The sequence below is a fragment of the Balaenoptera ricei genome, chromosome 14 (genome assembly GCF_028023285.1).
Source record: "Balaenoptera ricei isolate mBalRic1 chromosome 14, mBalRic1.hap2, whole genome shotgun sequence".
NCBI lineage: Eukaryota > Metazoa > Chordata > Mammalia > Artiodactyla > Balaenopteridae > Balaenoptera > Balaenoptera ricei.
Window position 1 is genome coordinate 44,377,626 of NC_082652.1, and position 288,358 is coordinate 44,665,983.

The 288,358-nt window shown below is 38.7% G+C and overlaps 1 protein-coding gene and 1 pseudogene across 1 annotated transcript; both read right to left on the reverse strand.

The window, feature by feature from the left end:
• Nucleotides 1–8,722: 8,722 nt before the first annotated feature.
• On the reverse strand, nt 8,723–9,074 carry LOC132347810 (large ribosomal subunit protein eL37-like; annotated as a pseudogene).
• Nucleotides 9,075–22,287: 13,213 nt separating this feature from the next.
• Nucleotides 22,288–236,695, reverse strand: CDH2 (cadherin 2). Its single transcript, XM_059894434.1, has 16 exons — nt 236,571–236,695; nt 206,811–206,922; nt 85,122–85,351; nt 83,314–83,463; nt 81,412–81,567; nt 76,727–76,871; nt 73,534–73,706; nt 65,136–65,273; nt 64,272–64,457; nt 61,425–61,678; nt 59,861–60,003; nt 56,426–56,659; nt 55,888–56,121; nt 53,791–53,930; nt 33,657–33,821; nt 22,288–23,691 (listed from the first exon to the last, which is right to left on the reverse strand). Exons 1-16 carry the CDS (start codon nt 236,628–236,630, stop codon nt 23,485–23,487), a joined length of 2,727 nt encoding a protein of 908 aa, XP_059750417.1. The 5' UTR covers nt 236,631–236,695; the 3' UTR covers nt 22,288–23,484.
• Nucleotides 236,696–288,358: the final 51,663 nt, after the last annotated feature.

Here is a 288,358-nt window from a genome sequence, read left to right on the forward strand (position 1 = left end):
CCTTATTTACTGTGTAATAATATCAGTCTTTGAAGTGCATCCCATAATTATACCAGCAATAACCCTTTCTTTTTGTTTATAAAAATAACAGTGAAGGAGCAGCTGAAATGTAATTTCCTGGAGGAGAGATCTAAGAATTGATAGCATCTTTTTAACCCTCTTTCTATCATTTTCAAACCGCAGTTCAAAAGGTCAAGATTTCTGTTTGTGCGATTTTTAAACTATGTTACCCCATAAAGTAATGGAATTAGCAATGACTGAAAACTACACATCGGGCTTCCCTAGTGGCGCAGTGGTTAGGAATCCGCCTGCCAATGCAGGGGACATGGGTTCAAGCCCTGTTCCGGGAAGATCCCACATGCCGTGGAGCAACTAAGCCCTTGCGCCACAACTACTGAGCCTGCGCTCTAGAGCCCGCGAGCCACAACTACTGAGCCCTTGTGCCACAACTACTGAAGCCCGCGTGCCTAGAGCCCGTGCTCCGCAGCAAGAGAAGCCACCACAATGAGAAGCCCACGCACCGCAACAAAGAGTAGCCTCCCTCGCCACAACTAGAGAAAGCCCGCGCACAGCAATAAGACCCAACGCAGCCAAAAATAAATAAATAATAAAATAATAAAATTTTAAAAAAAATTACACATCAATTTAATGAATATGTGAAAATATTAAAATATAAGCACACTTCAGTTATTCAGTATAGTTTAAGGGACAAGACATTTTATTTCTTCAAATTTTCTTATTACATGAGATTTGATCCATTTGTGCTAGAAATATGAACCAGTTCACTCACCTTATCTCATTGAATCACTTCATATTTTTAAAAATATAGACATTAACAAAACACCAGTCTTAAATTTAGAACTGAAAATATTCATTGCAATAGTCTTAGTCAGTAGTCTTTGGAAAAGTATTATAAAAAGGGAAATTTAAAGTTTCCACCAAATCCCATAGGTGGAAGAGAGTAATTTTTTCCCCAAAATTGATTTTATTTCAAATATAAATTTTAATTCAAAATGTGATGCAAAAAAAAGTTTTGGAAAACAATTGGATAATTTAGAATTTATGTAATCTTATTTTAAGAGGTGATAATAAAAATGCAAATATGAAATTGCCTCTGGCTCTCTTAGTTAACAGAATAAATCTTAGTTGAATCATTTATCCCTCTTAATACATATTCATATTCATGCTGTAGCCTGAAAACTCTGGGGGAAAAGTAAAGGCCTTTCAAGGTATCTAGGACACCATTGGTAAACAGATTAAAACTCATGATATTTGGCAATGTGCCTTCTTCTAGTGTCTTTTTCTCATTGCCTATGCTTATGTCCATATGGTACCTCTGTCTCAAGGTAGGCGGGATCTTGTTTTCCCCAAATGAACCAGAATCAAATTCATATTTCATGTTAATCTGCTTATTCTAAGAAATTAATGCCACCTGTCCCACATGCAGAATAACATGTCTTTGTCTGGGTGAACTGTTAACATAATATATGGCTTTACCCTCTTGAAATGCCATATTTATTTGGGGCTCTTATGGTATAGAGAGACCAAGTTTACTAGAGATTTTTCTACTATGTCATTATGACAGTTGATTGATATTATGTATATGAAAAATGTTTAAATGAAGTTTACTTTGCCTTTTGCAAGAAATTTTTAGGCTAGAATCTTTGGGGATTATGAACCAATTAACCTTCTTTGATTTCTCTTGGAGACTTCCTGGTTACCAGTTATATTTCTTAGGCCTTCTTTGGTTTTAGGTAAAAGAAAATCGTTTTAAGCCAAGAATTAAATTTAGAGCCAGGATTCAGGGGTCTCTTTTGGAACTTACAGAGGACAGTGAGGCGGGTGCTAAAGAAAGTCCGAGAAGGAGGCATAGGACTCCTGTCTCAAGGAGTCTCCTATGCCCTCTGATTTCTGTCTCTGCACAGTTGCTGGGTTAGTCCATAATGAAGGCCAGTTCCCTTTGTTTTTCAACCCATATGATGGAAAGTGGTTATTTAATAACTCCAAGCATACATTGGCCCCATTGATAGATGAGAAAGATGGAGCTGAAATCTTACTTGCAATGAATGAAATGTTTTCAGAAGTAAACTGAAAACATTTAGCCCCATCCATTCTAGCCTGAAGGCTGAATTGTGTTGAACAGACATAACTGTTCCAGTTAGAAAACACGTAAATGGTGAGGGGGGTTGGCACCAGCACAATATTTTAACTCTCAAATTCCTTACTTGGAGTTTTGACTTACAAAAGGTATAGATAAGTGGAATATTAGGTCAATCAGTTCTCTTCATTGATTTTTAGTATTTATCAATAACCAATCAGATATCATTCAAATAAATATAGAGCTTTATTTAAGAGAAAGCTAGAATTGGCTTTGTAACCAGGCCTACTGAATCCTACTCTATTGTCCAGAGATATTAACAATATTTGCTGTTTGGAATAATATTTGGTAGCAAATCACATTATTTGCTCCTTTTTATTTTAGAAATAAATAGAGCTAGACAACAGTATTGCTGAAAATGCAAGCACATAGGTTCATATGCAGTTGTAACTCTAAAACATTGTTGACCCTGGCACTCTTCTCTGATGTAATGCGGTCATATTTGTTAGGTCAAAAGGCAGAGATGATAGATGAATTGCTGAGATCATGGTGTTGATGAAGCCAAGGTCAAAGGTAGAAGCTCTGTATGGGCCAAGATTTTTGTAGAGAGAAAATGGAAAGCCTACATCTCAAATCTCATCTATTCTTATTAATGTATACCATTAACAGGAGGGGAAGCAGTGATAATGTTAAAGGAACTTCTTACACAAAAATGCATGTCTTCCTCTGTATCTAATATCAACTTCATAGATAAAGGGAAATTTTCCATTTAATCAAAGAATATCTTGGTCAAGAATAAAACCAGCAAATCCATACATTCTGGCCTTTATGGAAATAGATCCTCTTCACTTTCAACTATAAATCTAAAAAATGTAAAGAACATTGTGAATTAATTGTTTAGCCATTCCCATGACCTAAAAAAATCATAATGTATATATATCATTCCAGAAATCCATAGCATTTTGTAAAAACTATGATTTTGCTGCAATAACTAGTGATCTGTTTTAATTTGCATAATTCCAGTTCTTAGGTTAGAAAAAAGAAGAGAGAGAAGTAAAGAGAGAGAGAGAGATTTATTACCTTAGCAGAAAAGATGTCTTGGGACCCAATATAGTGCTTTTACCTTGAGAAGTCAAACATTGTGTAACTCTAATCCATCTTGGATGCCCAAAGTCTCCAAGTTTTGAAACTGACTGATGAGTCAAGGGATATTTTGGGAAAAGCAAGCTAGAAGTGTTTGGGATTTAAACAACATGGCATTATGCCTCAGTGTATATTTTCTTAGACATTTGAAGTTTTTCTTAACTAAGTCTATCCAAACCTGTGTAGCAGCTTACCAGACTTGTTGACTTTGATGCCACAATGCATTAGCAAATGCCGATAATTTCAGGTAGCTTTGATTGAAGAACTTGACCTACTTGGGATCCTTGTGAGTAGTTTCACTGAGATAACATAAATTAAAGCCAGAAAAGACTCAGCTAATACACACTAAGTATTTCTCACACAATTGTGAAAGGGTAAAATGATGAATGACCTGCCCACATCCTCTTCATTTTAATGAACACATAATAGGATAAAATATACCAAAAAATTGTGATTCCTCTATTTTACATTACTTACATCAAGTATGCTAATGCCCGTGTGTGCACACAGATGTATCTCATAAGGTCTATTTCTTTTCCTGATTCTGCCTACTTCCATTTTAGGTCTGGTTTATGCTGCTGTCTGTGTCTTTGTCCATCAAGCTAGCCAGTAGGTTGTGTCAGTTAACTCCCCATCACCTTCTGACATGATTCTGAGAGCAATCTGAGTGCCATTTATTCTCTGATGTACAGATTTCCTTTTAAGCTAGTGAAGGTTCCATTACTGCAACTAGGAGGAATAGATTTGTTTTTCTACCAGAATCAGAGTGGTCTCTTGTTTCTTTGATACTGTTGGATTTTCTTTTAGGAACCCTTTCCAATTTTAGCATAGCTCTTTCCTACCCAAAAGATCAGTTATTTTCTAAGTCAAAGTCTCCCTTAAAGGGCCATATAACAATATTCATAATACATTTATTAAATAAAACAATCACATTAAGGACTGAGCCATCCTATTAATATTAAAGTGCAATGAAATAGTTATATACATGTGCTTTCTTTGGTCATTGACTACAGGACTTTATGAGAATCATTTTAATTTATTTTAATCTAATTTATTTTCCAGCTTTATTGAGATAAAATTGACACATAACATTGTATAAGTTTAAGGTGTATAATATTATATGTTGACTTGATACACTTGTGTATTGCAAAATGTTTACCGCTTTAGCATTAGCTAATACCTTCATCAAGTCTTATAATTATCATTTCCTTTTTTGCTGTGAGAACATTTAAGTTTTACTCTTTCAGCAATTTTCTAGTATAAAACATAGGATTATTAACTATAATCACCATGCTGTACAATAAATGCCCAGAATTTATTCATCTTATAACTGGAAATTTGTACATTTTGACCAATATCTTCCATTTCCCCAACCCCTCAGCACCTGTTACCCACCATTCATTCTACTGTCTGTTTTAACAGGTTGGGTTTTTTGAGATTCTATAAATAAGTGAAATCATACAGTATTTGTCTTTATCTGACATTTCACTTCACATAATGCCCTCAAGGGCAATCCAGCCAATCTTGTTGCAAATGGCAGAATTTCCTTCTTTCTCATGACTGAAGTGTAGTCCATTACATATTTTTTATCCATTCATCTGTTGATGGGCACTTAAGTTGATTCCATATCTTGACTATTGTGTATAATGCTGCGATGAACATGGGAGTGCAGATTATCTCTTCAAAATTCTGTTTTCATTTCCTTCGGATATATACCCAGAAGTGGGATTGGTGGATCATATGGTAGTTCTATTTTTAATTATTTGAGGAACTTCCATACTGTTTTCCGCAGTGGTTGTACCAATTTACATTCCCACTAACAGTGCACAAGGGTTCTTTTTTCACCACATCCTCACCAATACTTATTATCTTGCCTTTTTGATAATAGCCATTCTAACAAGGTCTGAGGTGATATTTCAGCGTTTTTGATTTTCATTTCCCTGATGATTAGTGACGCTGAACACCTTTTCACGTTCCTGTTGGCCGTTTGAGTATGCTCTTTGGAAAAATGTCTATTTGGTTTTCTTGCCCACTTAGTAATCACGTTGCTTGGTATTTTGCTATTGAGTTTTATGAGTTCTTTATGTATTTGGATATTAACCACTTATCACAACTTTCCATAACCTAAGGCATAAAAATCTAAATTCTTTAGCATGCTATGCAGGGCTGAGCATTATCTGAACCTGACCCCACTTCAAGCAAGCCTAATTCCTTGTCACCCCATTCTATTCTACAGTCCTGTCAAATGACTTGACCGTTCTGAAAATGAGCCCTGCCATCGCACCTTGATGCTTTTGATTATGTCATTCCCTTCTAGAATGTGCTTTTTCTCCCCTTGGGGTTTGGGAGATTATCCTTCCACACTCATTTTAAGTATTGCCATGATGAAGAAACAGAGTCATATATTCTTTTTCATAGTTGCAATGCAATCAGCCTCATTTCTGCTGTGCACTTACCACCTCTTGTAGTGGCTAGTCATGTGACTCGTCTCCCTGTCAGGACAGAAGCCCCTGCAGAGCAGACCCCAAGTCTTAATTACATTTATAGACTCATGCATGGCATCGTGCTTGGACAGCATAGAGGCTCAATCTATTGGTTGTTCAACAACTAAGTATCTTTCCAGGTTAACGTACAAAGTGGAATATGTTTCTTTAATACTTTGTAGTTTTTTGCAGCACAAGAGTTGTCTCTTAAGGATAAAAAAATATTTTTTAAGTGTTGAATTTAACAAAACCCTTTTGAGAATGCTTCACTAAAACCTGAACTCTTTGATTTATGTGAATGACTATATTATTCTGCCGTACTATAAACACAGCTATAATATTGGCAGAAAATAGATCATCTTAGGAAGGTCAGATAATTTTAGTTTTATGTTTTTAGTTTTACTTTGTCTTGACTGTGGAAAACTAAGCTGAAGTTATAGACTTCGTTCGCAGGCTTATTCATAATGAACAACTGCTGTGAGAATCACCTGTCAAGGTTAAAAGATCGAAATTAATATTTATATACGTTTACATTTGACAAAGATTTTTCATATACCATTTCATTTTGCCTCTCACAATAGCCTTTTAAATTAAGTACACGACAGGCATTGTTATTATGCCCATGATAGAGATAAGGATGCCAATGCTGACAAAGTTTGTGTGGTTGATAAGTAGTCATGGCATTAGTAATTGGCAATTAATTTTGGGGTGCTACCTCAGGACTTCTAGCCCTAAAATCTTTCTCTTTCCACTAAACTATGTAACATCCCTGATTCCATGAATCTGGCTACTTACAAACTCCTTCTAGGAGCAGACCAATCTATTCCTCACTCATTCTTTCATGGATTATATATTTTTCTTTCTTATCTCTTCTTCTCCCCTTTGGACTACTTCTGCTATTTGCTGGGAACATTAGCGGCATTAAAATTATAAGGTCAACTTTCAAATATATTAAAAGGTTGACATCTTACCGGAACGTGAACAATTTACAAGTGAAGACTGAAATTTTGCTTTATTGGAGATAAAACCAGTTTTATGAATATTTATTACAATCAAAATGAAAACTAATTTAAAAGAATATGTGTTGGTTAAAAATATTGGATTTTAGAATTAGACATTCATGAGTTTTCCTCCAAGTTCTGTAATCCACAATGTGATTTTAGACAACTCGCTTATTTTTTTTGAACATTAGTTTCCTCAACTGTAAGATGGATTGTTGTTTGGATACTTTTAAAGGAAGATACATTATTTAAAGCACATCAGTAAGTGTAAGATATGTATAAAACAAATGATTATGTTATTGCTATATGATATTAGGCTAATTTATATTTTTGTTATTTTTAATACGCCTTTTTACTGTTTTATCCAATAATCATTGATATGTACCACTGGATAACATGAAAATAATCTACAGTCTCAGCCACATGATCTAATTTTCTCTCAAAATTCTGTTCACTAATTGTTAAAAAACCTATGGTGTGTGCAACACAACATTAGGATTAGTAGGGAGTTAAAGATGTGAAAACTACATTTTAAGCTTTCTTGATCAAAATTGAATAGCTCAGTACTTCAGTTAATCAAAAAATATATAATCCAGATAGTCAAGTCAAAAAATCATCTGCTATAAATGAAGAATTGGAGCTTGCATTTAATTTTGAAAACACCAGTAAATTATTTTTTACCTTCTTTAAAACTATAGGCATACATTTTGAAGACCACACATGGTATTCAATTGGATATGCTGTTCAACTATACAGTCAATATTTGTCGATCATGTTTGTTCTCACATACCTTAATGAATTTTTATAATGGATAATTCTTACATCTGACACCCACATTCTTAAGGTGATAAAAAGTTGTAAGAGAAGAATAAGATGAAGAAAACTTTGGGTTATTTTTTTCCAATCACAAACATTTTTTTCAAATCTCTGAGATTAATGTCAGTTTAAAATTTGCTCTAGAAGATGCGACTTATGTCTATTAAGAATTAATTATCTGCTATACTTCTTTAACAAACTGTACTTTATTACTTTCTGAATATTTTCTTTATCTTGAGGAACCAAACCTCTAGGACATTTTTAAAAAATTAGTTCTTTCAGCAGCATTGAATAGTACAGTGCAATGCCATATCTAAACCTCTGTATGTATAATCTAATAGAATTTAGTCATGCACACCAATCAACTGGTCTACTAACATGTAGGTACATGCAAATTTTACCAGCTAAATTAGGATATTTGAAGGAAAGCAAAAACATTTTTAACAAGGAATTTAAAAATTCAGGGGGCATGATATTTACAATCTGGATAGAAGGAACTCCTTTAAATTATAGAACTACACCTCTAGAGGTTTACGCAAAGAACTATCTCTGGTTGTCAGGAGAATGTTTGTGGGCTTTCTGGATCAGATGACTTTTCTTTCTGTGTATATTTGGGAATGCACCCTGCATTTCCCACCACCTTTATTTCTTGGACTTCCTCTCCTTTGATTTGGCTGTACATTAGGGCCTAGTGAGTTTCCCTACAGTTTCTTCCTTGCAGGCACCAAAGCAAGCACGTTAAGCCCTTGCATGTATGAGCTAATTGCTGTGGGCAAACGCGGGAAGTAATAAAAATAGCTGCAATTTTAGATGTCTCCTGGGGTTTCGGTGTCCTTAAGAGTTCCATTACTTCTATTTCAATCTGTCAATCCCCACCCCACCTCTGTAACAACATTTCTGCTGTATCTTTAATTGATTTCCACAAAACACCAGAAACACACAATATGACAAACAACAAAGCAAAACCCCCAAACCCTCCTGCATGTCTTTTATGGTGGAAATAGAGGGGGTGGCTTATACATTACAGTGCTAAAGAACTGAAGTTGAATATCAAACATCCCTCACATTAATCTTTTCCCTAATGCTATTTAATCATACGTATTCTCTCATCTTTACCCTTATGCTTTTCCTACTTCCACCCCACACCACCACTCTCATTCCTCTGGATTTCAAATATGACATTCTTTTTTTTTTTTTTTAAACCAGAACATTTATTGCGTGACTAATAATTGAAATCCTTAAGATGAACTGGATGCTGCAACAGCTGCCCTCTTGGGTTTAGGTGTTGTTCCTTCGCGGAATCCATGCCTGAATCTGCGGCATACAATTTTTAGGTGCCTCATTCGACCAGTCCCGGTGGTATTTCGTCTTTCAGCTTTACCACTCCAGTTATACTTCCTCTCCCGCTTGGCAGGGTAGCCACATATACCACAGGTCGACCTCTGAAGGTGGCAGGCCTTAGAAGCCACAGCGGCGGCACAACGTGTGCATCTTATTCCGACGCTTTCCAAACGAGGATGGTCCCTTCGTCATCTCACTTCTGCCACCGAGACCAAAGAGACTGAAAGAGCCAAATATGATATTCTTTATTCACCTCTTTCATACTCGGTCTCAACCCCAAGAAGTTATGTTCCTACACATGGCCTTATTTCCTGTAAGAGGAATTTGTATACCAGGTGGTTTAATTTTGTGTTTACTAGACCCCGTAATAAAATGGCTAGGTACTAAAGTTTTAAAATGTTAATAAGCATTCATTATGGTGTGCCTCCCAGAACTTTCTTGAGAGTTGGAGAATGTAGTTCCCCAGTAGCTGAGAAAGCTGCTGACAGACGGTCCTACTGGCAGTCTTCTTTCAAGATTGCCTCTACCGGAGAGTGCCCACTTAGCTAGGTCAAAAACCCTCCTAGGGCGCCATGCATCCAGTGATTGGTCTACGTGGGGCTGTAGAGATGCAATGTCCTTGCCTCAATTTAGAACAACTCTGAAGGACCATTGCAGGTTTATAACAGCCTGACACATCAGCTGAGGTCTTCCTTGAGACAGCATGGCTGCTCATCATCTCCTTCTTCCTAATCTGGTTTCTTTCACTTCTTTTCCACAAACATCAATCACCAGAACCCTCCCTGATAAACTTCCTGCATGCCAATCATCTCAGAATCTGCTTCCTTCGGAACTCATCCCGGGACATGTTCTTAATTAAGTGTTACTCTAAGTAGTTACCAACTCTCTCAAGTCAGAAGGGACCTCTACAATACTTTTAGGCAAACCTGGACTGGTTCTTCGCTTGCGTGATTTCACATGGTAGGTTCATTTGCTCAGAGTGTGGCCTTGGGTATTTTGGGATGGGAGCCAGGCATTAGTATTTTTAAAATATTGCCAGCATTCTGGTGTGTAGCTAAGTTCAGGAACCACTGGCCAATAACTCTGCCACTTCAAGCCTCTCTACCTTCCTGGCTGTACTTCCTTATTGAAGGAACCCTTGCTATCTCTTTGGCGTTCTTGTGTTTGATTTGGGGAATAGTTTTACTTAATGTTCATCTGAGGAGCCATGCTTTTTCAACCCTGAGACCCATGAGCGACTTCAGTGTCCTTGGCTCAGGTTATGGTACCTTCATTCTTCAAGATCTCCATGATTTATTTACGCATTGCATCTTTCCTAGAGAACTAGTGTAGTCATGTTAGAATTATGATTTGACAATAGAAGAATCAACTTAACATGCAAAAATAGTAGAAGACACCATGCATCAAAGGACAAGGGATTATTTTGTCACACTATTTACTTATTTTATCCCACCATTAAGAAGTCCATAGTTACAATAAATTATTTAAGAAAAATAAAAATTATCAAGCAAATGAATGCTGAAACAAAAGAACAAACTAATAGCTCTATCTCTGTCCTCTCTGGGTTGTGACATCAGTAATTTCTGGGATAGCTAGGTACTAGCCTTTAATACATAAGGGAGACACATATTTGAGGCTTCAATCTATGTAGTGTCTTTCTGAAGATACATATGCTGTTCAGTTTTCCAAGTTATGAATTTAATATTTGAGACTTAACATTTATACTGCCCTTTACAGTTTATAACATATCTTCACATCAATTATCTCATTTGACATTCTCCAGTTGTGCCGAATAATTTAATAAACTGGGTAATACTGGCATTAAGTTCTTGTACAGAATGTAATCATGATTAACAAAAAGTAATTTATTGTATTTGCTGCTATGCCCTATACATCCAGTTATTAAGGTTTAATGTTGCATGATGACCTAATTTTTGAAAGATTCCTATACATGCAGTCAAAGGGCTTAAGAGGAATGGTACTATTAAGAAGGAAAATATTAGAAAGTGGATTTAGAATTAGGTGAGCCAAGCTAAAATAGATGATTCTGCTCACATAGCTCAGTTATTAAGTCTGAATTTTTTATGCCGAAGTCCACAAAGAAGATTTCCAAAGTAATAAAGTTTGATCTCTTCAGGATCTATCATTTCCAGTCAATTTATTCAGTTTTTAGAATTTCTGTAGTTCCAAGTTTCCTGGATGTACTTGGATGTTCTTAATCTTGGTGATTAAGGTAACAGAGTTGATAGGTGTTGAAGCAGTCTGGTCATTGGGGCCTGGAATCATGGACCATTTTGCTTCAATAAACTTGACTATTAGGGCCAAATACATTATATAAAATATATTTAATGCTGCTTTTAATAAAGATAACAGAGTTTTAAAAATAGACTGCAGAAAACTGAGATTTTCTTCAACTTAAAGAGGTAAAATAAAGTCTTTTATCAAGGTAAGTGTACACATTGAAAGGGTGAAAGAATATGTATTATAGAATCTTAAAGTTCTTATGAAAGTTCCAACTGAACCTGGTTAATAATCTTTGAAAAAATAAGAGATAACATTGAAAGTTAAAGTGAGAAAGCTTTTTGAAAGTGAAAGCATTTTCTTCTCTTGTAAATTATAAAAGGACATATGGATAGGTAGATAAAGATGACTGTCTTAATGACAGTAGATAACAATAGCTAACTTCTATGGAGTGATTACTATGATCAAGGTCACAGGCACTGTCCTCCCAACAGCCCTGTGATGTACCCCTATTTTACAGACAAGGACACTGAGAGACCAAGCAAATTATCAGAAGATATGAAGCAATTAATGGGCAGAAGCAGGATCCGAACGCAGGGAGAATCACAGCCACCTGTGCCTTCTGAGAAAGTTTCGTTTCTCCTCAAGGCACTTGAGGTTGTTGCAGTGTTCTGGCAGGCCAGAAGTTAGTATATTGGAAAAACAAACCGGGTATGTTGGGTAAAGGAACAGAATAAAAGATTCATCTTTCTTAGCTGAGAAGAAAATGAGTTTCTGCTGGCAGACTGAATGTTGCCCCAGAGCCTTGGAAACGTTACTTTGATTTCCAAAATTGTTCAGCTTACACCAGAAAATGAAACGTTTGGGCTAGAGATGACAGGCGGGTCTCGTATGAATGACTGAGAGAGACTGTTGATAGAGGCTGGGAGAGGAAGGATGCTTGGAGCAGTTTTCCAGGTCTTGGGTCAACAGGGCGCAGTGCTGTCTGCCTAGGATTGGGGAAGGGATTGATGAGTAAGAATGCTAGGACTGTACCAGTCTTGGTATAAACAGTCGGAGAAAATGACTTAGTGAGTATAAGGAATGATGAAATTTAAAAATTCCCCTCTCATCTTGGGGTCTCCGACTCCCCTCCCTCCCACATACCTCCTCACTAATGTTCTCAGTGTGTCATAGTATATGTATGTTTCCTTGTAAAATATATGATTTATTTTTAAAATTTAGGTTGAACTAATTTAAAAGTTTGAGGTATGTAAATTAAAGATATTCGACTGTCTTGACATCCCCAATGGCAATCCTATATGGTGCCCCTAACATAAAGGATAGTGTGCAATAAAGCTGCTTTTTCCTTTGTTCACTCAGCCGTGTGTTTTTTCACTCAGTGCCTGCTGCCACTGAGTGATAGAGATAGTGTCAGCTCAGGAGCCAGACGGTTGGGCTTAAATCTTGGCTCTGCCACTTACTAGCTGAGTGTTAGTGGACAAGCCATGTAACTTCTGCTCTGGCTTCTCCATCTAAAGAAACTGGGAAAAATAAAAGCGACCTTATATTACCTTAATACGTATATCATAGACTCCAAGCCATTCTGGTGCTAGTGCTTTATTGTTGTTATCAAAAGGCGTCACTGGGGAGTTTTCACACAACTTTAACAGAATAGGATGCTATGGGGCCTTCTCTGGACAGCCACCTCCCCGCCGCCCTGCCAGCCTCTCATGTCCTCTGCCTGCCTTGTTTGCAAAAAAAAAAAAAAAACTCTAGCCTCTTAGGCCTTCCCCAAGCTCCAAAGAATAAATTTAATCAGAGATATGAGAAAATGCAGAAACAAAGGAAAATAGTCACGCAAGACAAAATCATAATAGTTTAGCCATTAAACAATGGCTCCTCTTCAAGGGCTATATATAACATTCTGAGCCATGTCCTTTGAGCTGTTTTGCATGTACTGAATCCCCCGGCAGGTGGAAGAAGTTAACTGTATGATGCCCACAAGCATGTAGACCTCAGACCGGTTGGAACCAGGAGGACTAGCTGACCAGAGATTTATGGCTCAGATAATGTTCCAACCACAAGCGAGACATGGCGGCTACTTAGAATTGCACAATGGAGACAATCATCTCTGAAAATAGAAGACTGTCCCCTACCCAGCCCGTAGTCCATTCTTCTTTTCCCTATAAAATATCCAAGCAAACTTAGGGAGTGGGGAGTTGGTTCTTTGGGACATGAGTCTACCTTTTCCCCATGATTGCCAGCTTCCTCAATAAAGCTGTCATTTCTTTTACCCAACACCTGTCTCTCAGTATTGGATTCTTGAGCGATGAGTGGCTGAACCTGAGTTTGATAACACAACTATAGTGCTGCACCACCAGGCTGGGATTCACTCAATAACTGTATGATGCTTTCTGATCTTAGAATTATTACATTGTGGGGGGAAAAAATGATGTCTATTAGAAGTGATGAAGTAGGTAATTACTGTAAGGATTAAAGGAGCCAATATGCCGAGTGACTAAATCAGTATCTTTGCACATAAAAAGAACTCAGTATGGTGAAAATTTTTCCATGTAGTTGAGTGTGTATGTGTTTTGGGGTATATGTGAGCAACAGGTTTAGTTCAATAGAGTCTATGAGGCCATATTTTCTCCAAACACAAGAGTCAACTTCAATTTATAATGTTCATGGGGGACTGGGAAGATAGGGCATTGATTCAGTTTGACTTACTCTGAAGGTCGTAGAGATCCTAGTGCAGTGATATGAACTAAGTAAGTACAGAAGGTGAAAAAACCCTGGGGCAAAGGAAGAAGTTTCTTTCAGCCTGTGGTTGTTGATGCCTTTATTGATACTAACGATCAAAAGGGAGTTAAAACACGAAGGTAAAAAATAATCTCATGACACAAGAAAAACATTATTAAAATACGGTCTCAAGTAGCCCTCCAAATACAGAAGCCATTTAAAATTAAAATAAACTAAATTAGAAAATATTTTCATACAAACCAGTCATATTTCTCTTCTGACTTGGATGTTACCACAATAAATGTTTTTACCACACGCAATCAAAAACCCTATTAGAAAAAAGCAGCAAACTCTAAAATTGTACTGTGCAAGCTGTATTTCCCACAAAGTAGAAACTGAAAAAATAAACTGTCGCTGATATATATGTATTAACATACAAGATAAAGGTACCATTGTAAAACTTGAAGCTTCTTACTCAAAGTACATTAGCTGCAGAAAAAGATCAAAAAACAAATTACTGTAGCAGCTGACTGGTATCCATGCAGTAATTAAGTTCATCATGCATTCCTGAACAAATAAATACTTTTAAGAATTATCCTTGAGGTCAACATGTTGAAACTTTAAAAATTCAATAAATGAATCCAATATATTAAATATATATATTGATTTAGAGTAATAGAATACCTCAAAAATATCAGCCCACCATCATGTTTCTGATTCATAAAAGCATTTCTAGTCAAGAGACCCACTCCACCCCAGCCCATTCTCCATCTATGAGTAGGCACTTAAAATAATCAGTATCACAATCCTTACATGGACATATATTTTGTTAAAACAAAAGAATAAATATATTCTCACACTTTCAAGTTGCACCTATAGTCAGCACAATCATTTATTGTAAGAGAAATTAAGGGAATCTGAATTACTTTAAATCTATAGATAATCTCCCACAAACTTATTTTAGCTGCTAATTTCCACCCACTGAACTCTTAATTAGACTGGCTAACAAACAGAGAAAAATGGTGATATATGAACTTTCATTACCAACCTTATAGAAATGCTCACAATCAATCAAAAAGTAGTATCTATAGTAAGACTGAATTTGCTGCCTCAAGAAAAAGAGAGTTTTGTTGTTTCCTCCTCCAAATGCCTTCTTTTTTAAAAAATATTTATTTATTTATTTATTTATTTATTTTTGGCTGCATCAGGTCTTAGCTGCGACAGGCGGGATCTTTCATTGTGGCGTGCAGGCTTCTCTCTAGTTGTGGCACTGGGCTCCAGAGCGCATGGGCTCTGTAGTTATGGCGTGAGGGCTTAGTTGCCCCAGGCATATGGGATCTTAGTTCCCTGACCAGGGCTCGAACCCGTGTCCCCCGTACTGGAAGGCTGATTCTTAACCACTGGACCACCAGGGAAGTCCCCCAAATGCCTTCTTAAAGGGGGTTAATCAACTGATATTTTCCAAGAAGGGTTTTTGTTTGTTGTTGAACACATGGTAGTAATACACCTGTTAGGTATTTTATATTTGTATCATCTCACTAGCATCTCCTATGAGTTAAAAAAAGTGACAGTTCAGGGTAGTATGGCTTTCTTTAGGTCTTCCAGTTTTTCCTTTGTATGCGAAAATGATACATTTTCCCCTCCCAATGAGGAAAAGATATTTAAATGAACAACTGTAAAGCTGCAAGGTAAAAATGAGAGTGGAAAGAGACCTGTTTTTTTGATGCCGCTACTGCTTTCATACCATAGGGGTCAATCAGTTCACATGCCATTGGTCTGGAGATACCATGAAGAGCAGTGTGAACTATTAGTGGGAGTGTCACCTCATATGCCCAGTTAACTGAGGTCACCTCTAAAAATACATGATTGGAGGTTACTGGTTGCAGAGATGGTGAATTGTAAAAACCAAATCATTATCAAGACTGATGTTTTGACCCATCTTCTTTTATAGTGCCTGTTTGAAAATGGCAGTAAAACAAATTTAAATTTGTATGTTGGTTGCAAGGATATAAAAGGCAAAATTATTCAAAAATCCTTAACAATAAAGAGATGGACCAAGCTATATCAGGCAAATGTTAAAACAAAACCAATAGAAAAAGGAAGACAGGTATGGCTACATGAAGGACAGACAAAATGGAATTTAGGGCCAAAAGCACTAAAAGTTGTCAAGCAAGATGTTTCCCACTGATAAAAGCTAAAATCCAAACTAGAGGATAGAACACTTTTAAGCACACATCAATATGGCCTGACATACAGAAATCCAAAATGCTACAGAAAATGATAAGTCAAAAGTAAGTAAAACATTAGATATTTGAAGAATAAAAGAAACAGGTTTAGAAAAATGTGTACCCTGTAATCAAGTAAATAAATATTCTATATCAATAAATCAAAAACCTAGCTATTTGAACAGAAAAATAGACACTTTAAACTACTCTGCTGAAGGAAAAGGGAAAAAAAAGTAAAAGACAGAAAAAAGATACATAACTTCAGATATGAAACAGATTTTTAAAATCCTATATGGAACTTTCTATCAATAAATTTTTAAAATGTTAGACACTTTTTCAGGAAGATGTAAATTGTGAAAATTGGTCAAAAAGAAGCATAATGTCTAATACACCAATTTCTACTGGGAAAAGCCTATCCCCACAATGGTAAAATTGTAGCATTCTAACAAATTTTTATGAATAGATAATCCCAGTTTATATAAATTATGTCAGAGCACAGAAAAAATGGCAGTCTTCCTAATTCTTTATTGAGGCCAGAATAAATCTAGGATTAACATTGAGCAAGAATAGTGGAAAAACATAAAAGTACAAAAAATTACATGTAATTTAAAAGTCCTAAGTAAAATGGCAGCAAATCAAATACGTCAGTCCGTTAAAAGAATAACATTATGACCAAATAGGGTTTATTCCAAAAAAGTTTGATTCAATGTTAGAAAACCTAATGGCATATTTCACTATATTAATGGATTAATATTTTAGTATCTCTGTGGATGAAGGAAATGCATTTTATAAAATTCAACATGTACACTCATAAAATCTCAAAGTAAGCTAGCTATACCATGAAATATACCTATGCCTATAGTAAATGTTATACATAATGATGAAATATACAAAACTGTCCTATAGATAGAAACAATAAAAGCTATGATTGACATTACTACTAACTATACAGGAAATAAACTTAGTATTGATTTTGGAATAAGGAAAAAAACCTCATTGTATGCAATAATGATTATCTATCAGAAAAATTCAAGAGACTCACTAAAAAGCTATTTGAAATAACACAAGAGTAAAATGACAGTTAGAAACACGAAAAATAAATAAAGGTGGATACATTTCCAATACAGCAGTAAAAGAATCATTTGAAAAAAATGCTGCAAAAGTGGATCGCACTAATGAAGCAAAAATTATAAAACAGTGTAATAAAATGAGATGTTTAATAAAACTCGATATATGATCGGAAAAGCGAGAGATGATAGTATTGGATGGGAGAATAGATGAAGCTATGAACTCTTCACAACTCTATAAAATTTCCAAGAAAATCTGTTATGGAACTTGACAAAAAGTTTCTAAAATTAATGTACAAAAGAAAGATTAAGAATATAGAAAATTTTGATTAGAAGAAAGAACTGTGCGGACTGGCTTGTCAGAAATGATATTCTAGTATAAAGATCTAGTGATGTGCAGGGATTAAGTAAATGATCAGAATAAACGGTCTAGAAATAATCATACACTTCTATGGGAATTGTGTATATGATAAAGGTGGGTTATGATTGGGTTAACAAATGGTGTTTGGAAAACAGACCATGTTATCTAGAAAGTTATTTATTTACTTATTTATTTTTGGCTGCGTTGGGTCTTCATTAATGCGCTCAGGCTTTCTCTAGTTGCAGTGAGCGGGGGCCACTTTTTGTTGTGTTGTGCGGGCTTCTCATTATGGTGGCTTCGCTTGTTGCAGAGTCCGGGCTCTAGAGCGCAGGCTCAGTAGTTGTGGCGCACGGGGCTTAGTTGCTCCGCAGCATGTGGGATCTTCCCGGACCAGGGCTCGAACCCATGTCCCCTGCATTGGCAGGCGGATTCTTAACCACTGTGCCACCAGGGAAGCGCCTAGAGAGGTTTTTAAAAGTTAGATTTCTACCTCACACCAAATAATTATCAGGTAAATTAAAGAGCTAAATAAGTGCAAAACCATAAAAAACAGAAAACATAGGATAATAATTTTATAATTTGGAAGTGAGAAGACCCTCTCAAAAATCTATGGTTGAAAATACTGACAGAGTAAACCACATAAATCAAATGTTTGTCAGTAAAACACCATAGACAAATTTACAAGACTAGCAAAAGACCGGGAAAAAAAATGCAGGTAACAAGTTCTTACTAATCAATTGGAAAAAGCCAAGTAATTCAATAGGGAAATAAAAATAGGCAATTCAAAGAAACACAAATGGCTAATAAACGTAAGAAAAAAATCACCAACCCATCTCATTAGTAATCAGGAAAGTCATAATGAGCATGAGGTTATCTTATGTTGTGTATCATATTGGCAAAACTTTTAAACACGTGTAATGTCCCAGATTGTTGAAGATGAGGATCTATAGATTTTTATATACAGTGTTATCGGGAGTGTCAATTGGTGTAGCATTTATTAGGGCAATTGGTCATGTCTCATTAAAATTTAAAATGTACACATTTTTGTCATGGAAAATAACTCACTTCACAGAGATTCTAGCACTTTGTATGCAAGATTTTTATTGGCAATGTTGCAGAAGTGATCCAAATCACCAGAAACGACCTAGAAAAACATGTTTCTGGATGGGGTCCATAAACCACGTTCATAAATATAGTCTTCAAGGTTTTATTACATTACATGGTTATAGTCATTTTACAGAGTATTTGAAACGAGCACTGTGGCCTGACTCAAAGGCTACCTTCCAAAGAAAAAAGAAAAAGGCCTTGGCTAGATTGTCTTACATTTTGTGGTTACTATTTTGAGCAGCATAAAATCCTTTTGCCAAAGAAGGAAGTTGCTGGCTTTTAGAAAGCCTCATCATCTTTTAGCTAAAAGGCACTTTGAAGTAACATTAAAACACTTATAATTTTAGCCATATTTAATTAACTACTCTTCACATTCTTTAATCTAGCAATTCCACCTCCAAGCATCTAACATGCAAAGAGACAGGCAGAAGGATGTTAACTGATGGCAGCATTGTTTGTAGTAGTGAAAAAGTTGGAAACAACCAATTACTTAGGACGGGGGTCCCCAACCCTTGGGCCAAGGACCGGTACTGGTCCATGGCCTGTTAGGAACCGGGCCACACAGCAGAAGGTGAGCGGCGGGTGAGCGAGTGAATCTTCATCTGTATTTACAGCTGATCCCCATGGCTCGCATTACCATGTGAGTTCCACCAGCATTAGATTCTCATAGGAGCGCGAACCCTAGTGAACTGCACATGCAAGGAAGCTAGGTTGCTTGCTCCTTATGAGAATCTAATGCCTGATGATCTGAGGTGCAGCTGAGGCGGTGACGCTAGCGCTGGGGAGTGGCTGCCAATATAGATTATCATTAGCAGAGAGGTTTGACTGCACAGAGACCATAATAAATCAACTGCTTGCAGGCTCATCAAAAGCCTATCAGTGAGTGGCAAGTGAAAACAAGCTCAGGGCTCACACCGATTCTGCATTATGGTGAGTTGTATAATTATTTCATTATATATTACAGTGTAATAATAATAGAAATAAAGTGCACAATAAATGTAACGCACTTGAATCATCCCGAAACCATCCTCCACCCCATTCGTGGAAAAATTGTCTCCCATGAAACTGGTCCCTGGTGCCAAAAAGGTTGGGGACCGCTGACTTGGGAAAGTGTTAAACTCTATGTGCATATTAAGGTATACTATATGTAGCAATTAAAAAGAATGAAGTAGATATGTACACTAATATGGAAAATTTTCCAAGATTCATTCCTAGTGAAAAAGACAAACTACAGAAAATACATAATGTACAATCCCACTTTCATGAAAACAAAACAAAATAAAATCTTTATGGAAATGTATGTGTAAAAATGCTTTTTTGGAAAAGACTAGAAATTACATATTAAATAGCTAAACAGATGTTCCTCCTGTATCAGGGCAGGGGGCTTCTACTTTCTGTTTCCTGTTTTTTTTTAATTTGAAAAAGTATTTTCACAAAGGAAATATAGTCATGAATTACTCCTGCAAAAAAGGGAAGTTTTGAAAAATACTATGTTTACATTTACTGATTGTGTATATATAAAATGCTTATTATTAGTGCTTAAAATTTATATATATATGTGTGTATGTATATATATATGCGTGTGTGTATGTATACATACATATATATATATATATATATATATATATATATATACACACAAGCATACCTCAGAGATATTGAGGGTTCGGTTACAGACCGCTACAATAAAGTGAATAGCACTATAGAGTCACACAAATTTTTTCTGGTTTCCTGGTGCATATAAAAGTTATGTTTACACCATACTGTAGTCTACTAAGTAGGCATCAGCATTATGTCTAAAAAAATGCACTTACCTTAATTAAAAAATACTTTATTGCTAAAAAAAATGCTAACCATCATCTGAGGCTTCAGTGAGTAATAATCTTTTTTGCTGGTGGAGGGTTTATAATATTGCAAGAATTACCAAAATGTGACACAGAAACAAGCAGTTATGCAAATGCTGTTGTAAAAATGGCATGATAGATGTGCTCCACGCAGGGTTGCCACAAACCTTCATTTTGTAAAAAAATGCAGTATCTGCAAAGCGCAGTAAAGCAAAGGGCAATAGAACAATGTATGCCTGTTAGAGATAGTCTGTGAGTGAACATCAACCGTAAGAAAGTAATTGGGGGACTTCCCTGGTGGCACAGTGGTTAAGAATCCACCTGCCAATGCAGGGGACACGAGTTCGATCCCTGGTCTGGGAAGGTGCCACATGCCGTGGAGCAACTAAGCCTGTGTGCCACAACTACTGAAGCCCGCATGCCTAGAGCCCATGCTCCGCAACGAGAAGCCACTGCAATGAGAAGCCCGCTCACCGCAACGAAGAGTAGTCCCCGCTCACTGCAACTAGAGAAAAGCCCGAGCGCATTAACGAAGACCCAACACAGCCAAAAATAAATAAAATTTAAAAAAAGAATGTAATTATGCTTGTTTACCTGAGTGCTGCGAATTTTAAATGCTGCAACATTTGAATTTAAGAAGATAGTTGTTTTCATTTGGATGTACAGCAGCACAGAGGCGCAGTCTAAAAATCCATTTAAAAAAAAAAAAGACTATTCCAATTAGCAAATTTAGTAAGTTTCATTATGAAAATTCCCAGAGGCAAGGTCTGGCATTTAATGATTAGAAAAGTAACAAGAAAATATTGCTTACAGAGTGAATCAATAGAAAAGTAAATTTCACTGTCTAATATAAAATTATCTTTAAGTTAAGCAAAAAACCACATGGAGTTAATTAGAGGAGGTATATTGTGTAAGTTTTTTTCAAAGTGTACAACATAAGCATATGTGGTGAGATAACGATCATGAGGGATACAGGAAAACAGAGTGAGAATTTTTTCAAGTCTCTTAAAATCCATTTATGAATCACAGTATGACACTGAACAGTTTTACAAAATTGAGTAAGGTGGTTTCGCTTTTCTGTCCTCTGTGACTGCGTCAGGCTACTACTGTACTATATGCTTGAAATTTGTTAAGAGAGTAGATCTTAAGTATTCTCACCACACATACACAAAAAGGGTAACTATGTGAGGTGATAGATTCATTAAATAACATGATTGTGGAAATCATTTCACAATGTATACGTATATCAAGTCATCACATTGTGCACTTCAAATATACAAAATTTTGTCAGTTATACCTCTTTAATAAAGCTGGGGGAAAAAAAAAAGGTCCAGTCAATGAATAGAAGTCAAACCAAAGTGTATTTCACTAGGTACATCAAACAATGGCTTCAACAGATTGCCTGGGAATTCCTGGCATCCGCTGCAGTTTCCAGGGCCAGCTCTATCCCTTTTTAGTGAGCTTTTCTTTATATCGGTGCTCTAGTGGGAAGGGCCCGTTGGAGTCAGTTGTAACCACAAGCACGAGCAGAAGGGCATAAAGGATGTTAAGAATGACACAAAGTTCACTGAACTTAAGGATGTGATTTGTATACCACCTTCAGTGTAGTCTATTCTTGTGTCACTCGATGTTCTTCTTCTATGATGAGAAGATCCACAGTGGTTCTCTCTGCTGCCCACTGGACACGGCTGCCACGCTAAGGGTTTCAGTGGTGAACAGTGCAAGAACTAATACATGCTTTTGTACTACGGTTCTCAATGCAACCCCAGAACCTGGATCTTTGCAACATTCAAAGCAGCTCAAGTAGAAAAGAAAAAGTTCAAACCAGTCACCAGATCCAAAATTAGCATTTTATTCAGAACGCTGGGGTCAGAGGTGTATCATTTATATTCTGGTACACAATACAGAGGCAAAGCTGTTGTCAGAAGTCTCTCCAGTTTAAAAGCTTTTTTTTTTTCATTTTTTTTTAAAAAACACACTTTAGTAGTGCCACCAGTGTCAGGCCACCCCTTTCATTTCTTATCTTTCCTTTTTTTTTTTTTTTTTTTGGTACAAATTATGTAAAACATTTGTGCTAAGAACTTTTCTCCCTCCCCAAACAAAAATGAAAATAAAAAATAAAAAAAATAAAAAAATTAAAAATTGAGTATTCTAACTACAGCTCAACAACTGAATCAAATGTCACTTTGTTTTGTAAATACTTTATCCATAACGAAAGATATAAACATGCAAAAAACCTGAATCCAGTCCAAATAATACATACACGTGTTCTGAAGTTTCTGCACTTCTCCATAGACTATGCCAATAAAACATTATGTACACATACCATTTTTACAGTGAAGTGGAAAAAATACAGTAAATAAAAAAAGTGTACATGGATTAAGACCAAAATGTGTCTAACATTCTAGTTTATGAAAAAATTCAATTTTGCTACAAATTGGTGATATGAAAACTCCCTTTATTTGCAACCAGCTGCATAAGTTTTAAGATTTTAGTGGAAAAAAACAAAAAAACAAACTAAAGTCTAAATCTAGAAGTCATGTACATTTTCCAATCTCATGGTCTCATCCCCCAAGATAATAAAATTGCTCCATGAGTGGTTTTGTCTCTTTAATTCCGTATTTTTAATAAAAGCAAATGCATTGTAACAAAAGCGTGTCGAAGCATATCATGGTTTAACTTACTGCTCCCACCACAAAATATTTTGTCTTTTACTTATCGTTTCAGAAATCAGTACCATTAAAGCCTTAAACATAAAACTAATTCCAATCTGAAAAAGGTACAAAAAGGCACATAAAATCCCAGTGCTTCTGTACTGTAAAATTCAAGTGTAACTGAGCTCAGTGTCTTTCCAAACAGTATTGGATCACTGATATTCCCTCTGAGCCCAAACTGGTTTACAGCCTCTGCCAAAGCCTCCAGCAAGCACTGTGCTAGTAGACTACAAAGTTCAAGCCTAGCTTCTGAATGCTTTTTTGGGAATATCAGTTGAAATTGTTTGTACTTGTCCGGAAGCGAAGTTCACCCTGAAGTTCAGTCATCACCTCCACCGTACATGTCGGCGAGTTTCTTGAAGCGGGGCCCCCAGTCGTTCAGGTAGTCATAGTCTTGGTCGCCTCCACTACTGGAGGAGTTAAGGGAGCTCAAGGACCCGGCCGTGGAACCACTGCCTTCATAGTCAAACACTAAGAGGGAGTCGTATGGCGGAGCTGTGGGATCGTTGTCAGCAGCTTTAAGGCCCTGCAGTTTGGAAGACAAGAAAAGGATGAAGAGAGGGTTACGATTAGCAAATCCACAAGCAGACGCTAGTGGTCCCGTGGCATCCAACACTTGTTTTTAAGTTTCCACCTGCAGACCACCGCATGTGCAACCCAGAGAGACTGGGGTTATCACCATGTTCGAAAGTTAGACAAAAACTAACTGTTCTCTCCTCTGCAAAGAAGGAACCCTAAGGAGTCTAGCTCAGTGAGGCCAAAACATACCATGGGACAGGGTTCATTGGAGAATGCGTTTGACAGGTGACAGAAATGAGTGGCCAACTGCCTGAAGCTGTGAGGGGAAGATCTTAAATGAAGTCTGGTAATGCATTCCTGTAATAGTACATCGGGCAAGACCAGTTTTGAATAGTTACTGGAAGAGTAAGGTACATGAAATAATACAGAAGGCTATGAAATCATGTGGTATGTGGACCCTAATCTATGTAGGGTCACTCAGAGGATTCTGGCGACAAAGTGGCTTAAAAGGAATTATAGGCAAGGCAAAAAGAGAGGGACGTAGAAATGAGTGCCATATGATCCTTGCCCTCTGTAAGCTTACAATCTAGCATAACAGACATTACTGTAGTATGAAATAAATGATAAATAAGTACCAAAACTATGAAGTCTAGACAAAAATCATCAGAATGCTGAAAACACACTTCGACCAGCAATGAGAGCTACGCGTCCGAGGAGGAAGTGGCATTCTATTTGACATAAATTTGGACGGATGTCAAAGGAAGAAAGAAGACGGGCCAGATGTGATTACAATACAAGGAAAGTTATTCACTAAATCATTTATGTTCTCAACGGAACATTAAATGTGAAATTAATTGATAAATTGTGATCAGGTATTATTTTTTAAGAACGGAGTGACTTCTAGCTCCCACAGGCTTTAGAAACGTCATGATCCAATATCAATACATAGTATAAACACTGGGGAAGAGGATCCTGCCAATGTAAAATAATATGTATATACATGGCTCTTAAAAAGAACTGGAAAAATAAGAATCAAGGAAATGCTTATCAATAAACTTCTGCAAAAAGATGCTTTTTTTATACATAACTCATGTATCTGAAGCTACTGTATTTCACAATTATGCTCTACAAAACTTTAAAGATTTAATACTATGTCTTTTTGCCACATACTAAGTATTTTTTTTATACTAAAAATACTAGGTATTTTTTTCTCTAATTTTTTCCCACTTCCATTCTAGTAAGTCCAAGATATACCAATGTTAGTCTCCAAACAATCATTCTCTTTTCCCACAGCTCTTAGATGTAGACATAGAAAATGGACTTGAGGACACATGGTGGGAGGGGGAAGCTGGGACGAAGTGAGAGTAGCATCGACATATATACTCTACCAAATGTAAAATAGCTAGTGGGAAGCAGCAGCATAGCACAGGGAGATCGGCCCGGTGCTTTGCAATGACCTAGAGGGGTGGGATAGGAAAGATGGGAGGGAGGCTCAAGAGGGAGGGAATATGGGGACATATATATGCATATGGCTGATTCACTCTAGTGTACAACAGAAACTAACATAGTATTGTGAAGCAATTATACTCCAATAAAGATCTATTTTAAAAAAATGCCGGTGGGCTTATGGTGGCTTCACTTATCCAAGACATGATGAACTGTCCATCTTTAGATCAATCCTTCCAATCCATATGTGTTTATGAGTACATATATATATATATATATATATATTTTTTTTTTTTTCAACGGTGCTGTGATTCAAACCCAGGCCACCAGATTCTTTTTTTTTTTTTTTTTTAGGGAATAGTTTTATTTATTTATTTTTATTTTTGGTTGCGTTGAGTCTTCGTTTCTGTGCAAGGGCTTTCTCCAGTTGTGGCGAGCGGGGGCCACTCTTCATCGCGGTGCGCGAGCCTCTCACTGTCGCGGCCTCTCTTGTTGCGGAGCACAGGCTCCAGACGCACAGGCTCAGCAATTGTGGCTCACGGGCCTAGTTGCTCCGCGGCATGTGGGATCTTCCCAGACCGGGCTCGAACCTGTGTCCCCTGCATTGGCAGGCAGATTCTCAACCTCTGTGCCACCAGGGAAGCCCAACATATATGTTTTTTTATCAGTAGAAAAGAGGAGGAAGAGGGAAACGAGCATGAAAATTAAGGTCGGAGTCAGTACACGTAGTGGTTAAGAGCTCAGACTCTGGGGCGACACTTTGGCTCTGCACAGTACTAGCTGTGGGACCTGGGCTAAATTCGACCAGCTTCATTTCCTCATCTGCAACTGTAATCACAGTAATACGATCATTACGGAGACCAAATAAAATAAAGGGACCCAAGCACTAACCACAGTGTCTGGCACTTGTTAGAGCTCAAGGAATATTAGTGAATTTTTTTTTTTTTTTAACTTTTAAGGTTAGAGAAAAAAATTCTTGCTTTGGAATTTGAAAAAAAGAAAAATAGATGTGAAGACATAGCATTTTAGAAACAAAATGGCAGCTGCTCGACTTCAATCAAAAACCAGAAAGAAAAGTACACCCTACTGCTTCCCCATCCCAAAGTCTGTCTCACCAACAATCCTAACCTTTAATTAAACACCACTGTTCCTCTTCTCAGGTAGACTATTTACAACCCAGACATGCCTGTGTAAAGTAAAATAAAACAAGTCTTCCTTGAACTACTTCAGCATATAAAACACAAATAATTTTAGATAGGATTTTCTTGATCATATTTACAGAATAAGCTACAGGGCAATTCTGTTAAGACGGAGAACTGCAAACTCCCAATTTCTCAAAATTCCTGTTTCTTTTTTGTGGTAGATTGTGTTACTGTCCTCAGTGATTCACCATCCTCTCCCTGTGGGTGGATCACATGCCCGCAGCACCACAAGTGCCACTCTGGAGCCAGCTGACTTCCCTAACCCACTGTCAGGTTTGGCTTCCCGACTGGCGTTGGCCAATGAATGGAAGCAGCTGCGTGGAGGAGACTCGAAGAGTCTAACATGCTTCCCACCAGTCCCCTCGCCTTTCCCCCTCTGCCAGGAGAAAAGCCTGCCCCAGAGGAAAGTTTTCCTTCTGCCTGGATCCTGAAATACAGAAGATATGTGAATCATGGCATCAGCACCAAACTGGAAATACGGAAAGGTGACGACTAAGATGAACTTGAAAGGGTCAATGGCAGGGCATCATGTGTGCCTGGATTCCCTGGAGATGAAAGCCACGGTCCGTTTCCTGTGACTTAGAATAAAGGCTAGAAGCTCCCTGGTCTTCACCGGTGTGTTAAAGGGCCCAAGGCTCTTCATCAAATGTCTACGCCACCTAATTAATTTCCTTAAAACAAATATAACACTGGTGATAATCCAGTTCCATACTCACCACCGAGGTTCTCAAAAATATTTCTTAAAAAATTTTTTTATCTCCTGCCCTGACTTTCTGGTCATTCTGATAGTTGTTGAATCTATGTTTTACTTCTTTTTTAAAAAAGGGGTTAAGGCTATAAAGGCTATAAAACCCGAGAGGTCACTGTGCTAGCCAGAACATCAAACACTGCCTCAGGTTTTCATGATTACAAAAGAGCAAAACCCAGTGAACTTTTCAAGAATTCTTAGGCAAGAGCCATCTTTCTAGGCTGAAGGTTAAGTACTTTAAGTCCCCTCCACTTGGAGAGCACTGATTTTTATCCGAGAATAAAATATGACTTTTTCCGGCTGAGGCATTATATAAATTCCGGGTACTATTTTGGTAATTCTAAAAAGATCATAGTCAAGTCCTGAGAAACTGACGGTGACAGGCTGGCAACCAGGGTGAACGTACAGATAAATTCGGGATTTGGGGGCGGGGCACAGGAGCTCTGGTCCTCCCTTATGGGATTCCTTTATCTGTACGTGTGGACACCACTTCACATGATGTGTGACACATGTTGCCAAATTTACAAGCTAACTGCATGTGTTTCTCTCTCCCTACCTGGGTTTGACTAAATCTAGAAGAGGATGTGCTTATTTCACCTTTCCTGGAGAGGCAGAGCTTGAACTCTGGATAAATCTGAACTAGTTTCCATAGTGAACTGCCTCTGTCAAATCAAAGAGCTGTGGCTCTGGCTGAATTCTTTGCGAGCTTATATTTATAGACTTCTGATCCCATGCTTTATGGATGGAGACATGCTTTTATAGGGACTATAAAAAACCCACATTCTTGGGTGAGGGAACACACGAAGGATGTAAGAGGAAAGAGTTCCTATTGATCCCTTACATTCAGTCCTCTCTTGTCTCAAATCCACTGCCTTAGTTCAGGTCATCATTATATCCTGCCTGGACCACAGCAAAGGCCTGACTGGTCTCCCTGTCCCCAGAACTATTCCTGCTTTTTTTGGGGGGGGGGGCGGTGTGCAGCTTGTGGGATCTTAGTTCCCAGACTAGGGATGGAACCCAGGCCCTCGGTAGTGAAAGCGCAGAGCCTTAATCACTGGACTGCCAGGGAATTCCCTATTCCTGCTTCTCACTTACAAACTACTATTGGTTCCTTTCTCAGACGTTATTTGATTATTTGATGTCACATCCTCTCCACCCCAAGTAAAACTTTCTGATTGCTATCCCCCTACAGCAGTGTTTCCAAAATAAGGGAGGAGTCCCCCTGGGTGTCTGCAAGATGATTTTTAATTGGTGCACAGGCACTTTAAAACAATTATTTTTATTTAAAACAAAGTTACAATTGATTAAAAGTTTAATAAGTACATCATAGATGAAGTTTGCAGACATGGAAAAAACTAGGTGTTACTCAAATGCCTGATGCCTGATGTTAGGGTAAGCTATAGGATGAAGTCAAAACCCTCTGAGGAGCATTCAGTGAACCTAGTCTGTTCACCCACCTTTTCTGTTGCAACTCTTCTCAATTCCAGCAACCATAACTGAATTATTCACTAAATTATTCACCAAAATCTCCCAAAACCTAAAAAATGTCATGTTCTTAGTATACCTCCATGTTATTTACGCATTCATTTCCTGCTAGCTGAAATGTGATTCCTTTTGTTTAAAATGTCCCATCTCATATTTTTTTCATTTGATTAATTTCCATCCATCCATCCATCCATCCACTGTTTAAAGCCCATAAAAAATGTCACTTCTGCTGCCTGGAATTTTTTCCCTAACCATGACCGAGAGTAATTCCTGTGGTCTCTCTGGTCTGCTTTACTTTTATTGCCATGTTTTGGTTACACTAGATTGTGACATCCCTTTCTGCTGAGGTGGTTTTGTATTCATTTCATATCCTGCTGTCCAAAACACTGCTTGACATCCAGTAAGTATTCTAGATGGTAACTTTGTACTGCTGTCCTGGGCTTAATTTTTTCTCCTCAGCACCTCGTTCATGTTTATACCTATACCTTTCAGAAGAAGCTAGGATTTAGGTTTAAAATATCTGCGGACATAAAAGTATACCATGATCACATGACAGTGGAATTCTGTGACTTATCAATGCCAACATTACTATGTCTCTTTCTGGGAAATTCATTTTACTGAAAGCATTTTTTTTTTGGAAAGGAGAGGTTTCTATCCGTTTTATTTACAGTTATAGGGCAGTAGAAAGTTTTTACTCCTGAATAGTAACTTGTAATGATAATACCATACTAATAATAATTAAGAGATTTTATTATGCAACAGTCACTATACCAAGCACTTTACATGGATTTTATTATTCATTCCTCACTGAAATCTTAATAGAAGGGTCTATTATCATCCCCATTTTATGAATAAGAAAACTAGAAATCCAGGTGGTTACATCCAAGGACCTTGACCTTGTACAAGGTAACAGAGCTGTTAAATGAGGCACCTGGATTTGAACTAAAACGCCTAACTCTTGTAGGAGGGGACAAAGATATTTTTAAAAGAACATGTTAAATTTAATTAATAGGAGAAAAAAGGCAAAAATTTTAAACTTCAGGAGTTTTAAACAAAGTATTCCAGGAGCACCTTCCATAAGTTTTTTAATAATGTTAATCAAAAGTTGGTCCTTTAATAGAAATATGCCCTTGGTTTTTAGATTCCTGAGATAAAGAAATATACAGAATTAGTATCCTTATTGGAGGTACGCTAATAGCTACTGTCGGGCTGAGATTAAATGACATTGTTTCAACTTTTCACCATCTGAAGGTCTTGTTTAGAAACCTCAAAATAGAATGAAGTTCTGTGTTTAAAATTCAAAAATGTGTGATTTGTTTTACCCTACCTACCAGTCTGGAAACATTATCATTTTTGAGATTTATTATTTAAATAAACAAACTAGAAAATTTTCTCATGCATTTACCTATTCCTTACACCTATAAACACACTCCAATTATAATCTCCACTATATTCTTCTTCCTTTGGAACATTCGGTACTATGCTAAACCAAATAAAACCTGGAGATAAAGAAATCTGTTTGTATTTTAAATGTATTTCTAAAATGTGCTTGAGTTCTTTCTAGGTGCCTTCAACCACTTTTAAAACTTTACCTGTATTTATTTTTATCTGTCTAATTATAGAAAGATACTGTACACGTCTTAATGCGTGTCTTAGGTGGAAGAATCCACACAGTGAGTCTGAATGTAATCTCTGATTTAGGCCTTTGAACAGTTTGATCTCTTTGGACTTTTCCACAGAATTGACCATCACATCCCTCGACCCTCTTTTTAGTTGTTTTCTGTGACACTTTAAACGCCTTAGACTTTCTTTTTCCTGTGCTCAAAAGTAGGGCATTTCTAGGTATAGATTTTGGGTTCCCCTTTCTACTCCATATTCCTCTGCCTTACAATCACATTCAATTTCAAGGATTCAGTAGCCATTTGGGAAATAATTTCCAAATGTGATCCTTTTGTCCATTCATGTACTCACCAAACCAGTGTGCCCCACAATGATTCCCCAGGGATACACCTCTTCCCCTGGACCACAGGAGGACCATGAGGGGAGGTAGAAGGGATGCTTGGGATAGGAGTCATGGAGGGAGATGAGTTCTAGGTACATTGGGATGTTGCAGGATGGTGCCCACCCATACTCTGTGTCCCTGACCCTTCTTGGCCTGGTAAAGACTTAACTAATATCTAGAAAAAGAGCAAAGGACACTCCAGGCAGGAAAAACACTGTGGGAACTGGTGCTGGCATGGAATCACAAGCTGAGATAAGAAATTACAAGTAGAGGTCTCTGTTGCTGGCCTGTAGGATGCAGGTAGGGGAGGGGCCTGAGATGAAGCCGGACCACCTAATAAGAACCAGATCTAATGGGTATCCTGTGCCTGGCAAAGTAAGGGTTCAGATACTGGAACATTTGCCTGGTACAGAGATCACGCTAGCAGCAGCGCAGGGAACTCACACAGAGAGAATCTACGTCTAATGTCTTATCTACACATCACTGGCACAGGATGTACACACCGTAGATATTCGGTAGTTATCTGCTAAATGAATAATCCCTAACCAAGCTCAAGATGATTTCCAAATGAGCCATTTCTAACAAATGCAGACAATTTTCAAATTATGAATGGGTTGTATTCTGGAAGTTAATCTGCAAGTCAGTTGTTCAGAACAAACTTCTTCATATATGTATTCACGCATGTTTGCTACGACCTCCAGCCACTTTATAGACTGTGTACCTGGGCGCTGTTTTAGGAAAAGGCGATTCCAAATGGAAATTCCTACTGTGTACCTTTTCCTACTGTAGCATTAGAAGGGTTGGGTAACTGAACCTTACTAACTAGATACTCTCCTCTCTCTACTGAAGAAAACCCAGTCATGTTAAAAAAAAAAAAAAAAAAAAAAGAGTGAACGCACCCAGACACAAACACAAGGTACACACAAAACACACAACTTGGAACAGCCAATATCCTCACTTCCTGAATGTAATCAGCACCAGTGAGAGTGAAAGCCTCCAGACATGGGCCCCAGTGAATCCCAGCCAAATGCAGATGGGTGATGCTCACGGCTGCATGCCCTACACACCTGCCACAGCCCTTGAATTCCTTGAAACAACAGAATCTAAGAGTTACGCAACATAGTAGATGCTTAGGTTACACAAAGAAGAGCGGGAAATAGCCCCCATTTCAGAGAATGGATGCACTCATAAGGAAGAAATAAATACTAACAGTGACACCCCATGGTGAGGGCTACTACCCAGGGAGAGTCTTGTAACCTTCCCAGGGGTATCGAAGGGGCTTCACAGAGAAGGGGCGCTTCAGTTGAATCTGAAGGCTAAATGAGTGTCTCACTGAAGGTCAAGAACTTCGCAAAAGTTATAGTTAAACCTGTTTTGCCTTTGAGGAACTACAAATAGTTCAGGGGGCTGCAGCACAGAAAGGGAATGTGGGGGGAAGAGAGGGCAGGAATCAGATTACAAACAGCCTTAGAAACGACCCTTAGCGCCCGAATTTTACCACGAGAAAAGAAGAGTGTCCTGGATGGGATGGAAGCCCACAGAACAGTGACACTTCAGGGACTGCAGAAACATTCAGGTATTTGCTGAATTACACCAAAGCCAGAATTCTTGCTTGAAAAAAGTCCAGTGCCTACACCTACAGTCAAAAGGTTCACTATATCTTGAAACCTGACAACCACAGGAATAAATAAACAATTTCTTGGAATGACGAAAGCCAAATTAGAACTAAAATCATCAGGCACTCTTACATATTCAAAAATATCTAGTTTTATATATATATATATAAATATATTTTATATAATATATATATTATATTTATATCATATATATTCCTGCTAATTCCCCTAACCAGGCCTATATGTATGTAAGTAATCTGGAAAAGTCGGGGCATATTTTTGGACATAAAGGAGTTACCAGCATCCTGTTTTTGCCTTCTACCAGCTTTTAAATCGTGTCTACTACAAATTAACCTATTACCTATTTAACAGAAGTGAACAGATAAGTTCAAAAAGTAGCATGTATTTTAGGAATAGATAGTAATGAATATTGTAAAGACAGATAAGCTAACTTTGTTTCAAAACTTTTCCTACAAACTATAAGAGCATCTAAAAATCTAAGGTAGATTGATTATGTAGACGTAATATATGACTATTTCAAGGAAGCCCAGGAAATGAGTCTTATCTGCACGGGACTGAAGGCAATATATACAACAGATGCTTTCCACTTTGTAAGGCACTGAGACCAATTCTAATCTTGGAGATTCTGAGTGGGAGGATCTGGCCAGAGAACACGGGCCCTGCCATATATTCACGGGCCCTGCCAATATCAATATGTATCATTCTCTTACACTAACAATAAAAATTCAAAAGAAGAATTGCAGTAAAACTGTAGACATGATCAAAAGAAGCAGTATAAATCATCTGACTTCAAAACTTAAGGATTAAGTGTAGCAGAACTCTTGGTCAGTAATGAAATAAGAGAATGCCATAATAATTTTGACAGTGGAAATCGTATCTGTTATATTCAACAGAGAATTAGCTGCCTCTTGCAGAAGCCCTTAAAACTCCTCAACTAGACAAGTATTTAAATCACTTACATAATATTTAATTTAGCTGCTCTTCCTGCTAATCTCATTTGATGGACCTCTCGTTGTTGGGTAGGCACTGAATTCTCACCATTTGTGGCATTCAAAGGGTACAGTGTGAGGAAAATGAAAGTGAACTCTTATTACGTGTATCAGTGCTAATAAATGAAATTAGAATTCACTATAATATCGTTAGCCTATTTATTACTTGTAATCTAGGGAAAAAAATCCTTTTGGGGAGAGTGTGACTAATACTGATAATATATACGGATGTCATTTACAAATGCAGGATATTAGTTGATCCGTCTCTCTTGGGCTGACCAAAGCCATCTCATCTGTTCTCTGTTACTGAAGCCACATTTCCTTTTGCATAAAGATAAAGTTAGGAAAAAGAATTGTGTTTTCATGAACTACATAGCTGTATTCCCAGCAAGTTGTGGTCTCCACAGTACTGTTAGCATAAAATGAACACCCTGATAAAAAAAAAGTGAGTCTCTCTTTGCACCTCATTAATAAAGTCACCGATGTCCCCAGGGTGCGGGGCTGCAGATCGAACCGGGTACTGGGGCTCGGCGTGGATGGGTCTCTCATCCAAGCGTCGGATGCCGACCGGCTTGATGGCATCCGGCTCCACGGTGTCAGGCTGCTGGAGCTGGCTCAAATCATAGTCCTGCAAGACACAAAACCAACACCCCATGGGAGACGGGCATTAAGATGGACCAACACCCCATGGGAGACGGGCATTAAGATGGACCAACACCCCATGGGAGACGGGCATTAAGATGGGAAGTTACAACCTCTGTTTTTAAACTCATACCCAGAATGCATAGAAATGAATGAAATTTAACATAATGGAAAAGTTGCCACTAGGAGCTTTTCATGTTATGATTAAATATTTCTTTCACGCAGCTCTTTCTTCTGTGTTTTTCATTTCGACAGTCTGTGCGCCATCTGCTTTCCTACGTTCCTCATCAGTTTCCAATGGGAAACAGCAGTGAGATGAGGTCCCACTACAAAGTGACTAAGAAACCGACTAGAAAATATAGTTGTACCATAGAAGGAAAAGTACTAGCTTAATGTTGATGGGGTTCAGGACAGGCTACCCCAAACTATGGCATCGTGGCATATTAAATATCTGAAGCTCAAGCACTCTTTTTAAAAACGGCAGAAGCAGGAACGTCACTCTGACTCTTCCCACCTCACCCTTCTTCCCTGAAACAGGTCATAACGTTCCCATGTGAAAAGCCCCCTCCTGAACCAGGAGGAGGAAAGTCCTCTTCATCATCAGAGACTAGGATTTGGGACCCAGAACTCTGCACAAACAAACCTTTTTTTAATGATAAAAGAACTACGTGTTTATGATATAAAACTCAGAAAATAAAAAAATTATAAAGAAAGCAATCTCATCTGTAATTCTGCAATGCAGCGGTCATATTTGGGTGTATTTTATTACTATAATGAAATGTTATTTTTAAAAAAATTTTTTTATTGGAGTATAGTTGATTTACAATGTTGTGTTAGTTTTCAAGTGAATCAGTTATACATATACATATATCCACTCTTTTCTAGATTCTTTTCCCATATAGGCCATTACAGAGTATTGAGTAGAGTTCCTTGTTCTATACTGTAGGTCCTTATTAGTTATCTATTTTATTATATACAGTAGTGTGTATATGTCAATCCCAATCTCCCAATTTATCCCTCCCCCCCTTACCCCTGATAGCCATAAGTTTGTTTTCTACATCTGTAACTCTATTTCTGTTTTGTAGGTAAGTTCATTTGTACCCTTTTTTTAGATTCCACATATAAATGATATCATATGATATTTGTCTTTCTCTGTCTGACTTACTTCATTCAATATGGCAATCTCTAGGTCCATCCATGTTGCTGCAAATGGCATTATTTCTTATTCTTTTTTTTTTTTTTATGGCAAACCTTCTTAAACTAACCCTTAACTTCCTAGTTACTTCACCATTTACTACTCTTAGCCCAAACCCTTTGTCTTGTCAATTCTTTACAAATTTACTGTTTCTTTGTCTAAAGGGTATAAACTCTTCTTGCTCTGGTCACTTCTTCAGGTCTTCATTCTCTTGTGAAGACCCCCGTGTACAGGTAAAAGTTCCATCAAATGTGTGTGCTCTTCTCTTGTTAATCTGTCTTTGTTGGTTTAATTTTCAGACCCAGCCAGGGACCTGAGGAGGGTCGAGAAAACTTTTTCCTCCCCTACAATGTTATATTGCTTTCATATTAAAAAAAATTGTTGCAAGTGTATTTTCCTTTACTTAGAGGAAGGCATTAGTTCATCAAGGTTTCAAAACCACTTCACTCCTCCCTCCCTTCAGTGGTCTACAGCAGGGGTCCCCAACCCCCAGGGCACAGACCAGACCGCACAGTAGGAGGCGAGCGGCAGGTGAGTGAGTGAAGCTTCATCTGCATTTACAGCCGCTCCCCGTCGCTCACCTTACCACCTGAGCTCCGCCTCCTGTCAGCATTATGGTGAGTTGTATAATCATTTCATTATATATTACAATGTAATAATAATAGAAATAAAGTGCACAATGAATATAATGCACTTGAATCATCCCAAAACCATCACCCCACCCCACCCCGGTCCGTGGAAAAATTGTCTTCCACAAAACCAGTCTCTGGTGCCAAAAAGGTTGGGGACCTCTGGTCTAGAGTCTGCAAACTATTGTTGGTGGGTCCAGTCTGATCTGTGGCCTGTTTTCCTTGAAGAATGGCTTTTACATTTTTAAAGGATTATTTAAAACAACGGTAACAATAAAGAAGACAAAGAATATTCTATGGAGACTCTATGTGGCCCCCAAAGCCTTGCTATCTAGCCCTTTAAAGAAAAAGTTTTCCAACCTCTGGCCCAGACGTAAGAAGCCAGGGAGTGTGGATTCTCTTCTGGTGCAGTCCTGTGGGAATGTCTTGGCAATACAGCCTGTCCACTTTGAGGGGCAGAGAAGAACTTGGGAAGAAGGATGCTCTGGGCATTGGTTGGACCTTCAGAACTATTTTCAGCTTTAGCATCAGCCAGCTGGACGGGAATGTCCAAAGACACTAACTATAATGCGGAAATGCTTCAAAATTTTAGGTTTGGGCAAATACTTTATAGTTTTCAAACCTCTAAATTCTGGTGATATAAAACGTCACATCCCCAGCTTAACTGAAATTCTCTAATTCACTGTTGATATTTACAGAAAGTACAGATTTTCTGGTACTCTTTTTAGTTCAGGCTTCATCTCTGTCTAAAACCAGCTCAAAACTGTTTACAGTTATCTCTATAGTGGTTTTGATTCATTCGACGCTTGAATATTTACCATGTTCTGGCAGTGCTCGAGATCCTTTACATATGTTCGCTCATTTAATGCTCTGAACAACACTGTGTGACGTTAAGTTTTATTATCCTTATTTAAGAATTGAGGAAACTGAGTCTCAAATCACCCAAGTCATCTGTCGACGGCTCCAGATCTACCGAGACACAGAGACAGGCTCTGACTTCAAATGGATTAGACTCCAAAGCCTAGCTCCTGGCGCAGGCATCTGGGAGGGCGAGTCAAGTCCCAGCTACAAGGTTGGATGGATGAGGGAGAAGGGGCAGGAATGTGAAGAATGATTAAAACAACAAAGGAGTCACTGACATTCAACCCACTATGTACCGGGAGCTATACCAGCCTCCTGTAAGTGTCTTCTCCCTGATACTTTCTCCTTTCTTCTTTCTGAAGAATGCTTTATTACCATCATTTTAAATGAAGAAACAAACTCGGAAAGGTTGAGTAACTTGTCCAAGGTCACACAGCTGGTATTCGATTGACATGAGAATCAAAACCAGGTGTGTCTGACTTCCAAATGTCAATCTAAAACTGAGCTCTGTTCGTTGAGATGCCCTAGTTGTTCTGACAACCCTCCCCTAAACAACTCTTTACCAAGGGCTTCAACTAAGCTAACGAGTGAAGGCACTCAGGAAAAGCTCCTCCTCTGAGGGATGGACAAGGTGATACGGGAGGGGAGGCAGGCACACAGAGTAGGACAAGCCAGAGTGAGATGTACGGTTGGTACATCGCCAAGTATAAAACGCTCAGAGAGGGAAAGAGCGCGTTAGGTTCGAACCTTGAACGACACATGGGTTTGGGAGAAAGGACCATCCTGGGGGAATCAACAGCGTGAGCAAAGGCATGGGGATGCTGTCTCCTCTTGTGAGGGTAGAGTATTTCAAAGCACCCATACAAAACTTGAGTGAAAACACCTTGATCTTGCACACATGGTCTCCATTTAAAATTTTATAGGACGTGTGAGTTATTTATAGACTATCTTAAAGCAGAGGCACATAATGGTATGACAGACGGGAAAGCCTTTGAAATGTTAAAATGTTATACAAAATAAAAAGAGGGATTCATTTAGAGAATTCTGAATGCTTACACACGAAGAAGCATCGTTTTCCAGGCGATGTTTAATTACATAACTACCAAGCTTAATAGAGGGGCTTAACCATGAGTAAGCGTGTCTTCTGACAACGATGGAAGCTTTTTGTAGAAAGGGGAAAACAGACTCTGAGTACAGGGATGATGACAGTTAATAAATATTTTTACACTGAGGGTGAAAAATGCTCTATTAGAGGTCTCAGTTACATGAAATTAAGTAATTGAATCTTATGCTTGCGGACTGTCTTTAACCTGGTGACACATTCCTTGACCATCCTCAGTATATCACGACAACTCCATATAAGAATACAGAGTGATTTCTTTGGCGTAACTGGAGCCACGAGAGGCAGTGGGATGTTTCTTACGTGGAAAGGACTTGTCCACCCTGATTTCTTATACAGCTCCCACTATATCCAAAGGTTACAAGCAGAAATGCATTATGTTTGGTTGACAGTGTTGAAAAAATTTTCTAATAAGTTGTCAACACACAGACTTTGGGATATTTTTACCTGAAAATAGGAAGACGTGGCGTAAAACCAGGCTTAACTTCTGACACAGCAATCTGTTACAGCTGAGAGCATCTATCTCCTTTGGACAAGGACAGACTGCCCGCCTGGCCTGCTTCACTTATTAGTGTATACATGCATCAGCATATTCATTTACGGATTCTGACCTTTCTTTCGATAGCCCTTGCCTACTATCTTAAGAACCAGAGCAGGAAGTCTAAAGATGTCTGTGGTCAATACGTCAGGCCCATAGAAAGTGCTCACTAAAAATGTGTTGAATAAAAGTCTCAGGGATGATATTCATGCCAGATGTGCACAAGAGCAAGAAATGTGCTTTGGATCGCATGACACGCCATGGCAGTAATTCACAATGGGGAGGAAGGGAAAAAGACCCCGGGTCCCATTGCTGAGACTCTTTGCCATGGTGAGTACCTCCCCCTCCATGATGCAAATGTGTCATGTTCCTCAGATACACTGACATCTAAAGAAGAGGCACAAAACCACTGATTTACAGGAAACAGGAATTTGGGTTAAAACACGCAGTTTAACTTTTCTCTGTGATGGTTTCCCTTGTCTATTGCAAATACGGGGTATGAAAATCTGATGGTGGTATGAAGTGGGCGGAAGTGTCTTCAGATCACAGAGATGGGTTTTTCTGTCCACATCCATCTGTGCTATATGGCAGAGTCCTGACCTGAGGATCCAATTTTAAGCCTTTTGATAAGGGGTCACTCTATGTGAAATTATACATCCTAAATTATACATCTTTATAATCCCATGATGCTTTACTTAAACACACAAATTACAGCATGTAGGATAAGAATTCTAAAGAGAATAACAGAGACTGAAAACATTCTCAGGGTCACTGGGTTCGTGGCCTTACTTCTGAAGATTAGAAAGAACCCCAGAAGAAATCTTTATTTGGTTCCTAAAACTCTCTAGAGAAAAAGTGGATCTGAAAATTCTCTTATGATTGTCAACCTTACTTTGTCAACATTAACTTCCCAGAGAAATCCAGTTTACAAACGAAGGCCACGGAAAATCTTATTTTAACTAATGTTTGGAATATGTGTTATTTGGCAATGATCATGAGAAGCAGGCATAGAATTAGGGTTTTTAAATATTAACGTTGCAAGTAACTGAAAACACTTCTTTTTGGGTCTATGATTTAAAATGTCTTAAAGGTGATACAATTCTGGGAGAGTTAGTAAGAAGTTAGTCAGCAGCTTTAACTCTGGTTCTGCCTTTTCTTATTAAATTCCACTGACTTGCAATGATTTATAATTGGTTCAGAAAATGATACCACAAATCGACCTGAAGGCATTTGGTTACGTTTAAATAAAATAAAATGCTGCTTCAGTATAAAGTGAAATTCTAGATTCCCAGGCAAAAACTTCAGAAAGCTCTGTGGCTGGCAGAATCTACAGAATCGTGCAATTACGTCTGTTTTAGAGAGCGATGAAAATATTGATTTACCGTTTCATGAGTATCTAAAGAGAGCTGACTGGGTGCCTGATGCCATTTTTAGCTCTGAGAGTGTGAAAGAAGGAAACCGACCTTTACCTGGTGCCCATCATCTGTCAGGAGTTACCTTAGGTGCCTCCTTATGTGATATCTCAGACGCTCCAAGCAAAATCCTGCCACGAGAGTGTTGTTCTATCCCATTGATTCCCGTAACTCGGAGAGGTTAATGATTTGCCCAAGATCATGGACTCAGTTAAACAGTGTGGAAGGAGCAAACAGAGACCACCAGAGCAAGCAAAATAACAACTAAAAAAAAGCTGTATCTTCATATATAGAGAACAGACCTGTGGTTGTCAAGGGCGGGGTGGGGTGAGGGAAGCAAGGACTGGGAGTCTGGGATTAGCAGATGCAAACTATTACATATAAGACGGATGAACAACAAGGTCCCACTATATAGCACAGGGAACTATATTCAATATCCTGCGATAAACCATAATGGAAAAGAATATGAAAAACAATATATATTTGTATACCTGAGTCACTTTGCTGTACAGGAGAAATTAAACGCAACATTGTAAATCAACTATACTTCAAAAAAAAGGCTGTACCTTGTTGCCTGGGCCAGTGAAGAAAGGGACAGAAGAGTTTGCTGAAGGGGGGGAAAATGAGGGGCTTTAAGAGCCAGAAGGGAGGGCTTCCCTGGTGGCGCAGTGGTTTAAGAATCTGCCTGCCAATGCAGGGGACATGGGTTTGAGCCCTGGTCTGGGAAGATCCCACATGCCGCGGAGCAACTGGGCCCGTGAGCCACAATTACTGAGCCTGCGCGTCTGGAGCCTGTGCTCCGCAACAAGAGAGGCCGCGATAGTGAGAGGCCCGTGCACCGCGATGAAGGGTGGTCCCCGCTTCCCGTAACTAAAGACCTCGCACAGAAGCGAAGACCCAACACAGCCATAAATAAATAAAATAAAAATAAATAAAAATTAAAGAAATAAAAAAATTAAAAAAAAAAAAAAAGAGCCAGAAGGGAAGTTCAAGGTGGTTATGCTAATTAGGCACTGGAATCCAGGACTCTGGTCTGTGCACAGCTGGTTAAAGCCTCACTGACTTTTAGTCAGAAAGGAGTCTTCACTTGGGTCCAACAGCAGTCTGTCACGTGAGGGAGGGGGAGGGCTCTCAAAGTTCCTGGTCCTTTCTCAGCCTCCACCGGTGAGAAGCAGGGATGGAACACAAGAGCCAGTTTGGCTGGTTGGTGCAAGTGGAAAATGTTCCTTTTATAGTAGCAAAGGCAAGTAACTTTCAAATTCCCATATAGATAAGGTAAATATTTTTTAATGTTTCAAGACTGAGTGAGAGAAATAAAAATACTAAAACATGAAAGTAAATGGACAAAATTCTCAAGGGAAAAAAAAAGGTACCCGATACCTTTTTCTTTTTCTTGCCTGTGGCACAGGTAAGAAACCCTTCAGTCAGACACAAAAAGGAATGGAAGATGGAAAAGGAGAACATTATTACCTCACCCTATATAGCTCCTGGCGTTAAAATAATTGAATAAAATAGCGATAAGGTGTCAACACATTACTATACAGCTGCTGACAGGTAAGTTGAAAACACTTGCAAGCTTTATGTAAATTACGTTACAACCTGATTTTCTTCCCCAGTGAGGTATAGTTATGATGGTAACTATTTACACAGGGGAATTGATGTGGAAAATGAGGTTGATTCTATGGATTACAAAAGCCCCCAAAACAAAAGATTTGCTAACAGCTTTTCTGGTATAACTTGTAAGCCTAATAGAAATAAAATAACTTGGAGACTTAATATATAGATGAAGGTCCCACATTCTCTGTTTTCATCCACGTTTTCATCTCACTGCAGAGCCACTTTACCACTCCCCACAGTGGGAGGGAGGTGAGTCTCCATTAAACACATTCATGGCTTCTGCTTCCGTGGTGGTTTACCGTTCATGCTGCCCTGTCACAGCTTCTTTTAAAATTCTGTTTTCGAGAATGAGCACATTCTTTGGTGCAAAATCGTGGTTCTGCTTCAGAAACTGGCACTGTTGAAATTTTATCACAACTTATTTCCCATTGTAAAATTATGGCACGGTCTTTTGGAAACAAATGCAGCAAATACAATGCAATTCAATTTGATTCAACAAAGACTTTCTGAAGAGTCTCTTGGGCCACAGACTCGGTTACTGACCTCATAGAGGTTTTAGTCTAGTGTCTTTATTTATTTATTTGTTTATTTATTTTTGGCTGTGTTGGGTCTTCGTTTCTGTGCGAGGGCTTTCTCTAGTTATGGCAAGCGGGGGCCACTCTTCATCGCGGTGCGCGGGCCTCTCACTATCGCGGCCTCTCTTGTTGCAGAGCACAGGCTCCAGACGCGCAGGCTCAGTAGTTGTGGCTCACGGGCCTAGTTGCTCCGCGGCATGTGGGATCTTCCCAGACCAGGGTTCGAACCCGTGTCCCCTGCATTGGCAGGCAGATTCTCAACCACTGCGCCACCAGGGAAGCCCTCTAGTGTCTTTTAAAAGGACACATTTAAAGCTAATGAAAATTTAACATAATAGATAAAGCTATTACAAAAATATGGAAAATGAAGGTGTAAGGAGCTGTGAAAGAGGTGCTGCTGAAAGCAATAAGGCTATGGATACACAAAGCATTTCTAGCAGAGTAACAGGGGCTTCAGAAAGATGATGCTCCTCTGAAAATGTGAGATTTATTTTCTATCCTAATGTTTGTAATTTCCCATTCTTTCCATGTAATTCAGTTACAGCCCTGTAAACATGGACATGTTTTCTTAACCCTTGCAAGCACTGTGTGTCTTGGGAGACAAAAAGCATAGCTTTCCGAATGCATCTTCAGTAATACGTTCTCACCCCAAGCTCCAACCTCCCCTTACATAAAACAAAAATGTCACCACTCTGAAAAGGTCAAAGTCATTCTATCTTAGCGTGGCCTATTATTCTATCTTGGAGGAAATCTCAAGATAGGTAATAAAGTAATGGCAGTATTTGGTTGGGAATATGGTGACGGCATCAAAATCCTTCACTCGTTTATGTCACGTTGTTTTGGAATTTCCCAAAGAGATGTAGTCTTTGTTTTAAGATAAATTTACAGATGAAATCAATACAGAAAAGGGAGTATAGTATTGTGATTTTAAAAAATGGATTCTGAAATCAGAGCATCTGGATTCAAATCCTGGCTCTACCCTATCTATCTGGGTGACCTTGGGCAGATTACATAAATTTCCTGTGCTAACCTTCAGAGTATTCAACCTTTGGACAAAAGAGTGAATGAAGACTTCATTAATGGAAAGAAGTCTATAGCAGGGATCAACTTTTCCTGTAAGACCTGATAGTAAATATTTCAGGTCTTTTGGGCCACAGAGTCTCTGTCAAAATACCTCAACTCTGCTGCTGCTGTGGACATGGTGCAAGGCCACACAAAATGGAATTTTTATAAAGTTCCAATACAACTTTATAAAAATAGGCAACTGGTAGATTTGGCCAACTGGTAGAAGTCTGGCATATACCACTTAGTATCTTAGCTTTTTTGTACATCCTGGTAACACATACTTGGCATACAAATCTTTATCTCTGTATTGCTGGGTAACTTTCCATTCCTCTAAAACTAAATGTAATAAACTTAAAATCAGTCAGGAAGAATAAACATTAAGATGAATTACATAAAGTATTGTGTTAATTTACGTGAAGTGATCAGGATAGTAAATAAAAAAGTCACGTGCAAATCAAGTGCACACTAAAAATATTGAATGCCCAGTAGGGAATGGGTACCAACCAGTTCAGAGCATATGTTGTCTGTAACCTACCAGTGAGTCACCTGGCCATGAGGGTTTTTGAAAACAGCATGAAAAAAGGGATGGCAGTGTGCTAACCCAAATTCCTGGTGAAACTTTCCTCTTGTGAAATCTGTGTCACTCTTTCAATAGCTAATATATACTGGTGTTTGCAGGTGGGTATAAATGGATGAATAACTTGGGAACATATTTAAGAGAGTGTGCTTTGGCCAACAATGAAAATGTTGAAAGTGGTCTCCACAGCTATGTCCAAGAGTCAGCCATCTGTTACCTTGTTTATAAAGCAGAATGATTTTGTAAAGCAGTTATTTCGAAGAATCAAACATACCAGTTTCATTCTCTGCTTGAGTTAGAGGGTCAGGCTTGGCTGCCCACACTGGGGCTGGTTCCTGAGATTGGTGTGTAATCTTTAGAGACTGTCTTGGCTCAAGCAGAGATCCCTGGTCTTAGGGAAGTGGCTGGTTTGGTCTCCAGGTGCTTTCTTGTACCTGTGCCTCATCCTTCTGTCTAGGTATCCAGCATGGATTTTAGATTTTAGTACCTGTTGCCCAGATTGTATCATCTCAGGTCTTTTAATAACTTGGCTGCTCAAATTGCTTTTCCAGATTCTACATTTGTCAGTGTCAAAATGTGCTCAATTTTGCAAGCCATGCTTAACGAATTAATTGGGTCTTACCCTTTGCCTGTTCTAAAGCCAGATTACCAGTGGTCATCTAATAAACTGAGGCTAAGTGCCCAGCCTCACTGTTTCTACCGAGTAACACCTGCCTGCCATAGACAAGCAAGAGTAAATAAAACGTCTCTCATGTGACCTCCATCACAGCGCATAAGAGCTGGGCCTCTCAAGTCACATGGACCTGGCTTTGAGAACTGGACTAATGGCATTATCTACTGCATAGGGTTGTTGGGATTATAAAAGATTACAAAAGACACGTGAACTGAGAGCAGAGCCCAGTGCCTGACACAGGACAAGTATATAATGAAACACTGGCATTTATGAATCTGATCATTTCCTGAAGCTATCATAGATTTCAAAAAATTAAGGGAAGTTATCAGACTGTAATGGTTCAAGTAACCCTGTAGAAAGACTTGCAAACTAAGAGATTCTGGAAGAGGGCCCAATGCACAAACATTCTATGAGTGCCTGCCAGGTGCCAATTGTCCTAGATACTGGAATAAAAAAATGAATGTGACAAGTCCCTGCTCTCACGCGCTTTAAGGTCGGGACCAGGGCTGCACATAAGATCTCAAAATAGAGGCAGACACGGGATACGCTGTGGGAGCACGCAGCAGAGACACTTGATTCAGCCTGCGACCCTAAGAGATGTCTTGAGATGGAATCTTGGGGGCTGAATAGAGTTAGGTAGGGAAAGACTGTGGACTAAGCCATAAAAGTGTGAAATAGCGTGAGACAGGTTAGATGTATAGGAAGTTCAATTCTACTGCAGTTTAAAATGCAAGGTGGAGGATCAATGAGAGGAGAAACTGAGTCATCAACCCACAGAGTCCCCTTTCCTCAAAGCCAAACCCTGAGTCACAGGAACTGTGGGTTCTTTCCCCATCTCAGGCACTTCAACTCTGTTGAATGTGCTTTCTGTGTCATGGAGATGTGGGGGATCTGATCTACTGAAATACTGAGACTAATTTCTAGAAATCACATAAGACATTAATTTCATTGAAAAAAAAAAAAAGCCAGTTGACACTCATACAGCAATCACATCTGGATCTTTTGGGTTTTGGAATCCCTGCCCACTAAAAAGAGCTCCTGGCATGACTCCCTTTATCCCTAAATATGTGATTCCTTTCACGAGCAAGTGCTGGGCCTCGATCAGGAAGACTTAGTATCCCCGGGATGTAGGAGAAGTGCTCCCCAGGTGGAGGACAGCTGCTCTCCCTGGATTTGGGTGAGCCTGACACACAGTGTCCCATTTTCCTGCTGGACCTCCTGTGTCTCCTCTGTGTCCAGGGACCCACTTCTTTCTGACACATCTGGATGGGTCAGATCGATGCTCTTGATCTAGCTGTGGGAAGTTACTGTGAGAAAGCATGTTCTCACAGAACCTCAGAAAGATTCTCTAAACTCAGGTACCTAACCAGGGTGGCTAGAGCCTCCCAGCTGGTCACCAAACCCATTTATTCTCTCAAGGCAGGAGTGGAAGTGATGTGTCTCATTTCCAGGCCTGGCCCCTGAAAATCTCCCACAAATCATCCTTCCTGCCCTTCTGTCACCCAGTGACACATGTATGTATGGCTAGGGTGACCTTGGAAGCCACATGTGGAAGATGGGGGAGTCACTGGCGCTCTGAGTCCCTGAGTGACCGCGTGGAATGGCACAAATTTTCTCTCCCCATTCCAAACTCCCATGACTCGAAACCCAATTACGGCCAAGGAAGCAAGAAATAAACTTCAATGAGGCTTAGGTCACTGAAATCTTAGAGCTTGTTACAGCAGCTAGCCTATTTTAACTAAGAGATCTGTCTAAATATATTTGTGGCTAATTCCCTTTCTTTCTTTCTCTTTTTCAAAAACCAGTACTACAGGAAAGTATCCCATGGTTTCAGAGCGCTGTAGTACCTCCTTCCCATAGGAATTTGTTTTTTGTTCATCCAAAGCATAATAATTATTATATAATTGAATCAGAGTCTGCAGAAAGTGGTATCTACAAGGAATAGGCCGATAACGTAAATCCATAAAGCTGGCCTGGTATGGAAAAAAGGAAACCAACAATTACTGGAACGCGCTTGCTGCTTAAAAAAGACGTCTCTGTTTAGTTTCCAACAATCATCGCCATGTCAGAATGCAGGCCAACTTTTCATTTTTTTGAGAGGACAGGAAGAGCCAGAATTTTTTTATGTGAATTTTTGTCAGTTTTTAAACTCTGCCAGCTGAATAACACACAGCCGTGGGCTTTTCATGAACAGACCCCCTGTGTCTGAACTGTGACTTTCAAGTGATCCAGAATCCAGCTTTCTGACATGGCCCCAAACCATCAGGGCTGGTAGCAGGTACCTTCTCAGAGAGCTCAGAACCATCTCTAGTGCAAAAGAAACTAGCCCAGAGCATGTCTCTAAGACTTCAGGAACCAAATTTGGGCATTCTGAGAGCCCCCATCGGCCTGGAATTGAAACTTACTGAGCCCAAGAGGTGCTGGGCCTTGGGGCAACAGACTGAGAGCAAACAGCTTATTAGCCAATTGTGAGGCTATGCTCAACAGCAGCAGTAGGTATGGGAATTCAGAGTGGTACCCAGTGGATAACAAGGGCTGAGAATCTAAGAGTGACCCAGAGAAAACCAATGTGGCGTCTTCACGCAGCTATTCACACTTTCCGTCAGGATCAGCTCGGACCAGCGTCAGCATTAATCTAAGATGAGTTGACTCTGCTTGCGCAGATGACAAGCCTGCTCCCTTACTGCTATCCTTGTTCCCCTGAACCACCAGCTGTGGTCCTAAGGCTCCCAGTGTCCACTGACTGTCATTGGAGAAACCTCCGAACGTGTGTAGCAACACCTTCTTTCATAGACCCAGAGCCCCCAAACAGCCCAAGGCCTTGGGAATGGAAAATCTTCCAAGTTAAATTTTAAGAGCAGAGAAAACTACTGTAGATCCCGGAGCCTACTTCAAGGAGGGGACGGACTTCTTCTGATAAATTCAGATGACATTCTGAAAGGCACTGTTTTCATTGCCAGGCTGAGCTTGAGCTTTGCCAAGGAAGGTACCATCTTCTTTGGGCTCAGACCTATTGGGATTTAATCCCCACCTTCACTACTTTCTAACAGTGGGGACCTTCTTTGCTGGACTGGGGGAGGGTCAAATGAAATTATGGATATAAAGCACTTAGTACAGGTATTCAGTACAGTGCCTAATACGTAGGTGACCACACACACCCCGCCCCTCAACAATAGCTTCTGCTATTGAGAATGAAGCTGTATAATGTCGAGAGATTTAGGCAGAGGTTGTTTGAAGACAGCACTAGTGAATATTATAAACATAATACACATTCGGTATATGTTTGTTTAATGTAAGAGTAATCGTAATTAAGTCTAAGCTTTGAAGAGCAGGAAGCTAACAGTTTCTGTTTCCCATCCTGGGGCTAAAAGGGGATGGTTCCAGGAGAAGTGAACTATCAGGCGGTTACACTGTACATTCACCCGTATTTTATTAGTGATGCTGATACCGAAGGAGCCAGATACAAAGATCATGAAAAGAGATACAGTGTCTGCAACCAGCTCCACTGACCAAAAGGGCACTGAAGGACATTTACTAATGAGGATAATTAAACATGACTTGATAACCACTCAAAGCCCCCCCCGATCACCGCAGCGAAGCAGATAAAGAAGGGACCTCACCCTCTGAAAAGAGACTGGGCATTATACTGAGTCTGTCCAACTGCCAACAGCACTGTGAGGAAATAATGGTTGTGTTCAGAACACATCTAATGCCAGTTTCAAAGACGGGCCCAACCTAGTCACGTGACAATGGAAACCAGAGCAGAATATCCACACGCACTGAGAAAAGTCTACTGTACACAAGACAAGAGAGAAGATATGGAGGTGTTTTTTCGGTTTATTTGTTTTGTTTTTCTTTTCTTAGGCTCTATATTTTTAGCTATTTTGTTAAAGGAACTAGCAACCTGTGTTTTGGCACAGAACTTAAACAGAGATGCTAATCAACAGCAGGGAAGATAAAGGCTCCCTTGTAAAGGACTGTTTTGCTTTGTTTTCTTTCTAATCAGTTAGCTCCTTAAGAATACTTCCTCTGGGCAGGAAGAATAAGAATTTTGGCTAAGCCAGCTTTAGGCTGGCATCATAGCCTCCTGGCGACAGCTGCTGCAGACCTGCCTTTGCCTGTAGCCACAAGCCTCCACCAACTAGCTAAACTGACCTCTGAGATCTACCCATCTTTGAAAGCTGATGATTCTGAAAGACTGTCTGGCGGAGACGTCCAGCAGACCACAGCCTGATCATGACAAGCTGTTTGCTTCCTATGGCACAGTCTCCAACCACATCTGGAGGTAACACCCGTGCTCTGTAAAATACCAGCTACGTGTAATAAAAATCGACCAAAACTTGTCTAGAATGTAACATGGCACCAGTTCCATTTCCGAGGCTCACTCTTGTAAAAACATAATGTCTTCAAAAAAAAAAACAATAAAAAATATGAGCCAAAGTCTGTTGCCAAAAAGGCTTAATGCATGCTTCAAAGAAATAGAATTTCTAACAGGGATCCACATGTGAATTATGGACAATAGTATACAATATACTTCACAAAACTGAACTTCTCAGGAACCGGCTATGATTTTAAGATTAAAAAGCAATGGCATCTTGTTTAGAACATGGAGAAGCATTTGGCATACATTCACTTAGAAAGTAGGAGTATTAAATAAAGTGTTTCTTTTTCTTAAGGAAAAAAAGTAAATGATAAAATCCATCCAAAACTTTAAAATAGAAATCTTGATGAATTCTATTGGAGGAAATATCCTAACAGATAGGGAGATATATTAGAAAGCTCTAGTAATGAAAACAGCATGGTATTGGCCTAAGAATAGACAAATAGGACAACTAGTACAGCACAGAGTATCTGGAAGCCACCCCACAGGTCCACACATATATAACCACCTGCTTTATGACAAACGAACCCCTTCAATGCAGTGGAGATGGGTTATCTTTTTAGTAAACAGTGCTGGATAGCCAGCTAGGAGGAAAACAAAAGAGAGCCCTGAGCCATATCTTTTTTTTTTTAATTGGAGTATAATTGCTTTACAATGCTGTGTTAGTTTCTGCTGTACAATGAAGTGAATCAGCTATATGTATATCTATATCCCCTCCCTCTTGGACCTCCCTCCACCCCCATCCCACCCGACTAGGTCGTCACAGAGCACCGAGCTGAGCTCCGTGTGCTATACAGCAGGTTCCCACTAGCTATTTCACACATGGTAGTGTATTTATGTCAAACCTAATCTCCCAATTTGTCCCACCCTCCCCTTCCCCCTCTGTGTCCATATGTCCATTCTCTACGTCTGCTTCTGTATTCCTGCCCTGCAAATAGGTTCATCTGTACCATTTTTCTAGATTCCACAAATATGCGTTAATATACGATATTTGTTTTTCTCTTTCTGGCTTACTTATACTACATGAATAATCCATTACAGATGGATCACAGACTTAACATAATAGGTAAAACCATAAAGCTTCAAGAAGGCAAGATTTTTTTTGGGGGGGGCGGAATTCATTAACTCAGGGAGACAAAGTTTTCTTAAATAGGTATAAATGTACTAACCATAATGGAAAAAACTGATCAATTAGACTTCATTAAAATTAAAAACTTCTTTTCATCATAAGGTACCACTAAGAGAATAAAAAAGCAAGCTATAGAATAGAAGATATTTATAATACATTTATCCGACAAAGAACTGATATCCATAGTATATAAGGCCCTCCTACAAATCAATAAGAAAAAGACAAACAACCCAATAGAAGAGTAAACAAATAAGCTGAACAGACACTTCACAGAGAAGATATCAAAATGGCAAGTAAGTCGGTAGGAACATCCCAATTAAATCATAATGAGGCATATACCACCAGAGTGGCTAAAATTTTGAAAGACTGAAAAAACCCAAGGGCTAGTGAGGATGTAGGGCAACTGGAAGTCTCATATGCCGCTGTGGCCAGGGGAGTGTGAACTCGTACAATCACTTCGGAAAACTGGCAGGATTGTACTGAGGGCTGTGCATATATGCACATTCTAGGACCTAGAAATTCAATCCCTGAGCACATACCAGCAGAAATGCGCCAAAACACAGGCATAAGAACATTCATAGCAGTTTTATTCATAATAACTCAGCTGGATCAACTCAAATGCCAAGTGTAGTAGGATGGATAAATAAAATGTGGTCAATCCTCACAACACAACAGTATTTGGCAATGACAAGAAATGAACTACTTCTAAATGTAGCATGGATGAATCTTACAGATAAAATATTGAGTAAAGGAAGCCAGGCAGGAAAAGTACCTACTGTATGACATCCATTTTTACAATAAAATCCAAAACCAGGTAATGCCCATCTGTGGTAATAGAAATAAAAAATACTAGTTACTTTTGACACAGGGCATACTGCCTGACGGGGATACACAGTAAGTTTCTGGGGTAATGGAAACATGCTTTGTTGACATGAGTGATGATTATACTCTTAAACAGGGAGGAAGCCTTCTGCTTCTGGATGGGATAGAGAAAAGCATGAGGTTATCATTTACACTCTAATGCTAAGAACAAGCCAGGTATGTTACTAAATCGCAGATTTCTGAGAACATAAGATAGCTAAAAACATAATGAGATCTAACTGAATGAAAATAAAGAAACCACCAAGCCCTTTCTAGGAGAAAGAAGGCCCATAACTGCTCTTATTATCCCCGGAGGAAGAGTGAGAAGAGTCATTCAATGGTATAAGGACAGATCACCCTGACTCTGAAGGAAACTTTAGTGGCCATGAGTGGATATAGGCTTGATGGAGTCACATCCTTGGGGAGCCTGTACCTACCACCAGCTCCTTCCCATAGGCCTTTACCTAGTGCACAAAGTGGGGGTCCACCAAAAGGTGGGTGCAGGGCCACAGATCTGTCATACTAAGGAGGGAGTTTGGATTTGATAATTTCCAAAGAGCAGATGGGGTGTGCATCCAGAGACCGGACACTCATGAGGAGGCTGCCGCAGGTCAGTGACGCTTCTGACCTAAGTGAAGGCAGCGGCCTGGATGATGGTGAAAGTGAATGGATTTCATGAACCACTTTAGAGGCAGAGGAGACAGAACTTTTCGGTGTAGGCTTCCTATGCTGCATATTTTATTCCGCTATTATGAGGTAAAAGTTAGAGTGAATAAAAAACCCATTATCTAATTTTGTCACAATTTTCTATAATGAGAACTGCAAATGGGAATTGTAACAGGATCAGAGAATGGGTGGAGGCTCTTGATCTAGACTAAACTGCCATCAAAGAACCAAGAGGCAACAGAAAGACGCCACAGGAAGACCATCACTATTTCAATAAAGAAATGAGCCACTGAGGTCAATCCAGAGCAAATTCCAGAAGAGTCTTTGGACTATCAAGAAAGTGGGTAGGAAGCGACACATTCGTGCCCAAGAGTTGATCTGGGAGCAGAGAAAATTTCCTGGGTCAGGTAAAGAAGAGGCTGAAGATTGGTGATAACAATTTTAATAAATCTTGCAATATCATTTGATCTCAAGCATCAATCTAAGTGGACACAGTCAGTAATGGAAGTAAGTCTTTCCTAAAATAACTACAAGAATAAAATTTCATTAACTAATTTCTTAAAGGAATTGGAAGGGAGGAGAAAAAGCCAGATCAGCTGACATCAAGTACCCTGGTCCAGACCCTCGGATGCTGAGAAATATCTTGGTTCTTGATTCTATGCAGCATCCAGTCATGACTGGTGTCCTTCTAGTTGTTACTATTTTTACCAAAGCTTTCCTGAGTTGGGTTTAGGTTTATGCCTAGAAAATTATGCACAATGACATGAAAAATAAAATGCTAAAAGAAGAAGATTTATGAGATAATGTGATCAGTATAACGTTTGCTGTTCTTGAACATAGCTCAGGAAAGTGAAAGCACAGATTAATGAGGGATTAAGCCAAACATGAATTTTAATATCCAAAGACATTTATAAGCAAGAAACCCTGGGGTATATTTATAGAGCCACTTTAATTAGTCAGTATTCAAAACAGCTTTACACATGAGTCAAGTTTTCAACAGATTTGAAATACGCATCTCTTCTAAATGAGAGAGTTGAGGTATTGTAAACCAAGCATGGAATCGGGAATCGGAAGATTCGGGCTTGAGTTCTGACTCTGCCAGTTACAGACTTGGAGAGCAAATCACAAAACCTGTTCAAATGGAAAATGGAAAACTCTGATGGGCTGCCACAAAGATGAAACACAACAATGGGTGTGAATGTGCTTTGTAAAACAAAAAGCGATATATTATTTCCTCAAAGGAGTAAAGAAGACAGAGAACATATGTTCAGAAATTTGCTTGAATTAATTTTTCAAGTTAACAGTCCTATCACTAATGTCTACGTATATACCCTGCAGACAGAGTATTTTGAATTTACTGATAATGATCCAAGACCCAAGGATTCTGGGTTCTTTACCAGACTCCTACCCCCAACCCTTGCATTAGTATATGGAAGTGAGAGCTATCCAATGTATCTAAGAAATACCTCTCACAGTGATTGCTCATGGATTATACTCATACCTTCCAGATAATTTCAAAAGGAACTATATATTGATAACTATATAGTTAGTTTTAGGCTGTAGCATCAGACAGACCTGGATTCAAATCCTACCTCTATCACTTCCTAGTTGTATGAATTTATAGACTCCAACAATCCCTAGGATCTGTTTTCTAACACAAAAGTGGAGATAGTCACAATACAGTACACAGCTTTCAAAGATTTAAGAGGTAACGGCATTTAATGTGCTTAGCAGAATGCCTGGTATGTAGTACAGACCTTGAAAGTGTTAGTTATAATGATATCTAAAATGTTGCTTCCCAGCAGATAAAATTCTTCATTTTCCACCTATTGGTCATTCCCATCCTTGAACAGGGATGCAGTTCCTTATGTACACACAGAAGCTCATGTTATTCTATAACCAGTCAGGAGCTCAACATTTGTTAAGCAACTACTATAAGCCAGGCACCATGACAGACATCATGGGTACAGAGGTGAACTAGATATTGTCTCTATCCGCAAATATTTCTCAAGAATGTAAGACCCTTGGGAATTCCCTAGCAGTCCAGTGATTAGGACTCTGCACTGTCCCTGCCACGGCCCGGGTTCAATCCTTGGTCGGGGAACTAAGATCCCGCAAGCCATGTGCGGAGTGGCCAAAAAGAAAAAAAAGTAAGACTCTTGAGGGCAAATCTTTGTTGGCTCTGCCTACCTCTGTTTCCCCAGTGATTAAAATAGTGCCTGGATTATTGAATGTGCTTGGTAAATGTTTATGAAATGAATAGTCTGTGCTTTTTCTGCCATACTGATAAATATCCAAATTCCAACATAGAAACTACTTTTACTTTTATTTTGGATATGCAATGAAGAAAAACTGTAAAGAAAAACATTTTTATCAGTACAGATATAATTAGTATTAGGTGTAAACCCTGGGCTCCTTGAATCAATGTTAATGATCTTCTCACAAAATAAATACAATGACATTTGGCACTTTGGAAAAAAAAAAAATCAATAGGCAGCACAGGTTGGAAAGAATTCACCAAGTGTTTGATAATGTGATAAAGGAAAAGAAACTTGATCCCATTCTTTTACTCTATGTATTAATATTTTCCCCACCACTTTAATTTTAAGATGATAAAATTTCACTTAGAGATTTAAAGATTTAAAACATTGCTCACCTGGTCTTCTTCTCCTCCACCTTCTTCGTCATATTTTAAAATATTATCTCTTACATCGTCTTCTGGATCAATTAAAAGCTGCTTGGCCTGGCGTTCCTTATCCCGACGTTTCATCCATACTACGAACATCAGAACAAGAACTAGGCAGAAAGAGAGTAAAGACATACAGTGTTGAAATTTTAAAAACTTGACCTATCTAATCACAGTGTTCAACGTTAAAAATTTATACTTATATGGCTGTAAAACTTGTAATGCATCTTCCACTCTGTTACCTATTTCTGGCCTCACATGACCAGAGACAAGACAAAGCAGAGGCCCTGAGCGCTAGGTTTAGAGCGTGAGGACCCGGGTTCTGCAAACTGGTGCCCTGGGAACTCACTGAGTGTACGTCTGTCCTCAGTTTTACCATCTACAAATGGGGACAAAAACTATTTCTGTCTTTTACTTTGTCTTGCTAGAGGATAGGATACGCTTAATATAATGGCTTGTAAATTTTAGAACAGCAAACAACAGTTAAGTGAAATAGTCACTCATTATTTAATTGCTGTTTCATTCCAGTTGATCCGTCATCATTCTACTCCCCAAATCAGAGAGAAGGGCACTTGTCAAGGACAGGACGTGCTTGCCAAGATGCCTTTGGTAGTACACTAGACCCGGATCAGCGACTTGATCTTGAGGATTTTTGACTCCCAAGGGCCTGGGTCTTTCTACTGCACTATTGTGCTTTTTTCCCCTTTCCTATTCAACTGCATGTTTCAGGTAAGAAGGCCAGGGGATTAGTTTGAGCACTGAAATAACATTAGGCATTCATGCTTTACATTTCTGCGGCAGGATTAGAATCATAAATTTTCCAGTGCGTTGATGTTAAAATCAGCATTGATTCATTTTCCTTCAAAATGGCTTGAGTCACTCCTTCATGCCACAATCCATCAGCTCTAAGTCTTTCTTGATAAGGTTGGCGTATATGCCCCATGTTAGTTGAAACTGAAACATATCCTTAAGTGTACATCTAGTGCACATTCCTTCTAAGATCTGGGGCTATCAGTTTACATCCTGAAGCAAAAGATTTAATGACTCTTATTTGAGCACATTTTTATTATTGGCCATAAAAGTAAATATCTTCCTTGTAAAGCCAGATACATGATCTCATTTGCCATTGTTCCAGGGCTAAATCTAGCAAGTGGATTATTAGTATAGCATGTAGGTTTCAAATTATAGTCAAAGTAGTCTCCACATAGGAAGTAAAAAATGCTTAGCCTTCTACAGTAATTGCTTAGAAAAAAAAGGGTCAGGATTCTAAATTACTAGAACACTTGCAAATGGAGAAAACATAAAAGAAATGGCCAACATTTTCAAGAAAGTGATTGGTGCATAGCATGATCGCACAACAAACTAAGTCCTGCTGCTATTCAACAATACAACACAGGGTCCAGGCAATTTATTCTTTCAACCTGCATGCTTACAAGTGGTTCCTAAAGTACTTTCCAGTGGTTAATTCCTTGCATTCCACTGAACCAAAGACTGCAAAGTATTTTACAAAGGAGCAATTCCTTAATCTAGACTTGCTCTAAAGACAGACAGTTTATTGAGCTGTGCAATCATTTCTATTATCCAGTGTGCTGTATGAAGTACAATCTCACTATTTTATGCAGCCCGTCAAAAACAAATACCTTGATCCTTGCATGACTGGAGCAGGTTGCTGACTGCACTTTATATGAAGGAAAGCAAAGGAAAGCAATATACTTATTTTCCTAAATCACCAACTACGTGCCACGAATTCAGACTCGAATCCTAAGAGAGGGGCTCCAACTGAGCACTGTCTAATATTTTTCTAGGAAAAGAGTTTGCTACAGCTCCCCAAGCGATCAGTATCAGAAAACTGCAACAGGGCATGAAAGAGGTAGGCTGGCTGGGTTTGCTGCAAACATGTAAGATGCTCAGGGCTCTTCTCATTCTGAAGTGGGCTTGGCTGCTAGAAAATGCTCAGAGGTGGAAGAGAGTTGTTAGGTTACGATGAAAGGCGACAATAAAAAGTTACTTTGCTAAACATCCTAGAAGCAACAAGAATTACACCTAAGAGACAAGGAAAGTACTCACTGAGCAGGATGATGATGCAGAGCAAGATGGCAATGATGGCGCCCGTGCCCAGCCCTGCTCCCACGATTCTATCCACATCTGTGCAGTCCCCGTTGGAGTCACACTGGCAAACCTTCACGCGAAGGATGGAAATATTTGACTTGGGAGGATTACCCGAATCTGTGATTATGATTGGAACTTCATATATCCCGGCTTCGAGAAATTTTATCTTTAAATTGAGCTGAGCAAAATCACCTATACAAAAAAGGGAAAAATACAGTCTGATAGTTCTTACATTATACGATTCAAAAACACATGGCATCTTCCAGAACGTATTACTCCTGAATGGTACATATAACGCAGATTTCAACTCTCCTGCACTGTCAAGTTTTTTTGTTTTTGTTTTTTGTCTTTAAGGGCTTCTAATATCTTATTTAAACTTTAAGTAGCTTTTAAAACACATTTAAGGGGAAGATAATAAAGCACTTAAAATTAACTTTTCATGCCAGGTCAAAGCCTCTCAACTGCACATATATTCAAATAATGAACCTGTTCTCACCATTAAGCCGAGTGATGGTCCAATTTCTCTTAATAGTCACTGGAGACAAAGGAAGATCAAAAGCAAATGGTCCAGCGTTTGGATCAATGTCATAGTCAAGTGCTGTGATGTTAATTGAATTGGGGTCCGGAGTTTCGCAAGTCTCTGCCTCCTGAGGTAGCACTTGAGGGGCATTGTCGTTAATATCAAGTAAATAGATCTGCAGTGTTCCCGTTCCACTCATAGGAGGGATTCCTTAAAAGGGAGAAAAAAACCACAAACCGATGCTGAACAATTCTTTCCCTTGAGACTCACTTACGGTGAAACTCTAAGTTTCCAGGATGCTTGCCCCTATCACTGCGTAACCTTGGAAGAATGTAGTTGCCACAGCATCTCGGCAGACTGTTTTTGGTACAAGGCCACTTCATGCCTCTTTTGCAGGATGACCCTGTGCTGCCCCCGCCGAGGCTGCGGGCGCTGAGGGGCGGTAACAAGGCGCATGCGCACGCCCCTGGCCCGGCCAAGGGTGATCCGGCGCCCTCGCTGTCCTTGCTCTGGGCCCCGTGCACATCGCGCTCCTCTAGGCACCGGGGGATGTAAGAGAAGCAGAACCCCGGGCTCGTGATCTCATGGGCCCTACTCTTTGAGGGAGAACCAAGCCGTGTGCACAAAAGAACCCGAGAATGCTTTTCAAGCTCAGACACTGCTCTGAAATATCGAAAACAGTCTACAGACAAGTGATACGGACCCACAGACCTCATCTTGGGGAGGAACCCATGGAGAAGAGACATGGTATTTACTGATCAACCAACTACCTCCCTGAGAAAGCATTAGATTGCTCCCTATACGTTATTTCATTGTCATCCTACGAAGTAGGTTTAAACAGATAGGCACCGAAGTTTCTGTAAACTGGTCACGGTCGCACCCTCTTGGAAGTGGTAGGGTTGGCTAGTGAAGACTGGTCTGCCTGACCCCAAATCCGTTCTCATTCCACTATAAAATACGGTCTCTGTACTTATCACTTGTGAAAATTTAGACTGGTGATTTGGACTCTGCTGTGTTATAAATATTTATAAATAAATATATAACAAATATATAAAATGTAATGAAAATGTTATTATATAAACATAATATTAATTAAATATATAAGACAATTACGTTTAATTATATAATTTATATATATTGTATAAATCTAATATAATAGAGATATAGGAATTTTCGAAATAAGGCTGAATATGGAAACCCAGAGGTTTAAGTGACCTGCCCAAGGTCATGAAACTAGGAAGGTGCACACATACACTCCTCAGGAGGGGACACGGAGAAATCTCCACGGACCTCTCTAAAGAGTATGGATGGGGCTTCCCTGGTGGCGCAGTGGTTGAGAATCTGCCTGCTAATGCAGGGGACACGAGTTCGAGCCCTGGTCTGGGAAGATCCCACATGCCGCGGAGCAGCTGGGCCCGTGAGCCACAATTACTGAGCCTGCGTGTCTGGAGCCTGTGCTCCGCAACAAGAGAGGCCGCAATAGTGAGAGGCCCACGCACAGCGATGAAGAGTGGCTCCCACTTGCCACAACTAGAGAAAGCCCTCGCACAGAAACGAAGACCCAACATAGCCATAAATTAAAAATAAATAAATAAATAAATAAAAAAAAAATTAAAAAAAAAAAAAAAAAAGAGTATGGATGGCTCTGAGAGCAGGGAGGTTAAGGTGGAGTGGTAGGATGGCTGTTCCCGCTATTCTAATACCACCAGAACCACTATGATTCTTTGTAGTTTGAGTTAGTTTCACATTTATTATCACATTTAATACTATTTGACTGTCATAACAACTTCACAGAATAGCAAGCAGCAAAAACAACAATCAATAATGAAACAAAGGCACAGAGATTCTAATAGCTTGTCCAATTATTAAGGAGCAGAACTGGGGCTCTAAATCCAGTCTTGTGATTTAAAGTCAAGTGCATTTGCAAAGCATCACAGCTACACAGGTTTAACTGCTCACTCCTCTCTTGTATCAAACACCTTTTCAAGTAGAAAACAATCCACCTTGGTGAATGAAAAATCTGGTTGTAACTCACAACCAACATATATACATATAATTTTATAGCTCTTTAAATCTCAACATAATGGTGCAAGATATATTACTTTAAGTTTCACTGTGGAGAAAGCTACCACTTACATACGGCGAGACAATATACAAGAGACACGAATGCTGTGCTTTGATGTGAAATGGCAGAAGAGGGTCCTGTCAAGTTTCAATTCTAAATATTTGAACAGTAGGTCTCATATCAGAAAGGATAAGAAACATTGCTTTGGCCCTGTCACCTTGTAGATTTCTGACAGATAATGAACTCATTGAATCTCATTATACAGGATTTGGAAAGGTTCTTTGAAACTGTTCTTATCAAAAATGTTGATATGCAACATTTTTCAAACTGCATATCTCGGCCACCAAATAGAAAAGCCTACTATTTTTATTAGAAGCTAACATCCATAGTCCAACATTAAAATGATTTTAAAAGATGGTCATGATTCAGTTTTAAAACTATTAACACATATAGAAATGTTTATTTGAGTGTTTAGTTTGTGCCAGGCACTGTTTTAAAAGCTTTACGTGTACAAGCCTTGTTATCTTCCCCTGTACACTATGAGTTATATACTGCTACCATTATCCCTATTTAACAGAAAAAGGAAATGGACAGATTTAAAACCTTGTTGCCAGTCCTGCAGTTAGAAAATGATAGAACTGGAGTCTGGACCCTGGGGGTCAGGTGGAACTTCAAAGCTTCACTCTTAAACCATGTCATATTGAGAGCTGAAACAAGTCTAACTCCAGTTTAACGTGAGTCATTTTCATCTTACATATCTAAAAAAAAGTGCTCTCTATTAATATCAGCCATTTAGAATCCAGCAGAGACCCAGAAATAAAAAAGATGCTAAACTATATGTTTATGTTTTTCAAAACCAACGTACTAAAGCTCAAGTACTCAATTATTTCAATTTATGCATGAAATTTAGAATTTCCTAGCCTATGGCAGAGTAGAGGTAGAGAATTAGAAAGAGGAAGAATGCTAGATACAGACAAACTGATGGCAGCAAACACACTGACTAGAAGAAATATAAAAAGACCACCTCAAAAACCACAGTGTCTGGGCCACTGAGGCATCAAGGTGCAGCAGGGCAGAAAAACCACAAAGGCTTGTGATCACAATACTAGGTGACCACGGAGGGTATAAGGACATTGGGAACATTCATTACAGAAGACAGGGAATGTATCACAGAAAGCCCAGTGGAAATGGAAAATAGAAATTGTGGCCTTAGAAGAATGAAGGTCACACTTTTCTAGACAACTGGGTTTTGTAGAAAACTTCATTTCCTCATGATGCATTTGTGATAAGGCTCTATGCTCTTAACAACATCCAGGATAATACAGTGACTATATTTAATTACGTACCATTGTCAGAAGCAAGGAAAGTAGCGTTATATATATTATTTTTCACATTTGGAGATTCTCTGTCCAAAACAGCAATTGTAGTTATCTGCCCATTCACAGGATCTATTTTAAGCCAGTTGGCAGGATCAGATAATTTTGTGTATCTACAAAATGAAAGCACAATACATTTAATATTTTTCACACGACACTTAAAAAATAAAGCCTATTTTTCAGGTTTCGTCCCAGATGAAACCAGTGCGTTGACTTGCATTTTTGTAGATGATGGTTGGACATGCAGCTGTAACGCGGGAAAGAATTTCTGTGGCAGTGGTTTGGGGAAGTTCATGAAGGTTGTGTGCTGCGTGGGCAGGCGCACAGGAAACATTGCATAGGTGTTCCAGGGGAAAGACGAGGAGCCCAGTCTCCGTACTGCAGGTTGGGGTTAAGGGGGATCTGACGGATCTGATTTTAAGCTGTTATCTAGTTCATAGGATAGCATCGGTGCAGAAAAAAATAACTCAAATATATCTTCTAAGTGAGCAGGAGTCCTAAGGTATAGGGCTTAAGAGAAATTTTAATAGAAGTTGAATTTTCTATCACAGAACACTCCTAAAACGTTTACCACCTCATCATGGTGGAGATGTGGTCACAGTGGGGAGACCCCCCACTCCTCCCAAATTCCCATTCCTCCTAGGATCTCCCCACCTGGGCCACGTCTCAGAACTACACCCTCCAAGGGAAGTCCCATGGTCTGAGCAGATTTATCTCTATCAGCTTAACCTCCTTTTTTATTTGGGGTGGGGATAAGCTTTTCAAGCTTGGGAAACCAATAGACAAATTGGAAAACATATCCTATGTTTTGAGAGGTAAAAATTTGCAGGAGTCCAGAATACCTATGCACTAGCTATTTCTCTATCTTGATTCCAATGTATAGAGAAATGAAGAAGATACGCAGTTATTTATCTGTTAGCAACAGTTCTGAAAGAAGTTAAATAAAATATGAGCTAATTTTAAAAGCTACCATCACCAGTGATAGATAATAGTCACATGGAATATGCTCTGCCAACCATCTACTCCCGCATTAGGAAGGATAAATTACACTTTGCTGAGGCTGGAAATCTTTACAGATATGTTTTGTAAGTCCTATAACCACTGTACAGGTGAGGGATGAAAATAGTTAGCTCTTATATCTTGGTGTTGGCATGAGTTTTCTTTTCTTCCTGATGTGCGGGGAAGAGATAAATGTTATAAGCTTCTGAGACTCCCCTATTTACTCACAGGAGAAGCTTTACGTGATGGTTGGCATAAAAGCACAGGCTCAATTATTACTAAAGACTTTAAAAAAGGAAAGAGGACAGAAGAAAAGAGGCTGAAAACTTATTTCTTTAAATAATACATGAGTAGATCCATTCTTATATTTCCGATATAATATACTCATGGAGCCGCTGAAGAAACTTCATCAAAGAATTAAAAATAATCTTGTAATAAGGAGTTTGGGTGCTAATGAAAATTTCTCACTCCGATGGTGAATAGATTTTGTGCACAGCATAGAACAGAACGTAAATTACAAAATGGCATTTGATACCTAATATTTTGCTGCATATATCGATCTGGGTCCTGAGCAGTGAACGTTGTTAACATGGTACCGGCATGAAGACCTTCTTCTTGGCGAATGATCTTAGGATTTGGGGCAAAATAAGGGTTTTCATTCACATCAATAACTGTGACAGACACAGTTGCAGTTGACTGAGGTGGGTGCTGAATACCCTTGGCTAATGGCACTTGATTTTCTGCAGCGACAGTAAGGACATACATCCTATTTGTCTCAAAGTCGATTGGCTGGAAAAATAAAAAAAATTTTTTTAAAGGAGAAACCATATTTTTGCAGGAAATGAGAATATTTGCATTCTGCAGTTTATCCTTCTAGCAACTCCATTTCTAAAACATTAATTTTTCATTCACTACACCATAGGTTCCTCTCAAATTTCTGGAAAATATGCATTAGCATGGCCGTTGACTGAAACATTTATCACAATTTAACCTACTTATAAAAGATATTTATATATCTTGGGCATTTCAAAGATTTATGTTCACAAAATAATGCTTATTACTATTGCACACTGCATTTATTTAGCTACATCTAACAACTTAGTTATTCTTAAGAACAGCACTGTTGACCAAAAATAAAAAATACTAAATAATCTGGGATCAAGTGAGAACATGATGGTGTAGATTGTACTCTCAAACATTGGTACAAAGACCAATCCTCATCCAAGAAAGCTTTTACCAGTCTGTGATGAAGTGGACAAAACAAAAACTAGAAAATGTGATTTTTTTTCCTCATGAAGCTAAACTTACTCTATTTAAAAGTATCATTCATAATTTGAAGTATACATTTTAGAGTACACACACATATACACCTTCAATAAACAGTAGTGTTTGTAGGTAGAAGGACTTTTATTTTTTCCTTAGCTAGCAAACTAAAAACTTTATTTTTTCTGGCTGTTTTCCAAAATAATTTTGGGGATTTTACTGGTCTGTACAAATCCCAAATCTAAGAATGCCACTCTAGATAAAGGCAATGCACAAATAACCTTAATGTAAATATTAACTTCCAGAGTTCCACTGAATCCCACTGTCAATAGAAAAGTTACCAGGAGTCAAGGGACCAGACTGGACTTTCCCTCTTAATTTCCCTGATCATCTTCTAGCTGAGGTGCAGATAAGCATTACTGTGCATTAAGAGTATGAAAAAAGGAGCTTGAGAACTCTCATGCCATCCTGGAGAGTCTAAGAAGGACCAAGGGCAGCAGCTACGAGAAAGCCACAATATTAGCACAGACCACACCAGTTTCTTCACCTAGACCACCTCCTCAACTCTTCAGAGTTTCTTCCCTCTCACTCTACAATCCCCAGCTCAACTTCCCTTTCTGAATTATTTTCAACAAGACGGCAAAGAAGCCAGGAAAGAAGACAATTCTTTTGAGTAAGCGCATTAGCTCCATGAAACATCCCTGACAACACTTACTTATGCTAAGAGCTTTAATGGGTATTAAGCTTACTTATCCCACAGAACAACATTGAGACTTAGGTACCAGTTATCTCCTCACTGTCTGTGTAAGAACCTGAGGCTTAAAAAACCTGCCATGTTGTCAACACTAGAAAGGGCAGAGCTGGGATTCGAACACAGAGGGTGGTGCTGTCACTCACTATGCTGTGTTCAGAGAATTTCCCACTCCCACCTCAAGGGGGAGATTACCGTTCTACTCACGCACATATAACATTCTTGGCAACGGAGCCCTTGGTACACCTTTCTCTGTAAGACCAACATTCAGGTTCCCTTACGAATCAAGAATGTTGGGATGCGAGGCAAAGAAGCAGCTCTCTTCCCTGGGTGGCTAAAAAGAGATGATCGCTTCAAAGAGCTCTTCCATCCATTAGCACCATCTATTTGTTACCCTTGAAGTTAACATCCCTTTTACTTCCGGCGCTCAGCTTTGTTTTATTTTTTTGACAATTAAGGATCAGAAGAACCAATTTCTTAAAGTCTTGAAAATAGCACTTAAAAACAGCAATGTAGGGACTTCCCTGGTGGCGCAGTGGTTAAGAATCCGCCTGCCAATGCAGGGGATGCGGGCTCGAGCCCTGGTCCGGGAAGATCCCACATGCCGCAGAGCAACTAAGCCCGTGCGCCACAACTACTGAGCCTGTGCTCTAGAGCCCGTGAGCCACAACTGCTGGGGCCCAGTGCACCTGGAGCCCGTGCTCCACGATGGGGGAGGCCACCGTAATGAGAAGCCCACGTGCCATGGCAGGGAGTGGGCCCCACTCACCACAACTGGAGAAAGCCCGCGTGCAGCAACAAAGACCCAACGCAGCCAGAATTAAATAAAAAATTAAAAAAAAAACAAAAGGAAATGCAAGCTAATACTTAAAAAAAAAAAAAAAAAGCAATGTAAATTCAAAACCTTTTAAGAGCGTAGGCCCTCTCCTTGCCTACATTCGCTCTGTTTTACGTCTGTGATATTTTCTGGTTTGTTCCCTGAGCCAATACTCTAATAGCAACCTGTAGACATAAGAATAGTACGTGTGGGGCATCCTTCTTAATAGCTATCAATTGGCCATCAAAAATCCATGATGTGACATATCACTAACACATCCATGGCACTGACAGCACTGTTGAGGGCTGTCCTGTCTTCACTGTTAAAACTCCCCGATGACTGAAAAACTATCATATTCCAGGGATAAAGTGAGACTATCTATGTTGGCCTTGGCGTAAGTGAAAAATAACAGACGTGACTCCTCCAAATACATTAACTCAGATTCAGAGATGTTCAAAAGAAAAAAGTCCTGAGATTCAATAACAACCTAAGGGGTAGGTGGCATATATGGGTTGCTGCAGAGTGGCCATCAGAGAGACCATCGCACTTACTTTGACTACGGTGACTAAGCCATCGTTACTGTTGGGGTCGGTTTGAATGGCAAAGCGCCCGGCGGGGTCCCCGCCGCTGATTCTGTAGACGGCGTTCCAGGCTGGCGTGTGGGGCTGATCCTTATCCGTCACAGTTAGATTAGCAACTATGATATCTACCCTGTTTTCAGGGACTTCGCCATAGAACTATAAGAAAAGACAAAGCTCAGTCAGAGGAGCGACGGGCACGGCTGAAGGACAGTGTGTCTTGACGACCACACTGCCCTGATTTTACCACCCCATTAAATCTTTATTATCCACACTAAACGAGGAGATTAGTAATGCAGGTAATCACAGCATTTATGTTTGACTTTAAATATACTATAACTTTTTTCGGCCCTCAAATTTTTTTTTTGAAATTATGTTACAGTTTCATTACTATTAAAATTAGCATCCTTCTGTGAGTGATTAATGGTGGGGGGGCGTGGGTAGGAGGAAAGGACTTGTCTGAAGGAATTCATTTTACTCAAGAGATCATAATTATATGCTGACAAAGTAGCATCTATCAGTCACGTGGTTCGTGCACCTGAAGATATTTATAAATATTTTGTTATAACAGCATAAAGTCTTTTTAGGGCATTTCTTCCAGGCAGCATGTTTTAACAACTTTATCAGTGGACTTGGAGAGAACGAAAAAACAAATTACTTCGGTGCCTTATTTAAAACCCTGGTGTAAGTGACAGGAAACTTAGGAGTCAGTAGCCATTCTACAATGAGAAGAATGAAGCAAGTTCCAGCTCTGTTTAACGCATTTATTATTTATGACAAAACTTCTCAGTAATGGACCACAGGCCTAGACTTCTGTGAGTGACAGTCTGTACTTACTGTCATGGCAGTAAACTCTGGAGGATTGTCATTGACATCTGTCACCGTGATGACAGCCGTGGCTGTGTTTGAAAGGCCATATGTGGGATTGCCTTCCATGTCCGTAGCTTGAATTATTAACGTATACTGTTGCACTTTCTAAAAAGACATAAAGATAACAACTTAAATGAAACTAATTCCTCAAGAAGACGTAACAGTTGTTCTGTAAATGGCTCTTGATTACACACGGAAAGCATAGCATTATTCACTCTGATTAACAGGACTCAAAATTTCCCAAGTGGAGTTTACTTTAACTTGTGAAGCACAGGTCTGGTCCTTGTCTAGAGAGATTTAACTATATGTTTTCACCTCTACTGGCGGAAAGGAAAGCGCGGCAGATGTGTGAAATTCACTGCGAAGCTGAAACTTCCATCTGGTCTCAACCTTTCTTTTTCTTCTGAACTTCACAACATTGTCATCAAGCATTCAAGTCATGTGGTTTGTATTTACTTTCTCATACGTTAATTTCTACTTGGTTTAGGATACTGAAAACAATAAAGAAACTTGAGAGAGAGAAGAAAGCATATATAATTCATGAAGTATATATGCTTTCCTTTTATATATCCTTACAGATGTTGTTTCTATGATAACAAGGTTGATACAGTAATTTTCTCCTAATTTCCATTAGTGTATATTATTTACAACTATAGAGGAGAGAGACATTGTTAAATGAAGTCAAAACCAGAATAAAGGGTTTATGTCTATATCCTTCATTTTGTAACACAGTAGGTATTTAATAGTTGCATACTCAGTGGACTGCTATTTGGGCATAACACTCATTGGGTCCACAGACCTATAATGAATACGGATACATTTTCATATAGATGGTTAATATCAAATAGGCATCACTGCTTTCAGATTCCAGACTGAAGTTTTTAAAGGGGAGCCATATTCAGCTGTAATGTATCTAAGAGAAAACTCTTGAGATCGTCTGAGATGTCTACAGCACTAGTTGATGAAGTTCTGTATTAGGAAAACCTAAACAAAACAAATACCTAAAATCATTAGAAATCTCTGTGGAAATTGGCACAGATAAAAAATATAGATCATTGAAAAATGTTAAAACAACAAAACTCACTTCTTCATACAAAAATAAACAGTCACTGCAAAGAGTAGTTTTCTCTAATTCTAAATATAGCCAACATTATGAATGGCCACTCTTGAGGGATTTCTGGAGCTTAGGGAGAACAGACACAAATTGTAGCTTTTGCTCTAGTTGTTAGTGAGAAAGGCAAGGCAAAGAAAGGGGTAGGAGGGAAAGTCAAACCTCACACATTCAATTTTTAGTGTCTGTCCACCAAGATGCCAATCTCTAGCAGTTACTTCAGTTCCTTTTCCTTTGTCTTAAAAAAAAACACCCACTTTTTTGATTGGAAAAAAAAAAGAAACAAAGGAACAGTGTTGGTTGAGCCATTTAAATTTTTCTTAACCCATAACCCCTCACCATAATGCTTATATAGGCTAAAATATTTCTCAATGATTTCCATTCCCAATCAAGAGTGTCATTTCAGCTTAATGCTCTCACAGTTAACAAGAGAATTTTGTAGGGCATTCAATTCAGCCTCCCAGCTGAAAAATCATGAAAAATAAAAATTTGTTATGACTTTGAAATGCCATTTTTGTTGACTGCTATTTGCAGAAACAGATGAACATTCTCAAAAAAGAAAAAAAATGGTATTTTTTACAGAAGATAAAAAACGTACATAGGTATTATCTGGAGATATGGTTCTTTGTTAATGTCTACTTTACAGTGATCTTTAGAATTATATAAGCATAATATGTACAATTTTCCACTGAGCTGAAATATTGGGCTCAGTAGCTAATACTTGAAATTTCCTATTGCTTCAAGCTAGTCTTGAGATATCTAAGTTACAAAAGAACATTGTTATTTCTAAAATGCAGTGTTTCTTCGAGTAAAGAAAAACACCAACTTGGTAAATAATATAATCTCCAATTTTAAGTGCCTGATTGGTAAAATGCTTTTACATTTAGTAAGGAAGTCATCACAGTCTATGTTTTAGACAACCAAAGTATTTAGAGCTTCTTGCCTAATTTAGTCACTTGGCATCTGGTTCTGAATGACTGACATTTAGATTTCGTAAGAATTTGACTTCCCACCCTCATAGTTTCGCATCTGATCAAGGGGACTTCACTTAAAAACATTTCCTTGCTTTCTGTTCTAGAAAGGACAAAGTCTCAACCCCTCTGCTTGCTGTCAATCCTTCCATCTCTGTGACTCACCTTTCCCACCAAAGCTCTCACCTTCCATTCACTGACACCATACCTTGAGCTGTTTGTATTTATCTTCAAATGCCTATCGCATCCCTGCGCCACTGCATTTGGCCTTTTCCTCTGCCTGAATCAGTGGTTCTTAACTGGAGTGATTTTGCCCTACATCTCCCCCAGGGGATATTTGTCAATAACCTGAGACGTTTCTGGTTGTCACAACTGGGTAGTGCTACTGACGTCTAATGGGTAGAGACCACAGACCCTACTAAACACCTGTGATGCACATGACAGGCTCCCACAGCAGAGACTTATCCCGTCCAAAATGTCAACAGAGTCGAGGTTGAGAAACCCTGGCCCAGAATACCCTTCCCCCTTTATCTGAGCCTAGCAAACACGAAGCTTAAAGTCACCTCAGAGATGACTTCTGAAAGTCCTTGAGAAAGAGCTGTTTGCCTACTCAGGACACACCTCTGTCACTGTTTCTAGTTTCTGAGGCTGTTATCAGTCCATCTGTCTGTCCTCCCCGGCTACACACACACATACCCACACCCCTCCCCAGGGTCATTGCTTTGCAGACGTTTACGTCCCTGGCATATAGCGTAATGCCTGACACAGCATAAGCAAGGGACAAATGCTTTTGAATCTGTAGCTGGTGGATGAATGTATGGGAAACCTTGGGCCTTGCATTATATTATAAAAATCATTTCAGGTTTGGGAAAAACCATCTCCTTATTTACATGGCTAGCTATCATTTATTCATTAAAACATATATACTGGGAGCAGAAACTAGCTCACTGTTTCCCAAACCGCTAAGCTGATTCATATACCATCTTCCCAATTCTGCTATATCCTCGTATTTCCACACCATGAGTCACTTACTATTTATCTTGACGTGAACTCCCTTTTAAAAAACAATTTATTGTAAAAGTACAGTAAATGGAAAACTAGCATCACTTGCCATAAATATAACTCTAAAACTAAACACAATACAATGCTTGTGCTCTGGCAGTCTCTACTTGATGGAGTAGCATCTAAAAGACTTGTGGTCTCTGGTTTTCCCTGGAGGCTTCCCTACGTGTATCAGTTAAAACCATTATACTTATGTGCCACACTTTTTAAACTAGAGCACTGAACTCGAGTGCTCTAAGTGAACGAAGAGGTGAGAACATTCAGTCATCCATTTGGCACACATCTAATGAATGTCTACTAGATGCCAGGCAGTGTAGTGCTTACCTGGACAAAATAATGAACAAAACCAGAGATGGCTTTGCTGCCATTAAGTGAAAGAGACAAATATGAATGGGTCACAGGGCCAAATGTGCAATGCGACCATAGTGAGAGGAGGAAGAAGTGATGGGAGGAACCTTTCATAGGGTGCCTTCAACCAGTCCTCCAAGGCTGGAGGGAGGAATGAATGCAAGACGCATTCTGGGGGGTAAACTGAGAGGAACTTGACGGCTAAATCAATCAGTGGATGGATGGCAGGGCACAGGAAAGGGAGGTATATAGACCATGATCTTGGGAAACTGGGGAGGTGGCACACTGATCACATGAAATAGAAAATTCCTCAGGAAGCACAGATTTAGGGAGATGATAGGTTTGCTTTTGAAAAGATGCATTGAGTTCAAGGATGGACAAGTAAGTAAGAATGTCTGAGAACTTGGGAGGGAAGTGCAGGTTTGTGACCCTGTTCAAATTCTTAAATGCAAAGCCTCAGTTCCCTCATCTGTGAAATGGGGCTGACGGTGCTATCTACCTTGTAAGTTTGTGGGCTAAAAAATTTTTTTGGAATGGTTACTGTATATCGGGGCATTGTTCTAAGGGCCTTGATAATAAAAAAATAACATTTATTGTGAAGGAGCACTAACTATGCACCACACTATACGTTGTGTCTCATTTAGTCCTCAGAATAAACCTGTAAGGCAGGTGGACTGTTTTCATTCCCATTTTACAGAGAAGGAAACCAAGGCTTAGGGAGCCAGGGAAGCTTGCCCATTGACACTGAGTCATAAGCAGCTGAGAAAAGATTTGAATCCAGGTCTCTCTGAGTCCAGAGTCTGTACCATTAATGGTTGCGCTATATGAGTGCCCTCCAAGCAAGTGGGAATATATGCACGGCCTGAGTGAATCCTGAGTGGGGGAAGGAGGCGGAAAGCCAGATTCCAAGGAGACCAGGACAAGGTAGGAGTGAGAGGTGAGTATGGGCTGCCCTTCTTAGGAGTCTGGTGTTGACAAGAAGAAAATCGAAAAACTTGAACTTTTCTTCCAGGTTCCTGTTCAAGGTGAAAAGAAGAGGAGCACATGGACCTCAATGAATATTGGGAGCTAGAAGGCAGATATGATGTCCATGTAAGACAGTCTCTGTGTATCTGGAGGAACACACGCCACTGTGTGTGCCCTGGGGAGGGGCTGAGGACTGGCTCTTGGAGAGTGCAGATTAGCCTGCTCTATAGAGAGATGGGACAGAAATCTTCAGGCAGGGGAAACAAAAGACAGAGAAGAACAGAAAAGTTCAGATCTGTACAAGGACTGACATGTGGCTGTATGGGCAGAGGGCACCACTGGCTCCTTAGCAGGACGTAAGGAATTCTAGGAGCTTGGACTAAAGCAGGCTTTGGGACCAGTGTCCTAGAGGGTCTGGAGCGCCACGTTAAAGAGCTCTGACTTCGGGCTTCCCTGGTGGCGCAGTGGTTGAGAGTCTGCCTGCCAGTGCAGGGCACACGGGTTCGAGCCCTGGTCTGGGAGGATCCCACATGCCGCGGAGCAACTAGGCCCGTGAGCCACAATTACTGAGCCTGCGCGTCTGGAGCCTGTGCTCCGCGACAAGAGAGGCCACAATAGTGAGAGGCCCGCGCACCGCGATGAGGAGTGCCCCCGCTTGCCGCAACTAGAGAAAGCCCATGCACAGCAACGAAGACCCAACACAGCCATAAATAAATAAATAAAATAAAATAAACAAAAATTAAAAAAAAAAAAAAAAAGAGCTCTGACTTCATGTTGTGGGTTGTGGATTATGAAGGAACCAGTGGGGTTTGCAGGAGGGAACCTGCAGAGGAGGGAAGACCAAGACCACAGAAAACAGGAGAACATTCCTTCAGGAGAGAACACAGAATTGAGGGCACGAGCAAACGTATTATTTGGCGTGAAAAACAGGAAGCATAATTCTTTCTTCATCATGAGAAAAATTATGATGAGGAGTCAAGGTGATGGTGATCATCCACTGGATGCTGAGAATGGATTTATGATGGCAGCAGGGAAAATGAGAGTTAATACGTATTGGACACTGTCCTGAACGCTTTCCGCCTTGCGTTATGTCATCCTTACAACCATCCCATGGAGTAGATGTAATATTATCACCCCCATTTACAGATGGGGGAGCTGAGGTTTCAGGTTAATACACTAAAGGTCAAATAGCCCATCACAGGCAAAGCCAGAATTATTCAAACCTAGTGAAGCAGAGGGTAACTCATCAGTAGTCCTGACCGAAAAGGGCAGGAGATGGACATATAAAAGCTGGAGAAAAGAAGAAAATGCCAGGAATGGGTACCACCAAGTCAGGCAACAAGAAGTCAGGTGGGTAAACAACAAGGTCCTACTGTATAGCACAGGGAACTATATTCAATATCCTGTAATCAACCATAATGGAAAAGAACATGAAAAAGAATATTTTATAAAACTGATAAAAAGGATATATGTAAAACTGAATTACTTTGCTGTACAGCAGAAATTAACATAACATTGTAAATCAACTATACTTCAATAAAATAAATTTTTTAAAATGTATTTAGAAAACCAAAAAAAAAAAAAAAGAAATCAGGTGGAGATTAAAAAATTGAAGAATGGCAAGTATGGTGGGTACAGCTTTAGGCCTGGAAAAACCCCAAGAATTGGAATTTTTTTAAACCTGGAGATGAAAGGTAAATAAAAAGCTGAATCTCAGTAAGCATTTCAGTGATTAGGAATCACTTAAAGGTGTCATCCATCCTGGGAGGATGACAACGGAGATGACTCGACATAAAGAAAATTGTGAATTCTAATAGAAATAAAAGCATCTCCAGCCTGCACGGAGGCCTGGAGAAGTCAGAATAATGTACCCCTGGCCTCAGGCAGAATTACCATAAACCATCCAAGATAGATATATTTTCCCCATGTTAAATGACTTTCAGGAAAGGAAGGTTTTCTGTAATTTTCCCTAGTAACTCATTGTTGTGTTTAATAATTTCACTGTTAAGGAGCAATTTCTCATACTGTATCTAACCCGTGATTTACCAGTTTCGAATTCACGTCCACATTCATTTCATCGGCTCATGGATAGCTGCTTCCATTCACCGCAAGACATACTTACCCAAAGTACAGCCTGACTTCCGACTTTCACCCTCTAAACTAAATACAGTCTCTTTGATTTTTAAATACAGTTGGTTTGCTTTGGCAAAACTATCTTTCATTCTCTATGCCTCTTGCTTTTCATAAAACAGTGAGGCTAAATGTGATAGGAATATTACCATATGAAAACAAGATGAAGTCCCATTTCTGTATCTCACAATGAGAGTGTGAAATGAAAGAGAAATATTAGCTTTGGGAGATGAGCTATACCTACTTAGTATGTGAGCAGCCTGGCACTCAAGAGACAATATTAAAAAATATACCATATTCTCATATAAAATATAGCATTCATGCTGAATTTACTGACATTTAAGAATAGTATTTCATACAGTAATGGAAGAGGTGTAAAGACATACGTGTTCCAAATATCATTGAACTAAAGGTATTACTGCAAAAACTAAATTTCAACAATCTCTGGTGCAAAACATTCCTAGAGGAAGAATTGTTGACACGTGGGAATTAATAAGCATAATGTAATAGCCATACATCTAACTCCTAAGTAAGGTCTCAGCTCAGTTGTGAATTAAGTAATCTTGATTGGCTCATATTACTTTATTAAAGTGTTGCTAGCACTATCTTGCGTATATAATGAATTGCAATAGTAATGTTTTCTTCAATCCAATTCAAGTGGGTGCTACTTACTAAGGCAAGTAAAGCATCATAAAAACCAGCTCCTAAAATCCTTGTCAATAGTATTTATTATGGTAGGTCTAATGGTTCCTTTTGACACACATAATATGAGGTCTTATCACTATAAAAGCTGGCTCAGCCAGAAATCTACAAGCACGGATCTCTATGAGTTGGCACCTGGATTATTCACTCACACAGTAATTACCGATGGTCAATAATGACCTTGAGAATCTCTAAGAAAATGGTCAGAACCTAATGGAGAAAGGGTGTAAAAACTTTGTGAGGGCTAGAGTTTTCAGGAAAGGATATAAGCAGGGCTTGAATGGCAGCATGAAGAATTGGAAGGTTCAAGATCAAGAAAAATGGGCAAGACGTTCCTGGCAGAAGGAATCACGTGAACAAAACACAGCAGGGTGCCGGAGCACGGTGGGCTCAGGTCTGTCACAGCAAGATGACCCATCTGGAATGACTGAAATACCTATTCCCTCTCAGCCTGTGATACTACATAATAGTTCAATACTGTCAAGATTTTATGCCTTTGCAACAAAATATTAGGCCAGAAATGTGTTTCTCTGCATTTATAACTTTAAAGGCTTGTCAGCAGAATGAATGCCATTCTTGGTGTTCAAACCTGTTAAATAAGTTAATCTTAGAGTTAAAGGGAAGGAGACCATCTCTTCTGCACTAAATCAGGAGGCCACAAAGAAACTCATCATACATGTTATTTGTAGCCTCTTAGAAATATGAATGCTAAAAATTATCCTAAATTTATGTATATTTGGGCATGATTTTTCACTTAATTCCTCACCAAAACCTTTGAATATGAGGGAAAACAGAAAATGCCAAGAACTGTAAAAATTAGATGCCAGAGGGTTATTGGCAAAACTTAGTCAATGATCACATTAAATATTACATGGACCACCAATGATTTATCCAGTATACATAGATCATTTGACAAACTTGAAGTTCTGTAGAAAGGAGTACAACAGATTTCTTCGTGACCGTGAGCGTTGTGAATAATCTTGTGGAGATGTTATTACCTGGAGACAAACTGTATGTGACCCTGTGCACTTTTAAGATTACAAACAAATTCAAATACAGATGTCGGTTGGCTTACCTCTCTGTCTAGTCCAGCTGCCACTGTGATAATGTCCCCAGTCTCGTTGTTGATTGTAAACATGTTGGGCGAAGGGCTGCTTGGTGCCTGGGACAGGATTCTGTACCTCAACATCCCATTGAGGGCATTTGGATCATCAGCGTCAATCGCAGTGACCGTCATCACGTATGTTCCTAGACATAGCAGACATGGAAAATGAATGGTCACACGTCATGTCAGCGTCCCCCAAACGGAAGGTGTATTTACCTTCTCCATCAATCTTCATTCCACTTTTTCAAAGCAACATGTAATCATTTAGACTTGATTAAAAACACTACTGATGGGCTTCCCTGGTGGCGCAGTGGTTGAGAATCCGCCTGCCAATGCAGGGGACACGGGTTCGAGCCCTGGTCTGGGAAGATCCCACATGCCGTGGAGCAACTAGGCCCGTGAGCCACAACTACTGAGCCTGTGCGTCTGGAGCCTGTGCTCCGCAACAAGAGAGGCCGCGACAGTGAGAGGCCCGCGCACCGCGATGAAGAGTGGCCCCCGCTTGCCGCAACTAGAGAAAGCCCCTGCACAGAAACGAAGACCCAACACAGACAAAAATAAATAAATAAATAATTTAAAAAACAAAAAACCAAAAAAACCACTACTGATAAGAACAGTACTCAATTCAAAGAATACTGAACATGGTTGAGATGCTTGAAAGGAAAAATTTTTTTTTTAATTTACATGTATAAAGATTCAATGTTTCCATATACTTATAAGACAAATTCACTGTATGATTCAAAGAAAGAATCCCTTTAGACCTTCACTGATATAAAATGCAAATAATAAGTAACATAGATGCCATCTGAAACTTCTTTTATGGCCACCAATGCCTTCCCTCTGCCCTATTTTTTCCGTTATGCAGTAACATCTAAAATGACATGCTGGGCATGATTCTCCCCAATGCCTAAGTCACTTTCTGAAAGTAAGCCGGCTGCATAAGGACACACACTCCATTTACTGAGGTCGTGAGGAATCATTCCATGCATGACTGTTTTGGTACATTGAATAGGGAGTTTTGCATTGTGGTTCATTATTTCCTAGGAGATTAAAAGAACATTGTAACAAACTCAGGGACTTCAATTTACTAGATATTGTGGAAAGGAAGTCTACAAAGCACCAGGATCAAATAAATTCCAACTAGCTAGACAAACTGTGCAATTGAGAAGTAGAGAGAAAAATAGTTACTATTAAAGATGGTTTGTTCTTTGTGATCTTTATAAGAACTGGATTATGAAATGTTCCATCTCCAGCCTACCATCTTTGTAAGTACCCTATGGTCAGTTCTAGTTTAGAGCCTTTACAGTTGCTGTTCCCTCTACAGGGTTCATTTTTTTGCCCCAGAATTAACTAAGGCTTGTTCACATAATTCAAATCTCTTTTCAGAGCTTGTCCCTCTAAACAAGACACCCTATTTGATTATATGCCAACTTTGATTATTTTTTTCCCAAAACTTTACTGCACATTTACTTGCTTGTTTGCCTTTTACGTTTCTCCTCTACTAGATTTTAAGCTCCAACAGGGCACAACTAACTTGTCACTGCTGTATCCACAGTGCCAGAACACTGCCTGGCACACAGCATGTGCTCTATAAACATTTGTTGAATGGATGAATTGTTAAAACAAAAAAAATATGTTTTGGAATCTTGAACCAAATACTGCTTACAATATTGCATCTTAGTTTAACTCAAGATTCATGACATTATCAAACCTTGCCTAGAAGGATGTTTTCAAACTCACAGAACATTGCAGGAAATCGACTCATGAAATGTCTTTATGTCTCCTGATCATTGAGAGTCATTTATTTATGGGAGGGATTTATGGAAATTCATGGTCAGATGCGTAATAAATATATCTGTAATGGTTTATTTTTGACAATTTTTATGAAACAATACTTTTGATAAAATTAGAAATAATAGAGGAAAAAAGAGAATGAATGATTTTTTAAAAGACCAAAAACCTTCCCCAGGCAAAAAAGCGCAACGTTTATTTATCCTTAGAATATATGTAAAAGCCTTGTGTTTTAGTAAGGATATGTTTAACATGCTTTGATTTTTTTTTTTTTCCTGTATTTTAAAATACTGACGAATGCGACTCTGAAATGTGACTCAGAGCCACAGATGGTTGAACTTCCGGCACAGCCCCTGTCTTCCCACCCAGCTGCCTGCACACCCCACTCTTCTGAGGATACAGACAAGTGTATTTGGACCAGGAAAAGTGCCAGTTTAAGGCATAGTTGGCTTTATCTATAAATTGGCTTATGCAAATCCGGTATAGATGACGAAGGAAACGCATAGCGTAAGTTTAAATGTCGAGGCTTTCTTACATACAAAATATTAAACTATAATTAATTAAGTCTCTCTAAATACCCAAACATCTCAGGAAAGCTGGCAAAATGTTTCTTTTTACCATCTCTATCCCAACTGATTTTCTTGTCCACAAGTTTTCCAAACTCAAGAGACCTTTCTGGCCTTGGTATTCCACTGTGACTGAAGTTTACAGGGTTTTCAGTACAAGAATCTAAAATCTTGGTCAAATATCACTTCACAATGGCGAGAGGCTTTCTGGCAACTGCTCTTTCTAGGCTAGGTCACTTTCCATGACACTGGTTTAAATGCAAGGGCTGCAGAAGACATTAGGGTCACCCTGAAAGTAAGTATCTTGTGTAGCTAGAGAACAGCAGTCTCAGCTGTCACCAAGCACCCTCTCTGCTTTTGGTTTTGCCCCACTGCCTGGTCCTAGGAACGCCACGTGTTTTAAGACACTCCAGTTGTTTTAGGTGCTGCTACGACTAATAAGATAAAATCTACACTTTACAAACTGAAAGCCCCTGGTCTTCCAATGCTCACTTTCTAGCTGCATGGCCTTTATCACCCATAGCAGAATCAAAGGATTGTATAGATTTCATAGTCTAGAGTCAGATACTGTAGCATGTATTTTTTCAAAGGTGGAAAAAGTTATTGTGGGCAGTAGAGGGGTATTTTTCTGTTTTCTCTCTTCAATCTGTTTTTCCCTAAGTTACCTTCCTTTTTGCCTAAAAGCAGCATGAATGAAAGAAAATGACACAAAAGGCTCACGTGATTTCTCCTTATCTTGCTTATATACGTGTTGGATTACATTGCATTTCCTCAAGCAATCTCCAAATTATGATCTTTGAACTTACCAGGCTTTGATCCCTCAGGAACCGTCCCATTCCAAACCTGGTGTAAGAACTCGGGTCTGTTATCATTCATGTCAATAACATTGATGACAATGTCAATCGGGTTCTCCACTTGGTTTCCATTAATATCCACTGCATGTGCCCTCAACTGCAAGAGTAATTAGAAAACAAAACAATTTAACACATTTAGGTCTCGAGTGAGAAGATACAAGACAACATACCCATGCTACCAAAACAGCACAGATGGACCGAAAACCAAAAGCTATTCGTCCCATCAAAAAAAAAAAAAAGGAATTCCCTGGTGGTCCAGTGGTTAAGGCTCCGAGCTTTCACTGCCGAGGGCACGGGTTCAATCCCTGGTTGGGGAACTAAGGTCCCACAAGCAGCGTGGTATGGCCAAAGGGAAAAAAAAAAAGCTATTTGTCCCATCAAAATTTAAGTTAGCCAAACTCTATATAATTAGGGGTGATGGAGCAGCAAAAGGTCGCCAGTTGCTATCTGCTAGGTACCCTGCTCAGAGCTCTATGGATTTTACTTCGTTTAATATATAGACAGAAGAGTGAGGTAGAAACAAATCCACATTTGAAGGTAAGGAAACTGAGCTTCAGAAAAGCTAAGTAACTTTACTCTGTTTATTGACAGAGCCCCTGTCCAAAGCCAGTTCTGTCCAGCTCCCAAATCCTTTTGCTAAGTCCGTACAAGAGTCAGGGTAATTAAAAATGTGGTACTGGCCTAGAATAGTCATAGAGAACAAGAGAAAAGGCAAGAATCTAGAAAGAATTAAGTGTGTACAAGGAATTTTGACCCTTTTTTAATTGTAAAAGTCACTCACTCATAAATATTAAAAGTACATAAGACAGTTGTTCCTCTCCCAAGGTTGAGTTCTCAATATTATAGGTATTTTTCTAGAAATTTTATCTTTTTCTTCCTTTTTAAAAAAATTTTATTTATTTATTTATTTGTTTATTTATTTATGGCTGTGTTGGGTCTTCGTTTCTGTGCGAGGGCTTTCTCTAGTTGCGGCGTGCGTGGGCCACTCTTCATCGCGGTGCGCCGGCCTCTCACTATCGCGGCCTCTCTTGTTGCGGAGCACAGGCTCCAGACGCGCAGGCTCAGTAATTGTGGCTCATGGGCCTACTTGCTCTGCGGCATGTGGGATCTTCCCAGACCAGGGCTCGAACCCGTGTCCCCTGCATTGGCAGGCAGATTCTTAACCACTGCGCCACCAAGGAAGCCCTCTTTTTCTTCCTTTTTACACTTTTTTTTTTTTAAATTTTATTTATTTATTTATTTATTTTTGGCTGTGTTGGGTCTTAGATGCTGTGCGAGGGCTTTCTCTAGTTGCGGCAAGCGGGGGCCACTCTTCATCGCGGTGCGCGGGCCTCTCACTATCGCGGCCTCTCTTATTGCGGAGCACAGGCTCCAGACGCGCAGGCTCAGTAGTTGTGGCTCACGGGCCTAGTCGCTCCGCGGCATGTGGGATCTTCCCAGACCAGGGCTCGAACCCGTGTCCCCTGCATTGGCAGGCAGATTCTCAACCACTGCGCCACCAGGGAAGCCCTTTCTTCCTTTTTAAACAAATATAATCACTCAGCTACTCTTGGCAAAATATCTTCAAAATCTTTTCATCCGGAACATAGAAAACCATTTCAATCTTTTCAAAAGCTATGTACTGTTCCACTGAATTGTTTCTTTTAAAGAGAATGCTTCTATGATTTTCCTGTTAAGTATGATGCTGGCTGCTGGTTTCTGTCGGATATGCTTTATCAACCTAAAGAATCATCAACATATCCTTTTTTTATTTAGAGGTTAACACATGAAACAATGTAAATTTTATTACACTGGCCTTTTCAACACCTACAGAAAGAATCCCGTTTTCCCTTGACTTATTTAATACATTATATTACATTAAGAGATTCTTAATAATGAACTATCCTGGCCATTCTATAATTAATTCTATTTTGTTATGGATATTGCTCATTTATGTGCAAGTACTGAGAATCTGGAGATGAAGAATTTACCCCAAAATTGACCTGAAAATATTTATTTCCTGAGTTTTAACCACAGAAGTTCAGATAGTGAGAATTCGTACAGAAGAGATAATTTAGAATTTTTGATATTGATATTACTTGTATTCATAAATTAGAAACTAGTCTAATTAAGGACTGGTCTGTTGTGTGCTGACTTTATTAAGCTTTCCTATTAATGTGATGTTGTTTTTGTGAAAGGCTTGCAAGTTTTACTTCTTTCTTTATGTTTTAGAACAATATAAAAAGCATTAGAATTACATGTTCCTTAAGGATTTTAGAAGAATTGGTTGATAGAACAACCTTTGGGAGGAGGGAGTTGAGTGATACTCCGGATTTAAAACATTTTTAGTTTTTTTATATGCTTATTTGCCTGTTTATATCTAGGGGAGTCTTGCTCTACCACATATCAATATTTTACTAATTTTCAAAACTTCAATAATCTTAAGAGTTTGTACAAGTGCAAAAATTCAACAAGTATATTAATGAGAAAAATAAGAGTCTAAAAACAAACACATGCATAGGTGGAGTAAGAAGTATGGAATGACATGCTAAATCAATGGGAATACCAATTCAATATATGGTGTTGGGATAACGGCACTGGCCGTAAAGGAAAAACAAAGTGGATCTATATCCCTTTCTTCTTTTACTCAACTAAACTCCACAGAGGTTGAACATTTAGAGGCAAAAATAAATAAATAAATAAAACAGATAAAATGGAGGAGATTAGCATCTTGGAGCAGGAAAACCCTTTATAAACATCTCTGGAAAGCCAGAATGCCTGATAAAATTAAAACAACAACAACAAACATCACCATGTAAAAACTATAAGTTATAGTAAGGTAAAAACTATAAACAAAGTTTAAAAACAAACAACAAAAGGGGAAATATGACAAATCATGTATTAACAACGCTAGTAGATAAAAGGTTCTTAAAAGTACAGAAAAAGATAAACAACCCCCTGCCCAAATTCAACATAAGACAGGAGTAAGGATATCACGATATTCAACATATGCAACTTAAAACGTCAAGATAATTCTTTTACCAATAGTACTGGCAATAAATAAATAATGCCTGGAATTGATAATGGAGTGGAAAGTATCTACTATATAGTGGGAAGGTAGTGCAACACAACTATTCTAGAGAACAATTTCACTATATTTATCAAAATAATTCTAATTTTAGGACATTTTTCCAAGGATAGAATGGGAAAATGTACAGAGAGATGTTCATTGTCACATTATTTATACAGTAGTTGTAAAATAAAATAGAAAGAACTAAATTACCCAAATATCTACCAGTAGGTAATTACTTAAAATTATGTTAGAGCAATCAAAAATGATGATATAAATAAACTGATTTACTGACATGGAAAGATGCTAAATCTTATGATTGCTAAGTGACAAAAGCTGGTTTCAGAGAATGATCCCAATTTCAAAACAATACATTTATGAATCTATGCACAGAGAAATATCTTACAGAATATCACCGAAGTAAGGGAAAAAAAAAAAAAAAGAAAATGGTTAGTTTTATGTACTGGGATTTCAAATTCTTTTCACTTTCTTATTAATACTGTATTATTTGAAAAATTTCATTTCTGTATTATTTGAAAAGATTTTACAATGTGCCAATATTCTTTTCTAAGAGAAAATGATACTTTCATTAAAAGTTTTAGTAATTCATATAGAAATTGGAGAAGTAATAAAGATCAGTTTAGGTTTCTATATTAAATGCATGAAAAAATTGTTGAAATCCTGTTCCAGAAAAATGTGCAACCATGGTTAGAAAAAAATGAAAGAAAAATGCTTTCTGGAATTTAGACTTTAATATTAGGTAATTCTTGAGTTTTAAAATACTCATTACAATATTATTTTTAAATCAGTTTCAAACAAATATGTGTATTAAAAAATATGAACATATAACTATATACAAAAGCTGTTATAACTTAATAGGAAAATGAATAAAATAGAAAAATAACACAAAAATTAGCATAAGAAATATAACTAGATAATATATCTAAGAAAAGATTGCTCAGACTGGCAGATTGATGAAACCAAGTATTGGCAGGGTTATGTGGAAAAGGGAAATCTTAATTCCCAGTAGGCAGATCAAAATGGCACATCTTTCTGGAGTTAATATGACCAACAAATAACAAAATAAAAATGTGCTATCCATTTTCTATGACTCTAATGGTAATAATAATACCAGCAGGAGCAGATAAAATGACAAACATAAATGTATATTAATAAGAAACTGCTATTAAAATGATAGTTTATATATTCAATGAATACTATACAGCCATTAAAAATGTTGTGATCGTTATATAATTTATATGAAACAGTTTTGACCTCTTTCATGTAAATTTGTTCTTATAAATTCTTAGCCACGTATCTGAAGGCAAGTATCAGCATGTAAACAGTAATATGATTTTAAGCAATTTTAGTTTTTTCTTTGGCATTATTTGTTTTTTACCACGAGCATTCATCAATTTTATGAAAACAGTAAACTTATTAAAAATTATTGAAAAGGCTACAAGTACATTTCTGGTGTTAGAATGCTCAGGATCAAAGCTTTAAGACTGATGTGAGAGGCAAATGTTAAACCCTGCACATATTTGGAAGAGAATTAATACAGAGGATTATCAGCTGGCTGAAATCTTACATGAAACCGGGCTATCAGCTCGCGATCCAGAGGCTTGGTCACCGACAGCTGACCTGAGATGGGGTTGATAATGAAGATACCAGTTGGAGGCTGGTCGGCTCCCGGCCCAGTTACGCTGTACCGTAGAGAGAGGTTTTTATCTCTATCGGACCTGATCTGAGGGTCAAGAAGACAATCACATTAAACAAGGGACTAAATAAGCTCATTACCAGAGACAGGGCATGCCACACCTCATGATCTCTTCCAGTTACAAACGTATACCATCTCTTCCCAGAAAACCCTTGAAGCTCTGCCTGTCCTGTTCCTTTTCCTTGCTTCTGGGTGACGGGCTTCAAAAAGAGATGTCACCTATCACCAGAAAGACTGGGGGCAATGTTAACATCTAAAAGAACATGCACTAGGAGCAGTGCAAAAGTCAAAATTAAGGAGCGTCAGTTTTTGAACAGAATCAAAGTCTCTCCTGGGAATCTGGAGGTTAGAATATTTAACCCAGTAACAGGTGTCCAATTTAATGAAGATAAAAATTGTTTACTTTTTGCATCAGTTAGGAAAAGAAATAACTGTCTAACCATAGTGTGAAACAGCCTCCCATGGGAACTCTAAGATTATGGTTGAGCCTGGAAGTGAGATTCCTGTACTTGCATCGTGCTGATGTTTTTCACTGCAACCAAAGCTTCCCATGTTATTTTAAGGTGGCACCTAATATCCCAAATTCTTTATTAATAACAAAGCATGCAAGAAATGATTTTATAATATATTTCTATTACTCTCAAAAATTATACCCATTATAGGCTCACTGCCTTCTCCTCCAAATACAACAATTCCCGGAAAAATAAGTTTACAGATGAGTGGTCATAGGAACAGGCTATAAAAAGGGAGGAAGGAGAACAGTACAGAGAAAGGGCCAGTTGAGCAATACTGTTTGGAAGTGATGATATGAGATATTTGTGTATTAGGTAAATACCTTTAATCCAGTAACAGAATCCAGTTTTTGTTTTGTTTTGTTTTTTTAGCTAAGGCAAAATTCTTTTCTTTCCTCATTCTCCATTGAAGTAGAAACACAGAAAACACCTCGATTTGGGGGCTACGTCTTTCTTTGTTAAACTGAATTATAATGCACATTACCATAGACTATACAACACAAATAAATGACTTATTAAAAAATACAGCTTTCTGTATGTATCTATTGGAATGTTAAATTAATCCTATACAGAAACATTTACTTTCTACTAGATGGGAATACAATGACTTTGTCTTATTTTCTTTTTGTAATAAATGAAAGGTTGCTCATTTTACTAAACATGTAGAGATATCTGTCATTTTGTTCTCTGGGTCTGATGGTATGCATTTAGAGTAACTGGAGAAAAATCTCACTCTTCAGCTCTGAAAGCCTATGTTTTTGCACAGCCCCAGGGGGTCTGTTAATGGTATCAGAGGTCATTTTTTATTTCTTTAAAAAAACTCTCAAACGCACTTGGTACTGGCATTTTTAGCAATGATTGCCCCTTTATTTTTTCTTTGGCCCAAAAGCTATTTGTAGAGGGCAAAGATCATCACGGGGAGTGCAGATTTCAGACAGGGAAACTAAGGTGTGTGGGAAAGGGTACGGTGTGGGTGTGAAGCATGTTGGAGCTAAGGCGTATGTATTCAGACACTGAACAAACTTTATCATCCATGAAATATAGGACCGACCCACAGAGTGTTCTATCTACAAATAATAAGAGGTAATGAAAAAATGGAGAAGAGACTGTTTACAACACTACAGACATTTCATCAATACAAAACAAAATATGTTTTAGTACATACATGTCGTAAACTCTACCTTGTGAAAAAAGAGACAAAAGCGCTTCTAACATACACTTGACACATGCCATGGAGATCAATGAAATTGTGCCACCCTACCCTGACAAGTTCTTGAGGAAAAGGCCCTCTGGAGTTTTCTGGCAAGTTGATTGGAGGGATAACCCAGTCTCTCTTCTGCCTTTGTAGGTAGCCATTGTGCTTATTAGTCAATTGTCTTGGGAATACTATTTCTTCAATTTCTCGTGATTCCTTTGCATTAAAATACAAGAAGACATTCCTGAGTACTAGGAAAACATTTTCTGAAAGTACATCAGTATCAATGGATACCTGTAAGCGTAGGAATCACAGTTTATTATGAACAAGAAAATAGGTCTGGAGGCCCTCTCCTCGTCCCCCTATTAAAATAACAGAAAACACCGTAAAATTGTGGGTGACAGTGTTCACTGAAAAATTGAATTCCAAACAATTTATTATGTGGCACAGCTGTGTAAACTATAAGCCATCTCAGATAGTAGTTAATATTGAGCAAAATTTAATAGTACCCTTTTATACATTTCTCATTAGTTTAAACCACAGTTCAGGTAATGTGCTACTGTGTATGTTAAATTTAGATCTTGATGTGCTAAAATATAATTTGGATTTCAAAAGAAGTTTAATACATACTGCTAAGGAACGTCTCAAATATTTATGACCCTATTAAATTCCACAGAATTAATGCTGTACTTATTCTAAACCTATGTCAGCCGTGATGGATGCTGTAGATGACCCACTTTGCACATGGGGTATTAATCTCTGCTGGGTGTCAACATTTTCTTCTGTTTCTCCCTATGTCTGTAGACATTTTAGCCATTAGCCCTTGCTGCTTCAATGCAAAGATCCAAGCTAGTTTGCTGGAACACAGCGAATCATCAACAACAACCAAAGCAACTTTTCACTCAGTTACCAGTTCCTTACTTTATAGTACCCAAATGACATGATTCCCCCTAACAGTTAATAGATTAACAAATTACATTTCACATAATGAAAGTCCAACACTGGTATAAGAGAAAAAATATCTTTTTCTCTAATATTTATTCATATTTGATTATGGCTGTGTATATCACATTGACAATTAAATACCAGAAAAGAATGTGTGTATTCTTATCTCTCAGTACAATAAATATACAAAATGTAATAGTCATAGTTCATAAAATCATGGACTTGAGATTATATTAACTCAAAGAACTAGAATATTCAGAAACTAATAATGTTATCATAACTTTACTGAAGAAGTTAACGTTTCTATTTAAAATTCTTAAAATAGTGCCTTACACAAAATAAGTGCTCAATAAATATTGAACTGAATTGAACTTTACTCTGTTAGAAATGTATCTTATTTATTTTATCTTGGCTTATAGCAGCTTCCACCAGAGGGAGTATATTATTCCTTACAGTCATGTCGGTAGTATAAATAATTCATACTTCCCAATTTAATTATTAAGGGACAGGCAAAAACCCAATACTCCTTGACAGAAATGCTTTCCTTCTACTACTATAAATCTGTATTTCCCATCTAATAAATTTGGCTGGTGACATCTTACAAACAATTGTTTATTTTGTGGTTAAATTTAACACCTTGTAAAGCTTCTAAGAAATTTAAAACAAACAACTACTTCTAATTTAAATTAAGTTATAAATCTCAAAGTATAAACAAACCTTTCAAATACAGTTTAGGATTGCTGATAATACATTTTGTCTAAGTATCTTATAAGATTAAAAACAGCAAAATACTATTGTAGCAAATGAAGTTGATACAAAGTCAAATATTGGCCACCCATTAATGTGATGCAAAGTATGTATTTAGTTCAAACTGTACATTTCTGATCTGCAAACATAACTCCATCCAAAGCCATACTTGGATACTCTACCTTCACTGAATCCTCAGGTAAGGTTGGTTTGAGGCTCAATTTTACTGCCACTTGCCACTTTTCCTGAGTCTCTTTGTCTTGAGCATATATCAGGAGGAACTTTGAGCGCTCAGAGGAGAGGGGAAAGCTTCTCACGGCATACACCATGCCATCTTCATCCACCTTAAAATCTGCTGGTTCGCTGCTTTCATACTGTACTTTTCTCTTCCCGTTGCAGTTGCTAAACTTCACTGCAAAAGATAATAAATACATAAGACTAATTATACTGCAAAGGCAAAAACAACCATTCATCTAAAGCTATATCCTGATTAGGTTAAAAATAAAATGTAGCAACATGAAACACAAAAATTTTATTTTTACATTGTTAAATTTTCATTAAAAAATTTTTTTAAAGTTACATGACTCCATTTACAGTTATTCCAAATATTAGCTTTGTTCCCCGTGTTGTACAGGACATCCCTATAGTCTATGTTACACCCAATAATTTGTAACTCCCACCCTCACCCCTGTATTGCCCCTCCCCACTGGTAACTGCTAGTTTGTTCTCTATATCTGTGAGTCTGCTTCTTTTTTGTTTCATTCACTAGTTTGTGGTATTTCTTAGATTCCACATATAAGTGATATCATACAGTATTTGTCTTTCTCTGTCTGACTTATTTCACTTAGCATTGTCCCCTCCAAGTCCATCCATGTTGCTGCAAGTGGTAAAACTTCATTCTTTTTTATGGCTGAGTAGTATTCCATTGTGTGTGTGTGTGTGTGTGTATATACCACATCTTTAGCCATTCATCTGATGATGAACACTTAGGTTGCTGGGTTGTGAAAGAAAATGAATTAACATTTGCTGAATGCTAGGCACTGAACAAGACACTTAAGGTTATTTACTTTAACCTTAAGAATAACCACCCAAAGTAGGACATCATTTTATCTGTTCTACAGACAGGGAAGAAAATTCAGAAGGCCACCAATGCTCCATGCTGTTTGACTCTTAGTGGTTGTCTGCCCTACAAGAGCACAAAGGGATCTCACTCAACTTATGACTCAAGTCTTAAACCTTTAATAGACAATGAAAGTAAAGTAAAAGAGGCTTGATAGATGCTTGGGAAGAGAGTAATGCCACATTTAGATCTCTGAAAGTACCAAAGTAACTAGCATATTAAAAAGGAGTTCTTCATTTGGAGCAGAGCTTGAATGTCCCACAGAGGGGAGGAGCTGAGCCCCTCACGGGCTAATGAGAGTGTGTGACAAATGCGAAAAATTCACACTCCCTGTTACTGCCACTGACTTCGGCTAACTTGGTACTCAGCTTACCTATTTGGATTCAGGTGTCAGAAAGATGCAGGCTAGGAAAGATAGAGGCCTTTGAAAAAATGTATTAGCAAAGAAGGAAAAAATGTGCCTTTTCCTACAAAGGGTCACTGCACATCCTATGAATGAGAAGTGGGTGATTCCAGAGAGTTTGACATGGGAGAAAACACGTGGGAGGAAACTGCATAATGGTCAGTTACTTAAAATTGTTTCGCTTTTCTAGTACCCCTGCCCCCATTGGTTTAATATTTCTGTTATTAAATTGTTCTGGGTTTTTTAAACAACTGGTAATTTTCATTGTTTTAATATTAAAATAAGCAGCATTTGGGGCATTACTCAGTTTTAAAGAAAGGTCTTGTATTACATAATTCCCTTTGTACATTCAACCAGTGGAATCAATACCTCAACTCAAGGTCCATTGCCAACTGAAAAAGTTCTCCTTAGTGAAGTATCAATCCTGACTTCATCCTGTGGTTGTGATTTAATGCACAAAATATGCCTGGTTCACATGCTTAATCAATAATTACCAGGTTTTACTGTTTTCAAGTCATGCAAATTAAAAAGCTTATTAATTTCAATGAGTGTTATGGACTGAATTCTGTTCCCCAAAATTCACAGGCTGAAGCCCTAATTCCCAGTACCTTAGAATATAAGTATATTTGGAGATATGGTTTTTAAAGAGGTAATTAAGGTAAATGAGCTCATATGGCTGGGCCCTCATCCAATATGACTGGTGTCTTATAAGAAGAGGAAATTTGGACATAGATGCACATGTACATAGAGGAAAGACCATTGTACGGACAGAGGAAAAGATGGCCATCTGCAAGCCAAAGAGAAAGGTCTCAAGAAAACCCAAACCTGCTGGCCCCTTGATCTCAGACTTCCAGCCTCCAGAACTGTGTGAAAATAAATTTCTGTCATTTAAACCACTCACTCTGTAGTCTAATAAATGGATAATACACGGATTCCATTTGTTTACCATTGGTCAGTGTTTATTGTGTGTTGTTTTGTTCACTTATGACTTAGATGCACCATGAATATTTTCTCAAAATTGACCAGATTCACTTCTGCCCTAGCACCAAGCGCTGAAACTTACTTAGGAGAAAGTTTTTACAGAAACATAGAAATTAATAAGAAAAAGTGGAAAACTGCTATGTTATAGAATCTTAGTTACAGCACTAATACATATTTATAATTTATATAATATATTTATTTACCATTTATGGACTTTCAGAACGGTTTTCAGGAGGACTATGGCAAAATATGTTTACCAAAAAACCTGGTTAAAAATAAAAAGGAGAGTGGACAGAAGCCACTTGAAAGGGAGAAAGAGATATTCAAGGGACATGGTAAAATTAAGATTAGATTTAAATTTTAACTTTGAAGATGAGGAAGGCAAACATCATAGTTATATGACTTGTGAGGAGAAATATATAGTTCACTGGAACCAAGCTGTTTCTGTTATTAACACATTTTCCTAGTGGATAGTAGGTAAAGAATTCTGAGTAATATAATAAGATTTTCAACCTTTATTTTCCAAAATAAGCAGTTTGATCATTTTTTAATATATAGGTTTCTAAGAAAAGGTGATGATACATTTATTTTAAATTAAAATGCATCCTTAGCAGTGAAACTATTCTATATGATACTGTGATGGCAGATACATGACAGTATGCATTTGTCAAAACTCATGGACTGAGCAACACAAAGGGTGAATCCTAAAGTAAAATTAAGGACTTTACAGTAATGTATCATTAGTGGTTGTAACAAATGTGCCACATTAATGCAAGACTTTAATAATAGGGAAAACTATGGGGTGGGGTGGATATGGAACTCTTCACTTGGTGCTCAATTGTTCTGTAAACTTAAAATTGTTCTAAAAAATAAAGTCTATTAATAATTAAAAAAATACTTCCTTTAGGGGAACTAGCTATATTATTAGATATTTAAAAGGAGTAGATAGTTGTCAATATCCTGTCTCTCCCAAACATGAGTTCCAGTGAATTGCCCCAACGTGGTATTAGCTGGAGCTGGATAATATAACTGACTCAATAACTTTACATAAACACCCTATGTATGGAGATATTGAGTGTAGTTTCATGAAAGTCATAATATTTTATCAGACATGTAATAAAGTTGAAATTCTGTTATTTTAAAAACAATCGAACTCAACTTGAAATATTATTTTCTGACAATCTTCTTTACATGAAAGCATTAATTTTGCTTAAGTGCTCAAATAACTTAGAGTAGAAACTGCAGAATTTCAAAACATAGGAGAAAAGGAAATAAGTTGCCTTAGACAACTGAGAAAACAAACTTGATCCACTGGATCATTCAAATTTAAAACAACTCTACACACAATTAAATGTTCGTGCCTAAAAACATCATTATATTAAACAAGAAATGTATTATTAGAGCCATTGCATAGTTTACATATAATATGTAGTTACTGTGTTCTAGCCTACATAAAACTTTGTTAACATGATTAATATGAAATTAAACACCAGTGAAATAATTATTTTAAAGTACTTTTGACTCTTAAAGCAATACCTCAAATTAATGTTGACTATAAAACCATAATATCCTTATAAAATATTAACGGCAAACCACGGATCTTATATATTAAATGTATTAGCAGTTAATAGCACTACATAAACCACAGAAATGAAAATGTGCAAATACACACATACAGTTTATAATTTTTGCCTAAGTAAAACATCACCCATATTTAGAAACAATTATGAGAGAACACTGTAAAAGAGTTTTGTGCCTAAATATCCCTTTGACTTTTTTATTGTATTTTTTTCCCACATTAATTGCTATTTCTGAAGGCATATTGGGAAAACAGAAATAGTTTCACAGTGTTAACAGACGTTCTCCTTCTATGGGGAAAGGGCAATATTTATTAAGGAGCTAGCTATCTATTAGTGAAGAAGTGATAGGGAGGAAGGTAGAGAAGAACTGTCTCAACATTAAGGATTTCATGGTGTTACAGATTCCAATGGAGAAAGGTTACCAAGTGCAGGTTTGCTCATAAATGTGCTTAGATATTCTTTGCTTACTCTAGGCCCTTTCTGAGTTTCAATTTGAGGAACAATTTTTCCTAGAACCATTTAGGGTCCACCAATCCTTTTCACACATGCACAGTAGGATACACTAGAGACAGTTTGGAAATTTCCATATGGACCTTGGTGGAAAAAGTCATTACATTTTCTTTATAGCATATAATTATGATAAGAAAAATGAAATATAGAATTTTGGGAAACATACTGACTATTAAATACACATAAAACTTCCATACAAAAAAATTTTTTTAAATCTTTAATAAGAAATTTGAGCTTATTTGCATGAAATGCCTTTTTAATAACAAGTTTTATGACAGAGACATCAAATGCTTGATAATTACCACCAAGGCAAACTTTATTCACAAAAGTCGGTGGTAGCAAATGGGTATCACAGAGTTCATCACTTTTTCTCCAATTGACAGAAAGTTCTTTCTTGTCATGAACCATGAGGGATACACTGATTAAATTTCCTGGTCCTTCTTTTCCTTAATTGACAAATACAATGTTGAAATTCCTTGTGGAAATGTAAAAGTTTTCATATTTTTTCATCTTAAGTATTTTAAAATAATGATAAAACTTGACTTCAAGCATATATAGGTATTGCTCTAACAGTCAATAATTTTTCCTTAGGATTTAAAATGTAACACCAACTAAATATCACAAATGAATCATTTTTATCCTTTTTCCAAAGTTGAACTTTGCTTCAAATCCATAAGCTCGGTGAGTATGTGTAATATTTACACGGCCTTTGCGATTTTCAATTAAGTTCATTCAGATGCTCCAAAATGTCAGTTAAGTAGGCTATTTTTTTCAAGCGAATAACTCTCCTTCAACAAATCTGCAGTGAACAACATTCAAACACACTCACAATCCATTTTTCTATTAGCTAATAAACTCTTGCAAAAAAGTGTCCTTTGGACAGCTTGTGCACTTTGGTATATATCAGCAAATATGGTTTTCTAATCCCTGATCTTTGCATAAAGCTGTTGCCATTTATTTTCATAATATCAATTTATGTGGTTTTAAGATTTATGAGCAAACCTTTATATACAAGAGTTTCTAGGTGAGTAAAAACTAACATAGAATCACGGGGCTCTCAGATTAAACTCCTGATGTTTATATCTTCATACCGTTTATAGCCATTCTACCTTCATGCCATTAGGGCCAGAGCAACAGCCTCATGTAATATTTGCTTAAAATCTTGCTTTAAAGTGTTCATTTGGGTCTTTGAATATATGATATACAAAAGTTTGTCTTCCTTTTTTTTTCAAAATGAATAATGCTCTTCAAGGATTCTAACGACTGCTATTAACCAACATATTTATTAATTCCTTAAAGTCATCAACATGCAGTGATCACTCTTTTGATCAAATAATCTTTTTGATTCCTGCTGTCACTATGATGTGTGACATGCCAACAGTACCTCTCCTGAGTGTATTATTCAAAAGTGGCTCCTTTCCTATTTCTTCTACTTCCTTGGTTTCCAGTATAGCATTGACGATACGTATATAGGCTGGTAAAATAAGAAATTCTGCCTTTGTGTGAGGCATTTTGGCCTAAAGCATTAAGTGTAAAATCCCATAAATGGCTTTTAGAGCTTGATCATGTAGTGCTATACTCAATCTCATAAAGGAATTTCTTTACTTTCTGCTTAAGAGAATCCAAAATTTCTTCTGCCTAAATTGGTTATTTTGGGGTACAGTGACCACAAAATTAGTCCCGCATGTAGCTTCACTGACTCACTTTTGCATCAAATAAAACCTTTAGACCAAGTGTGAGAATAATTATAAGGGCGCATGAATTCCAATTTGAGGGAAAACATTTGAAGGGGTTTTTGTAACTGAAGTCTTTCCATTTTCCACTGGGTTGGGAAAGTAAACATACTTTAAAATGAAATCTAAAGACAAAAGAGACTGCAGGCATGTATACCTTCAGAAAATCTATCTGTAAATAATATATAATATACATATAATATATAAATAGTAAACTATAAGTAATATTGTCCTATAATATACTAATGAATATTATAAATATTGCAAGTATAAAATAAATATATTTCAGGTCTTCTGCATTGTTAAAACATTTAAAAATAAGGTATATGAAAAGCTTGGAAAATTAAACATACTGTAATCTAAATTGGAATACTGAATATTAATTTTCATTTAATTTAAGAATTGAAAGTCTTAAAAATGTACAAAATATAATCATTATTTACAGTTCTGGATAATCAAAAAATATTTTGAAAACAATCCATTTCTGCAACTTACAGTCCTGTTTAGTAATTTAGTAAATTTTATGTCCAGAAAAACCAATCAATTTAATTCTAAGGAATTTGTTTCCAAAAACCTATATAAATTTAACATAATAGAGACATTTTAATTTTAAAAAACACACAAAAATTGACTATTGGTTTCCATCGAGAAAAGATTTTGACTGTTAACTTTAAAATCCAACAGGAATAAAGGGAAAAAAGCAAAAGAAGAAAGTGGAAAAAAGAAAAAGAAGGAGGGAAGAAGAAATAAACAACTGAGAAATCTAACAACGTTAATAATTCTCTGGTACCTGACAAAAACATAAAAAGATAAAATTTATATATACCTTCTCTTTTAGAATTAAATGGAGAAAAGTATGAGCAAAAGATGCAAGCAAATTAAATTGAAAGAATAATAAAAGTAACATTTGCACAAAATTTTCACTTAGGATAAACACACTGCTATAAAAACAATGATCAGGTGACTGGGGGACTTCATTGGGAAAGGGGACACTTTGGTGCTCACTCCATGTGCAGCGAGTACTTGGTCAATGAAAAGATCTGGGGAGATGCTATGTGGAGACTTGGGTCTATGCAAGTCTTAGCAAGAGAGAAAAATAATAAAAATAATAAAAACTTTGAGGAAGTTTTTACAGAAAGCCATGAAAGAGCATTCAAATGTAATTTTCACTATTGTGAGTTAATTTACTGACCTGTTTTATAATAAAAATGCCTTCACATTTTTAACACTATAAAAAAGTTCAACCATGAGTATTCACAGCACACTTATATCCCATTCTTGGCAATCTGGTTGGGAAACACTGATCTGTTTTGCCATACTGCTGAAATATTAACGCTTCAGTTGGCATTGCGAATGATGACCAATAATTTCAGTTTTTCTCCTCTTTGTAAACATTCAGAAAGATGACACTTCTCATCTCCTTGGCCTTCAGCATGACCATGTGGCTTACTTTGGCCAGTAAAATCTGGGGATTGAAGTCACACATATCGCTTCCCAGCAGCAGCATTTAAAAGTTGATACCCTCTACAGCCAGACAAAACTATAATTCAGAAAGATACATGTACCCCTATGTTCATAGCAGCACTATTCACAATAACCAAGACATGGAAACAACCTAAATGTCCATCGAGAGAGTAATGGATAAAGAAGATGTGGTACCTATATGCAATGGAATACTACTCAGCCATAAAAAAGAATGAAATAATGCCATTTGCAGCAGCATGGATGCAACTAGAGATTATCATACTAAGTGAAGTAAGTCAAAAAGAGAAAGACAAATACCTTACGATATCACTTACATGTGGAATCTAAAATATGACACAAATGAACTTCTTTACAAAACTCGCCGACATAGAGAACAGACTTGTGATTGCCAGGGGCAGCAGGGCGGGGGGTGTTGGGAAGGGATGGGCTGGGAGTCTGGGGTTAGTAGATGCATAGAGAATGGATGGACAACAAGGTCCTACTGTATAGCACAGGGAACTATATTGAATGTTCTGGGATAAACCATAATGGAAAAGAATATTAAAAAGAATATATATATAGATAGATATAGATATAGATAGACTGAACAGCAGAAATTAAAAAAAAAAAAAAAGTTGATGCCCTCTTTCCCTGCAGTGGCAATTAAGAAAGGACACGTCAGGGCTTCCCTGGTGGTGCAGTGGTTGAGAATCTGCCTGCTAATGCAGGGGACACAGGTTCGAGCCCTGGTCTGGGAAGATCCCACATGCCGCGGAGCAACTAGGCCCGTGAGCCACAATTACTGAGCCTGCATGTCTGGAGCCTGTGCTCTGCAATAAGAGAGGCCACGATAGTGAGAGGCCCGCGCACCGCGATGAAGAGTGGCCCCCGCTTGCCACAACTAGAGAAAGCCCCCGCACAGAAACAAAGACCCAACACAGTCAAAAACAAACAAACAAACAAATAAATAAAAATGTTAAAAAAAAAAAAAAAGAAAGGACACGTTAAACGCAGATTATAACAGGATCGAACCCCCAGGGTGAGTGAGCCCAGCCATAGAGAACTGCCCTGGAGGGTCTCCTGCTTCCACCGAGGACTTCTTTGCAGGAAGGGGAAATCGGCATTTTTAATGTTAAGCACAGAAAAATGGGGGTAATTGTTACTGCAGCACATCCTAGCCTATCATGATAAGGTCTCAACTTGAGTGACCTAAATCCCTCTCACTGCAGCAGAATTAGGATAAAGTGTCTATGAAATGCAATAAATCAGAATCAAACTTATTGTAGATCAAATTAATACAACTAAAATATTTCTTATTACTAAAAGCCTTGGTATTTCCCCACCAAAAGCAAGAGGTTTTATTATAATGTTCTCTAAAATGTTATAAAATCTAGAGAAGCTGTTATTTCATTTTCTTTCCAGGGCAAGTCATGTAGTATTTAATTAACATCTATATACAAGTTGCCACAAATAAAAGAAAGGAATAAAGAGCTATGATATTCTTCGTGAAATTGAAGAAAATCAAAACAAGCAGTAGGGATGATAATGATTATGACATTCAAAATATGAAATTTAGATTTTCAATTGTCCAATAATGCTATGCATACAATTTCATATATTAAACCTTTGGAAAAGCAGTAAGATTATTACATTCTCCCTTATATGCAATTCTAGTAACAAAAAATTTAAGCTGTTCTTCTGTTCTTCACTTCATTGATATTCTTCCTCCAGGCATCTCTGTTTCATGAAATTCAATGAAAACCCTTTCTTTTGACAGAATCCAGCTAAAAATATATAAAATGATCAGTGTTCAGGCAGAATTACTCTTTTTTTTTTTTCTGCAGAATGTGCCCATTAACAAATTACATTGAAATATCACTACCTCTAATTAAATTACTCTGACAGAACACAGGTTGTGTGGAAGCTCTTTTTCCCAAATGTATGATTATTAGTCTCTGAAATCTGATGCAATTTAGTTAGCTTCGTGTTTCAGGCTACTTATGTCAACAAAGAAGGATCCTAATTCCTAAGTTTTGTGACAGGTTTTTGTTAATTTTTAAAGAACATAGAGTTCTCCTAATAAACTTTGCTGAAAAGAGAAATTCTTGCTGATTGGAGTTTTCAAGTACACCACTAGAAAGGAAAAAACAAAACTAAACTAATCTTGTGTTTAAATCAATTTCAACAATGTGGCTTAAAAACGTGCCACAGAGACCAGAAAGAGGGAATGTCTCCCCAGAATACCCAACTTGCTAAGACATGGGTATACCAAGGAACAAAAGGATGCTGTACATTTTATAAAATTTGAATAAAAGAAAGAGGTACATAGAACATAATGTTCATTAAGCAACTCAGTCCTACAGTATGACATGATATCACATGAACGGAAATTAAAGTCCATTGAACTATTAAACCATTAAATCCCAAATTATTTGCTGATAGTAAAGTTGCAAAACAGAAAGGATAAGATTTTCATCCTAAACACTTAAAACAATTTAAGAAATATTTATTCCTTTACTCGATTTTAGAGAAAAATATCCTTGTCATATATGAAGAAATGACAGTGTACTGATATATAAAACAGCTCTTGAAAATCTGCCATAATACATAACTCATAATTTAAAAGCTGAATTCCCATTACTGCCAAATTCCCCCAAAAGAAATACTGGCTCACTAGTTACTGGAAAGAACTTTGCAAAGAGCAAAGTTGGACTTTCTACAGAAAACAAACTAAAAATTTAACAAAAGCAACACCAAAACCCACAATATTACATGCGTTATTTCTAAAGGCTGTCTACATTTTTCTGAACATGAGCAACATGATGTGTAATAAGTATTTAATATATGTCGGATTCCATAAAAATGTCATCAATGTTACTATGTCTTTCACAAAGCCAATGAAGTTGTTCAAAGTAATTATACGAAGTCCCTAAGTTGCCACTGAAATTTAAGTAGTAAAAGCAATGAACAAATTCTCATATAAATTCAATTAATGAGTTGTTAGTTGGTAAACATCACCGTATAACCTGGGGAAAAACATGGCCTCCATCTTTTTATTGTCTCAGTAGACCAGTTTCCAACTTTTTGAAGAATTATTGTATAAACCCTAGAAAGCTGCTCTAGTAGCATGAAAGTATTCTTCCAACAACCTAACCAGACAGTATTTCTTAGTACTTACTCTGATCTGCGGATAGTCACAAGAAAAACAAGGGTAAGTAATCTATGACATTTAATAAAAAAAATGGGCTATGATTTTAATGCATCAATATAATAGTAGTAAAGGGCTATTTCAAGATTATTTGGTTTTACGCAAATGCATAAATACTTGAGTAATACTCTTTTATATGTCAATTACTCCTTTATATTTAGAAATTATATTTCATGCTTATTAAATTTTTATTATAATGCCCAGAATTCCAGTCATTTCAAAATGCAGTCATTGGTTTAAAAGAACCAACCAAACAAAAAAAAAAAAACAAAAAATCCTCTTCAAAAGTGTTCCCCTCCCTTCTATCACAGCCTGAAATTAACATCTACTTCTGTGAACACACCAACTCAGCAATCCAAATTGCTGGGCAAAAATCTGCTGCTTCAACTGACAATAATAAGCCTTCTACTCATTAATGGATTGACATTCCCTCTTGGAGAAATGATTACACTTCTATTTCACCATTCTCCTTAATTATATCAAAGTGCATGGGATGAATGGTCACACACTGTAATATTATGGCCATTTCATGTATGCTCCACACTGTGATTTATCTGAAAACATCTTAGGTGTATGAGTGCTCTGCCCAGGGACATTATTCTTACCCCTGCTTTTCCAAATGACACTATGGCACTTAGTCCAGCTCTTAGGTATACTTATGAAGGGTCAGGGTATCTCTAAGTTTTACAGAGATAAAGATTTTGCATGTTTGATTTACCCCATGAACACACAGGCACGTATTAAAGGATTTTCACTACATTAACCAAGAGGATGTCAAGGCACGTATCCTGTGTACACACTATTTACTCCCAACTTAACCAATTCTCAGGCTGCATGTGTTAGCTACAATAAATTGAGTTAGGCTAAAACAATATCCTTATCTCGTCCTGATAAGTAGATGCATTAAGCAGACCAGTTGGAATTGCATCTTTTTGCCTAAAAGCCCCAGCCATATTTTAGGATAATATACTAAAAGCCCTATTTTAAAAAAAGTAACTTAGACATTTGACTTCCAGAGTCATTAAAATGAATTAAAACAACAGACGTAAATAATTGAGACAAAGACAGAAAAACACACACCTAAACAGGAATGATGAAAGATCTATTAAATGTGAATTTTTCATCTTAAAAAATCCCATTTTTAAAAAAAGAGGGATATAAAAACCAAGAACAAATAGAAATGCAAGGTATGAAGGAGACTTCTGGATAGCATGGCATGGCACAGTCGGGTCATGTTTTCGATGGACCACCTTGCTCCAAACAGGCAGCAATGATGAAGTATAAAGAGTTTTTTAAAAGAGAGAGACAAAACCTAGCCACACTCAAAACAAAATAAACATCTCTGTGGGCCAGATATGAACTTAATGTAAATTGCCACCTGGAAAGGAATCAGGTAGGGACAACTGGAAGCTCAGCTTCTGTTGGGTTAAGGGGCTTGAAGGTCAGAAGACGTAGGGCACAGCATCTAGGGTGCCATTTGACGCCAGGGAATGGGGCTGGGGCTGGGCTCAGGGTGGTTTTGTGCAAGGGCAGAATGAGAGATGAAAACAAAAATTCCACAATCCCAAATCATCAAACAGTCTAATACTAAGGACAGTCAACAAAATCAACAATCAGAACCTAACACACTCCAAATGAATTTAATTTCATGGAACATTCCTCTGGTTCGCTCTATCCCACTGGCCACTCCTTCTCCAATTCTGTAAGATGCCTCAAGCTTCAGCCCGGGATCTTCACTTCTTTCCATTCTCACCCTAGGTGATTTCAACCAGCCCCAAGGTTTTAAAAACCACCTACACAAAGATGATTGTTGAGAAAGTATGTATAAACCTTGACTGTTCCCTCGAGCTCTAGACTCCTATATCCAATTGCCTACTTGCCACCTCCATTTGGACATCGATTAGACAACTCAAACTGAACAGGTTCCAAAGCCAACTCTTGATTCACTTCTGCCCCCAGTCCCTCAACAAACGCCATGGTGAACAGTTTCACCCTTCACCCAAATGCTGACTACAAGACTAGGAATTGAGCTTGACTCCTGTCTTATTCCAAAAGGAATCTATTTGAAAGTTCTGTCAGCTCTACTTTCAAAATATATCCCCAATATGGCCATTTCTCATCACCCCCACGGCACCAGCCATCATCTGGGTTGAATTACAGCTGGATCCTCCAACTCGCCTATCACTCCCACTCTCTGTGACACCTAGAGTGGCCTTTTTTTTTTTTTTTTAATTTTATTTATTTATTTATTTTTGGCTGTGTTGTGTCTTCGTTTCTGTGCGAGGGCTTTCTCTAGTTGTGGCAAGCGGGGACCACTCTTCATCGCGGTGCGCGGGCCTCTCACTATCGCGGCCTCTTGTTGCGGAGCACAGGCTCCAGACGCGCAGGCTCAGCAGTTGTGGCTCACGGGCCCAGCCGCTCCGCGGCATGTGGGATCTTCCCAGACCAGGGCTCGAACCCGTGTTCCCTGCATTAGCAGGCAGACTCTCAGCCACTGCGCCACCAGGGAAGCCCCCAGAGTGGCCTTTTAAAAACATAAATTAAACCATGCTCAAAGGCTTCCCATCACACCACGTAGAACAAAATCCTTAACAAAAGCCCTTGGCCCTGCAACCTCTTCCTCCTTTCCTCTTGGAGCTCACTGGGCAGTCACAGTCACGTAGGCGGTCTGGTGATTCCTCCAACAAGCCACACTGATTCCTGCCCCAGGCCCTTTTCCGTATATTTGAAATATTACACAACGCAGGAGACAGGAGAGGAAAGAATAAGAGAGGAAGCAAGAAAACTTGGACAACAGGCAGGCAGGAGATGGATTAATTAACTGATAATTAGTCAATTAATTGATTAATCAATTGCCCAGGTAAAAGACCACTAGGTTAATTTTAGTCTTTTTAGCCTTTATAGATAAGGTTACCTTTCCTAAATTTTTCCAACTTGCTTCCTTTCTTTTTTATTTCCCATGTCACTGATGGCAATACATGATTAGAGTTGACTTTTTCCAATCAAACCAGATGATGAATAAAAGGAATGCAAGACCCTCTTTTTATTTCTTACCTGGGTTGACTAGGGATGAGTAATAGGAATCACAGAACACATAGGGGAGGCGCACAGCATATCATGCATCTTAATAAGAGCTAAGCAAATAGAGAGGCAGCAAACAAAAGTGTTTTGATGTTTGCAGTCTAGTCATTGGTCTAATGAGCAAAACGTGTAGCCATGGCTGGGATGCCACAGACCACCCGGAGTCTGTGCTCTACTGTACTACACGACCTCTCAAACAATGGTGGTTTGAAAACACGCAGGAGGAATGAACAAATTCCCACCAGCTCCTCAACAGTGAAGAATAAGGCAAACAACAACAGTCTAGTGCTGAGCTAGTGTTCATTCACGTATGCATGAAGTCTCCTCAAAATTGGGGACCACTAAGAATGAGCATAAAGCAACTTGTGGGTTTCAGCATCTTAACCACCAACTATAACCTGCTTCAATGAGAAGGTGGATAGGATGACTCTTTTTTTTTTTAACTTTTTTTAAAATTGAAGTATAGCTGATTTACAATGTTGTGTTAATTTCTGCTGTACAGCAAAATGACTCAGTTATACATATATATACACATTCTTTTTTATATTCCTTGGATGACTCGATATAAAGAAACAAAAGACAAAGGTGGGGGTTTCACCCTCTTCCTCAGATCCAACAGTACTAGTTAATAACATCACATGAACTTATTTTGTATGTATGTGTGAATCCATCTATCTGTCTACTTAGTGCTGTACTCTGAATGAGTAGTAACTACAGAGTAGGTGGTCAACTTACAGAGTAACTCAGCAATGTACAGAGTAAGTAGTCAACTAATACTCTCACTACTACTGTTTCCAGGTCCAGAGTTTAGAATGTTTGTGATATGTCTCATTTAAATATCACCTACAATGATATAAATACTTTCATGTACTTATTTTTTCTTATTCTTTCTTTAGTTGCCCACCTTTATACATAGGGAAACAGAAGGCCACAGAGTGTAAGTTCCCTCATCACATTGAGAGTGTGACCACTGCTGCCCGAAATTCTTTGGGGGCATCCTAAGAAGCACCCATTACATCTCAGGACGAAGGCTGATTTCCATTTCTCCCCGAACGGCCCACTCTCAATGAAAATTAACCCAATGATTCCTTGTCTGCCATTTAAGATGAATACTGAAATGAAGATAACAAGATCCCTAATCTCTAGGAGTTTAAAATTAGGAGGAAAGGGCTTCAATAACTAACAGTAAAGTAGAACAATATATAACAAGATGGGCTAAACCAAAGCTTTTGACAATTACAACCGAAGGGAGAGAGGGGATCACTAAAGATGTAGTGAAATGGCAGCCGACTTTTGATCTGAGCAGAGAAGGATGAACAGGACTCCGGCAGGCTGCGTGGGGACAGGCGAGAGGTGGTGGCTTCAGCATGATCGAGGCATGGCAGTCTGGCAGTGATGGTGCCTTCACAGAGGCATCAGTGGTTATGGAAAGAGTGGTGTCTGGATCAACTCAACTGCTCCTCGCTCAATGCCTTTGTTGAGGATGAGTATCTGTAAAGGATCTTTTTCTAGGGCAAATTTGTTTGGCAAGGAGTTTTGGGGACATATTATCTTTGTGGGGGAGGGAGTTTTATGGGCTAAAGGCTCTTACTGAGAGAAGCAGTCTCCAGGTAGACTGAAATCCGTTCAGCTAAAAGAAGAAATGTCAACAGAGGTACAAACGAACAATCTAATCACTGATGCACATGAAACTGGTTCGTAGAATTCAGGGGCAGTGTGCGTGTGTATACCATGCCTATGTGACAGTAGGATTCAGTGCTAAAATGGAAATGCCATTCTAGTTTTTAAAAAAGGCTTAGCATTTCCCCTTTTCCGGAGCCCATGGGTGACCTCTTAACATGAGGAAGACCATGAGTGGCATTTTTTAAACGTGGAAATTATTCAAAAATACACAATATAATATGCAAGATGTGATTATAAAGAAATAGGATTGATTCCGCAAGTCACACAGAAAAATCAGACTCATTATATAACAAGCACGCCTTGAATAAATTATAGTCCAAACAACAGGGCCACTAAATATGCACTTTAATTTGGAGTACAGTACAGAAGTAACTTCAGTTTCTAATCAGATGAATTATTCATAAAGCTAAAAGATACTAAAAAAGAAAAAAAAACCCACTGCTTGTATAAAGGCCAACTCTAATCTCATGTATTTTATAAGTAATCTCCACTAAAACACTATCGTTTTATACTCAATTGAACCATACCCTCAACTAGTCTGATGTAGTGTACTTTTCTCTGAATAAGAAGGAACTGCATTGATGATGAGATTTTTTTTTTTCTTATCATTTTGTTCTTGTTTGCAAAAAATAAAGAGAACAGAGGACCACAAGTCAGTAAATTCAGTTCTGGTTGCGATCCCACTGATGCCCAATAATCCTCTAAACAGCTTTGCATCTTCATTTCTTATGGGAAAGTCTCACTGGAAGACTGCTAATATCTTTTACAGCACTAAAAATATGCATACACATATCCTAAAATTCAATATCATAACAAATCCCTGAGTGAATATTACCACTGAACGTGATACTCGTTTTTTTTTTTTTTTTTTTTTTTGGTTGTTTTAATTGTTGTGGAGTAAGTTTTAAGTAAAAGACAACGGCTTCTCTGAGACAAAAAGCAAAGGACTACTCCTACAGGAATAAAATCATTTTAAATGCATTGTTCTCTAGTTATTAAAAGCTATCAAATCCCAGAGCAAAGTTAAAATCTAAGTATCCCACATTCCATGTAACGATGGATGAAAGGGCAGCAACAGCTAGAGTGATCGAAATCATGACAATGATTCAATGGTCACTCTCCCTTTCAAGAGGTTAACAATTTACATGGGCATTAATGAATTGTACTTTATAATCTGGTTGCTTTCCTTTTGCTAGAATTTGTATGTCATCAAGAAAAGTCAAAGAAGCTTAAGTTATTCTGTTTGAAACACAACTCTTCCTCTGATAGACCAATCACCTTCTTTGCATGAACAGATTTCAGTCATTTCTGTACTAGGGTGTTACAATGAGTATAAATCTTTGAAGGCAAAAGATATGACCAGTATTTCAAGTTCCAAATTCTATTCCTCACTCCCTTTAAAAATAATGAATGTCAATGAGAAGAGGTAAAGCCTGAACTTCTTTAGAAGACATTTCTTTAGAACAGTTCTTTAGAAATATTTCTCTGGAAGATAAAAATATGCATTCGAGACAACTAAAGATGCGATCCATGATTTCTCCTAAGTTTGCAATTTTGATGGCATAAATGCTCCTCAGGAAAGAGAAATTGAGGACCTACAAAGTTCCTTGGGAGATTGTATGGCAAGAAAACCAATATGACTATTTCAAGATGAAGTAAAATAGGTGCTCCTTTAACTTTTACATGATGTATTTTCTTTTAAAAGTTTCCAATAAAATAAACTCAGTATTTGTTATAAAGGAGACATTCTCTATTCAGTTCTTATCATAATGGCCATACAAAAACATTCTGCTGCAAGTTTTGGTTTCTAATGAGTAGCATTCTTTTTTTTTCAGGTTCAAAGTCAATTTCTTTAAACTGCCTGTTTTATATGCACACACCACCTTTTGGTAATTCTTTCATGGATTACAGTTTAGCCTTTAAAACAAGCAACTTTGTTGAATATCTTATTATTTTTCTAGGCGGTTTCAAATCCCTTGATGTCTGGCAAATTTTTACAAAATTAATGAGGTTAACCTTCATTTCTCAGACTTGCAGAGTTACCTGAGGTTAACAGAGATCTCTTATTTAAAGATGACTCATAGTCAAGGACTTTTAAATTTGACTTTATTTTCAGGAAGACCTACTAAACTCAAAGTAGATATTAGGTAAGAGAAGTATGTGACACATTCTTAATCTTAGACACATTTAGGCAACTAAATACAGGTTAATCCCACTTTAAATAAATTAGATTTGTAAAAATATAGACATCTGAACTAAAATGTAAAGGGACATTAATAATGTTATTCTGTTTATAAGACTCCTTTTCATAGCTGCCTGATATTCTATTTTCTTACTCCTTTTCCCATGTCTGAACGCGTCTGTCCTCCTGTAGGGAAGGAGCTGAAATCTAAACGTAAACATGGCAAGTATTCTGCCATCAAGGAAGTCACAGTCTCATCTAAATATTTCTCTAGCAAATTATGTGACTTAAGATGAAGATCTACATAGTGGGGATTAGGGAAATTAGGCCACGAAATCAAAAAGCTGAAGGTGACATTTAAAAACATGTTTAAATAGAGTATCGCAAAAGGGATAAAGTTTGCCACAAAAACATGTGGCTTGTAAACTTTTCATTTACTTGCAGTTTGCAGGAAAATGTCTACTACATACAGAAAGGGACCAACAGAGTCTGTTGCCAAGTATCAGCAGCTGGATTTGAAGATGTGCAATTCTCTATACTTACAGCACTGAGGAAGGCAAAGGAGAAATACGGCTTTTAAGCATTCCCTCCTTAAACCACCACCCCTGCCCCACAGAATACATGTGCACAGATTTTTTGTGATTATGGTTTTTTTTTTTTTTGGCTGCGTTGGGTCTTCATTGCTGCTCTCAGGCTTTCTCTTGTTGCGGCGAGCGGCGGCTACTCTTCGTTGCGGTGCACGGGCTTCTCATTGCAGTGGCTTCTCTTGATTCGGAGCACGGGCTCTAGGTGCACGGGCTTCAGTAGTTGTGGCTCATGGGCTTAGCTGCTCCCCGGCATGTGGGATCTTCCTGGACCAGGGCTTGAACCCGTGTCCTGTGCATTGGCAAGTGGATTCTTACCCACTGCACCACCAGGGAAGTCCCTGTGATTATGTTTTAATTTGATTTTTAGAATCACAGAAATTCATAGCATCACTGACTTCTTTTTTTTAAAATATAAAATATGTTTTGTATATAAGCCTTCTCATTTTATGCTACTTTGTTTTCTGGTTCAACCAAATCACTGTTAGTGAGAATGAACAAGGCAATTTCTGTTACCTGAAAGGAAAACATAGGATTCTGCTCGGTTCTTTAATTTCTCCATGAAGATACACACATAGCTCTTTAATAAAAACATGCCATTGAATTTCCATTTCCCATAATTCCTTCTGCTTAGTGAACAAAGTCATAATAGGTATGTCAGAATAAAAACAGGGATAAAGTTCTTTCGAGCGGGCGGAAATGCCTCTGCAGCTTTTTATAACTGGAATACTGACTGTCAGCAAAAAAGAGAGATTGGGTGGCTCAACAGGGTCCACATTACATCTGATTCACTGATCCCTTTCAAATTCTTGCCCCCAACCTCGGTGCAACACAAAACCCTCCTGAGCTCTGCCGGTCCCTTTGTCTGTTTGCAAAACAAAATACAACAGAATAAATTCTTGGGGGTGGGGGTAGGGGTCGGGGGAAACAGCTTTTCTCTTTGGACAAATCTCCCCCTTTGGGTTCTCTTAAGATGAGTGTTCTACCTAGTTTTGTCAGCTAGTCACTCTCCGTCACCTGTTACTTAGCAATTCGTTAAGTAAAAAATATCAGTAGCTCTCGTAGCTTTCTCCAAAGAAGCAACTTGGATGAGAGGTCAATAATGAATGTGCTTTGTGTACCCAGCAGCGCTCAAAGTGCTTCTAAGATCATTAAGGCTGGTAAGGACTCGTTGGTTTTGTACCCAGAATTGGGTACGAATCCAAGATTAAATGTCAAAATGAGTGTGCAGGAGAATATTTGTTAAAATACAAAATTTCGTAATTAGAGAAATGCATTCTATGCTCTAAATGCACCTAAAAGGAAAGATGCTCAAAGTGTAAAACATGCCTACAAATAATTTCGCTAATGGGTAGACACAAGATTCTCGAGTGCTTTTTCTCTCAGATGGCTACAGACGTTAAACGTTCCAAAAAACTTTATAAGGTTTTCAGATAGGGTTCTCCCGTGAAGGCAGAACTACTTTTAACAATGGCTAGTCAGATGTTGTTCTTGTTCTGAAACATCCCCCTTTCAACAATTAACTTTCCAGTTCATACCATATGCTAAATAGTTGAGTACAGCATGAGAGTACTGTGGGAACCAGTGAGGAAGTCTACAGAAGTATTTTGGGACAATTGTGAACCTTGGAGGATTTGGGAAGGTGAGACTAGGAAGAAAGGGAATTCTGGTAGGAATAATAACCCAGAGCAGAGGAAAGAAGACTTACAACATACCCAAGGAAAGGCAAAAGCTAACCATTGCTTGAAATATCAAGTTAATATAGGGATAGAGTGGAAGATACACCTACAGATTTAGTATAGAGAAACTGTAGAGCTCTTGTAAAAATTTGGGAGACAGATGCTGAAGATTTTTGGGCAGGGAAAGCGCAAGTAGTGTTTTGGGACAACTGACCTAACTTAAACACACAGGCTGGGATTAGAGTGAAAAGCCAAAGACATTTTACTGAAGAGATCAGTGTTTGAGCGTGAACTAGGGACCCGAGCCAGTGATGGCAACAGGAATCCCAAAGAAGAAATACAGATTCAAAGAAGTGGTGAAAAAAGAATCCATAGGAACAGAAGACTAATTAGATGTGAGGAGGAGAAACGGCTAGGAAGGAAACGTAAGGAGTCAACAAGGATTCCAATGTTTTGAGTCTAGCTGACTGTTTAAAAAGAGGAGTGGAAATGGGCTAAATTTGAGGGAGGAAATAGTTTTAGGAAAGACTGCTTTCCAGAACTGCTGATTTAATTTAGCATTAAAAAAAGTATACAAATCGTGCATCTTCTAAATGCCTGACATGGGGCTAGGTAGAAGGAATTCATAAATTACCATACAGACCTTATCTGAAGGAGCTCTTAGTTTGATTAGAGAGACAGACACACAAATCATGTGCTCAGCCGAAGTCACAGGGATGGGGTGAAATCTTTCAGGGAGAGTCATGTCTAATCTAAAATTTTCCTGCTGAGGTGATCTTGTTTAGTTGTCTTATTGACAGAAAACACCTGATAGCCATCTCATCCACAGACATCTCTTCAAAAAGATAAAAACTTATTGAGTCAAGCTTTTGTCTTTTTTTCCTCCTTATAAAATCTATTCCCTTCTTTACTCCTGGACCTTTAGTAATTTGTGTTTTTCTCCTCTGCACCGTATTCTAACTTGCTACTACCTTTTTCAAACATAAAACTCACAAAATTAAATTCTTAAGAGCTCCAATGCTGGAGCGAATTATTGCCAACAACACTTGAGTACCTACTGAATGTAAAATAGTTTTCAGCTTTTGTAACTCTTAGGCAGGCTTGGCAACTTCTTCCGAGCCTAAAAATTTTTGGAAGGATTAATGATCATTAAGCCATGCATGCCCCATCTCTGGTGTTGTACACAGGGTGGCAGCGGCCTCTAAGAGTCATTCTTTAAGTTCTTGGTCCCTTGCTTAATGCTCTACCAGATTTATGGCTTGGGTCTCATGTCACAAAGAACCCCTTCATCTGTCTCCTTTCCACAGTCACTGAAAGTTATCTCTGGTGAGGCCACAACCTATACTGCGTGAATCCAGTTCTGACATCTGAGGATTCTGAGGCTCAGGGGAGGGCAGGAACATATGATGCATGGGATGGCAGGTGTCTGAGGTCAGGGCACATGGGCACAGTGGTCCCCTTCGCTTGGCTGCATTCTTCTAGTGTTCCTTCCAATCTGCTCTTGGATGGGGGAGACTGGCGCTGACATTTCAGTGATTCCCAGACATGACCCTAATGGTACCTGACGACTCACTCCAGCCTGAGTAGGCAGCAACTCACATTTCCATTTTACAAATGAATTCATTAAAGCTCAGGGAGATGAAGCAACCTGCTGGAGGTCCCACGACTGTCAAAGAGAACAAACTGCCATTATTCGGGACCAAATGAACTACAAATAATGGTAGGTTTCTAGCTCACATTTAGCTGATGGCTTGTTAAATGACCTATTTTCTGCTCTCTCGGTGCCAAGTCAGGATTTCACAGTCTGTATCGTGTGTTTTTTTGGTCAAATCGAGGTTCTTCTCACGACTAATTTGTAAGGATAATTTCCCTCCAATTCTACTAGTTGTAGGGATAAGCAGTTCCCTCAAATTTAGTCTTGTGTGACTATAAAACAGATCTTGGTATTTTACAGTGACACCGCAAACACAAAGGAAGCAAAGTTAAAGTAAGTCAACATTCATGGTGCAAGAAAAGGAGAGTATTAGGCAACCAACAATGAGTCAATGTCTTTTAAACTATATTCTGATGAGGACGCACGCTTTACTATTGTCATGACTGACCAGCAATGCCAAAAATAGAAGCAAAGCCTTTTTTGACTAATTGAGTGCAAATAAAAGTTGCAAATAGTTTTTATTATGATAATACCTTACGATGGTGTCACCAAAGAACAAATATCTATTTTCTTAGTTGGAGCCGGTGATGCTTATTGAACGTTGACTAAGCGTTTGTGCCCAGGGCCTTGGAGTTAAGTGTCCAAGCAAGTGTGTGTCACGCTGCAGTCCTTTCCACTTGCTCTGCTTTACAGCTAAGACACTGCTCTTTAGCAAAGGGAATTATATCAGCTGTACTGTCTGATTAAGATAATAACAGGACCACTCTCCTACAGCTATATAGCGCTTGAACAGCTACAAAACTGCCTTCACATAAGCAGAGGGTAAATTATGATTTCTGCTAGGGCAGTCCTCCAAAAATTTGACGCCAATGGCAAAATAATTAAATCATTTCCCAGTAGCTAAAATTCTGGGAGGAACAGAGCATGAATATTTTCTTAGGTCAGTGCCCTGATAAACACTGCATTCCTAAGATCTGCACTCAACACAAAAATTCTTAGTTTTACCTCCTGTTAACAGAAGTGTCAGAAACAAGGTCATCCATAGGTTGCAAAATTGATAAGTGCTTGAAAAACATCAGATGCAGAAAGCAGAGGAAACAGTATAAAGGAGAAGTTGAACTGACACAGTCCAGCTGAGCTTTGAAGTGGAATTCTGCAAACCCTCACTACAGTGAATAATACCCTACTAAGTGCAACAGTATTAAACACAGAACACCAAGATGGGGAACTCCACTCCTGGCCTCCAGAGACTCACAGGATAGTGAAAGAAAAACAAAGACCAAGGATTCTAGCTCATCGTTCTCATATTGAAAGATCTTTGGTCCACTGATTCAGTGATTATGCCAGACACACTACCTACACTATCTCATTTAATCCTAAGAACAACTCTAAAAGGTAGATGCTATTTTAGAGATGAAAAGAAAAAGAAGAAAGAAAACAAGTTACAGGGAGATAAAGTACCAGGTCCAAGGTCACACGGTGGTGGAACTAGTATTTGAACATGGCTGTGTGATTCCAAAGCCTGGTATGCTTTTTCAAAAATACCTCACTGCCTTTCAGTTTTGGAAGAGGAGTCCATAGTAAGCACAAGTGGAGAGTAAAAACACAAGCCTTGTCATGAATCAGTATATTTATGAATAAAACTATCCTTCCCTTAGAAACCACACTAGATTACACATTTATAAAATAATGAAATCCTATCGTTTGATACATTCGTGAAACAATCTCTCTTAATTGGCATGTTCGTAAAAGTGGTTTCCTGCTGTGAAAATCTGTGAAAATAAGGTATCCACAGGCACCTGGGCTTCATAAATCTTTTTGACTTTTCTTAAAAAAAAAAAAAATCACAATTCATTTAATTTCTCACTGGAATCACACATCGAGTTTTATATGAAATAAGAAGAATGGATTTCTACTGAGTACTTCTTGCTTTAATCAAAGCCTGAATCAGACCCAAGACTCACCAGGCAAAGTGAAGAAAATGGACAGTCAGCAGGCATCTGTGTGTTTTCAATGGATAAGTGTCCATGACAACAGGAAAAAATGCCACAACAGTGCAAGCAACACTGTTAGCAGGCTCAAAGAGATTAGGAATACAATTAGCCTAGAGATCAATCCATCTCTTTCCTTTCCTTCTTAGAGATGAATCATTCTCAGTGGAATTAAGAAGCACTGCAGAAACAAGGACCTGCCTCCGCATCCCTTTTATACCTGTCCCTGAACTGATAGAGAGCTTGTGTGCTACGTGCTGTCCATCTGGCACTTTTTAACAACCCTACACTTTACATATTTCCTTGTAATTCGTAAGCAAATTATAAAGTTCCCAATAACCTTAAGGATGGATGAAATGAAAATGTGTGTTTATTTTCTAAAAATGAATACACAGAGGTATACCATTTTATCAAAATGTTTCCAATTACCTTAAGTATGTAACCCTGATTTCACTTAAATACAATTTTTTCATTCATTAGCCTTATTGAGGTATAACTGATGAATAAAACTGTAAGATAGTTAAAGCATACATTGTGATGATTTGATATACATGTACACTGTGAAGATTCCTCTCATCTAGTTAATTAACACATCTATCACCTCACATATTTTATATGTGTGTATATATATTTATATTTTGGTGAGGACCTTTAAGTTCTACTGTTTTAGTAAAACTCAAATATACAATATAGTGTTATCAACTATAGTCACCATGTTACACATTAAATCCTCAGACTTTATTCATCTTATAGCTGAAAGCTTTTAAAAATATAATTTACTGATGAAACGAATTAATACCAAGAAACGATTTTCTCTTTAAATAGTTGTTCTTAGGTTTTGTTACACCCTCTGTAGTTACAACTGAGAAACAGCTGTATACTAGGAGGGCAATCATCATCATAAAAACAAGAAATATGAAAGCCAGAGCTAGTATATTTGAAACACCAAAGTGTTAATAAGCACTTTTTTATTAACAATATATGTGCTTTTATATTTTACTAATACATTCTGTTGTTAAATTTTTTTGACTGTATGTATAAAGGAAACAAAACTGTGAACATTGTATTGAGACGAATTGATTTTTTTTTCTGTTGATTCACAGATAAGATTTTCTGTTTTTATAATAGCCAATAATATAGCATTGGAATTACTGAAATAGTGCTTTATTATTTTACTTTAAGTGTACTCTAAGTTAGAAGTTCTTTGGTAATTCCATGATTAACCTGCCTCAGATGACATCTAAGGTGATCTGTTTGATACTAAAATCCATTCTTTATAAAATGGTATTATAGTTGGTGTATCTCCACTGACGGCCTGACATTACACACCCAAAGCATATACACATCTTAAACTTTGATAAATTCTGTTGTATTCTTCATGCTGAAAATAAGTAGACAAATCATCTCACTTTAACATGTCATAAAATCATTCATTCATTTAACAATTACTTATTTTTCATTGAGGTATAGTTGACTTACAATGTTATGTTAGTTTCAGGTGCACAGCAAAGTGATTCAGTTATATATGTGTGTGTGTGTGTGTGTGTGTGTGTGTGTGTATATATATATGCCTTTTCAGATTCTTATCCCTTATGGGTTATTACAAAATATTGAGTAGAGTTCCCTGTGCTATACAGTAGGTCCTTGTTGGTTATCTATATTATATAGAGTAGTGTGTATATGTTAATCCCAAACTCCTAGTTTATCCCTCTCCCCTTTGGTAACCCTAAGTTTGTTTTCTGTGTCTGTGGGTCTACTTCTGTTTTGTATATAAGTTCATTTGGATCGTTTTTTTTTAGATTCCACATATAAGTGGTATCATATGATATGTGTCTTTCTCTGTCCGGCTTACTTTACCTAGTATGATAATCGCTAGGTCCATCCATGTTGCTGCAAATGGCATTATTTCATCCTTTTTTACCGCTGAGTAACAATTACTTATTGAACACCTACTATGTGCAAGGCACTGTTATGAGCCTTAGGAATACAGCAGTGAACAAAACATCCCCCGCTCCCACCACACAAGTTTTTAAATGAATGAAGGCCATGTTTACACGGATAAGTTATTAAAGGAAAATAAGGTTTTAAAAATACACTTTTAGCCTTCTTTCTGCTTGAAGTCTACAAAATGAAGGAATTTCATCATTTTCCACTAAAGAAGAAGAAGAAAACACAGAGTAACTAGAACCAGTGACTTCTAGCAGGAATCATGACCTGGCACAGGAGTGAAAGGAGGGACCTCCTTCCTACAATGGAGATAAAATGTGGATATCTGAAAAACAGGTTTGATTTGGAGAAGTTGCTGGAGATTTGTGATTTTTAAGGGCACTTAATTAAGTTCTTTAGTGGCAGTGAGTTTTCATTACACTTCATTTCACTTCTAACTTTATGACTTTCCCTTATGAAATAAATATCCCACTAGCACTCTTCTTATGGCCCGCACCTTCGAAAAATGTCATTTTCATTTCAAGTTAACAAATAAAGTAAAGATAGAAGAAGTGATTTCCCTAAGATCAAAAGTTGGACAAGAGACGGGAAGGAGCTGGAGAGGCCAGGTTTCCAAGTGAATGATTTCAAGTGACAGGACCAGCACTGAGGAACTACCCCCAGCTAGACTGTGCATCTTTTTTTCAGCTTCTTGAAATTTTGAACAGAGATACAGAAACCCAGGGCCCTGCAGATAGCATGTTAATTTTCGGCTGAACCCTGGAGGGGAAATTCCACAAACTGCTCCACTTCTTGGCTGTTAACCTCTTACTTTGTTTCTGGGAGGCTTTCTTGGGATTCTTCCAATAAACAATCCTTTTTGCTTAAGTTGGTTTCTGTTACTTGTAACCAAAAGAACATTAATATTATCAGGTTGGACACAAAGTTCGTTCGGGTTTTCCCATAACATCTTGCAGAAAAAACCCAGACGAACTTTTTGGCCAACCCAATATATCCCTTTTCACTGGTTCATTTTGTATCCTTATTTGAATTCACTTCCTTTTTTCCAATTACCCTGCTAAAGACTCTCACTGTTCCCTACTGCCAATAAGATAAAATCAAATCTGCCAACGTTCTGATATTCTCTGTATGGCTCTCCAATAAGCTTTCAAATCCAGGTCCAAGTGCACACATAGCCTGTCACCACTTCCATCCCTTGCTTCCCGTTCTTCCTAAAACAAAATAATGGAAAAGACAGTGAACGTAATTTTTTAAAAAATAAATTTATTTATTTATTTTTATTTTTGGCTGCCTTGGGTCTTCGTTGCTGCGCGCGGGTTTTTCTCTAGTTGTTGCGAGCAGGGGCTACTCTTTGTTGCGGTGCGCGGGCTGCTCATTGGGTGGCTTCTCTTGTTGCAGAGCACGGGCTCTAGGTGCACGGGCTTCAGTAGTTGCAGCACGTGGGCTTCAGTAGTTGTGGCACTTGGGCAGTGAACATAATTTTAATGATATATGTTTGGCTTCAATGCTGGACCTGCTAATTATTAGATGTGGAAGTTCGCACAAGTTTTCTCACCTCTCTAAAACATAGTTACCCTTTAATAAAGTGAGGATAATCATATCTTGCTCCTAGAGTTATACTAAAGATGAAAAAGAAAAAAAATATATATATATATAAATATAAACAACTAGCACAGGGTCTAGCATATAGAATGTTTTCCATAAATGACAGCCATTTTATTTCATTATGACTTAAATCTATATCTTTAACCCCAAGCCCTTTCTTGAGATTCAGAGCCACAGATTTAAGGGTCTCTATGACCTTTCCTTGTAGACAGACCTCAAATTTCAAATTCAATCTATCCAAAAGAAAAATTAACATCTGCATTCCTTTCAATCTGGGTTCTTGTACATCCCTTACTTTGAAGAATGAAGGATACCATCATCCATCAGTCACCTAGCCACAAGTCTGATCATCTCAAAACTCCTTCCTCATCCCACTTGAACCCCACCCTGTAAAATTTACCCCCTTAATATCTCTCAAATCCGTCCTCTCCCCTTCTCCGGGCACAAAGATCTCCTATGCCCCTCACCAGGCATCCAACAATAGCTTCCTATCTGATATGCTTGGCCTTTGCAGTGCTCACCAAATTTACCCTCCCAACAGCTAATGAAGATGTCTTTCTAAAACTCAAAGCAGATCAAGTTTAAATCTATTAATAGCTCTCCATTGATTAGAGAATAAAGATGTACTCTTTGGACTGTTACACATGTCCTTGACAGTGCGGTCATGGCCTAGAGTTAATTCTCTCATTCTCTCATCACTCCTTGTTAGTGAACTCTGCTCCAATCACATCTACTTGCTTACAGTTTCTGGACCACAGCAGCCTGTTCCTGCTGGTCCATCTGAGTGGAACGTCCTTCCTTCAGCACCCTGGCAAGTGGCTATGCATCTTTCGAGGGTCATTTCCTTTACGAAGCCTCGGCAGATCTAGCCCTCCCACACATTTGTGCTCCAACTGTAACCAGTTGCAAATGTAACCTTAAATACCTCCATCATAGCACTCACACTTGTATTTAATGTGTTTGTGCACCTATTTTTCCAAGCTGAAAGGGCAGAGCTGTGCCTTTTTCCTTTAGGGTCACTGATGATCAGCTCAGGTCTGGCCCATAACAGGCCCTTAATATATGCTCCCTGAATGAAGGTAACAAACAGAAAGAGACAGCTAAGGGAATTTAAAATTTGAATTTCAAGAATGAAAAGCAAAGTTCAGAGTATGTTTTGGAGTCTGAAGACATTCAGCATGTCACAGGACCCACGATAATACAGAATATCATAACTGTTCATAATTATGATTTCTACTAATTAAGAAGACATTCCATCATAGCTATTCAGAATACCCTATTTAAGGTAACCACGTGTGTGATGAAGCTGACATGTTATTCCAGAAGGGGCTGAGTCAAGCGTGCATTTTTGTAAGATGGCTATTGCCCCTTAAATGACAATTTGAGAGACTTGTAAATGTCTTCTGGTCTAAATAATTTCAATGTGGTGCATTACTGAGCAACACCGAAAAACAGCTTACTAGTGTCTAGTAATCTGAGACCATCTCCTATATTATTAGGAAATTTGGGCAACTTTAGTGTAAAGTTGCATAACTTCCTTAATGGGTACTGAAAGTTTTAAAAGAAAACAAGAAGATAAAAATGCACTGGGGGAAACTGTTTGATAGCTGATTAAAATAGAGAATTACGTCTTTAAAAAATGTTGATAAATATGCTATAATAAAACATTAAGAAAATATGCAAAGATGTGGTCAGAAACAAACAAACAAAAAATCAGTATTTTTTGACATAAGGTAATTCAGGGAAGGGAAGTAAAGAGAACTAACAATTTAGAAGAAAATCTTACATTCCTGAATCAAATTATGTTGTTATATAAGACTCGGTGCTGAGAAAAACACTCTGCAAATTTACAGAATGCATCCTAGATAACAGATCTTCTACATATTGTCACAGACCAGAATAAAATTGATATAGTTTATCCATCAGTTTCAACCTACTCAATCAAAAAATCTAAAGGAAATGAATAGACATTTTAATAGACTTTAAGAGCACTACCCAGTCTAAGTTTAATAAACAGCTGAAAAAAAATTGTTTAGACTTTTCCAATGAACTTCCCTGGAAGCAAAACATCATAATTTTGCATTTAAGAGGAATAATGGATGAAAGTGACAGGAGCCATGACTGATTAAGTAGAAGTAAATTTCTCCTTTTAAAGCTGCCTTAAAGGCAGGTACACGATATTACCTTTGTGAAATCTAGTGGAGGGTTGGGAAAGGAAGACGATGAATTTCAAGAAGCAGGCATTACTGGGATGTGTGAGAAACCAAATGATTGTATTTGATGGGATTCCTAGAGGGATTCCTTTACCCTTCAGATCTTCTATGGCTTGTGATCTGCCATGCTCCAGGTAGTTCACAAACGAATTACCATCACTTCCAGAAGAAGTGGATTCTCAGCTGTAGGAAAGGCAGCTGAGTAAAAAAGCACTAAGAGATTTAAATACCTAGAAGCTTGCTAGAAGCCAAGAAGAAATGAGATACTGATAAAGGTTAAATATCTGTCATAGAAAGCCTTGACCCTCTATATTCATTGCTGAGCAAGAAAACATGTCAAAATACTCTTCCTTTTACATCCCAAGATGTTTTAAGACCAGAGGGTAAGATTGGCCTCCCAAACACTCAGCCAATAAACTGTAATACTTATGATTATCCTTGTAAAATAAAAAAATTAAAAATTAAAACTTGCCTTCTAAAGCCAGGCTAGACTTCAGTTCCATAATTATCAGTTAAGATAAAATCGAGTTTTCATCTGATTATTTAAGTTCTCATTACAAAAGATTTTATTTATTTATTTATTTATCTATTTATTTTTAATTATTTTTGGCTGCATTGGGTCTTCGTTGTTGCATGTGGGCTTTCTCTAGTTGCAGCAAATGGGGGCTACTCTTCATTGTGGTGCACGGGCTTCTCATTGTGGTGGCTTCTCTTGTTGCAGAGCACGGGCTCTAGGTGCACGGGCTTCAGTAGTTGTGGCACACGGGCTTCAGTAGTTGTGGCACACGGGCTCAGTAGTTGTGGCACATGGGCTTAGTTGCTCTGCGGCATGTGGGATCTTCCTGCACCAGGGATTGAACCCGTGTCCCCTGCACTGGCAGGCAGATTCTTAACCACTGCGCCACGAGGGAAGTCCCACAAAAGATTTCAGATTGACTAAACAGCTCATTTCCATACGCAGAATAATGCTTTGGTGAGTTTGAAATGTGGTATTTTTTTTTTCTTACCTTTGTTTAGTGTCGAATGTCAAAAAATAAAAGGGGAGGGGAGCTGAAATAAAATTTCCTGTTACACTTTTGCTCCACCTCTCTGCTTCTCACTTGACATGATGGTCAAAGATTTTATCATGTTAAACGTATACACAGAAACAACCCTGCCAAAATACGCATCATGTGGTGATAAATAATTCCAGTTGCTATAAAGAGTAACTGAATTTGATACGTAATGTGGGTCCAGTGTCCCCAAAGCATACAAAGTGGGAAACAAGAGACTGACATTAAAGTTTTTTTTGCATTTCTTCAAAACTACAGTGTTATTCATGACGCTATTTCCCAGCCTACGTGGAGGTGTTTCTATTTAATATATTCGAAGCATGATACTCAGGGACACGAATTTGAATGGAAAGAAAGAACACTGAACCCCTAACTAAATGCAGCAGTCTCTCTACTCCAGAAGAGGCAAACACTGCCAGCAAAAACAACAAACTCAATTTCTGTTGAAACAAAAAGAGCAGAGCGTGAAATAACAGCCTGCCGTCGGACATTGGGAGTTTGACTTTCATCAATGGCAGGTGAAACAGCCCTCTCCTCCCACTTCTGTGTGGGGAAAAAGAGAAGACAGACAATACTATCTGCATGCAAGCAGAAAGACAAACCTTGCCAGCCCACTTGCTCACTCCAGCATGAAATCCCCAGCAGCCTCGGACGCCCCTTTAGGCACTATTTTTTTCCCTGAACCCATCTGATGCTCCTAGTTATTGTACATTTAGAGGGAAACACAGTTCTTTTTAAAAAGATTCTGCTGGTGTCACATCATATATGGGAAAAGTTTTCAACCGGAGGGCTTATGACTGATTTGGTTGGGGTCATGTGGAGGTACAAGGAAAAGTCTGAAAGAAGCAGCATGCATTTTAAAAGTCCCCTCTGTGATGTCTACACAAAAACGTGCCGTGGGCACGTGGTACTTGTGCCAAAACAACAGTCACTAGTTGCTTTACAGCTATTTCCAATTCACCTGTTACAATGCTAAACAAGCTCCTGAAACTCTGCCTTCAGTCAGAGATGAAACTCTTCACACAGAGATGAAATGAACAGTACAAATACACACTGCGGTAGGACTGAAGTGCAAGTTAGATGGAATAATGCAGATTGATAAAACAGAAAACATCCCCAGCTAGATGCAATCATTAATGATACCACAGAAGCACCAATGTGCTTTACAATTTTTATATGCATTTGTTCGTTGGGCATAGTGTACTGACCAGAAGGGTGCTGAGGGACTAGATTAACTCATCACTGAATAACGTCCATGACTAGGCCACATGCACATTCAGTGTCAAAAAGTAAACAACCAACAACAAAAAACCTTTTCAGCCGTATCCTGCAGACCTGTTCACTGCTTTTAGAAACTTCCAATATAATTTAACCAGATGCAATTAATAATAATGACGGATGATGATAATCATTTTAATCGTTTGAATTACTAGGAAATATTCACTCGCTTCTTCCCCCGCTACGGGCAGAATATTACTTTCCCATTCCACTGAGGTTGGGCTTGAATCTGTGTCTTGCTTTGGCCATGGGGATGTTAGTAGACGTGACACCAGCCAATGCTTGAAACGCGCTTCCACTGCGGGGCCTGCCTTCTTGGTGGATGCCATCACCGTGCAAAGGAACAAGATCTGGCTACCCACTGAGTTCAGGGGGATGAAGGGAATGTGGAGCAGACAGAAACTCAGTCTGCAGCTTGTATCCAAGCCCAGCCTGGAGCAGCTGAGCCTTACCCAGTCCACAAATGCATGAGCAGGAATAATGACTGCTGTGCCTGCCACTGAGTTTTGCAGTGGTCTGTTATGCAGCATTATTTTGGCAAGAGCTCACTAAGATAACAGTACTAATAATGATATGATTAACATATCATCATAAATAGTGTCTGTATGTTAAATAATGGTATAGGGTGAAATAAAAATATAGAGATTTCGTTATTGCTGATAGAATATAGTTAAAAGCCTCAATCAAATTGGACCTTCTTAGTTTTAACCCCCTCCAACCCTCCACGTTCATGTAAGTAGCTGCTGCCATTTCCTAAATATGATGTTTCAGACTCAGCGTCTCAGGCACTAAAGCAGTCACTTTCTATTCATTTGACTCTTCAAACAATTCCCGTAATGTAACTTTATCCCCCTTCTGATAAGGGAATCAAAACTCACAGAGGTTAAGTAACTTAGACCACAGAGCTAATAGGCTGCAGCTCTCGATTTCAAGTAGGTGCATCCTTAATACTTACCATATTTCAGTAAAGTTTTTTTCTATTTAGGAATGTTTAAAGGAGGAACAAGCTGACTCCACAGAGGAGATATAATGTCTTTTTCATTTTTGTTGCTCTGTAGGGACTCATCTGGCACTGAAATAGCTCTCCCATTCCCACCCCCAGATGGTCCACTTGACAAGGAGAGGCCTCTGGAGATGCCTGAAAGCTCTCTTCTTGTAAAGGAGAAGTACAACCTAGAAAATTCCTAAGATAGCCATAAGTTTTAGCTCAAGAGGATACTTAAGTTTACTTCTTTTCATCTATGATCATTAAGTTAGCTCAGTCTTGATAAGGGCTACTTATACATATATACTAAGAACTGAAAAGAAAACAATTCTTTCAAACAATTTTCCTTCCCCATTTCTAAATCTTATGCATATTATTAAAAAACAGATAACTATGAATATTATCCTATGAATGGTAGCTTTTAAAAGATTCTGATGCAGAGACTCAGTCCTTCTAAGCATTATACTAAATTATCATTAAATTCCTGTTGCTCATAAAATTCCTGTTTTATCAGATATATTTCCTAATATTTCAGGGTAGTCAGGCTATTTCACAGGAGTGGAAACTAAAGGATAGCTAACATGACACTGGGTAAAGATCTTTCAAAACTTTAAGATGTAGGAAAACTAGATATTATGTTAGGAGTAAAAATGACCTTGCAAAGACACCAAATGCACTAAAAATAACACTTGCATAATTGATAGGATGACATTATCTCTACAGTCAGTAATATCAGGCTTGCAACTAAAAATGTCTGCTCATCCTAAGAAATGAAGTCTATAAAGTAAACGGAGGTAATTGCATGTAAGATGACAGATTCTATGTCAGAATCATTCTAATACCTATCAGGAACGCTTGACTTTTAAAAATTAAGATTTTAGTGCTCAAGATTTTTAATAAAAACAAAATAATTTAATCCTTTGCTGCAAATGAACCATACTCAAAAATGCTTCCTACTAACTGTAGAATTGCTCTTCCCCTGGTACAAGATTCTTTATGACTACGTTTCCTAGCACACAGTCTGTATCAGGCCTGCTAGGAATGCCTGTGTCCCTAGGAAAACAAACTGTATGAATCAATGTGGTAAATACTTACTGGTATATATTTTTCTATGGACTCACTATGTAATAATGATAATTATGTCATGACATTAATTTTAATTGGGAATAACTGTAAAATACACAAAAAGAGAGAATGCACAATGAACTCATACCAATCATCCAGAGTGGACAATTATCAGAAATTTGCCATATGTGTCTCCTGTCTCTTTTGTTGTCACTGCTTAAGTATTTTAAAGCAAATCCTTGATCCCATTGGTATGTGCCTCAAAAAATGTGAACACTTTCTTACAGAATCACAATGCCATGACAGCCCTAATACAATCAATGATAACTGTTTGGCATCATGGAATAACCAGTCTACGAAGTTTCAAGCAAGTTTGTTTTCCCATCATAATCTATTTCACAAGGAAAATTACTTGTATTTCCCAGCACTACAATACTTTTCCAAAAGGAACAATGAAGAAATGAAAAAGTAATTAGACAAGTCATAATTTCCATTTTCAATTTATAACACATGGAAAGTAATTTGTGTGAGGGATGTATGACTAAGAGAAGACATGGTATCAATATGTATATCAAACTCGTAATTAAACAGACAAAGGGAGAGAAATCATTACTTGAATGTTAGTTTATATTTAGGCTGTAACAACAGCGCATGAAAAATTGTATTTAAACTTCTCAGAGTCCATTGTCGTTAAAAAGCCTACGGAAGTGAACTCTGAAGAACATCCTTTCTTAAGTTCATTTAAATAAAAAGCTAACGTCATATTTAAGGGTTTGCTTCTCTATAGGGTCTTACTCATATTTGTTTGGAAAGGGAGGGAAATTCCAAAAACTGTAGAGAGGTGCTTTCAAGTGATTAGATAGCGCTCTAACTTCAGTGTTGCAAATGCACCAAAAGAAAAGAAAAGGAAACCAGCATGGGAACAAAGCAGAAACTGACAAAGGACAGAAAGTGAAAATATCTGCCATGACCAGGTGGCCAGGTGTTCTCCAAGGGCTTCTGCTTGTTGGACACCAAGAAACAGGTCATTGAAATAATAAATGCTGAAGACAGTGTGGAGAAAAAGGAACCCTCCTACACTGTTGGTGGGAATGTAAATTGGTGCAGCCACTATGGAGAACAGTATGGAGGTTCCTTAAAACACTGAAAAATAGAGTTGCCATATGACCCAGCAATCCCACTCCTGGGCATATATCTGGAGAAAACTCTAATTCGAAAAGATACATGCACCCCAATGTTCACAGCAGTTATTATTTACAACAGCCAAGACATGGAAGCCACTGAAGTGTCCATCGACAGATAACTGGATAAAGAAGATGTGGTACATATACACAATGGAATACTACTCAGTCATAAAAAAGAATGAAATAATGCCATTTGCAGCAACATGGATGGACCTAGAGAGTATCATACTAAGTGAAGTAAGCCAGACAGAGAAAGACAAACATCATATGATATCACTTATATGTGGAATCTAAAATATGATACAAATGAATTTATTTACAAAACAGAAATAGACTCATAGACATAGAAAACAAATTTATGGTCACCAAAGGGGAAAGGGGGTGGGGGAGGGATAAATTAGGAGTTTGGGATTAGCAGATACAAACTTCTAATATATATAACATAGATAAACAACAAGGTCCTACTGTATAGCACAGGGAACTATAGTCAATATCCTGTAATAAACCATAATGGAAAAGACAATGAAAAAGAATATATATATAGGCTAGATCATTGAAACTAGCTAAATTGTTTTTTGAACACGAAAAGAAATCAATCTCTCTCCTCAGATCACTAAAACATTATATTCTGTGTGTTATGGGCTGAATTTTGTCCCCACCCCCAAAATTCATAAGTTGAAGCTCTAACGCTCAGTACCTTAGAATATAAGGACTTCAAAGAAGTAATGAAGGTAAAATGAAGTCACATGGGCGGGTCCTAATCCAGTATGACTGGAGTCCTTATAAGAATATAAGGACTTCAAAGAAGTAATGAAGGTAAAATGAAGTCACATGGGCGGGTCCTAATCCAGTATGACTGGAGTCCTTATAAGTAGAGGAAATTTGTACACAGATAGGCATATACACTGAGGAAAGATCACGTGAGGACACGGCAGGAAGGTGGCCACCTGTAAGCCAAGGAGAGAGGCCTCAGCAGAAACTTAACCTGCCAACAACTTGATCTTGGACTTTTTAGCCTCCAGAACTGTGAGAAAGTTTCTGTTGTTTAAGCCCCCCAGCCTGTGGTATTTTGTTATGACAACCCAAGCAAACGAATATACTATGTAATGCCGAAAACTCTAAAACTTAAGTCACCGACTTCATTCATAATCAGGCAAGTCAGTATTACTTTAATTTTTTAATAAGTATTAAACATTTTGTAAAGATATTAATATGTATCATATCTCAAAGTGAACTATAATTCATTACAATTACCAAATATTCAGTCAGGAATCGAATTCCCCTGACGGTCATGTATATACATACGTATGCATATATACATACACATTTGCACATAGATGTGCTTGTTTCACATATAGATTTTATGTGTATTTGTATGTCTATTATAAACCTGCACACACACATACACATTTGTTTGAATCAGATTCCAGTGAGACTGGCTCCTTTAATTTATAAGTTCTCCATCCCCTTTTTCCTTTTAAGTTTTTTGCTGCTGCTGAAGAAACCAGATCATTTGGGCTACAGCATTTCCCCACAATCTAGATCTTGCTGACTGTAATTCTATAATGTCATGTAACATGATCCTCTGCCCTCTGTGTTTCTTACAAGCTGACAGATCTAGAAGCTCGATCAAATCCAGGCTTATTAATTATTTTTTTTGTCAGGAGAGGCTAGCTCACAGATGATGTTGTGTATTCTTATAAGAAGGAAACAACAGATTTTCTTTTTTTTAGTCACTGGTGATCACTGCCTAGAAACACTATTTCAATAAGAGATGCAAAATGGTGATGATCGATTTCTGTAATTCCTTCTTCATGTATTAGCTGCAATACTTCTATAAAAAGGAACTTACTCTCACCATCTATTCATATATAAGGCTACCATGAAATCAAGCATTATAGAAAAAAACAAGATAAATACTTTATTATTTCCCGTTATTTAACAATTTTCAAATCACTGACCAAAATGGGTTAGTTTTTTTTTTCCACTGCAGTCATTAAACTTGTTCATGCCAAAGCTGACCCAACTTGGGGAAACTTTTTGATAAGACTAGTAATCGTTGATAGTTGTGTTGCTGTGTGGTAGGGCAACAAGATATTCCAGGTCATCCCCATATACTTGTGGACAAAGAATGTCACCTGCCATATCAGTAAACAAAGGATGTTGTGGCCATCAAGCCATCAGCCCCTGCAGCCTCAGCTGTGCAACCTGAGGGAATTCAGGATGGAGAAAACAGGATACTGGCCTTAGATAATCAAGGTGCAAATCAAAGAAATGATTTCATTGAGCCTAGATTCTTGCATTTTCCCATACATAGAAAAGCACTAAATTCATTAACTTGAGATGTCTGGTTTTCTTTAATTAACAGTAATCTTTTGATGTTCCAACTACTGGTTTTTGTGGCGAAACATCCTATATCCTGGCTTCTCCCTTACCTCTTCGGAAAAGTCCCTCAGAGCTATCTGAAAGGCTGACTCCCGGGCTTAAGTCCTCAGTATGTCCACTGAATAACACATAATTCTCAACTAAGGATGTGCATTTTTTTCAGTCGACACACTTCTTGCCATTCACCTAGAATCAGCCATTTCTTCAAAGAGGTTCCTTCTGGTGAATCTCAATGTGGACCCCAGGGGAACTCACGGCTACTAGAAGGATGATCATTGTTTTCAGGTATTTTAAAGGACACATTTAAGAAATAAACATTTTAAAGATGACTTCATTTTGATACCTCTGACTCGATTCAGGGTATCAGGATTTTTACTCAATCACACTGATCTTACTACCTTCCTTCTCCCAATCAAAAACATGGTCACTTACTTGCTTTACCCCACAATTACACACACAACAGTTTCCAAAACTAACACTGCTAGCAAATATGATTGTGAGAACGTTTAAAATTTCTTTGCCTCATTTTTTAGATCTTAGAGTATAATCCACTGAGGATATACAGTCAAACTTCTGTGTCTTAGTATCATTTGAAATGATTTGTCTCTGACTGGTTAGACCAGAAACTAGATATACAGTGAGGTTTATTTATTTCATCTTTAATGGTTGTCTTCATTTTATTGATTTTGTTTTATACTTATGTAAAATATGGACACATTTCCAGAGTCAAATCCACAAAACACCCCCCTTAAATAAGCAGTAGCACTGTTTATTTAAGTACACTTTCCGGGGCAGTGCTGTTTTCACTTAACACTTTATCTAAGAGATCTCTCCACAGAAGTTTATAGATAGCCCGCATTCCTTTTATAGCCGCATAGTAGTTGCTCAGATGGATGTACTATAATCTATTCAAACAGTACCCAACTCAGAGTCATTTGGTTTGTTCCTGTCTTTAAATTTTACAAACAGCTGCAATAAACAGCCTTATTTTTTGCAATAAACTTGTGAGATATTTAATCTTTTTTTCTAGCCACCTATTTCTCTTTTAACTTTAAAAAGTGGCTAACATTGTTTCAAAAGGAAGGGAATATAATGGAATAGGATAGACTCCTGGCAACTTTTCATGCACCTCTCCACTAAATGAAAGGATCTAGCGATGTTTCCAACAAAAACTATATAACATTCAACTAACTGACGGCAATTTATAATCTGATATACTCAACTTGAGTCAATAATAGAGTCTCAGTTTTGGGTGTCTTCATTATTTTTACAGCATACTATAGATGAAAAATTTTATATTTCCTAGGCTTTTTAAAAAACAGCTCGTGATACTGCCAATCAGGTAATCCACACTCTGCAGTTGAGAAATGCAAATAGGTACCACATTAACATGAAATCAGGCGGCTGTGCATATGAAAACTTTCCACATTTTAATGGTACAACATTAAGGAAGAAAATGGAATGAAACATCACAAATTGTGAAATGCATGTTTTACAAAAGCCTAACAGGCTCCCAAATTGTTCAGACTATATTATAATATCATAGTAAAACAAGCAGGGCTTTAAAAAGCAGCTACTCCCTCTTAAGCCACTCATTTTAAGGGTGATTTTCTAAAAAAATAAAAGCAGATGGCTTTGTAAAATTCTATTTATTTCATGAAAAAGGACTTGGACAAAAATCACACCCCCGAATTATTATAGGGCGACAGCAACGTTGATATCGTTTTCTTGCATTTCGAATCTCAACCATTTTACTGAACATCTCATTATGACTATAACACAGTCACTATCTGGTGTCAAAGAAAAAAAGAAAAGAAAAGTGGGCAGGGAGTCAAGAACCAGCAACAGAGGAAGAGTACACGGACCAAAGGCAGAAGAACACCCCACTGTCTGGGGGAATGGGAGAAGAAGCAGTCTTTCTCATCTGGAGGAAAGAGAAATGGGGAGCCCTGGCAAGTTATTTATGGGGGCACACCCCCAGCACAACAGCAGATCCCTCTCACCCACCGTATGGAGCAGGAAAGCATCATTAACACACCCTAATAAAAACTTTGCACAAGGGTTCCTTTCTCATCTGCATGCAAAACTAAATGTCAGCAGGAGGCCTATAGCTTCAGGAAGCCGTAAAGGGAAGCTTGAACCCAGTAATGATCTGCAGCGGGGTGTCTATGGAGACAAATTCCCCCGGCTGGGACAGATCTGACAGCGGAACTGTGTATATGTAAAACTTCACATCATTTAAGCTACACGTCCCTGGGATTTGTAGACAAAGTATCCTCTTTTATGCTTCAAAAAGCATTAATAGGCTTTTCTACATTTTTTTTTTTTGTCCTAAAGGAGCTTCCTATTATTACTGGTAACCATCTATATTCTCCAATCTTCAAAAATCGCTAGCAGCACATTATACTGCATACAACCAGCCCCAATTTATTCTATCATTAAGGCCGACTTAAGCAAAGGAAAAAGTAATACAATATTTATTGCCTGCCTGAGAGGTGTTAACAGCCAAAACAAGTTAAAATATATGCTGTCCTTCATTTATTTCTCCAGGCGTGTCTGGATGAGAAACATCTGGAAATCTCTTAAAACTATGAATTCCTCAAAGCGGGAAGGGAGGGGGGGAGAGGGAGAGTTTCTTTCTCCTGTCTCAAAAGGAGCCTCAATTCTGAATCTAGTATTTGTGTGGAAGTGATCCCTGGGAATTAGAACAGTTTTCCCCATCCTTTTTCTTTTACTGGCTTCCTAAAGTAGAAATTTTTCCATGAAGTACCAGCCAGAGCTTATGGGGACATACCAGAGTGTACTGAAGTAGAGAACAGGAGGAGAGGAAGGAAGGGGGAGAGAGAGAGAGAGAGAGAGAGAGAGAGAGAGAGAGACACAGAGGGATGGGGTGAGAGAGGGGGGAAGAAAAAAAGAGAAAGAAAGAAAGAAGGACTGAAATAGAGACTAAAATAGAAAAACAGGAATGAATGTAATTAGCCACCTCTCCTAGTTCCGAACTTCCTGAAGAGATCTCTGAAGAAAGAGACCCGAATCTCTCAAGGCTCCAGTAATTTTGGTGATTCATTTCTCTCATTTTAAGTAAATGTTCACTCTATTTTATATTTTGTACTTTTGTTAAAACAGGGCTTCAGGTTTCTGTATACATCTGGCTTGGTTTCCACATTCATTTATTCTTTTTCTTTTCTTCAAACCATTTACTAGAAATGTTTTCAGATTACAACCTGGCTTCTCGTCCCCTCCGAGGATACTCTGGAATAAATCCCAACAAATCCCATCACTCAGGGCCTGAAAGTGAGGGGCCTTGAACTTCCAGCTTCCTTAGCTTCCTGATAAGCCTGACTCTGCTCTTTCCTACACTCTCGGCTTGTCCTGTTCAAGAACCATGAATTTTCAGGTCCCTTCCTTCCCAGCAGCTGCCTACCATCATCAGATTTCTCAGACGCAAGAATGTCACAAATGGTGTTGTACTACAACTCAAGTGCTATGCTCGGTGGCCACTAAAAAACTGTAAATTACTGTGACCACCCCTGTTTGTAGCTCATTTCAACATGCCTCAGGCCCTCTTGTAAAGGGAGCTCTTGGGAGGAGAGTCAGAAACTCAGTCACCAAGGGGTTTATCTCCTGTTGACACTTCACTGTTCAGAGAGGTAATAAGACATAAGCCAAGATCCAAACCAGGGCCCCAATTCTATTAGGCATCACAACTGATAATCTATGCAACGTAACACCCAGATATCAGGATGCAGGTAATAGGCTGATTAAGGAGTATCCGAAACGATGCTTTAATTACAGAAGATATATTACTCAAAAAGGCACTCAAATTATATGTTAAGAAGAATCCCTCCCAGAGCAAATGTAATAGAGAAATCTTCTGAAAGGACTGCTATTTTCAACTATAAATGCTTCCATCTCCTAATATGGAAGAAGGATTACTGTTTTACATTCTCAGACACTGGCTCAAGTGCTAAGAATTTGCTGGCTACACTGATAATCCCGTTATTGTCAACCTCCAAGGAAATCCACGGTCACTTGCTATGGAATTGGTTCCTTGTTTTCCCAGGGTGCTGACATGATAAGAGCTATTACATCAACATCTTCTCCATGGTAGTCATTGCCGTCATCATCATCATCATCATCCTGTCCAATTCTACAATATTAAATTCTGCAGGAGACCATAAGCAAGGGTATCTTAGAGGAAGACCTAGTCAGTCCCCTGGGTAATGAGGTGATTAATGACTCAGAAAAGCAGGACAACCACCAGCACTCATTTCTTGTAGGCAACGCCAGACTTGAAGGCTGGGGGTTTGAAAAAGATCGCAAAATTAAATTTCACTCTCCCTAGGCTCTGATGATTATTCCTTAAGATACATAGTAAATCTGAGGAAGAAGGCATCTTGGGGCTTTCTGGTTAAAGTGGGGGTGGGAGGTGATAGGGTTTGGGGCTACATCCCCCCACTTTCCCTATTTGTTCATCAAATATCTGAGAACCTGCTAGTTTCAAGATTTGCATGTCAATTTCTGCCACAACCGTTTGAAGAGTACTTAATCACCGTCTTTAAAAGAATTATTCTTAATTCAAAATGTTTATCTGAAAAGCTAGAACTCAACTGGATTGAACTGGACGGCCTATTTCAACTGCACACAGGAAAAAGAAAAGACTTAGCCAAAGCAGATAATTACGAAATATGAAATAATTTTATTTTTAAAACTAGTTACAGATGAACTTCAAAATTGCAGGTATTTCATGAAGAGAAACACTGCTTTTACATGTTTGAAAGTAAAACTTGGATTCCTAATCAGAGTATTTTTAGATTTGAAGGTTGCCACCTTTAGAGCGAGAGTTCGAACAAAGGCTCTTATGTTTAATGCATCAACAGTTTTCAGAATAATTCTTGATAGCAATGCATGGGATTGTATTGACAACCCCCTTTTCCAAATAGACCCCTTTCACTTTTCGAAGGCTAAACTCTCCTTTTCTTACTGCCTATCAAACAGACAAGCATGTAATTAAAACCATTTTACTAATTCTCTTTTCAGTTTAGGTGCCACTGAAAGGCTGGTACTACTCTACTGTTTGAATAATGATTTCTATTATAGTCAAGTTGAATCTGAATGGTGCAAAGGATAAGTTTTACCACTGGATCAGATGGAAAAAAAAAAATTTAACCTGTAAGTTACAAAAAAATGTATATTGTCAGAATCTGAAATCCACAATATGAGCACATTGAGCATTCTGAAGACTCAACTCTTGCAGAATTTGTATACATGCTCCTCCAATATGAAAGAACTGACAAAGCCCAAAAATGTAAAAGCCCAAAGTAAATTTCAAGTAACACTTGAAATAAAAGCCCTAAAATAAAAGCGTTATAGAAATTTAGTTTTCTACTTGAATCTTTCTTCTCATAAACAAACAAACCTACAAAAACAAAACCTCATAAACTGGAAGGGAAAACAAACTCCATAAATGTACTAACAAATAGATTGCATGGATTTATATACTTCCTGGTAACAGTAATAACTAGAAATTCATTTTAAAAATTCACAGAATCTGAAAGCAAATATTGGTAAACTCATATTGAATATGCAGTATATATATTCCTGTGTTTGTGTTTTTGGTTTTGTTTGTTCTTTGTTTATTTCCAGCGACACTAATTTTTTCATACCTTTATTGAGATATAATTCACATATTATACAATTTACCCATTTACAGTATACAATTCAATGGCCTTTAGTATATTCAGAGTTGTACTTCCATTACCGCAAATTTTTTTAATCCAAAAAGAAACTCTGCCCCTCTTAGCCATCACCTCCCTTACCACCCCCCACCTCAACTCCCTACTACCGAACCCTAGGCACCCACTGATCTACTCTCTGCCTCTATAGATCTACCTATTTTAGATATACATGGAACATATGGCCCTTCCTGACTGGCTTCTTTCACTTAGTATAATGTTCTCAAGATTCATCCAGGTTGTAGAATGTATCAGAACCTCATTTCTTTTTATGGCTGAAAAATTATTTTAGATGGCTATGCCATATTTTATGTACCCATTCATCAGCCGATGGACATGTGGGTTACTTCCAATTGACTACTTTTTAAAATAGTAACTCTTATCTAGTTTTACTTTCTTGACTAAATATACTCACCCTATCAAGCTCTACAAAGCATCCTCTCCGCAAAGTAAAATAATTTACTTTCCGTTCAAGATTATGGTCAAAAGTACTAAATGTCCCTGACAGTCCAGTTGTAATAGTTAAAAGCAAGGCTCACCACCTTATATGGGCCTCAATTTTCTCATTTATGAAATGATGGATTGTCTAGTTATGGTGAAATAAAAATTATTTCTGAGTTTCAAGTTTCTAAGGAATCTAGAAATTGATTCTCTGCCAAGGATTTCATTGGCTAAATCCATTCAGAAACAGAGGGCAAAGGAGCCCAAGGGTGTAGCCCATACAGGCCAGCCTCCTGGGGCAGAGAGCTGACCTGGAGGAACAAAGAAAAGATCCCTGGTCCCCAAGCACTTCACACAGTGTTTCAAATTTTGAAAGCTAAGAGCAAAAGAGGAAAAAAAAAAAGTCAGAGTTGCTTGCTCTGAACTGTCAACATTATGAGCAAGTATGGTGGTTATTTATAAACACAAAGAATGTTCCAGAGAGTCCAAATGATAAGTAGTCAGTGTGCATTTCTGAAGCGCCAAGTAAGCGAAATTAACAAACGCACACACACAAACACTCATAATGTCACTATCAAGACCACTTTGAACAATCTGAGAAGGAACACTCAGATAAATGTTCTTAACCAGCACAAAACTTATCAACAAATTAAAAATAAACCGAATTTACTCACACAGCCGATAATGCAGACACTTGGTATTAAAAGCAGAAGAAGTGTCAACAGCATGACCAAAATAGCTTCAGTAAGCCTTGTGGCAAGGTTATGACACCTAATGTTCATACATGAAGATAATGACATTAGCCACTATCACTCAGTAGCAGCAGCTTTAAGACTAAACTTGGTCTTAAAAAGGCTGACAAGAAATGCCCTCCAGCTAAAGAAGAGCTGTAGAGCCAACTCATCATGGTGAACTAGATCCTGGGCTGTTCCATTAACTAGTGACTAATTTGACACAACCTGATAGGCACCATGCTATCAACAGTGAAAAGCTATTCAATCCGAAATCTGTTTAATAACATGAGAAACTGAGGTTAAATAAGAAAAGGACAAGTCATTCCCTACCATATACTAAACCATCTTTATTCTTTCTCTTTCTCTCTCTCTCTCTCTTGCTATTTTTGGAGAACAGTCATATATTACTCAAGGAGAATATTCCTGGATTCTCCCTTAACCAAGAGTATGTTTGGTAAATGACTGAGCCATTTCTGTTTACCATATGAAATAGAACCACCATGAAAAGCTCATTCAGCTCAACCATTTTGAAACTGTAGTAATCTTGACACGTTTTTTTATACTTGGGGAGATGCACATTATTTCAGAATTTATGCAAAGAATTTTCTACGTATCTTTATATTACAGTAAGTATTTTCAATTTTGGAAATTCGATAACACTGACACTGTAATGCTACCCCCTTTGCTTGTCTTGTTAATCTAAAATTTGACATGCTTCTTCAAAATTTTTCGAGGTAACAATCTGAAAATAGCTACATGATTATTCTTTAAGTGGTAAAAAGAGTCAATTTTTTCTGAACCTCCAATATTACTCCCAGGCAATGGAAACTGAATTTCATTCTTCCCGAAGGAACTACCCTCCTCATTTTGTCCTCTATCTATAATAGTAACGCCATGTTTTTTCATTCCAAGTTTCAAGTGTCCAGAACCAAGAGACCCAGTGACAACCAACTCATCTCAACGCTACTTTCCAGGACACCTTCCAGGTGGACTGCCTTGAGCATTCCTGTCTGAAATCTTGAGAATAAAAGACAACATTTGATATCTCACCTGAAGATGAGCAGTACCCAGTCCCTGGGCTTCCACAAGCTTATTTGATACCTGTTAGTATAGCACACACACACAAGCAATAAGATGCCCCACCAGAATGTGAGATACATGAAGGCACGGACCATGTTTCATGGAGATGGTGGCATCGCCCCCATAACGAGCCTGAGCTGTGTTCAGTGCTGACCATCCCACTTATCTGGATGCATCTGGGGGAATGACTTACCTCGCCCTCCACCTCACTTTGAAAAACCCTGAAGGTTCCACTTCCCTGGAGAGTCTATAAAAAAAATGTGATACACAAGCAGCCTCCCAACCAAGAATAATGCAAAAAGTGAAGGTCTACTTTCAGGCCTCCAGTGCCTCCACAGCCACGAGAAGCCCAGGAGGCAAGAAACACGGTGACTAGCCAGACAGCTAACCCGATCTGTGCAGGATCAGAGATGGGAAAATTGGGGTGTGGTTGGGGGATACAGCTTTGAATTAGGCAAGAACTCTGCAGGTCAAGAAAATTTACACTCTCTCTCTCTCTATTATAATCTATCTGTCTATCCATCTATCTATCACCTTCTCTGTATATGGCACCTTGCCAAGAGTTAACGTTGCTTAGGAAGTATAGTATCTGCAGCTATTGTTCTGCCCTCTTAACAACCCTAACTACAACTACTGCCTTCATAATTTACAAAGTGCTTTCATAGTAATTATCTTTTTTGAGTCCTATTACCAGCCAAGGAGGTAGGTGTAATTACCCTCCTTATTGCTAAGGCTGGGAAGAGTGCGTAAAAGTTGCTAAGGTTCTTGCGGAGTGGAGTAGAGGTGGACTGCAGTGGGGGTCATTCCATCCTGCAGCATGAGACGAACTCCACAAGCCCAAGGAGCAGCCAGGGCCGAAATGCAGAGGGCAAAGCGCGGAGCCAGTGCATCTGGGAAGAGAACATCACTAGTCCAGACTCTCTTCTGAAGCTGGACGCCTCACTAGATCAATCTCTACAAAATAAAAACTGCTTGACTTTCTCTGATCCACGCAGGAGCCTTCTGGAACATCTACTGCGGGTGGATCACTGAGAAGGCAGTATGCCTGGTCCCAGCTCTCACGGAGCTCCCTGGCCTAACTGGAGACAACCAAGTGTAAACAAGTAATTAAACATCCTAAGATAAATGTTTCAGCATTTATCAGACAGCATAGGTAGAGAGGCGAAATTTCAGGAAATGGTAAAAAAGCATGCCACTCCGCTAATCACGAGCAATCCATTAGTGGTAGGATTCGGATTAAATTACAACTAGATTTTACGTATTTATTATTCATGAGACATTCTGTTTTTCAATTATTTTTTTTTCCTCCTCCACATTAGCCCACCCGTTTTTAAGCCTCCAGCATTAATTTGATTTCCCACCAATAATTCGAAGATAATGACTTGTGTCTTGGTTCTGTCTGCATGGATCTTCCTCTGATAATCTGGAGAGAAAATGATGTGTATCTCCCCTCTTTTCAGACAGTGGCCTTAGGGATTTTATTCATCGTGGGGGCAGGGCCTTAGCTTTTCTGACAGATTTAAGGAACAGGAAGACAAATCCAGAACTGAACAAATCTGTCAAACTCATTTTCTTGCAGGGTTTTCTGCCAATTTTTGCTCCCTCCCTCCTCGCCCCCCCCTTTCTTCCCTTCCTTTAAGTAGGAGGAAGAAGCTGGGAAAATATGTATTTCCCAGTTCCTAAAGGGACAGAAAAAAAGTGCTAGTGAGCAAAAAAGCAGGTGTGTACAAGCTGGAAGGTCATCTCTGCTCTGAGCAAAAATTCAGGTGTGTACAAGTTGGAAGGTCATCTCTGCTCCCTGGAGAATGAAGCAGGAAGTTCACAAGGGCAAGTGAGTGAGTGGAAGAAACAGAGGTGGGGGGGACAGAGGGACATCTGTCCATAACTGTAACTCCATCATCAACGCCTTCACAACAGAACACTGGGGACAGGAGGCCACCTCAGCCTTCCTGGGACTGCAGGACCCTGACCCACTCTACCCTTCTCACCCCTTATCTTCCCATTAGTTCAAAAGCAGGCAAATAATTAAACCTCTTTTATTGCTAAATAAGAAACCGCTGGCATTCTGAAAAGCCGGCATGCATTTTCTTAATCAGCAACCAACCCAAGTAATTTTGCTTATTAGCTACTTAAGATAAATCCTGCCACTTAAAAATTCGAGATGAGCCCGTGTACACTGCCCATTTCCTGGAAGTAGCTTGAGGAAGCCTTTCTCCCCTCACTCCTCCTTCTCACCTTGGGGACTTCACTAATAACCCTAAGGGTGGCAAGAATGCTGCCTATGGTAGTTCCACCATCATTAGAAAAAGGGACGGGACTTCCTTGGTGGTGAAGTGGTTAGGAATCCGCCTGCCAATGCAGGGGACATGGGTTCGAGCCCTGGTCCGGGAAGATCCCACATGCCGCGGAGCAACTAAGCCCATGCGCCACAACTACTGAGCCTGCAATCTAGAGCCCACGAGCCACGACTACTGAGCCCGAGTGCTGCAACTACCGAAGCCCGCGCGCCTAGAGCCCGTGCTCCACAAAAAGAGAAGCCACCGCAATGAAGAGTAGCCCCCGCTGGCCGCAACTAGAGAAAGCCCGCACGCAGCAATGAAGACCCAACACAGCCAAAAAAAGTAATTAAAAAAAAAAAAGAAAAGAAAAAGGGACTAGTTTTATGAGACTTTCTTTTTTTTTTTTTTTTAACTTTTTATTTTGTATTCGAGTATAGCCGATTTACAATGTTGTGATAGTTGCAGGTGCACAGCAAAGTGACTCAGCCATACATATACATGTTTCTATTCTCCACAAGACTCCCCTCCCATCCAGGTTGCCACATAACATTGAGCAGAGTTCCCTGTGCTATACAGTAGGTCCTTGTTGGTTATCCTTTTTAAATACAGCAGTGTGTACATGTATGGGACTTTCTTATACAATTCCTCTTCTAAGATCCTAGAAATTCAATAGACAATAGGGATAATGATACTGCTTTCGATAAGGCCACCAATGACTGCTTAATTGCCCAGGTCAACGACTCTGTAGAGAGCTTGTCTTGAAAGATGCAGTCACATTTGACACCATCAATCCCTTATACCCTCTGCCCTGAACCTTCACCCTCCCACCTCTAACCTAGCTCTTGGTTATCATTTTCTCCAGTTCCTCTCCCACTTTTGTGCCTTTTTCTTTTCTCTTTCTTCGTCCTCTCTCTTGAGTGTGACAGTGCGCCAGGGCCCCCTGGTTGAATCTTCTTTAAATGGTATAAAGAGCACTTTGGCCTGTCCAAGCTAACGACCCACCTATCCCCAGGCTAGTCTTACGTGACCGCCATACCGCACGCTTTCTGGCTTCTGAGCAGCGCCCACATCCACGTGGCTCTCTCTTTCCTTTGCTCAACTTGGAGACTCAACCTGGCATGAATCTTCTCCATCCTCACCACAATTTGGGATCATGACTTGTTAGCTGTCTGTCTGACTCACCAGTTCCACCAGGTCAGGGACTCCAGCCCTCTAGTTAAACATACTACTGCTCCAGAACTTAGCAAGTAACCAATCAAGAGTTCTGAGTAACAGAACAGATGAGAAGGTCATATCTAAATGACCTTGGTTTATTTGGTTTTGGTCTCTAAACCAAAACCAAAACCAAACAATAATTTTCCATGAAACTTTTACATGTAACATGGGGAGGCTTTCTGAACTTTAGGATATATTCATCATCACAACGTATTATCCTTCAAACAGAAGTAATCTATTAAAAGACCTTAAATACCACATCTTCTCTATCCATTCCTCTGTCGATGGACATTTAGGTTGCTTCCATGGCTTGGCTATTGTAAATAGTGCTGCAATGAACACTGGGGTGCATGTATGTTTTTGAATTAGAGTTTACAATGGAATACTACTCAGCCATTAAAAAAGAATGAAATAATGCCATTTGTAGCCACATGGATGGACCTAGAGAGTATCATACTAAGTGAAGTAAGTCAGACAGAGAAAGACAAATATTATAAAACTTATATGTGGAATCTAAAATATGATACAAATGAACTTATTTACAGACAGACTCACAGACAAGGTTACCAAAGGGGAAAGGGGGTAGAGGGAGGGATAAATTAGGAGTTTGGGATTAGCAGATACAAACTACTATATACAAAATAGATAAACAACAAAGTCCTACTGTATAGCACAAACTATATTCAATATCTTGTAATCACCTATAATGGAAAAAATATGAAAAAGAATACATATATATATGTGTAACTGAATCACTTTGCTGTACACCAGAAACTAGCACAACACTGTAAATTAACTATACTTCAATTTTTAAAAAAGTCCTTAATTGTTTGCACCCAAGGCAATAATTTCTGCTCTATGCAAAGTAATATTTGAACATGAGTGGTATCATAAATTCAAAATAAAAAATCCATCAATGTTCAAAAGCATATGAACTCTAGTTAGATTCATGGGTTACACAGTTATGTGCGTGTGTGTGCCTATACACACCTACATGCATACTCACACATACACACACCTAGAGTTCCTATTACTGTCTGAGCTACCAGTATACTAATTGTCAATAATCGCACATAAATTATATAGATGGTGACACAGAGTTGTTTTTTTTTTTAAATAATCACTTTACAGATGCATATAAGCCAGAGGGTACTGCAAGAATATCAATGAGAATCATGATGCCCTGTAATTTGGATTACATTTCCTTCAGTTCTCCAGTGTAAACAAGTCTTCTTCCAAATAGCCCTATTAGTAAATGAAATATTTACCACAGTGATAAATTTGTCACAAAATTTGCTGACCAAAAATGTTTTTAATGTTGAGAACTTCATTTCACAAGGCATTTATTTCATATCCCTTGTCAAGGTTTACATACAACAGAGGCCTTTAAAAAGCTTACTAGAAAAAAAAAAAAAAAAGCTTACTAGGCCTGTTTTCTAATGACGTTTTTTAAGTTTTTATTTTTAAAAAAATCAATATAAATGTAAGATCTCTTAGTTGATTGTTTTTCTTTGAAAAATATAAATCAAGCTCCTGAAGCACTAGAAAATGAAGACATTACTTTAATCTCTGCTTTTAAAGCTGACCCTGACAATGAGTCTTTAAATCTTTACATTTTTTTAAGGTGGGGGGGTGACTGTTACTAAATGGGTGACCTTGAGCCTTCTTAGCTTACCAAAGGCAGATGACAGTGCCACTCTGCTGAGATTCTTGTAAAGATTATAATCCATGGGAAGCATTTGACTTGGTACCTGGTACACTGGAAAGTACACCATATATATTTATAGAATTAGTAAAGAAATGAAGCTACTGTGGGAGTATTACAGGCTCTAGAATGAAAGTCCCTGGGTACAAAATCATTTGCTACTAGTCATGTGACCTTGGGAGGCCTTTACTCAGTATGTCCAAGATTCAGTGTCCTTATCTACAGAAGAGGGTTAACAGGATGACCTGGCTACCAGGGTTGCTGCAGGATTCAATAAGATGGTGCCTATAAAGAGCTTAGCACAGCACCTAGTCATTCATCCTCTTATTATTTCCACCGTATTAATTTCACTTAGCAGGGGCAGCAGATGTGCCCAAAGAATTCTGGGAAACTAAAAATTCTCACTCTACAAGGATTTTTTAAATTAGATTTTGGTTTTTATTCACCAAGTTAGCAAGAGTATTGGATGCCCACTTGTGTCCACATGTACAGAGAGGTACAAAGCAGTCATGGGAAGGTGGACTTGATATGTATATGATACTGTCTTGTCAAGCAAAGGTCAAATGATGCCATGCCACGCTGTACGAAGTTCTGAAATCATCTAAACGAGGAAAGCAGTGAGGGAAGTTGATTGCCATATGACGCATGCATATATGAGAACACTGAACCCATTAGCGTAACACAGACACATTTTTTTTTTAAAGCTGAAATCTTGAGTGTTACATCTATTTTTTTTTTTTAACTTTGGGTTTATTTATTTATTTATGGCTGTGTTGGGTCTTCGTTTCTGTGCGAGGGCTCTCTCTAGTTGCGGCAAGTGGGGGTCACTCTTCATCGCGATGCGTGGGCCTCTTCACTATCGCGGCTTCTCTTGTAGCGGAGCACAGGCTCCAGATGGGCAGGCTCAGTAGTTGTGGCGCACAGGCTTAGTTGCTCCGCGGCATGCGGGATCTTCCTGGACCAGGGCTCGAACCTGTGTCCCCTGCATTGGCAGGCGGATTCTCAACCACTGCGCCACCAGGGAAGCCCCAGACACATTCTGTGTAATGCTTGTTTCAACAAAACGTCATCATCCATGACACTGAATTAACACTCTAACTCCAATTTTAATGACTTTTTAGTTTGCTGGTGTGGTTTAAAATTACTTTGTCTTTATGAGAGATGTATTATAAGAAAGGCTTAACTAGTTTCCTATTTTGCATGTTATAACTAACATGATAGAATTTAAATCGTCTGTGAAAGAGGCCCTTTTTTAAATTCCAAGCTTGAGAAATGCTGTTTTTAGGGAATGCGTTGATTAGTTCATCAGATCTCTCATAAAATTATACCCAAACATCTTTTCCTATCTCTGATAGGTGAAAAAGCAAAGAGCTGAGAAAATTAAACAAGATGATGCATGAGAAGTACTCTATACGGTACCTATCTCCTGTTCTTAATAAAGTTTTGTCATTATCATTACCATCATTATCGTAATCATCAGTCATCATTATCTGTAGACATATCTATTCATCTTTCACTTTAAGAAGGAAATCTGGGTGCTATTTGTATTAAATAGCCAAATTGGCAATAAATGTTCATTTTCTCTTTCCTATTTTAGATAGTTACTGTTTTCTGGTACATTGGCCACACTGTTGTTCTAAGTATGTTTTAACTGGGAAAACCAACAACTGAGTAACAACATTTTATTCTGCTTGTGAAAAGGAGAAGTCATAATCTTGGAATAAATATTAAATGAATAAATTACATCAGAGATTTCAGAATCTTCAAATTGACTAAAATGGAAATTTATAAAGGAAGATGTTATCAAACTAGAAATTAAAACAAGATTGATATGTCCTCTAGTAAAGGAAATCACCACTACAAGGACACCCAAAAATTCCTGCTTCTGTTACACTAAAGCCTTCTAACAGAGTGCTGTCTGAAAACCCGGAAAGATCATCATCTTTTAACTTCCTCTAAAAATCAACAGAAAAAAATTAAAAGAAATTGCAAACATCTATCGTGTTTTAAAAGAAAAGGAACAGTGGTTATCACTAACATTTATTCTCCTATAAAGTGGAAGCTTTGTAAAATTCTAGACACTAAAGCAAATCTGTGGCCATTGCAAGGGAGGCACTACTTGGTTATCAAGTTCAAAACTGATTAGGCTCTTTTCAGAGAACACAAAGTTGGATGTAAGCTTTGTACCAGGAGACGTCCACGCCATGGCATATATACTTAACTACTTGCAAAATGTCCTTGCATACAGAATACATTACATTTCTTTTGCATTTCCACTTGACATGAAAACATAGTTTTCAAAAGATCTTGGAATGTGCTTTCCAAGACCTACTCTATGCTCCAGAACCCTCCAGATTAACTCAAAGGATTCTCCAGAGCTGAAAGAACTTTCCAGGTCATCTTAAGCTCCCTGTCTTGGGCAAACACTACACTTACTCAATTCGTACAAGGGAAGTAGTGATGTTCACATATAAATGAGATGGAGAATTATTAATGAATTTCTTGATTCACTAATGTCTTGGAAAAAAAAGGAGTGGGCTTCCCTGGTGGGGCAGTGGTTAAGAATCTGCCTGCCAGTGCAGGGGACAAGGGTTCAAGCCCTGGTCCGGGAAGGTCCCACATGCCGCGGAGCAACGAAGCCCGTGCGCCACAACTACTGAGCCGGCGCTCTAGAGCCCGCAAGCCACAACTACTGAAGCCCGCGTGCTTAGAGCCCGAGCTCCGCAACAAGAAAAGCCACTGCAATGAGAAGCCCGCACACCACAACGAAGAGTAGCCCCTGCTCGCCGCAACTAGAGAAAGCACGCACGCAGCAAGGAAGACCCAACGCAGCCAAAACGAAATAAATAAAATAAATACATAAATTAAAAAAAAAAAAAAAAAAGAGGAGTATCTACATTTCAGGAACAGGAAAGGCAGAGTGTTGAGGAAGAACTTAAGGAAAGGTAGGTTGAGGTGGTAGGGGCAATCGCTGGTGACTAACTGGGAAACTGGGGTAAGGGAGTGGAATGATGTTATCTCCAACATCAGAACAAAGTGCTTCCTGATCTTACCAGCCTGCCTCACCTCCTGAGCCTCCCCTTCCTCACATCTAATACCCAAGCTACACTAAATTCTCCCTTCCAGTACAGTAAGTCCCCTACATATGAATGAGTTCCATTCCGAGAGCGTGTTCGTTAAGTCCAATTTGTTCGTATGCCCAACAAAGTTAGCCTAGGTACCCAACTAACACAATCGGCTATATAGTACTGTACTGTAATAGGTTTATAATACTCTTTACACAAATAATACATAAAAAACAAACACAAAAGGTAAAGAAAATATTTTTAATCTTACAGTACAGTACCTTGAAAAGTACAGTACAATACAACAGCTAGCGCTTCTTAGCAGTACCGGCTACGTCACCGCTGCTTTTACACTTGCTTCCAGACATCCTGGGCTTGAAATAAAGACACTGTACTATTGTCCTCTATACAGTACTGTACAGTAAAGTACACAAAAGCACAGCCACTTGTAGAGGATGCACACACGTGACAATGTACGCCAGACACGTGAACTAACTCACGTGACTGGACTTGCGAATGCACGTTCACATCTTTGAAAGTTCGCAACTTGAAGGTTTGCATGTAGGGGACTTACTGTACTGTGTTCTTTCAAGCACTCTTGTGTTTGCACATGGAGTCTTTCTGCGTGAAATACCTTTCTCCAGCAGAAAAACTCCTACTTATCTTTCCAGACTCTAGGAAAACATTTCCACACATCCACAGCTTTCTGTGCCCTTTCCCCAGCAGTTTCATCCCTGTCTTTCATGCCTCCAAAGCCCCCTGCTCACTCTTCCATTGTGAGCGTGCTTATTTCACACAGGGCTGAGCAACCAAATCTGGGATAACTTAGCATGGGAATTTCCTCTGGACACTCATAACATCAGTCTGCCACATACGAATCAGAGAGTAGAGCCCACCTTGAACTGTAATTGTTTACCTGGTTTTACTAGTGGACTTTCAGTTCCTCAAGCCTATAAGAATGTTTCTTACTTATCTTTCCATCTAGCAACATGGTAAGTGCTCAACAAATATCTGTTAAATAAATAATGAAAATAATCTAACATTTTAGCTATTTAAATTAAGATTCCTTCTTACACATAATTTTCAACTTTTAGGTTGTGTGTTTTTTTCAGTAGACACTTGGCTTAATTTCTCAAAGTAAAGCTCTGTAGTTAAAAAGTAATTCACCTCCTCCTCCTCCTCCATAGGTGGGGATGGGCCATATTTCTCATCCACTGAATATATTATAAAAACCCTTGTTCTCTAATCATTCTTTCTATTCCTTTCTTTAATTTCTCCATTAATTCTTAAAATATGGCAACCTGGCAAGAAAATAAATATTATTTACAAGAGAGGCATAGTGAAAGGTTTACATTATTTCCAATCTTGTGTGGGTCCTGTCTGTATACAGTCAAATACATATTCAGCTGTATTTGGGTCTCTCCAATTATTTGCTGTTCTATAGCTCTGTGCTTTCCCTTGATGCAAATTATCCTGCTTTTTAAGAGATCATGGCTTTAAATTCCATAATCCCAATGAATATTTTTCCTTTGTAGGATCAATTTACTTTAAAATAAAGGATGCTCTGGTCAATGGTTTAAAGTGGTAAAGATTCCCAATTCCAGTTCTGTTATCAGGTCAGACGCAAGATGACACATACTTGAGAAGGGGAGAGCTCTGTCAACAGGACACCGTCCTTAAAACCACAGCCCTGCATTGTCAGAGCGAGGCCCTATGACCGAGACTTTAATTCTAGCAGATACAGTGGGTAACCTTTATAAAACGTGAATAATTTTTTCCAGAGAAAACGTGTCATGTGATCATACAGACTTAACTGATTTTTAAAAACTGGCCCGTAGGGCTTCCCTGGTGGCGCAGTGGTTGAGAATCTGCCTGCCAATGCAGGGCACACGGGTTCGAGCCCTGGTCTGGGAAGATCCCACATGCCACGGAGCAGCTGGGCCCGTGAGCCACAACTACTGAGCATGCGCGTCTGGAGCCTGTGCCCCGCAACGGGAGGGGCCGCGATAGTGAAAGGCCCGCGCACCGCGATGAAGAGTGGTCCCCACTTGCCGCAACTAGAGAAAGCCCTCGCACGAACCGAAGACCCAACACAGCCAAAAATAAATAAATAAATAAATAAATAAATAAATAAATAAAGTAGCTATTAAAAAAAAAAAAAAACTGGCCCGTTATTTTCTACATTAAAAAAAAATAAAATTTTAGCAAAGGGAAACATGAGGTCAGAAAAACATCTTCCTACATCTAACATGTAAACTGAAATTCTCTAGAATGAATTTACCCAGAGTCTGATTCAGGAACCCTGAGGAGTTTTCAGTGACTAATGACAGATTCCTCAGGGCTGATATTCAAAAGAGAAAGAATATTCTGGTAATTAATTTACCAGAAGGTGGAGAAAAGACAAGGCCCTGAAGGCAAAGGAAAAAAAAACCAAAAAGACAGTTGCTGTAAGGCCAAAGAGAAATTAGCCATGAATATTGAAGGTCACTACCTGAAATCTAACACAAGCCCAGAGGCCTCTCAGGGATATTCTAGAAGCCATGAATAACACCAGAATCTAACACCAGAATACAGAAATCTCTGTTTTCATTTCCTATTTAATAAGGCAACTTGAAATAGCCCGTTCCTATTCAAAAAGAAATTAAAATTCCACAGAAGTTACACTAAGACACAAGTTTACAATGCAAACTGGTTGATTTTTGCTGTAAAGATGCCTCACTTTCTAAATTTTGAAGTTGTCAGACAATACCGCATAAAGTTAATAATCAGGTCTTTCAAAAATTAACAGCACAAGACAACAAAGGAAAAGGAAATACTTTAAAAAAAATCTGACACCTTTGATTATCAAAGAATAGGGAAACAAATTACCACAAGTTTTAATACAGTTTAAAAAGTTATTTTGTTCATATAATACTTATGGCTCATTTGTGAAATCATGCTCATGCTAACTTTTAACCCAATGACCAACCGAATTTAAGTATTATACAGTAAATTGAGAAAGATGCATTTCTCCTGCACACTGTCAACTAAGATACCTGAGCACGTAAGATATTCCACACCTTGTAATAAATACCAAGGAAGATATTTAACGATAATCAAAAGGGTTGTGGCTCGTATGTAAATCATTTTTCCAGTAATGCAGATTTCCTATAAGCTCAGCAGCCACTAACTCCTGGAAAGCACAGCTGAGCCTACCTCAGTGCCTTTTTTAAGCATTCCTTCCACTTTGAATGTCTTCTTATCCCAAAGTAGCTTTGTGATCAAGGGTAAGTGGCTAAGCTCTGAGACCTGGGCTCCTGGTTGAGAAAAGGCTGTTATGAAGCTTACCATCCACAACGGGCCTAGCAGGACGTCTAATAGACCATTGGAGTCACTTACACTTCCCCTCATCATTCTAGATCCAGCCCTAGATGCTATTCGTCCATCTAGGTCAGGATAATCTTTCCTTTCCTGGATTCCTTTAACTCTAACAATTTACATTTAATTGCTTTTAAATTATTTACTCAAATTAGTAATTCTCCCCAGGTATATTTTATTCCATTAGGACAGGTCCCTTTTATATCCTGAAGTACTTCATAAAGTACTAGTCAAGATAAATATTCACTGAAGCCCAGAGTGGAGCCATTTAAAATATTTTTTAGGCACACAGCTTATACCTAGATATTAAAATTAACTTTTAGGGAACGTTTTAAAATTACAAGGAATCCCTCACAAATGGGCTATTTTTAAAGTTTTTTATAAACCAGCTGTAATATTTTATCTGCTAAGGTGTTTTTTGCAAGTTGCAGTATTATAAATCTTACTTCTTAGACCATCCTACAGAAGTAATTTACTCTCTATTATATGAGTAAAGCACAACATTAATTGTATTATTTCGCCTATCATGTGTAACAATGCTTCCTGGATGGTTCATAAGGCTTCAGGATGGTTCATAAGACTTTGCTGAATAATGATTACATCACATCTGTAAAATTAATTATTTTCTATGCTACAAGCATCAGCCCATGTCATCATGGTTAAACGGTTAGCTTAGTGGCTGTGGAACCTCACATATAATTTAACATTAAGGTAATGAAATATATGTGAGCACTGGTCTGAATCACCTCGAAGGTTCTTTCCCATAGGTTCTTTCCCACCCTGGTCTATGACCACAGGAGTAGGGTTTGTTCTTCTTCACACTGGACTAAACTAAAAGGCTCTAAAAATACTTCGGAGCAGCCTAAAAGCAAGTAACAATTTATGCCAACCCAAGCAGAAAAGAATGCTGATATGAAATTTCCTGCCCATGGACTTCCTAGGGGAGAAATCCTAGAAAAGACCTGTGCTGTTGTTGATCTGTTTGTAAAGCCATTCCTTCAATTAGCTCCTGGAGACATGGAGAGTATAATTAAGTAACTAAAGATAACATCCCCCAAGAAACTCATTTTCAACATCAGGACAAAGCCTACAGCACTATCTTGCCTAAATCTTATATTTTATCATCCCTGTCTACCTCTGCCTGAGGTGGTAATGAATAGACAAAGAGTCAAAAGTCACGAGACACATAGAAGACTAAGAATTTGAAAAGAAAGGGCTTTGATCCAACAGAAACCTGGGTAATCTATAGTTTAAGCATAAGCACTGTTGTACCAGGAAAAAAAAATGTGGATCACATTTACCAGAGTAGAAAACAGCAAGAAAAAAAAACAACTGTTGTAAAACTCTTTCAAACACAACTGAAAGAATCGTGAATTATTAAGAGCTGGAAAAGACCTTAAAGATCATTTTATGGCAGAGGAAATTAAGACCCCAGAGATAAGTGACTCGCTCAAGGTTACGAAGCTGGTTAGTTGCTGAACAAGAACCAGAACCCAGATTTCCTTATTTTCAGGCCTAGGTTTACTCACCAAGTCCCCAGCCCCCTGAAGCTTGATTTCAGTATGTTCTCTCATTCCTCAAAGGTATGACAAATTTAAGGACGACTGAAAATATACATACACACACTATAGTCAAATGAATTAAAACCATGATTTTCCTTAAGGCAAATGGAAACAGGCACAGATATTACAACGTCAGGGTGGGCAATAATCACTTTCCTAAATTCAGTGTTTGGAGAACACATTAGGTTGGTTCTATGACCAACTCCTCACATTCACATTTTTACATGGGGGTGAGAAGGTACATATTTTGGTTTAGTTAGCTCCCCAGCTGCCTTGCAGAGTACAGCAGAGAGCAATTTTGCAGAATTTAGAGAGCTGTCTCCAGCTGGGTTCACATACAATCTGCAGCCTGTCCTGGGTAGCCAGTAAACAAATCAGCCATGAAGACTTTTGTCTGACAAATTCAAATTACCAAATACCAACCGTACATGACTCAGGGCTGGCAGCTAGCATAAATGAATCTTATTTATTTAATTCTCTGTATACCTCTTAGTCTCTGAGCTTTTACAAATATCACTCAAAGGCAGTACCCACAGTTTCTTTGTTGCCTGAAAACTAGCAAGCAATATTGAAGACAGAATTCAACCCCTTACTCAGAATTCTAAGGACATCAATGGGGTGGATTCAGCAAAAGAGTCACTGAGCTCAAACACACCAGGGAAAGGACTTTTATGTTTCCTCCTTTGTTGTTTCTTCATTATTTTGCTTTCCCGGACGACTCAAGAGTACCAAATGATGACAGGAAGAATCACCAACACTTCAGGGCTTGCTTTTTGTGTCTTCATCTGTGGTCAAGCATCTGAGAAATGGCCAGAGAATCTCCCTGTTTACCTGGTTTCTCCAAGCCACTATCAACACATTTCACAGAGAAGGAAGGGTACTGAGAAGCCATGGCGTGTGTGCACATGCGCACACAAACACACGCACACGTGCACACACACACACACACACACACACAGACATCACGGTCCACATATCTAAGCCCCAGGCCACCCTTACTAGGTTACTGATCAGCTAAATGACTGTTGTTCCATTTTGGCCTGATCTTTCAACCTCATCCACCCAGCAAAACTTGAAAACTGGGATCGATATAGCAAAGCACCATCTCACCCAGATGCAGGAAGCTGAGAGTTTCTGGAAAAATATCTTGCAGCTCTGCATCTCCTCCAATGCACGCCTTGAGTCCTAATTGGGTAACCAGTAGGCATGAAGTTTTTGATAACACTTTTTTCTCCCCCTCCCTCAGGGACCATACTGAACCTTCACTAGACTCCCGCCCAACCAACGGGTGACTTTACCTCCTACTCTCCTGGGAAGATGGAGGCCACCAGCCATGGTCAAAGTTCAATTCCCCACTCTTCCACCTATAAAGCTATCAGCATTCACACCCATTCCCAACTCCAGGATTACAGTTGGAAGTTCTCCTCCTATTGGTGACTAGCCTTCCAACTTTGTCCTTGACCCTGATTTCACCTAGAGACATAGGTCACCCCCCCCTTCCTTTTTTCAACTACTCTTTTTACACTTTCCTGTATGCAGGCCATAAGCTTGTTCCAAAATGACCATTTTTGTCTCCAGGCTAATCACTACACTTTTCAGGCTCTACTTGGCAGTCCCTTTCTTCCGTGCCGCCCACCTCCCACCACAACTCACGCAAACGGACAGACACACGCACCCCACAACTCAGGCATACTGAGAAAAGGAACTGTGCTGCCCGGCAATTACAGCATGGCCTCTACTTGTTCCACCCTGCTTCTCTGAACAGGCTTGATTTTCCATCTCAGGCGCCTCAATTCCCCACCCGCCCCTTGAATCTTAATATCCTGGGGGCATCATTCCCAAGTCACAGCTCTTCTCACTCATCCTGAACGATTCCATCCACTACAGTATGGTATCAACAACCAGCTCCCTCCTGGGGACTCCTAGATCTGCACCTATTTGCCCGGACTTAACCGCTGTCTTCAGAAAACCATGTTCAGTGAGGTACTTGGCACTGACTGACATTGCCATGTTCATGGGCATCTCTTGATCTGAGAGAACTTTCTTCCAAGTCTGGTCCTGTACTCGCTATACTTGGGTCATAGTAATCCTTGAACCCCTCCTGCATAACACTGTGTTTGGGACTTAATATGTACTTAATGTGCTGAATGAATGAACTAATTACTTCTAACATTATAACTTCCTATAAAATTAGCATTAGAGTCATGTGAACTCATAGCATGATAGTCAACAGCATAGGACACAGGATATAAACTCCTACTGTGCCCATCTTCTCAAAGGGGAATTAAAATATTATCCACCAGGAAGCATGTTTACCACTGTATTATAAACTTGTTTTAGAAACTAATGACATTTAGTGTCCAGACCATAGGACCTTTGAGACCCTGTTAATTTCTGCCCAACACAAGGGAGAAGTTCAACTTTCTAGCAGGCAGAAACAGTGAGGTTAAATTTGCTCTGGAACAACCTGGTTCACCATTGAGAAGCTGATGCAATTAAGAACGTGTTTATACATTTCTAAAGAAAGGATTAATGGGGTTACTATTTTCTTAGCCTAATGAAGTAGCTTTTCAGTTCCAGAATTACCCTACAGTCCTTTCCAACAGCAGAATTTTGTACTTCTCCTGTTATTGTTAAGCTTAAACAATTTCTCTCCTTCTGTTTAACTCCTTAAGTCTCCTGGTCAAACTTTGCTAATTTCCTTGATTTATTAAGCCTTCATTGTTTTTAAGTTAAAAGGTCCATTTACTTATCATTCAATCACGGTTGAGGCCTTTCATTTCCCACTGAGAACAGACTGTGTACACAACAAAAATCTTCAGAGTGGAATCAGCAATGGATAAGAAGAGCAAATTTCCTGGGTCAGCCTCACATCCTGTCAAAAACAGGACCCTGTGAGCTCTGTGGGAACATTGACCACGGCTCTAAATAGTATATGAATCTGGACAATTACAAATGTATGTTTTTGCTTTTTGCTCATACACAAGCCCTACTAGGGGCTTGCCTCAAGTTGAATGGCTCCTGTGTTCAGTCTGGGTTTCCCAGACCATGCCCTCATCTCATTAGAATTTCTGTATCCTCTGGTCTTGCAGAGTTCCCTTTACCTTCTTTTGTATCAGACAAAAGATGGTAATTTACGTCTAATTAACGGAACTGAGTCATAATGAGTTCTCTTCTCTTAGACAGCATTTGAATGTCCAAAATAAACAGCGAGATTGGGCTTTTTAGACTCCCTCCAGCTTAACGTTTTCTAACACAATACTCTTATTCAGGCCTTCTACTTTGCATACAGTCAGAGGGCTGGAGGTTATCCACATTGTGAAATTCTTTGGCTAGTGATGCCCTGAGTGATTTCATGGCATGCAGGCCGATTTCATATTTTCTGCTGAGCAGCTCTGTTGAAACAGTCAAGCTTACGATTGCATTCTTTTTATGCCTCTTCCTTATACTCTGAAATGCTAGCTTTTGCCTGTTGATGAATTTGATAGCATTCTTTATGAGATCAATTTCCTTGTGAAAGATACAAAAGACAGGATGAAAGAGAAGTTTGATGCAAAGCACACAAAGGGCTGCGCATCTGTGTGAAGAGAAGCGCAGGGAAGCATGAAGTGTTGTTTCTCCCCATGCCATGAGGAGAGACAAAGATGGAATGGTGTAAACACAACAAGCCTGCCTGAAGAAAGCAGAGCACATGTTCTAACAGAAACAGTAATCGGGTTAAAGGACTAAAAGCATCTTCTTGCTCTCTCACATGCCGGGGTATTTTAAACCACCCTCTATACATGCCTGCATGCCAACACAAACAAACCACAAACTCAGGCCCTCCTGCAATGACACCATTTGGACACAGTGAGTTTTTTACTCCTAGGACTGTCTTCATCCAATCTTTTTACTACATTGGGTTAAAAAGTAAAGTAAAATAAAATAACAATCTTTCTTTCTTTCTACACCTCAAATACCTCAATACCCAAATATACACTCCTTGGATATAATATTGTTATATTTTGAAAAGTGAGGCAAGGCCACTTAGCTGTGATCATCTCCTGCTGAAATACATATTTTTCCACTGCTCCAATCTTAAAAACAGCAAGAAAACAGAACAAAAAATAATGCTGACCAGACTTTTACCATGGGAGCCCTGGGACAGGGAAATTATAGCTGTGTTACAATACAAGGACAGGGAAATCCAGGCTAGTGATTTTTATTGTTTGTCTCCTCATCTTGTTTTCCCCCTCAGAGGGGGTAGAATGTAAAATTTACAAACACAAGCTCCTCAATAGACATGCTTAGTTTGTCAAAATGAAAAGATGACTCTTTGGTAACTAGGCTCCTCAGTGAAAATGTTAAACCAGACAGTAAGTCAGAGAAAATGAAATACTACCTTGATCAATTAAGCTTAATGGATGAGAAGCAACTAAGTTATATGGCTAAATTGACAAAAATAGGTTAAAGAAAAAAGAGACTGTTTCACATCAAATTAAAGTATAATTTTTTCCTTTTTTATGGGGTGGGTGGGTGGGTAGACTGGTACTCAAAAAGTGAATTGCATTTTTGAGTATATAAGCAAAAATCGCTCTGGGCACTTTTATGCAACTGCCCTTAACCCAGTGAGACTGAAAATCTAGTATCAGAAATAAGACATGTGAGCCCTGAACATACAAATGGGTTTGAAAGTTAATTTACAAATCTGACTCTTGAACCACAGTTTTTATTTCAAACTAAACTGGGAATCATAGGGATGTCTCCAAGATAGCTCAGAGAATCCTTTATAACCTAGAATCCTTTCTAAAATAGTGAATTACCAGCACAAGGAAGCTCATGTACTTGAATGCACGCAGACCCTGACAGTGATGGGGCAGGAAATGTCCTTTCTGGGTGTAGGTCTGTCCTAGAGGGGTCTAGTGAGCTGGGTACCTCCTAAAGTAGCAGACAGAGAGAGTAAAGTTCCCGGCTCCAACAGCGTCCCCAGTGGTGGGGAAGGGTTCCTAGGGGGTTGAGGGAGGTTTCCATGGCAGCCACCTTCCCAGCAAGTCAAGTGTTACTAAACTGGGGGCTCTCTGTACATACCAAAAGATAACAAGGATACAAAACAGTGTAAGTGCGAACCGAGTGGAAGCAGAGCCTGCGTAGCATGAGAGAAAGCAAGAGGTTTATGCTGGGTGTCAGGTAAAGACTACAGTGCAAATTCAAAGGGAAACCAAAGCCGACTTAAAGAAAATTATTATACAGACTATTATACTTAAGTATAATTTATAATAGCGATTCTAAAAGAGCTTTATAAACAAATAAAAACCTACTTAGTTTTATTCATTTTATTCATTATTATTTATATGGCTTAGTTTTATTCATTTCTTCTTTCTCATAACTGAATATACATTGAATAGAAAAGAGAAAGAAGCAGAGTTTGACAACAGATTAGAAGGATGTTCCCTTTACTTGCAGTAGAAACAAACCTCATAAAAACCTAAATGCCAAACAAACTTCTCTGACTCTAAGCCGGATAAGGACACCATGAGCTGATAACTTTCTGGAAGAAAGATTTTAGGACTTCAAATAAAGGGGTCAGAAACCACATAATAATTACCACAGAAAAATCAAACAATAATATTCAGTCACCACTTAGAAAGAATAACCAATTGCACACATTTCTTCACATTATAATTATATAATCTTCACATCACGATTATTCTCATTGTCAACAGCATTTCCTAAAATGTGAGAAAAAGTTTAAATGGTTGTACCTCTCTGTATACAAGAATATCTGTTTTTTCACAATCTTCTTCCTAAAAAGCCTATAAATTGATAGTCTGTAAAGAGAGTCATGCTTCAATTATTTAATTATTATTATTTAATAAAGTTAATTATTTCAAAATTTTAAATAATGTAAAACAATTTCCACTGCAATTTCATTCAGGCCCAATAATCTTTCTAAAGCAAATGGTTATATCTAATTTATCAATTTCCTATTTGGTTATATCTGTAACTGTTTCTTAAAAGAAAAATTGGGGGAAGTAAGGTTAGCCGAAACCAGGTCTTTTTCCGAGAGATACAGTCAGCAACAAATATTTTTTTGTCACATACCACCTAACAGTGTATGACAGGTGCCAGGGACACAGGCAGGAAACAAGACAGAGCCCCATGCCTGTCCCACTGGAGCTGTCCACACTTCGGATCTGTGTTTGGCAGACAGAGACTCTTCAAACCCACTGTAAATTGTGTTTTTATAAACTTTTTGATTTTATCCTTTTAGTAAATCTTTGAGGTTTCAGTGATGAGAAACTAAAGTGTAGATAGCAACTTTCAAAAAATTATTGGCTGCCATAGCTATAAGGGTCTTAGAGATCAACGAGGCTGTTCCTTTCCTTTTGGAATATAAGTTCTAATGTTTAATTTATAAACAAAAGTACACAAAACACAGAACTGACTTCCTCCCACATATTAGTAATGTTCTTTTTAGCATCTGTGGGCTAAGATAATGATAATGAAAGAACTATTTTGAATTCAATATGCTTTTAAACAGATGCATATTGCAATTATCTCAATTGCATCTAAATTCATTTGAAGAATAGTGGCAAACGTGTGGTGTTAATATGGATTTGTGTATTGGGCAACGATTCTGAGGTCCCTAAAAGGAAAAAGCCAAAATCTCATCCACCTCCCTCATGTCACCACTGAAGGACAACTGAGGGCCAGAAATGACGGAACCATCTTGCCAAGGTCACACTCCCGTGAGCAGGATAGTTAACTTGACAACACTGAGGTCTACTAGCTTCCACCCAGGTAAAGATCTATAAACCCTGCTCTGGTGCTACCCACAATCTTGCTTCCAAAGAGGACATTTCTCCTTTACCTTTACAGAATTCAGAAGTCAACACTGTGTATATTCTACTGCATTCCAGTACACTCTTGGAAATGTTCTACAAGATTTTCTCCTTCCAATCTTATGGTAGATAAGAACTTAACGAAACCTAAAGTATAACTTCAGGGCAAAAGACAAATTTTCTTTTACTGTACTGTAGAATGTTGCATCTATCATGGCCTAAAATCACCCAGAAGCCAGTATAATATTTCTAATGCAACTTTCTGGATTGGGGAAGAAAAAAAAAGTCCTTTTATTCCCTTTTCACTCTGCCTACAACTAGAACATTGAGATAATAGAGATTAGGCCTTAAATTTCTACATCCAATAGTGGTAGAACCACAAGAGGACTGAAAAAGCATTTGTCTCTACAAGCTAATACCCAGTATGTTAGTCCTTCGGGCAGTTGACATTGATTTTGCATTTAATTGCATAGGTCGACTTTCCCATATTTTCCAGGACAAAGCTGTAAAAATGATAGAATCTAGATATACTCTGATATGAAGCCACAAGAAGAAAGTAAACTTAAGAGTACTGATTTCTGTAATACCTACATGATTACAAAAAGGTTGTTTTCATTTTTCCTACTAGAAATCAACAATTAGGGATCGTAAACCAAATTGAGAGCAGAGGTGATGATAAAATTGTACTTTCTTCCCTTTCCCTCTTTTTTCTCCCATTATTCTTAAATTACTTTGAGAAAATGGCAAATGAAAAATGCCCCCTGACACTTAGCTGCCTTTCACCTACTCTGTAACTAAGTGGGTTTAATTCCCTCTAGTTCAGTTAGCCAGAGACTTTGTCTTTCAGTCTGTCTGGCAGATATTTCACAATTCTTTCAACGTGTTTTTGTAAATTGGGGAAGAAGAAAACAACTTATTAATTTAAACCCTCAAAGAAGATAAAATAATATTGTGATGGGAATGGAGCAATGAATCCTAATGATTTACGCAAACTCTTTTTCAAAGTATATGTCTCCTGAAGCTTCACAGAAAAAAGATACTTTAAAGGCAACCTACTGATCAGCTCTCTGAAGGAGCTGCCATTGGAAAATTAACAAAATACTGATGGTTTTAGGACACTCTCAAAGGAACTGTGAGGAAGCGACATTAAATAAAAACTTTTGTTTCCAAAGGAAAATGATAGATTTATTTTTGTCAGTTGATTAACTGAGCTTGAAACAAGGCCCCCTGTATTAGTTTGCTAGGGTTGCCTAGCAAAGTACCACAGACTTGGCGGCTGACAACAGACATTTATTTTCTCACAATTCTGGTGGCTGGAAGTCAGAGATCAAGGTGCAGGCAGGGTTGATTTCTGCTGAGGCCTCTCTGCTTGGCTTATGGATGCCCATCTTCTCCCTGTGTCTTTACGTGGTCTTCCCTCTGGGTACGTCTGTGTCCTGATCTCCTCTTGTAAGGACTCAGGTCACATCGGATTAGGGCTCACCCTGATGACCTCATTTTGACTTGATGACCTTATTTTGCCTTAATTACCTCTGGAAAGACCTTCTCTCCAAATACAGTCATTTTTTGAGGTACTGTAGGTTCAATATATGAATTTGGAGGGGGACAAATTCAGCCTGTAACATCCCCACTAACGAAAACTTAACCCTCTTCATTTCTGTCTAATTTTCTCAGCCCAGCATTGTTTATCTCCAAGGCCAAGGAAAGAAGACTGTGGGAAAGTCAGGAAAATCACTGACCATGACGCCAAACCAACAATGGTAAGTGCTAGTCGTGGTCTAACCTTAGCCTTTTTATAACTGAAGAAATGATTATTTTTTGTGTATAAATTTGGAATGGTTATGATCAAACCAACATAAATAAGTTAGAGGAAGAGTTGGACACACAAATTTTATTTGTTAGCACTCAGAAGCCCAAGGTGAGGCATTCAATCTAAATGTCAAAATTCTTTCAACAGCCCTATCTCAAGAAATAGGAATAAAATATTGATCAGAAGAGAAAAAAACAAAACAAAACAAAAAACCAAAAGCATGAAAATTGTAAAAGCCTTACAAAAACTAAGCAGTTGAAAATCCTAATACAGAAATATTATTTTTGTCAGAGACCATATCTTTAAGGAAACCACAGCAAGGCAAAATCTATAACCCAGGATGGCACCAAATCACACTTCTAGTATTTATTTCTAATTTTATTTACATTCCATAGAATGCATGAAATTATAGGAGAAAGACAGAATCACGGAAATCTTCACATCTTTCCCCTCATTTTAACAGTAAAGGATGAGGTCCATCAAAAAGAAATTTGCTTGACAACCAAGTGGAATCATTCAGTATTGAAGCCAAGGCCACCGCCCTACATCTAAGTTACATCTCTTTCCAAAGACAACCAATGAATCTGAATACTTTTCATATTGTTGAACAAATCGCAAATGTAGGTAACACTGAACTGTCACCTGTGTCATTCTGAAGGACTTGTTCAAAAAGACAGTGACAACAGAGTTGTTTGCCTTTTCATAAGTCACCACTTTCACCTTTGAAAATACTGTTGATGAAGTTATAAATCCCATTCTCCAGAAAAAAAATACATAAACATATAAAATTTGGCATTTCAGAAAAATCAAATACTCCCCTAAAAAGTACTCAAGAAGTAAAACCTCTGACATGGATCAGAAACAAAGCCCAAGTTAGAAGATTTTAACTGGAGTTTTTTGCCCCTGAGCCCTTATCTTAACTGAAAGAGTTTCCATGTAATAAAGTAATAAGGTGGGAGTTCTAACTAAGTTTTTGGAATTCAGTAAAGAGATACTATAGAGTTTCAAAGGTTTCTTTCTGCCCTTTACTCCATTCTAATCCCATATGGAGGCCACTGTTAGCTGTGTCTGGTGTGATTAAGAAAAATATGTCTTTATCTTTTAAAGTCTAAGCAAAGTTTAAAAAAAAAACAAAAAAGACAAAACAAAACATTCGATTGTTCTCGAAAACAAAAAGCACTTGACAAAGTTCAGACAAAACACTGTGAAAAAAACACTAATACTGCCAGCCGGTTGCATGACTAATACAATTTCCTTGACATAGTCTATTTCATTCTTTTACATACTACAGAGAATACTGAAAAACTAAAACTCAAAACCCAGTAGTAATTTGTTCATGTCTGTCACAAAGAGAACTATAACTAAAGTCCCAAAACTTCAATCCCACTTTTTAAAAAGCAGACAGCATACACAGGAAGCATTTTTGGAGGAACACGTAGGATGATGAGAGATGGCATAGCATATGAGCACAGACTGCCCTAAAGGCCAATTGGACACACTGTCACAGCCCATGAATGAGCAAACCTAAGTTATTCTTGCATCTGATTAAAAACTCTTAGGCTCAAATACGCAAAGAGGTGCCTAAAGTTCTTCGTTATATTTCTTAAGAAATATATCATTCTACATTTTGGAAATATTTTCTTTTTGAAATAAAAACCTCAGCTAGCCTGAGGAAAGTCACAACCGCTTTGCAGTTCGGCTTCCCCAACTGTAAAAAGGAGTTTTAAATAGATGATTTCTAAGATCTCTCCCAGCTCTAAATGCTACATTTCTAGGACTTGAAGTTTTTAATGAATGAGTGTGGGGATTTATAGCTGGCCAGGCCAATTTTAATTAAAAGTTGATCAAGTTTGGGAAAATAACCTTTGACGAATTTATAGCATGTTATTACATAATTTTCCAATAATTCCTGATCATTGCTGCTTTAAAAAAGTGTCTCAACTCGTATTTTCTAGTGCTTAAGACCCTTTTAAGCTCTAAAATCAGACTTGTAAATTACCTAGGGACCCAGGTTTTCCCTCCGTAAATAGTCTGGCCAGACTTCAGGCACCAGGGCTTTCTCATCTTTATATACTCCGTGACCAATAAATCTTAGGACAGCACTCAGACATCCAATAAATACTTGCTGAATTAATGAACAAACTTAGGAGGAACTGCACTGTTATGTGTTAGGCGTGAGGAATTAAAAAAAAAAAAAAGAAGAATCTGACTATGGGTTTCCACCTCCCAGGAAGCATCCGGAAGAGGGAACACAGACACATAAAAAAGAATTACGATGTACTGAGATTAAGTCCCACAAATGGAAAGTGTACATGAGGTATAATAACAACAGAAAAGGGATGAACGAACTGGTATGAGGCCTAAGAGGTGATTACTGTGAATAACCGGGTGCATTCCAATGTCAGAAAATAAACTATATGGGAATTATGCCCTTTGTACTAGCTCTGCTTCTTTTAGGGGTTATTATGAGGGTGGTTCAGACATGTATTTATTCCTTAGTCTGGATCCAAATGAAAACCCAATAACATGAGGTGCAGTTCCCTCTGTACCACTAGGTCTGTAAAGGTACACATTACAGACTTTAAATTTTACGTACATAAAAAGTATATGGAATAACTCCATAAAAAATGGAATGGGGCTTCCCTGGTGGCGCAGTGGTTAGGAAGCCGCCTGCCAATGCAGGGCACACCGGTTTGAGCCCTGGTCCGGGAGGATCCCACATGCCACGGAGCAACTAAGCCCATGCGCCACAACTACTGATCCTGCGCTCTAGAGCCCGCGAGCCACAACTACTGAAGCCTGTGCACCTAGAGCCCGTGCCCCACAACAAGAGAAGTTGCTCACTGCAACTAGAGAGAGCCTGTGCGCAGCAACAAAGACCCAAAGCAGCCAAAAAATTTTAAAAAAAAAATGGAATGACCTTAATTGTGGCAAAGAAAAGGCTCCAATGGGCAAGTATTTGGGTAAAAATTATGAATAATGATTTTACACAAGACAAAATTCCAACAGTAAATACTATTAGAAAAAGGTCTATCCTTGCTAGAAATCAAAGATACATAAATTAAAGCAAACTTGAGATGCCATTTTATGGCCGCTAAGGAAGCAAGATTCTTTTTTTTTTAAATAACACACATAACACACGATGATGGGGTAACTATTGTAAAGAATACTATTAATTAACAACACGTTTTTGGAAAGTAGTATGAAAATACACGACAAAAGCAATGAAACAGCTCCAAGTAATTCCACTCCTAGGAATATATGCTCTAAAAATATCCCACAAGAAATAAAAAAGATGTGAGCATTAAGTTGTTCATATGGCATTATCTGTAATAATCAAAAAGTGGAACAAAATCCAAAATGATCAAATTAGGGGAAAATGTTAACAAATTAAAATATAGCGACACAATCTAATATTACTTATTCAATAATTTACGATCTCAAAGGCACTGCAGAAACAAACCGAAAAATCTGATATGAGGAAATGTGCAAACTATGAAATGCCACATGTACTTTGTAAATAAGAAGTAAATGGCATAAATCAACATTTGTTCTCTTGTAGTAGCAATGCTTAAAATAAATAAGCTAGACACGCTCACTACTCAAGAAAAATCATACGCAAAATTAAACATCTGCCAATGTAGTAGAGGCATGCAAATTTATAGCATTAGATAATTTTTCCCATTAACATAAGTCATCTTTCAATGTCTAGCGCACATGTCACCTCTTTCAGCCGCCAATTCTCACAGCAGAAAGTAACATTTACTCCAACCTCTGTATTTCCAGTGCATTCTGCTCAGATTCTTCCTAAGGCGTTAATCAGGATATCCCTTGCAGCAGAGGGTCTATGTGTACTTGTTCTGACTCGCGGGGCCGGGGAGGGAGTGATACCCCTTCTGCGCTTACACACCTGCATCTACAAAGAACAGATGTGTGATTCTTGCTTCCTGAATTTAGAGCTCTCTAACAGAGCTAGAAAAAAGAAATCAAAGAGGGGTTGTACATGGAGGTAAACTGTCTGAGTTCTCCTCCATACTTATGGGTTATAACATTCAGAAGAAAATAAAGCTATGTAGTTTGGTTCTTTTTTGGAAAGGAACTTATTTATTATTTATTTATTTATTTATATTGATGTATAGTAGATTTCCAATGTTGTGTTCATTTCTGGTGTACAGCAAAGTGACTCGGTTATACATATATATTCTTTTCCATTATGGTTTATTACAGGATATTGACTATAATTCCCTGTGCTATACAGTAGGACCTCGTTGTTTATCCATTCTATAAATAATAGTTTTTATCTGCTAATCTCAAACTCCCAATCCATCCTTCCCCCATTCCCCAGTTTGGTTCTTTTTAAAATCTTGAATTCACATTAAAATATTCAAACCAGTCTCCAACTGTATCAATACAAAGAGAAGGCTGGACTAAAAAACCCTAAGGGCTCCTGCAAGTGCATTCTTATCTAATCTGCAATTCTCTCCTTGTCTAAAATACACTGCACTTCAACTTAAATATATTAGAAAACAGTTGCTATAAATGGCCACTGAAATGAAAGGTAAAAATAACTTTTATAATTTTTTCAAAATCCCATAAAAGTTTTCAAAATTTGATAAAAATGGATAGTTTTTTTGGTTAACTTCCTTTTTTTAGAAAAGAATACATCAGAAAGATCACAAAGGAATTTTACAAACAGCAAAATTCTCAGTGTGCATACCCCATGTTCCAGAATTTCATGTGCAGAAAATTTATCCTGAGGAAATAATCATGTACATGATAAAGATTAAGCTACAAGGATGTTTGTTCCAGAATTGCATACAAGAGCAAAAAGTTGGGGGGAGGGTTAGTAACTGCTCTATAAAAAGACTTTTATTAAATAAACTGACAGCCCATCTGCATACTGTATTGCTACACAGACATTAAAAAGACACCGAAGAATATTTAATGACAGAGGAAAATATTCAAAATACACCATTAAGGAAAAACGCACAAATGTACAGTGGAAGTCAATTTTTGAAAAGTGAAAAAAAAAAAAGTTGATTCTTGTTATTCTCTGTAGTTATGTTCTATAAAATCGCTTCAAACACTGATTTAGTGAATATTTAATTATTGCTCCTAAGAGAAATTCGGAGTTAGGGTCCTGCACACCTCTGGTTACAACATTAATGTCAACTAATCAACACATAACTTTGTGGTATGTGTATTTCTGCTCAAAGACACTTATTAAACATATATTGATAATTCATTAACGTTGCGCACACGGCCACCAGCACTACAGCGCATGCCTGAATGAAGCTTATCTGACACACCTATTTTCTCCAAAAGGCACATCACAGCCTTCTTGCACTTAGGAACACTAGATAGCACTTCAGTACTACGCCTGTGAGTACAAGAAAATCACCAACAAAAAGTGCAGCTAAACAGACTGTAAGAAGGACACCTGTTTACAGGATGAGGACTGAAACAGTGTTGCTTTGCTCAGTATCAGCAGGGAAAGTGTGTGTTAGGTGACAAATTTTTGCCACGCTGCACTTGGCTGTGAATGACCTTGAGAGGGCTGCGAGTACTGATTAGGGGGTTACAAATAAATTTTAGGGAGGAGGTGAGTTCACAAGTACAGGATCCATGAATAACAAGGATTTACTGTCCATATACAGTGTCACATAGGAGAGAGCTAGATGGATAAACTAGGAACAGAAGTCTCTCCATGTCACAGCCAACGAGGTCTGTCACGAGGGGTATTTATTTTCTTCTCTTTGCTCATCTGCTGTTTCAGAGTAAACTTAACCATACTTCAATTGTTTTTAGAAAGTACATGATTATCAATTCAAATTTTCTAGAGCAAATGTTAACTTTTTGATTAGGGGAAGAAAACGATTACTAACAAAATCCTCTAAATTATGGTGTTTCCATCACATTTTCAGAACTCCCTTTACACCATTAAACATTTTGTAATATTGGGAGTTACTTAACATTAATGATGTCCCCTAAACATTGACAGTGTCTGTTCTGTAGGAATTAAAAGGGATGCAGGTCAAGAAAATGTTATGATTCTATGGTGAAAATACCAGATTAAGAGAAAATGAACTCAAGTTATTTATATATAATAAATAATTTTAAAAATATTGATGTTGTATCTCATTTTTTGTGTTTGTAGTCATACTAATAAGTTTATTATCAGTTGGAAGATTTCATTGAACAATTTTTCATCAATTAAAATCTGAAAAGTTATTATCAACACAGTGAAAATAAAGGCAATTGGCAAGAATCCATTAGAAAGAAGCTCATTAAGGGCAGAACTCACCCAAACCAAAATGACTTAGAGTGATGAGAAGATAAATATTAAGTATAAATAAAGATAAATAAAAACAAAATTAAATATAAATATTAAATACCATGAGGATAGGGGAAAAAAGAGGCCATGGAAATTTAAGAAAAACTGAGAGGCAATGAGATATTAAGGGAAGCAAATAGCAAGTAAAATGAATGGTGTGCAATTTCAGAGAAGAGACAGGTTTAGATTCTTTTGAGTATCTTTGAGTACATTCAAAGGTAGGAATAACCTTCGGCTTGGCCCATATGTTAAACACAAGGTTCAAAGAATATTATATTTCAACAAACATCTGTGAAATTATGGCTTTTCAACTAGCGAAAACAGAAGTATTTCCAGATTTACAAAATGGAAACTTATGATTCTTTAACTTCTATAATGAACAGTCATTCATTTATCCATCCATCATCCATCCAGCCATCAATATTTATTGAGCACTGGTGTTTGTATTGTTCTGGGCACTGTACAGACACCATGTGTGATGTGGAAATTTTGTGTCAACTTGACTGGGCCACAGGTTGCCCAGGTATTTGGTAAAACTTTACTCTGGGTGCTTCTGTGAGGGTGTTTTGGATGAAATTGAATTAAACAGGTAGACTGAGTAAAGCAGGTTGCCCTCCCTAATGTGGGTGGACCTCATCTAATCAGTTGAAGCCTGAATAGAACAAAAAAACGCTAATCCTCCCCTCCAAGTAAAAGAGAATCCCTCCTGCCTGACTGCCTTCGAACTTGGGACATCAGTTTTTTCCTGCTTTGGGACTTGGAACTGAAACTTTTCCTGGGCCTTGAGCCTATGGCCTTCAGGCCAGAACTACACCACTGGCCCTCCTGGGTCTCTAGCTTGTAGACCTCGGGACTTAGCCTCCATAAGCACTTGAGCCAATTCCTTATAATAAATCATATATAAGGGTTTATACAATAAAACATATACAAGGGTTTCTCTGGAAGACCCTTAGGAATACAGTAACATACCGTACTAGACTACCATGGTATATATGAGCAAGACAGAGGGCCTGAATTTCTCCAAATCTGGTATATGACACAATGTCTCTGGTCTTCAGTCTAGCTTGGCAGACTCTTCAACCATGAGACAATCCAATGTTATGCATATTTAAGACTATGCATCATGTAAGCATATTTTTAAAATTTCTTAAAAAACCTAAAAACTTTTTGTTGGAACGTAAAGGACTACAATTATTAGACTCTCTACGGTTATTATGGTAAATTTGAGACGCTAGCTCAGGACAGGCCACCGCATGGCAATGACATGTGCTTCACCTAGCTGACACTTTACCCCTGTCTGTCCCACTGAGCAAGAAGGTCTGAATGCAAGTGAGTAAGACAAACTCCACTAAGAGGGGTAAACTGGAATTCACTCAGACACATGTTTTATAAAAGGGAAATTTTGTAAAATTTGTTAACAAGTATTACTATCATATTACTTATGGCACTTCACATCTGATTCTAGGACCTCTGAGTGGAGGACTCACCATGGTGATTTGGATTATAAAACATAATATTTCACCTCTAACACAGCTGTTGCTAATGACTAGAATTCATGTGAATGATTTAAATAACTCTCCAGTTACACTATACCTAGAAAACCTCAGTAGGTCGCTTTCCACTTAATATTTTTTATGTCCAAACTTCTGTTCGAGAATATTCGAGAGCTTCCCATGTTCCCATTTTCAGCTACACACATGGCTGCTACCTCCCTGGCAGTGTCATCTGAGCCCTGGAGCTATTTATACGACCCTCCTGACTACACACAACTTATTTTCATCTCCCATAATGAAGTTAGTGGTGAATTTTCCCGCCTCTCAAAGCCATCTGCAGCTGTATGCATTTCTTTAACAGCACCCTCTTAACTTAAATTTCTCCAAAAGCCACCTGGAGACTTGACTGTACCCACACCTGTGATGTATAAACAAATACACCACAACACATTTCAGGATTTAATCTCACCCAGCTTATTTAATACCTACGTGCAACTTTGAGTAAAACATTATGTTCGCCAGAAATAGCAGTTCTTGGGGACTCAGTTTTAAAAGGAGAAAGAATTGATTAAAGGACAGGAATAAACTTCTCTGGAATCCAGGAAACCAAACACAATAGATCACAAAATCTGCCCTAAGTATCAAAGGGTTTCTAATTTCCTTGATTGCTTAAGAAGGCTTCCAAATACGCAAAAGTAAAAAATAAGATTACTTCACCCGACCAAGACTCCCTACTTTGGTCTTAATGAATATCCTATCAAAGCCAACATTAGCCACTCGTGCACCTGTTTCAGGTTTTCTCTGCCCTCTCCATTTCCACCTACTTCTCTTCCTGTTTCTCAAACTGCTCAAGAGGGAGCCAGCGATGGACATGAAGTGTGAGAAGCTGATGCATGTTCCCCTTTCCCTCGGCCATCTGTACAGAAAGGCCCCCCAGTCTTCGCAACTCCATGGGAGGGGCTGAAACCATTTCTACTATGAAATTGGCCTGTGTCCTCGTTTCCCAGTTAGAAGAGAAAGTAAAAGTGAGTGGTTCCTCCCTCTCTTTGGGTGAAACTGTGATGTTTTCCATAAACCAAGAAATCATGAGTTAATTTTCGTAGAAAAAAAACCTTATTTTTTTTTAACTTTATTAAATGGAGAAACGAAACCCCAAGCGTTTGGAATTGATGGACTGCAGAATGCCTAAAGAATGAAGAAATGAAAAATTTCAAGCATCGCCTAGGTATTCTGACACACCTCTGTAGAATCATTTCTTGAAACGTTTTCTTTGGTTTTGTTCTGTTTGAACTAGAAATACTGGGTACACTACCATAGACCCAAATCTCTGCTTTCTGGTTCTATATATCCAGCCTGGCAGTCAAGGCTGTGGAACTTTATGCAGGCCAAGAGGCCCATTCCCACACTGAGTATCCATTAATGAGTGACAGTAGCTGGTACCTTGGGGAAGGGCAGTGGCAGAGCAGATTATTATTTATTTTTTAATGAATATGCAAATTATTCTCTTGCCTGTTTAAGTCAAGAGTTTAGACACTTAATGTAAAGTAAACATAGAAAATCCTAAAACTTATCTTGTGATTTGAAGCCAATTATTGTCATTAGAGGCCTTATTTATTTGGCTTATTTGTGGGAGAGGTGGCAGGGGGTGAGGGCTGTGGCCCAAAACTACTTATCTGAGAAATGGAAATTAGAAGGAACTGTGAAGTATAAAAAGAGGCTATTAATAACTGCTGAGCAATGCTAATTACCTAAGAATGCCTAACACTGCAATTCGAAACTGGCTTTCAGATTATAAAAAAATTTAGAGTGTAAATGTAAAGTCAGGAAAAATACATAAATACGTACAACGGAGTTGATTACAATCATCAAAACATGACTTGCCTAGAAAGAGCACCGTGTTTTCACTACTTAATAGGTACTTGTAGTAGGTAGGTAATCAATGAACAGCCCGTTAAGAAATAAATGAAGTAATGTAAGTAAGCATCTTAAGTCCAACTGATAAACTTTTTATTTTTTCAAATTTATTTATTTATTTATATTTATTTTTGGCTGTGTTAGGTCTTCGTTTCTGTGCGAGGGCTTTCTCTAGTTACAGCAAGCGGGGGCCACTCTTCATCGTAGTGCGCGGGCCTCTCACTATCGCGGCCTCTCTTGTTGCGGAGCACAGGCTCCAGACGCGCAGGCTCAGTAGTTGTGGCTCACGGGCCTAGTTGCTCCGCGGCATGTGGGATCTTCCCAGACCAGGGCTCGAACCCGTTTCCCCTGCATTGCCAGGCAGATTCTCAACCACTGCGCCGCCAGGGAAGCCCTAAACTCTTACATATTTATAAATGCCAAAAAAAAAAAATTAACAGGATTTTAAAAATGCAATTAAAAGAAAAGTTTGGGGCTCTATAGTATGAAAAAAGGCTGCACATGTGAATATCAATGGCCCAATAGAAGTTGGAGTAGCACTTTTTTGGCCAGCTCCACCCACTGTGGCCAGTGGCACTAAACTCTTGCTATACTTTGATGCCAACTGGCTGTGCCTTTTTTCTGTCTGCCCCTCTAAGGAAACAATCACTGTTAACTCCAGTTGGTTATATTATTGATTTTGGTTATTTAAACAGATTTATAATGAAAGAATACTATAAATAATGTTATCAACAGTTTCTGTTGGTTCTGTACCAAATATTATGACAGTGAAAATATTGGGTTGGCCAAAAAGTTCATTCGGATTTTTCTGTAAGATATTACGGAAAAACCCAAACGACCTTTTCGGCCAACCCAATATTTACCACACATCTATGCACTAAAAGATTCCTCAAGCATTTGCGGCTGAAGAAATTAACTAAAACAAAAGTAATTAAAAGGGCACAGGTAGCTGTTCTATACAATAAAATTCAGTTACCTCGAAGTTGAAATTATGACTCTTGGTATATTGAAACTAAGGGTCATAAACAGATGATAATTAATTCTCATCTTTCTTCAAACATTTTTGTAAAAACCAGGAAGTAATCCAAGAATTTAAACTAATTGTTTTACACAGTATCCCTATTCCTCCCCACTATCTTATGGAGGTTTTATTAAGGAGCAAAAGTCCTAAAACTGGGTCATGAAAATAAATAAAATTATCCTCACCCAAATAAACTTATTCTTATTCTTGCAATTAATTCACAAATTGAATTAAACATACTTCAATAAAAATAAAAGCATTTAACTACCTAAACATATATGTGTATGCAAAAACGAATTCACCATAATGAAGTATACTGAAAATAAAATTCACCACCCTCCAGTTTCACACCATAATTTTTTGAAGTTATAGTACATTTATTGGAGAGAATTTTTTCATGGTAACAATACCTGACCTGGAACCAAGAGTTCAGAGTAACAGTCCTTTTTATACAGCTCTTCAGCTGTGTGTCCTTGGGCAAGTCATTTAATCTCTCTGGACCTCATTTCCTTCCACTGTAAATTGAGAAGGTTGTGGTTGAAAAGCTCTAAAGTTCCATCCTGTTCTAATAACCTATGAATCTGTGAGAGAGAAAGTTCATAAATATTCCATAATCTTCCTTTTACCAAAATGTTACTTCCAAATATAGGTAACCTTTCATGACACAAAGCAAATGTTATGACAAGGTACTGTTCAATTAATGCAAATTTTTCAGTTACTATTTAAAACAATTCAAAAATAGAGCAGACTTTATCAAGATGTTGTGATTTCGGATATTTCAGAACACAACATAGGGATCACATGCCAATCAAAATAAATCTGAATGAAGCAAACTATTAAGTATGAATTTTATTCATACTATTAAGTATGACTCCTTCCAGATTCCTTCTATCCTTTTCAAAGTAAGATTTTCAGAAGAAGAAATACAGTAAGCCTCAATTAAACGGAAGCCATCAATTATATACATTTAAAGTTAAAAAAAAAATTTTTTTTTACTCTAATCTTAGAGGAAAAGTTCAATTTGACATCAGAACAAATTCGCATCTGTCATTCAATAAACCTTTTACTCTTTCCTCTAACTTCTGGGGCATGGCCGTGCCACAGAACTCTAAAATGAAAATTCAAATTCACAAAAATATTCACCCAGGTCAATGCACAGTCCTTAATTAAAAATATAATCACATTCATTATTGGTGTTATAATAAATAGCCGAAGTCTCCTAATGCGTTTTATAAAAATGTTTAAAAATAAAGCTTGAATAGAACTAGGTTCCTGGTTAACCCCTACATGACTATAATGAACCAGGAAAAAAAACCCCCCAAAACTGTGTGGATTAGTTAATTGAGGACCTACCATAAAAGCAGTAACTGGATGTTGTAATAAATGGGAAATGAGTAGAATGCATTCTCTTGAGTAATATCCTCATGCTATTACCTCCCTCAAAGGGCTTATTCACAAGTTCTCTGCTCTGAGATTATGAACCTGAGATTCTTGAAAATGTTTATTTCCTGCCAGCAGTCAGTCATCATGAGCAAACATGGGGTTGGAAAGTGTTATCTGTATCTTATGAGCATCAACCTACTGGGTTTTGTCTTCTTCCCAGATATGTGGCTTGAATTTATTTTTTCATCTGAGAAAGAAAAAACTATCTATAGAAATTATCCACTACAGTTATAAATTTATAGATATGATATTTTTTAAATCATGTAACTTATAAGTACTCAACAGTGAGGAAGTCCACAAGATGAGCTAGTCATCTGTTTCTGAGATTCAGAGCACCTGTCTCATTTCATAGAGTCTTGTTTCTGGCTTAACTAAACTATTCTTTATAAACTATTTTCCTACAGAATAAGTATCTTATACATCAGCTTTTTAAAAAATCAAATTCAAGTCCTTAAAATAATTTATAATTTAGATTTAGCATGTCTAACTGTATTAATTATATTCTAGGTAGCATGAGACAATTATTTTTTTTACAGTTCATTTAGCTACACAAATATTTAGTGAAAATTATTTTGGATGTAAATAGAAAAATCAAAATTACATACAAAGAGGGACTAATTAGAAATGTGCACACACACACACACACACACACACAAAACTAAGCATCCACTACCAATTCCCTGCCAAATATTTTCTGAGATGGTGAAAAACTTGGACAGTAAAATTGGAAAACCCCACAAGTTTGACAATTAAAAGTAGACAAAACTAGAATATTCTACTACAGTACATTTGCTGGAGTTAATGTCTCATAAAAATCTAGCACCATTTTAGACTATAAAATCAAAGCTCATCAGGAATAATATATTATCTGAAGCAAGACACCTAAAACTTAAAAATGAACCTAGACACACATCTACAACACCTCAATACCTACATATGTTATGTTTAAAATGTTGAAAAATTAGTTGGTTCTTGGTGTGACAGTAAAGTCTAGAATGAGAGCTGGTATGCATATTAACGCACAAACTGTGGAATCCGCGATATATTATAATATCTAAGAGTGTAGGAACACTATTTCCTAAGGCCTTAAGATGACACAAGACTAAGTAAGAAAAAGCCCCATGTAAAAAACTAGGAGAAGAACTGAATAAATGACTTCATAGGAGTATAATATTGCTACAAGCCTTGCATTTACAAGTGGAACTCATTCCCCTAACACTTAAGAGTTACAAATAAGCATATTAGAGTTCTTCTCTACTGTATATAAGAATCCATCAATAAAACAAAGAGGGTTGCAGACAAGAGGGGAGAAGATCAGAAAGGCAGTTGTCAAAAGAAGTACATTTCCCTTTGGGAAACAAAGGAAGTAAAAGTTTTTATGCATTTTAATTAGCCTGCTTGCAAAAAAAACACAAAAAACAAAAAACAAAAAAAAAACAGGTGAAGACTACTAATTATCACCTTCCAGCCCCATAACACTTCGGAGTCTAGCAAAAAGGAAGGAAAGGGGGTGAAAAAAAAAAAGAAAAGCAGCCTCTCGCTCGAGGCCATTAAAAAAAAAATATATATATATATATATATATATCTCTCTCAAGGCTTCCTCCAGTTACTAACAAGATTTATCTTCAAAGAACTTTCTTGTTTACGATACAAATCTTCCCCTCTGTTTCAAATTAAACCCAATTATCTGGTGAACAGTTTCCATAATAAAACCTGGTAGACAGAGGAAGCATTTCCATTTTTTCCCCCTCCATTTGATAGCCTGCAGGTTCCAAGAAGTGAAAACCATTCTTCCTTATCCCATTAGAACATAGGTGTTGAGAGGGCATGGAAACCCTGGGAAGATAAAAAGTGAAATCATTTTCCTTGTATCAGGCTTTTGAGACAACTTCCAAAGATCTGAGTAAGTACTGAAAACTCCCAGTTGCTTATATGATCCGTAAATTTAAAAACTACTATGGGAAACATAACATACTACTGAAAAGCATCATTAACTCTTTCTGGTCCATGGCATCTACAGTCATATTGGTGTATCTAGTCATTGCTGAAGGATGAACTACAAATTCTCAAAGAAACAGATCCATCTGTTGAGATAGCAAACAGATGAAATGCAATCATAGACCCTTGAATCCTGACCAATTCTCACTCATCCCAATAGACTGGGGCTCAACTTTTAACCAAGCGGCTGCTCGAAGACACATTTGTGTCCCTTTACCAGTCAAACACAGCATCCATCCAACGAGGAATTTCAGAAAAATCAAGTTTATTCTACGTCCTCAAAATCCATTTGTGCGTGCCTGATATACACAAACCTCAATTATAAAATTACAAACTCTGGTTTATTCTATGGTAATATTTTGCATTAGGCAGATGACGTATCAGAAGGTTTTAACTAGCCATTTTCTACTGAAGTGAACTCTGCTTTGCAAAAACATAAAGGGGTACTTTAAAAAAACCAGGTCACGGTTAGAACAGAACAGCTTTTCCCAAATTTTCTTGACCTTAACTAGAAGCAAGAGAAATGTCTAAACAAATTTTAAACGCTTCCCCTCTCTTCCTAGTCTATAGAATTCCATTTACCTGATCTGTGAAGAAATGCAGAATAATGAAACCCAAGTCCAGTCATCCCTCAACAGGCTCTGTCCATGTTGAACATTAAATAATACTTTGACAACAGGGCAGCGCCTTCTCCAGTACTAAAAGCAGTCTGACTAATCTTATTCAACCAGCATCTGAACCATGGCCACCATGCAGTGGGAAAATAATCAGACTGCTAACGACATAAATACTGTATCTACAAACTCCTATGATTGGAGCTAATAAGGGTCAAAAGAGAAAGTTCATTCTTGAAATGCCCAATACAAATTAAGAAAACTTCCCATAGAAACAAGATTCCTAGGCTGCAAAATAAATAAATTTTGGTAGATAGGCCTGTGACCTTAAGTAGCCTTTAGTGTAAGTTTTAACACTTATGACAGAAGGACGTTTTGCCAGTTTACAAAGAACTGACAAATAAATAAATAATGGAGTGCCATCTAAGCTTAACTGGGGGGAATTCCTTTATCTGTACATATTTAGAAATAAAGAGTCATGCTTTCTTCCTCCTTACAGTTCATGGAAGATTTAAAGGAGAAAGGTTTATTGAGCATAATGAAAACTTAAAGTGGAACTCTTTGGCCGTGTCTCCTTCTATTTTATTTATTTATTTTTTTAATTGAAGTAGAGTTGATTTACAATGCTGTGTTAGTTTCCATGTCTCCTTCTAAGTACTATCATAATAAACAATATGAGAAGCTAACTATGGAACGATCATACAAATAAGACATTTTGCACTATTAGTCCCCCAAACTGGGGAATGATTTATTATTGCAAATTTCAATATCATGCAAGACAGAACCAAGTCTTCCTTCAAGGTGATTTCACAAATAACTGGTGTCAAAATCTCTTTGACACTTTCCCCTACTACTTTGCAATATGAAACTCTAAAAACAAAAAACAAACCCCAAACTTTCATGTCTAGAGAAGCAGATCAGAAAGAAAGCTTTCTTTACTGTTTATAAAATTATGTATTCTTATTGTCATTAAAAGTACATAAATAGTGTCAACACTTACAGGGGGTTGTTAATTCCTCTTTCATATGTCAAAGCCGTTATTTTCAAAAATGCTAGTTAATACACACTATTCCCTTCCTTTTTTGAATGATCAGCCAAGAATTTACATACTATCCTTCTGGAGAAAATCCTTTTTGACAGAAGGAATTGTCACGGCAGGAGTATACAAAAACAGGGCCATGTGCTGTCCTTTCTTGAGATAAGAGGTGAAAGGCAATCAACCTTTTGGAGTTGACTGTCCTCCCAAATTATGAACTTGGCGTTGCCCATGTGAACATATGAAATGAGAACACTCTCACGCTGGACTAGTTACATGCGGGACCTCTGCTGTTATCACCACTGCGATGCACTGTCCTCTGGTAAATCCTGCTTTGTTTTCCTTTTTGCTTTTTAATTTTTAAAGAAAAAGAATTTTTTTTGATGTGGACCATTTTTAAAGTCTTTATTGAATTTGTTACCATATCGCTTCTGCTTTATGTTTTGGTTTTTTGGCCCCGAGGCATGTGGAATCTTAGCTCCCCAACCAGGGATCAAACCCGCATCCCCTGCATTGGAAGGCAAAGTCTTAACCACTGGACCGCCAGGGAAGTCCCCCCTGCTTTGTTTTAGTTCCAGCCAAAGACTAACAGAAAACAGCGTCTCCCTACATGGGACACTCTATCAGCCACATTCCTTCACCGCATCAATTGTTTCTTGAAAATAAATCTTTGCCTCTGTTCCCCAATCTTTAAATTAAAAGTCTGCACTGCCAGCTAGTGGGCTGACCCCCTAAGCAATAGTAGGGGTTATCTGGAGATGGTGAGCTTACGTGCTATTGAGGAGCCAAAGGTATGCAGAGGATGACTTTCTGTTATCAAATAAGGCAGTAATGACCACGGAGTAAGTGTGCGAAATAAGTGCTAAAGTGAACCTGTTACTACTGCATCAAGACTCCGAAAGAGAAAGATGCCCAGGCCTCTGTAGGCTGCAGCTGAAACTAAAGCCAGAGAGAGGTGGCCAGGCTTGGCCAAGGGCACCCAGCTGGCTGCAGAACCCAAATCTCTATTCTCCAAATCGTGGGTTCTCTTCACCCAGCCACACTGCCTCCACGGTCCAATTCAGAGACGCAGCAGGATTGAAGGTAAATCAAGCTGAACTGGGTTGGTAGAGAAATTAAAGAAGAGGATGAAGAAAGAACACGCCCATCTGACACTCGGCACCGAATCAGGTGCCTTCTTGCTCAGCGTTGTAACCGAGTTCTTATCGGTTCTTCTATCAGCTCCCAAGGCTGACCTTCAGTGGCTCGCCTGGCCTACTTACAGGCCTTGGAAACAGGCAAGACAGATACGGCCAGGGAAGAAAACAACAGAGCGGGACTTCTATCACCAAATCTCAAAGCCCAGCAGCCTGACCTCGGCTTCAGCGCCCCCTCCCCGCCCTGACCGAGAGGAAGACGCCCAGAGCGCTTGAGGCGCGTACACATCGTGTACGCAAGTCTCTCCTCCCCACCCAGGCGAGGGGATCTCACGTTCCTTCTTTTCTCTTCGGTTTCAGCTGTAATTTGAATGTTACTTAACGTAACCTTGAAATACAAGTGGCTTTTTTAAAGATTGGAAACATATGCATTTGAGGTAATGACACTGTCCACATTAAAAAAAAGAAATAACTCTTGTGCTATAATTTGTGGGAGCGCAAAAGCATCTCAGGAATCATCTAACCAAGACCTATCATTTTATAAATGAAGTAACTGAGGATCAGAGAGGCAGGTGTTGCTTCTTTGAAATTAAAAATGCAGATGTCTGGATCTGCCTGAAACTTTCTGAGTGAGAAGAGTCAAATGCTAATGCTAGAAAGAACACTAAACTGAAGTGTCAGAAATTCAAAGTTTGGTTTAACCTATGCCATTCATTAGCATGGAGACTTGAAAGAAGGCGTTTACCTTCTCCAAACCGGGTTTACTAATATGAAACTTGGAAAGATTAAGAGCTTGAAACAGACAATCTCTAAAGTTCCCCCCCCCCCCCCCCCCCCGCCCCAGATCTAAAGTTCTATGATTCAGTTCCAAACTCAACAAGAGCAGATAACAAGAATAACAAGAGTAAATAGCTTAAGGGCATTACAGTGATTGCTTTCAAAAATTTAAGCTAACCAGGTTATACAAGTGTACACTTATTTTTGTATATATTTTCTTTCCTAGCTTCTGTCACAGAGATAGAGTTTTATATCTACGAAACTAGAAAGACAGTTTGACCTTAGCATTTAAGGGCAGCAGACAATGACCCTGACAAACAGTTAGTGGATAAGAGTTAGATATATTTAGCATTTAAGAAATGCACTATCAGTACACTGAACGTATTTGGAGTCTTTCGTCATCAGGAGATAGAGCATGAATCATGTCTGTGTTACTACCCGACCACTCATTAAACCTCTTCCACTACAAATGCAAGACGCTATGTCTCCAGGGCTGGTTTGTTTCATGTTTCAGCTCTACAGCCACAGACAAATTCAATGGTCCAAAATAAAACCTTCTGACTTGCTGCGCTCCTGTCCTCAGATGGGTTAGTGATGTCTCTGCCCGCAGAATTCCACACCAGGCTCTTAATGAGCAGAAGAGCATTCCGGGCTGCTCTCAGGAGAGAGGACACCAAATGGCCAGTGAAAAGGCCAGACCCAAATTCCTCTGAAGGAGGCAACCGAGGTGACAGATTCAACAAAAGGCTATGAAGTTCATGTAGAATTTCACTAAGGCTTCAAAGGCTCTGAAAAGAAATTACCAGGCTGGTTTGAAAAAAAAAAAAAAAAGTTTCTTAAGACTACATTGTATTGCTTACTTGGTCATCTTTTATAAGAAATCATGTATGTGACTTCTTATAAAGGTCCTCTAATTGGTCACTCAAAATTTATTTAAAATTTATTTTATATTTATTTATTTTTGGCTGCACTGGGTCTTCGTTCCTGCGTGCGGGCTTTCTCTAGTTGCGGCGAGCGGGGGCTACTCTTCGTTGCGGTGCGAGTGCTTCTCACTGCAGTGGCTTCTCTTGTTGCAGAGCATGGGCTCTAGGCACGCGGGCTTCAGTAGCTGAGGCACGTAGTCTCAGTAGTTGTGGTTCGCGGGCTCTAGAGCGCAGTCTCAGTAGTTGTGGCACACAGGCTTAGTTGCTCCACGGCATGTGGGATCTTCCCAGACCAGGGCTCGAACCCGTGTCCCCTGCACTGGCAGGCAGATTTCTAACCACTGCGCCACCAGGGAGGTCCCTCAAAATTTATTTTAAAAGAAGAACAAAAAAACTTCCTGAGGATCTTAGCCCACACTCAAGTAGCAGATTTACAAACATAAACAAGCAGATCAAAGCACAGTCTAAGACCCCTTATCTCTGCAGGCTGGCAAGCAAACAAGGCCCAGCCATTGAAAGGGTGTCCACTAATTCTCTTAAGGAAGAAAGTCAAAGGCATAGAGACAACACAGGGAAAGAAATCAAGGGGGCCAAATCTGTAGTAGAACAACAAAAAATTTTTTTAAAATATATTTGTTTTGCTAAAATTTAAGAATACTAGAGGAGTGGGTAAAAGTATAGGGAAGCATTCATAGAATATGAAGACAGTAAATATTCTTTCCACACCATCTACATTTATCAGGCCCTGAGTAAAATACTGAATCTGGGTGCTAAGGTGCAAATAAACTAAATAGATTCTGGAGCAGTGCTGCCCAGTGGGAATATTACGTGAGTTGCACGTGTAATTTTACAGCTTCCAATAGTCAGTTTAAAAAAAAAGAAGGTATAAAAGAAGAAAGTGAAATTAATTTTAATAGTAGATTTTATTTAACCCAACATATCCAAAATACTATCATTTTAATATGTAATCAAAAAAGGAGATGTTTTATATTCCGTTTTTTGTACTCAGTCTTCAAAAAAGTAGCCACATTACAATGTCCAGTAGCCACATCTGGGCTGCTGGTCACCATATTAAACAGAACGTTTAGATACACACATAGTTGATTGTCTGAAATTCCCAAGTGTCAAAATACTGTTGTAAGCCAGGAGAAGAAAAAAAAACAAGATGAAAAAAAGGCATATGTTCACCAAAGATGTGGCACAAAATTCTCTGCTGCCTGAGAAGGGAAGGCAAGATAGAGATAGATTAGGCATACATGAAATATCAACGATTTAAACTTAGACATCAGAGAGAACTTCATAGCAATTGGGACTGAAACATCCCTACTGTAGGCATTTATACAGATCTTCTTCCTCAGAATACTGTATAAAATGAGCATGATTTTTAAAAATAACTTAGGATTAGCTCGGAAAAAAGGACAGGGAATGTGGAATACTACTGCTATACATTCCATCAAGCTTTTCATGATGATTCCTATTGTATATAAAGTTACCTTCCGTAAAAGACTGAGTGATTTATACAAACTCTAAGGAGGCATAATGAAGATATGCATTTACTTTTTTAAAAAACTAAGGAAAAATGACAGTATCTTGAAAAGGACAAAGGAAAAAGACGATGTAAAACATGAGCAGTCATTTGGAAAGAAATCAGATTCCATGGTATTTGCTAGTGTCATTCTCCACTCCAACAATTAAGATGTTAAGTGAGACAAGAGAACCGGTCCTAAAATATTTCCAATTTAACCCAGGCCTACATGCACACACTACTAATTATTTTTCTCACTGATCCTCCAACATACAATTAGTACAGAAACGTGATGAATAAGAAAAAAAATAAGCAATTAAGTTCTTCGTATCTGGATTACTTAAGTTTTTATTTGAATTTATTTCTAAATTTAACTGACAACTGATGAGCAATAAGATCAGCTTTAGTTTCATTTAAATTGTATTCTTTTCCTCTTCTTTCTATGCCATGTAGCTGTCAAAGATGGTTTTGAAAAATGACTCATATTAAAGCTGTAGATCAATGTTATCATCATCTAAATCTGATGTCAGTAAAATACTTAGGTTACTATGTCATGAGAGGTTTTAGTTACGGGGCATCTAAAATTGTGAGGCCTTGAATCAGTTATTAATATGCCATAACCTCAGGCACATTGCAAACTTTGACTCAACCTGTCCATCTTCTAAAAAAAAAAAACCAAAACAACACATTGTAATACCCTCTATCTAAATTGTAGGCTGCCTTCATAATGGAAATAAATATTGGAAAAATATTTTACAAGAAACAGTATTAAGGTTTAGCTTCCGTCTGTCAAAAATTTTTTAGGCTCCCCCAGTTCTCAATCATTTTCCTGCCCAACCCACCAGAGGGGTATGACAAATCCCTAAGAATAACCAGGAGGTCCTAAGTGGTGACTCAGTGATGTCAAAGGAGTAGGTCCATTCTCACTCCTGGAAGATGTATCTTGCCTATTGAAGCTCAATGAGTTAAGAACCCGTGGAGTGCCAGGTGTCTTCAGTTTTTACTTGAAGGCTGGGAACCAAAGTTATACCCTGGAAAGAACTGGGTTTACCTAGAGTGCTGGCTCCTGGCTGTAGCGGTGGCTGAAGGATTTTATGGGAGATATTCCTGACAAAGAGTCCCCTACCCACAGGTGCCACAGTGATGACTTCCACAAGACCTGCCATGTGGGAAGGGGGCATGAGTCATATCACTTTCATTCCTGCCTCATTCTTCAGACCTTCCAAACTGGAAGATGCAGGAATGTCCCCAGCACGAATCACCATGCTCTTCTGGGTCTGACCACTTCAGCACCCATTCGTGACTGGAAGAGGAAATCAAATGAGTCAACCCCTAAGGATTCTCAAACACAGGCCAGTGTTTCCTACTGGCTGGTGACAAAACTTCCCACTGGTCCCCAGTATCTTTCTCAGGGAATTTCCTGATGTCAGGGCCCCTGGCTACCCAATCATGAAGGTCAACAGGGCCCTCATCAGAACCACACCAGAACCACCACAACAACTGTATTGGCCATTTCCAGTTTGCCTAGAATACTCCAAAATCAAGTAACAGATGTTAAAATTATTACCTCCGTTTATACAAACATGCCTATGTGAGTTAGAATTTGTACAATGATTTTTTTCAGTGACGGAATAAGTGGTGCATCTGAACTCCACTTCACCTTCTATGATCTGGTCCAGATCTGTCAAACATGTATCCAGAAAACAAGTAAACTCAATAAATCTCATAAAATTTTAATACTGCATTTTTATTAGGTCAGCTTAAGTTTCCCACACTATTCTTCCTTGAGAAGCCTTATCCTTCATTCCGGCATTTCGGGTGTTAAATGATGGTAATAATGCAATGTTTAATCATGTTTAATGCAATGACTCTCAACTCTGGGTGATTCCGCCCTCCAGGTAACATTGGCCGGTTTTAGAGGTATTTTTGATTGTCACCAAAATACTGAGGCATCTAATGGGTAGAGGTCAGGGATGCTGCAAAACACGGTACAATGCCCAGGACAACTGCACACATCAAAGAATTATTTGGTCCAAAATGTGAACAGTGCCGAGGTTGAGAAACTGGGGCGAAAGCCTTCACTAGGCAATTTTTTTTTTTTTTTTGAAATTTTACTTATTTTTTAATCCAAATGACCTGGAATTGCTAAGCTAAAATGGACAACTTGTTAGGGAGGGACCACTGGTTGAAAGAGTTTAATAATCAAAGAATTTTCAGACTAGATAACTATGAAGCCTGAGCATCTATAAGAATGAAGGTGATAACAGATGATACATTTGCATAATGTTTTTTTTAATATGGTGGTTTTATTTTTATTTACTTATTTATTTATTTTTGGCTGTGGTGGGTCTTCATTGCTGTGTGCGGGCTTCTCATTGCGGTGGCTTCTCTTGTTGCAGAGCATGGGCTCTAGGCTCGCGAGCTTCAGTAGTTGTGGCACGTGGACTCAGTAGTTGTGGCTAGCAGGCTCTAGAGCACAGGCTCAGCAGCTGGGGCCACAGGCTTAGTTGCTCCGCGGCACGTGGGATCTTCCCGGACCAGGGATTGAACCTGTGTCCCCTGCATTGGCAGGAGGATTTGTAACCACTGCGCACCAGGGAAATCCTGCATAATGTTTTAAATTTTACTAATTGCTTTAACTTGTTTTCTGATCTAACTCTATGTACATTTTGAACGCCCTTTTATGAACCATTTCGGATCACACCACATGGACTTTAGCTTAATACAAAGCAAAGTTTCTCCAAAAAAATAACTATTTCAGTAGGAAATGGGTTCCTTATCACTGTAAGATTTTACATGGAGAGTGAATGACCATGCATGTGCCTACTTTAGAAAGAACTCCCAAAAGGCCAGAAGATTAAACAAGATGATACCAAAGGTCATCGACATTCAAGGTTTCTCTCTAAGACCAGTCAAGAGCAAAGATTATGTGTTTCACACTTTTCCAAACAACTCTTTCATTTGTTAATAGTTTTCAAGCTATTTTCCTATTGGCCTTTGATCCTGAGCTCAGAATCAGTGTGACACAATAGACACTCGATGTTTGAACCACTAGAAGTCTGAACTCCTGACTTCCTGAAACGGAACCAGCCCTTAATAAATAAAGGGAACTGAAAAAGTTCATACAGGCATACGCCAAAGGAATAGCTGCTTGTTTTATGTAATAAGTACCTGTCTTAGGAATGAAGTGGGAAGAATCAGTATTTCATCTTTTTAAAAGCTGGATTACTTAAATTTTGTAGGTGGGGTAGGGTTCATTAAACAGCTTCATCTCCCACAACTGTGTCCGCAATCTGGTTTTTGTACTCTCCCTCCCTCACAAATTACAATGTGTTTGAAACAAATCTTCTAACTTTTGAAGTTTGAAGGTGGCTTGTTTATCTTACTCATTTTTCTTCATACTGATATTGAATATTCCCTTCAAATTAAAATGGGCTCTTGGGCTTCCCTGGTGGCGTAGTGGTTGGGAATCCACCTGCCAATGCAGGGGACATGGGTTCGATCCCTGGTCCGGGAAAATCCCACATGCCGCAGAGCAACTAAGCCCGTGCACCACAGCTACTGAGCCTGCGCTCTAGAGCCCACAGGCTACAGCTACTGAGCCTGTGTGCCACAACTACTGAAGCCTGAGCGCCTAGAGCCCGTGCTCTGCAAAGAGAAGCCACCACAATTAGAAGCCAGTGCACTGCAATGGAGAGAAGCCCACGCACAGCAACGAAGACCCAACACAGCCAAAAATAAATAAATAAAATAAATAAATAAATTTAAAAAAATGGGATCTTACTACACAAAGGGGAAGCAATGACACATGAACAGAGAGCCACACCTACTTGTGAAAACCAAACTGTTCTAAATAAGATTGAGACTGGAAATACCAACCTCAAATTAAGTGAACTAAATCCATATGGCCAGGCATGTGATCCAAGGGGAATACGGAGAAAGGAAAAAATATTCAACAGGGACAAATGTTCACAACCAGCAGGCTGGGGATCCTCTCGTCTGTAAAGGAGGCACAACTGGCACGGCTGCCCACACCAGATGCACACCCACAGCTTCACCTGTGAACTAGTTCAAAGAGATTTTATGTAAGTGCTCCTCGATCACAGTAGGAAGAGGCTGCATGCTAATAACACCCAGGGACCAGAGCTTAACATCACTAGGTCACAAATTTTATTAAGGAAGAATTTAAGCTATCAAGAAAAGTGTGTATCTTTAAGGGAAGATGAATTGCACAGATCTACGCACAAATCCTGCTTTGCAGAAAGTGGCTTTAAAAACTGCTGACTTTTTGTTTTATTTTATGTTAATTTTAAGATAAAAGTAACCAGTAAAATGAAAATCACAGACCTGAGAGAAATCTTGAGAGTGATCATATAGTGCAAGCCCTGCAGTTTACAAATAAGAAAACAGGCTGACCCTGAAGCCCAAATTTCCTGACTCCTAGACTGTTGCTCTCGCTAATAGCTTAGGCTGCCTGTCATCTAAATACTATGTACAGTCCTGGGGAAAAAATAAGAGTTTTCACATACCCCAACCTAAGTGCTTGATCTGACTTAATTTATTAAAAATCAAAACAAAGATTAGTGATGTGATATCTCCATCTTTATTTAAATCTTCTCCGCCCTCCGCCAAGTGTAGGGCGATAGAGACATTTTCCTTTTCTGTTTGCCCCTGCTGAGTTTTGTTTTTTCCCCATGATATGATTCTATCCATACCGAAAAACAGAATCTTTCAAGACTTGTCTATATGATAATTAATATCCACTTATATCTACATGAAAGGACAGAGAATAGACTGAGTTTGAAAGAAGAGTGAGAAATGAAAGGACAGAAGTGCAAATAGGAAAAAAAGAATTAGGAACAAATGCTGATTTTGCCACAAATGTACTGATGCATTTTTACAGCCAAGCAAAGTGTTCCATCTTCTACTATATATGACTCTTGGTAACATCACTATTGGTCCTCACTGTTCTAATATAATCAAAGAAAATAATCAAACAATTTCAAAAGAATACTGCTAAAAAGAACAAGGTCCAAAGTTCTCATTAAAGAGAATAACAAAAACAAAGATAAAACTAGGTGACCAGTTCTTTGTTATTTTTTTTAAACATAATTTATCCCTTCCCCCCCCTCCCCTCTCCATGGTAACCATAAGTTTGTTTTCTATGTCTGTGAGTCTATTTCTGTTTTGTAAGTAAGTTCACTTGTATCATTTTTTAGATTCCACATATAACGAATATCATATGATACTTGTCTTTCTTTGACTTCCTTCACTTACCTCTAGGTCCGTCCATGTTGCTGCAAATGGCACTATTTAGTTCTTTTTATGTCTGAGTATGTTATTGCTTCATAATACATTTAGGGTCTGATAAGTGTGTGTGTGCTAATTTCAGGACGCAAGCAATATGAAGGTCATTCCAGGTTTTGTTGTGTATGGGATTTTAAGTATCAAACCCAAGTGCACCTAAGAGAGGCTTAGCCAGTATACCTTAATGGTTATTGATGCATTCCATCAATTTGTATTAAAATTAGCCTCTAATTTCTTAAGATTGTTCATTCTAAAAAATCCAGAAGTTACAGTGTGATTAAATGGGAAATTCTAATATCTGAATTGCTTAAGAAAGGAGAAGATTATGCATAAACTAGCTAAAAGTATATTTGTTATGCTAAAAAAAAAGAACTTCTCGAATCCTGAAAATTCACTAATTAAATAGACATAAATAAAGTTATTTTCCTTGCTCCCTGACATGACCAACTGACTACAGTGGGGGCAACTTCGTAATATATTAGAAAATTCAAAACCAAAAACGAATCCAAGGTACAGAAAGAACCTGAACCTTCAAAAAATATTTCCCACGATAGCAACCAGGTCTAAAGTGGATTGTGTTCAGGGAATATGGTACAGAGCAGACTCTGAGTGAATAGAATGAGGAAGAAAAGACTTTTGGGGCAACTATGCCTGTGATTTTCACCAGATACAGCCATGATCGTCAAGGTCAGTTTTTCACAGGGATGTGGAGACAACTGTAAACACCTTAATGCTAAATAAAGCCTATGTCCCATTCATTTTCTATCTCACGTAGTACCTGGTACAAGAACTCCACTTAGGAGAGCTTAACAAAGAACCAAAATAAATGAATGAACAGAACAGCATTCAAGAAGTCATCAGACACAGGTCAACCCTAACCTGCTGGGAAACAAATGGGCCTCCAGCAGCAATTCAGTGCCACCCACCACACAACCAAATTCCACAGATCAAAGTTCTGGAATTTGAGATCATCACGTTTTCCAGTTGAAGGAGAGGTCTTATGCATAATTCATAAAGCATTCAATAATGCCTTAATATTGACCAATATTGAGCAGACATTCAATAAATGATCTATAATAATGCAAATATAGAGAATGACATTACTGCAGTTTAGATACACAAACTCTATTGTGCCCTAGGACAGAAACGGTAATCCGATATTTATTCTTACCTTCTCCCAAAGTAACAGAACTTTTAGCTGGGCGCACAGCAGCTCAGAATAAAGTTATTTCCCTGCCTTCCTTCAGGTGGTTGTGCTTCCTATGAAACCTCTGGCCAACAGGATGTGAGGGTCAGTGATGTGTGCAACTCCCAGACCATGCCTTGAAACAAAAGGGGTATTCTCTCCCTTTCTGCTGCTTGGCCTGTAAACTTGACTATGAGCCATCTTGGACTGTGCAAACGAGGGCGACACTTTGGAAGGCAAAACAGTGACAAAGGAGCCGGGATCTCTGGGTGACTTTATGAAGCAAAGTCACCCTACCTCCCCTGAATGTCCAGTGGCAACTTCCAAATGGCTACATGTGAGGGAAATAAACTTCCTTCCTTTTAAGTTATTGTTATTTCTAGCTCCTGTTTCACACAGCCAAGTTTGTATCTTACCTAATTCATAAACCAAGTGAACAAAACCCACACTTTTTAATTATCCCTAAGTATTCTGTCTAAATTATATTACACACACAGATACACACACACACACACGATTGAAACGATACACACAGACACACATATATGTATGTATCATACATCTGTATCTTATACATATATGTGTGTATGGGCCCCAGTCATTTTGGGATGGAATATTTTGCTGACAGGCCTAACATATTTCTTAAACTTCCTCTCCCTAATGCTTTTGTCTGGATTAGATGCTTTCAAATATGACTAGTCAAGAACTTGAGCAAAGAAATGACAGGATATCCCATCACAGAAAAGATACAGATTTTGATACATAAGTTGTATTCATTACTTAGTTTTCTCCAGAAAGTTTTTGCTGTTACATAGTCATAGGTGTAAAACAAATACATGCTTGTCTATGACCAAAATTGATATTGCATCCAACAGGACATAGCTAGACAGCCTGTGTGTACTGAAGAGACATGACCGTAAGAAAGAAGACAGAGGAGCAGTACTATAAAAGTGATAGATATAAAAGGAAGGCATGATTTATGCCCGAGTCAGACAGAAAACCTATGGTACTCCATCGACCCCATCTATCCTGTCCTAAATTGTAAACCTAAGAGTGAAACAACAGTGTTGAAGAAATACAGACACAACATAGAATGGTCATCCCTAGACACAGACATCACCCATCCTATCAAAAGTTGTCTTCTTGTTTTTATTTCCTTTGATAACAATTTCCTGATTCGAAAATTAAATTGTTTGGCAAGGGTTTCGGCCCTTCTCAAGAGAAAGTCCCTTTGGCCACAGGTGTAAGCTGTTACTCATGGAATTTGACTCTATCCGCAGCCACTGGGACAGCTTACCGTTAACAGGCTCATTACAAGTCAAGGACAAACAGAGAAATCCATGGAAACCACAGTGAAACACTAATGTTATTCTTCTGTGCACTTTCACAAAAGTATCCAGTACTTAGAATATGTTTTACTCAGTAACCAGCTTTCAATCAACTAAAATGACCACAAGATATCCTCAGCCTGCTGGTTACCCAGGGGTGAAGGGTCAATAGAAAACACTTAAATAAACTAAATTGTCCAGCACATTACAGATAACATGTGAAAGTATGGGAATGTTTTCTTAAAGAAACACATATTTTCATCTTAACCGCTCAATTTAAACTACTCTCAAGGGCCTCAAAGGCTGCCCATTCACCAAATGCAACCTTTTCATTATGTCTCATTTTTCCTGGCCTCCCTGCAGTATTTTAACTCCTTGGTCATTCCTTCATTCTTGAGATTTTCTTTGTCCTTCGTTTACACTGTACTGGTTTCTCTCCTAACCTCCTTCAGCTCCACGTCTGGATCCCACGATGCAGTCCAAGGCATACTTTTCTCTTCTCTAGATTCTAGGCTTTAAAGCACCAACTGTAACTAACTAGATAGATTAGATTCTCGAACCTCTCCCCCAGCTCCAAGCAAACCCAAGCCACACTACTGGATGTCCTCCCCTCAGTTATCTTTCCAATGATCAGAATTCTTTATCCTCTTTCATTAATCCAACAGAAATCTGCTGAGTATTGACTGTGTGCCCGGGATTAGGGTTACCAAGAAAAACAAGGTCACTGTCATGCCATAAAATAAAACCACACTCACACTGGTGTGATGAACCATGAAAGGTTCAACGGAACCACACATCCTTTGCTCAGCAGAACCACAGGTGCTAGAAAAGGAGGGTGGTCTTCCCTGCTCACCCTTGAAATTTGGTCTTGGTGCTTCCTTATTTCCGTCAGAGGTACCAGCAGTCTTCTAGTCACTCATACTTATTCACACATCTTGAAAGTCTTAGGCTAGGCTCCCTCCTCCTCCCGGTACCCCCTACCCAACAAATGCCAAGCAGAAAATCCCAGTTGGTTTCATCAAATTCATGCTTCTGTTTTAGGGCCAAGCTCCAAGGCCATGTCTGCAGGAAGCCTTTCCCAACCACCACAGACACAAGGAATCACTCCTTCATGGATCCCCTAACATTTCAACTGTCTGCCGTTGTGCTCAGCTCCACTATTTGATGAAAAGCTCAGAGAAAGCAAAACTGTTTCTGTCCACATATGCGCTACAGCAGCGGTCCCCAACCTTTCCGGCACCAGGGACCGGTTTCGTGGAAGACAATTTTTCCATGGACGGGTTGTGGGGGGGTTGGTTCAGGCGGTAATGCGAGCGATGGGAAGTGGCAGGTGAAGCTTTGCCCGCCGCTCACCTCCTGCTGTGCGGCCCGGTGGGTGGGGGGGGGTGGGTTGGGGACCCTGGCGGTACAGTATTCATACACAGCAGGTGCTCAAAGGTGCTGCCTTTTCTCCAAGTAGGTTTTTTATTTCCTATTCATCCTCACCCTGGCTCTTATTATTGAGTGTGTTCACAGTCTCATTTTACTCTGTGAGCAAAGTCAGCATAAATTAAGTTAGCTAAATTGTGATTTACTGTTTTAATTCATGGACCCCATGGAAGGGGGGCAGGGCTCACCTAGGCCATGTGCAAAATTCCTTGCGAGTCTAAAATTCTAGTCTTTTGTTCGATCTTACAAAATATGGTTAAGGAGAAATTGTCAATATGAAGATTTCTAATTGTAAAACACTGAGGGGACTTCCCTGGCGGTCCAGTGGTAAGGACTCCGCGCTTTCACCGCCGAGGGCCCAGGGAACAAGCTGATCGGCGGGGCCAAAAAAAATAAAAATAAAAAAAAACACTGAGGGGCTTCCCTGGTGGCGCAGTGGTTGGGAGTCCACCTGCCAATGCAGGGGACACGGGTTCGAGCCCTGGTCTGGGAAGATCCCACATGCCGCGGAGCGGCTAGGCCCGTGAGCCACAACTACTGAGCCTGCGCATCTGGAGCCTGTGCTCCGCAACAAGAGAGGCCGGCGCACCGCGATGAAGAGTGGCCCCCGCTCTCCGCAACTGGAGAAAGCCCTCGCACAGAAACGAAGACCCAACACAGCCAAAATAAATAAATATATTAAAAAAAAAAAAAAAAAAAACACTGAGAAATAAACAGTTTTAATTCAACACCCTATAAGGTGATTCCTCCAAACGTTCTTACACACAACTCTTTTAGCACACTCGAAGTCATGTACTTCATTCTTGCCTAAGAATATAAACATTAGCTTACAACATTTCGTATAATAGAAACTAGAAAATAAAAAAATCTCCAGTGGGTCTCATATTAATGACTTAGCGGCCGTATGAAAAACAAGTAATTTCTAATAAATAGGACCACCTTTATTGAGATAGACTATGCCAAGCAAGAACAATCTCAGAACATTTTTAGGTCATGCTGAAAGTTTGTAAAAAATATATGAAGATATAAGCAGCCAACAAGATGACAAATTGTGTTTTAGCACTTTACATAAGGGATCAATTTTCAGGCTTCAGTTCTGCCTGCATATCTTGATGCAAAAGTTAGAAAACGGATATCCCAAATGCCCTAAAACACTGTTCCAAATATAAAAATATTTTTAAAGTTAAGATGAAAACTGCTTAAAAGTCTCACTAAAAGCAAATCCTGAACAAACCTTAGAAACTCACAAGAAAGTACGATAGATTCCAATTTGTTGTATTCCTGCTGCAAATGAATCTATACAAAAATTACAGTTGACCTCTCTGATAATCCACAGACTTTTCACAAGCACGCAGCTAATCTGTGGGCATACTTTCATAAAAAGAAGGATTTTATTCCAAGCCATTTAGCAGCAGTCATCTTATGTGATAAGTCATAGATATTATTGAAGCAGTATTTTGCTGACACTAATTTTTCTCTCTGCAATCACATGATTTCTCTTCACGCCTCCATTATTATAGGAGACATGTCTTTGGATGGACTGGGGAGCGCGCTTGGTGGAGTTTGTCCGGAGGGCGCTCACAAGCGCTGCCCGGTCCAGAATAATAAGAAAAAACCTCTACCATAATTTTGATTGTGCTTTAGAACAGAAAAAGACACCTCCCTGGCCCGGCCGGAATGCTTGGAAAGAAGCTGGCACGCAGACTTCATTACACTGTATTGATCTCACTAAATAAAGGGTTCGGAATGTATTGATCAGCTCGGATTAAAGCCCTGACTGTTCTGCACCATGTGAAGGCCGGTTCACTGAAGAAGGAGAAACAGAAAGCACTTTTGTTCTCCGCAGCCACAGAGCAGCGTTTTCCACTAAGTAGTAGATTAACATGATTAAAATAATAGACAGCATTCAGTTAGAGAAGAGGCAGGGAGATACAACTTGTATTCAATTCAAAGATTTCTCAGTTTTAAAAAGGATGTCATAATAAGTTAAAGGTAAAACGACTTTAAAAAGAGGAATATCTTCTTTGCAGACTTGAAGCAGAAAGGCAATTGTCTCCTCAAGACAGTTGTTCAATACAGTAGAAACCCCCCAATTATGTCTGTAGTGATTTTTTTAAACTTTAAATCTGCAGCAGCTTTCCCTTTGCCCTTGTCATTTTCAACATGACTGTGAAATGATGCATTCACATGATCATGTGCATCACAAGGAGGGGTAAATCCAAGATTAATTTTAAGGTTCGTTTTGTACAACTGCTCATTTTCATTTGGAAGGACATGATTTTCTTTAGTCGAACTCAATTTTCATTCAAAATGCCTGAATATGCTGCGAACTGACCTTATTACCATAAAAAATCGCTGTCAAGGGGTAAATATACACCCCTTTATCCTGGTTTCCAGAACCCAGGCCAAGCATGTGTTTCCGAATTTCGTTAGTGTCCGTCTTTACATTTTCAAATTCCCGATTTTAAGACAAATAAACGAAAAACCTGTTTTTCTAAACTTCAGCCAAAGGAATATTTCTGAAAAGTTCTTCCACCTTCTCTTCCAAATTCAACGGGTTAAGTACTTTGATCCACTACCATATTTACTCATTATTATCATCTACATTTACTACTCCAATATTACCATATTTAAAAGACAAGAAGACAATGATTTAGTATTAAATCACTGCATTCATCTCCTTATCTCTTAGGTCTTTTCAACCTCACTGACTAATAATGATTAAAGGATGACTCATTTAAAAAGTAAAGTTAATTGGCTGTAGTTCAGAGGAGGGTGGTAACGGTGGGGAAATCTAGCCCCGGAACTGGATTCAAACTTGAATGCAATCCAAATCCCGGTTCAGCCACTAAAGGGCTGGGCAGTGCAGTATCTTAAGCGAGTTGCTATGCTTTTCAGTTTCAGTATTATGGAGTATACACTGCCTACTCACTGGGTTGGTTCTGAAATTTTAAGACAGTTATTTGAAAACAGTATTTGATACAAATATGAGTTATCTTAAAAATTGCCTGGGGTTTAGATTCTAATATCTTTTTGTCCACTTTATCAGGAGAACACCATAGCTGTGACGCAGATAATAAGGACTTTTCTATTTGGGGAAGCAGGAGGGAGAGACTTCTACTTCAATATTTATGTTTCAGACTATGAAGTATGAGAAAACTGACCTCTGAAGGTCGAGAAGCCAGAAACCCAGCACATTACTGCCCAGCCATTGATTCATTTAACCAATATTTACAAAGTACCTAGAATGAATAAAGTAGCTGCCCCTGCTCAATTAATACACTGAATACAAAAACTAGTATTAGCCAGCAGTGACTCCAAGAAGACAAGAGGTGGAAAAGAGTAAGACTCAAAATTAAAATTAATTTTCTTCTTCAAAAGGAGGTCAAGATTAAGTGGAAATACTGAGGAGAGAGAGGAGAGAGGAACTCAACCCAAATACTTGTTTTATAAGAATGGACTTATCTACCCTAACATATTAAATGCAAATGAACTTGATTTCTGAAAACCAAGGATGAAAAGTAAGGTGTAGAAGATAAAGAACCCTCAATCATCATAATGAACATTTATGTAGCATTTACTATGGGCGGGCATTGTTCTAAGCAGTTTATAAATATTAACTCGTTTATTCATCCTAACAGGTTTGCAAAATAAGGACTGTTATTATCTTCAGTATTTGAAGGAAGCTGAAAGGGCTACATCTCAGATACAGTTTACGACCTACAACTCACAGCTCCTGATTACAAAATACATATGTTCACCATTTCAGAAATATTTGGGAGCGTAGAAAATATGCAAGATGGTGTCATCATTCTCCTTAATTTGAACTGAAAATAGTATGGAAAATGAAAAACATGAAAATTTACCTTAAGTAGAGTATTTTTACAGGAAAAGAGATGATGTCTACAGTTAACTGCATTGTTTAAACACTTAGAACTGCTCAGACCGACAGCACAAGGGTTCACATTTAAAGAAAAACAGGGGAACGTTTAATAAAATGAGATTGTTAAAAGGTCATACATTGTTATTCTAGAGGAAATATCCAGATGCTATGCCTTTAAAACTGTACAATTGTTTTTTTTTTAATTTTGAAGACTGCTATCATTCAGAGAAAAATGGACCATGATATCCATGACTGTTTGCTTAATTACACACTGTCCTCAAGTGGATATATGAGATAAAATTTAAACAGAATAATAGGGGGAGATAATATGACTACATAATAAACTTTTAAAAATCAAAATGAATCATTTCTTTAAAATATAGAACAGTGTATACATACGCTAGCCTTAGAGAGATGGCACGTAGCCTTTTGATAAAATATGGAATCTTTCAAATACTAGCTAGGTGCTTGTGTAAACTCTTTAGCTTTTCCGAATCTGTTTACTCAATCCCTTTCAAATATATATAAAATTTACCCCACTGGTTGTTGAGATAATTAAGCTAAACAACACATCTAAGCCCCTAACACGTACATAAATATAAGACACAGAGGGCTTCTAATCTCTCGTCTACAAATAATTACCTTTGAAAAAAATTTTAATATTGGGTAAATCGCTCCAATTTTCTAATCTCCTGAATAAAGAGGATGAGTGCGTGAAATCCATCCTTGATTTCAAATATTACTGAGTGTGCTGTGCTTGGCACAGGAGATAAAGATGTGACTAAGACACAGACCAGCCTGGCAGAACTGCAAAGCTAGCGTGGAAAAGTGACTTCCAACTTCCTAGAATTGCAAGGTAGACAGAGGGGGCTAGTAGGTTCTGGAGAGACAGATCAGCACCTGCAAAGATATGGCAACGTGATCCAATCTGCAACCAGGACCCATCAATAATAATTCCCTGTGACGGGGCCCAGAATGTCCACAAGGGCCCTGGGGCGAAGTAACTGCAGAGGCGAGTTTCAGGGCCAGATCCTGCAGGTGAAGGCCTTGCACGGTACACCGGACAGCTAGACTTTGTCCTCACAGCACTGCTGGGCCATGTAGACCCATGGTGAGTTCTTAGGCAGGCGACAGACACAATACCTATTCTGTATACAGAATTCCAGCAGCAGTATGGAATATAACTTGGAGAGGAATTCTTATTATAAAAAAAGATAAACATTGTGTTACTTATTAAATCACCGTCTTTCGTATAGAAAAAGAATGACCGTCAAGTCATCCAATCCACCAAGCTGATACAGAAGAAATAAGATGAAAATCTGTAGGGCTTTCCCCCCAGTTCCCATGGCAGCAGTTTTGGATTTGGCTGATGGATTCAAATTTTGAGTGGCTTGGAAATTTATAAGTTTCCCCCTAATAATAGCCAATTCAAATTCTGGTAGCCAGAGGGACAGGTTCTTCGAGCCCTATCTGAAATCTGGGAAGCAGCCATCAGTACAAGGCCCTGAGGTGAAGGAAAAATACTTGTTAGTGAGCAATGGTCAAACCAATTTACCTATTCACACACACATGTAAGATTTTATTTAATGTTATTAAAATAATGCTGATTCCACTTTTTAATAAGGAAAATAATCTTTTAAAAAAGCAGAGCACTAAGGCTGACTACAATACAGTAATTTAAGCCATGCCAAAAAAAAAAAAAACAAACTCTACAAACATATATAATTAGGTCTGAAAAAAGTGGGGTTTATTATGGTTGGAAGCAGAGTTGCCCTAATGTATACAAGACCTTCAAGGCTTGTATTTTAGTACGAGCTTAATTAGAAAATTCTTTCATAAAGGAACAAAAACGTGTGTCATTTCCTCTTTCATTTCATATAAACACATGAACTCAGCGAACTGTATCGTTAACATATTGTGAAGCTCAATGTGCTTAGGCATCGAAGAGCGTGGGTATCGCTGGCCAAGGGTGATGGTGGTCAAATATTTTGCAAAGCCGAACTATTACCTATTAACTTGTAACCTTAAAAATATGCGCAGTGACAAACATTTGAGTTAATGAATGAAAAGATAAAGAAGTGACCGATGACGAGTTGGCTGCCATCCTGGGACAACTGCTGATGTTCCCAGGACATGTGACTAAAGGAAACAGTGAAACAGTGTGGTCAGTAGGCCATGAACAACTACAAGGAGTTCATGGCAACTCGTTATCACACTTTTGATGTACTTTAATAATGTTATCATGAAATTCCTTGTCAGTTTTTCATTTGGTTTTTCTGTAATCAAATGCAAAATTAAAACTAATTAATGGGTGCTGAAAAACTTTTAAAATTATAAGTTTTATAATCTTATCACTTATGCAATTTCCTAAATTATGCATCAAGAACTCTGTGTGTATGAAATAATAAGTGTGTACCCAAAATATCAGATGTATGTATATTTATTTCTCATATATTTAGCTACCCTCCAAAGAACCTTGAGAGTTAACCTACCGTATTCAAAGTTTTATTCTAATATGTTTCAGTGGCATGAATTAAGGAACTCACTAAACACTGGGTTTAGCATTAACCCCGTTATTAATGAGGCTACCTCCCAAAGAAGGACAAAAAACACAATAAATAGAAGGAGCTTTACCACATGTTCAATACACGCCCTATTTATTTGGTTCTTGCAGATACACCAGTGGTACAAGCCAAAGCCTATCTGAATTGCTGTTTTGCTTATATTTGAAAGTAAATTTGTAAACTAATTTCAGATGCAGCCAACAATGGACAGGTCACACTCGTAACCTCTAATAACATCAGACCTTCATATACAGGTTTCAGGACCCTAGGGTTCAGTTGGTATCCTAGCCAACTCAAAACAATTAGTCATTATATATTATGTGATTTTTGCCCCTTCTATACACAAACAGAACTTAGAATTACCTTTGTGTGATCTGTATATTAGCTACTCCACTGAAAATTGTAATTTGCCTTTCAAAACATCAAGTCCAAAGTTGACACATTCCTAAGGCTAAGTTATTTTTCTCTGAAAACGAATTTGCTTCCATCACTTTAACATTTTAAAATTACAGCTGTAAACATTTTAAACTCACAAACAAAACATAACTAACTGTGTATAAAAATCTATCCATGATTTAAGTAAATACGCTTTAATTATCAAAAAATATGTGAAAGAAGATGGCCTTGATTCCTTTGGTAAACATAAACCAAAGATAAACTATCAAAACTTTCTTGTTCTTAATGAAAGTTCAGCTTATGATTTGCAAATCAGATGAACACCAGTGAGACTCTAGTCCTGGCCACAACTTGGAAAATAAAATTTATTAACTTATAGAAAATGAATGAGGAAGGACTTCCCTGGTGGTCCAGTGGTAAAGAATCCACCTTCCAATGCAGGGGACGTGGGTTCGATCCCTGGTCGGGGAACTAAGATCCCACGTGCCGCGGGGCAACTAAGCCCACGCGCCACAACTATTGAGTTCGCCCGCCTCAACTAGAGCCCGTGTGCCGCAAAGTACAGAGCCCACGTGTCTGGACCCCACACGCCGCAACTAGAGAGCAGCCTGCACGCCACAAGGAGGAGCCCGTGCCACAACGAAAGATCCCACGTGCCTCAACGAAGGTCCCGCGTGCCACAACTAAGACCTGATGCAGCCAAAAAAAAATTTTTTTTAATAAAATAAATATAAGAAAAAAGAATGACGACTCTATATGTCAGCAGTCATAATTTATATAACTTTCTTATTACCTATTTTTAGGAAATCTAGAACTACATAAGAGAGGTGTTATTAGGTTAAAAAGCCATACTTTTGGAATAATTCAGCTTTAAGCATAGTGTCCCTTCTCTGCTACATCCTTCGCAGAATAAGGAACCTCTCTTTTCATTTGTAAAATAGATATACAATCACAGCGCTCACACCTAACAGATGATTGTAAAGCAAATGGGTGGTAATTCAAACACACAAAAAAACCTTTCATATCTAGCACACTGTGTTCAATAAATAAATACTAGTTAGAAGCATTATGACCACTTTGGAATGGCATTAGCACTAATAGAGTGACCGTGGGCATGGGTAAGTCATGGCAGGTCATCGGAGGACCACTTCTGCTGGAGAACAGACAGAAACCCTCTGGAGACTCTGGGGCTGAGTACTCCCTCCACGCTAGAAAGTAGGGTGAATACACTGCTTTTCAAAGTACAGATAACAACAGATTATTAGTATAATTTGGAATGGAATGGAAAATGGAGTACATCACAGTCAAGGGTAAGTGTACTGTCTTGTGAAATACACACATACAGGATCATAAAATGTATTTCTGACATCTCCCAGTCATAGCAATTTGAAAACTAGTGCCCTAAAAGACACGAGTATACACCCACCCCACACAGGGCACCAAGCCTAGCTGGGGTCTGTATGGCAGAATTAATTGGCAAAAGTCCTGAGAAAACAGAGAGCATCACAGCAGCTGAGCAGGCCTCTTCCAGCGAGCCCTGCAGGAGAAGATTTGGGCTCCGTCTCCAGGGACTAAAGTCTAAAATTATGTTACCTCCATTGGGGCCCAGAGAGCTGTAATTCTGCCAAGATTTTCCAAAGTGGAGTTCCACTGTGAGGGCAATAAGCCCTCTTTAAAGCAGTCGAGAAGAGTGAAAGGAATAAATTTCCATGGGAGGCTGAGACTTCAGTAATCCCCAATTTTGATGAACCCCCTTTAAGAGTTAATTAAAAATTTAGAATCAGGCACATATCTGAGCACACATACTCATCTATTCAATGGAATCTTTATTTTTAAAGACATCTCTTTACACCATGTGCTCAGCTAACCAGACATATAACCAAAAAAATAGTTCCAAAAATCTGAGAAAGCAAATGTCATTTTGGACCCACAGATACCATATAACTACACAAAAAAGCTCAAATAAGATATTTTAAGTTCTACAGTGTTTGAAAGTGATGACTTCCTTTCAAAGTTTCTTCTGTCCTTTTCACAAATCTAGAACTGTTTATCTTTTTCAAAAATACTAAAACTTATGTTTAGTAAATACTAAATTTTATGCTAGGAACTTGCTATAGACTGAATATTTGTGGCTCCCCCAAAATTCATATGTTGAAACCTATTCCCTGATATGATGCCATATGGAGGTGGGACTTTTGGAGGTGATCAGGTTATGAGGGTGGAGCCCCCAAGATGGGATTAGTGTCCTTATGGAAAAAAACCCAAATAACAATGAGCTCCCCTGCCCTTTCCACCATGTGAGGACCCCATGAGAAGACAGCTGTCTGTGAACCAGGAAGCAGGCCCTCAATGTATCAGCCAGAGTCTAGATCTTGGACTTCCCAGCCTCCAGAGCAGTGAGAAATAAATTTCTGTTGTGTGTAAGTCTACAGTACTCTGTTACAGCAGCCCGAAAGGACTCAGACAGAAACCAAAGGAAAAAATTTCTTGGATAGTGACTTTCCTTTCAATTTTTAAAAATCCAACCCTCTGAATGACATTTGCATCCTTACTTTGTAAGAAAAGAGGCCATAGGGTGAAGATGACCATAGCAAGGTCCCTACGACCACAGCAAGGTTCCTATGCAAGCACCCTGAGGATTTTTAATGACAATCCCTTACTTCACTTCTAGGCAAGTTACAGGAATACTTTGATAGAATCTTCACATAGCACATCAATCACTGCCATGGTGATTTTCTATTAAGATCTGACCTAGAAAAAGCCCTTAATTTTTCTTCCTGCACTTTTCTATCTTACAATATATTCTTGTAAGAAAATCAAAATATTTTGGAAGAGATTTAGTAAAAAAAAAATGGTCCATTTAGAGAGAGAGAGAGAAAAAAAATAAGGATACAGTAGAGAAGAAATTGTTCCCAAAGCAGTTTTTTGTGTCCTAAAACAGTGAGACCCTACAGCTTAGTCAAAATTTCCTTTTACCCAAATACTTTTCATCAATTCACAAGCTAGCATCCCACTTACATCTTTCAAAATTACTAAAGACTTCATTTTTCTTTTAATTTCCATACTATTCCCTGCAACAGATGATACTCTCCTTGACCTCATTTCCTGTTTCTCGTAAATCTCCAAACTTTTGTTCACACTCGTTTAATCTATCAGCTAGAGCTACGGCCAGGATTTGGCAGGTATTGTGTGAGGCCCTGAGGATAATGGGTAAATAAGTGACCCGTCCCACCACACAGAGCTAACCACCATCTCAAGCCCTCAGCAGAAAAGCACAGACCCCTGATCAAAGCAGCACCTTTCTTATCTCTGTCTTGGTACTTCCCCTTCCTGGCCATAACCCCAGAAACCAGTTTCTCCTGCCCCCACAAGTGGAGAAGGAGCAAAATTTCCCTAAACTTGACATCACTGGTCCAAAGGTTTCCACTGCAGTCCTCGGAATAAGGCTATGATGTCTCTTCCCTAAAACTGGAGGCGGGTTAAGCTTCTCCTAAAGCTAAGAACTGCAGAGTAATTGCGGAATGAATCTCAGGGAAGGCTGCCATGATGTCCACCATGCCACTGATTCACACAAATCATTATTCACATACTGTTTATAGCTTTTAAAGTCAGCTTCATCCATATGGTCCTCTCCAGAGTCCGTAATTACCTAATTCTCCTTCCCATCTCTGGATGACTCCCACCTCAACAGCCAACTCAATCCCTCACTCTGGAACTCAAGGATCTTTAAGACTTTGTCCCATCGGTCCATATTTTGGGGGCGTGTTCTCCAATAAAAATCTTCCTCCCATGTCCATCTGATCTCAGACACACACCCCTTATTCTATGTCACCTCCTTATCTATCCAAACTGCCACTCTCCAAAGTGTTGCTCAATCACCTCCTCCAATACCTCATCCCTGCTGGATCTGGTCCCTCACTGACCTGACTTTTCAGCACACCTTATGGAGGCAGCACAGCCCATCAGGAAGAGCACAGGGGTAGACATCCCACAGACCCAGACTCAACCCCTGGTTCCACCACTTGCTAATGGTATACCTCGGGGAAGTCACTTTAAAACTGTTTACATCTGAATTTCCTTACATGGAAACACAGGGAAAGATGAAACTTAACTTCTATAAGGACCTGGAACATACAGTCAACTTGATAAATAAAAAATCTATTATCATTATTGGACCATGAAATCTCTTGTTTTTACACAGTCTTCTGTTGCTGTCTAGAGCTCTCATATGCTAGATCTTCAATTAACAACAAGTATTCTGGGCAAACAAGAGGATTCATCTCTCTATCTGTGCCCAACGAGCTGTATCTGGCAAAACCAAGATGCTGCTTCACGAGGGCTACCTGTGTCTTCTATCATCTTCCATAGAACTGAATTTCTATTTCTTAAGTAGAAAACGTTCAGGGCGTAGAATATGCTGAGTAGACGGTGATGACACACCACAAAAACAAACAAATAAGCAAACAACAACAACGACAACAAAAAACCCTAAAACACACCTAAGTTGCTGAGAACCTATTAGAGTTCAGAAGGGTGGGGCAATTGGACCAAATGACTGAGAAGAACTCAGATGATCTCACTAGGGAACTGAGCATGGTTTTGTGGTCAGTCTTGTCTGTTGCACCTTGTCTGGCAACACAGATTTTAAAACCCCAGACAAGCAAGTGAGTACTGGCACGTGGGGGGTGACAGCGTCGAAGGGGCACAAAATGTTCCACCCAAAGCAGCCTTTCTGAGCAGTACTGCCCTCATGAGCTGGAGGGGAAGGTCTCTGTACAAGGGACAGAAATCAGAAGACAATATCCAGACCACATCCAGCCACTCATTACTCTTACGATTCCAAGTGAATCACCTCACTTTCATCATGTGAGCATAGAAATGTTCCCCTCTCTGCACCCCTGGGCCCCATCCTAGCTGTCCCTCAGAGTTTGGGGCAGCCAAAATAACATTTATGAAATTTCTCAAGAAGTATAAGATGCTATGCAAATATAATACACTTATAAATAACCAATCTGAATGCGGAAGGTAAGGAGATTCTTACAAATTTCAATGTAGCATTGCCCAAATGTGCATGCTGCAACCACCAGACATTACACATCAATAATCAGCAAAACAAAGGATGCATCCTGTTCTTAATTGTTTAGTTTATTTAAATGGTTGCTTGGAAAATAATAAATTATGATTATTATTTCAGATAGGTTAAGCAATTAGGGCATTTAAATATAAAACTACTAAACTTCTGAGAATGTGGCACTAATAGGGATTGAGATTTCACGCTATCTACTAATTTGCTAATCATTAGTAAAGTGACAATACCATACTGGGGCTTTATCAGTTTGAGTAGTTTGTGTGAGATTACCTCATAAGGGAACATTTTCCTACAATATAAATGCAACAAGATGCTTTAATAAATGTCTTCTACATCGACAGAACAGATGACAAGTCAACAAAAGATGCTACAGCGAATCAAAGTGACTGAACTGAAGGAATAATTACATATATGCATAATGTGAAAATCTGCAGGGTTTAATTTCACAAAGGAATTAGGAGAACAAATATTCAGCTCTGTCGAATTTTTTCGCTGATCATTTCATTAAGGTGGCCCATTATTTTTGCCCTTTAAGACCACACAGAAATGCTCCAAAGAAACATTTATAATTTAAATAATTACCACAAATTGGGACTATTTTCCCCGCTACAACAACTAATAAGTGTGAGCTGGGCACTGGCATTTTCCAAAGCAATGCAGAGTGACTTCCTTACCCAGAAGAAAAAACAAATATTTGTTGAATAAATGTTGGGAACACAAATACTCCCCAGGCTCTGAGAATTTCCAAATCAACATTTTGTTAAATTCATAATACCTTAATCTGAGGACACTTAATTAAGTGAAATTCTGAAATAAAAGACAAAAGTAATAATGAACTAGCCCTTATTTGTAGGGTTTGAAAATGCCATTCAACAAACTGCTCAATAAAGTCAAGGGCTAATAGGAAAGGAGAACTTCCAGAAAGCCAGTTGATGTCAGAGGAAAATCAAATGTAGTCTATCGGGTGCTTCCCCTCCGACAGAAATGCCCTGGGTTAGACCATGACATCAGCAAGTGAATGAAGGGGACAGGGAAGAGGAGATTTCAACCCTAGGAATTAGAATTTATGGGCCATTTCCTTTGATGTAACTCTTTTTCTACCAGGTAAGTGAAGAATCTTAGTCTCGATTTATTAGCACTTTTTTAGAACTTAATAGTCTCCTCATCTGGTAAAATAAATATTCAGATGTTTAAAAAAAACAAAAATATAGTAACAGTGGACACAGATATGTTTGGATTGTAAACATGAACAAAGGTTTCATCAATATCTATTTTAGATGTTGATCCAAAGCTGTCCAAACAAAGACAAGAAAGTAGGCTTCTACATAAAAAAGCACTCGAGAAGAGGTAATGTACAACCTTCAAAGTATAACATCTCTAAAGATAACCTTCAAAGTATAACATCTCTCCATCTGATCTGCGTTCCTGTCGTGTAAATACACACTAAGGGCCAACTGTGTAAGTCAGGCGGAAGACCACCTTTATTAGAATCACTTGGATTTCACCGGTAAAAACCGGAATGTCTAAAAACCAATCATATTGGTTAAAAAAAAAAAAGTTAAGAGAACGCTGGAAGAGTAATTTCCTGTACTTTTTAATACAGACACTACAAACAAAAGTTACTCTTGAAAGAATAAAAGCATATAAAGAGTGCAGAGCCATGTAACAGTCATTACAAGGCAGTGCAATTAAAATTTGATGGATTTGTATGTTACAGGGATACCTCCTCATAGACTGGAAACCTTACACAGAGGAGAAACGATGCACCATCACAGACTCACTGGCTGCTACAGTGAGGCTCAGAGGAGGCACATGCCAGTGCAAAGACACACGTCTTCAACAGTGGTTGGCATTCTCAATTTCACACTTGACACAACAGCGTATGATGATGATTCCCTTTGGAGGAAAAAAAACAAGCCTAAAAGACTGTTTTTTCCCCCAAATAACAGCAAGCTAAAACATCCACAAAAGGAAACTAGTCCACATTGAAGAAAGAAAAATAATAGAATGAGGTGTCAGGGACTTTCCCCTTACAAGTGAGCAAACCCCTACCAGGGTGCTCTATGAAAGATTCAATGAGGAACAATTAAAAGAGCAAACTTCAGAACCCTGCAGAGACAGGGTTCAAACACAAAGTTACTGAAGGCCAAAAAAAAAAAAAACCCCAAACACCAAAAAAAGCCAGTGCTCACATCTCCAAATGCAAAAAAAGGTTCATCTCTGTTCTATGTTCTGTCAACTTAGGGGGTAACCATCTATTGAGGTAAAAGTCCTCAAGATGAAATGGAGACTTTGTAACACCTATAGATGTGCTGTAATAAGATATGTGCATTCTTAAAAATAGATGATTTTTATTTTCCGTTAAAATGAAGGAAATTCATTTTTCAGCAGGAACGTCAACCAGTAGTAACTGGGGTGATCTAAATCCCCTCTTATTTATACCTACACATATCTGCAATGGGCCTTTTCCCCACTGCCTGACATGGAGAAATCCTATTTTAAGAAAATCATAAACGATGAATTCAAATAAAATCTTAACATATGTCTCGAAGTTGCTGTAGGCTGAAACTCATCCACCACTTTTTGGTCATTTAACAATTTAAAGAGTATGTGACTCCTCTGTGTGTGTGTGTGTGTGTGTGTGTGTGTGTGTGTGTGTGTATGCTTTACTCCACCAATTCGGCATCTTATGTCATCTAAAACGTATAGATGTTATCATAGGCGCCTTCGTTCAAATGAGGATTTAAAAGAAATACTGGCATTGATTCCTGGGGCTTCTATGTGTCTAGGTTGCCAGTTGGGGTCTCCAGATGGTGTTGAAGCTAGGGCCTTTTTGAAAAAAAAAAAAAAAATCTACGTATAGGTTTAACATTTGAGTTCAAAACTCACTTTTTTAAAGTGCAAGACAGTAAGCAGATCGAGTTCAAAAATCATTTTTTTAAAGTGCAAGATGGTAATAAGCAGTTCATCTGAAAAACACCCATGAGTGTTCGTGAACCACAGTCTTAACAGGAGCCAACAGAAGGATGCAGCAGTGCACAGTGCTAAGTCCACCTGGGGCTGCACTAGTGTGGCATCCGCATCAAAGGCGAGAAGGACACCTTGGCAGCACCGGCAGGACACAGAAGGTATGCGTTCAGTCCTGGAGGGAAGCTCAGTTTCCTCTGGTTGAAAGGAAAGAGTAAACCAGAATGTTCAAACACCACGGAAGAAACTGTTTGATGTTCAGCCTGCAGCAGAGATTTAAGGAGCCAAGGTGATTATGCTCAGGTATTTGAAGGATCTCTCAGTGTAAGTTTCCACTGCAAGGATTTTGCCCATCTTGTTGACCAGCATTGCCCTGTTCCTTGAAAAGGACCTGACATGTGATGAATGATCAAAAATACTCGTTGAACAAAAAATGATGAAATGAATTACCTCAGAGCATAAGAGAACACACTTGCTGCTCCGTGCAGTGCTAAATGACGAAACAGGCACCAGTGGGTAAAATCTCTAGGAACATATGCTTCAGTTAAACTTTTTCAGAAATCACTCTTTAACAGTAAGAGCTCTCCAACGATGGAGCAGATTCTGTAAAGGAGTGAGCTCTTCCTCCTGTGGGGGGAGGGAGGAGCAGTGGTATTCTTGCAGAAACTGGATAACCATCTGTCAAGGATGCTACAACGATGAAAACACTGTTTACATCATTGAACACCACAAGGGTTTCATTTTTATCCTAGCTGCCATTTCTGTACAGCAAACCTTCTGCTGACATAAAATCATCAAGCTGAAAGGAAGGATTTTAAAACCCTTTTAGGAGTAACTCAACAAAATGGGCTAGAGTGGTGCCCAAATGCAGGTACATAAGAACATCTGCGGAGCTCATCATAAGTACAGATTTCTAAGTCCCACATGATCTTAGTTTTTTAGTCCACTCCATGATATTGCCCTGGTAATTGTCTCCTCTCTTCTGCACCATCACTTTCCCTCCCTACTGGAGTCTTTGCCATCAACATGCAAACATGTTACTCCCATCCTTAAAAACTATCCTTGGGACTTCCCTGGTGGCGCAGTGGTTAAGAATCCGCCTGCCGATGCAGGGGACACGGGTTCGAGCCCTGGTCCGGGAAGATCCCACATGCCGCGGGGCAACTAAGCCCATCTGCCACAACTACTGAGCCTGTACTCTAGAACCCGCGAGCCACAACTACTGAGCCCATGTGCCACAACTACTGAAGCCCGAGTGCCTAGAGCCCGTGCTCCGCAACAAGAGAAGCCACCACAATGAGAAGCCCACGCATCACAACGAAGAGTAGCCCCTGCTCGCCACAACTAGAGAAAGCCCGCGGGCAGCAACAAAGACCCAAAAAACAGCCAAAAATAAAGAATAAATAAATGTAAAAATAAATAAAGTATACAATTCAATTTAAAAAACAAACAAAAAACATCCTTGGGTGGGAGAGGGTAGGAGTGGAAGTTTGGTATTAGCAGATGCACACTATTACATATAGGATGGCTAAACAACAAGGTCCTACTGTAAAGCTCAGGGAACTATATTCAATATCCTGTGATAAACTATAATGGAAAAGAATATGAAAAAGAATGTATATATGTATAACTGAGTCACTTTGCTGTACAGCAGTAATTAACACAACACTGTAATTCAACTTTACTTCAATAAAAAAAAAATTTAAAAAAAAAACCAACATCCTTGGTTGACCCTGCTTCCCTCTCCAACCTCCACCCAATTTCTCTCCTTCCTTCTAAAGGAACACTCAGTCTGTAGCCAGCTTCCTTCCTCCACCTGACTGTGGAATACACCTGAGTCAAAGACGTCCAGCTACCACCATGCTGCGAAATCCATGGTGAATTCTCAGTCCTCATCTGAGCTGACCCGTCAGTAGCATTTGGCACAGATGGTCACTCCCTCCCTGTGAAACACTCCTTCATTTGCCTTTGAAGACACCATATCCTACTGATTTTTCCCCTAACTCTCTGGTCACTCTTTCTCGGTCTCCATTCCTCCTCTTTTTTTCCTTTTGAGTCATATCTTTAAAATAAGAAATCATAACTGTAAAGGGATGAAAAAGCTCCTGCATAAAATTTTAACAGCCATATATCCCAAATATTTGAGACCCTAGTCAAAAACTATCTAAATTTTAGAGGAAATGCCCATTATCATGTTGATAAAGGCATAAAACCAATCTTTTGGGGTTTTTAAAAATTTTATTTTATTGAAGTAGAGTTGATTTACAATGTAAACTTATTTTTTAATTTTTTTTTATTGGAGTATAATTGCTTTACAATGTTGTGTTAGTTTCTGCTGTACAATGAAGTCAACCAGCTGTATGTATACTTATGTCCTCTCCCTCTTGGACCTCCCTCCCCACCCCATCCCACCCATCTAGGTCATCAAAGAGCAAGATGAACCTATCTTCAGGGCAGGAATAGAAACGCAGACATAGAGAACGGACGGGTGGACACAGGGGACGAGGGGAGGGTGGGATGAATTGGAAGATTAGGTTTGACATAAATATACTACCATGTGTAAAACAGATAGCTAGTGTGAACCTGCTGTTGTGTTAATTTCTACTGTACAGCAAAGTAATTCAGTTATACATATATATATCTCTCTATATACATTCTTTTTCATATTCTTTTCCATTATGGTTTATCATAGGATATTGACTACAGTTCCCTGTGCTATACAGTAGGACCTTGTTGTTTATCTCCACACCACCTCTTAATCCTGACTTCCTAACCCTGGAGTGTTCAAAGGCACCATACGAAACCATTTCTTTCTCTCTTTGGTTTTCTCCTCCTCACACTTAGTGAAAATCCTCTTATGATTTCACCCTGGGTCATGGCTTTCCTTCATACACTTAGGATTCCCCACTCTAGAGCCCAGCCCACTCCACTAAACGTCAAACCCACAACTAAATGTCTTCTTACCTATCTTTGATATTCATCTCCACACACTCAAACCAAGTTCTCGATCGTTCCCATCACAGTGACTAACGTCCTACCCAGGGTTCAGACCAAATATCACGGAGTCATCCTTGACCCCTCTTTTCTCACAACCAATCCATCAAATCCTGTCAGCTCTACTGCCAAAACATATTCCGAGAACAAAGTTGGACATCTATCTCACACTACATACAAAAAATAACTCAAAATGGGTCAGTGATCTAAATAGAAGAGCTAAAATCATAAAAATCTTAGAAGAACACACAGGAATAAATCTTTATGACCTTGGATTTTACAATGGATTCTTTAGATGTGACACCAAAAGCAAGAGCAATAAGAGGAAAAACAGGTAAGTTGTACCTCGTCAAAGTTAGAAACTTTTTGCATAAAAGAACATTATCAAGAAAATGAAAAGACAGCCTAGAGAATGGGAGAAATACTTAAAAATCATCTGTCTGATAAGGGTCTAGTATCCAGAATACATAAAAACTTTTACAACTCAAAAATGAAAACCAAACAATTAAAAAATGGGCAAAGGACCTTTCTTTAAAGAAGATATACCAATGATATACATGAGAAGATTCTCAACATTATTAGTCGTTCGGGAAATGCAAATCACAACCACAAAGAGGTACCACTTCACACTCACTAGGATGGTTACTATCAAAATAAACAGAAAATAACAAGTTTTTGTGAGAATGCTGAACAACTGGAACCCTTGCATAGTGCTGGTGGGAATGCAAAATGATTCAGCTGCTGTGGAGAACAGTTTGTCACTTCCTCAAAAAGTTAAACACAGAATTACCATACGACCTCTTAATTCCATTCCCAGGTATATACCCAAAAGAACTGAAAAAAGGTACTCAAAAAAGTATATGTATACCCATGTTCAAACCAGTGCTATTCACAATAGCCAAAAGGTGATAAGATCCCAAATGTCCATCAATTAATGATGGGTAAACAAATTGTAAACTATATACACATATACATACGTACAATGGAATACTATTCAGTCGTAAGATGGAATGAAGTACTGATACATGCTACAATCTGGATGAACCTCCAAAACATGCTAAAGTGAAAGAAGCCAGACACAAAAGATCTGTGGAACTGAAGAGGATTTGGGAGAAAATGCTTAATGGATAAGGAGTTTTACTTAGAAGTGGTAAAAATTATTTGGAACTAGATAGAGGCGGTGCTTACAAAACACTGAAAGGCACTAAATTCCATTGAATGGTTCACTTTTAAATGGTTAATTTTATGTTATGTAAATTTCACTTCAATAAATTATTTTTTTAGTATTCAGCGTCCACCTCCTTTTCTTACCTCTACAACTACTACCTTGGTTCAAGCCACTGTCTTCTCTCACCTAGATTATCACTAGCCTCCTACTTTGTCTCCTCTTCCCCTCATATCCCCTTTGGGGTTTTTCTCAACACAACAGCCAGAATAATACTATTTTGTCAGTCAGATCATGCCTTTCCTCTGCTGAAAGCCTTGTGATAGCTTTTTACCTCCTTGTAGTCAAAGCCTACGTCCTCACGGTGGTCTACAGGACCCCATACAACGTGGCCCACCACTGCTCCAGCCTCATCTGACTTCATCCCCTACTACTCTGCCCCTTCCGCTCTCCATGTCTTGTCACATGGAGGCTCTTTGCTGCCCCTTCAACATTTCAGACACAATCCTGCCTCAGGGCCTTTGCACTTGCTGTTTGCTGTTATTTCAAATGTTCCTCTCCCAGTTATCTATAGCTCTTGGACCATGTGCAACATCAATTCTTATTCAAATGTCTCCTATGCAATGACACCTCCCCGACCATCCTATTTAAACAACAAAACCACACATTCTCCCTATTTCCCTTCTCTGCATTATTTTTCACCATAGCATCTAGCATAAAGTAAATTTTACTTATTTATTGTGTTCATTTTCTACTCTCCACCAGATGTTTACTAGACAGGCTAAAAGGACAGACCGAGAGGGCCTCCCTGATCTTAGGAGAACAGATTTTTAAACCGTTCAGTGCCTGCTTGCCGATACGTTTGCACAGGTGAGGTGTGACTTACTTTCTTTATCACAGATCTGGCTGCTAGTTTGTGAGACGGCAGACCTCAGCTACTCCAAATTACTGAAGGCTATGAATAACTGCAAAAGGACTTTAAAAAAAAAAAAAAAAAGAGAGAGAGACCAACCAAACTGGCTTATCTTGGTTTGCAGCATTGCATTAAGAAACCTGGACCTAAAATACATCACATTGAAAGGGATATAAAAAATTCCAAGTCTTAAATAAAGTCTAAATGATTACGATGAAAACAAGGATGAAATTTCTTAGTTCTTATGTTGATCTTATTACGTCCTTAAAGTTCTTTAAAAGATAAATGCCACAAGGTATTAAAAAAAAAGTTCTCCACCCCTGAGAATCTTTATTTCATTTGTAATTCCTAAGAGCCTGTCATCAATATCCAAGAGAACAATCTCAGTCCTTAACACCTTTTCCCCACAATCAATTGGGAATCAGTAAAGTGTAAAGGGCTGCCCAACGGTATAAACAAGATGTTTAGAAACCTACCTTTTAAATATCTTAAAACATTTACACATTCAATAACAACAAAAAAAAGATTTACCAAAATATAAAAAAAAACACACTAATTTAAACAAAAGCCAAGGTTTCCTAACATATTAATACAAGCCTGGAACACAGCAGAACTGTTTAAAATATAGATGGCTTCCCAATTCAGTAATGCGTAACATACACAAGCACTTTTATTACTAAAAAAGTAGTGCAGTTGTATAGTCCTACTAGATAATAAAAAAATTTCAGTACTGGTATCTAAAGATACCATATGATGGCTTCCTCTCACCATGTTAATGCAGACGAGCCTCAATCAGTAAGTAAACTAATCTAAATCAAATTCCATCTAGTTGAAAATAATCATCATGGGCTGCCCAGAGTTGGTGAGTCTGAATGCATTACTGAAGAGCTTCTTGGTAATTGCAGGTTGCTATTTATGTTGACCAGAGTTGGAGGAGTTTACTTAGCAAGATGTCTAAGCATGCGGACCACCAATGCAAAACACACAGGAAAATCACTCTTCACATCCACCCTAAAAACAGCTTAGATGCTCTCTGCTGATATCGCAGCATGGTTGTTATTTCCTAGTGTCAGATACACTGCTGGTGACAGAATGAAAATTTATGATTGCAGTTATTTTATTTCAAGTAATGTGCTCCCACAAGAGATTTTTTCTAGTTCAGTGGAGTGTAAGTTAAATATTCAAGACTAAATATTATTTTCTAAAGCCCTAAAAGTTTCTGCTTGTAAACAGGTATACACAAAATACTCATAGCGACAATCATTGAGAGATATTTTTTAATCATAGGGGGGGGTTTGTTTGCCTTAGAGTCACCAATTCCCAAATGCGTCTAGTAACACACAAACCATGGTGTTAAGTGGGAAATAAAGAAGACCAACTCTAAGATAAACTTGTCACGAGACACACGGACAGATAGGCTAGCTCTCACTCTTCCCTGTGTTATTGCATAATAGCTTTTTATCATCATCACCATCATCACTAAACTAGGTATCAGAAACCTGGGTTCTAATTCCGGACCTATAGTTAACAATCTAAAGAACTGTACAGTCATGGGAAAAGCCTATTATGCCTCTGAGCTCCAATCTGCTTACCTGTAAAATGAGGGGGTTGGCAAGAAATGCTTTTAAAACAGAATAGAAAAATGCAAGGTAAAAATGACGACCTAAACATATTAAAATTGATCCTGATTTACAAAAGGCAAACAGAGAATACCACACGATAAAAAAAGGAATGTTTTTCACCTGAGGGGAAGTAAGAAAATGAAAAACATTGTAAAATTCAATGGTAATGAGGATGGAGAAAAGAACTAACATACTTTCAGCCCTGAAAAGGAGAGTTCTACAAAAATGCAAAAAAAAAAAAAATACACTCTCCATTCCCTTTGGCCTAGTAATTTTACTTTTGAACACAAATCCCCAAAGAAAATATCCCTAAAGAAAAATCAGAGTTTGCTAAAAAAGAATCTCCACAGCAGCACACTATGTAAGAGAAAAACTGGAAACCACCTGTAAGTGCAAAAATAGAGGCACAGTTAAGTAAAATCTGGTTTTGCTAACAAAATGGAACAGAGGCCTAGATAACCATTTTTTTGAAGTACTGACCTCTTTTCAAAAGAGTGGAAATATTCCACATGATATAATGTGAAATGTGAAGGTTTATCACAAAATACATTTGCCCTCTTTATGATTTTACCAAAAACTCACTGATGAAAACCGTAAGAGAAATTGGAGGGATAGCACTAGCTCATTGGGTCCAGTCTTTCTATGAAATTCATTACAACAGCAGAAAACAGAAGGGGAAGATGGGGAGAAGAGGACGTTCTTTAGACTAGAGCCCGCTTTTCTAACATGACTATAACACCGTCTCTCTCTATCCAATGCTTGATGTTTTTCAAGCACCTTCACAAAGATTGTGACTTCACTGTTTGAAAAAGGATCAGCTTTCATGGCACTTACACACCCAAATGTTAAACTTTTGTACAAAGTCTAGTGCACCAGGAACGTACACTATGAAACCATCCTATACATACGGTTGGACTACTGTCTTCCTTTCCCCAAATGTCATCAGTGGGAAATTAAAGGAAGCATCAAGAGTTAGGAGTCATGACTTCAACAGGTTTTTAGACTCGAATGTCAACCTTCATATGGTAGAGCCTGCCATGAGGCAAATGCCTTGGAAAACTGTTGCATATTTCTTATGCACAATTACTTCTTTCCTTGAAGACTGTAAATCATAAAACCATGGCAAAAGTGATCACTCTGGTTGGCCTTGCAATAGATTCCTCTCAGCTTTAGAATATACATGGTGAATGGACTTAGCGCAGAACGTAGAATTCGTGAATATAATTATGGCATGGTATTTATTTGGGTTCAGTGGACACACCCAACTTTGGATTATCATCTCACTAAAAACTCCAAAAAGACAGAAAAGGGAAAAATAAATAAATAAATAACTAGAATTCTTCTAAGTAACGATTCTCCCAAATAAACATAACCGGTGACAACACTCATGTAAAAAGGAATGCTGATGTTTCACAAAAGCCCTCCTCCTTCCAAAAAGAAAAGTTTTTTCTACGAATCAATACTATGAACTTTCTGTTTCACACATTGAGATGCTGGTGCTCTTTAACATATTCTGTGAATGATAAAGAAACAAAATAATGGTGTGTCACAAGAGGAACAGTTTTATCAACAAGGCTAAAAGATAAAAATGGTAATAACTTGGTACACGGAAAGCGCAGAAATTCTACCAGAGACTGTCATATACACTCCCCTCAGAGATGGCTAGAGCACAAAGTCAGAAGCATTTTCAATCTTTTATATTTACAAGTCTAGCGAAGTCCCAAGTTTCTAGGTTACACTAAAATGACACTGGCAATCAGCTGCGTCCGGTTTCTACTGTCACCATCATTATCTAATAACTAAAAAACAGGTTTTCATTTTCAAAACTATTCGGCATGCCAATGTATTTCATCTTAAATCAATGGCTTCTAGAGACAGACCATGTGTTCATTTATAAGCAGCAAATTTCAACAAGCTTTTAGAAGGAGAAAGTAGGAGAAGGAATTATCCATTTAAAAATGTATGTCAAAAATAAAATGCAAAAATGCAACAAATTCCACTGACATTTTTGCTCTGCCTGAATTATTCTTTAGAATCATATCAATATATTTTTTCAGCATTCAAATAATATTTAAGGTCACATAGGTCCTAGGATGCCACATAATAATTTACAGATTTAAAGAAAATGACAAATGTGCAGAACTCTGAGACTTGCATTAAGTAAAAAAAAAAAATCTACACTTTGATTTGAATTAAACCTCTATCGCATCAACCATTAACCACTTGATGAGATAGCAATTCAGCATTGAGACAGACTGATTTAACATCTACTCATTAAAATACCATGTGATGAGGCAGGGACGGGAGGATGTCTTTAAATAATAAATCAACTTCAGAAAGATCACATAGGTGTAAGCAAATCACAGTCAGAACAGAAATGAAAATAAAAGATAATCTGCACCACAGATGCTTAGTAGGGTCCATTTACATTTCAAAGTCCTCTGTCTATGGTATTCTTAAGTATGGTACCACTAAGGTTTGTCAGAGCTACAGAGACACTTCAATGAAGGCTGTGTGGTAGAGCCCTGTGTAAATTAATTAGTTGAGGTCGCTCAGATTTTCTAAAAGCGACTGTCTAAAACAGGCTCAGAGAGATGCACGATTTGTGGGAAATTAGAACCTAAATACAACTTCTTAATCAATTCTTCTTGCTTTCCTATTTCAATGACATTTTGTGTAATGATAAATAAGTCCATGAAAATATTACTACCCAAAATTTTATTTGCTTTCAATTAGAGGTGACAGAAGGGACTTTGAACTTTGCTTTTGATTTCAAGTTTTATTTCAGATTTAATCTAGACTTATTGGCAAGAGTTTTCACATGATAACTATAATGACCTTGATCCATATTTAGATAGGAGATGAGTCTATACTGGAAATTCACATATGTTACGACTAAAGCAGCTATCTAGTAATTTCTATAAACAATGGCATAATAAAAATATGGATTTCATGCTCCTGTCTTGAGGCTTTACCTGCTAAATCTGTTCATTATAATTTTGCTAAATATTAAAGTTTGACATGTCTCAGCAGAGATAATATTATAGCCACTTCTTTGATTCAAAATACTAAGTAGATGACAGCTGTAAATAATTTTTAAAAGCAGGAGAATCAGATATTTGGTAAATATGATTTTGCAACATAAGTAAAATGTAGGCAGAAAATTGTAAAAATTAATTGTGCGATGGTTTCCACTGTAAATGAAAAATGAAAGGTCTCTGATGTTTTCAAGAGATTGGGAGCCTTCCAGGTATGTACATAAGAGATTCGTGAGCTCTTCTGTAATCCTAAAAGAAAGTCCCTACAGTTTCATTACAGGGACAGTGAAAAATTCATACTTATTGTACAGTAGAGATCATTTAGAGACTTTTTTTAACTGCAGCGTGGAACAGCATTTCAAGAGCACAGACGCTGTGGGTACAAATGTATCTTCTGAGATCCTACCATTGAGAAGAGGCTGTCCTTCGAGCACGTCCTGGGACAAAACTGCGCTGTAAACATCTTCAGGAAATCCAGTCTTGCATAACGCGATCTCACCAGAAGCCTCCACAGACGCCTGCAACACAAGGAAAAAAATGTGTGCCGTGACTGCCACCTCCTTCAACCGAGAAACGTCCCACTTGGCATAAAGCCTTGCTTTTCCCACTATTTTGTACAAATAACCCCTTTGTTTTCAGAGTGGTTGCGATTAGAGTGTAGAGGTCAAAGGGTTAATCTTTTTGATAACTGGGGTAGAAGAAACAAATCCCACTTGTCCAGTAAAATCTAAATAATGCACATTCCAGGTTCTTCTAAGGACTGAACATTTCCATTAAAATGGTCATTGTGAATGAAAAACTCTCAAGTGAAGCAGGGGGTGGGGGGACAGCCCGAGAGTTCTGAGGCTCCACAAATCACCGGCACTAACTTAACTTCGCAAGAAACATGTACACGTTTGAATATATTGATTTTTATATTCTCGTCTAATTCTCTGTGAAGTTTGTTTCAATATACCCTTGAATTAAAAAACAAAATTGCAATATACTTACTGCAGGATATAGAGTGTCTTATACCAAGTAAAATCAGCCCATCGAAAGTATATACTTCTCTAGACTCACAGACACAGATAGAAAACAAACTTATGGTTACCAAAGGGGAAAGGCAGGGGAAGGATAAATTAGGAGTTTGGGATTAACAGATACACACTACTATATATAAAATAGATAAAAAACAAGGACCTACTGTATGGCACAGGGAACTATATTCAATATCTTCTAATAACCTATAATGGAAAAAAATCTGAAAAAGAATATATATATAAAACTGATCACTTTGCTGTACACCTGAAACTAACACAACATTGTAAGTCAACTATACTTCAATTAAAAAAAAAGTGTATCTTTCTCTAATTTGATCAAGGGCAAGAACACACTAAAAATGTAAATAAAAATTAATATAATTGTGTTTCCTTTTTATACTTAAAAATGAGAAAGTCACTATCTCTCGCCGTGTTCTTCTGGCTCATCACATACACAGCTAACTACCCAGTGGGCTGAAATCTCCGTCATACCAAGTGCTATCCACCTGTCGCCACCGTCCCCACCCCGAGTTAATTTCCCTACTTCCTACTGACATCATCACAGGATGAGTAAGCCTCAGTAGAACTCATGCAGCATTGACGTTAGTTATAAAAATCTTTACCCGGCCCTGATGGGGATCCAAGTACAGGAGGAAGAGAGTGGACAGAAGCTGCCTGAAGTAGGCATTTCAGAAGCTCCAGGGCCAGCCTTAGGAGCAGCCTGCCCCGGGGAGGAGAACCAGAAATTGGGACGAAGGAGAAAGGGAGGCCCCGGAAATAGGGAGACCTCAAAACAGCTGTCTGAATGACGCCATACAGCACAGCTTCACAATTGAAGGACTTCCTGGATGATGCATGGGAAGTATTGCAGATACTGAGGTTGCAAGAATCCAGACTAATCTCGTGTTTAAAGGATTCTTTTCAGATCCGAGAAAATCAAGAGAAAAGGACATTTGGACTTTGTTAAATCTCACACAGTATCTAATCTCAAAAACGTATTTGGAGCAACAGTGAGATATTAGGTCAGACCCATCAAATTAGCAAACAATACTAAGTCTGTTATGGGCAAGAAAAGATTGTCTCAAGTCAAGGATACAGAGCATCAACCCCCTTACATAGGTATCAGTGGACGCTGGTACAGTCACCTTGGAGTGCAATTCGGAAAATCCTAGTAAAGGTAAAAGTAGATATATCCTACATGGCAGGTATATTCCCTGGGAAACTCTCCCATGGGCGCCCCAGTCAACAGGTGCAGCAATGTTCACTGCAGCACGGTTGTAACTGCAGGACCTAGAAACTACCTAAACGCCCATCAATAGGAGAAATGGACCAATAAATGTTCACTTAGTCAAAAAAAAAAGCATTAAAGTGGAAGAATTGGAGCTACATCTATCCACAGGGTTCCATCTCAAAACAAACAAATACTCAGTTTCTTTAACTTTCATGTAAGGCTGAAAGAGAAATTTAATTATAAATCAACCTAGGAATGACTATTATCTTTAGTAAGTTCAGAAATCTATTCATACGACATTCCACATTCAGATTGGCAACAAGGTGCACTGCAGTCTAAATCGTGCAAACAAAAACCAAAAATCCAAAGCATGATTGATGACTGTTCTTATATATAAGGTATGAATTCAAAGGCTAATGTACGACATACATATGTAGTAAGAATATAAAAATATACAAAGTAGCGATAAGCACCAAATTTAGGAGAGTCGCTACCCCAGGGGAAGGTGAGTCAGGAAAAGCATCAGGAAGAATCCTACAGGTAGCTTTGATTTTATTTGTCATAATTCATTTCTTTCTAAAAGAATCTAAAGCAAACAGGGTAAAATGTGAAGGTGGGCACAGACATGTGGGTGCAAAGTATACCATTCCCTGTATACCCTGCCTGCTCTACATATTTCAAAATGAGAAAGAGAAAATCGCTAGGACTCTCTGAGAAGTAAGAACTTGGGCCTCCAACAGCCATCGAGTTTGGGACACAGGGTGATATTTTGCTACTTGCCAGCTGCAAACATCCAGACGTTTATACTGGCCCTGGCACAGAGCAAGCGCTGCTAGTTAGCTTTTAGCTAACTAAAACAAACAAAGGGAAGTCCCAAGTTCGCCATATAAGTTGGACCGATGTGTTCTAAATCTGTGTCCCAGTGACAGGTTAGGGGTCAAGGGGCCTTTTTACCTCCAGCCTTCCCGCTACAGAGGGGAGCCATGGTGGGGATCCAACCCCAAGAGGTAGATGGGAACAGAGCTCGGAGGGGGCAGCAGGCCAGAGACAAACAAGGGTCACATTCCATCCTGTGGGTGGTAGGGTTAGGGCAGTGTGTGGTTTTCTAGGTGAACTCTCAGAGGGCAATGAAATCTACAGACTAGAGGAAGACTGTCATCTCTTCTTTAACTCCACTCCTAGTGTCTTGTTTTCTCGTGGACCTGCCCTAAGGGAGAGGAATAAGCAGCAATGTCCTCCCCATCCGAACCCACAGGAATGGGATTTCAAGGCCACATCCAGTCCATCCGTAACACCGTGAATGTTCATCTCTGAGCTTCTGTCTCCGCCTTATCTCAGAAAAAGGAACTTCTGTCCCCCTTCTCCTTATCAAGGAAAAGAGTATCTACTACCCGCATAGGGTGGCTATGAGAATTCCTGAAACCGTGTTTGTAAAGCACATCTCTAACACATGCTGACTAACAATATTAAACAGCCATGGGCGTCCTGTATTACTTTATGAGATTTTCATATTTTTAAACAACTGAAACTTTTCTGAAGTCTTCTTCCCCAAGACAAAATGGATCCACAAAATAACATGCTATTATTATTCCATAATGTGTTTTCTTAAAAAACAGGCTCCATAAAATTATTCAAATATGTATTTCTCCCTATTAATTTATTATTAATTTCCCCTCTTAATATTCAGTCCAGGAATAACAAAATTAACATGTTCCTAAAGCAGACAGGAAAGCACTGAAATGAATACAATCTCCAAACAGGTCTTTTGTAGATGCGTGGATATCTCATCTAATGCTCACAGCAACCTTACAAAACAGGGGCTGGGACTAAGTCTGGGATCATGCGAGACCCCGGAGCTGGTGACACAACCCATCCAGGGAAGCCAACTCCAACTCATGAAGCCTCTAGTGCCAACAGCTTTTTTGGACATTGGAAGTGTTGTAGTCTCACCCATAATGCTTCAACGCTCTCCAACATTCATTCTCAACCCGGGGTGGTACTGCCCCCTCAGGGGACATCTGGCAACATCTGGACACATTTGTCATTGAAACTGGAAGAGGGGATGCCACTGGCTTTTAGTGGCCAGAGGCCAGGGATGCAGCGAACCGTTACACGATGCCCAGGACAGCCCCTACCCACAGAGAATTATCCAGCCCCAGATATCAATAGGGCCAATGGCGTGACACCCTGCTCCACAGCGACCCAGAAAACTAGTGACCACTACCCTTAACACCCCCAGCAGTGCGGAGCTCACTATCTATCCCAACAGCCTACGAAACTCTTACTGGAACGTTCTCCTTTTCCGAAAGCCCAAAGCCAGCCCCTGTGGCTTCCCCCCGACACTAACTCATCACTGCGGGGACCAGGAGGAGGTTCCAGAAGTTCAAAGAGAGGAAACCTCCCCTCAAAAAGTTCCGTGTACAAGGAGGGGGCAGTGAATCGCATGCATTTTCCTAACTTGAATAACGTAGGGCTCAGCACCCGGGTTCTGTAAAGGGCCAGAGAGTGAATATTTGAGGCTTTTCAGGTCACAGGGTCTCCACTGAACCTACTTGGCTCTGCTGCCGAAGTGCAAAAGTGGGCAATCAGTAGATGAATAAACATGGCTCTGGTCATTCAAATAAAACTTCATTCATGGACATCAAAATTGAAATTTCATATAATTTTCAAAGGTCAAACGTTATTATTGGGCTTCCCTGGTGGCGCAGTGGTTGAGAATCTGCCTGCCAATGCAGGGGACACGGGTTCGAGCCCTGGTCTGGGAAGATCCCACATGCCGCGGAGCAACTGGGCCCGTGAGCCACAACTACTGAGCCTGCATGTCTGGAGCCTGTGCTCCGCAACAAGAGAGGCCGCGATAGTGAGAGGCCCGCGCACCGCGATGAAGAGTGGCCCCCGCTCGCCGCAACTAGAGAAAGCCCTCGCACAGAAACGAAGATCCAACACAGCCAAAATAAACAAATAAATAAATAAGATTTAAAAAAAAAAAAAGATTATTTATTATTCTTACGATTTTTAAAAAAGCATTTAAAAATGTGAAAAAGATTCTTGGCCATACAAATTCAGGCAGCAGGACTGAAGTTTGTGGATCCCTGGAACAGGATGCTACGTTTTATAAAACACCGCCGTCTCGCTGAAGTCTCACAATAGCCCCCGAGGGGACTGTAATTATCTGAATTTTACAAATAAGCAAACAGATTCTCCCTCAGGGGTGAATACCCAAGACCTCACCTCCAGGAAGAGGAAGAGGCAAGATTCTAATCCTCTAATCTTGCCAAGTAGGACAAATAATTACAATTCTTTGCAGAAACATGTACTAAGTGTCCACTTGCCACGGAGAAACTGAAGCAAACACAGCCCTGCACTTAGGAAGTTCAAGCCTTCAAGTGAGAGCAAAATAGAGATAACTGCAATAGAAAGTGGCAATGAGAGGTAGAGGGATGCAGAGGGCATGGGGAGAGCCCAGGGCAGGGATCTGGGGGCCTCCCCAAGCCGAGCCCAGGAGGAGCAAGGCAGTGGGGGGCAGGGAAGCCATCCCAGGCGGTCACTGCTTGAGCCAGAACAAGGCAGCAAGAAACAGCACGCTGCCTGGGGAATTACAACGAGTTCAGTGTCACGGGAGTCCAAGAAGCAAGGCAGGGAGTCAAAAGTTGAGGCTGGAGAGTTAGACAGGGTTAGATCATAGATGGCTGGGGGCTTGGGGTTATCCTGTTGGCTGTGGGGAACCAGGCACACATTTTCAGCACAGGCAGATTGTGTTTGATAGAGAATTCTCTGATGCTTCGTGGGAAATGTGTGTGTTTTGTTGGGGGGCAACAAGTGACAGGTTGGCGACAAGTCAGGGCACAGACTTGAATCAGGCAGGGGCTGCAGGAATGAGAAAGGGGCGATTGTATCAATATGCAGACAGTTAAAATTGATGCCTCGGCAGGGACTCGAGTGGAAGGGAGGGAGGGGAGGGAGGGAGTTTTGCCCTCCCCCTCCGTGTTTCCAGCTGAGTGACCGTGGACATGAGTGGCACAAACTAAGAAAGATAATCGCAAAATTATAACGTCAGGAACAAAGTGCTAAAGCAGCAGAATGGGATGATAAATCTGCCTGTAGAAATCAAGGAAGACTCCACAGCTGCAGTGACATTTAGGCTCTGCCTTTAACGATGATTAAAATTTTGCCAGGAGAAAGAGGAGGAAGTGGAAGAGGGCATCCCAGGCAAAAGGTACAGCAGAGACAAAGGCCCTGTTGATTTATATTGAGCGTGCAGTCAACCCAAACAACCTAGGTCTTTTTTACCAGGCAACTGTTAAGTCGTGGCTTCCAGTAGCTTTGCTCTGACGTGGGGCCCTGAGGGGTAGCAATTACACTGAACCCTCCAAGACTTGATCTCGATAAATTAATAATTCCATCCAGATTTAGTCATTCCTCCCGGCTGTCTGGATCACCCCAATGTCTTCATAATGAGGCTACTTAGATGCTAAAGACAGGGCATGACACATGCCCAGACACGGCCCTTCCCACTGACCCAGAGCCGTAAACCAGGCTCTTAAGAGGGACAGCCCAGACTTCCAACATGCCAGACTGCCTGAGTTTGAATCCTGCCCATCACTTACTATCTTGCCCACCCCTTACTATCTGTGAGACCTCAGAAGCCCCAGTTCCCCCATGTGTACAATATGTATATTGAGACAGCACCCACGCACAAGGCGGGTGTGAGGATAAAACGAGATCACATGTGTAAAGCACTTAGAGTAGCGTCTGGCACATGGTTATTCAGTGTATTAGCCCTGAGTAATGTCAGTATTGATACTATGATGACAACATGATTCTACCTCGTACATCTGTCCTAAAGCCCAGTCATTCCCAACTTACTCAGCACAGCAAGTAATCTGGGACATTCACCAAAAACTCTTGATTCCTGGGTCCCAACCCAAGACTCACTAACACAGAATCTTAAGAGCTGTGGTGGATAAATCGGTGTGTTTAACAAGTGCCCGTGCAGCACTGGCCAGCCACACATCCAACCCAATACCTCCATCCCCCCAAACCTTTCTCAACTCCAGATATGGGCATGCCTGCCTTTCCGCCCTAGTCTCCAAGTTGAATAACTTTGCAACAAAAGGGAATAAAGAAACAATTATTTTTTTTCTGTTCTGAACAATTCCATGTTGTCTCCTAGTTACTGTGTACATCTGAAGATGAAAATTGCAAGCCAACCTTTCCTCATTACTGGCTGGAGAATTCTGCCCCAGGTCAGCATGGGGCCCTCTATCCTTTTGTTTGAACACCACATTTTCTGGATTTGGCTTTTCTTTTAATTGGGACATTAACCCATCCCCAGTCCATTAGTAATTCCTCTGTTCTCCACAATTCTTCAATGAAAGCAGTGGGCAAGTCCTCCTGGCCCACCAGGATGAAATTCACGCTGGCCAGAGGATCCCAGCTCATTTAGTGTGGCTCTGCGTGCTCATACAATCAGCTCACCTATCTTGAGTTTCAATTTCCTCTTACAAGTATTTGCTCTACTCTTCCCAGGCTGAAGATCGACCTCCTTGTCTAAAAAGGACAGAAGCATAATGGGAGCTGAGGAGTTCTGCGGGCCTGTTAGGATTGGTCTATCTGTTCCGGTTCTGAACCCACAGTGACATCGCTTTTCATTCTCGTTATAATTTTCCCGTAGTCTCAGTACCACGAGCTTTCAAGCTGAGTCCACTACACTTTGAGGTTCCTATTACCGTGATTCTTTTGTATAGTCTTCCTTGGTCACTGGCTCTGCTTTCCAATTTCCTCCAAGTCACTCCTGAATCCAAGCTCTTATTAAATATTCGACCGAAGCCAGAGTGGACCTTTCCATCCCCCTCACCTCCCCCTCTTCTTCCTGATCAAGATCATTCATGGTGACTGGCTCAACGTTTCACATCTGAAAGCAGCCCAAACCTAATGGAACCTTTCTCTTTTCTTTCTGGCTCTGAAGACAGCCTACCTAAAACCTAGGCTCTGCTGATTATCATAAACTCTTTAAGTTTAATCAATTGAATGTCTGGGGTTTCCCCCCTCCCAAACATCGATCTCTTCCTTTTTTCCCTTTCCGATGGTCAGAATCTACTAACAATTAAAGTACTGAGAAGGTAGATGATCAAATGCAGTTCACAAAGCTGGAAAACTCTTTTTGCTTTATATGTCTGTTCCCCTTATTCTTTACGGAAACAAAGGCAGGAATGTGTGTAGTAGTTAAGACTGGGGCCTCCAAGCAAACCTGCTTAGGTTTAAATCCTGGCTCCCCTCTGGCTACCTATGTGACCTTGACAAGCTTTATAAATTCATCTGTGCCTCCACCTCTTCCATAATAATAATAATATGGAGAAGAAGAAGAAGGAGGGGGGAAAGGGGAGGGGGAGGAGAAGAAGAGTAATACTGGTCTCCTAGGATTGCTATGAAGCATAGCAACAACACCCGATTCACCGTAAGACAAGGGTTAGCTATTGTCATGATATTGTTGGGGGTTTTTTTGTGAAGACTTTTATCTCTTTGCTACATAAATACCCGAGAAATATTTTTAAAGAATTCTGTGAAGTAGGAATACCGAAAAGAAACCAAGGTGATGCACTGTTGGTGGGTATGTAAATAGATACAGCCACTATGAAGAACAGTATGGACGTTCCTTAAAAAACTAAAAACAGAACTACCATATGACCCAGCAAGCCCACTACTGGGCATATACCCAGAGAACACCATAATTCAAAAAGACATGCACCCCTAATGTTCACTGCAGCACTATTTACAATAGCCAGGTCATGGAAGCAACCTAAATGCCCATCGACAGACGAATGGATAGAGATGTGGTACATATATACAATGGAATATTACTCAGCCATAAAAAGGAACGAAATTGGGTCAGTTGTAGAGACGTGGATGGATCTAGAGACTGTCATACAGAGTGAAATAAGTCAGAAAGAGAAAAACAAATATCATATATTAACACATATATGTGGAATCTAGAAAAATGGTACAGATGAACTGGTTTGCAGGGCAGAAATAGAGACACAGATGTAGAGAACAGACGTATGGACACCAAGGGGGGAAAGTGGCAGGGGGGTGGGGTGGTGGTGTGATGAATTGGGAGATTGGGATTGACATGTATACACTAATATGTATGAAATAGATAACTAATAAGAACCTGCTGTATAAAAAAATAAATAAAAAAAAGAAACCAAGGTGACAAAGAATAAAACTTCATTCACAAACATGTACAAAAGAAAACAAGTGAAATTCCTTTCATAACAGGTGATGTGTGGGTGTGGGTGGGTAGCGGTGGGGGGGGCAGCTCTGATGATGCTTTTATTATGCCTGTATCTCTTCGAAACAATATAAGCAAATATAAACAATTAGTTAAGACACTTTTAAAGCAGTTAGTGGGGTACATGGTAATAGAATAATGGAACCCTTCAAGACCAATTCTGCATGACTAAATTTTTTTAAATGTTTAAATCCAATTTATCACCATACATTTGCCAGATTCTCTACATTTCACAGGATTCCATCCATGACGTGGGAGGCTATGTTAAGAAGATTATTCAAGAGCTAGTGCCACTCTTTAAAGATCTTTCTCTGCATAAGTCATGCCACTGACAACACTTTGAATTTCATATCCCTGGAAATATGCTTGAAATGTGCAGAAGTTTAACCTTGGACTTTGATATTTTTGTTTTGTCACGCACTGTCCTGGAGGGAGAGCACGGCATTTTGAACGGGTTAACTCTTTCTTGCCTTCATAATACAACCTAGACCACCTTAGGTGCAGGGGTCACACTGCCCCCTGTGACCCACTTCGTGTCCATCTTTATTTCAATTCTGTTACTAGTATGGGTCCTTAAATATCTCTGGTATCAGTACTTTTATTTTTTTCTGATTTTCATTTCTTTTAAACAAAGAGAATAGTCAAACAGCGGTGTTGATGCTGGTCCAGGAACCTGACAACCATGCTGACCTTGAACTCTGAGCTAGAAGATAGCACTGCAGTACAAGCGCTTGATAGACAAAAATCGGAGTGCCTCATCAGAGATGCAGTTTAGAGTGTGGACTTCTCAGGAGCTGAACCTATCAGACCTTAGGACCATATACAAACATGCAGCAAGTCAAGTGCACAGAGGTCTGTGCAGTCGCTGATCTCTTCAGCCCCTGTGAGGGGAGGCTTCCTAGGTATCAAGACTTTGTGGAATGGAGTGGCTATCAAAAGACAGACAGGAGTTTACAATAAGCGTCTGGATGTTTAACGTCAGGGGTAGCAACACTACACCTACAGGTTGACTTGGCTTATATAACACAATCATGAGACAGTGGCTCAGGCAGTTATGCAATTAAACTGCCACTGAAAGTTCCAGAAGTGCCTACAGCAATTCCAGTAGACGTGGCCAATCCTGCCTTTGATTGATTTTGCCCCATCAACTCATTACACTCAGCAGAGATTGCAACATGCTTTTACACAAGGTTCAAAACGTCATCGAGTAGTAAAGTACGTAGCATCAGACTGTGGTTATAATCAACTTGGAAATTAATGTAACTAAATACACTGAATATTGGTGATTGCTAGTATTTATCGAGCGCCTAGGAACGGTGCTACAATGCTTTCCATGGATATATCTCAACAATCTTCACAACAACCCTACAAGGTAGGTACTATTACTAGTGCTATTTCGCAGGCAAGGAAGCAAACTGAAGGGAAATCGCTATGAGTCATTTAGCTAGTCAATTTAGGGATGATATTCAAACCTACACCAAAAGGCTTTGGGGACCACTGTTAGCCACAGCCCCATCTCACACACACACACGCACACACACACAAACCATCAGGAAGCATCCTCAGACATTGGCTAAGGGCTGGAAATTGTCCTATAAGAATTAAGACCAAGTGACAAATCTACCTGCTGCCATTGTGAATTTTTTCCTAAAATATGATTCTCAAATATGATTGTGATATATGTTAACAGAATAATTACAATGTTTCTGTTCACCATGTGAAAAAAAACGGAGAGAAGACATCAGGTCAAACTTTTATAAACATCTTGCTTTTTAAGTCACCCGACTCCCCGCCCTATCCCGCCTCCACCATAATCAACCCCAGACTCTTCTAAAAGCACACATGGAAAATTATCAGTAAATACCCACCATGGTGAGTATATTCATTTTCAGTAGGTGATATATCGATGAGGGCATAATTACAGCCTGTGATAGACTCTCTGTACACTTTCTGTACCCCACACTCCTTGGTTTTCATGTACAATTAGGTCCGTTTCATAAAACCTGGAACATGATTTCACTTTTTAAAAATGGTTACCAATGCTTCTAGTCGCTGTAACTCTGATTTAATTTGAAGAGTTGGCCATGGTGATGATTTATCTAATTCTGAGTCCTTGATAAGATAATTATCAAGACAATTATACCATTATTCTGGTGAGAAAATCACATTCACAGCACAGCCTCCAGAAATGTGCTGCCATGAAGAGGGTTCTGTCAGTAACGTCAGAGTTCAAAGCCATTCCTGAACCTGCTCCCAAAGCAGCACCCTGCCGGGCGGTGCTCTAGGTTAAGCCATGAAGAAGCCAGCCCACCAGCCCTGCATGCTAATCCACAGGTTACAGGGCTAATATCACCAGTTCCAGGTTCAACTCGGCGGGGCTGAAGACTAGCATTTTTTCCACCTATGGTTATCTTGAGTAGTTTAAGTCTGGCATTTGGACAGTTGCACTATATAACCTGCAGAGGGGGTGTGCATCTTCCCTTCTCGAAGCTTCTTTCCATGTGGAAGGAACTCTGCTTTTCTAATACTCTCATCTGTTTCCACTCCACCTGTCAGTCAGACTCTGAACAGCAGTTCTCAAAGTGTGGTCTCGGGACCCCTAGGGGTCCCCAAGATCCTTCCAGGGGAACTGAAAAGGCAAAACTACTTCCATAATATAACAATATTCTTATCCTTTCTGCTCACATTCTCTCTCGAGTGTCAAGTGGGGTTTTCCAAAGGGTGAGTGATGTGTCATACCTTCACAGAGTAAACGCAGAAGCAGATACAGGAAACTCACTGTCTTCTATTAAGTCAGACATGGAGATGTGTAAAAAGACAAAAGCACAATGCTACTCTTCCTACTAATTTCGTTGTTCTGCTTTGGAAAATATAGTTATTTTTCATAAAAATTGGTATTTGTGTTACATAATGGCTTTAATACTTTTAAATGAATTAAATCAATACCATACAATTTCCTCAGTTTAATTTCTAATATGCTAAACAACAGTAGATATTACCCACATTATAGAAGCTCATTAGGGCACTTAATGATTTTTAAGAGTGTAAAAGGGCCCTGAGACCAAGAAATGTGTGAACTGCTACCCTAGAGAGAAGAGGGATGAACTGAACTTATCTGAAGGCTGAATTCGAAATAACAATCTGGGCACCTGGTGCCCGGCTCTGCCCCGTACTCCTCCCACCTGGGAGTCGCAGGCCCACAGAGAACAAGCGCGGTGATCTCATTTTCCACGCTGGGAGCTCACGGATCCCCTGCGGCACTTGTAGGTGGGGGGCAGCACCACCTGCAACTGAGTGAGCTTGTCTATGGAATTCTGCGGTTCCATATTGGCAATAGACAAGCCCACGGATAAAGGCCATGCCTTCCAGCCCAGATCTCACCAGAACCATGGTGAAATTTTCCTTTCCTAACTGTTGACTCTTATGGCTTCTATTTCACTCTGTTCAGAACCTGGTTCAGGGAGGAGAGGTCCCATTTATTGGGCCCCTTCAAAGACTTAGGCATTTGGTGTACTCTCTGGAGACTTTGAGAAATAATAAAATAAAGGAATCCAGTGTTGGGGAAGAAAACAGTCCCGGAGGTACTGGGGCTCTGGGCAGGGGAGAAAGGGTGCTTTCCTAGGGCCCTGCCTGTTTTTTCAACTTGGTGGTTTGTAGTCTTGATTGTGCAGTGTGGTGGGTTTTTATAGTTGGGCAGGTAGCTTTTAACATCAAGAGGCTTTAGTTCCTAAACCACAGGGTATTTTGATCTTGATGTGTGACCACAACTTACGGTGGTTATTCTCTAGGAAAGTGCTTGTTTACAGAGGTAGGGCCCAGAGCAAAGACGGTGGACTTCAGGGAAGGCCATGGACCAAGGAGACAGGCCACGCGGTGACCTTAGCCGAATGGCAAAGGCCTTTGGGTGAGGGCTGTAGCAGCGTGGCCTTGGTAAAGGTCTGAGGCAGCTCAGGGCTCCTGGGGGTGCCCGTGAATGAGCAGAGACAGCTGAGGCACAGAAAAAGGGGATTATTTCAACATCTCCTGCCTAAAGACTAGTGAGCAGAACAATATTTGCTATTTTTAAATGGCAGTGAATTCAAGAGCCCTGTGGAGGTTCTCACTTCAAATTATGAATGACAGGTCTAGGAGGGCAGCACTGGATTGTCTGCCTCTAATTCCTCTCTGCATTCGGAGGCCAAGGAAGGCACATCTTGGCTTCTTGTAACCTGACCACAGGCTCAAGGGCCAGCCTCCACCAAGCAGTCTGGACTGATCTTTATAAACTAAGGCGAAATCTTCCCCTGCAGATGGCCTTTTTTTGGCCAAAGCAACCCCACAGCAAGTGGTGAGAGACAGAAAACACCTGCTCCCAAGACAGTGCATCCCCCAGTCATCTACGCAACAGAGCCCACACTGGGGACAGTGGCGGGCTGACAGCCTCAAGGGGCTCACAGGGGAAGGCCAGGTAGAAGGTTTGAATGTGCTGGTTGCAAATCAAAATTCATCTGGGAGAGGCTCCCTGTGGGAGGTTAACTTTAGCATTCTGTATTTATCTCGGGGGAGGGGACCCACCTGTGCCTTCTGGGTTTTCTTTCAGGAAGCTGGCATTTGAGATACTGCCACCTATGTGCAAGGTTCAGAAATACCCCCGGTGGCGATCCCCATCTTTTCGGAGGTGCCCTTCCTTCTCGTCCAGCATATTCAGTCTCTGTAAGTCTCCATTTCCTCTTTGACCTCTGTGTTTAGTTCAAAGGTCACGACTTACAGACAAGAGGCTTAGCCCCATTAGCATTGGGGAAAGACTCAACCAGGGAAGGTTCTTGCCACCCATGGTGAGTCCTTCCCTCAGATGTCACCCGCTTCCTATCATGGTCTTTGGGACATTTAAGAACAGGCTCTGGGGTCATAATGTCGCCCAGAAAAACTTTCCTAGGATCAGGATCAGTTTGCTTTCCAACTCTGTAGGCTGCACAACTACAGGCATACTCAGCTTTAGTGCACTCTGCAGATATTTTCTTTTTTACAAATGGAAGGTTTGTGGCAACCGTGCATGGTCAGATAACACTTAGCATTTTTTAGCAATAAAGTCTTATTTGATGAAGGCATGTACATTGCGTTTGTAGACATAATGCTATTGCACACTTAGAAGACCACACTATAGTGTACACATAACTTTTATATGCACTAGGAAACCAAAAAATGTGTGACTCCATTTACTACGGTATTTGCTTTATCACACTGCTCTGGAATCTAACACACAGTTATCTCCGAGATGTGCACGCACTGCTGTGACCATCTTGTGGGCGGCATTAGGTTTGAGGACTCTTTATGAAGTAAAGCTATTGATCGTCCAAGACGGCATGAAGTTGGGAGCAAGACTGTCCTGAGAGAGCCCATCTCTCCCTCTGAGGGTGATCACCACCCTTTGGGATGAGCACGCACTTGATGGGTAAGAACATAATAAACTCAGTGGTTAATTCAAACTCTGCGGGAGGTTTAGTGGAACCCTTACTCCCTCCTTCCATACAGAGCTACACGAGCAACGTCCCACCTCCACCCACCCCCCAACCTCTGTCAACCTTTCTGGCCAGTCTGGATGAAACGACTGGTCACACAGAGCCTGGTCCCTTCCTCACCTCTTTTCTGTTGGGAGCCCAGCCTCCTTCCACAGCGCCAACGTTGCCAGGCTGTAGATGACCTTAAAACAGCAGGATCCCTAGGTGGGAAGCTGGCTCTCATCCAGCACCACTAAAGATGGGAGGCGGGTGTAGGGGGAGGGGAATTAATTCAGCGACCTTATGTATGTCCTACCCTCATCTTTCTCAGTAATAAAGGTTGTATTGTGGTTCTCTATCTGCTGACTCTTCTGTCTTATTCATCCAGAACTTAGACGGATAAGAAGCACTGCTTATTAGGTCTCTTCAAAGTCACCAAAATTACCAACGAGGCCTCAACATTACTGAATACTCAAAGGCCAAGGCTGAAGATCAAAAAGAAGCCAGGCCAAATAACATCCTTAGACCGCCAGCAGGGCCACAAGTCCACTAGGATGGCTGGACGCTGAGGGTCTGAGAGCAGACAACCAAGTCTCTTCAAGTGCTCGGGGAAGCCCAAGTCCTGGGAACAGAGAATCACATGTGCCTCTGCATTGCTGGGTGTCTACAGTTCAGGGCCAAACCGGCTTGAGGTCAGGAAAAACAGGGCAATTCATAGCACTGTCAACCAATCATCAGTTACCTGCATCTCTTAAAATCACCACTAGGGGTTGTTTGGCCAGAGACAGAAATCACCTATTTCCACAGCAGCCTAGCCTAATACTGGCTCAGTGTTAGATTTTTCCATTCATAAGGCCAAAGGTTGCTCCCTGGAATTGAGATCCTTGAAGTCTTCATTCTAGAGTCCAAATTCTCCTCCAGGCTGCAATCCTACAAAATCTTGAATAGAAAGACTTATCTTGCTCCCACTGGGTCAGCTCTTGGAGACTTCCAAGGACCTGATTGTTACCAGGGAGGAAGAAATACTCAAACCCTGGGAGGTTCCTAGAGGTGTGCCTTTGGGTGAATGGGTTAAGCCAGGCTGCATTCAGACTTTTGTAAAATGGATGATGATAATGATGCCGACTTATCTCAGGAGCCTGAGGTGAGGATTACATAAGACAATGCAGGCAGCCTGCTTGGCCTGGCACATAGTAAGCACTCCACAAATAATAGATTTAATCACGAGTCAGCTTTCCAGAAGGCTCACACTCCTTGGAAATATACTATACGAACCATGACTGAAAACGTTAGGCAAAGAGAATGGGCAACAAATAGCAAGGCCAAGCTACGGACGAGTTACAAACTTCATTCCATGGATTAGGGCTCTGCAGACACCGCAAGGAAGACGAAAGGCCAGAACATATATAAAAACAATCTCCATCGCGTTAGTAACCAAAAGAATACAAATTGAAACCAAAAAGAGATACCATTATGCAGTCCACCAGGTCGTTAAAAATGTTAACGCTTAACTAGAATATGTATACTAAGATTATGGAAAAAAAAAAGTAGGTACATGGTGCTGGTGGACCAGTTTGAGAACAACTCTTGCAGTAGTTGGTAAAGAAGAACAGGCACATAACTTGTAACCCAGCAATCCTACTCCTTGGGACATACCCCAGAGCAGAATAGCATTCCATCACTGGGAGCTTGCTGGAGATTTACTGAATCAGGAGCTCAGGGAATCGGGCCAGGAATCTATGTTTAACAAGCTTTAGGTGATTTTTATATAAGCTAAAATTGGGGAAATGCAGCCCTAGAGTAGCCCTGGCACTTATGACCAGGTGGCATGTACAGGAATGTCTACAGCAGCAAAATTCTGAAACCAGACACACAGTCCATCAGCAATGAACTGAATAAGTAAATTGTACCATATTTATAGCATGCAGTGCTCTAGAGCAGTGAAAATGCATACATTATAGCTACACGACTCAGTTGAATGAATCTTATGGACATAATACGGAGAAGAAGGAATCACAAAAAATATATATATATATACACATCTGTGTATATATACACACATATACATACACACGTATACATGGTACATTTACACATATATGCATGATATATACACGTTTATATAAACATCTCTATATATACTTTTACACATATATAAAAGGGATATATACATAGATGATAAGACTATAAAGAAAATCGGTGAGTAATTATCACAAAAATGAAGATAACGGTTACGTCTGGGAGGAAGGAGGGAAATGGGAACAGTACTCTGGAGACTTTCAAGGCACTGGTAATATTCTATTTCTCAACCTGTCTGGTAGTTGTATGGACATATTTTGTAAACTTTAATTATTGTTTAAACTGCATATATGCTTTATATACTCCTCTACATGTACCACATTTTACAATGGAAAAAGCTGTTTTAAAAAGTCTATCCTGCCTTAATTTTTTTACCTGCATTCAAATAAATATCAAACCTAGGAACACAGGCTCCAACATCAGGCTGCTGGCATTTGAATCCTAGCTCCATCACTTAACAAAATAACTTTGGGCACCTCAGTTTAACCTATCTGTACTTTGGTATCCTCATACGTAACTGAGTACAATTTTTGTGCAAATTAAATGAGTTAATACATGTAAAGTACTTTGAACAGTGCCTGGCACATAGTAATTACTCAAAAATAATGCAATATTATTAAGATAGAATGAAACTAAGTTAAATGTAACATTTCCTGTATCTAATCATCAATAAATCATCAACATCTACAAGAACAATGAATCTACCTTCACTCTGTTTTTGCAGATTCTGTACTGGCATCAACCAGTATGATAAGACTACCCTCAACCCTCTCCTCTCTGCTGGGTCCTCATCATCATGTTAAAAGCATTCAGAGACTAAGTAACCTACTCTGGTTCCAAGCTAGTCTCAAAACAACACACACACACACACACACACACACACACACACACGCGCATGCTTCTGTCCATAAAAGAACATTAAAGAATTAAATCACAGAAGCAAAAAGACAGACCTAGGAAGACACCAGAATAGCTCCTGTTTGATTACCTGTAATTCCCAAATCAAAAGCTGACAGAATGACACTCCATATATATTCATCCCTTTCCCTAACTGTATCAGCCTAGACATCTGTTAGAATTGAAGGAGGAATGTTAAAATATGCGCCGTTCAATTGTGGCTTCCGCATGCAGTCTAAGGGGCACTGGCAGAGGGACAAGTTATCCCCCTGGAACACTGAACACAGAACAGAGCTTCGAACGTATCAAGCACTCAAACTTATTCAAATAATTAAATTACCCCTGATTATGTTCGTGTAAAACGAGGGTAATGATTATACCCCCAAATCTTCAGTTAAAGATCTTACATCTTGTTTACCATATGAAAGCACTTTTCTAAATGATGTATATACATTAACCCACCTACTCTTCCTAACAACCTTACGACAGATACTACTTATTACCCCCATTTTACAAACGGACATCCTGCGGGATAGAAACGCCACACATGCTGTCCAAGTTCACACAACAGCCAAGTGTCAAAACCAGGGTCCCAAAACAGGTCGTCCAGCTCCAGAGCCAACATTCTTAACCATTGTGCACATTGCCTCGCTAGGCAATCAGCACAATTGGAGAGAGAAAAAAGGACATCCAAAAGCCTATGGCAATCTGTACTTAACAGAGGAAGCATTTGTTTAGAAAAACCAGAAGTTTTCTTGGACAAATGACAGCTACCCACATGTTAAGACCTCCCTCTTCATACCAAATACAAAAGTAAATTTCAGATAAGCAAAATATCTCAATGTGGAAATATAAAGAGGTAAATACAATCTGATACAGCATGATGTTTGAGAAGACTGTGTTTGGAGGTGGACAGTCTCAATTTATATCCTGGCATACCCACCAAAGTAGTATTCCAGAAACACACCATATGTATATATATTTAATTTATTATATATAATTTACTCCAATATATACAACTTATATATAATATATAATACATATTACATATTACATGTTATTATGTATATTATTATATATTATTTATTTTAATTATGAAGAACCAAGACTCTAGAAAATAAGATATCAGAGTCTTGACGATTCTTAACAAATCCATCACATACACAAACACTAGAAAAAGTAACCTCACTGTTTTCCAAAATGCTTTTATTCTAGGTCATAAAATGTTATAAGCTATCTACACATAATCCGTTGTTATCTACATTCAAATATACCACTATCCCCCTTTTAAACAAAGCTCCATTGAAACAGCCTCAAATAAAGGGAAAGACCATAAACCAAATCATGGACTTAATTCAGTTTCATTTACAAGGCACTTAGCTATAAATCAGTTAAATTAAATCAATGGTTATGCGATTCTCCCCAAATGGTCTTAGCTATCTGTCAAACAAAAAACACAGAACTGTAAATAAAATTTAATGCTGAAAACACAAACACTGTATGTAAACAATTGCTTTTATGGTAGAAAACTATGTGTAAGGGTGAAACACAAGTGAAATACCAATTAGATATCAATAAGCTAAAGCCACACAAGAGTACAATCTTTCTAAATATTGTAAAGTCCACTCATGTACAAACATAAATAAATTAGAGCCGCCTTGAAAAAAAACAGACCCTTGGTGGGCCATTACCTCTGGATATGGATTCCTTAGTCGTCATCCTTTTGCATGGAATCCTCCACCTAGATTCTAGCTCTACTCAACACGTATTATAAATGGAGAGAAAAGGCCCTCAGAAAGCAAGCTTGGGACAAGCACGGCGCTCTGCCTCTTTCACGGCAACCTCTCAGATATTTAAAAAAGCTACACAAACACAAAAGAGGATCAACTATACCCAAAGATGCAATGACCAGCCGGAAAACTAGCAGTTTGTGGTATTGTAACCCCCAACTTAACCTTTTTTTAAATTAAAAACAAATCTTGATACTATGTATAAAACAGATAATTAATGAGAACATACTGTATAGCACAGGGAACTCTACTTAATGCACTGTGGTGACCTAGATGGGAAAGAAATCCAAAAAGGGGATAAATATATACGTATGGCTGATTCATTTTGCTGTACAGTAGAAACTAACACAACGTTGCAAAGCAACTATACTCCAATAAAAATTAATTAAAAACAAATCTGGGTAGGGCCTCATTGAGAAGTGGGTCACTAGGAAGCTCAGAGAAGGTATTAAGAAGCATCACTGAAAAGATTAGTCTTAACACCCAAACCTTCTGCTTGAAGCCTTCAAGTCAAAAAGATATTTAGTGCTTTGTCTCCACCCTCCTTCTGATATACGGAAGGGCAAGAAAAGCTGTACCTTACTAAATTCCAAATGTCTTTGGTTTTTGGTGAAACAATATTGCCAATTTACCAGAACTAAAGAAGAAGATATCTAGGTAGGAAAATCCACAAAAGGTGTTTCGTAGTTTGACACCATAAACACTGAAGTGACCTTTAGCTGCAATGAAAACAGCCTGTTTTTATTTTTGTTTTTAACTCAGTTTTCACCTTCCTTAATCCCCCAGATCCTTCTATAGAGTCCACGAGCCTTTCTTAATTTTGTGACTATTAAAAAATATATAAGATACAAATATACAGATGATTCTACAAATTGAGTGAAAGATGCCAGCTACAAAACGGTATACAGTGTATGACTTCATAAAGTACGGAAATAAGCTAAACTGATCTATGCTATTAGAAGTCAAGTAAATAATTACCATTGAAGAGATGGCTGACTTTGGAGAGGGTACCCCTGGGATGCTGGTAATGCTGTGTCTTGACTGGATGCTGATTAAATACTATGATCAATTAATGAACACTCAGCAGGCTATTCACTTATACGTGCACTGTCCCGTACACATTTGATACTTTTCATAAAGAGTGAGTGAGTGTGTGTGAAATTTAAATTTTGAATTTCCTGAAATATAATATGAGAAGCAAGACATGAGAACCCAATCTTGGAGTTGCTCTTGTGGGGGTGGGTACCAAAGGAGCTGTGAAAGACTAATATTTTGGTTGCACAAAACACACTTTTCTTTACTAACTGGACCAGAAAGCCATAAAGAATGAACTGCAGACTTTGAACTGTTGTGTTAGCCAATTAAGACAACAAAAGAAGAAAAATTAAAGTAGTCACAGCCTCTGATTTATTAAAGAGTTGTGTTAAGCACAGGGATTAAATCATAGCCTTTAACTTAATAAGTTTAATGTTTTTTAAGTGATTTATTTCAGAGTTCGCTTAACAGCTCCCCAACCAACTAAGAGACATTTTGTTTGCTATTATAGTCAAGCCAAGTGTATCCACCCACCAACAATAGGTCAAGTGACAAACAAAATAGTTCTAGGCTTTTTGGGCAGCAAACAAATCAGTGTGTACTCAGTCACGCCACAAAACAGTCACACAAAAAACCTGTTGTAGATGTGGACGTATATATTTTTAAAAGATGTGAACTGATTTCATTTGTGGGAGAAGTAATTTAAATTATTCAAAATGGAAAACGTGCCATTAAACATTAAAATATTTTAACACAGTGACAGAATCTCTTGAATTTACTTTTACAGAAAAGAACACTGAAAAAACACAGTTTCAAAAAAAAACCCAAAAAACAAAAACAACCATGCGTAGCCTGAGGCTTTCTTGGCTCTTAGAAAGTATTTTAAGTTCCAGGATTCACACACAAAAAATTGTTTTTTGAGTACTTACCAACACATTATTTGTTGATCAAGACAATTTGAAGAACATCATAAAACTGATTATGAATCATTTACCTAAGATTTCTTTCTTCTTTCTCTAAGAGAACATATTTAAAAAAAAAAAAAAAAAAAAGAATGAAAATCTTAACCAAGCATTCAATTTTGGTTTCAGATGCCAAAATAAATCAAACTATTTAAGGTCAAAATTAAATAGAGAATGTAACTCAAAAGTTAACTACTTTACAAAAACCTTATAAACTCAGTAGTGAGGAATTGAAATTTCCCTCTAATTCGATATTCATTCCCTGAATATCATATTAAAAGGGTCCCAGTCTGGTGGAGGGAAAACACCTTGGGCCTTGGTCAGGCTTAACTCTGCTATAACCAGATATGGTTCTACTATGGATTCTCACAATAAATACTCAGGCTGTCTGACTCCCTCTTTGATAGTCTCTAAAATGGAAATAAAACCACTTATGTTACAAGGTTATAGAAATAATTAACTGAGGTAACATGTTAGTTTCCTTCCCTGCAATAAACTTATTTCATTTTTAAGGTTTAGTACTACCAGACGTTGGTTTTAAAAAAAAATATTTGAAGAGATGACAGCAAATATCTAAAGTTTCAAATAGTTTTTTATCTGGCGTGTGTGCTCTTCTGACTTATATGAATGACCTACTGATTATTACTAAAAATAAAATAAATTGTGAAATGTCTTAGAACTGCATATGGGAAAAAAAAAACACAGAAAGGGCATTCCTTAGAATCCTTACTGGAAGCAGTAATACGAATTTCGATACTTTTTTTTTTAATGTGTGAATTGTCATTTGTATTTTAACCAATTTCATTGTGGTATAATTTACATACAATAAAATGCATCCATTTTAAGAGTATAGTTCAATGAGTTTCGAAAATTATACCTTCACCTAACCACCACCATCAAGATCTAGAGCATTCCTGTCACCCCCAAAATTCCCTCATGCCCCTTTGTAACCATTCTCTTGTCTCCATCCATATCCAGCCCCAGAAACCACTGAACTATTCCCTGTCCCTACAATTTAGATTTCCCTTTGCCAGTATTTTACAAATTTTGATATTTAATACAACAGAAGAAAGTTGAATAAACTCAAAATTTATTTTAATAATGAGGATAAAGAGAGTCATTTCACATTTCTAGTTCCAATATTTCTGGAATAATAAAGATTCCAAATTATGATCCTTTAATTTTTTTTTTTTTTTTACTAATTCCTTAATCCACCAAAACACTAAATTATATACAGAATGGGGGTGGGGAAACTCCACATGAATGTTTTAAATTATGATGGTCAAGTACAATTTTTAAAAAAACACAAAAACCAACATTAAAGCTAAGACCATAAAAATATAAAACTATATGGTCATACATAAGTATGCTATGGTCAAGTTAATTTTTAAAATTAACATAAAAAACAATATTAAAATTACAATACATAGTAGTACAGAAGTACACTATTACTCCAGGATTTATTTATTTATTTTTAGTATAGGTAGGTATAATTTGCAAAAGAAAATCTAAGAACAGATCATGGATCAAATACTTCTCCAAGTTACTGAATTATGAATGCCATATTATATTTATAATAACACCTCCTTTTAAGTGACTCAAGCTGTTTTAAAAGCATTACACCACTAATTCTCCCAATGCTACTTGAGAAAGTTAAATATCTTACTTAATTGAGGCTGTAGACCAAAACATCCGATTCTAATACTAAACATTCTTCTGCATCTCAAGTTCTAGGTACTAGTAAGGTCCACTTTAGACTACCTTTTCACTATCAGAACAGGTGAAAAATTAAATGTTCAATCAGTCAAGAGAATGTAAGAAATATCTTAATGGTTTAACCAACTAGTATAATCTCTCGGGCACAGATAACTCAGCACAGTGTGGTCATTCCATGACACAACATGGAAACTATCTATTACATAACTACCCATTAAATTTAGCCAATCTTCCTTGGACTTACTTATAAGCTCAGCCCGCTACAGGTTGTTCTCAACCCAACTTTAGGATGTTCTAGTGTTAGTGTAGGTCATCTTCATCTTATTTCTACTCTGCTTGATTTTCTGTTCTTCAGTTATAGCTTCTCTCTGTGGTCTATGTCCAATTCCTCTTCATTCAGAGGCCTTGAAATCCCACTGATGATTTTGGCTGTCCTTCCCTGAAGCTTTTCTAGGTAGGTACCTAGCGATTATGCCAAAACATTAGGTGGTTTAACAATAATTTTCTTGAACTGGAAGTAGAACTAAAATGTTTTGTTCCACACAGCAGGGGTTCTCAAATCTGATGGCACATTACTCCATAATTTATTAAATCAGTCCCGACTGGACTTTCAGAGACCATCTAATCTGATCTTTTGTAATTATAAACAATGCTTCAATGCATATCCCTGTATGTGTAAATATATACATCATGCATACATCATGAATACAGACATATCTGTAAAAATAACTAGAGAAGAACTTGCTAGGTCAAGAGGCCATATTCTTTTTTTAAAAATAACTATTGTTTATTATTAATTTACAATGTTGTGTTAGTTTCAGGTGTACAGCAAAAAGTGATTCAGTTAAACATCCATCCATATATATATGTATATAAGTGCTTCTTCAGATTCTTTTCCTTAATAGGTTATTACAAGCTACTGAATACAGTGCCCTATGCTATATAGTAGGTCCTTGTTGTTTATCTATTTTATACATAGTAGTGTGTATATGTTAATCCCAAACTCCTAATTTATCTCTTCCTGCTTTTGCCTTTGGTAACCATAAGTTTGTTTTCTATGTCTGTGAGTCTATTTCTGTTTTGCAAATAAGTTCATTTGCATTTTTTTTAGATTCCACATATAAGTGATATCATATATTTGTCTTTCTCTGACTTATTTCACTTAACATGATAATCTCTAGGTCCATCCAAAAGAGCTATATTCTTAATGCTGAATGATATGCTATCATATATGATAAACTATTGTCAGTAGCCCTCAAAAATCATACTCTATCACTCTGAGTACCTGAAAATCCCTGCATTTCAGGTTAGTTATTAAAGTCATTCCAAAGTCTTTGAAAAGGAATCATTTTGGGATATTTTAAGCAGCCCCAAGAGTCACAGAACTAGAAAGTCCCTTAGAGATCAACTAATCCAACCAGGCCCAAGGTTTTATTATTGAGGAAAATGAGGTCAGCAGAGTTTAAGAGACTAAACTACATCTGGACCGGATTAGAACCCCAGCCTTTCTGCCCTTGACACTAGCTCTTGACCTTGACACTATGTCAGGGCAGCTCACTTGCACAGAACAAAGTTATTATACTCTTTGTGCCCAAACCACCTTGGATGACACACACAAAGTTATCAATTAACTATCAATTGACAGTTCATGCCAAATTGTGGTAAATGTTGCAGGGGACACGTGTAGATACCAGTCCTGAACATACTACTGCGTATATATATGCACCCCAAGAGCCTGGGTGCTGTAAGTACAGTTGGAAGCTCAGACAAGGAAGTACACTGGGTCCTAAAAAGAGTAAGACAGAAAAACTGAGCAGTATTTATGCATAATCTAAAATAGAGCTTAAAAGCTCGATTGTAACACAAATCATCATCTTTAAGTTCAAATTTTTCAAAAGGTCCCATTGAGATCCTGAATTCACCTTCTGCCTACTTTAAACTCATCACTTGGTATATGCAGAAGATGTAGCTCTTACTACAATATTTATCTGTATATACTTCCCCCCTGGCATGAATAGGTTTGTTTAATTTAAAACTTATCTACATTTAGTTAAATACACAAAGACTAGCATCCGCTCAAATTAACTGGCATAATTTACTGAGAAATTCAAACAAAAATAAGTTTGTAGAAGGAAAAAACAGAAATGTGAGGCATAATGATTTGTTGGTACAAATTATGTTTCAGCTTAAAGTTCTTAACCCAACTTGAAAATAGATTCTAGAAGGTGTACTCATGGCAGATGTGAAATAATTACTCAAATAACAAAACCCAAATTCCAAATCTATCATATTTTTTAAATGGCTGATGAAATTCACCACAAGTCTGTGCAGTGCTTAAACTTGATTAATTTTTGTATTTGAGCCAAAAGAGCAAATTTGAATAATGTTAACTTCGGCAAAACCATAGAAAGTACATACAAACACTACATTTCTTAAATAACAGCTGATTTTTTTTAAAAATCACTCTTCTAACTTGAGACTATCCCTCTGAAAACACGATGGGGATCAGAATTTTTTTGAAGGCGTTTTAAAGCAAGATTAACTGTTGCGTTAAGTCTTGACATTTCCCAATTAATAACCCTAACGCGTAATGAGGCACAACAGATTTAAGAATTGAAGACTTTTAACGAAAACAGAAATTAAGGACAGTTTGGTGCAATACACTGTCACCAAAATAATCTGTTCCAAGAAGAATTGAGTCTCTACATGTAAAAAAATACAAACTATCTAAAAGAATTTCCCCTTAAAATCTCAGTTCAAACTTTTAGAAGAAGGTCAGGGTAGACTCTGATGAAGGTATGAAAGTCTACTTTGTAAGTAAATTTTGAACTTGCAATTAAGGCCTAAAAACTTATATATAATTTTAATTTATGTATATGTATATATATATAATTTTAAAATATGCTTATAATAATATTTTAGGATACACAAATTATTTTTCAAATCACACCTAGAACATGTGCAATGTACCACTGTTAGTAATGGCCACATGACACAAGTTTAAAAAAGGGCAGAGACGCATAAGTGGAATAAACTGTGAACATCAACTATGTTAATTCTCCTTACTTCCATAGGAATTTGTTACAAAGGTGTTGAAAATCAAATAAACATGCTGAATACATATATGGTCTATACTTAAAATGATTATTGTATCCTAGATCTTCCACATTCTAAAACAAAGCTTTTTTTTACATTTCATGTGTTGAATATTAATGCCTTGAAAGTCTATACTTAATAGGTGAAAATCACATATGGTTTGTGCATCTTTTTTCATACATCCTCATCCAGGGTTGAAAGCAGAACCAATGCAGTAAGACTAAGAATCTAGAATATCTGTGAACCTTAAGGAGGTGTCCTTGATGCTTCATAACCCATACAAACATATCTAAATTAGAACAATGCAGCTATGCAATTAAAATGTGAACTAGAAAAACAAAGCAGGCTTCTAATCTATTCATTACTGGATGGGTAGTAAAAGTAAAATTGGTTTTTATTCCTGATGATAAACCGATTTAAGGATTTGAAAGTCACTTGTATAATTTAAAAGGAAAGCTTGTCATAACTTTGTGATATCCCTTGATCAGTGAAATTCAATGCTCAAATTCTGCTTTTTTTAAAAATAGGACGATGCTAATGCCTCAAGCTAAAATGAGGAAGAATAGAGAAAATCTTAAAGCTGAATATCATAATATGCAAAATTGACTAGAATTATGTAAATCTAGGTAACAGAATAACTCAACTAGTAAAGACTCTCTCAAAGTGAAAAAAAAGAAGTGTTCCAAGTAAAAGAACACTTCAGTTAATTAAAGGCATAAAGTCCTTTTGAATATTCAATTATTCTTCTTTAACTGGTCTGAAAAAATAAGGCGGCTCTGTATCTACACCAATAACCTACTCATTCTCTTTTCTAAAACTCGTGACTCCTTAGTCTGGCCTGAAAACAAATGAACAAACAAACAAACAAAAACCTAGACTTTTAATAGCAGATGACTCCAGAGGGGCCATTTTCACCTTGCAGATAGATCTGTGTTATTCTGGTGTGTAAAGCAGACCATTAGCACAAAGTCATTTCCAATCTCAGTGTGCACAATCCACAAGGTGCACTTAACCCTAAAACTCATGTTGCATAAACTGCTCTGCTTCCACTTCTAATGACCTTGCAAATCACTCAATGTTATTGCTTGACTCGAACCCGTGAATAAGCCAAACAACTTGATGACAAAGTTTTAATCTCCCCTTTCCTCGAGGTTTATAAAAGTCAACATGACATTGGCTTGGAAGAAACTGAGAAAGAACACAAAATGGAAAAAGGAAAGGGCGTGATTTGACGTTTATAAATGATATATTTTTAAAATGCTTAAGGAAATAAAAGACAATGACCTACAAAATCCACACCTGGTTTCAAGGCAGATGACTCAAAGAGGAAATGAGATTGCTCCAGTGGTACACACTTTAGTCCCAAGTTACCAGCGACCAACAAACGTCTCCTCCTGTCCTAACTTCACTGCACAGTATTCAATTAAAACTTACTTTCAGATCAAAAAGTTGGTAAGCATACCATCCACTGCTAGACTCACTCTTAGGACTTATTATAAGTTGCCTGTAAATAAGTCAGACCATGCCATGATATCCAAAACATAATGTTTTTTAAAGTGAGATTTGTTTAATCTATGACATATTTGTTTTTTTAAAAAAATCTGATGTCCACAGGTTTAAGTATATCTTGCTTTCCCCTTAACTTCAAACACTTGAAGTAGCACTTTTCTCCTTCTTCCCCATTCAGCCGAACCTCCTCAAGAAACCCCATTTTAAAAGAAGAAACAATAAATGAAGTGACAGGAGGTGAAAGAATGAGTGTGCGCTCCAAGAATAAAGGGCGGTTTTATAACAGGAGGTACTTTTGTTAGCAAGTGACTGGCAGGTCTCCTCCCCCAAGTTAGAAGAAATTCCATCCACTCCCCAAAAGTGCAGAGGCCAAAATGTCTAGTCTAACAGTTTTGAAACCCCCGAGTCAGGAGAGAGAAGGGGGGCGGGGGAGGGGGGGCGGACTGGCGAATGGGAGAAGGGGAGAGAAAAAGACCAGCTGGAGATGATAAGAACAAAAGGAGAAACCCAAGAAAGGAGAAAGGAACGGCGGGACCCGGGCGGCCCGGGAGCCAGTGGGAGGGAGAAAGCCGGAAAGTAGGTAGAGCTGGACCCGGGGGAGGAGAGCGCGGAGCCGGCGCACCATGGACAGGGCTCGGCGCAGCCGCGGCCCACACCCCTCTAGGGGGCGGCGGGAGGGAGTGTGAGAGACCGCGGGCGCCAGCCCGATCCAGCCCCCGGCGCCCGCGGCCGGAGCGCGCCAGGCCCTGACTCACGCAGACCACAGAGAGGGGCGATCCGCACCATCTGTCCCTGCCCCGGTCGCCCCGGTCGCAGCGGCACTTGCAAGCCGCGCCCGCACTTTTTGGAGCGGCCACCGGCCGGCCACCCCTAGCCGTCGGCGGTGCGCTGGGGGCCCATCGGGCGGATTCCCCTGAAGATCCTGCCCTACAGTGAAGGCGGACACGCCCCTCTCCCGCAGCTGCTTGGGGCCCCCGCCGCCCGCGGGAGCAGACTCGCGACCCCCGCCCGGACCCCGCCCAGCGCGGGTGTCGCAGCCGCGGCGCGTGGCGTCGCTTCACAAGACCCGACTGGCCAGCCGGGAGGGGCCTCGGGACATCCTCCGGGCGGACGCCGCGGGAAAGTTGGGCGCTCGGCCGGGCTGGGGATGGGCGGCGCGGAGTGGGGAGGGAGGCTGCGACCAGCCTGAAGCAGGTGCTTCCTGCCGCGGAGGAGCCTCCCGGTACCGACTGCAGGGAAAGGCTGTCTAGCGCTCTCCCGAAGGCTTGAAAAGTGCGGAAGCTCCCGGTAAAGGCGCCCCCAGGACGCACGCAGGGCAGAGGCAGCCGGACAGGAGAAGAATAATAGCCGAGTAACGGAACTTCTCCCCGCCCGGCGGGATAAGGGGCGTGCGGGGCCAGGGGCTGGGTGCGGAGGCGCCGACCCGCGTAGACTCTTCGGGGCTAGGGGGCGAGGTTTTCTTTTCAGGTAGGACCGACTCAAAAAAAAATTGTGAGGGCAGGAAAACAAAAATAAGAAGCAACTCTAAGCTGGGGTAAAGACAATAGGACGGTGGAGCCCTCGGGCACCGGGAGGCGCGCGGGTGCCAGGGTGAGGTGGGGTGGAGGCAAGTCCCGTAACTAAGATACCAGAGTGAGAATTCCTGCTGCAAACTCGCAACCCATCCCTGCAGAAATAAACAAACAAACAAAAAATGGAGCAAAGTTCAATGCTAAGGGCGAGAAGCGCAGAAAACTGCAAAACCGGCGTGCTATCCTACCTCACCTTTCTGTTGCCTAGGGACACCCCCCCCCCCGCGAGCTCGCCTGACCCCGCAGGAGCAGAGGGGGCCCGCGATCGGCCCCTTCGGGACCCGCCAAGAGAGGTGCGGGAGACCGGCTGGCTCCGGCAGCCCTGCCCTTGCGCCCTGCCCAAGCCTCGTGTCTGCGCAGCTCCCGTCCGCGCGGTGCGGCAACTCCCTTCCCGGGTGCGCAGCCGGGCCCCGCAGCGGCGCGGGGAACAAAGGGACCCGGCGCCGCCCGCCCCACCCCGCCCGCGGCCCGGCCCGCGGGGACCGCCGCGTACCTGAAGCAGGGCCGCCAGCAGCGGCAGCAGGGTCCGCGGCGCTCCCACTATCCGGCACATGGAGGCGGAGAGGGGCCGAGCGAGGAGCCGGAGGCGGCGGCGGCGGCGGCGGCAGCAGCGGCGGCAGCACCAACAGCGGCGCGGAGAGACGGCTCCAGGCAGTTTCCACCCCCTTCCCTTCCCCTCCCCACCCCACCCCCTTCGCCGCTGCTCCCCGCTCCCCGCCAATGGAGAGAGAGCTGATGACAAATAGCGGGCCGCGGAGTCCGCGGGACTCGCAACACGAGTAATAAAACAGACCGAGAGATCAAGGAGCTGGGGAGGGGGCGGGGGAGAAGGCGGGCGTGCGCGTGAGGGTGTCAGTGTGAGTGTGTGTGTGTGTGTGTGCGTGTGTGGCCGCGGTGGCAGCGCCGGCTGCTCTGCTCTGCCCAAAGCGCAGCGGAAGCCAGGAGGGATGCAGGCGGCGGGGACCTTGGCCGGTGGAGGATGCGGAGGTGGAAGAAGAGCGGCTGGCACTCCCCAGGAGCTCCGCAACGCGAGGTTTCGGTCTCGGGGTTTTGCTTCCTCCGGGTTCCCTCTCCAGGGCCGCTCGGCACGACGAAGACGGCGGCGAGAGCGCCGCGGGGAGGGCGCTTCGGGCCGTGAGCGCTGCGCCCACAAAGGGCAGCTGTCCCGCCGCCCCCGCTGCGTGTGGGCTGATGACCCCTTCTGGGCTCCCCTTTCCGGTCCCTGGGAGAGTTGGAGACTGTTCTCTGGCCTCGACCCGCGGGGGTGAGGCCAGGGGCCGGCGCGGCCGCTCCCGCCGCGGCTCCGTCCCGCGTAGCTGCCGCCGCGGCTGCCCCTGCTGGTTCCCGCCCGCCGGGAACCCGCCCGCCGGTTCTCGCCCCGCGCCGCTCACTCGCGCGCGCCGCCCCAACCCCCGCCGCCGCCGCCTGCGCGCCCCGCTCGTCCTCCGCGAGCGCGACCAGGGCGAGATGCCGCCGCCGGTCTCCCCGCGCTCGCCCGCCCCGCGAGCTGCCTGGCTGCGCAGCCCGCTCCCCGCTCGGATCTCCTCCCGCCGCCGCCGCCCTCGCCCCCGCCTCCCTCCTCCGCCGAGCTTCCCCGCCCGCGTCGTGGCCAATCGGAGGCCACCAAGCTGCAGCGGTAGCCGGCCGGATCCGCGGCAGCCGCCCGCCCCCGCCCAGCCGAAGCGCCCCATTTTTGCTGCAGCCAGCGGGGGGTCGCCAGAGGGAGGCCTGGGGTGCGCAGAGCACCGCCCCGGCAGGTGGAGGGGCTGCGGGAAAGAAAAGAACTTGCGCAGGAACTTGATTGGTGGCAGGTTCATTTGTGGACCGCGAAGGGGAATCAGATAGAGATTAGGCTTTGGAGAGGGAATGCCTTCTCCGTCGCCTCACGAACGCTTCTCTTTCTGTTCTGTTTTTCTGGGCAGGGGCCGACACAGCAAACTGGCGACGCAGGCAAAGCCCATCCTAGCCATTGTTGTCTGCGGCGCTCGCCGCGAGCCACCTGCGGGCCTGGAGGGGGGAGGCCCCGCGGCTTCTCTCGGGCTCACGCACCTCTGCCTCCTTTGCGGATGTGCTGGAACAGCCCAAGTTTGTGTGTGCTTGTTTTGTTGTTTTTCCCTCTGGGGGGTTGAGAGTGCGTGTTATTTTATTTGAAATCTCCCGTTGTCTGTTTCTACTCGTTAGTGATAACTGTTCACAATTTTTAGTAAACGGTGTAAGGGACTTTGACTTCCTCCATACACCACCCCCAATAACAACAAAAGAAAGTAAAGAAAGAAAGAGAAAGGGGGAACCGACCTAAAACCAGAACGTGCCGTGAAAATAGGATTATCTGAGACATGAATGACTGATTCAGAGTTCGCACCAAGTAAAGAATATTTGCTTCCTCCTTTTAAGGCATGAACTTGGAGTGGTTCACAAAAAGTGAGAGACTTTACAAGTTTGGGTCACAAGCATTTGTGGAATGGAGGGAAGGGTGAGGAGCAATTGATTTTGGCGAGGTATTAAGTTTTTGTCAGAACTTTTTTTTTTTTTTTAAGGTTTTTCAGGTAAATAAAAGTACAGGTTTTTTTCTAAGCGTTTCAGCACTTCGGAGGTCATCGAACTTCGTTGCGGTTAATGTACATTACTCTTCTGCTTTGGGTAACTGAAGTATTAAGATTATTTGAATTTGAGTTTCAGGATACTGATCATTTAAGAACTTGATAATGAATCTCTAAAAATCAAGTACTAATTTCTTTGACATAAGTGATGCAGCTTTTAATAATGTACTGTCACTGGCTAGGCTTTTAAAAATTCAATATTCATAGGGAAGTTTATGCAATTTTAATTAAAACATAATATTGTAGACCTTTTTAAAGTGAAACTCAAAATTTTTTCCTGGATTTTCTTTTCAAAAGAATAAGGAAGGTCATGTTAATTAAATTTAAAGACAAAAGGCCCCACTTGTTCTTTCTCTTCCTTCTTTGCTAGATATTATTGTCATACTATGGCTGATTGGCCTAAAATTACTCCTCGCAATAGGGTATTTATAAATTCCACTTTCAAGGAGTCATGCATAATAGTAAAACACTTAGTAGCAATATGGGGATATCCTTTGTTGTATTCCAAAGTGGAATTTATAGATCCTATCTCTATGCCTAAGAATTAAGCTGTGATCCTGGACTTGAGGCTTTAGTTACATCCTCACCACTCCCAGCAATAGCCACTGATGCTTATTGCCATTCTGATTAATGTAAAGGTAGAAGAGATTTCAGCATGAATAACTATTGCTTGTTAGTGTTATTTGCTTGAAGCTTTAAACACCATGCCCCTTATAAATTAAACTCTTATTATGACTTCAAAATCTGCTTTGGAATGCCTGTCAGTCAACTAATTCTGATTCCAGTAGTTTTCAATCAGATAGGTAAGCATTGGCAGCATTTTATTTTTTTACTTTTTTATTTTATGTCCAACTTCCATGCCTCTCACTCTTCAGTAGTTATGGACTGCTTCGGAATGTTGCCTGAGTTTAACCTGATCACGTGGTCAGCCGAACCTTGCTAATCAGCCTTGGATCTCAAGCAGGGATAGCCTAGTCTCTCAAATCAACTTATTGGAGACTTGTGCATCCATTTGATGCTAATGAAAGTAGATCTAGTGTTGACTTTGACACCCAACACAAATGGTACTTCCATTGCACCATTCTAAAGGTAATCTAATGGGGCCTTTCATTTCTCTGGGCAAGTTGTGATCCAACTGTCAGGATTTCAGCTTCTCCTCAAGGCATTGCCAGTCTGAAGACTTCCTATCAGCTTGCGCAGCTCCAGGGCTGCAGGGGCTTAGGCAGTGACCCAGAGAAACAGCTTGATGGTGACGGAAGGGGGGAAAGAGGGGGAAAACAAGAAAAATAATAATTAAAACTAAGGCTGGACTCATAACACTGAAAATCAGCCTAATCCCTTGATTTCTGACCTAGGCGCTGCTGCCGATTTACTACAAGAGGTCTGCAAATGAATACCTGCAGACCTTACAAATCAAACATTACAGACAGACTGAATAAATGACGCCTCTTGCACGCATGGCAAGTTTTCATATGCATGTAAATGCCATGATGATTCCTTTTTAAACGTTCATTTCAAAGAAAAGTCATAATAACTTTTTGTTCTGGTGTGTATTCTCAAACAGGAGATGCTAAACATACATTACGTGAATGTTTTTCTGAAAGGATCCTGACTTTGGAAAAAAATGCAAACAGTAGTTGTCAAGTCTGCACACACACCCCTCCCAGACACACACACCTCTAGGGCAGGACACACACTAGTCTTGGCCTCTGACACCCAGCTGAGTGTCCTTCCCAAATGTTAACTCAAGACCCTCCTCCACGCTTCCCCTTTCTGTCCCCGTCTCCAGGGCAAGCTGGGATTATCCCTTGTCTCTTAGGAAGTAGCCCTCACATTTGCAGGTTTTCCCCAGCTTTAGTCTGTTAAAACTGACCTTCCCTGGCTTCATAGGCCTTTTAGAGTCATGGACTGTTGTAAATGAAACGCAAAGGTGGTCTGTGCAACTCCCTCATTTTACAGGAACACCGAGGCTTAAAGACGTACACAAGGCTACCAGCTGGCAAGTAGAGACCCCTGGCTGGGACTCAGTCTTACTCCCAGTCTCCCTTACGGAGTCCCTTTTAACTTTAGAAAAATTCACCTATGTGGAATGAGGATGGTTTAAAAACAAGAAAAGGAAAATGTAATGATGCTGGGGATTTGTCTAGTATTTCTCTCAGGTATTTTGTTCTTCAAAGTATGTGTGATCGGAGATACAAGTCTGCGTTTCCTTTCACTGGCCTCCGTTCTCAGGTGCCTTTCTCAGTGCGATCATCTCACGGGCTTTAGTGTGATTCTGGCATTTCAAGAGTCATATCTCTCATATAACCTATAGCCAAGTGCAAGCCAGCCGTTCATCTGATCTCCACCGAGGAAAGTCATGATCTGTTCCAATACTAGAAGAAAAACCTGACTTCTAAAAAAAAAAAATCCACTCTAGTTTGGAAATATTATTTACCTTTCTTTTTTTTAGTATTTGAAAACGAAACTCAAAGTTTTTATGGAAAGTATCACCAAATTTATCACTTGAAGTATATACAGTCAAGGAAGTGAGAAAATGAGTTAGTTATACATTTGCATGACGAGGGAAGTTATTCACAAGCGGCCCCTGTATTAGGAGGAGCACCACCAAATCCCTTTCTGGAAGCTAGAAGGGTGTAATAAACAGATTATGGATTTGATTTCAGATAGACTCAGCTCCATGAACTTGGGTGGGTTTCTGAACATTTCTGAGGTTCTTTTTCCCTCTCTCCCAAATGTGGATAATATACCAGAATTTCTTAAGAAAGCCTGATATGAACACAGAGCAACACAGTAGAAGCTTAGCGTTTTATCTGTACGTGTATGAAGTATGATTATTTCCATTGAGGATCTGGAGCGGAGTTACTCAGGAATCTCAGTGCATGTTCCTCTCACCTCCTCCAGTTCTGTCTGCAATTGAAAAAAAAAAAAACAAAACAGCCGAGACTTTTAATCAGAGTTTTATTTGGGAGGCTCAAATTTTACAGAGCAACCCGAAATCTCTAATGTAGATCGTAATGGCTCGGTAAGTAACACACAGGCTGATAAAAGTAATAAAAAATTTGGTGGCTTTATAAAATGCATAAAAACAAATCTGAGAATATGAAAGTATTCATAGGAACAGTATAGTCAATGTTAATATATTGATTTCATACAGGAAAACTAATTCATTTTTGAATTATCTCAGAAGTTGATAATAGCAAGACCAGGAATACAACGCATTTTGCTCAGAGCCTTTCTCCTGTGAACCTGGCTCTTGAAAGTTCTCGAACCACTTTCTGCCTACTCATTCCCAGAGTCCAGGTTTCCTAGTTGATTTCATGAGTCCTGCTTGAAGATCACCTGTATTTGAGAAAATATGATTTGCATGCTATTCAAGAAATCTACCTTCTACAGCAGAAGTGTGAGTATTATTGGGCACCACTTTGGATTATTTAAAAGTCAGACGGCCTATTTCTCAAGCTAAATGTCTCTTCAGAAAATAAAACAAATCATACTGAAGACTTTGGTAACGTTTAGCGGTGCCAAGCTTTTGCCCTCATGTCCTTTTGAAAGCAAAGTTCTGCTTTCTGGAAAGTTCTGAAATACAACTGTCAGTGTTTAGACGATAGTAAGACATCTTTAGTATCTAAACTTATATTGACTGTACCCTTTCCTCCAGTGAAAATAGAGGCAGTTGATAAAGTATTTATTAAGCTATGGATACCTGTGTTCTCTTCCCAGGTCAATGGCTGGCTGAATAATCTTAAACATGCCACTTCATTTCTTTACACGTTTTTTCATCTGTAGAAGAGAAATAATTCCACTTTCCTCAAAAAATGCTGAGAGGACTAAGAAAAGGATGTCAATAAAGCCTCTTTAGTTCTTTAGAGAGAAGTTCTAGAGAAATACACGGAATTCTTTAAGGCTGTGGATTCAGCTATCACAAGAGGAATGATTAATTGGTTCCAAAAGTTAAGTCACATTTTGATGATATGGCATAACCAACAAGCCACCAAGTGCTTATTAAATCTTTCTCCTTTTTAATTTTCATTTATGCACAAAATTTTAAAATAACATATTTAGCTTTCTATTACAAAAGCAACACATGTTCATGCATAGATACTTGAGAAAATTATATTGTTATGTGCACCATAATCATTCACAGATGATTCAGAGTCGATTCTTTATATTAAAGCGCTCTCTGGAAGATACAATCTGAGTTTTCCTTCTAAACAGTGAACGCAAAAAATCAACCATAGTCCCATTTATCGCAGAATTTAGAATGTATGTCACTGTGGTTCATTCTTTACATAGTTCAAATAAGTGATATCACAAATAAGCATTATCCTTCTGGGAGGTCTATTGTTTTGAGTCATCCCTGAGAAAGGTTTTTCAAAAACGAGTTTGTAGGAGATGGGAGTGTTCTCACTTCTGAAGTTGTTAGGAAGGCCAATAAAAAACACGTAGTTGCATTGCAAAATGAATTTATCCAAGCCATATGAAATTTCAGACTCTTTGAGGATCCCTAGGACACCTGATGTCTCCAGTTGAGGGAAGAGTTCTTTAAGGAGTCTGATCATCAGGGCTCTGAGGGAAGGGGTGAGAAGAGGCAGGGACAGATGGACACAAGTGAACAAGTGAACATCAGAAGAAGGCAGGGACTAAAGAAAGCACCTGAGGTTTGTGCTCTCTAATGAGGGAAGGGGCCCGTATGTGGATAGAATGTGGACTATGGCCAAACTACAGGATAGGGACAAGGTCATAATCCTAGTAATTGTTCAGTAAACATTTGCTCAGTTTTTGCAACAAAACAAAACACAGGACGTGGAATTTGGACAAGAGCGTGCGGACAGCCTTTTGGCATCTAGAATAGATAGGAAGGGCCACACAACAGGGCAACTGATAAGTAACAGCCCATCCATGGCAGTGCAGTCTGTCCTGTCCCAGAATTTGCACATCTCTTGATAAGGGCAAGTCGTCACCGCTGCCAGTTAGAAAGTTTCACTCAGATGCTTGCTAGTGGGGTTGTGAGCTGCTAACTCTCAACTCTTAAATTGTTTACTTCAACAAATATTAAAACCCTGTTTATACTTCAAAAATTCTCCTCTTGAGTTATTTTTGTAAAGGTGGAAATGATGTAAAATGACTTTTTGGGTTTTTTGTTTGTTTTTAAGTCAAAAATAAGCACTATTCATTTGTTAGGTAGTATAAGCTTTAACTAAAGAAGACATGTGTTGGCGTCTTTTATTTTTTTTCCCTCATTTTCTGGAACTCCTGTTTTTTAGAACTTCACAGATGAATCCTTAATTTTCTTATCTCTCTCACCTCCCCCACCCCGCAATTTCTTTCCCTCTTTTAAATAAATTTCCTGGAAGATTTCTTTAGCTCTCTCTTCCAGCCTTTCTGTTGAAAAGTTGATCATGTTTTTAATTTCCAAGAGCTTTTGGTTCTCTGATAGTTTCTTTCCTAGAAACTTGCTCTTGCTTCATGGATGTGAGAGTTTTTCTTATCTCTTCACATATTGTTTAAAAGTTGTCTTCTGCTCACTGGATTACCTTGGTTTCCTCTCTGTTGCTTTTCTTGCAGGGTTTATTGTTGTCTCTGTCTTTGATGTTAGAGAGAGTTTCTTGGGGATAATGTTCAGTATGCAGAATTTCACTTAATCCTCCCAGATTTTGATAAGCCACCTTACCCTGCCTCAGTATTCCCTGGGTCATGAGTTCAGAGTTTTCTAATGTCTGCCCCGCACAAGTGTATAAAGAGTCTCCCCAGCTGAGACAGGCTCATGCCACACTGCACTCTGCTGCTGGCTTGACCTTACTTATCTCTGTCCAGATTTAATCTGTGACTTATTGCTTGACAGAGGAAAGAAGAAGCCCTCGGTGATTTTCTGGAGGTTGGATGATTGCTCATATTTTCCCCTGTCTAAGATGGTCATCTATCCCATCCCAAGGATGAGATACACATCAGTCTCAAGGGAGGCCCATGTCCATGGCAGCAGCTTAGAACTCCCACTGGGACCCAGCCCCTCCTCCAATTAATTAAGGACGCCCCCATTCTCCATGTTTTAGGAGAAATAGTGTCACCTCCACAAATTACCTAGTCCCAAATCATTGTTTTAGCCCCTATAGTTTTCAACTTAAAAAAATGTAAGTGCTCTATCCTCAACGTACATAAAAGTTATGAAAACTATTTTTAAGGTTTTACCACATGCTGTTGAAGCAATTCATGGGTGTGTATTCACCTAATGTGTTCACTTGCTTTCTCACTAGCTAAAACAATGTAGAATGAAGTACTTATCTATATAATATGGCTAGATTCATGATTCCAATAGACAATAATAAGATATAAACTTACAGCATTGGTAATCCAAACCTGAAATTTAGAGTAGATGAGAAAGAAGTATCTCATTAACTAATGTGTGTATATATATATATATATATATATATATATATATATATTAGTACAATTGTCTTCAATTAATTTTTTTTTCTGGTGTTGTCATACTATATGTGGGTGCTAAAATGTCCTAGAAAAAAAATCTTTCATTGGGGGAGGTGAACCCTATAAATGTATGTGAATCAATAGGTGCTTTTACCTTAACTTGCCCCCCAAAATATTGTGACATGTTCCTGGTGGGGACGGTCATTACTACTTTCCCCACTAACACGCCTGGTGCTGAGAATCACTGACTGAATATTTAACTGCTCTTCACTCTCACTTAGTATAAACCTTCTATTGGGTTGGCCAAAAAGTTCATTTGCGTTTTTCTGTAACATCTTTCAGAAAACCTGAATGAAACTGTTGGTCAACCCAATGTTTGTTCGAAGTCTTATGAGGTTGAATTTCATCATCGTGCTATTCAACAGGGTACCATCACTTCACCTTACAGGGATTTATAAAGATTTTAGCCACATGATGATTGCAAGCTTGGAATTCAGAGGGGTATTACCATGCATTTAACAGATGCATAGAAATCATTCACCATTTCACCAGAAGATTTTTATTTCCAGATAATCAGTTCTAAGAAATGTATCTCTCCTGCTGAGAGTATCCGGTTTACCTTTCATTAGAATTGGGTAGGAAACCACTTATTAGTAATAACATGTTAATAATATGTTAATAATAAATTTATTAACATATGGGAGGAAAAAGCTGGTTTTTAATAATAAAGGAAATAATTACTCTTAAAAAAAGATGACTTTTTAAAAGACTGTGTGCAGAATGGAGAACTTCTCTGAGTGAGAACAAACTACAAGACCAAAACTGCCAATCAATTTCTTTTACCCTTAGCTCTAAGGAGGACAGGTCAACTTAGAGCAGCTCTGTACAGACTATAGAGTTTACGGGGAAAGAAACAGTGGGGCAAGGAACACGCTGGCGGGGAGGGAGAGCCATGGTGAGCAGGAACACAGACGATGAAGACTCTATAGAGAGATTTTTCTACTCCATATGCCTGGCAAAAGCTAGTGATGGATAGATGATGAGTTCATATAGCTCCTGCCTGAGGAAATCAGGATCAGAATACGGAGCAAATCCTTTAGTTTGGTCAGTGGAGCCTAGAAAAACTAACCCAAGACCCTGACTAAAACCTTAAAGGCGTTCCCCTGTGGTTCATATTTTTTTCCTGGCTTTTTTGTTTGTCTATTTTTAAAACTCACAAAATCAATCCAGTTGCTTGCACATGACGTACACCTTTAAGGAATCCTTTTGCATTCCTCTGTGTCCTGCAGTTCAGACTACTGACAGCATCTCCTATAATCAATATAGCAAAATCAGATTATTATGAAAATTAAAGTAAAAATATATTTGCTATTTTAAGTTTCCCAAAGTTAATGTTAAAAATCTTCACTAACAGTAAAAAAGACGTGATCATCCACAACATTGCATTTATTGTAAACACCGGTATCATAATTAATATTCTTCCAGAACGAAACTTCTTAACTCTTCGTGCAAAATTTTGAACATAAAAATAAATAAACAAGACGAAAAGACAGCCCTCAGAATGGGAGAAAATATTTGCAAGTGAAGCAACTGACAAAGGATTAATCTCCAAAATATACAAGCAGCTCATGCAGCTCAATATCAAAAAAACAAACAATCCAATCCAAAAATGGGCAGAAGACCTAAATAGACATTTCTCCAAAGAAGATACACAGATTGCCAACAAACACATGAAAGGATGCTCAACATCACTAATCATTAGAGAAATGCAAATCAAAACTACAATGGAGTATCACCTCACACCAGTCAGAATGGCCATCATCAAAAAATCTACAAACAATAAAAGCTGGAGAGGGTGTGGAGAAAAGGGAACCCTCTTGCACTGTTGGTGGGAATGTAAATTGATACAGCCACTATGGAGAACGGTATGGAGGTTCCTAAAAAAACTAAAAATAGAACTACCATATGACCCAGCAATCCCACTACTGGGCATATACCCTGAGAAAACCATAATTCAAAGAGACATGTACCACAATGTTCATTGCAGCACTATTTACAATAGCCAGGACATGGAAGCAACCTAAGTGTCCATCGACAGATGAATGGATAAAGAAGATGTGGCACATATATACAATGGAATATTATTCAGCCATGAGAAGAAACGAAACTGAGCTATTTGTAGTGAGGTGGATGGACCTAGAGTCTGTCATACAGAGTGAAGTAAGTCAGAAGGAGAAAAATACCATATGCTAACACATATATATGGAATCTAAAATTAAAAAAAAAAAGGTTCTGATGAACCTAGGGGCAGGACAGAAATAAAGACCTAGAGAATGGATTTGAGGACACAGGGAGGGAGACGGGTAAGCTGGGACGAAATGAGAGAGTAGCATTGACATATACACACTACCAAATGTAAAATAGATAGCTAGTGGGAAGCAGCCACATAGCACAGGGAGATCAGCTCAGTGCTTTGTGACCACCTAGAGGGGTGGGATAGGGAGGGTGGGAAGGAGACACAAGAGGGAAGGATATGGAGATATATGTATACATACAGCTGATTCACTTTGTTATACAGCAGAAACTAACACAACACTGTAAAGCAATTATACTCCAATAAAGATGTTAATAAATAAATAAATAAATATCTTGTGCCCTTAGTTACCTTTTTCCCAACTTCTGTTTTCGTTTAAAAAATATTTGCTTTTGACCACATTTGTCTTCACTAAACATTTCTCCACCTTTGTTCTCCTTTGAATCAAAACCTATAGCTAATATAATTTCTTAGCTCTCTGTGATCAATGCTATGTTTAAAAATCTTTATTTCTTCTGAGTCAGCTTACAATATCTTAAAAACAAGCAAGCAAGAAAAAACAAATAAGGAGAGGGTAAATGGGGAGGAAAGAACAAAAGGATGCTCAGCTATCACACTGTTGACTTTTTTAATGCTTTGTTTAAATGTCTAACTCTAAAAATGGAAGTGGAGTGGCCTTGCTCTTTGAACCAGCCATTAGGAGGTGCTCATACTTTAGAAGAGACTCTTCCAAACCTTTAAGGCTAGTATAGTTTTTATGTTTTGTAGAACTGATCTTTAATTTTAGAAATTTTCTTTCCCTTGAACTTACCACTTGTAAAAATTATCAAGTGGACAGCTCTGGAAACTGAAGTCATCCAACTAGTCCAAAAAACCAAATGTTTCTGTGGCATCTCTCACCACAGAATACCAGATAAATCCATCAGGTTCAAAGAAAAACATGTATTTGAGAAAGAACAACTTCTCAGCTACTTTACCTCCAGAGGGATGTAGTTGATGTTGATTGGTGTAAAGCAGGGGTCTTCAGGAAGTCTTCCCTGGGGCTGTATCTACTTTTGTAAAATAGAAGGGTATATTTGTATCCTGAATATGCCTCCAGAGTAGATTCTGCTTTCCTAATGCAGTTTCACAGCTGTTTATTATGGACACCATTCAGACTGTTAACTACCCATTTTGTTTCCGTCATGGCTGCTTTTTATTTGCTGTTACAGACCCAAACTGGCTACTTGACAAGCGTTAGGTGCAAACATGAACATGCATGGAACAAAGAAGACTAAAGAACAAGTAAAGCCACCAGAAAACATGGAAGGTTTCCATTGCCTCTGAGGTAGTGTTTGGAGGAGAATAAAGGATTTTAGGCTGGGTATTTGTAATAGAGATTCTTGTTAAGGGGTTATAGGTGTCCGGTACAAGTACTAAAATTTTACAGTGCTGTGAATTACTTAACTGGTTGAACAATGGCTTCAATAATTTTGTATCAGTTATCAAGTTCCATGTGACAATCAAACATTGACACTAAACATTATTTTTTTTTAAATTTCCACATTGAAGAAAACCAATGCACAAAATTTTAAAATTGTACAACTGATAAGATAGAGAGCTGATTTTTTTTTTTCTTGCTCATGCCGAGCGGCTTGTGGGATCTTAGTTCCCCTATCAGGGCTTGAACCTGTGCCCTTGGCAGTGAAAGCACAGTGTCCTAACCACTGGACTGCCAGGAAATTCCCATAGAGAGCTAATTTTTAAAATTATTATTACTAGGAGTTAACTCCTGGCAAATAGGAATATGTATCTTACTTTCATATCTTTGGCACTCAACTCATTAATGAGTCTGAAGCGCAGGCTTTTTTTTTTTTTTTTTTTTAGCCAGCATCGCATAATGTAGATCGTGACACCTACTGGCAGCATAGGGTTTTGCACCCTAGTTCCATAAGACACTCAAGCCCTTGTTACTTAAGATAAAGATATTTTAAATGTGTGCTTATGTTATGAGTCAACATTAAACTTTACTGGGAAAAATTATATCTTGGAGCATGACCATCAGTTTGGATAGGCTAAATTATGCTGTGCTAACAAACTTCCTAAAACTCAATGGCTTAAATTAACAAAGATTTAATTCTTGCACACACTATGTCTGTGGCAGATTATTAATGATGCAAAGTGCGAAGTGAAGATTGAAAGTAAATGCCACCTCCAACCCCACAGTTAATCACTAGCCTGCTGTCCCAAGGATAGTCACTAAAGACTTGAGATACATATATTTTTTATATTCATTGATCAGGGTCTTTCTGATTTGCATCAGTTCCACCCACTTTAATTGATGTAGCTTTATAATAAATTAACTATTTGAGAAGACTTATCTTTCCCTCTTATTGTTCTTTTTTTTAAAAAAATTACTGGTATTCTCACCTGATTGTTTTCCATAAGTTTTAGTATTATTTTAAATTACTCCAAGTCATATTTGATTTTTATTTGAACAGCATTAGCTACCAATTAATTTGACAATACTTTTATCTGTGAAATAGTCTTCCCATAAGAGTTATTTATATCACTCAAAAATACTTGTAACGTTCTTCATATGTTAAATGTGTTTTTATTGAAGTAGATTCTTGGGATTTTATATTTTTGTTGCAACGATGAGTGAAATTTCTTTATATACTTTTATTTCTTTTTTTTTAAAGTTTTTTAATTTATTGATTGATTGATTGCTTGACTGCTATGTTAGGTCTTCGTTTCTGTGCTAGGGCTTTCTCTAGTTGCGGCAAGCGGGGGCCACTCTTCATCGCGGTGCGCGGGCCTCTCACTATTGTGGCCTCTCTTGTTGCGGAGCACAAGCTCCAGACGCGCAGGCTCAGTAGTTGTGGCTCACGGGCCTAGTTGCTCCGCGGCATGTGGGATCTTCCCAGACCAGGGCGCGAACCCGTGTCCCCTGCATTAGCAGGCAGATTCTCAACCACTGCGCCCCAGGGAAGCCCTATACTTTTATTTCTACATTTGCTATTACCTGCATATGGCCCTACTGTTGTTTTTTTGTATTTTTCCCTTGTAATAAATGAAATAATTGTATAGATTTTCCATAGGATGTCATTTTGGATTTTCTTTAAATGAATCATTGTTCTTTATGTCTTTTATTTATCTCTTAGCTCTGGGTCATGTCTTCTGGCATTGACCAAAACCTTCTGATAAGGATGTTAGACATCATTATTGTTTTTTTCCACATTTAATGCAAATCTTCCTTGGGTTTAACTATTAGAAATATATGAAAGCAACTATTTTTAATCATGTTGATGGCATACTGTATGCTATGGGTGTTCTCAATAATTGTGATCATTGAATTTTTTCAGTGCCTTGCTCAAAAATTATGATGTTTATGTTTTTCTTAATTGACCTAATACTTTAACGATTTATAATGATAAAGTAAGTAATACTGATTCTTTTTGCATTCCTGAGATAAATTCTACTTGGTGATTTTTTATGTAGTGTCAAGTTCTAAGATTTTATTTGTGATTTTTAAAATTCATATTCATTTGGAGATATGTTGGCTTTTTTCTTATATTGATATCCTCAGCAAAATTTGGTATTTATTTCTAAAAGTATTATTATGTTGTGTTTATTACATAATTTTATTTAACATTTGCTAATAATGCTATGAGACATTTGCTTTTATTCTATTTTTTTAAAAAATTTTGGATCTATTTATTTTTTATTTCCTATTAATTAATTTTGTCACCCAATTCTTCCTTTTTAAAAATTGATCTTATTTTCTTTTTCTAAAATTTTGTTTGTTTGGGTTCTTCACAACACACAGAAAAATATTTATATTTATGAATTCACTTTTGCACACCACTTTTGCTTCAACAGTTTTGTATATTACTCTTTATCTCTTCCTTGGTTCAGTAGTTTTTAAAAAGGTGTGTTTTCATTTCTAAGTCGTTGAACCTTGTTTTCAGTAACAAAAAAGTTTATATTTTCATTCCATTGTTGTCAGTTAATGTGGTGCATGGTTTTGGTTTCTTTGGATTACTGACTTTGCTTTTGGTTGCCATAGATGCTTTTTGCATCTTATACCTGAAGAAAGTTACCGGTAATGTCAAGAACTGTGAAAGGTTGGGATGTTGCCCTACTTGATAGCTAACAAGTTAGCTTCCAGGGCTGTATGAATGTTTGGAGAAGACATGCCGTTCCTGTGTCAGAGAGAAAGGATTTTATTACTCGCAGCAACAGCAGTAGCTAGAATGTTATCATTTTTGTGTCAGTTCCCCACACTGTGATTTCCATAGGAGCAGGTGAGGCGGGTCAGGTGACACCTCCACACACAGTGGATATTTACAAGAGAGGGACCCTGAGCTTAGAGAACCTGATTTTTTAATAAAAGGCAGTAAGCATGCCTCTCCTTTGTTCTGGAAGGACACTGTCTCTATCTTACAAGACTTTAAGCAAGCCAACACTTTGATTCAGTGGGAGATATTCTCTCTCTCTTCCAAGGTTATTTCCTATAAAAGCAGCCTTGGAAAGATAGTCTGGAACAAAGGCATCCAGTGCCTCTGTTCACAAGATGTGCAGAAATGCAAGACTACCATGGAGAACTATCTCCCAACAGAAAAAGCAGAGGATAAATGTTATTCTATAAATCAATTCTACCTTGTTCAGATGTCTTAAATTTTCATAATATAGACACTGATATAAAAATAGAGATATTTCATATGTCTATCTATCTATCTATAGTCCTTTGATGTTTAACAGGATAGACAGATAGATAGATAAGGTTGTGTGTTTAAAATATCATTTCCTATATTTCTAATACTTTTATGTGTTTTAAGCTATTAAGCTTTAGGTACTCAGTATTTTTATTTTTTACTGTTTGTGGTTTTGTCAATATATAACAACCCTTTTAAGTCCCATTTCTGTAAGTTGCCACCTCGGCTGTAATTTGAATTATTATTTAGATCTCTCTTAAACGTAATAAATCACTGGATTATTCAATCAGATACATTTTACCTTTTAAGAGGGAAGTTTATACTATACTCATTAATTTTGTTGGTCTGACTTAGATAATTTTGTTGTCTGGATTTTGTTTGCTTACCATTTGGCCTCTGTTCTACAGGCTATTTTGTTTATTTTTGCATTCTTGGTGTTCTAGAAAGCAGACTTCCTGTGCTTAATTCTGTTAGTGGCTATCTCATAATAATTAACATATATTCATAACTATTTGTATATTAATCAAAATAGCAACAAAGAGGCTCTTGTTTATTAATTGTGTTCCCTTTATCCATATCTTCCCCCTTCCCAGTCTTCAATAATTAATCCAGTTATGTAAACTTTGTCATCAATATAGCTACGTAGTCCTCTTTTGGAGAAATTGGAATTTCTAAGCTGTTGCATTTTATTACCCTAATAATGCGAATGATTTTGTGTTTTCAGCATTAGCTTTATTCTCTATAGTCATATTTTGCAACAGCTGCTGGAACACTACCGTCACAGGTCAAAGGCCAAAAGAAATGTCCCCAAACTCTCCAGTTTCTCTGTGCTGTGGAGCCAAGGTGGAAGTGAACCAGAATTCCAGTGGGTCTAGGCAACCAGCTCAAGGGAATGAAGTTGACCCCTCTGCAAACAGGGGCAGGATGATGAGGAAGAAAGGGAAGCTAAGAGTTCCCCTCTGCGGATGCCAGAATTCATGACATGCTTCCCAGAGCCCTAGGAATGATCTTCTCTTTTTCCCTTATCCAAAGTTTCTCTGGGGAGTTATGTCCTTATCTGTTCCCCATTCCTTTCTTTTCACCTCTCTGCATCTTCTTTATATTTCCAGTATCATTTCACTCACTACCCACCTCAAACTTCATTGTCTAATAAGTGTACATTTTAAAGTAACCCAAATGTATGGGAGTACTTGTCTTATTCTGCTCTAGCTGCCATAACAAAATACTATAGACTGGGTGGCTTAAACAACAGAAATCTATTTCCTCACAGTTCTAGCGGCTGGAAGAGAGCAAGGTGCAAGCCTGGCTGGGTTCTGGGGAGAGCTCTTTTCCTGATTTGCAGGTGGTCTTCTTGCTGTGTGCTCTCATGGCCTTTCCTTGGTGTGTGCACTTGGAGAAAGAGCGACAGCTCTCTCTTCTTGTAAGGCCACCAATCTTATTGGGTAAGGACCCCCCCCCCTTATGACTTTATTTAACCATAATTATTTAAAAGTCCTATCATTTTAGGCATTAGAGTTTCAACATATGAATTTAAGGGGAGACACGTAACAGCATTATGAACCCTCAAGACCTTCATTTATGCTATAATCTGGGCTTAAAAGTCCTCCCCATTTTTTCTTAAAGGACCAAGTTGCCTTCTTCTTTCAAGACTAGCTCAGGATCATCCCCTCCGGGAAGCCCTGATAGAATCCCTAGGTGGAGCTACCAGCTCTGATGCTATATGTTCCTTCCCTGTGAATAGCTCTGCCTTGTTTGTTAGTGTTGGACTAGCCCCGTTTACCATAAGCTCTTCAAGGACAGGAATGATTTCTTATTTGCCTTGGTGCATTGGGCAGTGTCTAGCTCAGTGTAAGCCTGTAATCAATGTTGGATAAACTTAAAGCACAGATACTAGACCATCTCTGTTGAATGAGGCATGTGGAAATCTTAGGAGAGACAAAGAGGAGGAATGGTTGGTGAGGAGGGAGGGCGTGGTACCCTGTGGGGGCAGGACCCGAGCCCTGGGTGACTGAGCACAGCATCTTACTGCTTGACCACCAGGACGTCTTGGGTGCTGGTAAGGGACCCACAAGTTTTCCACCCGGTGAAGACATTCCAAGACCCTTTCAGAAATGAACATTTTGTGAATTAGTAAAAATTTGCCACAAAGGGTACTAGTCTGCAGTCTAGCACCTGGGAAAATCAGCTGCATAGCTAAGTTGCCCGGAGGACATATACTTCATAAAGTGGTAGAAATCAGTATAGCAAAACCTTCAGAGATCTTTAGGGAATAATATTAATCTCCCCATGCAGTCTTTTTTTCGTAAAATCGCTTTGCAGTAAAGAAGGCCTTGTGGTGATAAGCATGTCCTTTATGGGTTAAATGGGGATCAGTGACCCTAAAATTTAGCTAGAAAATAATAATACATTTTTAACTCTAGTCTGATCAAAAAGATTTAATGTGCCTTTTAAGAATATAAAGATGGAAAAATGATCACCAGCCAAATTACTTCCAGCATCGTTTTGCATGCTATACATATGCATCACAGGAAAAGGGAAAGTTTGGGGGTCAGATCTTTTAGCCAGAGTATTTTCTGTCTCTCAGAAACATACTGGACCCAAACTACATTCTCTTTTCCGATTTGAGAATAATATGAGACCTTTGATCAACAGATTTTTCACAAGATGCTAAACATTTGGGGTGAAAGGAAATGTTCTGACATTCACTTAACAGAACTGCTCTCTTAGTTGCTGGCATAGATTTATTTTTGAAGCTTGAACTGCTTGCTAAGTTCCCAATTAGAAGCTTGTGTAATTGCCATACTAGCACCGTCTTCTCTTCCGTCTCTGCATGCTCTCCTGTTACCTGGCTTCTGGGCCGTCCTCCCTGAGAACCCTGCGCCATGCTCCCGGGCTGTGACCCAAGCCACCTTCACCAGAAAGGGTCAGCACCGGCAACAGGCACCCTCGCGAACCCCCCGACACTCTCCTCCTCTGTCTCCCCTTCCTAATCCATCCCAGCTCCATTCCTGAGCAATGGGAGCTAACAACTGTGAAGCTCTTTTTCACCAGCCTTGATATCGGCAAGGCCGAGTATCTTTTTGATTTCACTGAGGACTTAAATCGTTTTCATATAAAATGCTGTAATTTCTTTAAAGTATACTTTAGTGCTTTTGTATTTCAGTTTACTGCCATAAATATCTCATCTTGATTCATTTTTTTAAAGCCGATTACCTAAAGAAAATAACTGTCTTTAAGAAAGGGCGGGAGAAACAGACTCACAGACTTAGAGAACGAACTTATGGCTACTAGGAGGGCAGGGCTGCGGAGGAGGGATAGATAGGGAGTTTGGGATTGACATGTACACACTGCTGTATTGAGAAGAGATAACCAACAAGGACCTACTGTATAGCACAGGGAACTCTGCTCAATATTCTGTGCTAACCTAAGTGGGAAAAGAATTTGAAAAAGAATAGATACATGTATACGTATAACTGAATCACTTTGCTGTACACCTGAAACTAACACAACATTGTTAATCAACTATACTCCAATATAAAATAAAAATTAAAAATAAATAAATAACAAAATAGTGGTGATGATTGCACAACTCTCCGAAGAGACTAAAAACTACTGAATTACACACTTTAAAAGGTGAATTCTATAGTGTGTGAATTATATCTCAGTAAAGCTGTTACTTTAAAAAAATTTTTTAAAAAACAAAAAAAAGAAAGGCGGAGATACATTTGTTTACATTATAGAGAAATTTTAAAAAATCAACTATTAGTCTATGCTTTGTTAAATAAACCTGTATACAGTTTATAATTAACATCATTAAGAGATTTTCTACAGCTGGTGAGTCTTCTGAGTGTGTTGATTGCTACTTTTGAATTTAAATTCTTTTGCTTCAGTTCTTTTTTCTTGAAATTGACATACTAAATAAATGTAAAGGCCGTTGGGTCAGAAGACTGCTCTCAGCTCAGGCAACAATTTAAGCCAGATAGTGAATTGGATTTTGTTGACATAAGAAGAGTTGCAATTGTGGTTTTCATTTTGCAAATGAAAAGCACCAACTTCTCCAAAAGTTCTTGTCATAATATTAGTTACATTGACGCTACATTCTTGTAATGCATCTGAGAGATGATTTTAATCATTTCCTAAATAGAGGATTAAGAAAAAAAGATTCAGGTGCAGCTAGGCATTCTTTTCTGAAGTGCTATAGTAATGACAAAAGGCTAGGGTATTTAGAAATATTTCAGACTATGAATGGATGCCCTGGAAAAATTGCCTTCATTGACAACTGAGTTAATTATAGTAGTTCTGTTATTCAAAGCCCTATTATTTGGCTGTAAAAAAAATCATTGTAGGTTAAAAATGGGCTCACATTAGCTTCTCTATAGGTGTAGTATTTTATATAGTTTTTTACAAAAAGGCTTGATTCTTTTCAAAACTAAATACAAACACTCTAAAAATATGTACACTCAAAATAGTATTCTGTGGCATAAAATCACAGAATTATTTTAGATACCGTAATATATTTATTTCAGATTTTTAAAGCAACTTTTGTAAGAATGAGCATGACCATAGTAGAAATACATGAGTTATACGCATTTGAATTTGCATTTTGTAAGTTACGTTTATGAGAGTGTTAGCGGATCTATGTCTTTAGTTTTCCACGCAGCTCTCCGGGAGACCAGAACGTGGCTATCGTGGCGTCCTTCGATTTTAACAGAGATCCTTTCTCTATAACTAATTCAACGCATGGCTATATGGGTAATTTTGAACAAGTGGATCTTTCTCCAACCTGAAAGGCTGCCAGGAGGGAGAGTGAGTGAGAAAAAGAGGGTTTCAAAGGAGTCACAGAGAACCACAAAGTAATCACGAAGCACCACTGTATTGCCACAATCTCCTTACAGAAGTGCATTGAGAGGTGGTGATATAGAAAAGGAGAGGACGCATAGTTATAATAAAATACTCTATAATACCTGGGACAACAGTTGGAAATGATTTTGTCATCAAACAAAGTGCCCGAAATTGTAGAAGATTTGCCTATGTTTCCCGTGAGGAATTTTAAAAAAACTATTAGAGTACCCCCCCATTATTTTACAGAATTTCACAGAGCAGTGAAATATGAAATACAGAAGACTAGAAATGTAAAATAGAAACTGCAACTGTAACCTTTCTATATCACATTTAATGGGAAAAAAAAAACCTTTTAGCCAAAGATTACATTATACAAGTGTATAAATTATGATTAGTTACTCTAAATTTAGATATGACTACTTTATGGAATCCAAAGTGTGGGAATAAATCATTAAAGAGGATTTAGTCCTCCAGCCCTGTGATGTCCTGACAAATGGAATACATTTTGGGTCATATCATAGCTCTAGTACCTTAGTAAATGGAGGAAAACTTGATTTTGCAAATGTCAATGGAAACATTTTAATAGTACTGATGAACAATTCCAATGAATTAAAACAATACCACTGAATACTTAATGGTGCTATTGTTGTTGAATGCAGAAAGAAAGAGAGTGGAATAGAAAGAAAGCCAAGCAAATAATGATGGGGAATAGGGTAAGAATTGATTGTTGAGAATAAAGCAAAAACTCTATTATAAAAGGGCTTTTAGGCCATAAGAGTGACTTGTTTCGAAGTCTAGAGCTTTATGCTGCTTAAATACTTCTTGCCAAAGATAAGGAATGATGCCAGATCTCAGACCAGGCTGAGCCCACAAATGGGGACTGCATTTTTAATATGAATCTCGTTATGATGTAAATTAGGCTGAGTGTAAGTGATAGGCTAGAAATAAAGTCTAATACAAGCGTCAAAACCAGGTCAAGGATGGCTTGGAATTCACTCATTCATTATCAAGCATTGTACATGTGCATGGAAATATGAATTTTAGAGTAAAGACTTGTCTAAACTTATGTTAAAAAGGGATCTGTTGAAAGAACCCAAGGAAGGAAATGATGTGTTAAAAGGAGTATTTTATGTAGTTTAGTAGCAGAAGGATTTTAGTGTGAAATGAGTAGAATCAGGTAGTACACTTAGGAAGTTATTACAGTGTTTCAAATTAAGGTGTGGTGTGCTAATATCTTAAAATTTTAATTAGTGAGTTTGCTTTTCTACACCTCCTGATACTTCCTCTATTCAGTCAGAGGTATCATTGATTGTCTAAAGGAAAATGAGGAGTATTAAGGCAAAGATGCAAAGAACCAATCAGTGCTAAGGCTTTGAGACAGAAAACAGATTTTGAAACTTTTTAAGGGCCAGTAAAATTGCAAGGTAAGGTTTTCAATGATGAGAGTGGACATTATTAGAGAAAACAGTGATTTATATAAAGAGGATGGATCCTATCAAAAATGGTCAGTTTGGAAGTCTCTGTGTCTAACCAGGATTTTTTTTTTTCTTTCCATAAGAAGCACAGATAAAAAACAAAAAAACTTCCTGACTGTGGAGGAGAAAGAGCAATGAGATAAAGAAAAAGCAGAATAAATTATGACTCAGGGGCCTGAGAATTGGGTCTTCCCCCCATCCCATCTCCTAAGATCAATCCCTAATGAGTAAGGATGACAGAAACCCCACTGATGTTTGGGGGATTCCAGGGAAGAGATGCATGGCCCAGTTTTCAGATAGAGTAGGAGGGTCTCAAGTTTTAGAGAAGCTCTGTGTAGAGCATGGAACCCAAGCTATAAAGTAGAAATGGCTGGAGAAGAGCATGTAAGAATATTGTGAGGTCTGAGTAGGCACAGAAGTAGAGAGGAACAGACCAGGCAAGTCTAAGGAGGAAGCAGAATAAACACAGAGCAGAGAAAGGCATTTCAGTTATGCATGCAGTGAGCTGGGTGCCACAAAACCAAAGACCAGTAATGATCATATATCTCATCAGAGACCAAGGTGGATGGCTGCTGATGAATTTGGACCAGTGCTTCTCAAAGGTGAGTGCACATCAGAATCACCTGGAGGCCTGTTAGAATGCAGATTCCTGGGTCCCTCATCGAGAGTTTCAGATTCAGTAGGTCCGTGTGGGATGGACCCCAACAATCGGCATTCCTAACAAGTCCCTGGGTGGCACTGATGTTGCTGGTTGAGAACCGCACTTTGAAGAGCACTATTCTAGATCAAATGTCTTTCCCCCAAACTTAAGACGGTATATACACCCCCAAACACACACATGCACACTCAGAATTTCGATGGCCCCTGGAGAGATGTGTAAGAGAAAAAGAAGGGGACACATTCTGATAGCCCGAGAAATTACCCAAAAGAGCATGAGTTTTCACCCAAAAGACAAAGTAATCACAAATTTGAGTGTGCCTTGATTTCCACATAAAATTCACAGTCATTAGCAGAAATCAGGGCTGGGGTGCTAAATTCATTGCAGATGTAGAGAAGTAAAGAAATTTACCATTTGCACACCTAAATTTTGCTACCGTGAAAATTAGTGCCCAGTCTCCTAGCATTTAGTACAAACTTTGGACTGAGATTTAAATACAAATTCAAGACTCCTGGAGAGGAAACATTCAGAAAGGATGTTTGGGTCCTTGGTTAGAGTGAAGCTTTTTTAGACGACATTTTGCTTTTTAACCCACCTAGAAGTCAGATGTTTCCGTAGCCCCGGTACCACCTACCACCGTTCTGCTACTCATCCTCTGGGCGTCATCAGAGAACAGAGAAAAAGCAGCTATGTCTGAGAGGACAGCCCCTCTGAGAGCTACAAGAAGGCAGAACATCTGTGTGCTCGGGAACACTGATCCCACCGTCACCACCCTCCATCTGGGCCCCTGCACAGACTTAGTGCCCCATTAGTGACTTGTTCCGTTCAGCCTCCAGTGGAGGGGGATCCTCTCCTTTCAAGGGTCCAGGGGAACGTGTAAGAGCCGGTCAGATGGCAGTTACGCGGAGTTCAGCCAGCTGGTAGGACTTGTCTCTTCAATTGCACACTGGTTTAGTTTACAGTCTGACTGTACACCTTTGCTCTTTTGCATTTTCCCTTTGCAGACAAGAGCTGGGTCAGTGATTTAGAGCTCACCAAGCTGAGTGCACATTTATGAGATTTAGCTGAAATGAATCTATTCTGTGTTACCTAATATCCCCAAGTCCCTCAGCCTCTGGAAGTCAACCTTCTCTTTGATACTTTCATACAATCACATGAGCCTCCATTTCAAGTCATCGATGGAAAACCAGTGCCTTCCCCAGTATCTCTAAGGATTCTTCAATAGGTGCAGGGTATATGTACCTGAATACATGGTGTTGTCTACACCACCTACTCTGATCTCTGTATCGCTGTTTTGTTTTCACCTATAGTTGTTTTGTTTTATCTGTATACTGAGCCATCTTCACTTCTCATGTTTTATCCCAAATACAGATAAAACATCATGTAGACATTTCCAAAAGCACCACTAATCCAGTCATTTATACTTTTTTTTCTTTTTAACTGAGCAACTACTACATGCCAGGTGATGTTCTTGTCCTTGGATACAGCACTGAGAAAAAACAGAGGAGTGTCCCATGGTGATTTCTACAATGTATTTAGATTTTCCTGAATGTAGGAGGTTAATGGATGACAGTTGCAGCAGGGAACAGTAACAACTAACCCCTGCATGTCAGTATCAGGTATCATGATTTCTAAGCCACAGGGATTCCCTTTATGAAGACCCTCGCCTGTGCCTTATGCCATGTGGTTGACTCATGCCCTCACTCTCTGTAGAAGTCTTTCTTCATCATCTCTTTCCCTCATGTCCAAGGGCTCCTCTAAAACTTTTCTCTCTTGCGCTACCAAAAGAAAATGGAAAACCAATGTTAAAAGATAGAACAAGGTCATTTAGCTTCCTCTGGTCATTTTAGTAACTTTTCATAACCAAAAGTCCCAGGACAGTGTTTGCTCAAATGAAAGAGCGAAGTATCTTGGATTGGATTCATCAGAGGTTAAGAGAAGCCTACAGAGACCATCTTTCCATCTTGGAAAATGCAACCCATCACATCAATGTAGTGGATCAATGAAACGTCCTATACAACAGCAGACTGATTAAGCTCTGTGGGTTAGATTATGACAGAGGGCAGATGGTTGGTCTAGTCCTGAGTCCAAGTAGACTGAAGATACACTGCTGCCCTATGAGGGGAAATCAAATCTCTTTGCTGTGTTTTTTTTTTTCCTTGATAACATGTTGAAAAAGCATTTGCCTGATCAATAGCTGCATACCAGAGCTCAGTGATGTGTTGATTTACTCCAAAAAAGACACTATATATGGAAAAGCAGCTGCAATTGGAGTTACTTCCTGATTATGTTTGCGATAATCCACTGGCTTTCCGGAAGGCCATCTATTTCCAGCCCTGGTCAAATAGATCAATTAAATATAAGTATGATAGGAATCCTACATCCGCATTGTTCTAGTCTTGTTTTGATGGCATGGATCTGTGCCATCCTTCAATTTAGTTTACAATTTGGAAGGGATAAGCAGTTCCAGGGGCTAATAATCATTCCTTCCTAATATCCCATGCCTCAAAGAACCAATGTGGATGTTCTGGCATTGGCAGAGTGTATCTTTGTCATGCATTCAAAAAGTGAGGCAATTACCTCAATTTATATAATACAGTCACTCTGGTTGATGACTATTTGGTCCCTCTGAGGAATCTCTAGGAAAGTTTACAGTTTATTATTTTGGCAAAAACACACAGGGTACTTCTTCAAACGAACCTGGCATACTTTTCATTTCAGGGACTCTGAGTTTAGAAATTGAGTGAGAGGCCACGACTCTCTGTTATGCCAAAAACCTGAAAATGAGATCTAGAATGTTTTAAATCATAAAAACCAAGTAGTTCTATTTCAGTCCAGGGGACGCTAAGATCTATTGAGCTGGCCAAAAAGTTCATTCGGGTCTTTCCGTAAGATGTTACAGAAAACGTACGTACTTTTTGGCCAACCCAATATTTGCCTCCACCTGTGATTCCTGTGGCTTAAGGCATTCTGATCACTGTTTAGCCTCCTGCCCACTTGGGAATCATGCCCACTTGTCTCTGGCTTTCAAGCCTCAGCACAGCCTCTTGGACTCTGCCTCTCTCTGGAATCCCATTATCCTGCACTGAATTTAGGAAGCCCATTTGAATGGAGTTCCTTCCTATACTCATGCACGGCCTCATTTGATGTTTCTTGGTGCTCTGATGGAGGAATGTCCTTAGAATTCATCTAAGTAGCACAATGATGGGGTGAGTAGCAGGTCATACTTGATGAATCAGCACTAGCATTTCTATCTTTCTTTGTATAAGTTCATCTATGTTATACCCTGGGAATCCTTGCACCTCAATTTCATTTAGCCTTGGCCACCACGGAGCCAGGTTTCAGTCTACTGACCAAGTAATCTGATGAGCAACAATTGTGCATCCAAACATCAAACATCTTTAATCTATTATATCTACGAAAATGTAATTATGTTAATAAATGTGGTTTAATCCAATTGTTTCTGTCTCCCTGTACTAGGACCCTCAGAATCCATTTGTAGCATTTCTCCCCAGCTTTCCACCAATATAAATTAGCAAAATCTTCCAGTTCTTTTTATGGATAAGCTACCCCCCTCCCAAGTCAGACTTTGTTCCCATTCTCCTGTGATCTCATTGTAGTAATGGGTCTGGAAGCAATGCAAGGTAATGAGACACATCTTGTGGAGAAGCAGCAACTCCAAGCAAAATATTGGGTGGGCCAAAAAGTTCCTTTGGTTTTTAAGTAAAAATAAAAGACACGTTTTTCATTTTCACCAAGAACTTTATTGAACAATGTATTCACCGTTTTGTTCCACTACCTTCTGCCATTTTTCAGGCAACTTCATAATTCCATCTTCCCAAAACTTTTTATCTTTTTGAATAAAGAACTGTTCCAGGTGCATTTTACAGTCTTCCAGGGAGTTGAAATTTGTTCCATTAAGAGAATTTTGTAAAGACCGAAATAAATGGAAATCTGAAGATGAAATGTCTGGCGAATACGGCAGATGAATCAGAACTTCCCAGTCAAGCTGTAACAGTTTTTGCCTGGTCGTCAAAGAAACATGCGATCTTGCATTATCCTGATGGAAGATTATGTGTTTTCTGTTGACTAATTCCGGATGCTTTTCTTCGAGTGCTGCTTTCAGTTGGTTTAATTGGGAGCAATACTTGTTGGAATTAATCGTTTGGTTTTCCAGAAGGAGCTCGTAATAGAGGACTCCCTTCCAATCCTACCATATACACAACATCACCTTCTTTGGATGAAGACCAGCCTTTGGTGGTGTTGGTGGTGGTTCATTTCACTTGCCTCACGATCTCTTCTGTTCCACATTATTTGTACAGTGTCCACTTTTCATCACCTATCACAATTTGTTTTAAAAACGGAACTTTCTTGTTACGTTTCAGTAGAGAATCGCATGTGGAAATATGGTCAAGGTTTTTTTCGCTTAGCTTTTGTGGAATCCAAACATCAAAGCGATGAACATGACCAAGCTGGTGCAGATGATTTTCAACACTTGATTTGGATATTTTGAGTATGTCGGCTATCTCCCGCGTGGTATAACATTGATTGTTCTCAATTAATGTCTCAATTTGATCGCTGTCAACTTCAACTAGTCTACCTGACCATGGAGCATTCGTCCAGCAAGAAACCTCTGGCATGAAACTTCACAAACCACTTTTGGTATGTTCAATCAGTCACAGAACCTTCTCCATACACTGCACAAATCTTTTTCAACGTTTCAGTTGCATTTTTACCTTTCTTGAAATAATAAAGCATAATATGCTGAAAATGTTGCTTTTTTTCTTCCATCTTCAATATTAAAATGGCTACACAAAAATTCACCAATTTTGATAAGTTTTTTTAAAAATGCACACTGATATGACAGCTGTCACAATACAGTCTAACAAAATCATTTGGAATGAAGTTAAAGACAACTAAGCGCTACTAGAGCCAGCTTATGCAAAAAAACAAACTTTTTAACCAACCCAGTAACTGCCTCAAATGCAGCCCTGTAGGTTCTTCAGATAGGGATGAGGGCTCCTTCTACTTTCAAGGTGGTTCAGTGGAATTTGGAGGCTCAAATGCATCAGAATCCACCCAAAACCTCCACTTTTCCCCAAAATGTACCCTAACTTTCACATAAGATACCAAGCAAGACTGTGAGTTCAATGTGCTTTGTAATTCTGCCATATGCATCATAGGACTATGAGCCTAGTTTTCCAAATACATTAGTCATGCATTTGGCTACAAGGACAAGACAAACTTTAGGAAGCTCTTTTGTTTTCTGATCATGCTTTGAGCTAAAAATGTAAAACCCTGAGCTTGTAAATTTCTCTTTGTAGAAAGAAGTATTGCAATGTCCATTGACAGATGAATGGATAAAGAAGATGTGGCATATATATATATATATACAATGGAATATTATTCAGCCATATAAAGAATGAAATAATGTCATTTGCAGCAACATGGATGGACCTAGAGATTATCATACTAAATGAAGTAAGTCAGAAAGAGAAAGGCAAATATCATATGATATTGTTTATATGAAGGGAGTGGGTAGTGGAGGGAAGGATTGAGAGTTTGGGATTAGCAGAGGCAAACTATTATATATAGAATGGATAAACAATAAGATCCTACTACTGGGAACTATATTCAATATCCTGTGATAAACCATAATGGAAAGGAATATGAAAAAAGTATATATATATATATATAAAAAACTGAATCACTTTGCTGTACAGCAGAAATTAACACATTGTAAATCAACTATACTTCAGTAAAATAAATTTTAAAAAATAAAGAAGTATTGCAGTCAGAAGTAGATAGGTTGCCCCATGGTCCTTCTGGTCATCACCTGCAACAGAATGCTTTATTATAGTGACCACTTTGCATCCCAAATCCTTGTCTTCAGTAGGCACTTCATTTCAGGCAACTACAGTGATATGTTAATGATTATTTTAAAATCTTTGAATATAACGGATCATGGCAATGAGGTTATTTTATCTCCTAACTTAACCAGGCACTTCTCATTTTCAAAGTCTATTTTTTGAGACCACCTTCAGAACCAAATATTTTCTCAGAAAGTCCAACCTGGATAAGGGCAGCTCCTTGAATTATTTCAAACAGGAGAGAATTTAGTGGAGGGCATTAGAAGCTTTCCTAATTGCTAGAATGCCTGGGGAACCCAAGGTCGTGGAAGATCTCTCTTAACTCTCAGTTTACTACTGCCTTACAGAGGGGCAGGGGATTTCAAAAGCCGTGGAAAACTATTAGTAATGAACACAGTTTCCTACAATACCAAAGTAGGCGATTCGCTAGGAAATACCTGGAGGTCACTGCAAAACCTCCAAATCTGCTGAAGACCAAGTTTCTGCTCATAACTGACATCGAGTAATTATATGAATACTGCTTTCTCTTTTGCACCTTTCAGATCTCTCACAAATGCTGCTTATTGGTAAAATGCAACCTGGAATCCAACTGGCAAGGGATTCTGAGAAATTCCTTAATGGCCAGGCTTCTAGCCACTGAAAATAGGGGGAGGTCTAGATGGGGGGGGGGGGCAGTGCTGGATTGCACACACAGCACAGACAACATAATGAGTCTTTCTGACACAGTCTATGAATTGGATTTTTTTATGACTTTGTACACAAAGAGACAAAGGTATTTATGTATTTATGTCTTCACTTACATGCTACACTATGGATGTTGATTAAAATGTTCATGGTTCAACTAACACAGAGCAAGAACCATCAGCGCCTACACGCATTAATTCTAAGGTTGATTTTTGCGAACATTATTTTGTGGTTGGGGGAAGAAAAACACAGAAAGAATCACATCTTGTCTGATTACAGTGATGTAAAAAAAAAAAAACAGTTTCATGTATGGCAAACAATAACAAAAAGCAAGAACAATGTAATACAACTGCAATTTTTTTCAAAGTTTAATTATATCCTTTAAAAATGAAAACCACATAACAGAATAAAGAAATAAATATTTGAATAAAAACAGAATAAGTCCTCAGCATCCCCAAATAAAATCTTTTTGTTGTTGTTGTTTATATCAGTGAGATAGGGTATATGTTGGCTGAATATAACCTGAAAGTGAATTAGTCAAGATGAGTCATGGCCCCCTATTCCATTCTTCCATCCCTAGGAAACGTAAGACTGAAATATTTATATTAGTAACAAAATTAAATCATTTAATGATATTGTCACAATCCCTAGTATACTTAATATGTATGGCTGTTTTTATAGTTTATAATCTTTAAATCTGTATGATATCATCTAACACAGTGCCTGGACAGAGTAGGTACCAAATAAATATTTGTTGAATTAATGAAAAAGAAAGCAGACTGTACATTTTAAAGATTATACAAACAATGGTAAACAGGCATCCTAAGGCTCTTAAACACTGAGGTAGAAATCAAGAAAGAGGCAGTTAATTTTAGCTGCCACGAGTCAACTCATTGTGTGAACTTGGGAAAATCTTTTCAAAACTGTGTGCCTTATTTATTTTCATTATAAGGTGCTCTCCTGCCTACTCTACAGAAACACCTGAGATAATTACTTTGCTTTGACCTCTTTGGAGAAAATGTGAACTATAGAGTTACAATGTATATTGATGACAATGCTAGACTTTTGTAGTAGTAAACAAACATGCATTTCTTTATATATTAATGAGGTTGCATTGTTAACTAAATCTGATTAACTTAATATAAGAAGACATTTAGATTACAACAAAATTTCAAAGGTATTAAATCTAGATTTAGGAGATTGTTCATGTATTCAACAAAGTCTCCCTTAGTAGACACGAAGTCTGTTTATTTTGGCTTTTGCTTTCACAGTTCTGTGTGTCTTGCCCAGACCCAAATTCTGCTGTGGGCTGTAAGAATAATGTCGCTGTTCCAAAATAGGCAGACTTTTAACCCATCAGATAAAGAACAACTTTTGCTCCAAAGGGCCTTTACTTCTGCAACCTCTCAACCTCTTGGTAGTGCTGAGATGTTCTAAGAGAGATCTTTCCTCCTCCCCAAGGATCTTATCATATAAATATTATTAAAAAATACTCAATAATGTTTAAAAATTATTAAATAACTTTTTATATTGACTTCCATCATCATCCCCTTTAAACTTGTGTTCAGTGAGAAAAATTCTTACCTCCTTAATAGTCCAGTTGAAAACTTGGTCACTTCCATGACTTTTACAATCGATCTTAGGCTCAAAAAAAAAAAAAAGATCCACAAGTTCCTCTTAATTACTAAAGTCTGAAATTCGAATTCATACCACACATAAAATTCAAAACTCTCAAACTCAAAATGTCCCCTTTCTCCCAACGAGGACCTGTTACAGCTGGTACCCTGTTGATGAAGGAAGACATGGTCAGCATTTTCTCTTTCCAACATCCTCCTCTTCCACTTTGCTGACTTGGTTTCTGATCAGTCAGCGCGTTGATCAAAGAGTGGCTGGGAAATTCTTTATTCTCTCTTCTCTGGCTCTTTCCGCAGTTGATAGGAATCTGGCTCAGCTTCTCTGTCCTAAGGACTGTTCATCCTTTAGGGGACCCTTCTTTGCTGGGCTGAGTAGGACCTACCCCCTGCTCTCGTCTGTGTATACGGTCTGCTTTTTGCCCAAGGAAAATATATCTCATTTGCTCAACGTGGCAGGAAACTATCCTTCTCTCCCACTGGGGAAGAAACTTTTGTGTGGGCACAAGAGTCAGACACAGCTTACCGTGCCCCTCAATTGCAGGGTACACATATCAAGATTTCCCAGTGATTTGTTTGAAGCCCCTTTTACTAAGATTGAGATGAACAGCCAATTCCTCCACCCCAACCCCTGCCAACCTCTCTCTGGGGAGAAATGGGACTCATGACACTTCAACAACTCTCTCCTTTTATGCCCTCTCTGTTATTGAGTTTGAGTTATACTACAAGTTTCAGGTATTTATTTAAATGTTTACTGAAAATATGTATCTTCATCTGACGCCTCGTTGTAGAGGCGTCATTCATATCTGCTAATTTTGGTGTCACAATAAAATTCTGGTTTAACGTTCTGTTGTATTTCTGTGCACTAGCACAGAGGGATCCCTTTCTCTTAATGTTTTACAGATACATGGAGGACTAAGGAAAGTTTTGGATGCTTAAAGGAGAGGCTGTTTATGCATCCATGTGTATCTTCGTCCCTGAAGATAGTCACACATTTTTGGTTGTTGACTGTCTTTTTGGAATTAGTGACTCTATCTGGGCCCATTAGAAGACTCTTACAGCTTTCCTGTCTGCCAAGATTGAAGGGATGGAAGAAAGCCTCTGTCCACTGGTTTGGAATTCCAGGGTTGGGGATGGCATCAGCCACTGTCAAGGTCCTGAAGGAGGGAGAATTCCATGTGCTTCTTCCATTTGCTCTTTCTGGCTTCATCCTTTACTGTTTGAAAATCTGGTTAAGCCTAGACTTTCTTTGAAACCTGGTGAGTGGCTGAATGCACAAAATCTCAGGTGCTTTATTTATTCTCTGTAGTGGGATCAAAAAGGAATGAAGCTATTTATTCTTAGTTATCTTCTGGAATGCTCACCTTTTGGCACAAAGGTGTTCATTGGTGGGGGAGAGCAGTGTAAGTAGGAGGTGAGGAGGCCGCCTCCAAATTGACAGTCGTGGCTGTTTTAAGGGACTCTATCTAGATCTGCTCAGATATGAAGGACCTTTGCTTCACTGTAACCATTTTGTGGGATGACCTAAAGCAGGCTGTCGGCTTAGGTGACAGAAGCTGGGAGGACACACAAATAGTTAGCTCAATAGGTCCCCATTTCCCAGTGGAATGATAAATCAGAGGATGAACTGCTCTCAGGACACACCATGTGCTGGGTCAGTAATTCTTCCCTCTTGTCTTGGGAAATAGAAAACATACCTGCTGATTTCAGCCAGGTTCTGTTCAGCCCACCCCCCTGCTTCAGTTAGGATGCTTTCGGTTGCAACTAATTGGCTTAAATACTAAAGGGGATTTATTGTGCCATGTAACTAAAATGTTCGGGTGTGGAGGAGAATTCAGGCAAGGTCTTGCTTCTCTCTGACCCTTTTGGATCTACCCTCTGCCATGAGTTGGCATGATTGAAAAGACTACTAGCACCAACTAGGGCTTCACGTTTCCTTATTCGTGTCCACAGAAGAAAATAACCGATTGGATCACCTTAGACCACATGTCCACCCATCCTGTATGACTGTTGCAAGAGATATGTATTATCTTAATTAGTGAAGACTGGTTTCGGGTCTGTTGCAAGTTGTACTCTCAGCCAAAATTCATGGCTACTTCCCAGTGGAGGAGAGAGACAACTGCCTTGCTTGATAATTCCCAATCAATGGGGAGATTATTTTTTAATAAAGTGAGGAACTATACCCTAGATTTCCTCAAAGTCTCTGAGACTTTTCTCTCAGACACTCAGGTTATCTCCTGTTTAAGATGTCCCAATAACTGATCTTTATTTCCTCATGTACCTGGGGTCATCGAGCTCAGATACACTGCAATTTGGCCCGGCAAGGCTTGGACTGGAATAATTTTCCCTGTGGTTTTATGATAATTCTTTATTCCTTTCAAAAACATTGATTTGATCCAAGATTCAGAGTTAATAGAGATTTTATATCAGTTTTATGTGTACATGTCAATTATTTAATGATTATGACAAAAATCCTGAGCAATAGAATCTTTAGCTGTTTTTTTTGCCTGATTGTAGTTACTTTAATTTTAATTCAGCACACTTGTTACAAAGCCTGTGGATGTGGCTACATGGAATTGTTTCTTAGACCATATTGCCTATAAGTACAAGTAACCTATTTTGTTTGGCTTAGAAGATTAATTTGGTTTTAATTAATTGTTTGCTTTAAACAGGTACCTGAGGTAGCTATTAGGCCTGGTGTTGACTTGGCTTTACATAAATGAAATTATTATTATGATTTCTAACCACGGCAATGTGTGCTTTATTCTAAGAATACTAGGAACTGAAATATGTATTCAAGTTTCCAGCTAGTTATTAATTTTAATGATATAAAATATAATAATTGAACCTTGTTCCAATGATATAATTGAAAATAAAGCATTTCTTTAAAATTGTCAGGGTTCTTGTTTTTTAAGGCTGGGTTCTCCAAAAAATGACCCTCCTTATTTTCATAAAGACATTTTCTTGAGAAAATCAGGGAAATTTGCTTGTTTAATTTTTTGACATCCCAGAATTTTGTTGATCTGATTTTTCTAAACTTTTCTTATTTTTCATATTGGCTACAAGTCAATATGACAGCACATATTACTGAAGGAAAAAGAAAACAAAGATTAAGTCCACCAGAGCATTTCTAAGCTACAAAGGAGTACAACAGAGACAGAGTGAATTTAATGTAGGCACATGTAATCAGCCACAGTATAAGAAAGCTTAATTTATTATATCCTTAGTGAGAAACAAAATCTAAGTCTAAAGATCATCATAACTGTGACATGAAGAACAATTAAAACAAGCAAGCAAACAAAACCCATTTTACAACAGATTATTCCTCAGAAAAACCCAATAGATTAAAATTTGTGGCCATCAATAGTCCTTTTCCCCTTGAATGTGACACCACGTATTACTCATGAATCTTGAACTCAAGTCAAATCTTGTACACTCCACTTTTGCGTTCATTTGTGGTGTCATCAATGCATTTTTACCAGTTCATCTAGAAGTTAACTTTATTCATTATTTTGTTCAATATTTATTTCCATTGGTTCCATACTGTGGCACATTGTCACTAGAGAAATATATGGTGATATCTGTGAGGAAGGAAGGGACAATTAATTAATCTGGGATTGGAGAGAATCTTGTGCCTTTAATATTAATATTGAAAACTCACCTGATGTCATAACTGAATAGCCTGTCAATCCTCATATATTCTACTGAGGTTCTACTTAGTGAACAGTTCCTTGGGCCAGAAATTGTGGTAGGTCCTACACATGAATGGCTTTATTCAACCCTCACAAGAACCCTGATGGCTCAGTAGGTATTACTCCTACTTTATAGATTAGACAATGGAAGATTAAAAGATTAAACAATTTTTTTCATCTTATATATGCAGGGTGGGACTGGAGTTAAAAGCCAAGTACCTTTAATTACAAAATCTATACTTTTTCTCTGACACTTTGCTATTTCTTTCTAGTTATATTATTCTTTTAAAGTGGATTATCAGTTAGACTTTTCCATCCTTAGTTTCTGCCTGGTCATACAATCAGATTTTCCATAACCCAGAATAGATTTGCAGACTAGCTAAGGTTAAGACCTAGCTGAGAATTGGATTGTGTAACATTTCATTGATTGGAATATGCTCATTTGTTCACATTTTAGCATCTTTGAAATCAGGATGGCCTTATACTTGATGATAAGGGAGTATTTGTCATGGTTTGATTATGATAGTTTAATTTTTCTTTCTTAGTGGCATTTAAATTAATGGTGTGCTTTCAATTGACAGTTCCTTAGATTAGAGGAAATATGGTACTTAGCTCTTCAGTGAAGAGAAATTAGGCAAAACAGGGTAATCCTGATTCATGCCCAGGTCCACTCCATGCCGTTCCCTCAACAGGGCTGGGGAAAAAAGGTGTTTAGAGGTGGGGTGAATTTGGTAGTCTTACCTCTCACTGCCATTGTTATCCATTTACTTCCCACATGGGCTGGTTCTACCAATGGAATTTCTTTTTTTTAATTCTTTTATTTTATTGAAGTATAGTTGATTTACAATGTTGTGTTAACTTCTGCAGTACAACAAAGTGACTAAGTTATACATATATATATTCTTTTCCATTATGGTTTATCACAGGATATTGAATATAGTGCCCTGTGCTATACAGTAAGACCTTGTTGTTTATCCATCCTATATATAACAGTTTGCATCTTCTGATCCCAAACTCCCAATCCTTCTCTCCCCCACCGCCTCTCCCCCTTGGCAACCACAATCTGTTCTCCATGTCTGTGAGCCTGTTTCTGTTTCGTAGATATGTTCATTTGTGTCATATTTTAGATTCCACACATAAGTGATATCATATGGCATTTGTCTTTCTCTTTCTGAGTTACTTCACTTCGTATGGTAATCTCTAGGTCCATCCATGTTGCTGCAAATGGAATTATTTCATTCTTTTTAATGGCTGGGTAATATTCCAATGACAATGGAATTTCTGCTCCTTCTTCAAAATTTCCCCAGATAATTGGAAAAATGATGTTAATTCTATAATTATTTCAAGTTATCTATATTCTTTTCCTTCTTCTTTTTTTTAGTCATGTTAATGAAGAATCCTTTTTAGTAAGAGTTCTTTCCATAATTTCTTTAAAATATAAATAAAAATAGAAGTTTTTGGCTATGCACTATATTTGTAGGATTTTATATGTATATGTAGGATTTTAAGTGATTATTATATAAACTGTTTATTCTTGTTGCTTCCTTGTTACTGTCCATTTGTTTATAAAGATATCAGAATTTTTCCATTATGTAAATTTTCACTCTTACTAAAGGGCTTAGTGAGCTGTTGAAATGGAAACAATTTTTGTTGTTGTGTGAAGCATGATCCATTTGGAAGCCTCTCCAAGCCCCTGTCCCCTTCCTTTACCACTTCCAAAAATCTTTCACTAATGCCCCTAGGAGAAATTGATCTTTTCATCCTCAGAACATCTTCATAGCTTATGTTTTAGAGAAGTCTCTCTTACGTAAAATGGGGGATAATGACATTACCTACCTGTCTTCCTTATAGGATAAGTTAGTTAATACATACAAAGCTTAAAACAAATGTCTGGCACCAAAGAAGCTTAATAACTATTTGCCATTATTAGAAGTCATTTGATCTATATCATAAACTGCCACTCTAGTCTTTTTTTCTGGGTATTTTACAGATCATAAATCCCTAGAAGGCAAAGTCTATGTTGTATGCCTCTTGGTATCCCTTTTAATGCCTAAAATTGTGCCTTGTGTATTCTGAAAAACCCATTTTTCAAAATTGTTGGACAAAACTCCCCATTCGGCACCCTCCCTGATTGGATCTGTAAGGCTTACCCGATACTTGTGGGAACCAGGTTGTGTAGATCTCCCCATTTAAAGTTGTTATAGTGGAAATAAAGTAGGCTTTGGACTCAGACTAATTTGAATTAAATCCCAGTTGCCTTTTACTTTGACACTGGCAGTCACTTAGAACTCTGAGCCCCGGTCTACTTTTGTAAAAAATAAGTAATATTTACCCTATGTGGTGGAATTTAAGTTATATAATGTATGTAAAGTACCTAGCCCAATGCCTGAAATATAGTAGGCATTCCATAAATAGTAACTATTGCTAATTATTATTGTTGCCATTAAAAAATTATTACCTTTAGCAGATTACTTAATACCATTAAATCTCAATTTCTTCATTTATAAATGGAGCTAACATTGCGTTATTTATAGAACTAAAAAGAGAATTAAGTTATATACATAAAGTTCTTATTAAAATGTCTTCACAGAGTAGGTGCTCCATGAATGATTTTTATCCCGCATTCTCCTACTCGCTTTCTCACATCTTATTCCTTGATACAAGGAAGGAGCGATTTCCTTGTTCTTTTAAAAGAGATATTTCCAAAAGTTCCCTACTCTTGAGCCTGTTGCGGCAACTAGCAAAATGAAAGCCTAAGGACTTTGGATTCTTTAGGTTAGAAAAGTTATGGGAACATTTGGAATAACCTTGACCGATCTCCCATCACCATTACCATGGAACACTCTGTAATTTCCCACGGGTGTCTGCAGTCTTAGATTTACAATGGTGTAGAGAGAATTGACCCTTCAGCTCTTATATATAGTATTCCTAAGGAGTCCATTATGTATTTTCTATATTTGTTCCTCAAGGGTTTTATTGTTTTTTAGAGTTGTGGTTCCTTTGTCTGAACAAAATGAAAAGATCTTAAAACAAAAACAGAAACAGAGTGATGGACCACTTTCCTAACTTTCTGAAGGAGAAGCTCTAGGAAAAATCCTAGATGCTGTGTTTCTTTAAAGTTCCCCAAATAAGATGAGAAAGCTTGTATCAGTCTGCAGTCTGCAGACCTGCACTGGGGCACCACTGTTACAGAGGACGGAATTTTATATTGATGGCATAATTTGCCAGTAAATCATTATTATTTTCTCCTTATTAAAAGATCAGAATTCAGAGCACAATTGTCATGGCTGTCAACTTGGCCATGAAGTCGTTAGCGATACTACAGTCCAATTACAGTTGTGTTTATTTCTTCACTGATTGGAACACGGCCATTTCAGAGGATGTGAAAGCACTAAGGTACCTGTAAACTGAGTGGGGCTGGTAAGAGTCTTCCACATTCAGGAACACGATTGTCTGTGTGTCCATTTCAGACCACATGGCAGGATCATTGTAAACTTTTAATATCATATGTGCCACCCCTGTCCTAAGAAGCACAGTGTGTGATATACCTATACAGTAAAAAGCTCTAACTAGAACCATAACGCCAGTGAATTTCTTTTCTGTATTCTGCTTTAGGAAGAAAGAAGCAAAACACAATGAAATAAACCAATATCTGGTCAGTTCAGATTCAGCGCTCAATATACTACAGCATATTACCTCAATAACAATTCATACTGACCCCCAGGCACTGCAAAGTCATCAATCATAAAAGAAATATTAAATTAGCCTAAGTATACTGTACTTAGCAAGGCTGTAAAGTGAACTAATGCATTTTGCAAAGATTTTTTCAGCTACTTAGGTTGAAGCAAAACAGGTTTTTCTTTTTAACCCCTTGGTTACCCAGGAAAATTCTGTTCATGAGAAGTTAAGAGAACTCTATCCATGAGAAGTTAATGGTTCCCTAATCATACACATGATTGCTAAAATGGGTCTTGCTGGGATTTTAAATTTTACCAGCAGGTATAATATACATTATGAAATGTAAAAAAACATGTCCAAGATGGGCTCATCTTGAAGCATTCATTATGATGCCCCTAAGTCACATTTGGATACTGAGGAGAATGTCAAATGTCCAACTCCAGCATCAGTGCTGCTGTCGTCAGGAGAGGGGCCATCATTAGAGAGAAAGGTAACCCCGGTGCCCTATGAACCCTTGCAGAGAGAATATAATTAATCACTCCCAACTGTCCCAACCTTGCATTTGTAGTTCCTGACTTAAGTGGGATGTACTTACCATTTATCTTCATTACTGCCCAGAAACATTTAATAAAAATCATCTTAAGATCTGAGCATAGAATCACTTCCTATAGATTCCAGTTTAATTTGGGAATGTCTAATTGGAGGGAAACATCCTTTCTCTGCCTTTGAGAAATGAGCTGGTTTTCTGTGATGCCCAGCTATGGCAATAAACAAAGATGATGCAGAAGTGAAAGCTCACAGCCAGTCCTTCCATTGATTACCTCCAGACATTAATTTTCCATCTAATTGCTTTGGTTGGCACTTTCACCTCCAGCGGCACTTACATATGCCTACAGATCTGTTTGATCACAACTCTTGGGTTTTGAATTATTTAATACCCAGTTTTAGAAATGTTGTCCTTCATACTCTATCCAGAATTTCTGCAGAGGAATAAATATAATGTGATATTTAATAAAGTGAACATCTTAAACCACAGATCTCCTTAATAGGTTACTATCTTTGTAATCCTGAATTATTTTCTTTGTTCATAAAACAAGCGCTTAGGTAAAATCGAAATCACAAAACACTTTGACATTCCATCTGGCTTTAAAGAGCATCAGAACACATTATACATAAAATATGATAAAAATGTATTTGTCTCATGAAATTATGGCTTTGCAAAAATTTTATTCTTTCTATTTAGCTGCAATCTTATGATTTTTAAATTCTTATCTGTTACTTTATACATCTTTAAAACAGTCCATACCAGCCTTTTTTTTCTCCTTCAAATAAATGCTGAATTTTATCTCAGACTGAATACATAACACTGGTTAGTTCTTTCGGCATGTGTGGGCATGGACCTCAGGCGGCTCAAACTTTGCACTTTAGATGTACCAAAACAACATCTTAGCTGGGCAGATGCCATCTCCTCAGCTGCCTTGCTCTCCCTCCAAAACTACTTAATGTCATTTTAATGGCACAATTAACTGTTAGTTTCATGACTTCCTCTACTTAGTTGTGACATGACATTATATTCATTCAGTATTTTCCAAAAGGGAAAGCTCTGAGGAAAGCATATGGTATTAGTCTCTAGGCCAGTTCTTATGAATCAATTTGCAAAAGCCTTTCCCCTCTTTTCTAATAACTGTTTCTTTTAATGGGGGTATCAACTATCTTATCAAATAGTAACTTATCTTTTCTAGCTAATTTTTTTCTAGCTTTCAAAACAATAATCACAACCTTCATAGGCATAAATGCATATCTAATACACACACATTGAATTCTAATATATGTAAATACATATATGCATATATACACATTAAGCCAGAGCTATCAAAAGTTTAGATATGTTGAGAAAGCCAAGTGGCTTTAGATCTCTAAGTGACTATAATTTGCACAAATATGACCAGTTCTTACATTGATCTAGGCCAGTTCTCACATTGAGCTAGCCACTAAAGTGACTGCTTCACAGAGAAATTTAATGGAGATGTATCTAAAGAATTTGTTGAATATTTTCAGGTAAACAATTGTCTTTTTTGCCTGTTGAAGCTACTTCAGTCTGAGTTCTCAAAATAATGTTTAAACTCTTTATTCTACCATTCCTTGTAGACAGCCTCGTATATTAATCAGTCTGCTTTGATGGTCCTTTGAGAATGGTATCTTACTGTGTATTTAAGTACAGTAAATAAACTTGACATTTATAGGAATAAAGGAAATGGATATAAGTTGAGCTGGAAAATGTAGTCTGTAGCTTAGCAGCTGTGTGCCTAGCTAAAACACAAGGGAAGTTTCTACTGTTTAAAAGAAGAAAGGGAGACTAGTACTTCGAGACAAAGGCTGTGTGCCGTGATCCTTGGCTGTGCCCCTACCCCCATCTGCCTTGGGCACCCTTCTTCCCACAGACACCACATCATCCTTGTCCCAAGTAAGAATGACCTAAGTCCCATCCAGTAAACTGCATCCAACTCAAAGTCCAGGATCACTTGAGTGATGTGCCAACAGGCTTGGAGTGGCTCCCAGATGCCCAATGACCTATAAAAAAATCATTTTTCTACCTCCCATGTCACACCCAGTAAAAAATAATGGAATACGATCAGAATAGCCCCAATAAAATTTTTCATTCGGAAAATGGAAGATGGGGAAAAACACAGAACTCACTGGTCCATAGCAATAGTGAAATTCTGTAGGTCAGAAGGCCATGGAGAAAGTTCCTTGTTGAAACCCTGGATCCAGGCTCCATCAGGAACTGCTTTGCTCATTGTCTTCTATGGCTCCCAGATTTGCTTTTTTAGGATGTTTTTTCTGACTTAGATTTTGAAGGAATCGCATTGACAAAGGAGAGAAACTATAGGCCAGAGTGGCAAAAGCTTTAGAGGGTAATTTATGGACCCCCTTACCCTGCCCAGGCCTCTTAACCTGCCGTGTAAGAAAGCAGGCTGTGAAAGCTGTGTTGCCCCAGAAAGGCATAATTTTGTTTTTGGCCATACCGTGTGGCATGCGGGATCTTAGTTCCTTGACCAGGGATCAAACCTGTGCCCCCTGCAGTGGAAACGTGGATTCTTAACCACTGGACCACCAGGGAAGTCCCAGAAAGGCATAATTTTTAATGCCAACTTCTCTCCAACATGCAGACTTTTAGTCAAATGTTTCTAGTCAGAATCACTAGGGTCAAAGATCTCTCCTTCTCTTGTTTCTTGATGTATGCTCATTGATTGACTGATTTCTGTTCATGACCATCCAGTGGTTTCTCTCAAGCTACCACTTGCCACCTGGAGGCCATTTGAAACAACTGGCAACCTTCATCTGCTTTTGCCACCGCCTGGCTCACCTTTGAGAACACTTAACCCAAGCCTCTGGAGAAAGGCTCTGTGCATCAACCTTATCTCCTGATATTTGGGGAACAGAGACATTGGCTTTTCCAACCCAGCCCTGCCCCCAAATTCATGGATGTTGAGCAAATTGACAGAGAACTTCCTTTAGCAGAACTTTCTTTGGTTCCCTGCTTGTGACATGGGAAGTGGTTAATCCCTGCTGGAATGCTCTCTTTTTCAGTATGTTACCGCGTGGCATTGGTGGTAAGCACACCAGCACCCTGATGGTTTCTAAGTATGTTCCTGTAGAGCCGCAGCCTTAGTCGACAAAAGGTCTGCTCTCAAGTTCTCATGGGAAACAGTTTTACTACATTTTTACTATGGCATGACAAGGGTCACCAGCTTTCTGATCTGACCATTACACCATTTCCACATATTTGAAGTTTCAGTTAGGGCACCACCAATTGTCCAGTATCAAGTTTTGTATTAGAGCATAGACTATGACATTCTAACAGAAACCAAAGTTCTCAGATGAGATGGAATGTCCTCTTTCTCATCTGAACAGTTCAGAGGCAGGAAGATATAAAGGCAAGGAGGGAGTTTTGTTCCGGAAGATCACCCGCAGCCCACCCCTGCGTGTGGTTACATGGTTTCCATTTCTCTGTCATCCAGCAGAGAGGGGAAAGGAAAGAACAGCTTTGTGATAGAAATGTGATCTGGGAGTTGCCCACATCGTTTTGCACTTGCTTTGTTGTCCAAGCCCCATCAAAATGCCATGCACTGGTACAAGGGAATTGTAGCCTTTAGCTGATTGGCTATGACTGTGCACTTCTATGGGGGAGGGAGTCCATTATGGAAAGGATGAAGGGGAGAATAGATATGGGGGAAGAATGAACACATAACTAATCATTTGATAGAGGGTATTTAAAAAGTTGACTCTTAATTTTTCTAATTTCTACATTCTGCATTTAATACACTTTTGTTAATAATGTAAGATATTAACTAAGATAATAAGCTCTATACTTACTTGAGTGTTTTGGGGATGTATTTACAGAAAAAAAATATTAACCTAACTCCATTACTGCCTATTTTCAAATCTATATTTCCAGGGAAGGATAGATGGAATGATAAGGAAAGAACCATAAGGTAAAATGTTAAAATGTTATTCTTTAAGCATATATGTAGAAATCTACTAAAAGTTTTCATTATTAACCTATACCCCTCATAATGATTTAAAATGTTAAAAACATTAAGAATATCAACAAATGATGCTGGAACAATTGGAGATAGATAGATAGATAGATATATGCCAAAATGAACTTTGATCCCATTTTGCATTGTACACACAATTAACTAAGGATTAACTAAATATAAAAACTAAAAATATAAAAAAGTAAACTTAGGAAAAATCTTCATGATCTTGAGTTAGGTATAAATTTCTTAGATATAAAACCAAAAGCACAAGTTATAAAAGAAAAAAAAAGATAAAATAGACGTCATTAAGATGTGATCTTTGAAAGACACTGTTATGAGAAGAAAAAGACAAGCTACAGATTGGAAGAAAATATTTGCAAAACACATCTGATAAAGAATTTCTATCTAGAATATATAAATAACTCTTTAAGCTCAATAATAAGAAAACAACAACCCAATAAAAAATGGATAAAAGATTTATACAGACACTTCATTTCACCAAAGAAGATACACAGATGTCATATAAGCACATAAAGTGATGGTCAGCCATCATTAGCCATCATTAGGGAATTATAAATAAAAACTACAGTGAGATACCATTACACACCTATTAGATAAAATTGCTAAGGTTAAGACTGACCATACCAAATGTTAGTGAGGACGTTGGAACAATTGATACGGTCATGCACTGCTGGCGGGAACATAAAATGATACAGTCATTTTGAAAAACAGTTTGGCAGTTTCTTAAGGTGCTAATAATATACCCATCATATAACTAAGCCATTCTACTCCTATGTATTTGCCCAAGATAAATAAAAATATATGTCTACACAACGATTTGTCCACAAATGGTCATAGCAGCTTTGTTTTTTATAGCCCCAAATTGGAAAAAAAATGCAAATGCCCATCAATAGATGAATGGATAAATAAACTGCAGTATGTTAATATAACAGAACACTATCAGCAATTAAAAAATGAACTATTGATATGCCACAACATGGATAACACTCAAATTGATTATGATGAGTAAAAGAAGCTAGAACAAAGAGTGCATTATTTCATTTATATTCATTATATTCATTTATATTGTTTCATTTATATATAATTCTAGAAGATGCAAGTGAACCTATGGTGACAGAAAGAAGGTAATTGATAGGACTTCCCTGGCTGTCCAGTGGTTAAGACTTCGCCTTCCAGTGCAGGGGGTGCAGGTTTGATCCCTTGTCGGAGAGCTAAGATCCCATATGCCTCGTGGCCAAGGAACCAAGACATTAAACAAGCAGTATTGTAACAAATTCAATAAAAGACTTTTAAAAATGGTCCACATCAAAAAAATCTTAAAAAAACAATCAAAGAAAGAAGGTAATTGATGATAAGAGAATGATCACGAGAGATTGGAAGGGTGGGAGCGAGGGATTTCAAGGGGTCTGAGGAAACTTCTGGATGTAAGAGATAGATTAATTATTTTGAGTGTGGTGATGGTTTCATAGGTGTACACAGAAGGCAAAACTTGTCAAAATGTACATTTTAAGAATTTGTAGTTTATCGTATGCTTTTATTTCTCAATATAACTGGTAAAATTAAAATAAACATTTAAATAGTGTCTTTATTAAGTTCTTATGGTTCATAATCTAAGCAGAAGTCCTATGTATGATAATCTAAATATTAGATATTAATGAAACTATTAAGAATAGTTTTCTGTTTGTAACTCCTTGTTATAAAGGTTGACCACTGCATTTCTTTTAACATGTTTTACATGTTATCAAGCTAAAAAAGGCACACAAACACTCATTTTCAAAAAGTATTTTATGTCTACAAAACGATCCATGTATCATTTAAGATAATTGTTAACTCAAGTGAAAGTATATTTATTCAAATGCCAAGGTCACACAAATAAGTTTAAAATAACAAGAAAAATTTCTTTTTGCTTTTACAGGTATTATCACCTCTCCTGTTAGATTTGGTGCCATTATACATTCTACCTTAAATTTTTACATTTCTTTACATTTTAGATTAAATCTTTAAATACTTAACAAGTCTATATGGCACAGAATGAATTATTTTGATATTACCTATTAACTTTAAATCTGAGTTTCTTTCACTGATTCTTGCTCCTGAGAAACAGTCATTAAAAAATTATATTTAAAAAAACTGGTTTAACAATTTAAGATAAATTTTTAATAATATAAATTGTAGCCCGTCCTCCCTCCCTCCCTTCCTTCCTTCCCCCCTTCCTTTCTTCCTTCCCTCCTTCCTTCCTTCCTTCCCGCCTTCATTTCCTTCTTCCTTCTCCCTTCCCTTCCTCCTCATCTCACTTCTTTCTCTTTGCTTTACTTTTTCTTTCTTTCCTTATTTTTTGTTACTTTTTAAAAACTTCTTTATTAAGCACTTGTGATTATGAGTTCTGGGAATATAAGCTGTGAGCCCTAGCCTTACTTTTAGATATTTGTCTTCCTGTTAGCGAGAAAAGGCAATGACACACACCTGAAGGTGGAAGTTAGTGGAGGGGAATGGAGGGTGGATGGCCTGTTGCTGTGGATACTGCAGATGCTGGAAGGTGCAGTGGAGTCAGACACTACAGTGATCGTTTATCAAGAATGTAGTTCATTTTCATCATCCCGAGTCAAATAGTGTTACGTTTACAGTGATCATATCCAATGACTTTATTGATTTTAAAAAGTAGCCACTTTACTAGTTTCCTGTCTTCCTAAAACTTATTGTTTGTAAAAAGTCAAAGGGCCTATAATTTGATATCTCAAAATAGCCATTAGAACAAAAATTAGATTTACAGAGGCCTTTTTCCTAAAGAAACCACCCATCCTCATTTCTGTTGGACTGTCCCAGGTTTTTTTTTAATGTTACTTTTTTTTTAAAAATTAATTAATTTTAAGTTTTTTTGGCTGTGTTGGGTCTTCGTTTCTGTGCGAGGGCTTTCTCTAGTTGTGGCAAGCGGGGGCCACTCCTCATCGCGGTGCGCGGGCCTCTCACTATCGTGGCCTCTCTTGTTGCGGAGCACAGGCTCCAGACACGCAGGCTCAGTAGTTGTGGCTCACGGGCCTAGTTGCTCCGCGGCATGTGGGATCTTCCCAGACCAGGGCTTGAACCCGTGTCCCCTGCATTGGCAGGCAGATTCTCAACCACTGCGCCACCAGGGAAGCCCTGGATTGTCCCAGTTTGACCTGCACTCACTTCTTCCAGTAATCATTAAAAAGTTATGTGACCCTGGAAAAATTACTTAACCTCTCTGAGCCTTACTTTCCTCATAGAGGTAGAGCTGCTTTGAGAAATAAATGAGATAATTGATATACCATCGTGCCCAGTCTATAATAACGGCCAAATTAATAAAAGTAATACTCTTTCCACTATCTTTAATTATCCTGAGTCAAGTAGTTATTGTTTAGTACAATTGCACACCATTTTTTACAGTGAGGAAATATTTTACGTAAATGTTATTTTAGTTGTTAGGGTCATATATTACCGTCAGACCAACAGTTTAGTGTATTTACCACTCAGTGGTCTTCATTATTACAAATTAAATTAAGCTACTCACAGTGATTGATGAGAAGGCCAATCTTTTGGATGTAAATAATGAGTGATAAGGGTCGGATATAATCTTTCTAGATTTCTTGCTTTCTAGAAGGCCTCATTTGGAAGCTGAGACTGCTGTATCAGCTCCCCTGAGACAGACAGATTGCAGGCTTTTGCTGACTTAACTTTAGCTTCTGTTATCTTGATATATTAGTTTTATATTTAGGAGACATATATTTATTTATTTATTTAACCTCTTTATTGGAGTATAATTGCTTTACAATGTTGTGTTAATTTCTGCTGTACAACAAAGTGAATCAGCTATACGTATACATATATTCCCATATCCCCTCCTTCTTGCATCTCCCTCCCACCCTCCCTATCCCACCCCTCTAGGTGGTCACAAAGCACCGAGCTGATCTCCCTGTGCTCTACAGCTGCTTCCCACTAGCTATTTTACATTTGGTAGTGTATATATGTCAGTGCAACTCTCTCACTTCATCCCATCTTACACTTCCCCCTCCCCGTGTCCTCAAGTCCATTCTCTAAGTCTGCATCTTTATTCCTGTCCTGCCCCTATGTTCATCAGAGCTTTTTTTTTTTTTTTTTAGATTCCATATATATGCGTTAGCATACAGTATTTGTTTTTCTCTTTCTGACTTACTTCACTCAGTATGACAGACTCTAGGTCCATCTACTTCACTACAAATAACTCAATTTTGTTTCTTTTTATGGCTGAGCATATGCCATCGTATATATGTGCCACATCTTCTTTATCCATTCATCTGTCGATGAACACTTAGTTTGCTTCTATGTCCTGGCTATTGTAAATAGTGCTGCAATGAACATTGTGGTACATGACTCTTTTTGAATTATGGTCTTCTCAGGGTATATGCCCAGTAGTGGGATTGCTGGGTCATATGGTAGTTCTATTGTTAGTTTTTTTAAGGAACCTCCATACTGTTCTCCATAACGGCTATATCAATTTACATTCCCACCAACGGTGCAAGAGGGTTCCCTTTTAGGAGCCATATATTTAAATCTTTCAGAACAATCTCAGTTTCCAATGTGCTGTCCCACTTTATCCCCTCAGGTACACTCCGACCTATTATAGGATATGTTATGCTTTTTGGTTTTGAATGTGTTGACAGAACTCAACTTTTCTGGCTTTTTCATTGCTCCACATTATGACCTGGTTCCTGGATTCAAGATCATAATGATACTCTTTGCTTTGAGCCTTGACTTGATTTTCTATTTCAGTTTCTTCATTTAATTTGCTTTCATTAATTTCTTTGGAGTATATTTATTATTACTATTACATTATAGTGTGAGCAAGTTCATAACCTATTTTGTGAATAGTGTGTCTTTTTTGGTGAAGATTTGAAAAGTATGCCAAAATATCTTGAAGAAACCTCAGGAAGCTCCATGAAAACATAAAGAAGGTACAGTCAAAGATCAAAATAGTCATTTGAATTTCCATGAGAGAGTCAATTATTTTGTGAAACTAGTCACTTAATTTCTTGCAAAAATCCAAAAAGATTTTTAAGCAGGCAGTCCCACCAAAAGCATGTCAACCCTCACTTTCCTTGAAGTTCACTCATCATTTAATAAAACACCATACCTAAATATTCCATCATGGGGATGAGAAATTAGATCTGGAAATTCTTGGGTTCAGTGAGTTAATGTTTTTAATGATCTAAAATTACCTGCCATTTAGGTCTTAACATTTGTGATTGACTAAGAAACAACTAGGTCAGCCCTTGAGTTTTTGTTTTAATTGGTACTAGTGGCTGATTTTATTTATCATATTATATTTATTATTTTATTTATTATATATATTATATTATTATATTTTATTTATTATAATTGATTGGGTGTACCACATGGCAATATAAACCAGCAATTGGACCTGCATCTAATATGACATTTCATTTATTCAATGGCATTTAATTACCATCTATTATATGCTCCATATTGATCGTAGAGCTGGGACTAAAAAGACACTAGGAATAAGACACTGTTCCTAAATTCAGGGGACTCACATGCCAGATAAAAAACTAGTTGACTTGACCTATTTGGAAAAGCAATCTTGCTATTCAATGGGAAAAGCCATTATTTAGATTTGCATAAGTTCAACAGAATAATTATTTGACTAAATGTTCGTTATTCATTTTTAACTGGTTGCCTTGGCGATGTGACCAGATAACCTAAGAGAGCTGAAAACAATGCAAGTGTTTTGTTTTGGTCCATTCTTTTCCCATCCTTCAGGTATAGCCTTACTGTTGATGAAGAGAAGTTATTGAAGCAGTTCAGTTAAGAAGTGATGATTGAATGATCCAGAGTGGTAGCACAAAGAGAGAGAAGAGCAGGCAAGATTAAAATAAATGTTAGAAGAAGAGATGTTGAAATTTCCTGACTGATGGGCTATGGGGCTGAGGAAAGTTAATTTTGAGATGTTCATTAGACATCCAAAGGAAATTGAGGAGGTAGTTGAATACAGAAATCTTAGCCTCTAGGAGAGAGGTGAGGTCTGGAAATGCATAGGTAATCAGGTTCTTGTTGAGACACTTTTGCTTAATAAGGCTGATGTCCATGCTAAACTTAAGGTGACTGTTTCACTATTTGAAGGTTGTGGGTTAAGCAGACATTCAAGTTGATAGATTGGCTAGGAGGGTGAGCCCCAGAGTCAGACAGTATTGAGACCAAGTTTTGCTTCATATTTTCTGTGTGACCCTGAAGACTTTTTAAAATTAAATTTTATTGGAGTATAGTTGATTTACAGTGTTGTGTTAATTTCTGCTATACAGCAAAGTGAATCAGCTATACATATACATATATCCACTCTTTTTTAGGTTCTTTTCCTATATAGGTCATTACAGAGTATTAAGTAGAGTTCCCTGTGCTATAAAGTAGGTTCTTATTAGTTATCTATTTTATATATAGCAGTGTGTATATGTCAATCCCAATCTCCCAGTTTATCTCTCCCCCCCCACTTTCCCCCTTGGTAACCATAAGTTTGTTTTCTACATCTGTGACTTCTATTTCTGTTTGACCTTGAAGACTTAATCACTCTAAATCTCAGTATCCTCATCTGTCGATGAGATATTATCATATTTGTGCGATTTAAATGAAATAATGCATGTAAACATTTAGTACAGTGTTAAGTATATGGTACTCACTCAGTAATTAAAATAACAGTAATCTAAGGTGAAAGCATAAAGTATGTAGGTCTTTAAAGGGTAATGAATACAAAGAAAAGCACTTGTTTATAGTGGTTAAATTAAATGGGATTGTTTTGCATTTAAAAAGTGTCAGGAAAAATTGTGAAAGATTAAGAAATGGGCAAAAACATTACTTCTGGGCACTCTCTACCCTTCTAGGTTAGCTCCACCTTTGTCTATGAGTTATTTTATAGCTGTTAAATTGTAGAAAATTAATAATACAAAATGATTCTTGTCCATGGAAATGCCAATGAATTTTGCCCCGTGGAGATGTACTCTACATGTAAATTCATTTCAGCATTCATGATGGCCTTTATATGCACATCCTTTGAATTCTTCTTTGAACTGGCTGCAACATCTTACTGGTTCCCCTATAAACTAATAAATTAAATAAGATCATGAACATGTGTTCATTTTATGTTTGCGTGAGAATTATGACTTTGTTTTTTTTTTTTTTTTAAATCCTTTAACAAAAGTAAAAAGTAATTCTTATCTATCACCCTTTAATTTGATGACGAAAAATTGTTAGTAATATAGATATAAAAAGAAGTTACAAAATTATTTAATTAGAAGGAGGGGTGTAGGTACATACTTTGATAAATGTTATTGGACCTGGACCATATTTCCATTAGGATAAAACATTAGTCACATCTTAAAATGCTTTAAGCAGTGTTTCCTGAATGTGTCCTGTGGAACATTAATATATTATAAAATGTTTACAGATGTTGTGGAAAAAAAATAAAAGAATCTCAACTTCAAATTAGCTTGGGAAAAGACTAGAATAATCGAAGTTAAATAGATTTCTTTACTACAGATCTTCTCAGAGTCTTTCCTAAGTTAAATGCATTGTTAATTTCTGAGAAAGAGAGAGGGAGACTTATAAGGCTGTTAAACCTTTTCTTCTTTCTATTTTTTATATCTATTGATATTTACATTTCTCAAGACACAAATTTAAACAAATCGATTTGTTTAAAACCTGATTTAAAGAAAGGCTTGTGAAATTTCCAGTAACGAAAGGTTAGGGACAGTCTAACAGCAGAGGAGAAGTGAGGTGGAATTGTTCTCCCAGTCATCTGGTTTCTGAGGTCCTCCTTCCTCTGTCCTGGAAGGGTCGGCTCTCTCTCTCAGTGGGTCTCGGCTGTAGCACAGCAGTGGCAGGAGCTGGCCATTGGAATCTTTCTATTTATGGGGTCACCTGGGTGCAGCCGTGACCCTCTTCACAGTGGCAGGGCACAATCAACACCACAGACCTTTTAAAACTTGCTGTTAAAGGACCTCATGCTCTTACATTTCTAAATCTAACATTTGTGTCTAAATTCAAATTGCTCTGTTATAGATAAGTTGTAACACTTGCTTAATATTTAAAGCTCCCATGCTGCAAGTAATTTAGAGAAGAGTTTGATGACCAAAGAAAGAAAGTGAGACAGTGGTATTTGATATGGGGGCCTAGGCCCTAAAATCTGTCCCCAAATCTCTACAGCACATCAGGATAAAAAAAAAAAATCCCATCTCGTGGGGGCTCATATAAGTCTCCCGCATTGTACTGTAGTACTTTTGGAGATCTTTATTGAAACCATTCATCTGATAAATCCAAAATGTGTTTTAGTGTTCTGTTTTCTCAATGATTAAAAAAAAAACTTTTATCATGGTATTCAAGCAAAAGAGATATATCATTATAAAAGAATAAATGAAGTAGGCATGATTTCCTCGTTAATGCAATGCTCAAAATGATATATCTCTGGGTTTAGCACTAACTGAAGGGGTTGTGGAATGTATAAGAAAAATGTAGGGGAGGCTCTTTTCACTTAGAGAAACATCTAGTCTGACTGAAGATTTAATAATATATGTAACAAAAAAAGAAACAGTTGGGCTTCCTTGGTGGCACAGCGGTTAAGAATCTGCCTGCCAACAGGGGACACGGGTTCGAGCCCTGGTCGGGGAAGATCCCACATGCCACAGAGCAACTAAGCCCGTGAGCCACAACTACTGAGCCCGCATGCCACAACTAATGAAGCCTGCCTAGAGTCCGTGCTCCACAACAAGAGAAGACACCACGATGAGAAGCCTGCGCACCTCATTGAAGAGAAACCCCTGCTTGCCGCAACTAGAGAAAGCCCACGCACAGCAATGAACACCCAATGCAGCCAAAAATAAATAAATAAATTTATTTTTTAAAAAAAGGTTGAAAAACAACACAACAGAGAATGTAAACAAGTGAGAAGTGTGAATATTATAAGTGTACATGTGAGAAAGGCATCTGTGTAGGTTGGAATAGGGAGAACGGAAATGATGAATTTTAAAAGAAGAAAGTTCCAGGGATATCAATCCAGGTAGGTGACTTAACAGGTGTGTGGAGTAGGAGGAGGGAAGCAGAGAAAAAAAATTAAAAATAAAATAGGGTGTTTCTGTAACTAAAGGTTC

Coding starts and splice junctions, on each gene's coding strand:
- CDH2 (XM_059894434.1), bottom strand. CDS start 236,630: ATGTGCCGGATAGTGGGAGCGCCGCGGACCCTGCTGCCGCTGCTGGCG. Junction 53,931..55,887: donor CTGCATCATCATCCTGCTCA/GTGAGTACTTTC, acceptor CTTTCTGCCTAG/TTCTTGTTCTGATGTTCGTA. Junction 23,692..33,656: donor TCGGTGACTTTATTAATGAG/GTGCAAAGAGAG, acceptor TCCAAACTGCAG/GGCCTTAAAGCTGCTGACAA.